This window comes from Dermacentor variabilis, chromosome 1 (genome assembly GCF_050947875.1).
Source record: "Dermacentor variabilis isolate Ectoservices chromosome 1, ASM5094787v1, whole genome shotgun sequence".
Lineage (NCBI taxonomy): Eukaryota > Metazoa > Arthropoda > Arachnida > Ixodida > Ixodidae > Dermacentor > Dermacentor variabilis.
The window spans coordinates 252175254-252463611 of NC_134568.1; the positions used below are offsets into that span (position 1 = coordinate 252175254).

Here is a 288358-nt window from a genome sequence, read left to right on the forward strand (position 1 = left end):
GGATCAACAACGTTTGCGATTCTGTCGGGAAGATCATTCCAACATGAAATAGCTTGTGAAAGAGCGATTTAATTAAACTCGTTTGTTTTATCGAAGAGGCTTTGTAAACTATGGTCACTGTGCAGACGCCTTGTAAGGAATATGGATGCTTACGGTGAATTATAATGTGCAGCAAACAGGATAGTGACATAAATGCGTGCGTTTCTAAAAGCGCAATTAAGTGTTAGCATTTCTTGATATTATAGTAATTCGCTGGAATGTATGCTGTAGTCGCTTACGATGAATCGTGCGGCGCAGTCTAGCGGGTGACTATGAAGGTATAGCCTACATAGTCACCCTCGTCGTCAATACTTTGGGCAAACAACATTCCGCGTAGCGATAATACACTTGAGATATCAGCGCCCGTCCATGTCGAATGTGTTCTTTTCGTCCTTGTCTTTAGCGCCGTTTTAGGAACGCTGTCGAGATATGACTGGACGGGGCTACCATAACGCTGTGGCTCTCTAGTACGATTCAGCTGCGGTGCGTGAGCGCCAAGCTCGGGACTCTCAATAGTAGCGCATCCACTTTCCTCGCCGCCCACATGCTCCCGGCCGTTGCAAGGCCCCGCGCGTCCTCGGTCGCGCTCGCTTCGGCGTCAGACAGCGCGAACTGGTTCGGGCGCGCAGCTCTGTCGCCCGGCGGCGAAAGAACGGAGGCGACGTGACAAGCCGCCGGTCGTAAGTCAACCGATCCGGGCTGCCAAGGGCGGGATTTGGCCCTCGGAATGCGAAGCCCACACGCGGAGAAAGAGGAGCGCGAGGGTCGCCGAATGAGCGGATTGAAACGGAGACACTAGTCAATATGCAAATCACGCCAAGGCGTGCGCGCCAGGTTATCTGTCAGGCGCCTATCGTGCCGGAAAGCTCCGTGACGAAGCCGGCTTCCGTCTTGGAGAAGCCGGCCCGGAGCCCCCGCTCGGCGCTCTCCGCCAGCCGCACGGCGAAGGGCACCTGGGGCGCCACGCGGAGCCGTGCGCCACGGGCGCGTCGCGTACGCGCCTTGTTTACGCGGCGTCAGACTCACTGGGCCGTCAAGTAGCGAGATTCCACGGCGTGAGGAGCTCAAGATGCGTTAGATGCACCGTCGGCAAAACCAGCGTGACACGCAAGGGTTTTTCTCCCGTTTGCTTGTAAGGGGATTTATTTGCTCCTTCTTTGGCCGGCGTGCGATGCGTTTGAACGCGAAATAAAATTCGATGGACAAGCGCAGTCCTCTCGCCCTTTACCTCCTCGCTCTTTTCGTTGATTACAGCATTCACAGTGCCCCGCTTGAGCAAATGGTGCAAGTAAATTATCGGGAGCGCGTTGCGGCTCGGGGTAGCGTGGTGCTAGGAATCTACCATGTACATTGACGAGTACGTCCAGTCGTAGGAATTAAGGAAAAACTGTTTATTTTACATTATTTACACTGGCTACAGATACGGAAGCCCACTCCATGTAGGCGCATAATAAACGTCTGAGTTCAGATCAGGACCACGTCAGCACACCTCCTGCTACCAAAATCCCCGGTTTAAGAACAGTCGTCTTCCCTAGGAGACTAGACTAGGAAATCTGATAACTACATCTCGGCCAGTCAAAATCGTCGAGATTGGCCGCAACATCCCTTTCAAGATGTCGCACCTTTCCGCCGGACTCCGCCTCCTATGAAGCACCTTCACTCCCGCATATGGCGCAAGCGCGTAGCAATTTGGGAAACCCAAGTCGACGCTGTTCCCACGGTAGTCCTCGACGTTGGCGCCTTTCATCAATTAGTTCAGTTTGCCAGGTTCAGGTAGAGGTGTCTTCACCTCCACGGAGGACGCCAGCTTTTGCCTCGAAGTGAGCTCTTTTGTTTGCGCCTCACAATTCATGTCGGGCCCCGTCGGCATCTGGGCGCACGCTGATAAAAGGGCAGCCTCGTGGGAAACGTTCAAGGAATGCTCATCGCCGTATTGAGACGTAACTAGCGTTAATTCGCTGTCGAGAAAACGGTTCATGACAAGGAAGTTTCTTTCCCGTAGCAGCCACACTTCTTTCAGATAAGGAAGTCCCGATTCTCGCATGCAAATATTTACGGCCTTAGAGCTGCAGTCGCGATGGTTTCTCTGCCCACTAACCAAAACAGACCTACGAGCCGACGGACAAAACGAAGACTGGATGAGAAACGAATGCCCCAGATATGCGTTTGTGGACGTCTGTCAGTTGCCTCCTCTTAAAGATGCCGCTGCGAATAACGGCGTCCCTGGTCTGACACACGACTGAGCTCGGTATAATTCGGCAACGCATTATGATGCACCGTATAAGACTCGAAGCGGAGTCAGCAACGCGTGGTCGTGTTCAACGAGGAGACATTCGATGTGATCCGATGAGCATCGTCAGATAGAGACGGCGCGCGAGTGCAGACCACTGCAGGCGACCAGGGAAGGGCGCTATCTGCAGCCAAATATCTGCTCGCAGAAACTGCGGGCTTCTAGGATAATCCCATTATGCGTGCCGTAGGACACCCAGTTGTTCCCAGCTTAAAGGTCGGGTGAGAACATCACTCACGATACGACACACTGTAACGGAAGCCACCCGCGCCAGAAAATAAAGGCGAGCTTGGCCGAATCCATTTTTTGTCATTGTTTTTCTCCTTGTTTTTTTTTTTTTCCTCCTGTGAGCGTGACGCCGCTCAGCGGAGAGCGTTTCATTCTTTGTGAAGTTGTGGCGACAGCCTCGGGGTGACCCCGACGTCGTTCTATAAGCAACCGCGCCGTGCACAATCGGGCATCATTAATTTTAGGCGCCTTTTGTAAGCGCGACCCGAATCGAGAGACGCGCGCGCGCGCCATCTCGCGCAAGACAGGGACAGCGCGGATGGCGCGCCACGCACAAAAGGGCTGCGATGGCGCGTGTCTGCCTTCGACAATCTGCTGGCTTTCTCTTTCTTGCCAGAGAGCAGCAGCTCCTCTTGCATCGGCTACAAGAAAAGGGAAAGGAGACTCCCTCCGTGCATTTGGGGGCAAAACGCTCGCATTAAGGATCGCTGGTGGTTCAATGTCTTCGGCAAGAGTCGGGGAAGGAAGATAGGCCGGCGGGGAGAGATTATAAGTCTCGCCCTACGAGAAACTGATAGAGAGCAGTCGTTGTCAGATCGTCGTTTGGGCGCATTCGTCAATCAGCGCAGAGACCCAACAACTGGCGTACAGCGCGCATCCGCGCGAGATCATTCGTGCCGCTCGGCTTTCGCGCCGGCATTCGTGTTTCGCGGCTCGTTATACGAGCATGCGCGCGCCGGAGGAGACCGCGAGGCTCTGCGTGGATCATATATCAGCAGAACGACGCATCGATTAAAGGATCCTGGCATTCAAGAGATGCGCCCGTGCTTTTCCTTTCAGACCATTTCTTGGACGAGCCAGTCATATAGCTCAGGAGTACGGGCGGCTGAGCATCGAATGCGCCACAGATGAATACAGTCGCGTTCAAATGGAGAAAAGGCCCAGAATCGGAATATCAGATCGAACACAACATTCTACTTGCCGGTGGCCTTGCCAGTCTCGTGCCCTCCGTATGTATTGTGACTCATCTAACGTTGATAAAAAAAGAGAAAGAAAAAAAGAGAGGTTTAAAAAAAACACGGTGCAAGGTACGATTTTAAGACATACGGTTCTCGGTTGTCAGACGTCTGACGAACGGACACCGTAGGTCTTATAATTCTATCTTCCATCGCGTTCTCAAAATCTTTTTTTTTTCTTTGAACAGCTTAGCTAACGTTAGCCGGGACACACGGTATAGTGGAGTGCTATCCCGATTCGCTACTGCGCGTGCCTACATTGATTCTGGATCGGAGTGGACGTATGTCATAAAGTCAATGCATACGCGATCCGCCGACGGACTCAACCACAGATAGGGCCGCATTAACCTACAAGCTAGGGTGGCTGCCGCGTCGGGCCCCCAAGATATTCCATACTCGTATATACGGGGTGTTTTATTTTATTGTTAATATATTCTTTAAATATCACCCGTGACATGTAGCACCATTCTACTTCTTGAGCTAGAATGCTCTCCGAAAGAGACATTATTTGCACACGAATGACAGTGAATATTTGAATAACTAACACATCTTTTGCTAATTAACTTGTAAACTAATTAATTTATGCCACATATTGCAGTTCATGAATTGTTGCCGGTGACTTTCAAAGCCACATCCACTTGAAATGAATCCCAAGGACGACACCAGTTTCGAGATATGCGTCCCCAAAGTTTGAGACGAAATATATTGGTGTCCCACTAACTTTCGAACTTCAATGCATAACAACGTGTTTCGGTGAAAAAGCAAGTGAACAATAGTGCCTCTTATGGCAATCTTGACGGCACTTCATTCCAAGTGGATGTGTCTTGTGAAAGAGCTGGCTTCAAATGGTACTCTTAGGGTCCAAGGAGGACGAGAGGTGAACCCCGAGAATACGAAGGTCCTGGACCGACGGGACGGCGCCGGACGGGAGAGAAATCTGGGGTGGCGGTAGGCGGGAGACTGATAGGAGGGCCGACTTGGATGGGGAAAACTCTAGGCCGCAAGAAGCGGCGTAAGTGTCCACTAGAAGGGCCCCCTATTGTAGGCGTCCCTCGATTTGAGCCGGAGGGCCGGTGTTGGTCCAAATTGTAATATCGTCAGCATAGAGCGCATGGTGTATCCCCTCGACCTTGTGCAGGAGAGAGGGGAGGTTCAGAATGTCCAAGTTGAAGAGTAGAGGTGACAAGACCGCTCCTTGAGGTGTACCCAGTGTGCCTAGTGGGTACGGGCCGTGTTCAGTGGAATCGAGGCGGATGAAGACGTCGCGATGAGAAAGAAAAGCGTGGATGTAGTCGAAAGTCTTCTGTTCGCAGTCTGTGGTGGAAACGTTAGCGAGAATGCTACTATGTTCGACATTGTCGAATGCGCCCTGAAGATCGAGAGCGAGAACGGCTTTGTCATTTTGGCGCACAGTAGTCGGCTCTGTGACATCGTGATGGAGCTGTAGCAAGACGTCCGATGCTGTCACTCTCTAGTAAGCATGTTAAAAAATAAAAAATGACTTAATTCAGTTTGAATAGTAAAGAGTAGTGTTCATTTTATGCAAAAAGAAAACAGAAGGCAGGGATTACTAATATGCACAGCGAATAAAATATTTTCAAAAAAAAATTGCAAAGCTCATTGCAAATCAAGTCAAACATTTTCAAATACGAAAAAAAGAGATGCATACAGAAGCAAATATTTTCGAATATGAGCTATTTCTATCAACTGATAGCAAGCTCATTGGTATGAGGCCCGAACTTTGTCACAAGTGAGATTCGCTCTCAGCAGCTGGATAGTCAACCTCAACTATCCTTACATACTCTCAGCCCGCGCACAATGCCTCAGTGCTGCGTTTCATTGCTTTAAAGTGTTTATTTTGGTTTAGATGAGGGACACCTGCATTCGGCGTCAGTCAACATTTTGGTTTTTGAGCTCAAGGTCCTTCAAAGAAGCAGCGGCACACTTCCTTTCCCGTTCATTACTCAATGCGTCGGTCCTGTCTATCCTCGCACTCCTTCCGCCGCGCGTTCATCCCACGCACCATATGAAGCATCCTCTTGGACAGTTGTACAGTCAACGTCCGATTTTTTGGACTCCCTAGGGGCCGCGAAAACGTCCGAAAAATCGGGCAATCAGAAAAAATGAATGCATGCCTTTTACTGCCCCAAAGGTGCTCAAATCGCCACATGCACTTGCGAAAAACACTTTGAAGGCCTGTCAGTACACTTATTAGGCATATCGTGCTCGTAATATGACAGGATATGGCGTGTGAACGCGTTTATAAATGCATATCGTGTACAGAGACAATTGTTCCGTTCCACGCTTGTTAAGCTTCACCGCAATACTTTGCGTAAGCTTCACCGCGTCACATTTCTGTATTGAGGCGAAGCTTACTTTCAAGAACCGGCATGATGCAACGCGTCGTGCTTTCCGAGCTTCGAAGCCAATCGCGAGGATTACAGAGCCGCAGTCAGAGCCATTGCCCTGACAGCGACGAATTCTTTCAATGAAAAACGCGGCACCGAACGGCAAGAAGCTTAACAGCGAAGGTCGAAGCAGCTAGGCCTAGCGTTGTAGCGGTGGTGGCTACGGCTGCCAGCGGATCTGCGTGCGAGAGCGCCGGTTCGAGGCGGCGAGATAATCAAAATGGCGGGCCGCCCGGGTTATCAGGTACGTCCCAAAAATCGGGCGTCCGGAAAATCTGTCGTTGCTTTTACACTGGCAACTCCTCCAGCCGACGACACGGCGTCAAAGACGATTCGTTACGATATCTCTCTGTTACTCGAAGCCAGCATTAGCGCGACTTCCGTTCCCTTTGAATAAAATTACAGCTAATTTTCCCTAATAGGAGCACAAATTCCTTGAGTTCTCAAAATCCCTGAGAATTCCCGGTTTTCCTGGTCGGTGACACCCTGTGCAGCTTTCTTTTTAAAGCGAAGCTTTCTATGGCTCACTGATTCGTCCGTTTGCGCCGAAAACGCACTGCAGGAAAGCCAACCTACACGTCTGTGTAGAACACTAGTTTACATTCGCAGTACCGCGCCAGCGTCGACTGGCCGGCAGGTCAGTGCCTGATAACGGTGCGAAGCGACGAGGTCAGCAAGAATAGTGCATGCGCACAAAGTTAACTGGAAGCGCACGTTGGGTCTGCTAGGCATGACACCACCCCTGTCGCGATTAGCTAAGCCCACCCATCTCACCTATCTATCATTTAATAATACACCACGCTATCCAGACGAACTATATATACTGTGCAAGTGTAAAGTCATCCGTGAAAGTGTGTGCGTGTAATCAAAGGCTATATAATCTAAAATAAAGGCTATGCAACTAAACGAAATGTGTCTTAATTCATTCAACTTCAACGTTAAAACAAAATACAATCGTACACAAGCAATCAAATAACATATGCATAGCACCGCGTCGCTCAGCGTATCTTGGGTTCGTTGCGTGGTCGTTGCAAGGTAAATATACCTGGTAGCGAAGCTTCCATAGGAGCCCATATGTTCAAAACATGGCGGTCCATCGGCGGTTCATGGGGCTTAGCGCCAACTGTATGTGGTGGGAACACTTCCGGCGGAAGAAAACATAATGTGACGCCATGTCCGTTAAAAGCAGAAGTGACGACATGTTGTTTTCGAAGGCGCGAAATTTATTTTGTTGTACTGCCTTTGGAGCTATATATTCAAATGCCCCGCCATTCGAGTTGATGGGCGTTTCGAGCTTTCAACGTGGAAAGCGATGCAAGAAAAGGCCAGCCGTACGGTTGTCGAAATCGAATCCCTGCCCAGAACATACTTTCTTTGGAGGCTGACGAAAGCTTTAGGTGTAGAGTGCTGATCCTATTGTCAGATGCCAAGCCCGTCGGCCAGCGCAGTCGCGCGAAAACAACTACACAATTATCTGGCGGTCGTAACTCACTACTTTTGACTGAACAGATTAAGAAGCGATGAAGCTACCCGCGTCACCAAATTCAGACAAACTTCGACAAGCAAGAAAGCACAAACTGTGAGGGGGGCGTATTTCAATAGGTGAACTTTACGAGTGCGCCTTTCTGCCCATTTCAAGACGTGCATTGCACCACAGAACACCTATACAATTGCACTGCGAGTGATAGTGGCGTCAACGCCCCCTGTAGCGATAGGCGCTGAAAAGAAATGCATTCATTAATAATAATCAAATTAAATAAACTTGTATTTTCTTAACTCTTCACGAATATATAAAATTGACTAGGAATTTTATTTTCGTTCAATGAATCTAACTGTGTCTCGCTTGAATTAAAAAACGCGTTTTTCTTTCCCAATGTTTGTTCCCTCCAAACATAGTCGCGCTTCAATCGCTGCTCCCATAACCCCCCATGCTGATGTCGGTGACAATCTGTACTGAACCGCTTTTCACCCGAAGCTTCGCGACCTATATGAATCGACCTTGGTCGTTGTCTTTGGACTGACTTTGATTCAGTTTGCATTGGGCTAAAGCTTCGCGTTCAACAATCTGTCTCTAAGAAAGGGGAGTTGATATTTGTTTTTGTTTTGGTAGGCATAGAGAACATTAAATGATATTTTTGCAATAGTTTCTTTTGTATTCCTGCGATGGCTACGCGCCTTACTTAAAATAATATACATATGTTGAGTACTTTCACTAAGTTACTTGGCTTCTTTAAATATTTTAGCCATAAATTTATGAATTCAGGAAGTATATGGAAAGTTGTGTTAGTTGAGACTGTTCCCTTTTGCGAAATATTACGTGCTCTCGTAAAACTAGGCGCCTTCTTTCATATTTACAAAAGTTAACACTTAATACATCACCAATTAAGTGTTAGATGAGGTATATTAATTTATTACAGGAAAATGTGGACAACGAGAGCAACCAGCTTAAGCAGAGTACTGAAAAAATACTTGGCTTGCTTATTTTCTTTATTGGATGACTGCACGGCCCCTCAACTTCACTCCTGTGTGTTACGGTTCACTTTGTGCGGCAATGAATGGAACAAATGCCAAACGGTGGGGGCGCGGCGTGCCTAATCTTCATGCTCGTCAACATGAAAAGACTTGTCCGTCGGGTGTGTGCGACGGGATTATGCACCAGTGCAAATCCCACTCCCCTCTGCCATACGCTCAACCCCTCTACGCCAAGGAGTGGATACCCTCCCGTGCGTCTCTGTGCGGGTTGCCCCGACGTGTCCTGACAAGGCCCTCTACCAGGGGCCAGCAGAGAATGTGGATGCCCGGATGGCGAAAGCCAGCGAGCCGCCACGTGCAGTCGCATCTTCTCTGCCCTTTCGTGTAGGTGCACGCACGCTGAACGTTTCTGTATTTTTTGTATTGGAGCGCACCGCTCACCCGTAATTATGTATTAAACTTATGTTGTTTTTTACATCACCTCGTCTTCCCTGCCGGACCCTCTCCGATGGTCAACCTGGGGTGCGATCGGAGATGGTTGTTCGGCGCGTTCGATCGGTTACCGGCGCGCGCGATTGGACTACTCCGCGCCGACGTCGCCAGCCGCGGGGCGCGGCCACGTTTTTGGTGACGTCAAAATGACGACACGCTTCTGTCAATCATCGTGCAACCGAGCACGCCGTCTGCTAGGCGCCGAACCCGACTGGAGTTGGGAAGTTTGCAGCGATCATACGCTCGTTACGAGACAGGCTTCGCATGGCGCGTCTGGTGGATTGGATTGGATCCAACCGGCGGGTGCGGAATGGCGCGTTCGGATCCAATCCATAGTTTAATTCGAGAAAATGGCACTTGCGTTGGGAACTTAGGTGGTTGCGCTGGCGTTGCTCGAGGAGGAAGGAGAGCGGGTGGCGGTGCGAAACGCGTTTGAAGAAATGGCAGAAAGCGAATTCCGGCGTCGCTTTCGTTTCTCGAAACAAATAGTGCGTTGGTTGTAGAGCGAAATCAACCCCATCATCGGTGCCAGCGAGCCACTGGTATGTTCTTGTTGCCTCTTGAAAAGTGCGCCACTGCTTCCGTCGTTTCTATTTTCTTCGTTCTTCTCGCTGTGCGCGACACCACCTATAGGGACGACGCAGAGAAACTGATAGTTATAAATTGTAGTAGTCACACGTACTACTATTTTAAAACGTGTTTAAGCTTGAAAAGAAAAAAATACATTTTTCAGATAAAGATTTCATTCATTGGAAGACGAGAAACATTTAGTTTTGTACTATACTGTCTGCAAACAGACGACAATTAGGGAAGTAAACTTCCGGGGAGTTCACCGCTTGCCGATTGGCTGCTTTCTCCACCCCGTTCTCAGAAATTTTGCATACTGCAACTTTGTGACGTTGCAGCAACCGAACAGAACGCCTATCGAACAAAGATATCCGATCCGTTCGAGCTCCAAGCAGAGGCTGTTGAAGGTCACAAAACGCCGTCCCCATAACAGCTGCCAGAATTCCTCGAACGCGCAAGAAATCACTAAGTGTATATGTTCTCACAAAATGACCTGCTCAAAACGCGTAAGTGGAGCGCGTCTTCTTAGCGTAAGGTTTGTTAACAAAGGCTCCTCTAGACGTCACAAGAATCACATTGGGAAAACGCATTTATTTATAACCTCGCACGGAGCCACGAAGTCTTCTGAATATACAAATCTGACATGCCTATTTATAACAGGGCATGACGCCTCATTCCTTGCAATTGTTTTAAAGTTATATTTATTTCACATAATGTATAGATGTGAAATAAATTTGATTTGATTTCAATACCCGCGGAAAACAAAACCGTGAGCAGTAGTTCTAACTCAAGCGAACTTGTCTCTATAAATGTACCGCACGTTTTTGCGGAAATCGAAGCCACGCGAATGTTTTTTTTTTTCTTCGAACCCGTTTGAAACCGAATTAACCGGTTCTGAAAGCTCCGAACAGATTCGAGCCGTTATACCTTCAGGAAGAGAACTTGAACCGCACCCGAAAAAGTTTCGGTTGGACATTCTGCTTACGACTTCTTCCTTAACGTTTGTGTCCACCGCTACAACGGGGAGCGTAATTATGATCACTGAATGAGGCAGCATGTATCTCGGCGCTTGTGTTCAGTACACCAGCTTTCGGACACAGCCTGCTCGTATCAATTCATGTACATGCAGCTGTCATCAAACGCCTCCGTCTCTCTGCGTAATAAATCAGCAGCGTTGATACGCCACGGTGCACACACTCACTGTTCTCCGCAAGCTTTTATATGTTCTTTTGTTCAACGAGCGAAACGTGGCTGACCATGTTTCGCTCGTTGTCCAAGAAGCCTAAAAAGCAAAACCAACTAAGGATAGAGCACTCTGCATACGCCACCGCCACGTATGTCCTTATGCAAACGTAATTGTCATCCCGGGTGAGCTTGAGTGCGTGTGACGTAGACTCCGCGACCTCGTTCTCAGCTACAGCGCAACGTTAAAGCCACTGAACCACAGCGGTGGACAAGTCTGCCCGGATTTGATGCCGACTTGTTGCGTTCTCCAGGGTAGCGTACCACACCGCTGCCGTTTAGTTGTTGCGACGCGTTTCTCGAAGCCCGACCGGCGTTACTATTGGGTAGCGTTGCGTTGTCAGTAGGCTGCAGGCGTCCGGTAGGCCATGGCGACCAGGCAGGGACGAGACGATTTCTAGTGCGAAACTTGCACGGTTTATTCAATGGTTGGTGGAAGATGAGAAGCGAATGAAGGTGAAAAGGTACATCGCGGGGCCTTTAAATAGGCCCACTAAAGTCGTAGGCGGGATCGTGCTCACGTCAACGTCACGTGATATGCACTGAGTTCCACGGTGCTTGGCGGCGGCCCCTACTCACCCGGCGACCTTTCACGAGCCCGCCTCCGCAGGTGGCAAGCAGCAGGTCAGGGATCGTAGGCGCTTATCCTTTCTTCTAGGCGACATTGGTTCGCGGAAGTTCTCCTGTAGAGCTTCACAGTTCGTGGAAAGGGCGTCTGGTTGTGGATAGGCGGCTGATCCATTGTCCCAGTTGACGTCTTCACGAGCGTGCCTCTGCTGGCCGCAGCCCGAGGTCCTGTCTGGTTCGCGGAAAGGGTTTTCACGCAGACACACAAAGGGGGCTGTGAACAGTGCGGGGCGTCCGCCAGACCGGCATCCACTCGAGACAACCACCGCAAATTAGGCATCCATCCTTCGTTTCGCTTAGGCATGCACACACACGAAGGGGCATGTAAGCACTGCGGGGCTCTGCCAGACCGGTCATCCACTCGAGACAACCATGGGAAATTAGGAATCCATCCTTCGTTTCGATGAGGCATGGTGGTGGAGCATCCTTTTTGCCCGGGGTGTTACACGCCAACCATAACATACAAAAAAAATTTCTCTCGCAAGTGATATTTGCTATTGGCCGGATGTCTTGGCTAATGTGTGTTATGTCCAGCCTCAGGATTGGCTAACAGTTGCTCTCACGAGTAAGAACTTTTTGTGAATACGGGCCGCAACTTTTGCGAGTGAGTCCTGCTGTGCGTGATTACTACTGACCTCAGTTCGATCGAGTGAGCCCGGCTGGGTGCCATTTTGGCGAGCCTGAAAGGTTTTTATATTTTCTATCGATGTTTCCATCGTTGATAAATTTCGTGAACGATCAAACAGCTCCTTTGTCAGCCGCCAGCGTTTCGTACTATAAATAGAAGCATAATGTCGCGACACATACCCTTCATGTCCATTTCGCACGTCGTGGAATACATGTAACGCCTCCACCGTAGATATGAATGAAGTGCGGGTTTTTCTGTAGTCGGAAAGCTTGCAAAGCAATGGTGGAAGTATTGCGAACATTTAGCAACAGATGCATTCAGTAGGTATGCGTACTTATACCATTAGAACTGAAGGTTAGTTACTACAATAGCTTTCTGCTTTTAGAGAGCAGTTTTTAAGCGGGAGACACACGGTCGAATTCGGTGTCCGGTACGGTGTCCGATACGGCGTCCGACGCGCCGGAACGGCAGCCGGAATAGAGGCGTTTTGCCGTGCCGAGGCGACGGATCGGACGCCCGGCGTGCAACAAACCGGGCAGGTTTTCATCGTCCGATGTCTCCGACAACCAGCACCGTCGTTTGGCCGCAGCCAATGACAGCGCGGCTGGCATGTGACGTTCTCTGACGTTCCCTCCACAGAGGCGGCGCTGGCGGGCCGGTTTATCTAAAGCCCCTCGATAATTTGAAAGTATCGACACTCTCCTCCTAGCGGCGCTTTCCTCCTCGAATCTCCTCGCCCGCCGGCTGCGCACGGCACCCTTTTTCTCCTGGGCCCCCGCTCACGGGCCGCAGTATTCTATGGAGGCGCGTTATTTTGGGCCAGTTGCGCGCCCCAGTGGTGTCGAAAACTTTGAGAAATGCTGATAACAGCATCGATAATGCTGAAGGCAACGTTTATGAGGGGGTTGGTATTTTCTTAAAGCCGTATGAACGGGGTATACTGATGTAAAAGGAGCTTTGGGGCGAGTTCTATACTCCAGACAAATTTTCTGCCACATGATAAGATGCTTTACTTTGTGCGTCTTATCTAGTATTGCTTGTGGCACATCCCTTTGTGTGTGGATTATTAAGCGAAAGCCTTAGATCTCTGTTTCAAGGTCGCGTTGTGAGCTACAGAAAATATCACGTGACCGAAGGAAGGCCGGAAGCGAACCAAAGCATATGCAGCCATGCATAAGAGATGATTACTCATTAGCAAAGTTAAGTAATTATTGATTACTGTTGGATTAAGATAAATTCAGGTGTATTAAGGAGGATTAAGGTGGATTAAGATAATTAAGGTGGATTAATGTCGATGAAGGTGCATTAGGGAGGCTACGGTGGATTATGGAGGATTAGAGTGAATGAAGAAGGATTAGGGTGGATTAAGGTCGATGAAGGGGAATTAGGGTGGATGAAGTTGATTATGTGCATTAAGGAGCATTGTGGTGGATTAATACGAATGAAGGATTATGCTGGATTAAGGAGGATTAGGGTGGGTTAAAGCCGATGAAGGTAAATTAGGGTGCCTTAAGGAGGATTATCGCGGATTAGGGTACATTAAAGTGAATGAAAGAGGATTAGGGTAGATTAAGGGGGATTAAGGTGCATTGAAAAGGATTAGGCTTAATTAAGGTCGATGAAGGTAGCTTTTGGTGAATTAAGATGGATTAAGGTAGGTTAAGGAGGATTAAGGCCGATTAAAGTGGATGAAGGACTAGCATAGAATAAGGTTTAATACAGTAAGCTTTACAAACTTAATCCTCCCTCATCCACCCTAATCCTTGTTAATGTACCTTAATCCTCCTTATACACCCTAATCGGTCTTAATACTCCTTCATTTGGCCTAATTCACCTTAATCAACCCTAATCCACCTTAATGCTCCTTCATCGGCCTTAATCCATATTGATGCACCTTATTCCAACTTAATCCTGCTTAATAACCCTAATCCATCTCTATCAAGCCTAATCCACCTTAATCTACCATGATCCATCCTAATCAGTCTTAATCCTCATTTATCAATCCTAATCGACCTCAACCCTCCTTCATCCACCTTAATCCTTGTTCATGCATCCTAATCAGTCTTAATACTCCTTCAACCCTAATTCACCTTAATCCACCCTAATCCGCTTTAGTCCTTCATCCACCTTAATCCTCTCCCATGCACCTTAATCCATCTTAATACTCCTTAATACACTCTAGTCCACCTTAATCCACCCTCATTCACCTTAATTCAATCGTTAATGAATCATTAGTTAACTTGGCTAATCAATCTCTTATACAGGGGTGGACATGCTTTGGGTCGCCTCTGGCCTTCCTTGGCTAACGCGATATTTCTGTTCACAACGCCAACTTGAAACAGAGATATAAAGGCTTTCGCCTTAAAACTTAAACGCACTGTGGACTAGCTAGCGCTGATCACGTGCAATACCACAGTATTTTTTTCAGGGCTTGCATTCGTTGTATCTGACTGACGCACAGATCGACGTAAGGTAGAAATAATAGCTCCTATACAAGCCGCTATTTAAATTTTCAGTAAAACAGGCAGCGAAAAGCAATCGCGAAAAGTACGATCGAGAGGCTGTATCTTTGCACATAATTGTTCCCAGCGGAAAGCAGAATCTATAGTGCTGCGTTTCCGATTGAATAAAGGAACAGTCGGTGACGTGCCAGGTGATGGAGCCGCTGCAGAATACTAAGTATACTGAGGACAACCGAATTTTTATGCAACGTACAAATTGCCGCAACAAAAATGCTGGTGAGCAGGCCGGAAGAACGAAAAAAATGCAGCATTACGGGATGCTATGCTACGAGCAATAAGAAAGACGTCTCACCTCGCAAACAATGCTGTTCTTTGTTGGAACAAAGTTCTTTCGGCCAATGTTATGCAGCCACTGCTTCCTGCGCAAGCCGTCCCACTTTCCTTGCGGTATCATAAAAACGGCATAACCACCTTCAGGCTTCTTACTGCTGTTATATGCGCCACAGCACGGCATAGCACTAGCACATATAGCAGTAAATACAGCGTACAATGTTCGCTACGCCGAGCTAAAGCGCCGAGCCAGCCGAGCTGAGGAGAAAAATGGCGCGAATGAAAAATAAAAGCACAAGCAAAACGCAAGATCCGCGCGTTTCCAAGGGCAACGGCAGGGAGACCAATCGTCGTGCAGAAAAACGGGGGCAAAACTGGCTTCCGCGGGAGGGAGGACGAGCAAGGGGCGAGGAGGTCGCGCGGCGGCGGCAGAGTTCAAAGAGCGGCGGTACTTTCAAATTACCAAGGGACGTTAGGTTTATCGCGCTTGTTTTATTCTTTCTTGTCGGCTACAATTCATTTCCGACACAATATAGTTACCAGTTCAGTAAAATTATCTTGAACGTGTACTTGTTATGCAAAGTAGCGCCTCGTGCACTAGTACTAAGTTACTGGGGAGACCAGGAGCCGCGATGCGAGAGCAAATCGCAGGCACACAGCACACACCGACCGCCCGAGCGAGGCTGCGCGCTTGGCTTGCACGTTTGCCCATCGCAACGACGGCGTCGAATAAACCATTTGTATTTAATTACGGGCGCCCTAAGTGTAGTGTTAATCGTGTTCGAAAATATAAGCGCTCTTCGACGAGCTCGGGTTGGCTCGCAAACGACTTCGGCCGTGGCCTCCGCCGAGCTAGGCCTACAGGCCCCATCGCTGGCTGTCAGCAGAGCCTCACGTGACAGCCGTCAGTGGACCACGCGCCGATGTGAAGTGTTTTGTCACGAGGCATAATTTTATTGACAGTGTTCGCATAAGGCGAAGCAGCGTTGTGTAAGTTGTTTATAATGTATTTGTCGACGTGGAAATGAATCCAGAAGTACATGTTGCTAGTCTAGTCGGTTCATATTGCTGAGTAGACTATAAATATGATCGCTTGGCGCAAACAAGGAAGGACGGGGGGCCATCTTTCCTTGTTTGCACCGAGCGATCATATTTATGGTCTGCACAGCGAAAGTGGAAATGAAGTCTTCCGAGCGTATACGAGCCGGGGCGCTGGATCTAGGCGAAGCTCATAGCGCCGTTGGCTCATTCGGAAGCACGCATCGTGTGCCCCGAATTGTCGTATGGCGTGGCATGCAGCGCCGCACTTCTGATCGGACGGCGAACAGTACCGTGTTTCTGCTCTAGGCGCCAGTTCCTGCGTTGAGCGTCGGCGACCCTCGGCGTAACCAAGCGAAGGATGAAAGAGCGAACGCGGAGCGCAGCGCGGGTCATGAAAGAAGAGAGCGCCAGGAGGACAGCGGAGGAGGGTATGGCGAAAGGGTGAGAAAAGCAGAGTACCGCACGAGACGTGCTCCACGGCGGCGACCAGTCATGCGGCGAGCGCGTCAACCGATACCATATATGGAAGCAAAGCGCTGGCTTGTGCTTCGGACCCACTGCCATGCGCCGCCGCCGCTAGAGAATGCTCTCCGCGGAAGCCACGTGTTCCCGAGTTCACGCTTCCTTTCTGAACAATGCGTGACCCAACCGGTGGAAATGCTTTGTCTGCCACTGTTGCTAAACAAGCTGCCCGAGCAGAGGGTCAGCGCCGCCGCCGAGAGGATCCTGTCGTTCAGAAACAAATTTGCCACAATATATCGCCATTCAAAAAACCTAAACAGCTGCGCTCAAAATGCGCATTAGGGAGTATCGTAATCACCAGTGAAATTATATATATATATATATATATATATATATATATATATATCTATATATATATATATATATATATATATATTATAGTGGGGAAATGAGTCAAGAACTATTGAGAGAAGACGAATTCCGGCAGCCCTGAGAGCGCGAGTCAAAGACAAATGAAAGTTTTTTCACCGCCCGATTCATGGCCGATGCCACAAAGTGGATTTCATTAGGGGACAAAAGCAAGAACAAGATAGCGACCGACGCTCTTGGACCAAGGCTGTTGTTGCGTAGACCCGCTTGTAAATAAACCCCCTTACAGTTTGGTGGAAGGCGCCGGGTAGTCTTCCAGTCTCCCAACCTGGAACTACGAAGCCGTACCTAACTGAGCGATGCCGCAAGGAACCACTACACAAGGCTCCCAGACTCAAGCCGCCATCTGTCCCAGCGTGCTGCCTCAGCGTCAACCACCGATATTCAGCGGGACTGACGACCAAGACGTCGAAGACTGGTTGGCAACGTACCAGAGGGTGAGCGCAGTCAACAAATGGGACGATGCGACTAGGCTGACCAATGTAATATTTTATTTGACCGGAGTCGCCAGTCTCTGGTTTCGAAATCACGAAGCGGAGATTCATAACGGGCGTCGTTCAAGACTTTTTCGGAAATGAGCCGCCCCGCGGTACTGTTGCGTACTCCAGGGTAGCGTATTGTACTGCTGCCGAGTTGTAGCGGCGCCTGCCTGTCGAAGCTCGACCGACGTTACTTATTGGGTAGCGTGGCGTTGTCAGCGGGCTGCAGGCATCCGGTAGACCATGGCGACCAAGCAAAGGCGAGACGATTTCTAGTGCGAAACTTGCACGGTTTATTCAAAGGTTGATGAAAATGAAGAGAATGAAGTGATCAAAAGTACATTTCGGAGCCCCTTAAATAATATCCTGCAATCGTGGGCGGGATCTTGCTTCCGTCGACGTCACGTGACCGGCACAGAAATAGGCCCCTCCCCCTCTGGTTATACCGAGCCTGCTGAAAGGAAGAAGTCGTCCCGCCTCCTGGATTTGTAGACGCCTGCCCGCTGTTGCGTACTCCAGGGTAGCGTATCGTACTGCTGCCGAGTACTAGTGGCGCCTGCCTATCGAAGCTCGACCGACGTTACTTATTGGGTAGCGTGGCGTTGTCGGCGGGCTGCTGGCATCCGGTAGACCATGGCGATCAAGCAAGGGCGAGAGGATATTCTAGTGCGAAACTTGCACGGTTTATTCAAAGGTAGATGAAAGAAAATGAGAAGAGCATGAAGTGATTAAAAGTACATTTCGGAGCCCCTTAAATAGGCTCTTTACAATCGTGGGAAGGACCTTGTTTCCGTCGATGTCACGTGACCTGCACAGAAAGAGAGCCCCTCCTCCTCTGGTTACACCGAGCCTGCTGAAAGGAAGAAGTCGTCCCGCCTCCTGGAATTGTAGACGCCTGTCCGCCTCTTCTGCGCGTTGCGGGTTCGTGGAAGTTCTCTTCTAGGTCCAATTCGAGGAACAGGCCTTTCTAAACTCGCACACACACACACACACACACACACACACACACACACACAAAAGAGGCCTGTACACTGCGGGGCTTCCGGCAGACAGGTAGACACTCGAAATGGTCGTGGCGAATTAAAAAGTCACGCTTCATTTCGACGAGGCCTGGTGGAAGAAGGTCGGGTGAGAGAAAGTTCTTTCTGCGCGTGGATCAGGACGCCCACAATAGCAGGCGAAGTCACGCCTCATTTCGACGAGGCAGGGTGAGATGGTCGGTTGAAATTCCTTTCAACATGTGGTGCCAGACGCCAACCCTAACAGTACGCAAGCTCTGCGCAGAACAGTGACTTCGTGAACGCGCTCAACAACCCGGCGAGAACTTCGCCAGTTATATTGAAGACGTCGTCGACTTGTGTGAGCGTATAAACCCGTCGATGCACGAGTCGGTTAAGTTCAAGCAAATCCTCAAAGGAATAGCCGATGACGCATGTCGAATGTTACTGGCCAAAGAGCTCCACTACGTCGCAGATGTCAGCTTGTGCCAGTTTCGACGAAATCCGCAAGCAACGCGCCCAACTCGCTGCCCTCTGGAACAGTACGACTCGATCTCGGCCTTGACTCTGGGCGACCATAATGTACTGTTGATTCAGATCAAACAGCTCGTGCGTGAGGTCGCCTGACAGCTCTCCATTTTATTGAGCACGCCCGAGCCAACACAGGCATATCTGGCGCCAGTCATACAAGTGATACAGGAAGAGGTCACTGACGCTTTGCCTCTCGCTCGTCCTTCACCTGCGGAGTCTGAGCCCTTGGCGCACGCGCAAGTCGTCGCTCACGGGTCGCCCCGCCAACCAACCCTATGCTTTCGCGTCGGCACCCGTTCGGCCACGAGCAGTTCCTTTCAGCCGACCAGTCCCCACGTTTGCAAATCCATAGCACGCTGCGAACAATCACCCTATGTTATTCTTGCGGTTACGCAGGACATATGGCACGCTTCTGTCGCCGTCGTCCTCCTTTTCAAACTGCGGCCATGCGCTCATCTGCGTACGATCCTTGCCGATTTAACGGCACATCGCGGCTACAACAATCCTCTTCGCCCGAACGCCTTCCCTCAGCTAGCCGCCGATCCTTATCATCCCGACGTCGCTGTATGTCACATATGCGCCGTCGACCCTACCCTTCTGACGCGGAAAACTAGATGTCGCAGTTCCCGAGGCACGAACTGCGTCGTCGTCGAAAGATTGAAGTCCTCGAATTTCTTCGGCAAACCTCATCGAAGTTCCTGTGGATGGCTTTCGTACCCTTGCGCTTGTGGACACTAGTGCTACCGTTTCAGTGATAGATATAAAACTGCCGCTTGCATACGAAGGTTACCACGACGTCAAAGGGTTTGTTCTTCCGTACCACCAGTGCACACCATATTCAGCCGTCAGCCGCCTGCACAGCCTGCGTTGCCATTCAAGGTGTAGTGCATCCCATTGAGTTTCTTGTACTACCAGCCTGTTCGCGTGATGTCATCCTCCATTGGGATTTTCTCGCCATCATGCTGTTATTGATTGTGCTCGTGCCGAAGTGGGATTCTCTGCGTTGTGTTTCGCGTCGTCTGAACCTAAGTTGGACAAGTTTTATGTCACCGACGGTACGAACATACCACCCAGTAGTACAGCCCTTGCCCCCGTGTCCTGTGCCGGTGGTTCCAAGGTTCCATTTACTCCCTCCGAGGCCGCTCAACAACGCAGGAATCTCGCGTTTGCCATTTGCCGTTCTCGATATGCCAAACGGCGCTACATCCTCGTTTGTTACGAATCCGTTCCCAGTTCTCTCAACCTTACTCCGTGGAGAGTGTACAGGTACAATTCAGGCATTTGACGGATCCCCCATTTTCCCCCTCGACGATGCGGACAACTTGCAACCTTAAGTGCTCTCTGACACCTTTAACCGGTACGCCTGATCACCCACCTTTAAATGTTTGGCTCCGCCATCGACGGCGAACTCGCAGAGGCGCTCCGCGAGAAACTTCTTGAACTTCCACACCAGTTTCGTGGCTCTGACTGCCAGAAGAGGTTATTAGGCCGAACGCACACTGTTCTTCATCCGATTGACAGCGGCTCCTAAGCGCCTGGGCGACAGCGCCCGTACCGTGCATCCCCTGCTGAGCGACGTGTGATCTCCGAACAAGTCGACGACATTCTACAGCGCGGCATCATTCAGCCATCCTGCTGTCCGTGGTCCTCGCCTCATGTTCTTCTGAAGAAAAAATACAGCTCGATCCGCTTCTGCGTCGATTACCCCGGATTAAACAAAGTTACGCGCAAAGATGTGTATTCTCTGCCACGTATCGATTATGGGACTGCTTGCAAGGAGCCGAATTCTTTTAATCACTAGATTAATGGCCGCTCATTGGCAGGTCCCTATGCACCATCCCATCGCCCGAAAATGGCTGTAACTCCCGATGGGCTGTACGAATTCAATGTTATGCTCTTCGGCCTGTCACGGCCCAGCAACATTCGTCTCACGTGTGTTAAAATGGAAGACATGCCTGTGCTACATGGATGAACGTCGTCGTTTTCTCCCCTGATTTCGACAGTGACCTCCGTCGTCTTTACGAAGTATTGAGCTGTTTGAGGCGCGCAGGACTTCAGCTTAAAACCAAGAAGTGCCAGTACGGAGCTCGCAAACTCACCATACTGGGCCCCGTAGTTGCTGAATTCCCGAAACCTACCACCGCGAAAGCGCTTCGCAGCTTCCTTGGTCTGTACTCATACATTCGCCGTTTTGTGAAGAACTTCGATTCCATCATAGCACCACTGAGGAAGCTGCTCACCGGCGATGACTATCTGTCTCGTTGGTGACGAGGCCTTCGCAATATTACGCCGTCTCCTGACTTTACCGCCCATTCTACGTCACTTCGACCCTACTACTCCAACCGAAGTACACACGCATGCCAGTGGGACCGGACTTGGCACTGTACTTGCCCAACGAAAGCCGGGCTTCTCGTGAGTACGTAGTTGCATATGCGAACCGTTCCCTCACTAGGCAGAGTGCATGTACTCGGTTACCGAAAAGGAATGTGACGCAAACACGCCGACGCACTTTTCCGCTCACCCGTGCCTTCTGACGTCGCACCTATTTCCCTTTCCGCAACTTTTTTCGCTAACATCAATATCACTGACATGCCTTCAGAACAGCGCAAGGATCCTTGGATAACCTTGCTCTCTCGCGCTCTTCATCGCCAAGTACATTATGCACTCCGGGACGCCATGCTGTACCGCCGCAACTAATAATAATAATATTTGGGGTTTTACGTGCCAAAACCACTTTCTGATTATGAGGCACGCCGTAGTGGAGGACTCTGGAAATTTTGACCACCTGGGGTTCTTTAACGTGCACCTAAATCTAAGCACACGGGTGTTTTCGCATTTCGCCCCCATCGAAATGCGGCCGCCGTGGCCGCCGCCGCAACTATCAGCCAGGCGGTCGCAAATGGCCTTGTTATACCTCGCAATTAGCGCTCCGACCTGTGCACGCCCTTCACCGCAGACCCACAAAACGCGCACGCTGGCGTTTTGAAAACTTTATAGACTTCGTCAGCTGTTCTACTGGCGCGCAATGTACACACACGACCGCAAGTACATTCGTCCCAGCATTGAGTGCCAACGCCGGAAAATTACTTGTCACAGGCCTGGCCCATTACAACCTTTGCGGTGTCCATCTCGCCCGTTCGGTAGAATCGACATACACCTGTACGGGCTCCTCCCACCCCTGCGGGCAAACGGTGGATTATTGTGGCCGTCGACCATCTCTCTCTGTATATGCCGAAAGCGCCGCTCTTCCAGCCGCTTCAGCTCGTGATGCTGCCTTGTTCATCTTGCGCAGCTTCGTTTTTCGCCACGGCGCGCTACGCGAGCTACTTAGCGAGAGAGGCAGTTTCTTTCCCAGGCCGTCCAAGAGCTTCTCAGTGAGTGCAATACTATTCATCGCACTACATCCGCAGACTAATGGCTTGACGGAACTCTCTCACTGAAGACTTGGCGATACGCTCTCCATGTACATAGCATCCGACATTCTAATTGCAACTTGGTGCTTCCTTTCGTAATATATGCCTATAACACAGCCACACAAGCCACCGCACTATACGGACGTGAGCTCTCTTCCACACTGGATACGATACTTCCATAACACCGCTCGGCCTCAGAACTCGCTCAATGTGCCGAAGAGTGCCGCCAACTAGCACACTCATTCACATCCGTGACACAAGTTCTTAAAAAAAAAATCTCAGTGCCCCTTAATGGCGAACTGCATCTCCGCCGCGGATCGGCCCGGCATTGCAGTCTTCGGGATCGGCCTACGTGTGGGGAGTGCTTAACGCCTGCTTCACCTCCGCCGCAGGTCGGGCTGGTATTGCACTGTCTTCGGGATCGTGCCCACACATGGAGAGTGCTTAACGCCCGATTCACCTTCGCCGAGTGCGAATGCAAAAAACCGGGCTTAATGCTATGGTTGCAAACTCTCGAGTGGATGAAATCGGGACGGGGGTGAGAGGGGGCAAGGTGTGGAGAAAGAGAAGGTTTTCGCTCCTGACGAGCGACCCTGTCAGTACCGAGAGCCGCGAGATGAAGTTTGCACAAATATTTTATAGGCATTCCCTGTACCGATTTTACAAACAAGGTGACTGGATAACACTGCTACCAATAGAATACAGATAAGAATGTGCAATCGGGCTGCCAGGCATTACAATGAGGAACTCTGGTTTATCGATTATTATTCTGCAGAAAAAGCAATAGTCAGGACATTTGGCCGACGCGACTGGGTCAGTCCACAACTCGCGACGTTTACTCTGCAGTCTGGACTATCCCGTTAAATTTAGGATGGTTGGCAACCCTACTTAATGCCCTTGTTCTTAATGCGATCATGATGCTACCAAGTGCGTGCTACCCATGCTGCAGTACTTGTTGCTTTCAGTGTTTCGTGCGACGTGCAAACGTTCAATAAATGTCATGTTTTCAAAAAAAGAAAGGCAACACATACATTGAAGGCATATGCAGGTTCCCTGCGCGCTTTGCAATAAAACTAAATAAACTTGATCAGTCTCGCCATTTTCAGCACATGTCGGTGTGTAACAAAACAGGCATGCTTTTAAGCCGAATTGAGAATGAAAATGTTCATCTACCAAATTTGGTGGCAAATAGACGCAAAACTTTTGGAGATGTCGCCACCCTGAAACAGCACTTGAGCGCGTTTTGTATGAAGGCTCCTTACGAGCCGAGAGTGCGACAGAAAGCCAACAGAATTCCGTTCCCGTGGCTCTTCCATTTTCTATGGTAGCAGCTGAGCATTCGGCTCCGGCATGCTCGGGTCCGCATCGCAGCAAACAGAGTCTGGGCGTGGTAGAAACCAATTGAATGTACCTATAAGGTGGTGGTGCAAGCGACAAAATGGGATAATATGCCATGCCAATCTAATCACGTGTGTATCGTTTCCCACCCAAGCACCACAGCCTTTTGCCGGCTTCTTTCTTTCCCAATTCGCATCCAAGAAAAAAAAAGGAAGGCTACTCAACCGAGAATAAATTATAAAAATGCAACACAAATTGTTGCAATATCACCACAGATGTCACATACGAACACTAAACATGGAGTGGGCATCTAAAGAAGCACGTAAACAGTTAACTTGCCCTATGTTTTCCTTGACTTCGCTTGGTTGTGACAATCGAGCCCCCGGTTCGCCCTTTTCTTGCCCATTGCATAGCAACCCTGGCACCCTTGATGCCTACAGGTAGCATACAAGGGTTCATTGAACGGTTGTTCACTTGCAAGTTCGTATACTATGCGACGTCTGCGATTGACAGGGTGTTCCACCTGCTTCCATGGCCGTGTGTGTGTGTGAAAACATTTATTGGAATGAGGTCCGGAGGCTCGACTTCTTAAGTCAAGACGGGCCGCTCCCACGTTGGCACTGTCAGGCCAAGTCCATGGCCGTGGGTGGCGTTGGTTAACACTCCCAGGGCTAGGTGTTCTACACATACACAAACACCCAAGAAAGTGGGCGGCAACGTTGTTGGCTGGGTGGACCAAGTGGACAGCTGCCCGGAAGTTGTGGGTGCTGCTCCCACTGGCGGCAAGTTGCTTTTTTTTCCACATTTATGCTCAGTGCTATTCTTCTATTTAAATTTAAAAATGTAACTTCTTCGTAGAAAGAGTGCCATATCTGTGTCGCTGCGCAGATTCGACATCCTCACCTAATGCCGCCCACCTCATCAGGGCTAGGGCGACGCTTTATCCCTGGCGATCTGGAAAGCTGAGGGACCCTTTGATTGCTGTGCAGTGCACATATGGCCACTTCGGAGGAGCACTGCGAGTACCCAAGAGCGAAACTAGGCCACTCTACTGAGTGAATCTTTCTAGTTACTATGCAGACTCGACAGCCAGTTTAGGAAGGACGCCGCACCATGTGCAAGTGCGCAGATCCCTTTCTTGCACCTAGCATATGGGCAGAGACTGCTTTACTTTCATTGGCTGTTGACAGGTCAGCCAATTTCCCCCAATGTGGGGGAAAAAGGGGGGAGGGCGAGACAAGAATCGATATAAAAGGACATCGACGCACCGCTAATAAAGAAGTGCTCTCCCCTTATTTTCTGACCAACTTCGTGCAGGATTTTTTTTCTTTCGATGTGCCTTTCATATAAATATTAAGTTTATCAGCAGCAGCATCCCTCCAGCCTCTTGCTGAGCACCGACACGAAGGAGCAGGGACTTTGGCTTGGAAGATAGGCATATAGGGGTCCTGCATCCCCTACCTTCGAAGCAATGGAGACCGCACTGCATAAATCGCTAGGGAGCATCAGTAAAGCACAGCTTCTGTCAAGGGTTGGCACAGCCTTTGCTAGAATCTAAGGCTTTCCATTAAAGCTACTGAGCATGTGCTGGTGGGCGAGCTGGTTATACATGATTACGACGAAGGCACCAAATAAGACAACGGACGAAAGAAGGTGACACGGGACGCGCCTACACGGTTGTCCCATGTCTCCTTCCTTCGTCCATTGTTTTATTTGGCATCTTTGTTGTAATCATTAAGGCTAATTTATTCATGCCAGGGCTTATCTTGCTCTGTGGCCAATAGGTATACCGTAGGTATGAGCAAAGTCAATACTGCTGTTTTATAGTGTTCAGTAATGTGCTCTATGAAAAGTTTTGCAGCATGCTGTGAACAAGTTTGTCATTTCTTTCACAGACTTGTTTCATGTGTTCTACTTACATATTCACCAGCAACAGCAGCTCATTCCAGGCAACAAACTAGTGCATTCAGAAATGGCAGCTATTCTTGCAGTGTGTATGCCCTATGAAAGCGAGTGTTCGACCATGAAAATTTTTCTTTCTCATAAGGAAGAGAGAAAGAAAAGGCATCCCATCAAGTTGTACGTATCTCCATTCATGCTGCAAACACATTCTGAAGTCTTGAGTGGTGCAAATGTAGCAACTCCCAATATACATAAGCTACTAAGCAGTACAGGACAGTAACCTGTCTGTAGAGATTCAGTAGATCAAGCGGCAAAAATATAGGTCATAAAAACTGCATCATTTAATCACTTCTATATGTTGCAGCAACCTTACATGGGATGTCTTGCACTGTGGCGCAAGACAGGTGCACAAGTTATATTTCAGCATGCATTTACAGCAGTGATAGCAAAAGCTTACTATTTACAAAGAGTAGCATCAAAAGACAAGAACTTTCCAGAACAGACAATGAAGAAATGCTGCAAGGTACTGCCATCACCACTCAAAGCTTTACATGTCCAAATGGACCAAGCAAATTCTTGCATGGCCACTAGGACATTCAGCTTGTTTTTCATAGGTTCACTAAGCATCCCAGCACGTCATTCCACAAGCAGCGTCAGCTAGCCCACAATACAGCGCCTAGTCAATGTTACACATTTGAGCATTCTGGTAGCCTCTATGCAGTGCTACGGAAAAAAATTACAATAGGACAGCACTAGTCCGCACCAGCAAACTCTTGCCACAACAAATGCAAAAGAAGTGGTAAAGTGCAATGCAGATAACAGCTTCACCACTATGTGCTTTACATGTCAAATGTGCATTTACAGACTACAAAGATGTTCAGCCTAAGAAACAAGACATGAGAGCACTTGTCAAAGTCAGAATGCAGAAAAAGGGAACACATAATTCAGAACAATTGAAAGGCTAAATACCTCAATGAAGGTAAATACAACAGGGGAAGACATTGGAGAAAAAATTTGGACCATACAGAAGTCAGGTCAAGCACACAGAAATGCACTCAACAATATAAATTGCAATGAGATGGGATGGATGTAAGATGTCTAACAACTGGTATCAATGTAAGTGAAATTAGAAACTGAAATAAATCTTGTCCATTAAGTCTCGTCAACCTTCGTAATGACTGTAGCTGTTAATGTATTTCGTAGCATGATGCGATCTACAAGCTGTGGGCACACACGAGATTGGAGCTAAAACAGAAGAAAGATAGGAAATTGGTTTTCAATATGCCTGCTTCACGAAAAAATTCATGCCAGTCCAGTCTATTTCTATATGATCCCACCAGTAACCCACATACACGCACATGCACACACACACACAAAAGTATATTATGAGTGCCGTGTCTTTACACTCATATGATTAAAAAAGTTAGTGACCAATAGCAAGTTTTTGATACAAACATGAACCAGCAAGAAGTGCACTGAACAATGAACTGTTCTTGGAAAACAGACATGAAATTAGGTGACCACTTCTAGTAAATATCAGGAGCAAATAACTGAGAAAGCCTGCCTATCATACCAATGTTCAGTCTAGGTGACTTGTTTTGTCTGGAATTTGGCTGAGAGAAGAGCAATTTCAAAATGTTGGCACAGTAGCAAGAACTTCCCCTTTTCAATTCAGTCCCGTTTTGTCAATACTAAAAACATAGGTGCAGCACTACAGAAGTGCTGGAATGTACCAGTCATCGAATTTTGACAAGCTGCACAAAAAGACTGCAGCACTTAAATATGGATTAAAACTCCATTACCAGTAATTTTATTGTAAACACAATTGAATGTTGTATTAGCTCACCATCTCCATTAACTGAAAACATGAGTAATTCAATAGCCTCCACCACTGGTTCATATCAGACGGACACCTTCCACAACTGCATACCAAATATGGGCAATTTGCATACTACCACATTCTACAGTACTTTCCTTTGTGTTTGTACAACTGCTACGCTTGCCCTCACAAGTGGATAAGATCAGCCAGGTTCTGAGGGAAAAACAAGAGCAGTACTAATGCCTATGTCTACTCCAGCCGAAAAGCACTGCAACTCTTCCGTAACATTACTGAGTTACCTGTGAGTTTTATCATAAAATTAATAAATTGTGTACATGCAGGAGACGCAGTTTCTGAATAACCTGTGTTTTGAGCTATTTAGATTGATGAACTGCACTTTTGTGACAGCAATCCACTTTCGTCAAAAAGAGAGGTTTGGTAAACCAGTACACTGCAAGAAAGACTGGAAGTGATGTCCTTCACATTCCAAAACCAGGGCCATCTGACAATCTTTTGTCTGTGGCTAGATACAGCAGCAGAATTTTTTTCTTTTACACCACACTGTTTTCACACCTGGAATAGTGTTGTCCAATTAGGGACTTATGTCTGTATATGACAAGCTATTATTGCATGATGACAATCAACTGAAAAGTCAGGAAAAATTTCTTCATAATAAGGGCAGTTGAGTGCCACACTGATTCTTTGCAAAAAGCAAAGTGGTTATCGATTAGAGATGCACGTTTTCTTCCTGAAAAAATATACCTACTCCCACCTGCAACAGTCAATAAGAAAAATATAACCAATTTAAATTCAAAAACAAAATTAAACCTTGCAACACTAGAAAGTTGCCTCTGTGTGCACACATGCAACAGACTTTTACATGTAGAATGTAAAAAAAGGTTTGATGCCACAGTGAACATTTTTGGTTACCCTTCAATTTCTCACCAGCACCATATTTTGAAAAGTTGCGCATCCGAAGAACTAACCAGCCATATCAGGCACTGTTTACCATAAGTAACTTGTGGGGTGTAATCCCCCAGCCCTAGTGAGAACGTTCTAATTAGCGGTTGGAACAAGGCCCAAAATAAATGCCATCACACGGAGATGTGGCACAGTCATAATGATGAAGATAGAGTTATCTGCCTTAAGCCTGGCTAAAATGGGGGAGATGATGGCAATGAGGACATCATCACTATGGCCTTTGGGCACAAGAGTAGCGTTTGGCCATCAACTGCAACATTCTTCAAAAGGCAATCCTGTTTCCACTATATGTTTCCCAGCTCGACATATGGCCTGGTTTAGAATTTCCCTTTAGTGAATCTGGAATGAGTATTTTTTAATAACAATTTTTGACAAAATGACGCAAGGCTAAGAACCACCATCATGCAACCATTAGCATTGTGTGAGCTATTTGAAGGAACACATTCATGTGGTGAATCGATGTAATGGTGGTGTTTTAAATTTTGAACTTTTAAACCTAAATCTAGGGAGGCATTGAGTTAAACAGCCTTGACATTATTGCCTAATATCTCCACAACACGATTGAAAGGCCCCAGTTTGGCCTTAAGTGCTGCACATGCTCAGAGAAAACTATGGCTTAGAATTGCAAGCTAACGAAACCATGCCTAAGTGACCACAAGAGGGAGCACTATTACGCCCATTCTGGAAAAACGGTACAAATGAGACATTAAATAGGCTTATTTTATTTGCATACAGGGTTTGTCCTAAAAGTAATGCCAGCGATTAAATTGTGTAGCGACCATAAGTCGGAGCGCGCTAGGACCGGTTGGGATTGGTGGAGGGGGAAATCAGCTTATGCTAAGCACGGTCACTCTGTTGTCTGCTGCCATCTGCATAGCAAGGACAGGCTTTTCCGTGGAACTCACTTCCCATGCACGCTTTAATGCAGCACTCGTTGGAACAAAGGATCGGCATCAAGTTTAGCGTGAAACTCGGCAAATACACAGTAGAAATTTTTCGTATGATAAAGAATGCCTTAGGTGATAACTGTCAGAATATCAAGTCTACTGGTGGCACAAAGCATGTTCAGAAGGCCATGAAGAGGTCAGTGATGAAGCCTGTGCTGGATGGCCATCAATGATCATCACCAATGAAAATATGACGCATATGAGAGATCTTTCGAACTCAGACCACCATTTGTGTGTTTAGCGGCAGAGACATTAAACATCCCGAAAAGTACTGTTCACAATATTTTTACAAATAATTCGCAGATGTGAAAAATGTGTGCCAAGATTGTGTTGAAAGTGTTATCAAACAACCAAAAATCACGCCGAGTTGAAAAGTCCCAAGAAGTTTGGGACTTGTGTGAAAGTGACCCCCACTTTCTAGACGATGTCAATCACAGGTGATGAGTCTTGGGTGTTTGAATACGATTCCGAAAAAAAAAGAAAGAAAGAAGGCGAAGCATTGAGTGGCACACCTCAGTGTCCCCTCAGCCCAAGAAGGCCAGAATGGGCAAGTCAGAAAGTCAAGACCACTGCTCATTGCATTCTTCGACATCAAGGGGCTCGTCCACGAAGAGTTTGTACCACATGGTACAACCATCAACGCCAAATTCTACGTGCAAGTTCTCAAGAGACTCAAACAAAGGGTTCATTGTGTCCGGCCTGATATAGCAGGAGGTTGAAAACTTCACCATGACAACGCAACAGCCCATACCACCTTCCCTGCGATTCACTTCCTGGTCCACTCAAAGGTGCCAAAGGTGCCTATAGTCCTGACGTGGCTCCCCAAGACTTTTTCTTTCTGCACTGGAAAACTTCCACGAGTCATTTTGGTACAAATCGGAAAGTAAAGAGGCTTGGACCAAAGCTCCAAGGGGCATTCTAGAGGAGGCCTACTGCGACGCCTTCTATGCCTAGAAAATCTTGCTTGAAGCTATGTATCAACGCAGGGGGAACCTATTTTGAAACCTTTTAATGTGTTGTAGTGATCTGATAAATACTTTTGAATTGACTCGGTGACATTTCTTTTCAGACATACCCTACAAATTTACAGGTGAACTAAATTTCAGATCATAACGTGCCTTCATGCATTTTTAGTGTGCATAGAACCAAGCCTGGTATACACACATGTACACTATGCAGAGTTAAGGTCTCGTAAGATTTTCTTGTCACTTACGTAAAAATTGCATAATGGAAGCAATTAAAAAATGTCACTTCTGTGATTTACACTTAAAAGGCGGTGGCAAACACATTTGTTAAACAATTAAGCTGTCAAATTCTGTTATTGCACAAACTCAAAAATTTAGCAATGAATGGAAAAGAAGCATCAAAGGCTCACTGGGGCAATCAGTGCCAAAGCAAGTTGTGCACTTCGTACATTTACTCAGGCAGTCAGGTGATAGCATCAGCATTCCCTATGGGGTTTTTACCATTTTTATCACCTCAAAATGGGACAGGCTCGTTCATTATTTTTGACTCTTTATGAAATATAGCAGCTGCATGTGTGTCTTATCATTGACAAGAAATTGCAGTAAGCAAGCAGAACAAGACACGTCAATAGTAGTAAAAGCAGCTAAAACCTGCATTTGCACAAATATACCATGTGGAAGGAATTTCGACTTGGAATATAATTATGTGTAATAAAATATAGAGACAATTATAATGCAAATTAATGCCTAATGCAGTTGTATTGGTAAACAGTGCCTCTTAGTATTCAGGTTAGGTAAACTACACAGTGACAGACCCCATGTGGGTACACATTATGGCAACACATCAAGGGGCCTGATCCAGGTGCACTACAGCAAGGCAAGTGCATTTGAGTGAGGCTGCAGAGATGCGCTGTAGTGTATACCAGGTTCATTGGACTTGATGCCCAGAAAGAGTTCTGACTGCAACGCAACACCCTACTTTTCACCGGAGCGAGTTGCCCTCTCGCTATGTGCAGATCCACACACGCCTCCCTATGTAAAAAGGAAGGAACTTCCCACAAAGTTTAGTTTGCCGAGTGCCTTAGGTCACTGCATCTTTATAGGCAAAATTTACCTTAAAAATAAACCTGCATTATACTTGGAGCACAGTACCAAGTATGATGTTTGCTGGGCTGGTAAACCTAGAAAACGGTATTTCATGTCACTTTCATGCATACATAATAAAAAAAGAAAAATTGCTATTGCAAGAATTTAGTATTACTGTGCCCACTAAAAAAAAAAAAAAAAAAAAAAAAAGAAGAAGAAGACTAAGATGCAGTCTATGAGCAAAGCTTGAATGCGTCTGAACCAGTGGATAAGGTAATACAAAAAAGCTAAAAATCTTGCAATATGTTTACATAAATAGAAGCAAACAGTTACGGTAAAGAATTTGTTTTTCTGCCCAAATGAGCTCTGGTTGTCATTGACACCAAGAAGGATTGAGAAAAGGTCAGATTAAGAAAGGATCAATGCACATAAAACTAGGAAACAGAATAGCTAAGAACAACTACTGCAGGATGCGCTTAAAACAGTGACATTCTTTAGTCAGCTGAGACATTTAGGCAGTGCCAACACAGAAGTGAAACCATAAATTAGTGCATCTCAAACATGACACGACGAACCGCTGTTGAAGTAATCGGAGCAGCTGTGAGAGCATGCCAGAACTGAGCATGCCTATTCCAGTCTATTTGGCTTTGACTTGGTTGAGGAGATCATCATACAGTTTTGTCAGTTCGGTGTTCTCTTCATTCTGTGGGAACCAAAAAAAAAAAAAAAGTTTTACTTGCAAATAAAGAGAAGATCACTAAATTTTAGGTATGAAACTGCACTTTCATGCATAATATTATGGTGCAAATATCGGGTGTTCTTGAGAAAACTCGATTTTCAAGTAGTGCAGCCTAGATTAAGAAACCAAATTCTTTTTTTGCAAGATCTCATAAGTGATGGATGTCAGTGTGATGCGACAGTTACTAAAAGATTAATTATAACTGGATATAGCTAACATTTTAGCTAACTTTTCGAGGTATGTCAAATGAAATCGAAGCCAGCGGGAATGCAAAGCATTACCGTTTGCTACAAATGCTATGCCTACCACTACTTTCAAGGAATGCATACTCGAACGGTTTGAGCATGGACGTCCAAGCATTGATGTTCCAGTTAACATTTTGTCTAACTGCACTTATTCAGTACCAATTTTCTTTTTCTAATATGAAAAAACATGCACCACATCACTATGGCCTTTTTCTATTAAAAACGGCAGTTAGACTAGTACAGGGGTGTTCACTAAACGAAGTCAACAAAATCTAGTGAGACAGTACAAATCTAAAGAAATGTATTTTCCAAATATATAAACTTCAAAAACACCTCTTAGGGTGTAATAAGTAATATAATTTGTGAAAAGCGAAATTTACCAAAAAGCATAGGAATTATATGAAATGTTGCACTGCTAACATAATAGACAAAATATTCTAATATATACAAATATTTTTGCTTCCACATTCAACAACTCATAAAAGTTTCCACGTTCTTGCTCATAAGTAAGGTGTGCTGCATATTCTACATATTTGCGCTTGGTGGTAGTTTCCTCTTTCAGGTAGGTCCCACATATATTGAGCAAAGTGTTACATAGTGCTGGGCTGGGGGCAGGAAATCATATTTTGTAGAAACATTGTAAACATGAGATATTACTAAGATCTTTACAACATCTCGATAGACAAAACACTTTGTTAAACTGCCAAAAGGCAGAAAATGACACTCGCTGCTGAACAGCTGACGACTGTGTTGGTTTTGTAGGTCTCCATGGTTCACATTAAATTCCATGATCTACCATCATCTCCAGATTGACAGATACTAGTAGCATACAAATGATCATTTGATGGTGCAACAAAATTGTGAGACCTGCTTTCACATGAGGGCCAAGTTACCGAAGCACTTGCAATCTTCACAATTGCAAGGTGCACACTTCCAGACACTAGTTAAAAATTGCTGCCACACGGCAAAAAAATGAACTCTGCAACTAACTGAAGCCTACTTTTTTAAAACTATGGTGGAGCAAGTCCCTAAGGGCACCAGGAACTGAAATTGGGTGCAGCACTTGCCAATTGCCCATGACCCTTGTTCCATTGATGTGGCAAGGAAAGTTGGATGCAGAGGCATTTTATGGTTGTACATATTTCAACAACCTACCGGTCATATTTTGTAATGGAACTTGCACTATAATTGGCACATAGTAGTATTTGGGGTTTTACGTGCCAAAACCACTTTCTGATTATGAGGCACGCCGTAGTGGAGGACTCCGGAAATTTTGACCACCTGGGGTTCTTTAACGTGCACCTAAATCTAAGCACACGGGTGTTTTCGCATTTCGCCCCCATCGAAATGCGGCCGCCGTGGCCGGGATTCGATCCCGCGACCTCGTGCACAGCAGCCCAACACCATAGCCACTGAGCAACCACGGCGGGTATAATTGGCACATACATGAAGCAGTGTAAAGCAGTTTACTTTTTCCTTACCCTGTAAAATTTTTTTAAAGGCTTTAGTAATTATTTATATAATAGATAATCATGATTATTATAACAAGCTATATACCAAAGGAAAGTAGAATGGTATGGTATGATGAACTTTATTGATGTCCTGAAGATGCAGAAATGTGTTTTCTAAAGATAAACATTTTGTTTGGTAACCAACTTAGGTGTGGGGACAACATTTAAAGTAGCCATCAAGCCACGTCCACTCGTAGATGAAAAAGGGCATACCTTCTGTTCTAGTCGTTTTTCAAGACTATTGATGGTCATTGTAGCCTTCTTGAGTTGACCTTTCAGAACAGTGATGTCTGCTTCAAAGTTCCGTTTTGTATTTTCCACTTCTTTGTTGGCACTGGAAGGAAAAAAAAAGGAAGTGGGACATAGGAAAGATATTTTAAAGGGTCACCAAAGGGGAATATCAAGTTAAGCTGTATTAGTAAATTAAGTTTCTGCGATAGCAGCACAGCCATTCTTACTGCTAAAGGAGGCTTCGAAAGCAAGAAAAGGCAGGCCGGTGGTAACACTGCCTTGAAGTTCCCACACCAGCTTGCCTGGACATCAGAGTTTGACAGCGTTGGCTGTATGTTAGCTAAGTGTTTAATGGTAAAGAATGAATAAATTATATGGCAAGAGGAACCAAATGAATGAATATCTTTATTTCCAACAGACTGGGGGAGACCGGGAAGAAAAGCTGCAAGTGCAGCTTGAAAAAAACAGCCTGCCCCCTATGATCACAAGACATGGGCAGCGTAGAGCTGCTGCGTGTTTTTAACAATATGAAATACACAGTTTTGCAAGAATAGATGAGAAGCACTAAGTGCGACCCATTTAGCAAATTAAGAGAATCTTTCCTGCACCAAAATAGTGCAATTACAAGAACATACATTGAAATCATTCATGTCGCACTGACGCATCAGCAGGAACTTACGCTTTCATCTCTCCCCCGTTTCCACAATATAAAAATGGTTTTGAAATACTCTAGATGCCTCGTGTAGCTTAACTCTTTCCCTACTGTATCCATTGGGCATCGTTAGCCAACTATTGACGGTTTGAAATGCCACTTTCAAGACTTTTTGTGCTGCTCATGGACACACTGCACTGTCAGACATGAACTATATTTTGTTTTCTAAGCAGTTTGTTTTCCTGCCAGACGGTGATTTTTGAAAGCGCTCCCAAATTCTTGCTATCATCAAAGTAGAAAACAAAAATGGCTGCCCGCTATCGATGGTTTGAAAAACACCGCTTTCGAGACCTGCGCTGCTCATGGACACACTGCACCATCGGACATGAAGGAGGAGAACTATAGTTTTGTGTTCTAAGCAGTTTGCTCATTTCACACCAGGCGGAAATTTTTGAACACTCCAAAGTTTCGCGATCATCAAAGGAGAAAGAAAAAAACAGTGCCTTCCAATCTGAAGAAGGATGACCAGCAAAGCTGTGTATGTGGGCTCCTTAATGGCGAACTGCACCTCCGCCGCGGGTCCGCCCAGCACTGCACCATCTTCGGGATCGGCCCACGTCTGGGGAGTGCTTAATGCCTGCTTCACCTCTGCCGCGGGTCGGGCCAGTATTGCACTATCTTCGGGATCAGCCCACATATGGGAAGTGCTTAACGCCTGCTCCACCTCTCCTGCGGGTCGGCCCGGCATTGCACTATCTTCGGGATCGGCCCACGTATAGGGAGTGCTTAACGCCTGCTTCACCTCTGCCGCGGGTCGGCCCGGCATTGCCCTATCGTTGCTATCGACCCTCGTATGGGGAGTGCTTAATGCCTGCTCCACCTCCCCCGCGGGTCGGCCCGGCACTGCACTATCTTCGGGATCGGCCCACGTATAGGGAGTGCTTACCGCCTGCTCCACCTCCCCACGGGTCGGGTCGGCATTGCACTATCTTTGGGATCGGCCGACGTATAGGGAGTGCTTAACGCCTGCTTCACCTATGCTGCAGGTCGGCCCGGCATTGCACTATCTTCGGGATTGGCCCACGTATAGGGAGTTTATTGCTTACCACGCCAATGAGACGAAAATTTCCTTGGACGGTAGAGGTATACAGCTTCGCTGTAAAAATGGTCGCCTCAAGGAGCAGTGTGCGCACTTCAAAAATGGCAGATCTCGCATTCTGCTACATCCATGGCTGATTTTATCTATGGATTTAGCAGCGAGTCTGAGGATGCTGCCTTTTTGTCAGACTTTGGCTCTGAGAGCGATGACACAAACCAGCCTGGTACATCGGCGGCCGCAGCCTGGCAAGCTCAACTGTAGTGCTTGCCATTAAATTTTTGTGATTAGACGTGCTTCTCCTTCCTGCCACTTGCTGGCGGTCTAAGCAGCCTCCACAGACCACGGGCCCGCATCTTCCCTTTCATAAAGGACAACCCTGTACATTGCATTTGCTTTACATTACGTGTGTCATACCACTGAAGCTAGAAATCAAGTACCAGCCTGTCTCCTGTGACCATGCTCTCAAAAGAAAGAGTAGTGTGCCAAACTTCTTCCTTGTCCTGTGTTCCTACTCTAATCCAACAAATAACACATGCTGCCTATTATTCAGTGTGGGCCAAAGACATTTAGCCATTAGCCAGAAACTCCATACTTAATACTAAAACTCTGCAAGAAAAAAATTTTCTATCGTGTGCTACCTGTAGGCAACACTCATCCAGGTGCAAAATAATGGGCAGTTTTAGTTTAGTGTTTGCAACCGAATGTAAAAGCATCACGTACGTAAAGAAATAGCGTCGTCCTCACTGCACATGCTCGGAATGGTATTGGGTTTCTGCGGTTTACGCGCGCTATGATAACGTATGTTATTTGGAGAGCTTAATGTCCGTAATGTTTATAGACGCTAAGAAATAGCATTGTCGAACATGGGGGCACCCATGCCTCCCGCTTCAGCGTGAATTCTCTTGATGGCTACGCTCTCACTTGCGTTGATCGCCAGTAACTATTGTAATGAGCTTTCTCTTTCGCTAAACTCACCTGAAAGGTTATGTATGAACGCATAGCAGGTCCATTTTCTAAGATCGTTCGGTGATTCGAACACCTGTACGCATAACGAGACGCGTCCACATAGCAACAGCAGGATGGTTGCTAATGGACAGTCTTGGCTTGGATACGTTTGGCACAAGGCACCAGACGGCGCCCTGTTTTAAAACGTTTTCTTTACATTTGCGTTTCCGTAAGGTAAACTAAAAGACCTGACAGGACATGCACATTAACGTCTCGCAAAGGTGCTTACGCTTAACGTATGTAAGATGACAAACGCTATTCTAAACCTGTCTAATGCTGCAGTGAAGGGCTGCAGATTAATTTTTATCACGTGAAGTTCTTTGATGTGAACCCAAAGCAGCTACACGAACGTTTTTGCATTCTGCCCCCATTGGAATATTGCCGCTGTTGCAGCCAGCTACGGAAGGCTATACAATTTATTACAGCATCTACAAGGAAGTACCCACCCTTCGATGCTTTCCTCTGTTTTGGTTTTGATCATGTGAACCATGTGGCAGTTCTTCTCCAGGGCCTCATTTGCCTCAGTTAACTGCTGTTTTAGGAGAGCTTCATTCTGCACACAAAATAGATACAAACCGAATTAGCATCACCCACAAGAACAAGCAGTGCACAACTAATCTGAACTGGAAGCATCGTACAAGTGCAGTAAACAATTTAAGAATTTATGTTTCCTTACAGTAGACTCCTTTCAATATAGACTGTTTAGTTCCCAATCATTTTTGTTAAGCTCTGTTAAAACTTCTGGCAAAATAGCTATTCACAGTCTCTTCAGGTTCATAAGGAAAGTCTTCTGTGGCCATGTGCAATGATGGGTTTAAGCCGTAGGCTGACCCTGCACACTGGCCAAGGCCTAATTAAACGAGACCAATGCTCAACACAGTTTTAGTCTGGGCATATTCGGCACTGCCTGCTTAATACCTCTCGCCATATACAATGCCACAACAAGTTTGAGCACCTCCACACAGGCTTAGCCTCCAAAGAAAAGACACAGCCATGCTTAGCTGCAAAAAATACTTGTGCACACACTCATCCAAGGCTGGTCAGCTGAGCAGTGTTCTGTACATATGATGTACAAAGGTGATAAAATACAAAAGGACAATTGGGAAATTGCACTTATTCTTCACATTGCTTGATCAATGGTTTTATAAGTATGCATGCCACTACAATACACTTGATTTCATAGATTTCCCTTTTCACTCTGCACAAGCAGCTTCACAGGGAAGGTCAGTGCATGTGAACACAAAGTTTGCTCACACAAAGAAACTGGAAACATTTCTGTAGGTGTTGACAGAGCATGAATTCATACATGCAGCTGATCAGTCTCTAAAATGTTATCCCCAACCTTACCTAGCCTCCCAGTAAGTAAAGGAAATAGGTTTGTGTCCAACAGACAAGCCCCCACTATGACAATTTGTAGCACATGGTAATGCAAATAATAATATTTGGGGTTTTACGTGCCAAAACCACTTTCTGATTATGAGGCACGTCGTAGTGGAGGACTCCGGAAATTTTGACCACCTGGGGTTCTTTAACGTGCACCTAAATCTAAGCACACGGGTGTTTTCGCATTTCGCCCCCATCGAAATGCGGCCGCCGTGGCCGGGATTCGATCCCGCGACCTCGTGCTCAGCAGCCCAACACCATAGCCACTGAGCAACCACGGCGGGTATGGTAATGCAAATGATGACATCCACAGTGGTTTCCTTGCCCAAATGAGTTCCATAAGCAACCCTCTACAGAACAGCATGGTTAACTGAGAATCCCTATGCAGCAGCTTACAAATGCACATACAAAAATTACTTGAGAATGAAGCACCAGGATGACAGTAAGCTTCAGTCAGCAAAGCTTTCATAGAGCCCACATTGTACTGCCACACACTATTCCTGTGCAATGAAAGTACTACACACATGAAACCCACATTAGGGGCCTCTCCTAGGCAGTTTGTTTGCTGGACGATAGAAAATAATCCATGCCAACGACCCCACAACAGTTGTCAACTTCCCAAGGAGAAATTATCTAGGTAAATGTGACCTATTCGGGGATGGAAGCGGCGAAGCAAGTCTTGGAACAGCTCCCAAAGCAGCAAATTTGGCAATTTAGAGAAGGTTTGGAGCATGAATTGTTTATTATGCAGCAGTAGAAATGCATTTTGGAGCAGCATTGCAAAGCCCAACATGAGTGAAGTAGAGGCATATAAAGAACAGACGTTCTTTGACTTTGCAAAATACTGTTAAGGTACAGAAAATCAGTTCTGCAGAAGGAAGCAAAGTGGAGGAAGGTTCATGAGGAAAAAATTCCCATCCACACGATTGTAGCCATGAAGCTACAAAAGAATCCCCTAAGAGTTTCTCAGAAAGCATGATTAAGTTACACAATGGATGTACCCAAATAGATATGGCCAAGAAAAATATAACTGAGGGCTCTGCGAGAGCTGCGCACACTGTATGTTGATAGTCTTTTGTTAATGCTATCATGTTTTTCTTTTCATTGTGCACAAGCAACTCATTAAGTTTAATTATCTAACATCTATCACATATTTGATAAAGTGCCAATGAAAAGGTTGTGGAGTACGCCGAGAAATGACAAACATGAGTGCATAAAGCAACCGATAGGTATTATGGGGTCCTTTTCTGGAAAAAAAAAAGTGAACAAAAAGATTTCAAGTGACAATGCGTCCCCGTACCAATATTATCAGCAGTCTTAGACGCATAAGTTGTCTAGTGCATTGTGTACATTACAAATGTGTGAACCAGGGCGTGGTCTTGTAATGGTTATGAAAGCAAACCATTACAAGATTGCTCTATTTTGCATTAGATAAGGACTGAATATGCATGCAAAAAGCTGCTGATGCGTCAAGAGCGCAGCCACTCATTCAGAGCTCCCAAATTTGACGAGGTTTCCGTAAAGATTGCGGAGATGCTCGATTCTCGCGTGTCTCCGATGTTTTCCCCGCATGGCTCTTGCATCTCCTGTTATCCGGCTAGCCTGCGTAGCTGGACACCGCCGGTGGTCGGTGTAGTTGCAAATTAGTACGAAAGATGGCGAAGGTGTTGCGCTGCTAACGCCATCCAACAGCAAGGTTACTCTGGCACACATTGAAGTACGCTGTTCCTCCTTGGACTTTGGGTCAGCAGAGCGGGCGAACTTGAAGTGCCTATCTACACACTTCCTGTCTGACCGTTTGCCGAGGCTTTGGAGCAAGGCACCGGGATGGACGAACTTGATTTGTTAGAATGCGCCTCCGTATGAATGACTGTACATGCGAAGCATTAGGTGTTGGTGTCCAACATGAGGCCAAACATATTCACTAAATATCCTGTTGGTTGTGATACGACCAGCTGGCATTGGTGTATCAAAGGTGCAATAAATGCCCAAGAGCATGTTTGAGACCCCATAAGATTTTATGCAATCTGGCACGTCGAACCATTGTTAGATTCACAGCATATATAAATTTTTAAATATTGCGTTTCATTTTCATTAGAAAAAAGGTCCACATGAACCCTAGGTTGCTTTAACCCCACAAAGCCCGAACACCATTTCACATCAAAGCAAATTAAAATAACTTGTTACCATTTATTTCTGGTCACGGATAGTATATGTATATGAAGAAAACAGGTAAATAATCGATCGAAATCTAATTAGGAAATATTTTCATGAACGATCCACAACTGAAAACTCCCTCCAGCATACAAAAAAAAAAAAAGCTAGTACATATTGGCTTTAACATTGGGTTTTCAGCACTTCCATCAGTCTATAGCCATGAAACTCAGCCTACGAAAAATGATAAGTTGGGCTTTGTGGGGTTAAATCCAGTCTTTGGTCATTGCTCAATGTCCTCCACAACTTTTTCACTGACTTATCGATTAGGTGAGTTTATGAACTTAGCTAATTAAACATATTCGCACACAACGAAGAACTAAGTGACAACCATTTTTAAATACTTTAAACAAATTAAATATGCTCCATTAAATTTGTTTTTGAGTGCAACAGCGGTCGCTGAAGTTCAGTGCAAGGACACATGGAGGACACACACTGCTCTTTGCAGCTGGTCGTTCACCGCTGCGTGCTGTCTGATCTGCCTGCGCTACAGCCAATTGTGACAGATTGTACAGGGATTCCACAGCTACCTTATTCTTCACAAGTAGGAAGATACGTATACAGAAGGAGGTCAGACAGGGAGACACAATCGCTCCAATGCTATTCAATGCGTGTTTGGAAGAAGTATTCAAGCTGTTAAACTGGGAATGCTTAGGAGTAAGAATTGACGACGAATATCTCCGCAACCTTCGGTTTGCCGATGACTTCGTTCTATTCAGAGAGAGTGTAAAAGTGGCGTTGAAGATTAATATGCAGAAGACAAAGATAATGAAGAATATCTGGGCAAGGGAACAAGAGTTCAGGACAGCCTGATCATGAGCCTGATCATGAGAAGGAAATTCATAGAAGAATAAAAATGGGTTGGATCGCATAGGGCAGACATTGCCAGCTCCTGACTGTAAGCTTACCATTATCCTTGAAAAGGAAGGTGCACAATCAGTGCATTTTACCAGAGCTGACATATGGGGCAGAGACTTGGAGACTGACAAAGAAGCTTGAGAACAAGTTAAGGGCTGCAAAAAGAGTGATGTAATGAAGAATGCTAGGCATAACGTTAAGGGACAGAAAGAGCGGTTTGGATCAGAGAGTGAACGGCTACAGCCAATATTCTAATGGACACTAAGAAAAAAATGGAGCTGGGCAGGTCATATAATGCGCAGGTTTGATAACCGCTGGACAATTAGGGTTACAGAATGGGTACCAAGAGAAGGGAAACGCAGTCGAGGACGGCAGAAGATTAGGTGGCGTGATGAAATTAGGAAATTCGCGGGCGCTAGTTGGAATCTGTTGGCGCAGGACAGCGGTAATTGGAGATCACAGGGAGAGGCCTTCGTCCTGCAGTGGACATAAGGTAGGCTGATGATGATGATGACAACCAATTACAAGCAGACCTATCAACAAGCCAATATAGCTATCCTAATCACATATGCAGTAATTGGAATTCAGTTCGAACAAAGTCATGTCAGCGCAGAGACCCTCGTGAAACCCGTGCTTTATGTGTGACGTGTTATATTGCTTGTCATTGTACATAAATATTTCCTGCTCCTAGCCATATCCTTGCACCAAACCGAAAGCTCACGTCTGCCCCTGAAGGAAGCCGCAAATGATCTGTGCGATCACTGAACGTACAATGGACTTTTGTTGTGACCTTCAATCTCAGCACTACTCGCATTTGTCCAACATGGCCGCATGTGCTGTAATTATGTATAGAAGTCTTCTCTGAATATTTTGAAAGGCATAAAAGCAGACAATACAAAATTTTAGAAGTGCAACTCTTAGGCAGCCGTTCCTGTGGCGAGCGTCGGCATCCCATGTAACTGAGCGAACGAGCACAGCGAAAGATGACAGTGAACGTGGCGCGCAGCTGGGGATGAAAAAAGCAATGAGAGCAAAGAGGTGTGAGGGGGAAAGCAGAGAAGAGGGTATGGCAAAAGGGTGACAAGGAAAGCAGAGTGCCAGCAGCGACCAGACATGCGGCAAGCGCGGAAACGAAGCACTGGTGTGGGCTTCGGACCCACTGCGCACGCGCTACTGCTGCCGCTAGAGAATGCGCTGCGCACAAGTCATGTGTTCCTGTATTCACATTTTCTTTCTAACAGTGAGCGACGCAACCACTGGAAATGCTTCGTCTGCTGCTGCTGCCAAACGAGCTGCCCGAGCAGAGGCTCAGCACCACCACTAAGAGACATGTTGAATTCCTTAGAAGTACAGACATGTTGAATTCCTTAGAAGTACAGACATGTTGAATTCCTTAGAAGAACAGAATCCATACTTATTGAAAAACTCTGAAGGCCTTGTGAATTTTCTGGCATCAGATAAGACAATCTGCAGCTGGGGATTCAGCATAGATGTTCAAGATCTTTACTACTTACCGCATGGGCCCCTAATGTGCAGTGTTAAAGATTGCACAACTAATGAGAATGACGAGGTGTCTTTCCGCAACACGTGCGGCATGGCCATTGAATCCTTTCTTGAACTTCTGCATTTTTATTTAGCGAATACACATGTAGGATTCTGTGGTGAAACGTACATACAGGCGAAGGGTGTGTGCATTGGGTCAAAGGTAGCTCCCATCCTAAGTAGCATTTTTTGGGGAAGCATAGACAGAGTTGGCCAAAGATTTAGAAGGTGTAGTAAATAAGGTATACAGATATGTCGATGAATACTTGATTTTAGGCTGTCATGTAGACAAGGGTGCTTTCAGGAATAGGGTTGTAGAAGCCTTCAATTCTCTGGGCAAGGGTTTAACGTTTACTTCTGAAGTACCGGTAGATAACATGCTACAATTTCTTGATGTCAAGTTAGAATTCCTACCGGAACATGTATGTTGGTCATTTTCACCCCGAGCTGGGAAACCGCTAATGAATTATGCCTCAAACCATTCCAGGCTTGTGAAGAATGGCATAGTCATCTCGTGTTTCCGGTCAGCATTGTTGAATTCATGTCACCACACCGTAAAGAGTGCATTTTTTGAGCAAGTTGATAGGTTGAGAAAGGCTGGGTACCCGCTCGCTGTGATGCTGGCGTCGTGCGATAGGCTAATGAAGAAAATTAAACAGGATAAAGGACAATGCAAAAAGAATCAAAGGCAGAAGGATGTAGCTTCCAAGATTTCAGTGATTCCGTATGTGCACGGCCTTTCACACAGACTTAAAAAGGTGGCTGGTAGTTACGCAGTAAAAGTGGTACTTTCGGCGAAAAACAAAATAGGTAGTGTGTGCTCTAAGGTTAAAAATAAGTTCGAAAGAAAGGATGATGCAAAAAAAGAATGTAGTGTTAAACATCCGCGCAAGAACCAATTTGTTGATTGTGCGATGAATGTTGTTTATCAGATCCCTATGACGTGTGGTCATGTGTACGTAGGGCAGACTGTGAGATGCATTAACACGAGGTTAAGGGAACACTTGCCTGAAAGGTCGCCCTAGCACGCATTTGGCAATGCATTGCCAAGAACATGATTGCTCCCCCTGTCTTAGTAGCACCAACATTTTGTATAGGAATAGGAATCAAACCGCGAGGGAAATTGTGGAAGCACACTGGATTGAAAAACAAAAAGAAAAATGCATCAGCCATCCATCGGTTTCTTTGTTGGATAAAGAAAATTCACTTCTATCATCACATCTTTAACGCATTTTATCGTAAGTGGATGTTTCATGCCCCTTGCTGTTCTGATATTGACCGGGTGGCTTTGGTCCACGTCTTTGTTTTTTTATCACAAGTGGTATATATACTGTAGTTGTGCTCTCTTGACTTGATCGCGCAGATCTGTGTGTACTTAAGCAGGTGGTTCTTCAAAAATAAAACCAGTTGTTAGAAAGCGCTCGTCCTTGTGTTTCTTCTGTTCTTCGTCCCTGTTTGTTTGCGCACAATAAGTTTTAAGGTGTACAATTGCCTTTATTTTCATCCGATGTAACACGGACTCCTATGCAAAGTTCGTTTATGCACCACATAGGTCACAACATTAATGTCATGTAATGTATACATAGCTCAGTGAACTCGCTCAGACGTCAACTCGCTAAGGCTTGGACCAACCCGTGAAGCAAAGTTAGTGCGAGCCTGGCTGAGTAGAATTTTGGTGGACATGAGTGGGAGCAAGCTCAGTTGAGTAGAATTTTGGACATAAGTCAGAGCAAGCTTGCACAATAATTAGTTTCACTGTTCAAGGCCACTTGACCCCACTTTTACAGATAAATAAGAGCCTATAAACGTGTTGAGTGACGAATGCCAATTCCCAAAACAAACTGCAATATAGCTCTCGCAAATCTTGGCGCAATTTCGACAAAAAAATCGCAACGATTGCTGCGACCAACTGGTTGGTTGCAGCCACAAGGGGGGGGGGGGGGAGGGTGTCGACAACTGTGATTTCAGTCACATGCGACCAAAAACAAACTTCCGGTGTTATGAAAATCGCATCATGTGAAACCGGCTTAAAATCGAAATTTTGCACCCTTAGCTTGCATTCTGCAGTGGCAAAAGTCAGATTTTTTGGTGGGTGTAGTCATGTGGAAAATAGTGTAGCTGGAGTTGAAATCTGATTGAGGCTGCTATCGGATATTTGTGGCCTAGCTGTTTCACGAAGTGAGCAAGCGGGTCATTTGTCAGCATGCCACATCCCGGAAGCCAAATGTGGTGCACACGTATTTTGGAACACTGGCTATTAATCAACTCTGATTTACCAGTACAAGCGAGTGCTAAATTGCATAATGAAACTGTTGAGCTACATTCATTCAGCTGAGAGCGTGGCTTTCCGTCCCGACTGCCACATAAGAGCACCAGTTGAAATCAGCTAGCTCGCATAGTACACAAACACAAAATATAAAACAATTGTTTCATGCGATACAATGCATTATGAATTTGATTTCCATATGGCTAACTTACAATGCGCCACCAAACACACTACTAAGACACTGACGTTGAAATGGATTGCTTAGGCTTGGTTTCCAGGGCTAAATGGTAACCAAAGCATGATTACAACTGTGGGGTTTTCACTGAACATGTACATCCTGATAAATTTGTTAACTCCATTCAAAATTAGTGTTTTGGCGCAGGTTGGCACACTTCGATCATTTGGCACAAGATAGCACAATAGGTACAGCATTTCCATAGCTGTATATTTTTCATCACTTTGGTAATCTGTCTGAGCATTCTCTTAAGGTAACCATTAAAAGTTTACAACAGAAGAAAAGAAAAAGGTAAAATAAATGACATGTTGCTAATTAACAAAATATTAATATAAAAGAAGACACTGCTTTGAACAAATCAGATTACAAGGAAGGCGAATAACAGTACCTCCTTCATAACAGAGATGACTTGCTTGGCTTTCTCATAACGACGATGGAAGTCGGCAAAGGTCATTTCCATATTTTGCAGATCTTCTGCAAGCTGCAAAGCAATGGTCAAGTCTTTAGAGCTCCTCCATAATCTCATGCGAACATAAGGCACATGAAAGTTGACAAAATTTCAGTTGCTATATCGCCATTTCACAAGCAACAATTCTAGTAGAAAGTTGCAAGTTTTATTGTGGTAGCAACTATATGGACTCTCCAGGTGCATTTTTGCCATCGCCATGATGTTGCGCATGAAGTCCAAGGGTGATAACACTGTCACCAAGCACCATATGTGCGAATAAAAGCGTGCGAGGGTGAGCTGACTGTGGCAATATGCCGAGCACAGCCGGACTAGCCACAAGAAAGAACTGGGCAGCGACTCCGATGGTGGGCTTGATAACAAACTTTATTTCATGCCAGCAGCTTACCTATAACGGCCCCACTTAAGATGAACTTTCGCTTAAAACGAATGAGAGCCGTGCGACCGTCAAAATATACATTATTTCAATGGCATAATGTTGCACGTATAACGAACGTCTTTGAGCCCTGCCGATCGGTTACAGCAAATGGACGGCGTTAACCCGCCGCCGCAATGCGAAATAACGACCTCCAACCCCTTTGTGCAAGCGGTCTCTGTTCCCAAGCCTCTTCAGAGGCTAACTATCCGTTTCGTGCCCCTGTACACTCTCCCCGTTGTCACGCACTGCCCATGAGTGTCGGTGTGTGGCTTCCACGATCACCCTCCTGCCTGTCCTCTCAACTCCACTCCCCTCTCCTCACTCTTTCTTGCAACTCCCTCGCTGTCTTGATGGGTGTGCTACGGCGCCGGCTAAAGTTCTGCAGTTTTGTTTTTGGCCATTACCACGAGGCAGGCCTCTCCACACTCATCTCCATGCTTCCTCGCTTTGTTTTAGTCGGGCCCAAGTTTAATTCAGGATAGCGGACGGGAATGCCGTGCCTGCAACGGTCACGAAACGAAAAGCGCTGAACATCGCAACGAAGCAAGCAATTTTGAAGAAAGTATCTCGAGGTGCTGAAAACTGTGTTCGTGAAGGAGAACAATGTGTCTAAATCAACCATCTCGAAGATTCTAAAGAACAAGGAAAAGATCACTAGCTCTGCTGCTGACTCAACAGAAAGTGCCTGCGGAACGCCACCTATGCAGATGTAGAGGACGCGCTGCTTATGTGGTTTGCCAAAGCAAGGGCTCACAACATTTCAATAAGTGGACCAATGATGCTGGGAAAAGCCAAAAACTATGCGTTCCTGCTAAATTTTCTCGACTTCTGCTCAGGAAATGGCTGGCTACATCAATTCAAAGTGCGGCATGTGATTGTTTTTAAATCAATTGTTAGCGAGGCGGCTTCGGTAGGTGACCAAGACATTGCCACTTGGCTTGCAAGAAACCGAGCCATTACAGCAAGCTACACAGAGCAGGACATGTATAACAGACAGATGCTGCCATGAAAGCAGACTCATGAGCTGGTGGCAAGCACAGTAAAGTGTGCGTTACAGTACTTCAGTGCGATCAGCGAATGCCCACTGTAATTGGAAAATCAAAGAAGCTGTCTTGCATTTGGAACTGTGTACCTGTGCACCACAGGCACAATACTAAAGCGTGGATTTATTTGCAGAGTGGCTGGGCGAGTTTGACTGCGACATGCAGAGGCAAAGAAGGCACATGCTGCTTGTGCTCGACAACTGCTCAGCACACAACGTGCAAACTTTTGCGACCGCAGTTACTCTACTTTTCTTGCCGCCCAATACCACTTCTGAAGTGCAGCCACTTGATTTGGATATAATACGTGCATTTAAGGCATCGTATAGGCGCCGCATTGTGGTGCGCTTGCTTATTGCTGTTGATCGCCCGGCCGCCAACTGGCCGCTTTTGAGTGTTTCACTGTATTCAGCTGTTGAGATAGCGAAGGCGGCCTTGGCGGAGGTGATGGCTGCTTGCGTGCAGAAACATTTCTGCAAGGCCAGCTTCATTGACACAGTGCCTGATGCCGACCGAGCCTGATGCTTCCGAAGATGATCGGTTCGGCGGTGATTTCTGGCAGCGCATCGTCGACTCCTACATGGAGGGCTACAACACTGGTTGGGACGACTTTATTTCTGCTGATGAAGATGCTGATATTGCAGAACCATGCATGGACGAGGGCATTGCTTGAAAAGTGCGGGTGCAGAGCGACGCGGAGGTATCGATGACAAAACTTCGGAGCCATAAGTAGGCACCCATAAGTGTGCCTGAAGCAATGGGCTACATAGACAGCCTCGGGCACCTTGTCTATGCCAAGGGCCTCGGCGAAGAGCACGCTTCTGCTTTAAATAAACTGGAGACCGCCCTCATTGAATCTGCACTGCAGAAACGGATGAGCATCACAAACTTCTTTGCAAAGAAATAAATTTTGTGTTTTGATTAGCTACTTTTTAAGTGGTCATCAACTTGCAACGAACTTCGGGATATAATGAACAGACACCACATGACGCTGAGGTTCGTTATAAGCAGGCTCGACTGTATAGAAAGCTCATGTGACAAGTGATGTCACTTACAGACTGTTTCCAAAATCGGGGCTACAGCGCCGGATAACGTGGACACATGAAGCATGGCATAGGTGCTATCACCACAAAGAGATGGGATATCAACTCGCCAGTAACTCCAAACAATGAACTTCAAGCATGTAATAGCTCTGTCAAGTTCAATTATGCTCAATGCTTTGCTCAGGTTTGGTTGCTTACTAGGAAAATTTTTTTGCTATTAACCCTTTACCAACCGATGACTAGTACAGCCATGAAATTTTGTACCAATATAACGAATGACTATAGTCGCCATAAACAAAAATTTGTCACACAGTGAACCTATGATTACTCATTCTATTGCATCTAGTTGCGATTCCTGACACTAGATGGCCCCATTTGTCTATGTTGTGGCATTTGTGTCTCGCCTTTCATTATACAGTCGCCGATTGATCTTTCGGACTCCAAAAATTCGGACATGCTCGATTATTCGGTCTGCATCGCGGCACTGCCATTCTCCCCATAGACCATAATGCATAACTGCCGAAAGTTCGGACACCTTGCAACCTCTCGTCCGATTTTTCGGACACTCCTTGAGCCAACTCGATCGAGAGCACCATGCACCGACTCTGACCGGTGTATGGCTCGACTTAACCGTCATTTTTGTATGGCTCGACTTGTATGGCTCGACTTAAACACCATTTTTGTTTTGAACGGAGCCTCCTTGCTGTCCCATGAAGTGGCACTACTGCAAATCCCTGCTCATCATCAGCGTTTCAGCATGGTTCGTGGCTACAGCAGTTCCGGTCTCAGCTTAGTAAGCCATGCCAAGACAATCCAGCAGCCTATTTGTTTTTTCCTTCGTGCACGACGCTGTGAGTAGGCTACGTTTTTCGTTTGTGCGACTGGTGCCGGCGTGACAGCATGGTGATGTTTGCTTTGTGTGCTGTGTCGAGGTTGCAGTGATCCAACACGGCATATGGAAAGATCGCGTCAAGTGTCTAATGGCGCTGACAGTGCTCGCGCAGACTGCGCTGGGAAATGCCGGCAAGCGAGAGCCGGGAGGCCTACGACTTGTCGCCTTTCGATTTGCTCCCTCCTGACGCCAAAAATGTTTTGCCGAGACCTGCGCAGTGGTTGCATTGCGATTCCGGACACCGTCTCATTTGACGGTTTCACAGGTGCTGGCACTGCTGTACTGACATGCGCAGAACTCGACGATGGCAAGCTTATTCATCAGGTTTCTGCTGCGCCGCCGGACGATGACTCCGAGTCGAAAGATGAGGCACCATGTGCTACGCTGCCGCCGTATGTGGAGCGTGTACAAGCAGTGACTGTGCTTTCAGCCGCCTATAGCAACTGTACGACCCTCTCCGAGATTCAGGCTTATCTGATTGTGTGTAAACGGAACAGCGTGCAACGGCGCATTCACAATTTCTTCAAGCCTACTGCCGAGCCCGAATAAGTGTGTGGAAATAAAGGATTTCTTTTTTTTTCTTAATCTGCTTTTTCGGACACCTGTTTATTCGGACATTTCCGCAGTTCTCGTGAGGTCCGAATCAATGGTCGGCGACTGTATTGCAGCCTCCGACATCCTCGCATAAAGTATGGTTGCCTCCTTGAAGCGAGGCAATGAAAGCGCACGTAAAAGAAAGTATTTAGACAACTTGTCATTAGACCACAGCACTGTAGAGTTTTGCTCCAAAATGAAAAGTGATGTGTTCTCATCTGAGGAGTCTGATGACTATTCTATGGATGGCCCAGAGGATCTTGCGGCTGCATATAAGTCTACCATATGAAGACGGCCTACTAACTGGCTGACGAGTTGCATAGAAGAAGTCACTATTCATGTGCATGTTATAGCAGCATTTTTTCTTCATATTCTCTTTTTCATAGTGTATCGAGCTCTGCAACACACTTTTTGCAAGACACCAGGGCCATGCAGCAAAGCTTTCAACGTATCTTTTTACACAATTTGTGAAATAAAGGAACCCCACTGAATTGAAGTAATGGTGCCATATTATTATTAAGCTCTACAAACTGAGCAAAAAAAAAAAAAATTCCAGTAAGTTTGGTATAATTTTCTTTTTTCATGGTAGGGAAAGGCTTCAACAATATTCAAGAGAAACAATTCATAATTATTTGCTCACGTACATTTTCGTAAGCGAGGAGCAATAATTAATTTTACTTGTATCATGTGTTTGGAGAGACTAAGAAGAAGTTGCAGCATTGAGTGTGATAGCAAATTATTAGACAGCTATACGAAGTAAGGATAGTAGTTTTATCAGCCATATAAATTTGTAAACATTCCCTTAACTATTAACAAGCATGCTGTCACGTATACACAGGCTAACATGAACACATCTTGTTCAATGACCACAGACAGGCGCCACCAAAACGCTGGCATGAGGAAGAGTGGCAGCAGCAGCAAGCAAATTGCCTTTTGGGCTGTCTCTCGCTTCAACGTAAACTAAGCGGCAAGAACACAGCGCACACGAAGCCATCAGTCCTGAGCGCACCTAGACTCTGCACTCACCACAGATTGCTGCCAAGATAACATCAGCGCGGCCATGTTCCACCGCACCATACGAAGCCGCCACTGTCGTCGTTAATAGCAAAATTAATTTAAACACTATTGTATTTGATGCATTAAGGTGGCAGGAGACATTGAAAGGTGGCATGGAACAATTGCAATCAGAAGAGTCATGAACATGGTTGTGCTTTTTAACATTATCATACGGTATACCGTATTTGCTCATATATAGATGTCACTTTTTTGTCAGAAATATTGACGCAAATTCAGGGGTGTGATCCTTATGAGAGTTAATTTTCCGCGAAAAGAAAAAATTTTTTTTTTCATCTGGAATTTGCAGCGGGATGACAACAGGTCAACGAACAGGTGCCTGCTGCTGTATGCGGGACACCAAAACAAAAATGGCGGCCAGCGGAGCAAGCCGAACACACCGAACGCAATGTTTTTCCTTCTTGTGAGTACATTACGTGCCTTGAAACAGTTTCTTCCGTATCAGTAATGAGTAATATCGTTAATATCGACAATTCTGCAGCAATAACATAGCCATGTCCACTTTGAGGGGACAGAAACAGATGGGCGTGCTTAGCTGCCAGTGACATAAAAACACCTGGCGAGCGCGATGCAAAAACTCCGGCATTTGTCTTCACTACTATCCTAATACGGCACATTTCCGCTAAGGGTGGGCGAATATCTTAGCTGTGTTACAAGCGTCGGCATATGAATAGGGCACACTTCCGATGTATCAGTGTAAACGTAGCTACTATCGTTCTGCTTGCAATTTGTTGCATGCCCACGAGTGCAACTTTGGTAGTAGCTTTTTTTTCCATGGAAGTGCAGAAAGTGAAAGGAATGAAATGGGCATCTGCTTAAGAATGTTTGGTGCATGGAGACCGCTTGGTGTGTCTTGAAGTCATTCGCGTAGCATTCGACAGCATTCAACAGATGGTTAGCACAATCATCATTAGCTAGACTTGGCACACAACATACCGCTGCGGCAAGTTCGGGCTGCGATCATTACATGGGAAAGAAAAAAAATTGAATTTTGTCGACAAAATTTAGGGGTGCGATCATAATGTGAGTGTGATCATTATGCAAGTAAATATGGTAATAGTTCTGTTCATAACCTCAAAATCTTCAGGAAACCATATTTCAGTTTGTTTCATTTTTCAGAAAACTCAGTTGCAGAGCTTTTAAATTTTGTAAAAAGTATAACGGTAAGCTACACACATGGAACTAGAATACGTCAAGACGAAAAAAAAATTTCAGCAAAAATTTTTCTTACACGGTGCAACTGCCACTATGACTTTTTTTTTTTTTGTTCACTGAACTCCCATTAACGTGCAGATAATTCTAGTTCCAACGTTGTACTAGGCCACCAACTCAAATGTTCAAAAAATTTAGTTCACATAAACCGACCATGTGTTTAGGAAAAGGTGCAAAAGTGTCCTAAAATTGCATTGTGAGAGAAGTGCAAGTGGTTTCAAAACACCCAGAATTAGTCTTTTGTGGCTAACGTTACTAGCCTTTCTCTTTGTTACTGTGGTCCTTCCTTTGCAGTTTTGCTTCGGCTTTCAGTTCAAAGCCTCCCCCCCCCCTTTTTTTAACCCGCCGCGAGCACAGAAACATACCTGGTCGCGATCCTTGACAACCTTCTGCATGCAGTCTTCTTGCTCAGCACGCTCTTTCTGAATATCCTTGGTGAAGGACTGCAGGGTTGCCAGCATGTTTTCGTTATCCCTGCCAAGTAACACACAAGCCTCATGTACATTTCCCACAAAAACCCCGTCTTAACAGCCCATAACAGTCATAGCTACAACTAAGTTCATAATCATAAGGTGTGAAAAATGATGGCAAATATTTAGCAGGGCTGAAAATCTTGCTTCTCCAAGTAAACATGCTACACCATGTAGGAAGATGAAGAATCATATTTTCACCTGCAAAAGTAATCAAATGTTTTCAATGGCTGTACATAGCACATCAAATACTAATGACCTTACTTACCGCTGTCATCCACGTCAACATCACACAAGTGCTTGACACTTTGTTCCTCCCACAATGTGCTGTCCTTAGTCTTGTCTATCATTTTTGAAATGCACAACTTTTGAAAAGATCACGAGATGAATTCAACAGAAATGTTTATAAATTTTTTACCCTATGCTTAGCAATTTCTGTTTGGAGCAACAACGTAGTCAGGTTTAATCCATTATGACCCAGGATAAATATTCCCGCGCGATTTTCATCAAATTTTGTAAATAGCGACAGAATAACACAAATACCACATCTTCAAAAAATTATCGAAGTATTTATTGCTTCTTAAAGTTACAATGGTGTACTAAATAAAGTACACTGGGTACATGGGATTTCAATGGCCAAGGCACTTGTCATTGCGCTCCTACCTCCTTGTATGAAATTTTTTTGAAGCCCCATTTTTCAAAGCGCAATGTGGCCGTGCACTTTTACCTCTCCATGATGCCCGGGTGCGACAAAATCGGCATCACACTTGCTTTCCAACTTTTTGGGGTAGTGACTGACCGTCCGCCACAAGCGTCCAAACATGCATGTAGTGACACCCATCGAGCACGGCAAGAGCAACGCCAGCATCGCGATTGTGGCTAAGGTGCCCTCAATGCTATTGCAATGAAACCATTTCAGCAGAACATTGCAGGGTTTGCTAACCTGCACCAGCCACAGATATCAATCACTGTGAAAGCATATCGGTGCTGTCATTGTCACCTTCCTCCTCATCCATATGTTCAGCTGGTTCTGGCGGCATAATCCCGATATCAATGTTCTCTTCTACGTTTCCAGCACTTTTACATCCAGAGCATCACGCAAGCCAGAAAAAAAGCTTCCTTTCGAATAAAAACTGTATCCATGCCGGAACACAACTAAAGAAAAGCTCCGATTTGCAACCACCTTAAGCACTTGTGCAAGAAAACTCACTGTAGTTAGCCCCATATCGCATGACAAAGAAAAAAAAAAAAAAAAAGAGAGAGAGAGAGAGAGACAGAGAGAGAGAGAGAGACAGAGAGAGAGAGAGAGCATACCCGAGGGTGCATTCGATAACGAAAATTTATTAGTAGCTGACATGGTCACTGGACTACTCGTCTTCACTAGTGCTGCCATTGTCATCATTGCTATGGTCCCACAGCGCATCGTCGCCCAGCGAAATTTCACATTTGGCAAACGACCGCACCACGACATCTTGTGGAACAGCAGCTCACGCTGAATGCACCGAACCACATGTAGCCATCAGGGAGGCTCTTATGACAGGTCCGGTTGGCGTAAGGTCGTGGTCTTCTGCCACCAGCCACTCGTACTCATGGCAGAGCAGGTCCTTAAAAGGCGAAGATCCGGGCTTGTTTCACGACCATGTTGCACTTCAGTCACGCATTTCAGGACCGATCACGCATTTCAGCTACGTATGCTGCAAGCCTAGCTTACAGCTCTGGAAAGCATCCAGACTTCGGCACGTGGGAAATTCATCACTTGCCATCACAGGTAAAAATTTCGCTTCGCTGCAGTCGCCACTCTCGCACTACCCATTCAGAAACATCGAACTTGTGGCCTGCTGCGCAGTGATTTGTTTCTTCGGCGTAAAGGATGGCAGCCCTCTTGAACGCTGCTGTGAACGAGCGCTGAATGATTAGTAGGCCTGGGGCACTCATGATGACTGAGGAAGCATAGAAGTAGCACGTAGCAGACAGTGAAGTGGAATGCGTCAAACCAATGCCCTTGTCAAACTATAGAGAAAGCTAAGTGCAACAGGGAAAGAGAAACCCGCAAGCAGTGTCTGCTCTTCCATGAACTACCAATACTCCCCGCAAGCGCAGCCGTTCTGAGGGTGCCACCACGAATGGAACAGCGGCGCTTTCATCAACTATCGACACCACCCTATGAGTGTTGTGTGCACTATAAAACTCTCAAAAATGTCGAAAAATCCTTCCGAAAAGCGAACAAACATGCGGGATACCGAAAAGCTACGGGTAAAGCCATAGAGCAAACAAAATTGTAACTACGTTGTAGCTCCCGTTCGTCTCGCCTTTTTTGGCGGTGCCATGTTTTGCTTTCGATTGTAAGTTGACCCCCCTCCCCACTTCAGATTTCCAGATTTTAAAAAGTGGTCGACTTACAATCGTGTAAATGCGGTATACAGTGAAACCTCTTTAAAACGAAACGGGATATAACGAACGACTGGATATAACATAACAATTGTGATTCCCCTTGAACTTTCAATAGATGCCCATGTACTGAAAACCCTGTTTTAACGAAGTTAAAATTTCCTCGCAATGGGTATAACAAACTTTTTTTTAGAGCGCAGCTCTTTGGTGCCCATTCCTGTGTTTCGCGGCGCCGTCGTGTCTCGCCATAACCAGCTCCGTAGCAGGGGCCAGTGTGCTGCTCTAGCTGCACGTGCTCCTGGCGCTATCTCTCGCGCACGGCGCGAGCCTTGCTCTCTTCATTCCTCTTCCAATACCACCCGTGTGCGGCAGCAAGCAGAGCGCCAGCTCAGTGGTGGCTGATCTCGATGTGCTGCTGACTAAACCAAAATGCAGAGCCGCTGTTGTTCGCCGCTGTTGTTCGCCACTGAGTGCACCGTTTCCCCCCACCTCCTCCGTAGAGCAAACGCACGTGGTGTTCTCCGGTTGCCGAAGCGGCTGGCTCGGTTTCAGCAGATCACGTTACGCGCTTCCGAAGCCGAAACGCAAAGCCACCTTCAGTTGACTCGCTAGCAACGTCAGTTAGTCGCTGCCATCTCTTTGCTGCACAACGTTCCTAGGCGCCTACACGCTGCCTCCCACAACCTCCCGATAAGCGACGAAGCTGCGCCAAGCTTTGCTCCGTTTGCGGTGGCTGGTGCAAAATGTTCCGCACCAGACGGATTGTCCGAGGCTCACAGACGGTTTATAATATAATTCGTCTGCCTCTATGAGTAGTTTATTCTCAGCCAGTTCTTTCTGAGCCATAAGTGAGGCAACTGAAGGAAGTTCGCCTGCCGCTGCTGCTAAATGAGCTAGCCGAGCAGAGGCCCAGCGCCTTCGCCACCAGAATCCAGAGGTGCACTGCGCCGAACCAGGCATTGGTGCAGCAAGTCTAGCATATATCCATCTATTTCTCCGACCACAAAGCTACCTTCATGACAATCCAAGAACTGAGAGTGGAGTGTTTCTTGAAGTGAAGAATAAAAAGTTGTAACTGTACATACATGTCTTGCTCGAATTGTTTGCCTCAGTATATAGAAAAGCTGAAGCAGCTGAAGAGCTGTGCTCAAATTTCGTATTAGGAAGTAATGTAATCATCGGCGATTTTTTTTCCCACAACGAGCATTTACTGACCATTTTGGTACTGGTCAGGTCAATGTCTTATAGCGTGCAACGTTCGCGTCTCCAGTGTGCGTCTCCCGGCCTCCCCTTTCCCGTGGAACTGGTGGTCCCGCCTGCTCTTCTGCTGTGTTGCTTCTCTTCCGTTTGTTGTTGCTTGTCATTGCTTCTGTGCGCATCAACAATATCAGTGTTTCTATCAGTTCATTTGTGCAAATTCCCGCCGCCAGAAAGGAGATGGATGAGGGCAAACAGAAGCACAAAACAATATCAATTGAGCACAAGGTGGCTATGCTGAAAGACGTCGAGTCTGGCGTGAAGAAGAAAAAAGTGGCCGAAGATTCCAGCATAGCATTAAGCAAGCTGTGAACGATTTTGAGCAGCAAAGAAACTGTCACCAGTGCTGTCGCACGTGGCGTAAAAAAGGCAACAGAAAGAAGCTGCAGGCCCCTGCTTTCGAAACTGTAGAGAAGGCGGGCTTCAAGTGGTTTTTGGACGCAAGAGCAAGCGGCCCTCCTGTGAGTGGTGTTGCATTGCAAGGCGAGGGACTTCGCGTGCATCATGGGGCATGACGATTTTGTGGAGCTGTGCCACACTGCGGCACCTACATCAAGGCAACGGGCGCTCCTCCCTTTCCACCTGGTTCTTCGGACGTGCTTGCCCTTGGTGACAACCGGCAAAGTTGCAGGAAACTGCCGAACCCTTTCCTTGGGTCTAACCGATTAGTCCAGGGGCACAGAGCATCATGACAAATCCACTGGCAGCTTTCAGAATTCCACAGAACTGCTGACCCCTGCCATGGAGACAGGTTTTATGCAGCTTGAACTTCTCCTTTGACCAAAGAGGAAAGCGACACGGTTGACGTCAGCACTGGTCCTGCCTCGTTCCTGCCGACGATGGGACGCCCGAAGGGATTTAAGGCAGAGCCAGGCGATTGTTAGAAAAGAGTCGCCACCAGCCGGCCCGTCGGTCTGGTGTGCTCTTCGGCTCCGCTACTTTATGCTATTACCAGCTATTACCTGCTATATTGTACATACTATATAAAGCTTTTCGTCTCCTCCTCGTCGGCTCCAAGAGTGCTTCTCTCGACCGTGACCCCGAGTTGCAATAGCGGCAAGTGTCAGCTGGCTGCAGTGTTACAAGGAGCGCCTAAACATCGTCGGCAGGGCTGTCAGCGTTGAAGTGCAGTTTGTCAACTGCGAAGCTGTAGTGGTGCGGGTGGAGACAAACGTTGGACAGCTGCTAGAAAAATACACTGCCAAGGATTTGTTCAACGCAGATGAGACAGCCCTATTCTATCAGATGCTGCCGCAAAAAACCTTGGCCCTCAAAGGTGAACACTGCCAGGGGGCGGTAAGTAGAACAGTGTTGATTTGTGACAACATGGATGGGTTGGAAAAGGTGCGAGCCGTCGTAGTCTGCAAAAGTGCATCACCATGATGCTTCAAAGGCAAACGAAAGCTTCAAGTCCAACCGTAAGGCTTGGATGACGAGATAAATTTTCGCACAATGGCTGCAGGAGTGGGACTAGCGGCTGGGCAATCTAAACCGGAAGATATGCCTCGTACTGGAAAACTGCGCGGCCCACCACACTGCCACTGTGCTCAAAAACATCGAGCTATGCTTCTTGCCACCAAAATGCACTGCAGTTGTGCAACCCTTCAACCAAGAAGGAGTTATCATGAACTTAGTGGGCCTATCGCAAGCGTGTGATTGACCAGATTCTGCTCAATATGAGCATGAAGCGAGAGTCCACGATCAACTTGTACATGGCAATCCAGATGCTACAGGCTGCTTGGATGGCTGTGCCAGCAAGCACGATCGCCATTTGCTTCCGGCATGCCTCATTCGGCATCAGCAGCGGCGGTTACAGCGAATATCTCAGTGCTGCTGCCAATGAGGGTGCCACAGGCGACTAAGCCCTAGCGTCGTGGGACGCTTTCCTCTCTTAGACGTCGGCATTGCGTCGAACTGTGACACCTTCTGTACGTAAGTCAGCTCCGATGCTGACGCGTTGACGACGGAAGAGCTAACGAATGCGGAAATTGTGCGCGCGGTGACGGGAGTGCCTAATGACGACAGTGACTAGTGTAGACGACAGCCTGGAGCCTAATATTGGTGAACCTGACGTACAGACACCCGCACAAGCGCTGGATGCGGCAGACCTGCTGCCCTGCTTCTTTGGCGCTCACGATGATGGCAAGAACGGACTCGAAATAGCGGCTGCAGCTCAAGAAGCCATCACTCACCTGACGAAGACGTGGCAAAAATCTATCAAGGACTTTTTTTCTACGAAGTCAGCCGCCAACTGTTGTGCTGTTGATCGATTAGTGATGAGCCATTTGGTGTGAATAAAGTAGCATTTCCTTGCTGCCTTTTTTTCGCTCATTTTTCCATGCGACAGCCATTTTATTTTTAGCATGGCGGGCTGGTGTGAGATTTGCTGGTGAGTATGTCCTCTCTTGCTTGCGAATTATGGATAGAAATGGATAGTGGGCATAACGAACTAATGGTTATAACGAAGTAATTATGAGCCCTCTTCAGCTTCATTATAACGAGGTTTTACTGCATAGTAATTTGGTCGTTCTTTCCAAGCCCAAGAAATTCAAATTACTGCGCCAGCATTACTGGACCCAGGTTAGCCGCTTCAGGTGCCAATTCTCTCCATTTGGCTTCCTTGCCTTTCTTCTGCCTTGAGAATCATGAACACTACAGCTGCAGAACAAATTAAAAAATTCCAGTTTAGGGAGTTCCTCAAGTTTACAGAGAGTGGACTCAATGTGAGAACTCCATAAGAACGTCAGATAAGAGAGTATCAACCATTTCATGTCTAGCATAATTAGAAAACACCTATCCAAACACATTAAATATAGGCCTGAGGCAGAACATTGCGAAACCAATGGAAGAAGTAAACCCGCCACATGAAGACAAGCTGACATTGCAAGGGCAAACATCCAGCCATGTAACTTCCAACTCATTTTACTGAAACACCGTACACTTATTCAAACTTGCAGTACAGGTTCAATCAGACGTGCTACAATATGTATGAGACATATATTAAATGTCATAGTTTTAATCAGTGCTTTTCATTTTCATGTACTAGCGTCGCATGCACAAATGTGCACATGGGTTAAAGCAAAAGACAAATTGGAAAGCCTCACTTTTGAAGGCACTGCAGAGCTCTTTCTTGCATCTGGCAAAGCTTTTGGCTTTCGCCAAGCTTGCCACGGTAACTCTCCATTTCTTGCCGAACAGAATCCAGCTGTCGAACACAATCTTGGTCTTTTTTAAGCAGGCGCTCTTGAAACATCAGCTCCTGGTACTTGAGCGCCTGTGACATTTCTTTCTCCGAAAACATTTGCTCCTGAAAGAAATGCCAAAACCGCACCAACTTTTAAGAAGCAGACTTCAAGAGGAAGTATAAACCAGAATATATGTTGAGATCTACCCCTAAAATAAAGAGAGAGAGGGGAGAACTAAACTCTACCCTCATTTTATACAGGAGTCTTTAGAGCACATTGCGAGCATACATGTCACCAAGGTCAGGGGTCGACCTATATTACAGGCAGACCCATATTCCCGTTGATATGGTATTCTGCAAAGCTTGCTCATAAAAATTGCCAAAGCAAATAAAATGGGGAAAGGGGGCACACTGAATTTTGCACTATGAGACACTAAATGCCAAAAGGCTCCCCTACACCCTGTGGTACTGCAAAAATTTCAGAAACAGTGTTTACAGCAGACCAGCGGTGAGGTCATAATTGGTCAGTGGCGAGGACATAATTGGCGCCTTTCAGGCGCCAATTGTGTTCAATGAAGAGCTTTACAAAAATTCTTCCATCTGCAGAATTATGGAAAGACTACAGTTGCTGAATGAATTTAAAATGTTTATTCTTTCTTTCAGTGAGTTTTGTCAAGTTTTCAGAATACACACTATGCGAGAACCCTCTACAGGAGCATCACATACAACCTAAACTAATAAGTGTATGTCTAGCATACTTGGGAAACATATCCCGCTACATGAAGAATATCCCCGATGTAGAACATTGTGAACTAAGTTTTTCCTGAATTTTCTTACAGAACTCACTAATGCTACCAGTATACACAACTTATCCATAACTATTTCAATGACTATAGCACCTTCTGTGCCAACTTCTGACTCACTGACGTTAACAGAGCATGACCGCAAATTATCAGCAGCATCGTGCCCAGCACCTTGCCAACAATCTTGGAGGCCCCAGATGAAATTGCGTTTATTCAAACCTGCTTAGTTTGAACTTTCTATTTATTCAAACTGATGTTGTGGTCCCATAAAAGTTATGTCCATTTAAATGTGCGAAAATGCACAGTAATACGAACTCATAACCATTAACGACGATTAATTTGAACAACTTGCACCATCAACCGTGCTCTCAGCAGCGCGCTAACTTGCACGGTGGCGCTTCCAACCCGGCAGTGCGGCCACATACCAGCTGCTGCTCGCATTGCAAGTACCTTATTTTGGCACTTATACACCACAAATTTCAAATACTTCACAGTAAAGTTGGGGTGCGGGTTATATGCGAATACCATAAACCACACACCTTCATTCAATGCGTCCTTCATCCAATTAGCTTCCTTTAACTATCAAATTTTCGGGCCCCTTCGAGTTGTTCGAATTTATTGAGATTCAACTGTAGTTATAACAGATTTCAACTGACAATAAGATGTGGCATTCACAATCGCTATTCACATGGAAACATGATCAGAATAAATATAAAGCACTCCTGCAGATAATGTGCATACATGTCGTTAGGCTGTCAAGTTACACTGTGGTGCTAGTTGGGCACCAAACATACTAAGTCTTTCAATGCACACTGAAGTTACAGCACACTGATGTTAGCACTTTTCTTATAATAGAACAACTGACTCCTAGATAGCATGGCCAAACCTAAATCCGGCAACCCTTTGCTGCATATAGCATACAATCCCACTGACCAACTGTGACGAGGCAACAAGTCTCTGAATAGCCTTGCATCTTGTATATGCAGTCTGGTTTATTAAGGAGTAATAGAATTGTAAGTAGTAAACACCCAAAGAAAGACTACAGAAAAAAAAACAGAGTATTACATGTCACAAACTAAAGATAAGAGACTGCAGCACCGGCTTTGACTATGCAACAAAGACATGACAGACTCACCTCTTGAATAGCTGCTGGAATTTTTGGGGAAGACACTGAACCTTTCGAAGGCGTTGAAAAGTTCAGCAGGTCCTATGAGGTCAGAAGCTCAAGGTAAGAAAAGTGTGCAATTCGTACCTACAACATTAAATGCACATCCATTTTTTCATAGCAACGAAAAAGTATACTACATAGTGCAGAGGCACAGTTATATATATTAAATCCTTGTAGCTCAAACAGACTTACTTCAACTCCAAACAATCCTGACTTACTATACATATATATTATAAGGCACCTCACCTGACTGTTGTTAGAAGGACTCAGGTTAATCAACAGTTCACTGTCGTCACCAGCCAAGGGTAAACTGGAACATAAGACAGATGATATTGTTCTTACAAACCAGACAAAACGTAGGAACAGTGGTCTTGCAGGGAAAAAGTACAGCACTGGTTTAGAAGATTAAAAATGGATTCACAAGTGGGTAAAATGTTTAAATGTGCCCGTTTAAGGTAGAATTTCAGGAGTACTGAAAAATATGCTTACTCAGCAAGTAGCCCCCCACTTGAAATTAAGAGTTTAACAAAATCTCGTCTGGTCAGAAAGTAACGGCATAATAGGAATAAAATACAGAATGCCGACCAAAACGAGGTTGTCAAAAAATTTTTTTAAACGTTTCGGCTTCCACACGGAAGCATTGTTCGTTCAAAAAATTTTTTTTTTGACAACCCCATTTTGGTCGGTGTTCTGTATTTTAGCTCCCCACTTAAACGCAGAATTATAAATATGTATAAGCCTGCTGGCGAGTCTATAGAATCGTTGAGGCTACAACAAAGCAATATTGAGAAAAAAACTTGCCAATAAGGCAAATGAGAGTTTGGTGGTTCAATTCCAGAGGCTGCTTTTTTTTGCTGTGAATTAGCTCACTGGCTTAGTTCAGTTATTGGCTATCCATAGCACCCTTATTCACTGCTTTAGCCGTCGCGAGCATTTTAAATATAAATGCGCATGATGTGCAGTGTGGAAGTGGAGTGGCCAAGCTACATTCTAGTGTGCGATTTCCTAGTATGAACCACCGACATGCCAGCATGACCAGTAGTGCTTCAGATTAATTCACACAAAAAAAAAAAAGGGGGGGGGGGGGGGAAGGGGACATGTTGAGCTCAATTACAGAAACACCAAACACATCACTTATATTCCCATACAATGAGCCTGCACATCTTTTAGAAATAAAACTGAAGATATTTTGTAACAGGAAAGGTATTATACTTTCTCCATTTTGAAAGTGCAAATCTTTACTATAGTAAAGGCTGAACGAAAATCCACACTGACTTTAAGAGATGAAACCTCAATCATTTAACCCTTTATGTGCACAACAAGGCAGTGGGAAGCATTATTCAGAATTCAGGAATGTGTCGCCATCTAAAGAGACCTTTGAAAAATTAAGAAAGTAAAAATGCAGTGGTGTCCTCTGTTGCAAAAATGAATCTACAGCACATCTTGCACTTTGAGCAGAAATCAGCAATGCTGTCAAATACAGAATCGTTTTACGTGAGTGGCAACTTCGGAATGCGTGCGAAAACGTGCAATTTTCTTTTCAATTCGCTGCGACTATTACGTGCCAGCACTGCAAACGTGAAGGCTGCAGAGAAGCAGATACAGCACATTTGCCAGGGCAGCGCTGTGCCACTTGGTGCAGACCCCTGCCTCGGGAAGATCACTGCAAGTGAAGAGCTGTTCTTTAAAGGGGTCCTGAACCACCCCTCGAGCTAAGCGAAAAAGCACATTCAGTGGACAGCGTCAACTGCTGTGCACATCTCTGCCCAATTTTGTACTGATGTGTGGTGCACGCAGCTCACAAGTGGAGCGCGAAGTCACCTTTTCTCAAACTCTATTCAAGAGAAGCCCTCTCACCCTTTTTGAGGTCTGCCATGTTTCGTCATATAGCAGTTTCACATCATACCATCTGCTGTTAGCGAATAGCTGGCATCAAGACGTGCAAGCAGTCAATAGTAGGCTCACGCTCAGCCGTGCCCGCCCATGTAGGAGTGAAACTTGCCACACTGCTTATCAGGATGTTGTAACCGTCAGCTCACTGATCTCGTTCAGTCTGGAACACTAAACTAGCCTCGAACTACGCAAAATCTAAGCCCAGACCACACGTACGCTGTGCTTGCAGTGCCTCGCAATGAATAGTGGTTAGTACCTACAAGCAAGGGGTGCCAGTGCACGCTCACTCCCAGCTACTCCTGGCTAGACGTGCTTTGTATTGAGCTCCACTACTGTATTTACTCGCATAATAATCGCACTATTTTGTAAAAAATATTGACGCAAATTCAGGGGTGCAATCATTACGCGGGTTAAATTTCCCACGAAACGAAACATTTTCTTTTTTCATCCCACATTTGCTGCGGGATGACAGCAGGCAGCTGCCACTGTCAGTGCGGGACACCAAAACAAAAATGGCAGCCGGAGGAGCTAGCCGAACGCGCCGAACGTGATTTCATTTTCTTCTCGTGAGTAGATCACGTGCATTGAAACAGTTTCTTCCATATCAGTAATGAATATTATCGTTAATATCGGCAAGTTTGCGACAATAATGTAGCCATGTCCACTTTGAGGGGACAGTAACAGATGGGCACGTTTAGCTGCCAGTGACATAGAAACACATGGCGGTCATACTGCGGAAACTGTTGCATCTGTTTTCACTGCTATCCTAATATGGCACGTTTCCGCTAAGGGTGGGTGAACATCTTAGCTGTGTTATAAGCGTTGGCGTATGAATAAGGTACACTTTTAACGTATCAGTGTAAACGTGGCTACTATCGTTGCCGCTCGCGATTTGTTGCGTGCCCACGAGTGCAGATGAGAAGAATCGAAAGGCGCATTCGACAGATGGTAAGCGCGATCATTATTAGCTAGACTTGGCACACGACATATCGCTGCAGCACGTTCGGGGTGCGATCATTACACGGGAAATTAAAAAAATCAAATTTTGACGACAAAATTCAGGGGTGCGATCATTACACGAGTGCGATCATTATGCAAGTAAATACGGTATATAGCAACCTAGGTCTTGTGTGGTTTTTCTTCCAACAAAAACAAAAAGCATAAAAAAAAAACGGAGAAAGCCTGTGAAATAAAAAAATTACGTGAAAAAGCATCCCCGCCCCAATACTAAAAGCGGTCTTGGACGTAAATGCCATCATATAGTCATCATCATCATCAGCCTGTTTTATGTCCACTGCAGGACGAAGGCCTCTCCCTGCGATCTCCAATTACCCCTGTCCTGCGCCAACTGATTCCAACTAGCGCCCGGGAATTTTTGAATTTGATCGCTCCACCTAATCTTCTGCGTCCTCGATTGCGTTTTCCTTCTCTTGGTACCCATTCTGTAACCCTAATGGTCCAACGGTTATCTAACCGGCACATTACATGACCTGTCCAGCTCCATTTTTTCCCTCTTGGTGTCAATTAGAATATCGTCTATACCCGTTTGCTCTCTGTCCCAAACCGCTCTCTTTCTGTCTCTTAACGTTATGCCGAGCAATCTTTGTTCCATCCCTCTTTGTGCGGTCCTTAACTTGTTCTCAAGCTTCTTTGTCAGTTTTCATGTCTCTGGCCCATATGTCTCCAATGGTAAAATGCACCGATTGTACAACTCCCTTTTCAATGATAATGGTAAGCTTCCAGTCAGGAGCCGACAATGTCTGCCGTATGCGATCCAACTCATTTTTATTCTGTGAATTTCCGTCTCATGATCAAGGTTCCTTGCGATTAATTGACCTAGGTAAACACTCCTTCACAGACTCTACAGGCCGACTGGCGATCCTGAACTCGTTTCTTTGCCCAGCTATTTATCATTATCTTAGTCTTCTGCACATTAATCTTCAACCCCACTCTTACACTCTCTCTGTTAAGGTCCTCAATCGTTTGTTGTAACTCGTCTGCATTGTTGCTGAATAGAACAATGTCATCGGCAAACCTAAGGTTGCCAAGATATTCGTTGTTGATCTTTACTCCTAAGCCTTCCCAGTTTAATAGTCTGAATACTTCTAAGCATGCAGTGAATAGCATTGGAGAAATTGCGTCTCCCTGCCCGACCCCTTTCTTTATAGGTATCTTCCCGTTTTCTTGTGTAGAATTAAGGCAGTTGTAGAACCTCTGTAGATATTTTCCAAGGTATTTACGCAAGCGTTCTGTACTCCTTGATTACGTAATGCCTCTATGACTGCTGGCATCTTTACTGAGTCAAATGCCTTTTCGTTATCTATGAAAGCCATATAGAGAGGCTTATTGTACTCTGCAGATTTCTGGACAACCTGATTGATGACATGGATGTGATCCATTATCCTTTCCTGAAGCCAGCCTGTTCCCTTAGTTGACTAAAGTCCAGTGTTGCTCTTATTCTATTAGAGATTATTTTGGTAAATATTTTATATAATACTGGAAGTAAGCGAATGGGCCTATAATTTTTCAGTTCTTTAACGTCTCCCTTTTTGTGGATTAGTATAATGTTTGCATTCTTCCAGTTTTCTGGGACTCTTGCAGTCTATAGACACTTCGTATGAAGATCCGCCAGTTTTTCAAATATGTCTTCTCCATCTGATTAAATCGACTGTTATTCCATCTTCTGTCGATTTTTCTCGTTTCATGTTTTGCAAGGCCTTTCAGACTTCATGGCTAGTTATAAGAGGAGTTCCTGTATCCTGCTCATTACTGTTTCTAAATGAGGTATCCCAACTCCTCTGGGTACTGTATAGGTCAGTATAGAATTCTTCCGCTGCTTTTAATGTGTCTTCAAGATTGCCTACATTACCCTGCTTATCTTTCAGTGAATACATCTTGGTTTGTTCTAGGTCAAGTTTCTTTCTCACCGATTTCAGGCTGCGTCCATTTTTTACGGCTTCTTCAGTCTTTCTCGCGTTATAGTTTCGAATATCCATTAGTCTCGCCTTGATCAATTTTGACAGTTCTGCGAATTCTGTCCTCTCTCTTGAGTTGGACACTCATTTTTTGTCGTTTCTTTATTAGGTCGTTACTTGGGAGAGCTTGCCTACTGGGTTCCTTGGTGCCTTGCCTCCCACTTCAATTGCTGCTTCTGAAGCCAACCTAATTACGGTTTCATTCATTAGCTCTATGTCATCAACCTGCTGTTCTAACCCCCGTATGTAGAAATGCAACTTAAGTCGAAGCCCATGCTCGACTTGATTTAGATGACGCCTGGCGTTAATGTACCCAAAGACGCTCACCGCGTTTCCTTCAGCCCGTTCCCGATAGGCGTCACTCAGATCAAGTCAAGCATGGGCTTCAACTTAAGTTGCATTTCAGAATACGGGGGTAAGGCTGCATATTTGTTTGCAAGTGCCAGTCTGAATTTGTCTTTTACCCTTACTGCCTCTAGGTTGACCTGTTTCTTCTGGATGGAGGTCAATTTGTTGCTGCTGTTGACACACGTATCTTGCTTAATTTGCTATCGCAATCGATGCTTCCTCTTTTCCTCTTTTAGGCGAAACTGAACCTTTGTTTTTACTTTGGACGTTCGTCATTCACTCTTTGCAATATTGCAAATTTGTTAGAAATCGCGACGAAAGTTTCGGAAGTGAGGCGTTTTGGATATTATGGACTTCAGATAAAATGGACATTTTTTGTTGGATTATCAGGGACCGTTCCAACGAGAGTCGACTGTACTGTTATCGGTCATTTCTCAATGTCATCCCCAACTTTTTCATTGAAATCTCATTGACTAGGTAAATGTATAAATTTAGATAAACATATTGCTGCACGATGAACGAGAAATATTCACAGTGGCTACCATGAACACCCATCAAGGTACAGTGAACACCAATCGTGTAGTGCCCTCCCGTAATCAAATTCTTGGCAACAATCAGTTAAGATAGCAGAATACTGCAGAATAAATGAAGTGACAATGGTCACTGCATGTTGGCCAGTATTTCACATTCCTTGCTAACAAACTTGCAAGATATTTTTGAAAACAATAAAGGGACAAAAACGTTCACTGGCTTTCCGATCTGCATCTTAAACCATTACCCAGGCTTATTCGTGGTTCCGCCACAGGTGCCATAAAGCAAATGTAAAACGGGAACCAATATTTTGTGTACCAAACAATGGTTTATTCAAATGTTTGGACTCAATGTGTGCAAGTCACGTCCTGAACATTGTTGCTGCAAAGGCAATTTTGAAGGTTCGCATTTTCACCAAACATTTAATTACGACCACCATTTGATCGCTAAGGTTGACTAATAGTACAAGACTTTACATCCTTGGCTTGCCTTCTACTGCAGCAAAAGCCCAATTTGTGTGGTGTGGCCGAGCAGAAAATAGCGTAGCCCAAGAGCAAATTTTATTGACGTTGCGGTTGAAGTTTCATGAACCATGAAGTTTCATGAAAGGAAACGGGGCATTTTTCGGCATGCCGCACCAACCGGACATGGTGCACGTGTGAAATAGATTTAGAATGTCAGACGCATGGCGTTTGCCCATTAATAGATGCAGATGTACCAATAGAGCATGAATGCAAGTGCTCAAAATGTTTACCGAAATTGATGAGCTACACACTAAGCGAACTGTACGACTTTATTCAGCGCGGATTTCCTTCCGAACTGCCCCATGAAATGAGTGCCAGTTCAAATAATCTTTAGCTAGACCGTGCATACACGAATGCATAAAACTTATATGAAACAAAACAAAGCACGAAACGGTTTTCATTTTCTTGCGGCCTAGTTACAACTATTCTAACAAACACACCCACACTTCAAAGACTGCACTAAAACAGATTAGACTTAGACATGCATTGGCTAGCGCCTAGCACTGCAGTCGATGGCTGCGTGGTTGCAACACTGAACACACATTGTGCTAAATTTGGAGACTTCATTCGAAATTACGAGTTTTGCCGCAGGTTGGTGCAGCTCAAGCGTTTGCCACATAAGCGGAGCTGGAAGTGCTGCACCGAATGCGCCATCTTGTGCCAGACGGATGGACGGATTGGTTTCCTCGTTTAAACTTAAAAGCAGTTTCTTTATTGCTGGGAAAACAACCATTGGATCTGTGCACAGTGATGGTCCAGCCAGTTTACAATTTAGAGCAATTTTTGGAGCAGGCAAAATGTCGTTCTAGAGCAGTTTATGAACAGCCACATGCATTTTGGAGCAGTTTCGGAGCAGAAAAATTGGTCTTTGTGGGACACGAACTATTACAGCAGTAAGCTGTAGCCATTTGGCAAAGCTCGTTATTACTGTGCAATCAGTAAGTGCTGCTCAAGAGCGAAGCAATACTAATTACCGTATTTACTTGATTCTAACGCGCCCTCGAATGTAATGCGCACTTGTTTTCCGCTACAAAAAAAAAAAAAAAAAAAAAAGGTAAAAAAGAAACACCCTCGATTGTAATGGGCTCCCTTTTGCCGTGACCTAAAAAAAAGAAAAGTCCTTTACAGTACTGCACGCACCTCATTCTTCTACACAGAAATACAGCTTTCTCACATTTGGAAAAAAAGATTTACTCCCAATGCATAAAAGTTGTGCTAAATAAAAAAAGTTGAAGTTTCGCCCAAAAGGCGAAGCATCGATTGCGATAGCAAGTTAGTAGACAGCTGTATGAAAAGTAAGGATAGTTTTATCGCCCATATCAACTTTTAATCATTCACTTACAAACTAAATTAACAAGCATGGTGTCATGCGCGTACAAGCAAACATGAACACGTCTCACGCAATGACCGTAGAAACTATATCAAAACGCTGCATTGAGGAAGTGCAGTAGCAGGAGCGAGCGAATTGACCTTTGTGCGGCCTCTCACTTCAACGCTAAGCGACGAGAACACAGCGAGGTGCACGTAGATGTGTAGACTTGTCTCTGTCGCAGATTGCTTTCAAGATAGGGGCTGCGCGGCTGCTGCCGATGTAGAACGCCTCTCTTGTTTCCGCCAGTCCCGCCATGCAAGTTTCTGAGACTCCGAATGCCCATGATATGGCCCGATTTCCATCTTTCTCCAGACACGTGATCGCTTCCCTTTTAATTGCGGCATTGTGATGAACTTGGCATGTCTTTGCAGTCGGCACTTCAATGCTGGTAGAGCAAACACAGAAAATGGGAAAACCGGGAAGACGGACGGTGCACTAACGCAAGCCCAAGGAAGCAGTGCCTAAGCACACATACAGAACATGGAGGAAGCTACGGCAGCTAGGCTTGAAGTGCGTACGAGGATGCCATTTTGAAATGCAGATGCCGATATGGTAACGCAGATTTAGGGTCCCACTCGATTCTAACGCGCACAAAATTTTTTTTACCCTTTTATCAGAAAGAAAGCGTGCATTAGACTCGAGTAAACACAGTAAGCTTTCCTATCCACGGACGGTACACCATGCACAGTATGTTACAAACATCTTTATTTGGGTAGGCAAGGAACTTAATTTTGTAAAGAATTAAATCAAATTTGTTGCCTAAAGAGAAGAAAGACATGCAGCTGAGTGCAAGACAGACATAAAATTACAATGACCCACAACAATTTGCGCCGTCAGGCACAAGACAAAAAGTGATGGCAAACATGCGCATCATCATCATCATCATCAGCCTAGTTACGCCCACTGCAGGGCAAAGGCCTCTCCCATACTTCTCCAACTACCCCGGTCATGTACTAATTGTGGCCATGTTGTCCCTGCAAACGTCTTAATGTCATCCGCCCACCTAACTTTCTGCCGCCCCCTGCTACGCATCCCTTCCCTTGGAATCCAGTCCGTAACCCTTAGTGACCATCGGTTATCTTCCCTCCTCATTACATGTCCGGCCCATGCCCATTTCTTTTTCTTGATTTCAACTAAGATGTCGTTTACCCGCGTTTGTTGCCTCACCCAATCTGCTCTTTTCTTATCCCTTAACGTTACACCCATCATTCTTCGTTCCATAGCTCGTTGCGTAGTCCTCAATTTCAGCAGAACCCTTTTCGTAAGCCTCCAGGTTTCTGCCCTATATGTGAGTACTGGTAACACACAGCTGTTATACACTTTCCTTTTGAGGGATAGTGGCAACCTGCTGTTCATGATTTGAGAATGCCTGCCAAACGCACCCCAGCCCATTCTTATTCTTCTGGTTATTTCAGTCTCATGATCCGGATCCGTGGTCACTACCTGCCCTAAGTAGATGTATTCCCTTACCACTTCCAGTGCTTCGCTACCTATCGTAAACTGCTGTTCTCTTCCGAGACTGTTAAACAATACTTTAGTTTTCTGCAGATTAATTTTCAGACCCACCCTTCTGCTTTGCCTCTCCAGGTCAGTGAGCATGCATTGCAACTGGTCTCCTGAGTTACTAAGCAAGGCAATATCATCATCAGCGAATCGCAAGTTGCTAAGGTATTCTCCATCAACTTTTATCCCCAATTCTTCCCACTCCAGGCCTCTGAATACCTCCTGTAAACATGCTGTGAATAGCATTGGAGATATCGTACCTCCCTGTCTGACGCCTTTCTTTTTGTTGCTTTCTTTGTGGAGGACTACGGTGGCTGTGGAGCCGCTATAGATATCTTCCAGTATTTTTACATATGGCTCATCTACACCCTGATTCCGTAATGCCTCCATGACTGCTGAGGTTTCGACTGAATCAAACGCTTTCTCGTAATCAATGAAAGCTATATATAAGGGTTGGTTATATTCTGCACATTTCTCTATCACTTGATTGATATTGTGAATATGGTCTATTGTTGAGTAGCCTTTACGGAATCCTGCCTGGTCCTTTGGTTGACAGAAGTCTAAGGTGTTCCCGATTCTATTTGCGATTACCTTAGAAAATACTTTGTAGGCAACGGACAGTAAGCTAATCGGTCTATAATTTTTCAAGTCTTTGGCGTCCCCTTTCTTATGGATTAGGATTATGTTAGCGTTCTTCCAAGATTCCGGTACGCTCGAGGTCATGAGGCATTGCGTATACAGGGTGGCCAGTTTCTCTAGAACAATCTGTCCACCATCCTTCAACAAATCTGCTGTTACCTGATCCTCCCCAGCTGCCTTCCCCCTTTGCATATCTCCTAAGGCTTTCTTTACTTCTTCCGGTGTTACCTTCGGGATTTCCAATTCCTCTAGACTATTTTCTCTTCCATTATCGTCGTGGGTGCCACTGGTACTGTATATATCTCTATAGAACTCCTCAGCCACTTGAACTATCTCATCCATATTAGTAACGATATTGCCGGCTTTGTCTCTTAACGCACACATCTGATTCTTGCCTATTCCTAGTTTTGTCTTCACTGCTTTTAGGCTTCCTCCGTTTCCGAGAGCCTGTTCAATTCTATCCATATTATAGTTCCTTATGTCCGCTGTCTTACGCTTGTTGATTAACTTAGAAAGTTCTGCCAGTTCTATTCTAGCTGTAGGGTCAGAGGCTTTCATACATTGGAGTTTCTTGATCAGATCTTTCGTCTCCTGCGATAGCTTACTGGTTTCCTGTCTAACGGCGTTACCACCGACTTCTATTGCGCACTCCTTAATGATGCCGATGAGATAGTCGTTCATTGCTTCAACACTAAGGTCCTCTTCCCGAGTTAAAGCCGAATACCTGTTCTGTAGCTTGATCCGGAATTCCTCTAGTTTCCCTCTTACCACTAACTCATTGATTGGCTTCTTGTGTACCAGTTTCTTCCGTTCCCTCCTCAAGTCTAGGCTAATTCGAGTTCTTACCATCCTATGGTCACTGCAGCGTACCTTGCCAAGCACGTCTACATCTTGTATGATGCCAGGGTTCGCGCAGAGTATGAAGTCTATTTCATTTCTAGTCTCACCATTCGGGCTCCTCCACGTCCACTTTCGACTAACCCGCTTGCGGAAAAAGGTGTTCATTATCCGCATATTATTCTGTTCTGCAAACTCTACTAATAATTCTCCTCTGCTATTCCTAGAGCCTATGCCATATTCCCCCACTGACTTGTCTCCAGCCTGCTTCTTGCCTACCCTGGCATTGAAGTCGCCCATCAGTATAGTGTATTTTGTTTTGACTTTACCCATCGCCGATTCCACGTCTTCATAAAAGCTTTAGACTTCCTGGTCATCATGACTGCATGTAGGGGCATAGACTTGTACCACCTTCAATTTGTACCTCTTATTAAATTTCACAACAAGACCTGCCACCCTCTCGTTAATGCTATAGAATTCCTGTATGTTACCAGCTATTTCCTTATTAATCAGGAATCCGACTCCTAGTTCTCGTCTCTCCGCTAAGCCCCGGTAACACAGTACATGCCCGCTTTATAGCACTGTATATGCTTCTTTTGTCCTCCTAACCTCACTGAGCCCTATTATATCCCATTTACTACCCTCTAATTCCTCCAATAACACTGCTAGACGCGCCTCACTAGATAGCGTTCTAACGTTAAACGTTGCCAGGTTCAGATTCCAATGGCGGCCTGTCCGGAGCCAGGTATTCTTAGCACCCTCTGCAGCGTCACAGATCTGACTGCCGCCGTGGTCAGTTGCTTCACGGCTGCTGGGGACTGAGGGCCGGGGTTGATTGTTGTAACATGCGCATACCAAATGACAAATGTGCTTTGATATGCTTTACCACACTAGACAATGTATAATGCCCAATAATAATGCTAGAAGCTCAAAAAGAGATAATGCATTTATGAACAGTGCCAAGACGAGATGCTTCCGTACGGTGTGTCGCAAAGATGGTAATGGCAGTCAAAAACAATGTTCATACCATCCCATACACTCGCTTTCATTGCGACGCAGTTTGTCAGCTTCCCGTGTTGTATGGCCTCTGGGAAGTCAATTCCGCGTAAAACCTCAACTTTTGTTGCCGATACCCAACCAACCTTTTCAAGCATTACCTTTTACTACCCCAAGGGCTCAATCACCGCAGGCACATCCGAAATGGCTCTGAAGGCCTGCCAGGACAATTATTAGGTGTATTGGTGCTCATACTGTGATAGAAGACTGCGGGTGCACACCATGTATAATTAAGGAATAGATACTGTGTCCTGTGACAATTGCCTCTTCCCACGCTTGGTGTGCTTGAACGCAATACTCTGCATATGCTTCACCATGTAACACTGCTATATTGAGGCGAAGCCGATTTTGGAGAACAGGCATTATCTAACGCGTCGTGCTTTCCGAGTTTCAAAGTCAATGGCGAAGATTTTTTTACAAAAGAGTCGGCGCCATTGCTAGCAGTGACAAATTGTTTTAATGGAACATATGGTACCGAACAGTAAAAAGCTTGGTATCAAATGTCGAAGTAGCTAGGCCTAATGTTGCCGCGGTGGTGGCTACGGCTGCCAGCGGATCTCCGTGCAAGAGCATCTGTTCCGAGGCAGCGAGATAATCAATATGGTAGCAGTGGTGGATTCGATCAATGCCATTTCGGACTTGTGGTCATGGCAAAAAGTCCATAGAAGTGAACAGCAAAGGTTCTTTACATCCAAAATTTCAGATGCTCTTACTGCATTTACACCATTGTAAGTTGACCCATTTTTCTAAATTTGAAAATCTGAAGTTTGGGGGGGGGGTCTTACAATCGAAACTGAAGCATGGCGCCGCTAAAAAAGCAAGACCAACAGGAGCTACAACGTAGTTAAAATTTTATGCCTGCTCTACCGCCCTACCTGTAGCTTTTCGCAATCACGTGTGTCTGTTCACTTTTCGGAAGGGTTTTTCAACATTTTTTAGAGTTTTACAGTGCACACAACACTCATAGGGGGGGGCTGTCGATAGTTGATGGAAGCGCCGCTGTTTTATTCGCGGCGGCACTCTCAGAACGGCGGCATACGTTGGCACCCTCAGAACGGCATACATTGCTGAAATGCGCGATCGGTCCCTGCCAGTGAAGTGCAACATGGTCATGAAACAAGCCCGGATCTTCACCTTTTAAGGACCTGCTGCGCCGCGAGTATGAGTGGCTGGCGGCAGAAGACCGCGAACTTACGCCAACCGGACCTTTCAAAAGAGCCTCCCTGACGGCTGCGTGTGGTTGGGTGCATTCGGCGTGGGCTCCTGTTCCACAAGATGTAGTGGTGCGGTCGTTTGCCAAATGTGGAATTTCGCTGGACGATGACGCGCTGTGGGACCATAGCAACGATAACGATGGCAGCACTAATGAAGACGAGTAGTCCGGTGACTATGTCAGCTACTAATAAATTTGCGTTATCGAATACGCCCTCGGGTATGCTTCTTTTTTTCCTGTCACGCGATATTGGGGGGGGGGAGGGGGGGGGGTTGACTTACATTTGTGTAAATACGGTATACATGGACTCAATGGGGTATTGTGGCAGTGCCGTGAAGGCGTCCGAAAAATTGGGTGTCCGCAAAATCTGTCCCCCACTATGGTTGGATAATCGAACGGAAAACATTGCATTGCCGTGAAAACACGAAAATACCAAACTTTTGCGGACTTTGTGCAAATGGTACATGAGTGGGCACAGGCAAGTTGAACTGTAGCAAAACGGTGCAAATGGCACAGTTGGACCACCCCCACTGTGTGCAAAAATAAACTACAACTTCCACATGTGTACAACCAGATAAAGATAACACCAACAAATTCTTGGTAGGAATTTGCTCTTGGCACTAAAAAGCAACTTGACCAGCAGACGATTGAAACCAGCTCAGCAAACAGCTTAACACTAGTTTGAATGTTTCTTACAAGACAGTGACATAGCACATGCTAGGAGGGATGCAGTGTCTGTAATTCGCCTTGCGTTGCAGGTTTGAAATAATGTGGAGCATGCTGTACTACACGTTGAACCAGATAACATCCCATGCTTTTTCTTGGGCATCATCAAGCTAGCACATGGTAATCATGTGTGTGCTTGCCTTCCATGCGAATTTTTCGTGTGTGTGTAGAGAGAGACAAAGAGAGAGAGTAGGGCGTAGGGTCCATTTGAACAGTATATTTTGAATAACGTTTTGGCTGGTCCACTAGTCAAAACGTCCATAAAATATACTGTGCGAATCCAACGTATGTAATGCACTCTTCATTTTGCTACCTGGGCCAGTGTGACTTCCTTAGCCGCAACTGTATCTATATTATTTATTTATACAGTATTATTATTTATACAGTAAAACCCCCGTTAAACCTACCCGCTTAAACAGTAGTTTCGTTTTAAATGTAGTAAAGGCAAATCCCCGACTCAGCGGTCACTGAACATAATGTTTTTTTTTATCCGCATAAACCGGACCAGCTCATTGCGTACGTATCGGTTAACGCGTAGTGTTTCCACTTTTCGGCGTGCAAACACGGCAGTGCGTCGTCTCCATCAGGCGGCCTGGCAGAACAACAAGCCTCAGATCGGAACAGCCTCCAAGCGCCCTGCGCGTTTGTGCGTGAAGCCACATCAACATTTCGGCACCGTGCCAGAGACCGTTGTGGCATTGTGCAACCAAGGACTCGCGTCATGCCAAAGCTAGGATAAAAAAGGTGCCAGGTGCTCATCATAGAAGAAAAAGACACCAATCGTGCTATCGAACGTGACACGAAGTTGGCGCTGGCACGTGACAGGGATCTGCTGTTGACTACGGTGTGGTGTGGCATTTGGAATGCGAAGAAGTTGCTTGGCGGCGCTGCTGCGACCGCAAAGAGATGTCTGCTATGAGGTTAAGGCCCAAACAATGAAACGTTCCTTTCCTTCGAGCGCCTCCTAACCTTACGTGAGGCCTCCTTAAAGCGAAGGACCGATGGACGAAGCAAGCGTACTCTAAAAGCTCCCTTCACCCGCCCTCACGTAAGGAGCGGTTGCCGCATGCCTGGGTTCGAGATGATCTCATGAAAGCTTTATGCAAATACCATTACGCAATAAAGAAATGTTGTACCGTCGCACAATTTTTAAATTGAAGAGCTAATATAGAGATGCGTGGACGCTTTCTTCTAGCTTTGTTTACCGAGCGCGAAAAAAGTACCACATTGCAGTGCAAAACTTGATGTGCTCCAGCAATGCTGGCACGCCGGCGTCATGCAACGCCTAACAACGCTTTCATGCCACACGCATGACTTAAACGAAGATGCCTGGCAAGACGTACCGTGCTCGCGCTCCTCTGCAGGTGGGCAACAGCGCGCATACGCAAGCAAACGTCACGTGGCTAGCGGTGAGGTGAAGCGCTAGTTCAGGGCCAGGAGCGGCGTAAGGACGCATGAAAGTAGTTTCGGAGCTACCTTACACTGAGGAAGCACCAAGGAAGCCTTCACCGAGGGTTCCTCAGTAAGGAAGCTTTCAGAGTGGCATAAGGTGGCCTCACCGCAACGAAGGCTTCCTTACCGAGGTAAGGAACATTTCATTGCTTGGCCCTAAGACTTTTCACCATCGTTGCCTCTGTTGTTGCCGAAGTGTCGACTAGCAACAGCGATGAGGACGACACGGAAAGCGACAGCATGGGCGATTCAGGCCCGACAGTGGCAGAAGCTGCATGTTACGCACGTCAGCCTCACGAATGCAATCGTCGCGACGAGAACAGCACCCCGCAATGAAAAAGGAGCCCCGCGACTTCTGCAGCGCTACCACGCGCATGCACGGAAACTACGTAACGGTAACGAGGAATCTCCCATGCCAGTGTTTGCCGAGAAGCAGGGATCGGCTGAAAAGCTGGCTCGCAGCTTTAGTGAGTTTGAGGCCGCTTTTGTCGCGCGAAGTGAATAAATACTGCATGTTTCTTTCCCCTTTCATCGCACTCTCTCTGAGTTGCGTGTTTTACAGGTAAGTGGGCAATCTCATGCTATTTCGGTTAAGCAGTACTACCGTTTCGTACGTACTTTTTCAGAGCTCCGACCAACAACGGTTTAACGAGGTTTCACTGCATACAGCTAAAACTCAATCTAACCAAACCCGATTTTACGAAGTTCCCGATCTAACGAAGAAATTTCCATTCCCCAGCAGGTACACATAGGGTTCGATGTTGTCATCAACCCGAATTAACGAAATGCACTTGGCCGAACATGATTTAACGAAGTCTTTCCTGAAATAAATAAGAAAAAAAAAAGCGCTGATTTCTTTCCAATCTTGGCATAGACGTGCATTTCTTCAAGCGTGTGCTCTAAAGCTATTATGTTAAACCATCTAGGTGCCCTAGGCCTTAGCTGTATTTTGATGAGGCTGCATGCCGCATCCATGCACAAAACAGTGGACCCAACACTACCTCGGTAGGGGCGGCGGTGGTTGCTTCAATTATTCCATGGTTTGTGCGACAAATGGCTGGATTAGCAGTAAATACAATGCCATGGTAGGTTCTGTGGGTGACGTTACAATTTTAGATTTATAGAGAGCGAAAATTCCTTTCGCGATTTTACGAACTTCCCCATTTAATTAAATTGTTCCGAGCATTGTCATCACTTCATTAAATCGAGTTAGAAACTGTATGTGTATATATATTATTCTGAAACACAATCCAAAGCAAAGCTAACTGATGGTGCAAACAGATAGGCACTTGGTCCCACAATCACGTGGCAAACTTCTGCCTTGCAATTCAACATGAACAAGCTCGAGGCAATGTTTAACAACAAGTAAGCTGCAAAGATTGCTAGAAATGCAAGCATCAAAAATGGATAAAACTACTTCCCCATTAATACAGGTTAAGCAACCAGCAATTAGAATTATGTTCATGCCCCCCCCACATCAAGCACTGAATATCAACTTACAGTGAAGCTCTGTGTTTAGGCTTCAGATCTTCATTTGCTGCAAGTAGGTGAAAAAAAAAAAAAACATTTTAGTGCAGGACAGTGGGAGACAGGGTAAATGGAAACCATTAGTGCAGCATTTAAAAGCAAGTTTTAGTTACGGCACGTAGTAAGAAACTGAGCAAAATAGTAAGTGAAACATTCTGGGCCACAAGATTAACAACGCAATTTAATGGACAATTTTAGAAAAGTCAGCACCGCCTGTGGCGCGCCAAGGGCATTATGGGAACTTTGAGGGTCAGTTTCGGTTTTGGAGGCCTTGTGCTGCACACCTAGGTGCCACCACTGCCGTAGGGTGCCACGACGGGCCCACTTGGCGAAATCACTATCAAGGCGCTCGGAAAGCTGCGTGCTCCAGTCGGTCTGAAGGCGAGCGTGGTGTCGCAAGGCAGCCTAAGCTCGTGCCACTTGCACATCCGACACGTAAGAGATGTCTCGTGCTGTGTACGCACGAACGAGAATGTGTGGGGTAAGCAACTGATACTTTGTTTTGCTGACTCCTTGACTACACTTGCGGACACAACCTCAATTCTGCAAGAAATATCTGCAAAGTTATTTGCCTGTTAAATATGCAAAAGGCTTGTAAACACTGTCATACGGCTGCTGCACTCAATAGAGGTTGTGCAGCATTTTGTCCTCTCACGAGCAGCTAAAGATGAAAAACACACTGGCAGGAACCCTGCAACTGTTGCCAGTACACACCAAAGTATTTTTCAGCACACGCTCGGAAGTAAGCGCCAGCAGCAGGCAATTTTACGTGCAATCCACCAGTGGTTCCAGACAATTTGTCGAAACTTGTTGAAAGACTTTCATAGATATCCATGCAAAATAAACTGTTCGGTACTCTAACCAGCATGAGGCATATTCTAGTGCATAACACATGGCGAAGGGCCCCACGACAAACTTTAGACACTGAATTGCTTTTACCGTGATTCTGGCCAGAATGCCTCCGCACATGCCGACAGTCAAAATGCAACCAAGTATCAGTGTACGTAAAACTTCACGTTGCGATTACAAGCCACTGTCTTCTCAACAGTGTTTTATGGCTGTGCATTTCCTGCATTTAGCACAAGCAGATCATCACTCGCAAGCTTCATTTCCTGTACCTAGCAGGCAAAACGTGGGTGCTGGAGCATGGATGCACTCGGCGCACCGACTGCACGGAGACGTGATGGCTGCGGTACCCGCACGCCATTTTGTGGCCACTTGGGTGATGCTCATCTTTGTTGTGTTATGTAACCTTGTGCTACAGTTAGCTAAGACAGTAGAAAAATGGCTGACTCCAGTCCACGAAGCACAACCTATGCAGATGGCTGCAAGTGAAGCAGATGACGGAGCACCTTCCCTCAAGATTCTCATTTAAGCCTTACCAGCGGCTGCTTATTAAAGGCACGCACCATTTTCTGAAGTTGTTCATACAGCTTTCTGTCAATTGCTAGATACCATCCACATTAACCTTCAAGCTAAAATATTTAAGCAACTAGTACAGCGTTTATAACGAGCCCATCATGGAATTTACTGTTTACATACCCAGTAACATCGGTGGAAGTTATACACACAACGCCACACTACAGCTGTCCTCTATGCCTCGGCTCTCCAAAACAGTTGCCGAGAGACGCACGCTATTAAGAAAGTTTGGCACCACTAACAAAGCACGAAAATTAGTGAAAATAATTGGCTGGCACAGCCACACAAACTTTTTGTTTCAAGGGAGTGTACTTGACACTGTAATCTTATGTTGTCAACGACTATAGTTAGAGAATTGTACTGGCTATTAACATTGATAACCCATTTGCACGAATTGTTGAAAAACCTCAAAAAAGCACCAGGTGTTTCATGTGTTTTCATGCACTGGAACAAAGAAAGTCGCAGTTTATGACAGAAATCACAATATGGCTAACAACAAATTTAGCAATGCAAACGGTCATACCAGAAAAGCATGCAACAAAGCCTCATTCAAATTGAGAAAGTAAACAGAAGTGCAAAAGGAATAAGGATGACATGAGTCCTGTGTACCTGTCTCGTCCTTGTTTCTTTCACACTTCTGTTTTCCTTTTCACTTGTAGAACAACTAGCTTAACTCTTTCCCTACCCCACCCATTGGGCATTGTTAGCCCGTTATCGATGGTTTGAAATGCCACTTTTGAGACCTTCTGCACCGCTCATGGACACTCTTTGCCATCGGATGTGAAGGAGGAGTACTATATTTGTTTTATAAGCAGCTCGCCTTTTTCCCACCAGGCGGTAATTTTTGAAAGCGCCCAAGTTTCGCTATCGTCAAAGTAAAAAGTAAAATGCCACCTCCGGGAGCGGCGCACACTCCTAAGGTCCCAGATCCGACAATTCTGCTGTGTCTGCGGCCGATTTTATCAATGTACAAAGCAGCAGCGATCTGAGGATGCTGCCTTTTCGTCGGACTTTGGCTCAGAGCAACAACGCAAACCAGCCCGGAACATCAGCGGCTGCAGCCCTGCATGCCCAACTGTAGTACTTGCAAATTTTTGTAGTGGAATACCTGTTCAATGAAAATTTCGATTTTTTTCTAAGATAGTACCTATTACACGCCAATACATTTTGTACATTTCATAATTTTTGTTTCATTTTTTTCTTAGTAGATACAAGCATGTTTTTACAAACTTTGTTCAATTTTATCTCACAATCTTGATTCTGGCAATTTACCTTTTTTCTTCATGACATACATCTCGTCTACAAAAATTTTATGCATGAAAAGTGCATTCATTCTGCTTTTTATTCGTGTATTACATAAGATCTTGAGTGCAGTAGTACCTCCAGAAAACAAAAAAATCTGCCGTGGCCTACAAAAAACACCCATTTTCCCCATGGCAGGGAACAAGTTAAACTGTTTTATTAAGCCTCATTCAAAGTTGTATAAAAATGAGAAACATGCAAAACACTTTTGGCCCACTGTACATATTTTAATACAAACAAAGCAATGACTAGGGGTACAGTAGACTTCCGTTAATTCAACTACAGTTTATTTGATTTTTCGGTTAATTTGATCCTGGCCGGCAATTCTAAAATTCGATCCTAAAATTGGCTAATTTGACCAGTCAGCACACGTGCACCTAACCCCTATGGTGGCACCGATAATGACTCCTTTAATGGCAGCGTCTGTCTTGGCAGAGTTTAAGGGACAGTATGCATTGAGCGCACGTCATCTCTTGTCGAAAACACCCATTTTGAGACCGCCCTTGAAAGATTTTGAAGCAATAACCATAGCTCACAATGCTTCATTACGGTTTTTACGCGCTCCTAATGCCTGCCTATATTTAAAAAGAAAATTAGGCTGAAAAATGCCTGCTCGGTGTACGCGGGCACAAAACCAAAACTGCCTTCGCAACGTTTACGTGCTTTGCCGCATAACGAGCATGTATTGCGGCGAAGCTGACTTTAGAAAACCGGCTGCTAATGTGCATTAATTTTTCTTGCCAAAGTCACCATAGCCATTTGCCTCATCAAGAGGGTGTCACACTGAGCAGCAGGCATGAAGGGAGAAAGCCTCACCCAGCTAGTGGAATCCTTCGCTACAAGCCACATTGCATACGTTACTGCTTTCCACAACTGGAGGCAGTGCAAGCGAAATAAGATCAATGCACTCATACGCAAAGCGTACAAGGCAGCACTTTGACTTTTCGACTGCACGAGCACCAACAAGTTACTGGCCCTGGAAGTGCATAACACCCTGGACGAAATCACCAAGGCACAGAGGACCGCCCAGCTCACGCCGCTATCGGAAACAATAACGGGCAGACAAGTGCTGCATGACCTAGGCCTGGGGCCAAAGAAAGGGGGACCGAAAAATACAGAAGTGCCTGTACCGGACACAATTAGTAGATGGCTACGCGTATGTCTGGTGCCAAGAAACGCGAACCTCAAGTTCCACAAAGAGCGGCGGGCGGCGAGGGCCAAGGCACTCATCGATCTCTATGCCAAAGACAGGGGTACCGTGTTTGTGCATGCGGCATAGTATCCAAACGACAGAAAGGCATTCGCCACAGCAGTTGTCGGGGCATCGATTGGTGCAACGAAAACTGCGGCGAGTGTGCGGACTCTAGGGTGTATCGAGCCGAGGAGGTGGCCATTGCCCTGGCTATCGCCGACCCCGAGTGCACAACTGTGCTCCATGATTCTAGGACGGCAGTGAGAAATTACGCCAGAGTAAGGGTGTGTGGTGAAGCCGCGAGTGTGTTGCATGCGGTCGATCTCGCAAGTGAAAATCGGTGTCGTGATAAAAGTGGTTTCCGGCACACATGGGCAGTGACGTTTCAGATCGTGGCAATGCAAACCACAACGAGACGGCGAACGTGGCGGCGCGAGGAGTAACCAACGGTGCTGCTGCTACTGCGGTCTACCCGTCGTGGTGGTGGTGGTGGGAAACCAAGGAAAGAATGACCTACAATGAAATTGTGAAGTGGTACAGGCTAGAGAGAAGGACTATGCTGCCACCTCATCCGGGCTTGACCCGTAAGGAAGCAGTGTTATACCGATAATTTCAGACGGGGCCGTTATTCACCCTGGTGCTGTTGAGGCACGTGCATCCGAGGGTTTATGTTAGTGACCTGTGTTGTGTGTGCTGAAAGGAAAGAGCCACTGCAGCTCACATCCTTTGGGACTGTGCCAAGAACCCGCATGAAGCTGCAACGATGACAACGATCCCGCCACGGCTGGAGGCCGCAACGAGGTGCTACGACTATGAGGTCCAAGCCCAGGCCGTCCAACAGATCTCGGTGGCCCTCGAAAGGCGACCGAGCGAAACCGGAGGGAGGCTGCCACCCCAAAAAAGGGGCAAGCGTGGTAGACCAAAGGGAAGTAGTGCGGCCACGGCAGGAGCAGAAGCACCACACACCGGGAAGACATCATGGCCGCATCACGGTGACGCCTCTCTTACAGGGGAAGGCTAATCGTCCTGCAGGCATTCCTGATAAAGATGCTGCGCTCGCTAAAAAATCAGATGCACGTTCAATTTTCACTTTATTTAGGAGCTTCAAGATAATTTCTGCATTTTTTAACTACTCTGGACAGATACAAAGCGGGGAACGCGTTTGATTCGGGGGCATGTTAGAATAAGGTAAATACAGCTAAATTAATCAGTGGTGTAATTTGGCGTTCTTCCTGCATCTTTACTTCAAGCCGCTGGATAATTCCATCTATTTCGTCGGTGCTGTCAGGGTTAATTAACAGATGTTTACTGTGCTTCGTTTAACTTGTTTCAGAAAACAAAATTCGCTTGGTAAACAGAGCACCAGAACATAGATTCCTATGACACATTACTACAAGGGTATCTTACTGTTCTGTCCTCGTCAATATTCTTGAACTACATTTGTCTTAAATGGACCTGCAGGGGTACTGTAACTGTTTGAGAATGACAAACTTGCTTAGTCACAATAGCCTTATGAACACATGAGCCAATATTCCTGTATGTGTACCTGGTAGCCCACAATTTTGCTTGAACGGTTACCTGCCCCCCCCTTCACCTTTTCTTCAAAACCCCTATCACATATTCTTATGCACAAGTAAACGAGTTGGCTGCTCGGCAAACTTTAAATGTCGCAACTAAGCAGCAGCTCGGAAATCCTATCAATGATGAGGCAGTGCCACCGTCTGGTGGCAGAGAGCGATATCACTGAGCCAGAACTGTGATGATGGAACAATAGAGTGGAGGGTCATGGCTACACAATCTAGAGTGTGTATATACAAAAGCACAGCCCACATGATGGATAGAGCATAGTGAGCATGGTCCACACGAACATAGTAGCAATGAAAAAATCGGGTAAGCTATATCAGGAACACAGCCACTGTGGGGCACGTCAAACTACTTGTGCATGCTGCAGACTGTATGGGCATACAGTACAGAAATGATGTAACCAAATGCACAAGTTACATGTATTCACTCAGAAAGTTTACACGCTTACCTTATGTTATAGTTAAAAGGCACCTTGAAGTCAATTTTGCAATTGTGTTCACCCCCTATGCGTAGTGGGCCTGCTTGTTTTGTAGAGTGTTAATGTGCTAAATAAATGGCTATTATAAATCGTATTTATAAATCAGTTAAACCTCTGAACCTGCAAATAATTGCATTAGCAACCTATACAACATGGTCAATAAGATACATTAAAGACAAATTCACTTTGGTGCCTGTTTATGCACTGCTTAGGTAGCCAGTATTTATCTCCCTACTTTTTGCTACCACTCATTTGAAAAGAAGACCATCATGTGCAAAAGGTTTCAGTAAAAAAAAACAGAGCGAGCACACAGACTCACCCTCACTACGCCTTCGTGCCAGGGGGTCAAAATTGAGGTAAAGCGAGCAGCGCCCTAGGCTGGTTCTGCCCAGCCGCTGGCTGCTGCCCACTTTATGAAGGAATTCCAAATCTTCCTTAAAGTAGTCAGCAGCTGTCTTGAACTCCTCCTCAGAAAACTGAGCAACCTCGGGGCCTGCCTCAGAATCCACGGGTAATGTTCCCTCCGTCTTATCTTTGTCTGAAGAGTGCTGAAGTAGAATAGAAAGAGGGCACTTAAAACAACAAAGCAATAAGAATTGGCATGATTTTTAGAGACAATGTCTAGGATTTTGAAGTCAGAGGCATACATGGGTGACATGGTACTGAGACCCTGAAAGTGCATCTGACACACAAGCACAAAAGCAATGCAACAAGTAAAAATATCCAGGGGCTCTATTCTAATCACTCAGGGCCGCTGCATGGCGCTAGTATCAGTCATGTTGGCTCTCCAATTGGCTGTCAAGAGGTCACATTTTTAATTTGCAGCAGGAAACGGAAGCTTTGCAAAAAGCATTTCCATGCTTTGACCAAGCTCGATGTGACGCTGTACATGTTCTTGAATGAAACATTTTAAATTGCTCTATTAGTGTGTAAAAAAAAGCTCGCAAGTGGAGCGTGAAGTCACCTTTCTCTCAAATGCTCTCTTTTCAACAGAAGCCTGCCTCCTCACTCTTTACTGGAGGCTTTATTTCTTAATATCGCAGATTCCCATACACGCCTACTATTGGCAAATAGCTGACATCAATCAAGAAGGATGTTTGGATCAGTGCACTTCTGTTAATGTGTATAGTGACGCAGCTGAAGTACGACATAGGCTGAAGCAAGCGAAAATCGGCTTTCGAATTTCAATAATTAGGTACTTCCAGAAGAAACCAACCATTACCTGCTCGCACTCAGCCACGGCCACCCTGCTTATCAGTGTCATAGCATTCGGGTGTGGAGTTTTCGAAACTAGTCAAAATTAGCAACTTGCCTCGAACCAAGCAAAACTTAAGGTCAGATCACAAGCACACTCACTCACTCCTGGCTAGACACCTCGACAAACTTCGCCTCGTGTTAGGCTATTGACAGTACATACTTCAAAATGAGCGAGTTGGAGGTGGTTACTATCTGTTGGTCAAGTCAAGTTGGTGCAGGACAAAACTTGTCCGCACCACGTAGCACAGCCAGACTGGAGCATATGAGCATGAGCGTGCGCTCAAGTCCTGTCGTGCAGAAGACGAATGTTGTGCATACCCGCTTACAGTTGCATGTAGCTGCAGTCTGGTATGCAGCGTAGATACCGCAGGTGCTGCAGGGTACTGCAACGGGTCCATTGGCAGAGCATACTGCAGCTTGCCGCAAAAAACCACGTTTGGCACATCATATGTGCCAAAATTGGTAGTAGTCGTGTGTACGTGAACATTTGAAATCAAATTTGAACTGCGCACCATGGCGACGTTCAGTAGGCAAAGCATTGTGGGCATGCCCCACTCAGCCTGAGCCTCAAAACTGACTTGCATATACATTGCTTTTTTACAGGGTCAATACTTCAATGCAGTCAAGTGAGCTCGCATCTCCTGCAGCCCAATTATGGCAGGACATGGCTGTCTGTGTGGCTGAGTGGATATGCGGCCCATACACTATATTGGAGGCAATCTGCAGCAGGTTCAAACACTAAGGCGAGCCAAGACGGCCAGGGTTGCCACCCGTCCTTAATTTAGCAGGACAGTCTTGACAAGCAAATGTCCTGAGCTTCGACTCACTTTCTTTTTCTTGTGCACAACAATCAATAAATCAGATTTCCTTTTTATAATTTCTAACAGCTCAGTTGAACATTCTTCTCTATTGTATTCTATTGCATTGTAATAAAGGTAGTTTAATTTTTTGCCATGGTTCTAGATGTGTTGTAGGCCCTAACTGTTCACAGCACCTCTATCAATATTCGTAGCTGTGTGAACTGGACGACTACTGGGCCTTGTTGTAAATCCCGACATGCAGTGGCGTAGCAACAGGGGGGGCCAGGGGGCCGTGGGCCCCGGGTGCAAGGGGCCAGTGGGGTGGAGGGGGGGGGGGGTGTCATATACGCCTGAAGACACCCCTGTTTCCGCCGGCTTGACTGGGTGCAAATTGCAAAGAATGCTCCAGTATTTAGTAGCCCGAGCTCATATACCCGATGCATTGCGCCGCAGAGTCGTCTACTGCAGCTCTATCAACACCCCACGAAATAATTGCACGAATGTGCGGGCTAAAAAATTTAATTCGCGAAATGGTTGCTAAACTACTCGCCTTAGCGGAACGTTTCATGTGGGGTGCGCTCACGCTGTGCGTTCATGCAGGGAGCAGGAGCCGCTAAACATAGAGTGAGGCGTTGTAAGGCGTTAGGGCTCTTGGGTCCCTCTTCCGTTCAGAACGCGCAGCGAAGACGAACAAAGACAGCAGCAAGAGGGCGTTCAACCAGCGCTCCCAGTGCTCGCGTTTACGGCGAAAAAAAAGCGATGATCGTCCGAGTCGAAAGACAGCAAGCTCTGCGAAGCGTTCGTTGAGAGCGACGTTGCATAAGTGGGGCCGTCAAAAGTCGCAAATGGGATTCTCTGGATCGTCTTCAGACTCGGTTCGGCCGAAGAGTTTGGCGGCGTATGACTCGACAGGCTGTAGTCGCGGGCCCGCCGCGATGTCTGGCTCGCTTTTACTTCCCCTCTCCCGCTCACTCCGAGAAGCCGCTGCGAAACCTGCCGTTATGGTTCACGCTTTCCTTCCTACCCTCGAAAGTTTCCGAAAACTGTTGTTGTTGTGTGACTTCATGTCACAATCACAAGTACAGTGTCTGTATCAGCTGCACAGAATTTTATAAAAAAAAAGGTGAATTTTGTAAGGATACTTCCCGATCGAGATTCTATGAATTTATGTCTTTTTGTGATTACTAGGAACTCGGTAGCGCGAAAAATATGGCAGATAAGTAATAACCATATCCTTAATAATCCCGTGATTAGTACTTATAGAGGAAGCACTTCAATTCGAGAATTGAGGACTGAAAGTCATATTATTAACTCAACAAAAACTTCTTAAACAAAATCGTTTTGGGTGCTACAACCTACAGTACTTTGGCACTGCGGACGGCGCCCAGTATATGGCAGCAGCGAAAGAAATGTGAAATAGTGGACCAGTGACGTTGATCCCTTCATCCTCTCCATTGCGAGTGCAGACCAACAGTAGTGCAAGCTTTTGCTGGCACGGGCTTCATCGCGGCCTTTTCTTTCTTTGTTTATGGCAACGCCAAGAATCGACGCGAAGCGTGCTCTATTCTGTTCCCAACCTTGGGGGGGTACCGCAGCTCGGATAATCACGTTTGTCCATATAGCAGCAAATGAAAACAAGGCTTTATTGATCAGAATGAAGAGAACTTGTAATTGTCATAGCATTGGCGCCCGCGCAGCAGGGAGGCAGGTAGTGTTTTCTAAAAGGGTGGGGAGATCAGCGTCACTGACAAACAACTTAATTTTCTTTTTCGTTCAGGGCTGCCCACAGACAAAATACTGTGTGCCATTGTACCTACGACGATTTTTGTGAAATTGTTGTTGGGCAAGATATGAATGTCGGGCTTCAATTGTGCAAAAGCAATATTGCTGCCAAAATTGGTAATTAAAACTTTATTATAAAGATATTTCTTGTTACTTGGGACGCAAGTCATATTTTCCACGATGCCGCATTTGTATCGGCTGCCAAGCCTTACAGTCTGACAGAAGATGTGCACATGGGCTTATCACACGTTATCAGTGCAGCACCCTGTGTTATTTGGCGCAGGAAAAACAGCGTGTGTATTTGCTGCATTCGCGATCTCTGGGAAAGAAAGCGAAGGAGAGGGGGACCCGGGGAACGTGCGCGGTATCCAAGGTGGCTGTACTGGAGCGGAAACCCGGAAATTGTCGATATCCTCGCCTTCCTCGACTACACCAGGGGGGGGGGGGGGGGGGGGGGGCGTGACAGAAGACCTATGGGCCCCAGGTGCCAGACGACCTAGCTACGCCACTGCTGACATGGTAAAGACATCTCGGGAAGGTCAGTCGTCACTTTGTTACCAAAGATGTAGCTGTTATATATATGCAGAAGGGGGGGGGGGCAGAAAAAGAAAGACTAATATTAATTTCAAGAATATATCAGGTGCACCAAGGGTGAAGCAACAACAATAAAGTTCACTATAGTTTAAAATCTAGTACTAGCTAAGGCAATTGGACATAGATACATAGAAATAGGTAAGCAACCTTTTCTGATATACAATGCAACAGGCTGCAGCTTCATGCAGAATTTGATAATCTGCTCAAACCTCTCGTGCACCAATATCTGGGAAAAGATCCCAATAACCGGGAAAATGTTTGCCTAAAAACATGTTTTCAGACCTCTGCTGCCAAAATCTTAATTCACTGTGGTGTTCTAAAAGCCTTTAATTCGCAATCTTCAACAAGCTGGCATCAGTTTCATAGCCCCAGAGGGAGAAATTAATTTTGAAAATGCACCTGCACTGGGCAACAACCATAGAAATCTTCTACGGCCTGTCTAATGCACAGGACATACGATTTTTGAAGAGCAACAAGACACTTTTAGAGTAGCAATGCATAAATAACCATTGATATTGCGACACTATCGAACCGCCAAAGGTGAAAAAAAGAAAAGGACCACAAATACTAGCAATATGTGGTACAAAACCATGCAATGCACTGCCCATAATCACATTAACATTAAATTAGCCACAGGCACCATGCACACAGTGATAACGACCATAGCACTTTGCATTCTCACAATGCATACATCGAGCGCTGCCCACACATACCCTTCACCATGACAGCAGTTCTTACATGGTATAACTTCCTGTGCCAATAGTATAGGTCACGTGACATGGTTCTTTAGTACCCAGAGCTACAACCACAGGCAAGATATTGCAACCTTATTGCAACCTCTTAGAAATACAGAAGTCAAGCTAAATCTCCACATGCCACTCTTGGATGTAGCTCTGCAATACACTTCTGCAGTCTTGCTATGTCAGTACCAGCAAAACGCATGTTCTCAAGTTGCCAAGTAATATATCCTTGAGAGGAGCAGACTAAAGCGGAAAAAAGCTAACATGCTCCACCATAACACCTGGCTGACATGTTTAAATTATACCCCAGTCACACGGGGCATTTTCGTTCGCAATCGAGCCCGATCAGGATCATTTTTCTCAATCATGATTGGCTCAGATCTGCCCCTTGCGCAAAATAACCAATCTCAATTGAGAAATTCAGTTCCGATCAAAAGTGCCATGTGACACCGGCACTACAGAGTTAACTGTTCAGATAAAAACTTAAATGTTTAAAAACTTAAAAACACCAACGAATTCTAAGTACTATTTTAGATTTGAAAATAATGATAACTACTATTCTGTTGGTGGGCTGTTTTTGAGGGTTACTGATGGTCATTTATTGCAAAGTTTTTGGAGTATCGCAAGAACTGCAGGAGTATTGATAGCATTATCAATAGCAAATATTGGCAAAGTATCGTACTACTATTGATATAAAAAAAATCATGCAGCCGCAACATTCATATGGGGATGGATTAACAGCGAAGGTGTTTAGGCTGCATACATTATGAAATCGTATGTTTTTAATTAGGCACCACACTATGCCGACCCAAGCACCACCATGATCACCGCACTTCCCATGCATATGCAGCAACCACTGCGGCAGCCGTGCCGGCACCTCCGACGCAGGTGACATTATAGCCAAAGAAGGGCAGGCTAAGTGCACAGGCGCCATCGCCACACTCTTTTCCCCCTCTCATTATTCGTCAAGCAGGATTTAAAACAAAGTGCACGAAGGCCAACTAGCTATGCGAAGTGTACTTTCTAATATATATATATATATATATATGTATATATATATATATATATATATATATATATATATAGTTTCCCTTCTGCGGGTCTGCCAGGTATTGCAATATCTCCAGGACCGGCACACATATTCCTCTCGCCCATACAGATAAAAGCTGGCCAAGGTACCCTCCCCCCCACACTCCAAACCCATACGGGGGATGCATACAGGTGCTAGCGGTAAACAGCTTCACTGTAAAAACAATCTGTAAAATAGAGAGTCAATTTATCGGAATTATTACATAACTAATGTAGAGGCTACTTGACAACTAAGGCCAGGCAGCTTGACAACTAAGGCCAGGCAGCTTGACAACTAAGGCCAGGCAGCTTGACAACTCCCGCAAGAGAGAGTCACCAGATGGCTGACTGTAACGAGGCCACAAGTGAATGAACAGCCCCACCTGGCGAATTTTTCACTCTTGCGTTGGAGTGTTGTTGAAGCGTGTTATCAGTACTGGCCACATACTCTAATACTATTGGTGCAGGATCAAGTTCTGATGCCACAAGCAACAAAGATGGATCAGCAATGACCATGTTTGAACACAAAGTGCCACTTCATTAGAATGCAAACAAACTTATGACCTGCAGCACCTACTGCACAGCTGCCATATTGTTCACATAACAGTATAAAAAGGAATTGTTCTTCAGAATTTGTCTGACCACTAGTTTTCAGTTGGTTTAGACTAACAGTTACTATAGTAGCAAGCTGTGCAGAAGGTTACTAAATTGATCATTTCCCACTTGTATAGGCTTGTCTAAAGCTTCCTATTAAACACATCAACATGCCTATTAGCTAGCACACATGCACCATATTTATTGTAAGGTTGGCTTCAATCTTACAAGCCTGCTCTAGTAATTTCAAGGAACATCTCTCACAAAAATTTTCCAAAATAACTATTCCCATTTGCTTAATTGGCTCACATCAGCAGCTCGCTTGTTGCTTTTATTCCAAGTAGTGCTTAACAATTATGTAAATGCATCAAGTATGTTAAAGTAGAAAGTGCATATTTATGTTCATACAGTATGCAGCAATGCACAACACTGGGTCAACTGAAATGCATCACTGCTGTCCTTAGTGTGCCCAGCTACGAGGACACATCGTTTATTAGTGGCTACATTATACTCTTGATGCTTCTCACACACAACAAATTAGCACTCTTATTGCTTCACACATTTGGTGATAACAATCGTGAAATTATTTTAATTTATATTTATCCGGCCCATTTTCAGCACTTAAAAATCTTATGGGGTTCTTAAGGGAAGAGAGGAGATAGCCTACATCTGGAAGGATGCATGTATCAGCTTGCAGCTGCATGTGCTAATAATAGGGAAGTTATTCAGCCAAAGATACAGTGGTACAATAATAACCACTGCTGCTTTCAAGATATCCCAAACTCCTGGAAGGATGCAAAGAGCTCACCTGGACTTGGGCAACAACTTGGTCACCAGATCCAACAGCAGCAGTACCCGAGGACTTTGGGATCACGCCAATTCCAGCCCCGCTTGCATTCCCTTTTGTGGTCACCAGGTTGTCATTGGAATCAGTAACACAGACAGTCAATTCTTCATCCTGACCGGGTGTACTCGTGGACTCTCGGGCACTGCTGCCAGCAACGAAAGTTTGTCGACGTTCCTTGCTTTGAGCCGGAGCACTTGGAGTAGAGGAATTGTCAAAGCACAGGAGGAAGTTTGCGTCCTGTAAATCTGGGATGTCTGGCAGCTTCCGAGAGTCTGAAAGCTCAAGGAGGTTCACGTTTTGGTCATACAACTCAAATGGTTCTAAGGGCTCATTGATTACACCAGGGCTTAATAATCCAGGTGCATTTGATAAAGCACTGTCATTTCCCAGATGCAGCACAGTGTCATTGGCAGGAATGCAAGTCACATCCCTGCTGCTGGATTCCAAAAGCACACTTGGCGACTCCAGAGTATTGTTTGGCAGAGCTTCAAGACTGTTCTGCTGATGGCGGCTTTCATCTAAGGCAGAGGCCGCAGGTGCCTTCACTTCATGTCCCTGTAGGGAAGAAAAAATTTCAATGTATCATTGGCAAAATTCCTTCCTCATAAAGTTGAATTCTTAATGTGGCAGAGTGAAATCCCTTCAAGTCTTAGAACTTTATTACATATTTCTGAAATTAAGCAAATTAAGCGCCCCTGCATGTTAGAAAGCAGCAACATTAGTCTGAGGGTGGAACAAACAGAAAAGAAAGCACTTTAACTTTCAAGTTGAACTTTCACAAATTCTATTTAAAATGCTATGCTATCTACACAAATGCAGCTTGTACTGATGCTTTATGCTCCTTGGAAGACACATAGTGCATGTAAATGGGGCCAGAAAGTGTTCAACTAAATAAAACTCCATTTAACTTTCTCTTACTATTTTGATATTAAGTTTTTTCCTGAAAATGTACATTTAGATAATGCATAGTCTAAGAGAAAATAAAATTTAACTTAAACTTAATATTTCTTTTCATATGATTTCAGCAAGTCCTGTTTTAACCATGCAAGTTTTTTTAACTCCGCTGTTTACAATTTCTTTTGTTTACTATGTAAGCTTTCCACACTTCGTATAAATGGTCAAGTCTAGCATTTTCTTTCAGTGTAATGACAACAGTACTTGTAACCATTTAAACACTGAAATGGATGTGCAGAAAATTAAGTGAAAGGTCAAAACAAAAATTAGCCAAGAACACTCACCAAGCATCCACAAGCCAGCATGAACAGTGAATGACAATTGAGAAAATGAATAAAAGAAAGCTACTGCTAAATAACCCCACAGATAGAATACTATGCATATATGCCCTATTTGTGAGAGTGACAAGACTTCTGTCCTATAAATTGATGTATTAAGCTAGGAACAACTACTTGAGCTGAGCAATATAGTTTTCTCAGGCAGATTATAAGTTGACAGCATGCTGGATCCTGTCATGAATGTGTCATCTGTACATAGACAAGAACTTGCACATAAGCAAAAGATGAACAGTGTGCAACCCAATGTACATGCACGCAAGTTGCACATCTGCCTACATTATTTTTCAAAAAGTCATTGACTAAACCATCTGACTAGGGCTCAGACTTACCTCAACTTTTACAGGAAGCCTTTCTAAAGATCACTTTTGTAAGAGTTTTCGTAAACTGGCAATTACGTTACATAGCTAGTTCATAATTCAATAGTCAATGCATGAACAGCAAAAATAACTCATTCATCATTTTTGCACCACCAACCTGAACTAAGAAATGTGAAAAAGAAAACACTTCATGGGCTGCGGCTGCAACTTATATTTAGTACACTGCAAGAAAGAAAACCCCTCCCAACAATTTCCAGTTGCCCTTGTCCTCTGTTAGCACAACTCATCCTATAACACTTTCAGTATGATTAGAACTTTTATGATTTCAAGGTATGATGTCCATAGCTGTGCTGCAAACACAGCTGCCAAGCCCACTGCAATGCCAAAGCTTCGCGCTGAAACCTGACTTACAAGTTTCGCCCATTTGCTGAACGGGGGAAAATAAACATGCACTCTCATGTAAAGTTTACAAGCTCAGGTTTCTATTTCAGTCACTGATATGCTGCACACATAATAGAGAAGTGCTACTGAACACTCAAGAATATAGGTAGCAAAGTAATTCCTATACACATTCCCAAGACAAGTTTATGACTACATAAAAAAAGAAGAAAAAGAAACACCTCTGAATATTTAACAAAACAAGTTTTATACCCATGAGAGCCAAGTCCTAGTACAAATGTGTGCAAGCCCCTCAGGGTTACACAGATTGAGAAGTGTTCAAATCAGCACTTATGATACAGAGCAAAGCTGTTGGTGCTTATACAACACAGCAAAGAATGTACATGTACAGTGTAAGAAGTAAAGGCCTTTGGTGGTGAAACCTCACACTGTGCCCTCTGCATGACACATTCGAAGCATTCCACAGCAGGAAGCACTAGAACGTAAATACTGTCACAGAAGCTCCTGGGCCAAGGAGCTAGTGGTCAGAAACGACTGGGTTGTCCTAACAGTATAGGGATGTCAAGGCTTCTGCATATGTCTACACACAAGACATAGGTCAGCAGCAGTAAGCCTAGCACCATCACATGACCACGTCTAACCTAGCCGTACAAGTCCAGGCCTGGGAGCTTTTGCATCAGATATTCTATAAGACGGCAACACTGGAAACCGAAAATCCAATCAAGTATACTCATGAATACGACAACATGTGGTTCTACAGGCTATATTGAAGACGCAGGCAATGGCCACCAGTGCTAGATATTCAAAAATCTACTTAAGAAGCCGCAATGAGTAGCAACAGATGCCAAGCTGCAGTAGCCGTGTGTGCATGCTTACAGCAATGGTTAGATGCAACAGAATAAACACAGCACTTCTCTCCACATGCTTGTCACTGTGTAAAACAAAATTAAATATGTCACAGCAGCATCATTTGTACATAGGAAAAAGAAAAGTGGCCCACCAACCTCAATTCATTAATTTTGGGGGAAAGTTATTACATAATATAAAAAGTTATTTCAATGTGTTGTGAATATGCATTTGCCACAAGTCTAATTGCTTGCCCATTCCAAGCAAGCTATTACACCTGACCACAGGTCAGTGCCACGGCAAGGATCAGCTATGCTGCCAAGACAAATTGAAGTGCAACCAAGCCGGCCTCAGTATTAAAAGCCTAATACAGGCTATCAGCTGGGCCAGCTGATAGCCTACATTAGGCCCAAATATCTTATTTCCATCAGCCACTACTTAGGATCAAACAATATTTAGTAATGTCAGATTTTATGGTGCAAAGACAACCGAGACCATGATGCATCACGCACAAAAAGCTGACAATAAAAAAAAAAAAGATATTAGGTGATGGTTGTGGTAAAAGCACCATTTTTCTAAAACATTAGAAGTGATCTGGGAGACAAGAGTGCTCCCTCTGAAGAGTAAAGATAAAACAGAAATTGTTTTTTGTGCAACTCTTGAAAGTATGTCTCATGACGCAATTCATATTTTGGCCATGTTGACAAAATGTAGCTGTCAAGGGGTTTCAGGCATATCCCATACAGGTCATGCATACTTGCAGAGAAAATTGGGCATAACAGCTGCAAGTCCCGAAGTTGCACAGGGGGTTACAAGGGACAACGTAGTGGAGGGCTTCGAATGTATTCTGACCACCTGGTGTTCTTCAACATGCACTTAAATCAAAGTGCACAAGCATTTTTGCACTCCACCCCCACAGATATGTATATATACACTGTGGGAGACAAACCCCCAATTAGCTGTCAAAATGTTCTTGGTGCATGCATGACTTCCATTAACCTAGTGCTGGTTTAATGAAATTTGTTGCGTACAGAAAAATCTCACCGTCTTCTGCTTTGACAAGGTTAGGCGAGCTAATCACATGCCATATTTAATTAGAATTTAATCTAGCAAGGGTTTGTTGTGCTGCTTTAGCTGCACTCCCACTGTCTTCTGTATTGCTTGTTTTCACATGGCTAGAGACTAAATAAAGCCAAAAAATTTTGCCTTTGCTCTATATATTGAGCTCACAATCGGCGTTAAATGGCCCGTACAGCACTTATGCAAGAATAAGTGCAGATGGATTTTTTTTCAAGTTAGGACAGCCTACAGCAAGCAATATGGCATAAACCTCAGCTGTAATAAATCGAGAGTGATACAAACCTGAAGCAATGCTTTGGACATGTTCACTCATTAGAATGCCACCAACCTTAGCATATCTTATAACTGCTCTGCTATTGCACCAGTTCAAGCAATAAAAATAGTAATTGTATGTATATGAAAGGAGGCAAAAGCCACCAGAGGCTCAGTCGCTATGGTGGTCTGCTGCTGTGCACTAGGTCGCAGATTCTATGCCTGGGCACAGTGGTCGAATTTCGAAGGGAGGTGAAATGCCATAAACACTCGTGCACATATAATTAGCTGCACGTCCAAAACATACTAGGTGGCAAAATTAAGCCAGATTCCCCCACTACAGTGTCTCATAACCTAATGTGCCAGTTTCAGGACATTAAACCCCACCAATAAATTAAAGGAGGCAAAGTATACAGTACAGACCACACTAAAGTGTAACACTGTAGCTTTTTCACATTACAATATGATGAATGCCACGGGAGAATACACAGCAAATGCTTTCACTAAGTAAAGGCAGCTCTGCAAAACACGTAAGGACTACTGAACACTCCTACAAAAAATAAGCTCAGAGCTGCTTTCCAAAGTGATATACTGTCCTGGCACATTCACACTGCGATTACTGCCACCCCAATTTCAAGAACGGAAACAATCCACATGTACGGACAAACTGAAATCAAAACTCCGTAACAGTTGAATTGGTTGCAAGCAGAACCATTTAAGCAGCTTGAGAAAAAATCCTGACGGCTGCCGAGACGGGCAGCTATGTGCAACCCTATAGATTTGTGGTGACAGGCTCAATATGCAATACCAAAGACAATTCTAGCCGAGGCAATGACAGCCATCTACCATGCATTTGGCCATTACATGACGTCAGTTATAAGAGTCAGATACTAAACCAGAAAACGCGCAATATAGCACCTGCACACGACTTAATGCTATAACTCATTATGCTATTTTTTCTTGTTTGTCTACAAGAACACTACGAAAGCAGCCAAGCTGTTAGCTGTTACGTTAAAGCAAGTATCTAACAGCGAAAGCTGGCACAAGCTGTGCCACGAATTTCGGAACCACGATGTGCTTAACACCGGCCGTCGTATTATCACAAGCCACTGTGTGCACGCTCTATCAATGACCGATCGCGTTCGTACGGAACCGGCAAACGAAGGAGATAGAGAAGCTATGTTTGCTCACCTCGACCGACTCAGCAATGCTAGTGTCGTTGCTGCTGATGTCAAAGTAATGAGTGGCCCCCAAGGGAGAGCCCTTCGCCGTGGTGTAAGTCAAATCCAGTTCGCTCTTGTTTGTGTCGTCGCTGAGAAGAGAGGTGTTTGACGATTGCTTCTCGGGCCTGCAAAACCAGGGCCGCAAGTGATAAACGAAAGACTGCAGCCTAGCCACCCAAAGAGGCGAGGCTCCTCCCGCATAACCAAGACACTCGTCACAGCGCCAACGCAATGAGCCACGGTAATGGGAGCCTTTCCGCGAAGCTCGGCACCAAAACAGCGACCGCGTTTGGGCGCAATGGTTTATAAAACAAAGCAAAAAGGGCTACGCAGCCCACGCTAGCGACCAATTCTATTATCGGGAAAAGGAAAACTACTCACCCCTAAAAGGCACTCGAGAACTGCATGTAAAGTTCCGCTACACAAGTTACAGGCGCAAGCAGTGATGAGGTCACGTGACGTCCCGTATGGCAACAAAGGTTGCCAGAGCTGCAAGCAAAGTCGTTCACGGCCTTTGCCGCGTACTACGAAACGCGACGACTGCAGGAAGATGTTGCGACGCTAACGAACTGCAACGCTTGCACTAAATGCAGTATCCAAGGCGCCGCGACGAGCAGTCTACTTACTTCAGAACCTAAATTAGGCCGACAAGCAGTCATTCACAACGTTTGCCGCGTACGCACTACGAAACGCTTAGGGAGTTGCTGCAACGCGAACAGACGGCAACAATAGCACTAATCCAAAGCGCCGCGACGAGCACTCGACTTCGTAAAATCATTAATTACAGCGGCAAGCAAAGTTTTTTCACAATGTTTGCCGCGTACTACGAAACGCTACGAGTAGGGCGTTGCTGCAACGCTATGGGGCTATGCCTGCACGAAATGCACTATTCAAAGAGCTGCGATAAGTAAACTTACCTAACAGCAGCAGTATCGGAAGAGTTAGAAGGGATGTCTAGCATTGTTCCCTGTTCGTGCGATGCATGTTCGACGTTATCGCGTTCTCCAACTTGCAGGCTTGTGAGTGGCGTTCCATCTACAGCGAAGGTGAGCTCCGCACTGCCTTCCTCGGGCACAGGGGACTCCGTGTGGACGGCACTCGTGGATCGAGGAGTAAACGTTCTGTTCATTATGCCGTCCTCGTGATCGCCTGAAGCTGCTGCAGTCACTTCAGAAATAGGTTCGCGGTCGACACAGTTGTTCATCTCGTTCAGGACAGCTCGGGCTTCAGGTAGATTCCCTTGGTGTTCGATGGAAGCAAGGGGTCCACCACCAACGGGCGTGCGTTGTTCCCTGGACGCTTCGCCCGACTTTCGCCGGCTCGCTGATGGCGTTCCGTCCTAGACGACGGTGGTAAGCGCAATAGTCTGTCAGAGAACAGTTGCCTCTGCAACGCTGCCACAATGTGCACAAGCAATAGAAGGCACGCGCACCATCACATGATAAGTGGGCGATATGGCGCGAGTGCTGTCGGCTTTGACTCGAACGTTAGATCACGTGACACCGCTTCACACTGGTAGCCATAGAGTTTCTCACTATATTACCTAGAGGGAAATCTGGCGCTGCTGCACTGTGGTATGCACGGGAATGCTGGTATTTTGTGACTTTGGATTGGCATCGTTCTCGTAGAGACAGGATACCTTGAAGACCAGCTTGGCAAGTACCGTTCCGTCTGTCACAATGATTCACTTTCTACTAAAACAGCACGTGAAAATCTGTTTTAGCTTTATTATTACGCGAAAACATGTTTTATTTAACTATGATAACTTGTTATTGTGTGTATGACTGCATGTTACGTAAAAAAGTATCAGCGGGCCGCTAAAATTGGAAGACAGATGACAAGGTTCGCGCTCGCTTTGAAACAGTTGTTCGTCTGTTCTTGCTTTTCTCCGCTTGGTCATGCATTGTGGGTGAGTAAAGATGTAATATGCGTGAATGGAAACATTTTATGAAGATTTTACTTTGAGAACGCGTTATTTGCGTAGCCATATCCACGTTTTAGACGAAGCCTATTACAACACCAGCCAACACGAGCCTCGCAGACACATATACCGTCATTCCCATGACGGCACGGTGGCCCCTTAAGAAACTCCCATAGACGGTAGCGCCAGATTACCCTCTAGGTGTTATAGTGAGAAACTCTATGCTGGTAGCACTGCTATCATAGCCTGCCCTCCCATACACTCTTTGTGCTTGCCGCATCACCAAAAAAAGCTGCCGTCGTTCATGAAGGCGCCACTTTACATAGGCTAAAACATAGTTTTATAGAATAATTACTATAGTCGGATACAACTCATGTCTGCAGTGAAGCCTCGCACACACCCTCATAACCGCCAGCCATAGAGTTTCCTACAAAAAATACTAGAGGGAACTCTGGCGCTGCAGTCGTCCTACCATGGGAATGATGGGAAGTACATGGATTTGTCTGATCTTCGTGCTTGTGGATTCAGACGTTCTTAAGGCTTTGTATATTACGCTATATAAATCTTATTGTCGTATATTTCAGCGCAATCTATATTCTTCGAAGTGCAGAAGGTGCCGGGAACGCGTACAATTGCTATTAATTGCAACGATTGAGCTTGTCCAGGTGGCCAAATCGAAACGCGCCAAGCGTCTCAAGGCACTGGCATGCCCGCGATAAATTCATAAGGACGTTTCATTCGCTTGTCGATACATGCGTCCGTGGCTTAATGGTTTCAATATCAGGCTTCTGTGCTAGAGTCCCTGTGTTCGAATCCTGCTGTCTGGCAACTTTATAGATGGTTATCTTATTACGCAATACACTGTTGAAAATGACGAGTTTAGAAAGTCACAAAGCCGTTTGAAGCCAAAAGGACGAAGTTTAGGCAAATCCATGTACTTCCCATAATTCCCATGCTGGGACAACTGCTCCCATTGCAGCTCCCATAGACACTAGCGCCAGAGTTCCCTCTAGTAATTTTTGTAGGAAACTCTATGCAGCCAGCCACTGTTCCTCCGCAAGGCTGCAAATAGTTCGCACTTCAAACTTTCCCTGTCAACTAAATATGGCGGTAACCACAAAACTAAAATTATAAGCGCGTAATTTTATACGTTTTCACTCGTCTATTATAGTGGAATGGTGAAAGCGTAATTCTTTATTGAACTGAAATAAAACGCTTGCTTCGCTGCAAATATTTACTGTCAAGTTTCTCTTCAGTTGGCATTGAAGTTTTATCAGTAAGACGGACTCGGCAGTGAAATGAACTGTACCGTGGACATTTGAAGAGCGAAATGCTCAGACTCCATGACTGTTGCACACCTCATCGCTTCCGCCGATGAAAAAACTACAACAGCAGGTATCATGTACGACCCCATTGTGAAAACGTCACATGACGACTTCGTTTGCTTCTGTGATTGGTTAGCGGAGTAACACAAACCCGCGCAGTCCGTGTGCTTCGGTTGCACTCTGCTGTTTTTTTTTTTTTAAATTTGTATCCTACTACAGAGGGAACTCTGGCGCTAGTGTCCAGGGGAGCTGCCATACAGTTTCTCACCAACTCACTACATTACATAGAGGGAAATCTGGAGCTGCTGCGCTATGATATATATGCATGGAGGAAGGAAAAAGATTCCTTCATCCATGTATACATGGGAATGCCGATATACTGTGACTTCGGATTGGCATCGTTCTCGGACAGCCAAATGGCCTGGGGCCGAATCTTATAGCGGTTCGGAACACGAACCATTCGCTTCGCCGCTTACGTCACTAAATGTGCCACTCCCAAGCAGGCGGTGGAAGAAGGGAAGGAGGCGACCAATATATGAGAGGGTGCCACCTCTGAAGTGTACGTCATTATATGACGAGCTAATCGAGGAATTGCAGAATGTTTCTGTTTGCTAAATAAATGTAAAATATAAATTAATATTATACGCCAAGTTCTGAAGCATAAACGTGTGGTGCCGGGCGTTTACGCAATGCAGAAGTAATTTATTAATGTCATTCTTTTTCATTCTCAGCCGATAGGCGGTATCGCAAGCGTAAATGAGTTGGCAGAGCGCAGCGCTATGTCGTCTGCTACCAAGAGCTCGCACGATGCACGCAACAGGAACGCACTGCCAGCACTTCTTAAGTAGCGAGAGCGACAAAACCGTGAACTGGTTCTTAGGGACACCTTTACTAGCCGACTATATCAATTTTCCTTCTTTTTTCGCCCTTTGTCATCGCCTCGGACATGACTTGCTCGCCACCGCGCTGCCGCTTTCCCTGCGATCTGCCCTACGGCGCGTTGCGTGATAGAAGCAATGGAACTTGAACGTCACGATATACGGGCCCTGCATTGACTGCGCAAAGTAAAATCGAAGAGCGTAGTGCTGACGGTGAGCGCTGTGCTGTCAAATTGAGGAACAAAGTGCGGCACTCCCGAACTTGAGAAAAAAGGGCAGCCAAATAAGAGATCTCCACAATATATTCCAGTCCTGACTGTATAGTTTTATCTGCGGAACGAAGGAAGCGCTGAAGCAGCCTAGGTTGAACTCTTCTGATCGCTGAACGGCGATCCGCAAGCTATTCACGCTGGCGATAGCACTGGGAATTCGATCTCACCATGCAAATATCTTCTTGGCATTGGCTTTGAAGCGGAGGTCACGGGAAAGCTGACCCAGCCCTTCTACCGGCCAACACAATAATTGCGAGGGCAACTTTGTGGACAGTGTCGGCAGCAGAGATCTAGGCCATTCGGATGAATGCTTCGCGTCCGACCGACCTCTGGGAGCTGCAGGCCGGTGGCGATGAACCGCAGCGCGCAATATTCCTTCCTCTGCGTGGACCGACCACTGGTACGTTTGCACCCGAGACTCCTCCATTTGATAGCATAGCCTGAAAAAAGTCTATTAGAAAGCCGGCAATGGCGGTGCAACTCATTATCCGTCACTTCTTCGAACGCGTATCGCACTTCCAGCCGTGGTCGACACCGAAAAAGCAACGCCAAGCAGAGGACGAAGGCAAGTAATAGCCTCCGAAGCAACCAACGCTCGCGCGCCCGCGCCCAGGGTCGCAAGCCAAGAGCCAAGCCACAGCAACGGAACCCAAAGAGGACTACCCCTTCGCCGGTTCCTACGACTGGTTCGCTTTGAAGATGATTGACAGATGCGTGACGTATTCATAAATTGCGATACCGCCTCGCTGCCTCTGACGACTTGTGACGTAACCAAAATTTTGGCCAATCAGGTGAGGCCAAACGAACGGTTCCCCAACCGAACCGATATAAGATTCGGCCCCTGGGGCACCTTAAAGACGCGTCGGGCAAGCACCGTTCCGTCTGTCAAAATGATTCATTTTCTACTAAAAGCTAAAACAGCTTTTTACGTTTGTTGATTATTACACAAACATGTTTTGTTTAATTATGAGAAGCTGTCACTGCATGTAAAATTATCTGAAACGTAAAAAGCATCAGCGGGCCGCTAAAATTTGAGGACCGACAAGATTCGCGCTTGCTCTGGAATAGCTTGTTGTCTCCTCTTGCTTTTCTTAGCTTGGTTATGCATTGTGGGTGAGTAAACTTCATGGGACGATGTAATATTAGTGAATGAAAACCTTTTATGGAGATTTTACTTCAAAGGGCCACACAACCGCTCAGAACATGAATCGAGATAACCCCGCTGAAGGAATGATTCCCTATCGTAGTGGCTCACGCGAGCCAAGTTTTTCCCATTAAAAGTGGATCTGTATTTTTAATTCATCACTAAAAAAAAAGAAAAACTGCCTTTGGCGCCCCACGCGGCAAAAACATGAAGCTGCATAAGACCTCCACCATGTGACCTTCTAGTATACGGGGTTCCTGGTCTCTTTATTAGTATTGAAATGCAGTATACTTTTTGTTATTATAAGTTTTTCCTGACTTACATTGTGCAGATAAGCCTTCGTTTGTAGTGAGCAGAAAAGTGGCATTGCCTTCGCCTTCGTTTTCAGTGAGTTGGCTTGGCTTGGGGTCTATCAACAGAACAACGACGACAGGGCCAGCCAGCCATGACGTAGGCATGTACTTGGGGGGAAAACGCGGTACAAATATAAGCAATGTCTTTACAACAACGAAAACTTATTGCAGCAGCCTGTTATATTCAAAAGTGTTTGAAAAGGTCAAAACGTAGGTGGGTAACCACAGTTACACTCACTCCTACGAAAGCAAAAGGATGGGCGGCTTTCACAACTTACGAGGCGTATCGACATCGCCCTCACTTTTTAGCGTTGCTGGAGGAGGGACTCATACTTTTTATGAAGGTGCTCAGATTGAAAAATTCTGCTTACTAACTTTCCACGCGCTTCTGAAAGTAACCGTTGCAGATGTAAACACTACCGATGGTAAGCTTTGCGTTGCGCCATAAAAAACGAGGTCCTTGAAAATCGGTTGTCAGTCCCTTTTAGGAACGCGTTTTTTATGACCACCGTTTTTTTAGACGAAGCCTCTTACAACACAAAACTCGCAGACACTATACCGGGTGTGTTCCAATTCTGGCCAGCATCGGAGATTCTACGTAGACAGCCAATGAGACGGCCGAGACAGCTTCATTGCCAAGTAATGGAACTCGGTTCTAACGTTAGAACCATCTGCAGGACGCTACTGCGATCTGACGCCACCTCGCGGCGACAAAAAAAAAAAAAAGCTGACAAAAGTACACATTATTTCTGTGTTTTAAGTATTTGCGTTGCGAACTTGTGAAACATACGATGTGACGTGGCATAGGGAAAACGTGTCTACGTTTTCTTGTGCGCAGACGACCTTCCCGTCGAGTTTCCAAGCATCCTGCTCAGCTGCCATCTTCTCTGGACAGTAAAATAGCCTGTATCATTTTTCACTTCGATACTGGCTTCATGAAGCTGTCTACTTTGACGTCTTTGTGAGAACTGGAACTAAACTTAAGAAGGCCGCTGTCCGCTTAACCGTCTACTTTGCCGTCTACGGTGAGTGTTGGAACGCAGCCACTGTCATTCCCATGACAGCACAGCGCCCCTTAGGAAACTCCCATAGACGGTGGCGCCAGATTTGCCTCAAGGTGTTATGGTGAGAAACTCTGAGAGCCGCCAATGGGGGCTGCACTCTAAGAAAAGTTTACACCCTTTGGAGTGTATATTTGCCACAAAACAATAATCGTCATCTGTCTTGGCCGTATTCCTTTCTTCAAAACGCTGCGCTCGTTACTTTCCTGTCGGGAATGCTGTGTCATGCTGATAACGCGCATGCCGTTCGTTACTGGAAAGTACCGGGCTCGCCGCGTTAAAGAAAGGAAATGCGGACAAGACCGATGACGATTATCGTTGTGTGGCAAATATACACCCCAAATGGTACAACTGTGTTTAGTGTTTAAGAAAACTTTACACCCTTTGGGGTGTATATTTGCCACACAATAATCATCTGCCTTGCCCGCATTTCCTTTCTTAAAAACGCTGCGCTCGTTACTTTCCTGTCGAGAATGGTCTGTCATACTGAAAACGCGCATGTCGTTCGTGACTTGGAATTACCGGGCTCGCAGCGTTAAAGAAAGGAAATGCGAAAAAGACAGATTATTATCGTTCACTCTACACTCTTAGGCAAAGTTACACCCTTTGGATTGCCCCTTCTGTCACACAACGACAATCGTCATCTGCCTTGATGCGTTTCCTTTCTTGAAAACGCCGCGCCTGCTACTTTCCTGTCGGGAATGCTATCATGCTGATAACGCGCATGCCGTTCGTTACTGGAAAGTACCGGGCTCGCAGCGTTAAAGAAAGAAAACGCAGCAAGGCAGATGACGATTACTGTTGTGTGGCAGAAGGGGCACTCCAAAGGGTGTAACTTTGCCTACACTGTAAAAACAGTTGCACCCTTTGGGGTGTATATTTGTCCCACAACAATAATCGTCATCTGTCTTGCCCGCGTTTCCTTTCTTTAACGCTGCGAGCCCGGTACTTCCCAGTCACGAACGGCATGCGCGTTATCAGCGTGACGCAGCATTCTCGACAGGAAAGTAGCGAGCGCTGAGTTTTCAAGAAAGGAAACGCAAGCAAGGCAGATGACGATTATTGTTGTGGGACAAATATACACCCCAAAGGGTGCAAACTGTTTTTAGAGTGTAAGAGTGTAAGAAACGTTTACACCCTTTTGAGTGTATATTTGCCACACAATAATAATCGCCATTTGTCTTGCCCGCATTTCTTTTCTTGAAAACGCTGCGCTCGTTACTTTCCTGTCGGGAATGCTATGTCATGCTGATAACGCGCATGCTGTTCGTTACTGGAAAGTACCGGGCTCGCCGTGTTAAAGAACGGAAATGCGGACAAGACAGATGACGATTATCGTTGTGTGGCAAATATACACCCCAAAGTGTGCAACTGTTTTTAGTGCGTTCAGCCAGCATGGAAATTATGGAAAGTACATGGATTTACCTAAACTTCGTCCTTGTGGCTTCAAACGGCTTCGTGACTTTGTAAACTCGTCATTTTCAACAAAGTACTGCGTAATAAATAATTAAATAAGCATTATTAAAATTGTCTGACGGCAGGATTCTAACAAAGGACCCCTATCCCGATCCTGAAACCATTACGCCACGGATGCATTTTTTTTTATTTCTTTATTGCCATATTTAGTGAAACATCCGCCCAGCCTGTGTAAGGCTACAGTCTTAAAATAGTTGTACCCTTCGGAGTGTATATTTGCCACAGAACAATAATAGTTATCTGTCTTGCCAGCATTTCCTTTCTTGAAAACGCCGCGCCCGCTACTTTCCTGTCGGGAATGCTATGTCATGCTGATAACACGTATATATAGAGATATCGGGCTCGCCGCGACCAACCGGTTGGTCGCTGCCGAAAATCGGGGGGTCGGCACTGCGACTGCGATTTTTGTCGCAAACGGCGGAAATCGCACTTCCGGTGCGAAGAAAATCGCATCATGTGAAACAGGCTTTAAAGAAAGGAAATGCGGACAAGACAGATGACGATTATCGTTGTGGCAAAAGGGTGTGATTTTGTTTAAGAGTGTAGAGTGTAAGAAAAGTTTACACCCTTTGTCACTTGTGTCCGTGTCTGCACGCCTTATCCCCTTTTTTGCATATATGAATCCTTACCAACTAGCTCAGCTTTCTGTCGTTCTAAGACTACGACAGCATCACGACGATGGGCACATAGCTGTCAGGCAACTTAGGCCACTGTTTCAGCGTAGATAGCGTGAAGACGATGGCATGACGAGTCAAATGACGAAGCTGGAATGACGACGATGAAATGACCACGACGGTATATGGTGCATAGGATTACTGTTTGGCTACAAGCCCCAAAGGGTGCAAACTTAAGAGTGACGTATATATACAGCGCTCAGCGATCAAAACATGATACTCTGAGTGCGTGGCTGTCAGTCCTTTTTTGCGCCACCGGTGGCCACTGGAGACATCGAGTTGGTGCAGTTTTGTATCGCATAGAAAGCGAGAGCCTTTGCGATTCTTTGTGACTTCACAAAAGATGCAACATTCAATCGGAACAAAAAGCACACGACATTCTTGCGTATGCAGAGAGCCTCAAGACATGCTGTGGAATTGGAAAAGTCTGCAAGTTTGAAGCATTACAGCTGGCCATTGATGTAAAGTATCTCAACATCGCTTGCTCTCCAATGCTTACGATAAGTCCTTGCCACCTTCGCGACCAGGTATTTGCGTCTTCATTCATTTCTTCAAATTTTTCACAAGTACATCGTTTCAGATAAGTACCCCAATCGGACATCCTCAGATAGAGCATAAATGCCCGAATCACTCGGTCTCCTTTAACATGCATTTTTTTTTTTTCTGTCGTATTTCAGGCGCCCCCAGTCAGGCTAATGAGCTTCTGCTTTGCTTGGAGGAAAATCAGAAGCCTTTTAATGGCTGACCTGCTGAAGGTTCAAACAAGAAAATAAAAGAAAGAAAGAAAAGTAATAGAAAAAAAAAAGCTCGACGCCCACTGGCAAAGGTGTTGGTCAACGACGAGTGGGCTGCACCTATGTACCTCGAGGAGGAAGTACAAGAAACTTCCGTCCCTACGTGATATGCACCAGAGCGAGAGGCTAATTGGAATATCAAGGCACCTGTATTTGAGCAAAATGTTTGCCCTGCCACTGCCCGTTTTAATTATACAGGGCATCCCACGTAACTTGAGCCAAAGATTAAAAATATGCTAATGCCACGTAGCTGGATAGAACCAGGGTAATGTTGTTTGCCGTCGCTTGGAGATACTCAGGTTATTTTTTGCATTCCGCCTAATTAGATAATTAGTCTTAATTGATAAGCTTCTCAAATATTATAATTAGATTAAAAGTGTCAATGAGAGAATTGTAGACCAACATGAAAAACTGCCGATACAGCTTTCTGTTGCTCAATACGTGCTACATAAAAGTTTTTCCGAGCGTGACAGAAGCCTGCGAATACACGCGAAGTGCCTCGAGCGGCCAGTCGCGCGGCAATTTTGCGTTTGGTTCCAGTTACGTGGGACACCCTGTAGAGTACCGTTCACGGCGCATTGATTCAACGAAGCTTCAGTACTTCGTAGTTTTGGCACGTAAAGCCCCGGGATTTCATTTTTAAAACTTGCGTGCGTTATTTTTCAGCTGAATGGGCTCCCAAGAAAGCAACAAGCTGCTGTGAGAGTGTTTCGAGGCGTCCTTGTGCCGCACGGCTCTTCTTTGCAATGAACAAATAGTGCTTTATGAAGGTCATGTTGCTACCCATACCTTTTACACCAGCAAATGAGTTTAACACAGTTACCCCGCAAATGTCACTTAATGATAACTTCGCAAGATGTCGGCCCCAACGCTGCTGCTCTGAAGCTAATTTATGCTGCTTCCAAGGAGAACCTCCTTTGCAGCTCCATGTTGACGTTCCGAGCGGCAAGCACTGGGTTGCCATTAGGCACTATATGTTCTATGTATGGCACAGATCGCGAGTGTGCGCGCCGACATTTTAATGATCCCTCAAATCACTGTTATGCTCTGGAGGTTGCAAGGCGCTGCTACAAGGAGCATTCCGACGCAATTTCCCGCAAGGAGAAAAAAACGAATGAAACTTTGCGAGACGACGGTGCGAGGAGTTGAGCTTCCTTAATCTCCCTCGACGTTTATCATATATCGTAGTCGAAAGCATCACCTCATTTTATTTTCTTCTTTTTTTTTTACTTCATTTTTGCAGCGAGGCGCATATACGGTGGCAATCCTGCCTGCTCAATCCCGTGTTTTTTCGCGTTTTCACAGCATCCTGATCTTTGATGTTGCAGATGGAGAGACCGGCTACTCCGAAAATGTGGGCGCGAAGGTTTTCGTTTAACCATTTACTGCACCTTGTTGCATTTACGCAACATTCTGATGAATGGCGTTAAAAACCGAAGCAAAGTCAGTTTGGAGCTGCCTGTACACGTTGTTGCATATCCGCAACATTGGTCTGTAAAACGCGGCACCTTGTGCTGCAATCTGTGCTAATCCTTCGCATGTTCTACCAAAACAAACATGGCGGAGGCTGCGCGCGCCCGCGAGCAGTGATATAGGTAAGTTTTACAAATTGTAAATGTATTTCTCCATAAGACAAAGCGCAAAAAAAAAAAAATTCTTACGCTATGCTTCACATCCTTCTGACTCTGTAGGTTCAAAAAAACATTGCAATTTCGGAATAGTTTGTTCCTGGCGACAGAACGTTGCTATGTTGCACAAATGCAACAACGTGTACATGGTTTATTTTCTTCGGAATAGTGAAATGGCTCCGAAACGCTGGTATGGCCCAGCAATTCCTCCTGATAGTGAAGGCAGTGACTATTCAATTAGTCACGACAGCCACGAGTGTAAGTCCGTTTCGATTCAATATGTGGACAAGATGTTCTCTGGTCGAATTTCCTTTTTTTCTTTTCAAAAGTACGCTGCACCTCCGCATGTTGCCGTGTCACGTCGTCACGGGCATAGCTTTACGTCTCTGCTTCGATGCTCTACATTTTGACAATAACCCGAAAACACTGCATTGTTTCCTGGCTGGACGGGAATCTGCATGACGTACTGCACGAAGTGTGGGAACCACCTGTGCTGCACAAGCATGTACAAGTTACAAGTGCTTCTCTTTGTTCCACACTAAATCATAGGTGCACCAATGATTGTCTCGTGCAAATAAGCATCTGAGTATGAGTCGCACTAAATCTATCTTTTACTTTCAACTTCTTCTTTATTTGCACATTGTTGCAAATATGCAACATACCCTTTTTCTGCAAATTGAAACCACAGACATTCGCTAAAGTAAGTTTCCATGGGAGTACAGGTACTGTTATGCTTCCCTACAACTCCATGAATAATATTTTGAGGAAGCAAAAAATTGTGCAGTAAAGGGCTAAATTGTCAATTGCCCCGGCGCGCATGTGTAACATTTTCAAGACTCGATCGTTACCGCGTGATATAAACGCCGGACTTATCTGCAATGTCCTAACTTGGTGAGGGGTCATTTAATTTGCGGAAGAGAACAGAACTTTCAGTAACATCGTTTTGTACACATGACCAAAGTGCCAGGAAAGTGATTTTTTTTCAATGAGTTCAGATCCGTGTACCTAAAGGAATTACTGGCATTACTGTAGTGTTAAAAGAAAACGGGGTGCATTGAAATGGTGACGTGTATAGCGCAAGCATTACAGATGGACCCGATTTTTCTGGCTGTCATCATCTTCATGCTAGTGAACGAACGCATTGCGATTTCCGACGTAGTTTCAATGCCCCTGATTGTGCAATACAAGTTGGATGCAACTTGCCATTGAGCTGTCGAATTCATTGAGGTGCACATGGGTTCTGACATAGGGTCGAGATGCCGAGGCGTGTACCACGCATCGATTTGGTCGTGTGCACCTTACCAAGCAACGTATCGCGAGGAAGAAACTTCAATTATGGAAGAGATGTGGGGCGTGGGCGGTCAAGCATAAGCGTCGCCACCGCATCCGTCAGAACACGTGACAGAGGCACCGCGCGCCGCCCGTGAACTTGGCATTGGCACCAATTGCATGTACGGCCGCCTGTCTGGCTGACTAAATGTCCTCCACGGTGGTAGTAGAAGTACGTGGGCCAGTACGCGTCGGCGACTATAGTACTTGGGCAAGCAAACTATTGAGTATAGGTAGTTTGGATGGTCATTGACGCACACTTCCCGAGCTCTGTAGTTTCGGCTACGTGCCCACCAATAAGGCGTGTCCCGCAGCCCCGTCACCCTTTTGCCAGCAGAACTCGGCACAGTTTAACCACTCACGCGGAGGCTCACCGGGTCCGAAGTGTCCATCCTGGCCACACCGGGCTGGTTGCCCATGGCAGGGCGGCTGGATACGTCGCGACTCAGCCGCCGCCGCTTTGCACGCGTCCGAACGCGTCAGTGAACGAAAACCTCAATGCCCGACCCCGAAGAGCCCTAAATATAGCGGACGCTATTCGCAGCGCAAGCCACATGTCGCAAACCTGCCGCCCTCCTCCCACCCAAGCGCGGCCTCCGCAAGCAGTGGGGCGAAGGGGCGCCGCCCCGGATCACGCGGACGCTCTGCGCGCAAGTCAAGTTCAGTGGATGCACGGCCAGCAGGCCTCCGTGCCGGGAACTGAGCCCTGGGCGGCAGTGGCACAACGCTTAATTGCGCACTGTAAGTCTCGCAGAAAGGCTCGAGCTGAACACAATAGCGTATACCCTGTTTATTTATTTTTACTTTGTTTTGTTTGTCCCCAGCGGTAGGGAATATGTGAGGCTTCAATTTATTGATATCATGTCCGTTGTAACAAGAAAGATTGTTGCATGTGCATCTCCATCACTAGGCACAGGTTAGTTGGGGCAGGGATTCATTAAATAAATATCAGTATATACAGGCAGGAAAATACATACCATAGGCAAAGACATTCACAACAAGTGTAAAGCTTGTACAAAACACAAATATAAAGTAAACAATTGTACAAAAGTAAATCCCCAGAAACACGAGACTGGCAAACAGAATTACACAACACTCAAAAACATATTGAGAAGAAAATATGTTATCATAGAAAGACTAAGTACACTCTAAAAACAGTTTGCACCCTTTAGGGTGTATATTTTTCCCACAACGATAATCGTCATCTGCCTTGCTTGCGTTTCCTTTCTTGAAAACTCGGCGCTCGCTACTTTCCTGTCAAGAATCCTGCGTCACACTGATAACGCGCATGCCGTTCGTGACTGGGAAGTACCGGGCTCGCAACGTTAAAGAAAGGAAACGCTGGCAAGACAGATGACGATTATCGTTGTGGGACAAATATACACCCCAAAGGGTGCAACTGTTTTTAGAGTGCACACAACGATAATCGTCATGTCTTGTCCGCATTTCCCTTCTTTAACGCGGCGAGCCCGGTACTTTCCAGTAACGAACGGCATGCGCGTTATCAGCATGACATAGCATTCCCGACAGGAAAGTAACGAGCGCAGCGTTTTGAAGGAAGGAAATGCGGGCAAGACAGATGACGATTATCGTTGCGTGGCAAATATACACTCCAAAGGGCGTAAATTTTTATTAGAGTGTACACTCTACACTCTTAGAAAATTTACACCCTTTGGGGCGCATCTTGTCCCACAACAATAATCGTCACCTGTCTTGCCCGCGTTTCCTTTCTTTAACGCTGCGAGCCCGGTACTTCCTAGTCATGAACGGCATGCGCGTTATCAGTGTGACGCAGCATTCTCGACAGGAAAGTAGCCAGAGCCGAGTTTTCAAGAAAGGAAACGCCAGCAAGGCAGATGACGATTATCGTTGTGGGACAAATACACACCCCAAAGGGTGCAACCGTTTTAAGAGTGTAAGAAAAGTTTACGCCATTTGAGTCGTATCTTGCCACACAACGATAATCGTCATCTGTGTTTTCCGCATTTCCTTTCTTTAACGCTGAGAGCCCGGTACTTTCCACTAACGAACGGCATGCGCGTTATCAGCATGACATAGCATTCCCGACAGGAAAGTAGCGGGCGCGACGTTTTCAGAAAGGAAACGCAAGCAAGGCAGATGACGATTATCGTTGTGTGGCAGAGATATACACCCCAAAGGGCGCAAACTTTTTTTTAGAGTGTGGAGTAACGCACGACAATGGCCTTCAATACATAATAGAAATTTACAGGGCTGTAAGGTGGTGTGAAAACCATTTTTTCAGGTTGGAGAAGACAAGCCGGTCAGTGCTGCCTTAATTAACTTTCCAGTTAGCTGTAACAAGCCTGGGGCCATATTCTCTGACGGTTCGCTTTGGAATCTGTTCGCATCCTCACGAATGCCATTGGTCGGCGCTTGGTTGTCGTCATCCCTGGCGGGCGTGACTACAAATTTTCTGGTCGTCACACAGGTTTTCAATCATTTGGAAAGCGAACCCTTCGTCTCGACGAGCGGAACCGCAGAGAAGTGGTTTGCTGGAGTACAGCGGCCGTGGCTCGAGGGTCGCGCGCGGTCGCGAGCATGACCTCGGGGTGTTGCTAGGGCAATGTGGCTTAGTCTAGCCAGTCTAGCGCTGGCCGGCACGACGAGGGAGGCACTGATAGCGGCTTCTTTGGTTGTGCTGATGGCGAGCGTTGGCCAAAGACAACGGCGCGACGCGTCCGACATGAGCGAAGGAGAGTTCCGAAGGCATTTTAGGCTCTGCAAAAAACGGAGTGCGATGGATTTGCGACGAGCTAGAATTTCACGCACCACAAGATTTAGTAGCGTTGACACTGCGACGTAAGTGTGCGCGCTGTTTTTTTTTTTTTTCAGCGGGTTGCTTTCAGCAGTGCGTCTGGAATGTAGAAGCTATTGGGTTGTCACAATCGTAAGTCAGTCGCATCATTACCGCCGTCGCTAGGGTCATTACGGTTGAGGGAAAACGAAACGGGGTGGAAGATTTTTCTCCACGGTGCAGGAGAAAGCCGCTGTCAAGAACGCTTCCTTGACCGCAGCAAGATTCTCGAAGTTGTGGGATATGTGGATGGAACTCTCATCGCAATCGTCCGCCCTAAAATCTCAGCCACGGCTAAACGAAATCCTATTAGAGCACGCAGAGAACCGCTTTGGTTGTTTAACATATCGCTCACCATCTAGCTACAAAAAATAAAACGCAGATAAAGAATTTACACCCTTTGGAGTCGTACCTTGTCCCACAACAATAATCGTCATCTGTCTTACCCACATATCGCTTTTTTTTAACGCTGTAAGCCCAGTACTTCCAGGTCATGAACGGTACGCGCGTTATCAGCGTGACATAGCATTCTCGACAGAAAGCAGTGAGCGTAGCGTTTTGATGAAAGGAAACGCAAGCAAGGCAGATGACGATTATCGTTGTGGGACAGATAAACACCCCAGAAGGTGCAACTGTTTTCAGAGCGAAGGTCATGAGGTTCGCGTCTGAAAACGTCGGAGTAGGGACACCCTTTGGGTGCCTTCTTCCGCCCCCTCTTGGCAGTCCTTTTCATGAACCATGTTGTGATCGGTGACCAGCGATGATCTGTACGAAGTGACAGTGATCCGGCGATCTTTCTGCGCCGCATGGCAGCTTCTATGAAGTGACCGCTTTGAGCGGTGTGATGCGACGGTCAATATAAGTACCGCTGACGCACGATGCCGCGTCAGTGGTGCGCCGTGTTACGATCGGCCTGCGGGGATGGCATCCTTCGGAGAAGCGACCTTCGAACCTTTCGCGGAGCGCTGCGACAAGTCGCTTCGGAGAACTGGCGACGCCAGCAATGTTAACCGACCATGCACCTCCTTCGGAGAACTGGAGACCACAGCAAAGTTAATCAACCATGCGCCTCCTTCGAAGAGCCAGCGAGTCTAGCCACGTTCGCCGGACCGAGTATTGTTACTTGATTCGCTGTCGCCTTCATGGTCTACTTGCAGCAAGAGAGCTGCTGGAAAAAAGTGTCTTGCAGTGCGTTTTCACGGGCCCCAGAATTCATCAGTCTGCTGACAGTCGTGGAGGCTACCTGAGAAGTCAGCTCTGGAAGAGGCACCCCTTGGGGTCAAGCGTGACAACCTGGCTACGAGAACCCGCTCAACTCGGCGGATTCTGGGAATCCAAAGTGTGTATTTGAGTGTGTAAGCCCTCCCCCCTCAAAGGCGGGTCGACTATGCCTTCAACGACTGTGGACGGTCAGATTGCACGAAAGTTGGACAGCAGTTTTCCCTCACCTAGGTATCTAGGGAGGACGGAGGGCTTTCAAGCAGCAGTTTGTTGGCTGCTAATGGTGCTCCCTCATGTGCTTGGTGCCTCATCTTTCATGCTCCATTTGGGAGTCGTGCTAGACTGTTGAAATGTACCTCTTGTCGTAATGTAAATACTGTAAATAAATCCCGTACTCCTAGTTCTCGAGAGCAAGTTCCTCCCTACAACCACGTCCCAAGCGTGGGTGAGTTGGACGATGGCATGGGCCAGCTACCACTTATTTAATGGCCGACTACAGCCCGTACAACTGGTAGCCAGCGATGGGAAGTCCCTCCCTTCAACTACGTCTATACTTTACAACTGGTTGCTAGCGGTGGGATTGTCCTCCAACTCTTACAGCCGTCAGTTTACGTATGTAACAAGGAAGGCAAACGTAACAAACGGGAAGCTAATAAACATGGCCTAATGGAAACTAAGCGGAGCGGATACTTCAGAGCGGGGAAAATGTAATGAACAGCAATGTAACAATGGCATTCTACTGCACATGCATAGTAAAAAAAGCAAGGAACTTTCTTTAAAAGTGGCCATGACACCCAGTTTTCGAATTTTGATTACACATGGCATGCTTACGGGTCCCACGACAAGCTCGAAAAATTTCAGTGCATTTGGTGCGGTGGAAAACTTCTATTTGAATTTTTTTATTGTATATCGCAGAATCGTATACCGGAGCTACATCTCGAAGGCCACACTTTTAAGTACTGCAAGCACCGGAAGCGATTGTAGGAGCTGGAAAAACTATGTTGTTACCACGCATTACTTTGTTTTCGCATGAGCGCTTTGGCTAGGGCAGCTGTGAAGAACGCGGTGCATTTCCCTCGCCCGGAAGCGACGCCTTGCGCAATCCCTCCACTAGGTCGAGAGCACAGGGGACTGGTCGGCTGTTGAGATATTCAAGAGACATTTGAGCATTCGAGTGAAGAAAACAAGGAAGAGATTGACAGAACCAGAGTAGTTACATTCATAGATTACCGTTCCACATTTTTATTTTTGCAAAGCTCCCTTGTGTTATCGCGCCTTAATTATTAAGTATGTCATAAAAAGTTGCACATTCACCTGAAATGCGAAGCATCGACTGCGATAGGAAATTAGTGGACAGCTTAAGAAGCAAGGATAGTAGTTTTATCGACCGTATATGGTTTTAAACATGGGCATACTAACTAAATTAACAAGCACAGTGCCACGCGCGCACAAGCAAACATGAACACAGACCACATAAGCTCACTGTCAAAACGCTGGAGTGAGGAAGCGCAGCAGCAGCAGGTAGCCAATTGATCTTCGTGCTGCCTCTCGCATAAAGGCAAACTAAGCCGCGAAAACAACGCATGGTGGGTTCTGTACCCGTCGCAGATATCTTTCTAGATACAGCGGCCCGGGACGCCTGGAGCAGAACGCAACCCTCCCCCTCCCTACCTTCCCTCTGGAGCCTTGCGCACGACAGAAGACGGCGCACTTCCTCCGTTGCGTGCGTGAGATTGTGCAGCGATCGCTGGTTCACCTTCGCACGCTTTTATTCGCACATACAGCATACGGCGTGCGGAGACGATTTTATCGCCCCTGGGCTTCCGCAGAACCTCACGGCGACGGCAGAAATGTGCCTGGAGTGTCCATATAATTGCTATCGCAATGAAACGATAAAAATTTTCAACTATTACAATACTGACTACACGAAGCAATGCATGCAGCGATGCTCGCCTTGTGTACTATATTGCAGGTAACGTGACAAGAGAGCGGGTTCTATATGCAGGGATGCCTGCGATGTGCCAAGGGACAGACAGTGCTGTAGCGGAAGTGCCTACTGATGTAATTAAGGAATGGGATTTTGGAGGGCTTCTGTCTTCTGAAGCCATCAGAGTCACTGTACAACTTGATGACTGCTGTTGAATTAAGCAGGCCAAAGTGTCACAATGTGCATGCATTCAAAGATTGTAAGCAGCCTACGTACTGCAGGCAGCAGCGTGCCACAAACTGGCTGCCAAGCCTTGCACAGAAGTAACCTGATTAGTTAGCTTTTTTTTTATCACAAGGATTAGTTTCTTGTTAAAGTGGCTCAGCCAAGCAGCAAGTAGCAAGTGGAAAAAGAAATAAAGAGGCTGAAGCCTTGCTTAGCTTAAAGCACCATCCACCACAGAGTCACAGATAAGGTTACTGATATAGTTATGTGTTATAAAGCCATAAACAAAGCTCAGTCTCAATTTCTCTACAACATTGAGCATAAATACTGGCTCTGCAATTCCACGATCTTAGGCAGCACTCAAAGGTGGACAGAAAAAAAGAGAAGGCATAAATAGATGCAATCGTTCACAATAAATGTCAGTAACTGCCGCAGTAATAGTCATAATATCTCATAGTTAACGCACACTAATTTCAAAGCAATGAAACAATGATGATGATGTATAATGTTTAATGGCACAATTGATAGATATTGCCAAAGAGTGCCATTGAAACAATAAAATATTGCCGAAAGATACCACCCTAGCTCCTGCTGGTACAACCTCGGGCTACTCTCCTTAACTACACCGATAAATCACATAAAAATTTGTTCAGATCATTTTGCATTCGCAACAATTGCAATGAAAATGCACTACCTTCAAAATATGCTTTTTCCGAAGAATGCTTGCATGATGGTGGATTATTTTTGCAAGTGTAAGGTTCGTGCTGATGCCACAGTTGGAGGTTCTCCGGTGCTGTAGGCCATATATCGTGAAAGGGCAATGTTGTTGTTGAATGGTAACAAAACTTATACTTGGACAAGCAAGCATCATGCAACACGAGTGCAATGCCAGATGCTGCGAGCAGCTACCGTGCACCCCAGTAAGCCTGAAGCATAGAGACTCTATGCTTGAAGCAGCCAGTTTTCACACCTCCCAGTTCTAGCCAGCCTAGTTTCAGTGGTCAGTACGTGATAGTCCCTGCTGGCGTTTTCTGGTTTCGGCAGCGATGCTCTTGCTGCGCTGTCGGGTGCGCGGAGCAAGACGTCCGATGAGGTTTCTGACTCTTTTGAAGCAGTCGACACAGTGATAGTGCTACAGTTCCTGACGTAAAACACATGCCAAAATGGCGGTCACTGCCAGTGGGATTGGCATAAATGCAACAATTTCGCCGAGCCCAGTTCTGTCTGCCAGTCCATCTGCCTGCCGCGCGTGCGTGCATGCATGTTACCACTACAGAAAACATCTCATAACCTGTGCAAAAGGCATGTTAAGCCATCTCTTTTGCCAGGAATGATGAACTGCAATATATTTCCTACAAAGCAAGAGACAAAGTCAAAATGGTCTCACTGGTTAGTCAACCTTGATATATTTAGTGGTAGACTGCATTCTCTTAAAAGGGACACTAAAAAGCAGCACTAAACCAGTTGAGACATTGTTTGCATTTATGTATTTGGTGGGAAAGTGATGGTTACTGGCAAAGAAAATGAAGGCTGAGGTTTCCCTTTCCGAATTTCATATCACAATGAGAGTGCCAATACATCAGTGCGACATCATTAATTCAAACATATTTTCATGTGTATGGGCCACTTTTCTGTGGGTAATGTTCCAAATTATTACTAGGGCGATTCTTTGGTTGCATTAGAATGCAGTGTAATCCTTGTTTATGAACAAAAATTTAATCGGGCCCCAGCAAGCACTTAAAATCCGTGGTTTCACCAAGAACTAGGGAAAGAACGTTCAAAGCGGCAATGCCATGTGTCTTTCATTGTTTTGTCGCCTTTCTTCTGGCTTGTCATGTCTCCACTCATCTTAAACTGATCTTTTTAGTATTTCAGAAGCCTAATTAGCAATTCACCTGAACTCTATATTCCTCTTTAATGGTGAGGAGCGAATGCCCGAATTCATGCTGGGCACCTGCCACACACCCACGGTCAGTTGCCATGTTCTAAATACTTGCTTCATGAATGGCAGCAATGCCATGGCAAAAGTATCTTGACATGAAAAGACTAACCACAGAGTCACTAGCACAGTGGAAATGCTGGAGCATAATGTCTTATAGTGTACCAACGAGTCAATATTGCTGATGCATAGAGCATATGTGCTAGCAGTCCTCCAGAACCTCAAAAGGCAACAAGGCAATTTAACCACAGCATCCCATAATTTGCCCACCACAGCACATATCCAGATGATCTGGCAAATAAGCACTACAGTGTATAATCAGGAGTATAAATAAATTAAAAACCTACATTCTAAGCAAGTGCCATGTATTTCCCATCATAAAACAGTGGACGAGCTCTACAGCAATGGCACATGAAAAGTATCAGGGAAAAAAACAAACTATGCTATCACAACGAACTAGTTAGCTGGGCATTGCATGTATTCTGGTAGGCACTCTTGGTCGCGACACCATGGTAATGATGATAATGATTTCAGAAAACCTTGAATTCAAAGGAGATCTGAGAATAGACAGAACACAAGGGTATGCAGTTGCCAGCATCACTAGAAAAGTGTGGCAGGAGATTATTTAATTATTAATCTCGAAGACTCCAATAGCTACTTAGCCCTCTCCAACAGTAGGCAGCACAGTCACCCAAAGATGAAACAAAATCACTGTAGCATGTGGTAGCTTGTAGAAAATACATCAGTTGATGGGTTTGTGACAAGTTATGAAGCTGTGAGCTGCTGAGTCAGATGCATTTGACATAGAGCTTGCAACATAAACATAACATGAATCATGGCTGTCACACCTCTGGCTTGCACCAGGGCATGCTGCAAAGCAGCAGCAAAGGACAAAATGCTTTCACTGTAGTTAGTATACACATGTGTGCACCAAGAAGCTTTCATAAATATTGCACTGCAGCAATTTGGAGGCAACTGCGTAAGAAATTCGCAGTGAATTCTTGTGCTGTTGCACAGTGAGAAACATTCTTTAACAGATGCTGAAGATGTCTGCCTGGCCATATGCATAGCATGCTACACCAGATGACGGTACTATGTATGAACACATCACTTCAAATGCACTGCCACACAGTGATCTTCTCTAGCACAGAGGTCAGTGAAATCAATAGTACACTACTGCGATTTTACAGACGTGATCATTACAGACACCAATCATCACAGTGAAAACATGCTGTTTCTGCCTAATATTCTCTCCAACAGCATGTGAATACTATGAACGGTGCTCTGGAAGGCACCTATGGCAAGCAATATATTACTTACAATGCTCAGCTTGTGCAGCTACTTCCAACTAGCCAAACAAACACAAACTATTCAGCAATTTATGCAGTTGCCACTCAACCTTCACAACTAAATCCAACGTTAAAAACATTTAATAGCAGAAGACTGCACATCACGTCACTGGTCGAAGCAGATATGCTTGCTTTACTATGTTCCCAGTTGTCTCTATTTAAAAGGGGCAGCTAAGTTGTTTCATTGGAATGGACTATACTAAATGAGTACTTGGTCACACTACAGTCTTTATACTCGTTTTAATAGTACATGGCCACATTATGAGGAGCACCTAAGCAGAAGTGTAAATTTTTCTATGTTAACTCACCGGAGGCAGATTCTCTTTCTTTTCTGGAATGAGGTCATCAATCATTTTGGGATCTAGTGATGGGAGGAACAACATATTATTGTCTGTCCAGAAGATCCTGAGTGTAGCTGCATATAGTTGAGACTCAAATTCTCAAAAAGCAAGTTTAATCACATGACACGAAGCATGCCAACCTATGATGGTATATACAAAACAAATTTTCATGTTGCGTATAAACACTTAATGTCTTCATTCAACTTCATTTCGCGCGCAAATGAAGAGAAATGCTCTAAATGCTTCCGAGAGGAGTGAACAAGGCTCGAAAGTTTTGCAGAGCAACTTGCCATCAGTTCAACTCCTCTCTCACAACTGCGAGAATGTGCATTTACATCCCCGGAACTGAGTTCCCTTCTTTACCCTTCAATATTTTCCTTCCCCCCTCTGCCACATGCCAGCCACCCCCATGCCATATTTACCATGAACCTCTATGCTATGAACAACAGCCACTCTTGTCGTTAAATTGGGAAACAGCTTTATATTCATGAAGCAACACAATAGTGGCAAGGCAAATTTGTGCACCAGTATGCAGAAACAGAGCCTTGATACTTCTTTTTTTGTGTGCGCATGCACCTGTCTTCTAGACAAAGCGATCTACAGATTACAAAAGAGAGCAAAAGAATGGACCTCTATTGTCGTGAAGATAACTTTACCATAAAATAGTGATGATGCTAACATGCTAAACACTCACTTAGAAGAAAGGTAATGAGATTTCAAATTGTTTTTAATGTTCATTGACTGACACATGCAGTATATTTACCCAATGAGTGAAGTTTTACTTTCAAGCAAAAAAACATTAGGAAGTAACGTTTTCATGTAAGGAAACACTTAAAACTTACTTACAAAGGCTGTTATAAATTAATTACTGCTTGCCAATCTGACTAGCTTCTTAAGAGACACAATTATTCGAAAAAATGTTGATAAGAAAGAGATTTGTGAGGTGGAGCAAAAGAATGTTTTTTTTTTTCATTGTGAAAAAAATTCGATAACACTTTTCATAGCATGTGTACTGTTAGGGGCCATGGTTCTGCACTGCCAATGAAATGGCTTAGAGGACTTTGGTACATTGTTAAAACAATGAACTAAAGTGTTTCTTGAGTGTAAGACACTAAATACCCTAGGCTGTATTGCTACTGCTAGTATTAAGGAGTTTTAGAACTAGTGTCCCCAAGTGGCTTTGTGCACTCAAAAATCTAAATTCCATTGTGTGCCTTTAGCATTTTTTTTTTTGTATGCCTGGTCAAAATGGCCCCTGGATCCCCTATTTCTAAAACTTGCTATTAATACACAAGAAAACAGGTGGAGTGGAATGTACTTCTGTTAGATTGCTGCTGTTGAGATGCTACCAAGTGCTAGAATGGTGTGGATATGTTCCATATAAGATGCGATCACCTTCATAGTTTATGTGAAGGATTCCAGAGGTTTACAAGGTGCAAAGGCAAGAAACCATTATGTAACATCACTAAACTCTTCAGTCAACGAGATGCTGACTTTCCTTACTACAGCGGGACACTACGTCATGTTATTTTTCTCATCATTTTACATGTTTAGAAAATCTGGATGTTTATATGACCCAAATCTCCCTCAGATGCTACAATATAACTAAACAGATGTGGATCTACCCAACCACCTTGCGGTGTGGGCTTCCAGGTGGCATTTATGACTCAACATGGTACCTTCTAGCGCCATTACTCAACATTCGATGCCTTGAGTTTGTTCTGGCATGGTTAGAGACGAGCATGCTTATTGACATAGGAGCTTTGCTTGGAAAACGATAGCAGTGTAAGCTAGAAAAAGAAATAATACCAGCAGAGATACAAGAGACAACATAAAAGCATGACAGAGTTGTAAGCATCCTTAGAATGACAGAAAGCTAGGCAAGTTGGTATGGATTCATGGTATGAAAAGGCAGGCATATAGAATGCAGACCCAAGAGGAATGAAAAGGACAACACAAACACCAGCATTTTTATTGTCATTTCCATTTCTCTCACTGCATTCAATTAACTTCTTTAAACTGTGTTCCATAACTATTTTTACGCTAGCCATTGAATTTTTTTACTGTTGTTGCAGCTACTAACATATAGATTTTAGTCTATGATTTGCTCACAATGTTACCTTTTTATTGCATTAATACAGTAGGTCCCACCTGCAGTTTGTAAGTATAGGACCTCGATACTTATTTACTATGTGATCTTTCTTTGCTGCTACTTCTGGCCGAATCTATACACAACCCGATTCGAAGGGCTGTGGCTACACTATGATTATATTTTCCTTTTAGCCACTTATGTTGCATTTATATTATTTGATTGATTGTGTCCATGTTTCGTACGCCTGTCTTTTCAACTGTCCTACCATGTACCAAAACACCTAGTGGCATTTCGCAAGAGTATTTATTAACTGTGAAAACAGCATCTGCTTTTCACAATAAAGTCGCATTCTCTGAGTGTGCAAACCACTGAAAATACAAAATTATTTTCATTACGCGGTCGTGTACAATACACAGTATACAGTAGAATGTTAATAAAATACACGCACACACAAATGTGATCTTATTACGGAGAACCATTTAACACTCGGATCATAATTCCAAGGCACAATCTAGTACTTGCGCAAATTTTAGTACTTACCACCGGCCGCTCCACCATTAAACGACGCAAACAAAAGCTATTCCCGTAAATGTTTCGCACAAATCAATCTAAGAAAAATACACCGCTACGCGCCGCGGTTGCTTAGTTGCTATGGTGTTGGGCTGCTAAACACGAGGTCGCGATATCGAATCCCGGCCACGGCGGCCGCAATTCGATGGGGACGAAATGCAAAAACACCCGTATACGTTAAAGAACCCCAGGTGATCCAAATTTACGGAGTCTCCCAGTACGGCGTACCTCATAATCGATCGTGGTTTTGGCATGTGAAACCCAATAATTATTTTTTTTGTTTTTTTTTTTAAATACACCACTGTTCCTCAAGAAGTGAATTCAGTAGTAAATGCCGAATTGTCAAATGAGTTTATTTAAGCTTGACATCAGATATGATTTTGGATAACACGACTATACCGTGGAGCACAATCTGATGGGCCCACAGGCCGCAACCAATAAAGGTTAACGTCTTTCAACAGTGAATAACATTGTCTCGGTCACCGACAATGTGCTACAGCCGCACATGCGCCAAAACTCGCAAACAGCAACCGTTATATTGTGTACTGGTCGACTGCTAATAATATCATCAACCGTACAAGTAGGCACAAACTCACTCCGGTGTTTCGCCAGTTGCCTTCTTAAAAATATACAGTTTTTTGAATGGCGTCAGAACGAAAGCTATATATATAATTCGGTCACTACGTACGAATAGAAGTAGAACGCACGATGAGCCTGTTGAAGTAACACTCCGCCTCACAGCGACGACAGTTCGGCAGTCACAAGATGCGAGTTTGAATGTGACCAACCTTCAGCCTTCAGGTTCAAATTTGGCGGTAGTTATTTTGACGTACCCCGTTTATATAAGCAACAATAAGGTAGATTATATTGATGGCGCCCATGACGTAAGCTTTGCGTCCGCCGCAAAAAGCATGGCCTTGGAGATTGATACGATTAGTTTTTCATTATCGGGAGAATGATGTAGACTCTACTTATTGAATTTAGAGCGTAAAAGGGGCGGATAATCAAGAACCAGCTCCAAAGGTTCCCAAGCAGCGGCTGCTATCAGTACAGTTAGTACCACGGGTCAGTAAGTACGCATAGCATAGTCAGTACGCATAGAGTATCTCACTATATTACATGCGAGAAACTCTATGTAATCATGTAACTATATATTGTGCCATAGATTTAATGCATTAGTGTAATTGTATACGTAATTACCTCTGAGGCTGCAGTGAATATCTACACTTGCTTACTTGTCTTGGTTGTGTCCTGGTACCTGTGGCTGTTTTGAAGCCTTTACTGCGTTTACAGCTTGCTCTTTTTTGGGTAGATTTTGTGAGCAGCGCGTTCCGCTTGTCTGAGGACGAGTGGCAAAACTAGTGCACCAAAAAAAAAAAAGTATTTCGAGACTACGGAGCGATGCGTTTAACTACGTAACGCCGAAATCTCGGAGGACAGCTTACGCTTTATTGCAATGTTTTGAAGTAGAACAGCGCCTAATAAAAATACGACCCTGTCATAAGTTTTCCGACCTATATTTCTTCGGTGAGAAAGCTTGGCGCCAACGCAGAGCCATTCCTACGTCGATATTTTTTATCTTTCATAATTCTTTTTTATAAAACCGTCGAAATCGAAAACACGGGATACCTTCCTCCATGCTGGTCACGATGCAGGTAGAGTGTAATACACTCTAATGCAGGACACTAATAACCATAGCGTTTCATATTAGTATACCTAGAGGCAAATCTGGCGCTGCGATCGTTCAACCATCATGGGAATGATGGGAAGTACAGGCTTCGGATTGGCATTCTATTGACTAGCGAACTAGTCTACAAGTATTTTTTGAAAGTTTTGGTTTCGCTCCAAGCGCAATTGCTATAACCTGCAGTGGGACAGTGCAACGCAAACCTCTCTGCCTTTGTACTGTTGCCCGAAGTGGTGACAGCGCGCTGGGCCAGCGACTGGGACAATGTTTGTGTCGCGGTGTGGCGTCCAAGCCCTGAAGAGAAAGCGGCGGCTTCCTAAACGTTGAAAGAACATGTTTTGAGCGTTTGCACCTTGGTTTGTTAAGAGGAAGCTTTAGCTGAATTATTGCTCCGATTTGAAATTTTTTGTTCAACAGATGGCGTAGCCTACGTTACTAAATCAAGGCACATTCTAGCTGTTTTAAGAACTCTATGCAGACCGCGTAGCAATTTATGCCGCTCGAGAAAGTAGTGCGCAGTATGAAGACCGCGTACAGGGAAATAACAAAATTTAGTATGACAGAGCCTTACAAGAAAGACGTGAATTGGGCTACAAAGCATCTTGACGTCGCTTAAATTGCCAAAAACTTTGTATGCTTTTTCAAAAGTCGCCCATTGAAAATGCGCAACAAAATGGCGGCCGATCAGCTGTTTAGATTCTGTGGTAGGTGTGTTTGTGAAAGCGGTCTTTCTGGAATAAGCAACGCGTTGTGTGAAAGGTTTGTGCAATATTTTGCATCGTCGCTGGTATTTTGTTTCCAACGAATGTGTGCCATCACAAAAGAAGCCTGTTTATTCCGAGGAGGCGCTTGAAAGTGGTCGAGTACGCGCTGGTGTCGTTGTGCGGTTCTTGTGCACATGCAGTTTATTTGTTGCTTATATTTAATGCTGTGCGTACGACTGCATAGCTTATCGGATTTTAAACACTTCTAAGGTAGCGTAGCAGTACAGGTGTGTACCGTTGCGTCGTTGAGTGTAATTCCTTCCGTTCGTTCATAGTACGTAGCAGTAGGCCTAATCTTGCCCAGCGGCTGCCGAGTCCGTCACCCTATCGTGCTGTCGCTAAGTTTTGCAAAATTCGTTGGGCCCCTAGGACCAGGTGGGTTGTTGTATAAACAATATCACAACGGCTCGCATGGCGGCAGTTTACACCTAACTGTACGACGTCCGCGAGCAGCGTGCATGGTCGTGGAACGAAGAATTTGTCGTGCATTCGGCACTGTATACGGCGTACCTCGCGAGGTAAAGACTATTCTCAAATGAAAGTGGATACAATGCCAACGTTGTCCTGCCTTTTTGCTACACTGTGCTGGCAGTGGCTTGTGCCAATGGGAAATAGACTCGCCTCGCTCGTGCAATGACAAGGCGCAAACGAGGAACTTGACGTACGATACAGGCAGCGTAGTGTCTCATGTCGCAATTCTGGGGTTTTACGTGCCAACACCACGATCTCGTTATTAGGCACGCCGTAGTGAGGGACCCCAGATCAGTTGTGACCGTCCTATACGTGACCCCAGGCGCTGCCCCAACGCACGGGGCACGGACGTTATCGCCCAGCCGCGAAGCCACCGCAACGGGGATCTCTTATGAAGTACCTTCGCAGTTTTGCGCGGTGTCTGTACGAACTTATATGTATCGTAGCCTTGCCACTGAAGATCCAGCGGTTGTAAAAAATGCTCTGTACAATAAGATAGTATTGGAAGAGAAACTAGTGTCTCCGCTACGATGGCAGATCTCTTGCAGAGACTTTTGAGGCTCTTTCCATAAATGACAACAGCCTTGAGCAGATTGTCAAGCATGCGCCCCCACAAAGCATGCGCCAGACATGTTGGCCGGTGCTCACTAAAATCTTTAATGTTTTCGTGGAAAGGGAATTAAGATACCATCCGTCACAACCCCATGCAAAGGGAATATGCCTAAATTGTACGAACTATACGTAGACTAATTTCCACGACGCCAATTGGCAAACACAATGGAGACCTGAAATGTGTTGAGAGCTACCGATACGGTTCTCAACCTGGAAGGAGCTGTGATGTTGTTCTTGCCATGTTTGCTGCAGAACGTTCTTGCGTGGTTGCGAGACATTCTCTTACAGAAAAGTCAGCACATCACTTTGCCTCTGCTCATTGTGCTAGTTACCTTGAGGAACAGTGCAAGGACATACACTGTTAATGGTTTCAAGTGTTACATTTGGCATTTGGTGCGTTCCAAATGTGTGGGTTGGTCGCCTACACGTGTGGCTTTGATTTCCTTAGGAGCAGCGCGACCATTAACCCTGGAGTGTGTAGAAACGGCCCCTTTTCTGTTTTTAACGTTATCATTGACCATCATCTCGGCTGCTGACAGTACACTCATGCGATATTCTTGAATGCATGGGGACTATAGGACGGCAAGAAAAGTTGGTGTCGACATTGTTAAAATGCCCCCCAAAGCAACAGTCCTGCCGATACTCAAATACTACAGCTGAAAGTGCGGTCCCTCATCCACCCATGCAACTCACCTCATCGCTCGGGTTGGTGCAATGTCAAGTTGCGTACATCGCTGTCTGGTGCCGTCTTGTATGGAACACATGTCCCTACCACGAGCGGCAATGTTTGGTTGGTTGCGAATTGCTGAATTTCTGCCACTAGGTAGCCACAGTATGCTTCCTAGCGAGATTATTAGGGTCTAGATGCTGTCACTCTCTTGTGCTGAACTGCCATCAACAGAGTGCATTCCATTTTTAGAACCACAAATGCAATCATTGCTCACACCGTGTGCTTTTTTTTAGGGGTGGGGGGTGGGATTTTGCCTGCCACTGTGCATCACCTTTGACTGATGCAAGCATTCTGCATTGAATGTACCACGAAGTGACCACACAATTCTAGAAATTGACCTTAGACATGCAGAAGATTCGGAGAGTTTATGAGACATGTTGAAACAACTGTGCAGTACTGAAGAACGAGACCAAACGGAAACAACACATAGGACGAGCGCCAACTTTAAGTGAAGTTTGTAGTCGCTGCTTGCCATGCGTAATCTTTTTTAAGCGTCCTCATTGTTCAATGCTAGAGGTAATTCAACATTAGTAGAACTACCCATCGCAAGGGCTGTACATGAACGCTCTATAGATGTTTCCTTTTCTCTTTTTCATTTCCATTTGGGGTCATTACGGTCACTCTTGGCAAGCTTCGCAGTGGCAGTCCGTAGCTGGCCAGCTTTCTTGAGGTGAATAAATGCAACTACTAGTATAAGCTATAAACGACCCAGTACCACTTTGTGCAGTAGCTCACGTGGTCAACATCACTTGCAGGAGCTCAGGTGACTGCAGTTATGCAACACATGAGCACAGGTTGGCGTGGTCGCCTGTGCAGTATTTGCAGACTTTTATCCGACTGAAAAGGGGGAGATGGGGGGGGCCCAGCAATATTACTTCTACGAAATGGTATTGGCACGGCGTGGAAGGAAATTGTTGAAAGCAGGTGAAGATGTCTAGTAGGAAGTACATGAGATATGTACAGGGAAGGCATACAATAGGCTCATGCTTTCAGTCGCAATGTGAGAGTGGAAGGCAAGCAATGGTTCATAGAAGCACTCATTCACTGCACAGCCGTCACATATTGTATATTAGATTGAGTTATTTGTATGTGATCACTGCATTACACATGACAATGCAACATGCAAGACCAGAATTTATGCGAAAAAAGTTATGATTGTGGGAAATAGAGATTGTTCTTTAAGAAAACGTATATTACTATGCGCAGAAAGTAATTGATAGGCCCCCTTTCACCAGAAAAGAGGGCTTATGACAACATATGCAGAAAGTGCACTGGAGTTGTTGAAGTATGTGTTGGCATACCCTCAAATTTCAGTTTGGGCACCCCGAAATGTTAGTAAGGCCACCCGTAAATTTCAAGTAGGACTACCCGCAAACTTAGGGTTGGCTCACACTGAAATGTCACGTTGTGCAACCTCTAAATTTAAGCTGGTCTGCCTCCAAACTTCAGTTGGGCCACCCATACATTTAAAGTTGGCCGACCCTCAAATTTATGCTGGCTTACAACGAAACCTCAAGTTAGCCCACCCGCGAAATCATGTTGGCCCATCTTCAACTTTCTATTTGGCTTACCCATAAACTTGCAGTTGGCGTGTTCTCAAATTAGTTGGCTTACGGCGAAATGTCAAGTTAGCCCACCCCCAAATTTCAAGTTGGCCGATTGCCAAATCGCAATTGTTCTGCCAACAAATTTCACTTGGCTAACTTTTACTACAGGATTCCCCACGAAATTCCTACGCAGACCTATGTATATCAAAGGGTTTGCATAAATGTGATCTCGGGGATTTCTGAGAGCAATTTAGTTTTTTGTTTCAATTGTTTCTTATCCCATTTTAATATACCAATCATCAGCATGTGCACTATTGATTAAATGTGTTAAATTCGCGAATTAATTTTTTTGACATATGCAAAGCATATTACACTTTGCGCGTGACACAAGCACTTTGCCGAGGTACTTGGCAAAGCATACATACATATTGAAATGGAGAAAGCTGAACAGGGTAATGAATTTACGAAAACACCATAGATGTGAAACCCTAACATACACCCATAACACAAAGAATGTGGGGGAAATGTTCAGTAAATTTTTGTTTGTTATGGCAACGGTACCTAAAAGGAAAGGATACGAGATCATGAAACAAGCAAGAAAATTCTACCTTGCACAGCTCTGCAATGTGGCATTGCCGAAACGCATTGCATGGATTGAGTACACGTACGTAGGCTGTAGCACTTGATTTTAACCGGCATGCCGGGGCTGCATCATTCGTCTGCATACTTGTGGTTGCCACTGTACATGACCATTTAGTAAGCTCAGTTACGAAAATGTTTTATTGATGCGAGTGGACACCACCAATCATAAATGTGTTTGTCAGATAGACTTAAATTGGCTCACATGATACAATGCAGAAAAACATCTCTGAGATGATGCAACATTGTTTGCTTTCTATTTGTTAATATTCATGCAAAGACACAAAAAAGTCCAATAACTACCTTTAATTGCCACTTATGCGCAGACTGGTAGTGTTTAGATTATATCGTAACTCAGCCAGGTGACATAAGTCGTCTTGATGGGAAACTGTAGCCTACTAAGAAAATGCAGTCTTGTGAAAGTGATTAGCCCTAAAAAAAGCGATAAAATATGTTACATGTCAAGTACAGGTTATTTCAGTGATGATATATTGCTGAATTGACACAAACACGGTGACACATACCTAATTTTTAAAACATTCGGTGTGGCTGCTGCATGTACAGTTTGTCTAGTTTGTCATGCCCATGCTAATGCCTCATTTTTTACACATCATGCCGTGTGTACCATCTTTGAAATGTCAGCTATACAGAGCCCTACCATTCCTCGCATAGAAGAAGTTGTGGCACAAAATACTGTGAACAGCGCAGTGCCACAGATAATTAGAAGTGATGACAATGAAAGTAAACGTGCCATACATGCCACAGATATGGTCACGGCAGCAGAATTTACATCAACTTTCTCTCATTATGTTATGAGCTTATGCAAGTCGAAATGTAATGGCATATTTATTCAGTATTCTTGTCGTGGCACTTGTGTGATCCTTGTATATAGCGATGCGATGGTACAGGAATAGAGAGCTCAGGTGCTGTCCCGAAGTTGAAAGGCAGTCTTTCCATATTTGCCTGAAAAAAAGAAAAATGAGGGAGCATAAACAACTTGCACTTGCTTCGATACGATTATGGAAGGCTGCAACAGAGGCAAGAAACTTGACAGCTGAGGATGGTAACTTGTAACAATGGTTTGTGATGAACGGTTCGTCATTCATCAAGTGTCAACATGGCGATTAGAAAGTGCACAAATGAGGTGTATGAAAGTACGTAAAGTAAACTTTAGCTTACAACAGCATTTCAATTTACACACTGAATGAATTTAATCAGACAGTGTAAGTAAACATAGCATTAATATACATTTGCGCCTTCACATAAGAGATTGTCAGTGTAACAGATTCATCAATGGAACAAAATATTTACCTTTCTAGGAGTTGTCCCTCGAACATGTGTTTCAAATTTCAATATACTGAAGTGTGTTTATACTCGATATCAACGTAAGGAAATGTCACTTTCACCGCAAAGGTATACCGAGACAACATACCAAGCTTGTCCAGATGAAGATGGTTGAATGGTTGAACTATATGCAGCTGCTTACGCATGTACCTCTAAAATTGTGCGCTGCACGACCACTGAGGTGAAGCACTGTCATTAACGATGAAATGTGTGAGTGCAATTTTTGTGCCTCACACGATGTAATGTTTGGCTGCGAGTGAGTAATGGGAGACGATGGTGAGTGGAGGAGGACGGTGGTTTGATAGCACCGTTTTCCTGTGCAATCACGGGGAAAGGGGTGGGGTGCGGTTACACTATCAAGAACGCAGAGGGGGGGGGGGGGGGAGTTGGCACATGTGTTTTAGAAATATAGTTGTCTGGGCTATTTGGCTAGATACAGCAATGGCAGTCATAGCAAGGATTTGTTGAAGCTGATGTGACAGTAAGGACCAATGATAACTGCACCAGTTCACCCTTCAGTTGCTCCAACTACAAGTGAATTTGTGTTCCTGGAAGCGGCTGGTTTTCATGGGCGGTGATTGCGCCTGTTCGGTGTGTGGGCCTACAAATACGTTTTTTTATAAAATAAACACGGAGTTGAAAGTTAGCGCCCGTCATCTTGTCTCACTCTGCTCCGTGTTGTTTAGCACGAAGACCCCACTGCTTATATATTTTAAGCACGTTCGCAGTCGTAGGTGCATGTGGCTGAGCACATGTGCCGCCTGTGCACCGTTTAAAAGTAATCTGCAGTGAGTGCAAAGAGTGGGTGCGCTGAGATGGTGTGGCATCATGTGCACTGTTTTCAGGTGCCTTAAGGTTTGGAGACTGAGTAAACTCGAGTTTCTGAGACACTTCGATGCGAGAGGCAGACAAAGCACTCGCTCCCCATCGCCGGCACTTACAATGCCAGTGTAGTCCCAATTCAGGCGACACTGTCAGCAGCAGGGCCAAAGCCATGGGGCCAAACCAAGCATGGCTGCCACTGGTTCGCAACGCCAATGTGAAGAACTTGGCAACACTGCACGAAACCGTCTGCTGTCTCCAACTTTCATATTCAATAACATTTTTATCTTTTTCTCATACAAATTTGCTTATTCCAATTGCATGATATTTCCGAAAATGTGGCCTCTACTGTGTAAAACTCATGTACTACTGCACTTATATGCATAGTAAGTGAAACTGCAATATAAGACTTAAAGTTTCGATATAATGCACATTGGAGATTTCACCAAAATGTCGAAATTCACCTGCAGTTTGAGTGTTCTATAGAACAGCTAGCACCATTACACCAGTTCTAGAGTGAATATTTTTGTAAGAGCAAGTTCGTGCCTAAACGTCCAACTATTTACTGCTACCTGCTGCCTGATTCCCACTGTCATAGCTGCAAAATATGGGGTGTCTGAATGAGAAATCGAGAAATTGTTGATAAATGTTGGGAGGATCACCTCGAATTGTATTATTGACGTCGCGTTCCTTGTATAGTGCAATAGTGTTTGTGTTAAATGAGTTAGCACATGAGGTACTACTATGCTGCACTATGGGAAACTGAACAGTCTGCTCAATAAACAACTTCTTTCAACTCCACGTAATGCTGCATGTATGACGCTCCTGCGATGTATTTCCTGGAATTTGCATTCAAGCTGTGAGACACAAGTGTAGTCCACAAGAGGTCCTGTGCACTGTATTGTGAGAAGTACGGTTCGAAATTGAACTGGAACACATGGTGCACAATAAAATGATAATGCGTTCCACATCCCAGTTTCATCACTTCTAAAAAGTGTGCCTGATGAGAACAGTACTTTCAGGTTGTGCATACAGTACCGACATACAAACCAACAGACATATGTGTTTCCATTTGCTATGCCACGAATGTATGACAACTAATGAAAGTGGAGAATGTGAGTGCTTCTTTCACCTAAGTATGCGCAAAGTGTAATGCCAAAGTATTATCCAAGTAGACAAAAGAATTGTGTTTAGCTTTGATAAGACTTTTCATGCGTACGAACATAATGCTTTCTCATTTGGCTGGAAGAGTTCGTGTGCCTGGTTAAAAAAAATTAGGAACAATGTTCGAACTTTTGCTGGTCACTTTTACGTCTACATGGACAATATTCTGTCATAAAAACCATACAACCAGCACGTAAGTCATGTATCACACCTTTTCAAAGCAGTGAGGTATGCCAAATTAACGATAAGCACACAAAATCTCAGGGCGAAATGTTCGAATGACCACACGAAAAGTAGCAAAGGCCAAACCATCACAATTTGCATTCCTTGCGCGACTCTTTCTAAGTCCATCTGGACACTTTCCAGCCTTCATGCCACGCAATGCCAACATGAGGAAGTGCTTGACATCTGTAAGACAGGTGCACTTTTTGCTTGCAGTCTACATTCCTAACGAAAATATCAAGACCTTCATATAATTACATCTTCAGGTGCTTGCTGCCTTGATAGTGGTGGGCTTCGAATAGCTCAGCATGGATGCATACCTTTATGTAACTGCGATTGTCCTCTACCTACAGGAGATGACTCACGGCCATCGGGGTGCCAAGCCAAGGTCGCATGTTATTACTCATACATATATACGAAATCCCACGAAAAGTACCCGAGTACAGAAAAGTAACTACCGTACTTATTCTAATCTAGGCCGATAGTTTTTTTTTTTCATATAACCATATTGTCACGTGGTGGTGACGTTGAAAAACACAGTAGCAATACTGTGAAATACAAACTAACTTTATTGGGCAAACCTGTGCCCACAAAAACAGGCTACACTTATAGCACAACGGTAGCGGTGCTATCTCATCAGCGGGTCAAGCGCATTGGCTTTTATACATCAGTCGTCGAATGTTCCAGAGTAATTGCTGGGACCCGCGTGCCTTCCACAAAGTTCACATTATTTGCGTCGCGCACACATGCACTCAGATTACACAAGGTTCGGCCACAGACAGCGGATGGAAGCATCGATAACATTTCCGAAACTTCCGATATATGCAGGCGCGTCCTGCGCTGTGCGATAACACTTGTTAGGCAGTGAAACGTGTCGCTTGATAAAAGGGTAACAAGTACACGTGTCAATATTCACAACTCTAGGGTCGGCTTAGAATCGAGGATATTAAAAAATGCGCCAGCTTTTCATTGAAACAGCTAAATATGGTGCATAGCTAGGGCCATCTAAAAAATTCAGTATTGCAGCCCCTACTAGCCATGCCAGTAGCCAACCGTACACAAGCACGGTCACCATTTTGACCTGTGTCGTGTCAGCCGTATTGGTGTGCGGCGTGGTGGTATCGCGATGGCACCAAGCAGGATATGCCATTACAGTGCCGCTATCAAACGAAAAGTTGTGATAGCCGCAGAGGCACTGTCGAACCTTCAAGCTGGGTGGGACCTCAGCGTCGACAAGAAAAATGTCCGTCGTTGTAGGGGACAACGACAGCAGCTTTTTGCGTGCACCACAACGAGGATGGCATTTAGCGGACTAAAGAAAGGCCGTCAGCACAAAGTGGAGACAGTTTTGGCCGACTTTGTTTGGATGCAGAGAACAGCTGCCCTTCCAGTGACAACAGAAGTGCTCCAAGCGACAGCTAGGGAACTTTCGAGGGAGCGAGGCCTAACGCCAAAGCATTTCAAAGCCAGCCAGGGCTGGCTTCAGAAATTCATGAAGCGCTTCGGCTTCAGCCTCCGACATCGCACTTCAATCACCTAGAAGCTCCCAAGCTGTTTTGAAGAAAAGGCGATAGCTTTTCAGCACTACATGCTGCGAAAGAGAGAAGCGGCAGGCTACAACCTTGGGCAAATTGGCAACGGTGACCACACGGCTGTGTATTTTGATATGCCAGTGGCGTACACCATGAATGAAAAGGATGCCAAGGAGGTGAAGGTGCGGCCTACGAGAAGCAGCGCGCAACTGTGATGCTCTGCTGCACAGCTGATGGACATAAAGTCCCTCCTTATATGATATTTAAAAGCAAGACACTGCCTGCTCGAGAAACTGTCCCAAGAAATGTCATTGTGCAGGCAAATAAGAACGGGTGGATGACGGGTGTGATGGTGGAATAGTGGGATAAGACTGTGTGGCGACAGCGTTCAGGTGCCCTTTGACAAAGAACTCACTCCTTGTCGTCAAATCTTACCGTGGGCACTTGACAGACGTGAAGGCAGCGCTCGCCCAAGCGAACACGGACCTTCCTGTCATTCCGGGCGGCATGATGGGCCAGCTGCAGCCACTTAATGTCTGCATCAACGAACCTTTCAAGGATCGTCTGCGGAAATATTACACGGGCTCGTTGACTGATGGAGACCACATGCTAACGGCAACAGGCCGCACCAAATGTGCATCGCTATCGCAGCTAACGGCCTGGGTAGCTGCAGCATGGGGCGACATCTCAGGTACTTTGATCATGCGCAGCTTTAAATTTAAAGTGCAGCATATCTAATGCGCTTGACGGTACCGAAGATAGTGCACTGTTTGAAGCTGACAGGGACAAGGAACACAGCAACGAGTCTAGCAGTGACGACGTTGAACGAGCTCTGCACGTTCAGGCTAAATAAATGCTGTTTGCATTTTGTGAACGCTGTCCTCGTTTTTTTTGTTCAGTACATTCAAGGTAATATATATATATTTTTGTTGGCCTCAGACTTTAGGCGGTCGGCTTAGAATTGGGGTCGGCCTAGATTCGAGTAAACACGCTTCTTGCAATGGTGACGGCTGTCGGGCATTTCCAAACATGCGCTGATAATCAATAGGTTAAACTGGCATGAGACACCGAAGCACTTGCCTACCTTTTCAATTTCACGCAACCCCACGGATATAATTGTTGTTGAAAGTCGCAAGCGAGAACCATACATTGTTGCACACGTGGTTGGGGGACCGACGAAACACGAGAGAGAGGGGGAGCCGGCGAACGGGCGAGGGGCACCCCACTGCACCACGTACCGGCCGGCACATCTACTGACAAGCTGATCCGTTCCACCGGCTTTTCGGCGAACCGCCAACTCAGTGCGAGGCGCAGGCGTCCCCGACAAAGACGAAGGCCTTGGTGTGGCCAAAAGAGAACGTGGACTTTCTGTAACTTCTCTCTTTCCATTCTCCTTTCTTCGATCTATCTTTTGTAAATAAACCAGTCTCGAAACGGATCCCAACGAGTGAAGTTCCTTCCTTCGAGGCTCCTGCGTGCACGACCCACGCCGTCCACCTTAGTTAACACGCAGCAAAAGTAGGCGGAGTCGTCCAAGAGCGACAGCAATTAGAGTTAGCCCAAAGGCGCGAGCATTCATTTACATTTTTCGTGCCGAAACCCGGGAATACTTCGTCTGCTGACATCGAAAGGGCCATGGAACGACTACAAAAAGAAGCAGGCCGCCCTGCGACAAGCAATCGAGAAAATCATCGCAGCGGCCAGCGACCTACTGCAATCGCCAACCATCCAGGTCGGTGAGCTTGAGGAACACCTCGACCTTCTCCTTGAACAAGCAGATGAGTTGAAATCTGTTAACGAGAGCATCGAAAAGAAGATAGATCTTCAAGAATTAGATGCAGAATTAGAAGCTTGTGCTGCATACACCCAGAAAATCTGCTTCCTCAAAACAAAGATCAAGAGAGCTCTCAGGAGTCAGACAGCTAACGAGAGCCGGTCGACAACTCCGTCAGTGACAGGCAACGTGTCAGAGCAGGAAGCATACCACATTGTTTCCGTACCACCTGTGGCATTCCAGCCACTATCAGCAACCACCGGAGTGATGCGGGTAGGTGTGACCACAGCACCCGACGAAATTTCTCGTCAACTAGAATCATTCTGGGAGATGGAGCACCTTGGGATCGTCGCCGATGTACAGCTGACTGCCAAAGACGACAGCGTTCTGCGGGTCTTTGAAGAAACAATCATCCACAAGAACGATAGATACCAAGTAGCTCTCCCATGGAAAGAGAACGCATCAGACATGACGGACAATCAGAGCACATCATCGCACAGACTTCGCTCATTAACGGCGAAGCTGCTGCGACATGAAGAAGCCATTCTAGACTACGATCAGGCAATGAGGAACTACCTGCAAGCTGGACACACCGAGGAAGCGAATGAACTTGGTGAGTCCCCGCTGGGGCCCATTTACTACGCGCCATGCCACACCGAGGTGTGCTCTGGCCTGGTAGCAAAACAACCAAGTTGAGAGCCGTATTCGATGCCTCTTCCAAAGCGGCGGAAAAGCTGTCACTGAACGACGTCTTCTTCGCAGGACCTGATCTAAATTCAAACGCTAACCCAAGCCGAAACTGCCGTAAATTCTCGCCTACTGACTTTCGCGTCTTCGGACGCGGGGGAGCTTATGCCCTTGATTCCAGCCCATTTCCTTGTCAGCCGCCAGCTAACGAAATTGCCTCCCTTCCGAGAAACCACTGAAGTCAAATCGGCAGCAGAGACACACCAATGGAGGCGACGCACCGGGCTTGTTCACTCATTCTGGCAACGGTGGAGACGCGAATGCCTACTGCAACTTCATTTAGCGCTTATCACAAAGCCAGGCAGTGGTAGAGGCATCGGTGAGGGAGACATAGTTCTCCTCCGGGATGATCGGGCTCCACGCCAGATGTGGAAAATGTGTCGTGTTTTGGAGACCTTTCCTGGAAGAGATGGCCGAGTACGCGCTTGCAAGATCCTTCTCCCGAACTAAAGCGAACTGCGACAACCCGTACAAGCCTTGTACCCACTCGAGCCCAGGGAGGTGCCAGCCTGTGCTAACAATGGTGGCCGGGAATGAGCCGGCGCTCATTGCGGGGGAGGATGAAAGTCGCAAGCGAGCACCATATATTTGCACCCGTGGTTGGGGGACCGACGACGCAAGAGAGAGAAGGAGACGGCGAACGGGCGAGGGACGCCCCACTGCACCACGTACCGGCCGGCACATCTACTGACAAGCTGATCCGTTCCACCAGCTATTCGGCGAACCGCCAACTCAGTGCGAGGCGCGGGCGCCCTTGACAAGGACGAAGGCCTCGGTGCGGCCAAAAGAGAACGTGGACTTTCTGTAACTTCTCTCTTTCCATCCTCCTTTCTTCGATCTATCTTTTGTAAGTAAACCAGTCTCGAAACCGATCCCAACGAGTGAAGTTCCTTCCTTCGAGGCTCCTGCGTGCACGGCCAACGCCGTCCACCTTAGTTAACACGCAGCAAAAGTAAGCGGAGTCGTCCAAGAGCGACAGCAATTAGAGTTAGCCCAAAGGCACGAGCATTCATTTACAATTGTGAGGTGGATGAGCGTACTGTAGAAATTAACATTTGAGTTGATCAATAGACAAATGGGCAAGCTGCCAGAAGTAGATGCATTGTTAAGGCTGGCTATTTCACCAGCAATAAATACGAACAAAGTGGTCGCCAACGGCATCTTGGAGGGCACAGAGGAAATTTGAAATCAAAATCACCTCAAAATAGTCGTTACAACATAACAAGGGAAATGCATTTTCGAGGATGAGAGGTCAAAAGCCCTCTTGAGGCATGACTGGCCCTGCATCTTATAAACTTGGCACAGGAGTGGTTGCAAAGCAAAAGAAAATGTTCAGAAGAAGCTCATAAACAAGGCAATGTAATAATGTTTCTAAATCAGTGTTGAGAGATAAGCTATATCAAAGATTTATTTAAAATTTATTAAGGGAAGACCATGTTACAATTTGTATAGTAACACCCAAGCATAAGAGCGTAGAAAAGCCTCGAATTCTGGAGGGTTCATTCTTCCAATATCAATGTCTATTTCTTTAAAAGAATTTAATAACCTCGGTAAATTACTTTCAAGCATCTGTTTGCTATATTTGTCGTATGTCTCACAACATTCCATATTTCAGTGCGGCGGGTGGTGTAGGCAGGTACATTGTGATGCTGGTTGGCAATTTCCGCAAGCGTAACATTATGTTTCTTTATACTTAAGTAACTCCCGTAGGAGTCTATATGTGTACAATTCATTAATTTTTCTTATGTGGTACCTATCGAAAAGTGGTGCGGTGTGTTCAATGTAAGATACATCGGTAATAATACGTAGCACCCTTTTCTGCATGACGAGCATATTGTTAAGATTTGTCTGTGTGGTAGTACCTCATACTAAATGACCGTAATTGATATGCGACGCAAACAAAGCGTTTATAAAGCAGTATTTTAACAGAAGTGGGGAAAGTGTGTCTACTGTGACTTGGCATACTAAGTGTGCTGCTGAGTTTCTTGGGGGATTAGTCTATGTGGCCATCCTATTGTAAGCTGTTGGAAAAGGTTACACCAAGAATTATAATTGTGTTCACAACCTCAATATTCATAGACTCAAACGTTATATTGTTATGCTGTGGGATTTGTTTACCTGGAGTTCAAAAAATTACTGCTTTGGTCTTATTGCGATTAACGTGTACACAATTCTTGTTTGGCCAAAAAGAAAGCCTATCAAAAGTTCATTTGCCATTCTCAGCAATTCTGTGTAGCTTTGAGACGATAAGAAAATACTAGTGTCATCACAATACATAACAAATTTTGCTTGTTGGTAAATAGGTATTAGATCATTGACATAAATGTTGAAAAGTAGCGGCCCGAGAATACTTCCTTGTGGTAACCTGAAATTATTTGTTTGGGTTGAGATTGAAATTCATTTATTGAGACAAACTGATGTCTGTTATTGAGATAGGAGAATAATACTGCGAGTGGTGTGCCCCTTACCCCATACCATTATAGCTTACTGAGGAGAATATTGTGATTGATGTAGTGAAAAGCCTGCGTGTAATCAACAAATATACGGATTGCTAATAACCTGTTGTCAAAGTTTTTTTAACGTGTACTCTTTCTGATCTAATAGTGCCAGTTCTGTGGATTTGTGCTTCAGAAATCCCTACTGAGCTTCAGTTATAAGGTGGTATCTGGTACAAAAATGATGAAAACCGATTTTGCATAATTTTCTCCAATCCCTTTGAGAAAATTGGGAGGATCGATGTTGGGTGATAATTTTGTACATTTCTGTTTGTCACCTTTTTTTAAAAGTGGTGGTTACTCTGGCAGTTGTCATTCTGTCAAGAAAAGTACAAGAAGTACACAAGTTGTAAATATACACTAAAATTGGGGCGATATCATAAATGACATATACAATAGGCTGTATGCGCAGGCCGTCTATGTCACAGCTACGTGAACTTTTGAGGTTCAAATAAACGTAACATACCTCAGCAGAGTCGGTGTGAGAAAAAACGGAATTTTTTGTTTCTAGGTGTTGTGATATCATTAGTGTGGCAATAATTTGGGTCAACATTCTTGGCTGCAAAGTATTGGTTAAATACATCACCAAGTTCCTAGTCTTAGACTAGGTGTCCGTTTAATTAAATTTCTTGTGGTGACTCTCTCTTCTGCTTCTGTCTCGTAAGAGTGTTTATCTTGTTCCATAGTTTATCAAATTGTACTGTGCAAGATTCAAACTCCCTAATATAATGTGCATCGCTTTGCCGTTCATAATTGTTTTGTTAATTTACTTCTGAAGGTCTTAAACACTGTAACATAAAGGTTCCCGAGTTTCTTAAAAGTTCGCCTACAACCTATCTTGTTTTCTAATTTTCGTTAAGAGCTCTTCGTTTACCCAAGGCTTTCGAATCTTTGTACTGATTTTTCGCTCTTTCGTGACAAAGTGTTTCCTGTATGCTGCCACGACCACGACGTTACTAATGAAGATATCGTAAGCCTTTTCTGGCGAGTCTTCTAGAAAAAGCTTTATCCCAGCAGGTCCCGTGTATCTTGATCTGAAATACTTCCACAGAGTTTCCCTGATGCTTTGCAAGGTTACACACATTTTCTTTGTTTTATTTGTACTTTTGGGAGCGTTAAGAGACATACATATTGGCATATGGTCACCTACACAGCAGCTTAGAACGGCATTTGAGACGTTGGTTGGGTCATAGTTTGTGATAAAAAGGTCAAGCAGTGCATCTGATGTGGAGGTTGATGTTTCACACTTTATAACACTCGCGTAACCATATGTGTAAGTAGTCTTTCAAAGTCTATTGTTTTGCGAGTAGCACCTTTCATGTCAGTCTTAAAGTCACCGCCAATCATAACTCTCTGCCTATTCTAACTTGTAAAAATAAAAAATTTCTCAAGTGAAAAACGTGCAATAGTCTTCATCAGGGGCACGACAACGTGTGGCAAGAAGCAAGCACTTGCTTTCAACAAAAAGCATTTCGTAGTCATTGGTAATGCAACAGAAATCAGTTAACAAATCAGTTTTCCCACAGTCATCTATAAATAACGAGAGACTTCTGCCACGTCTTGATGTCCTGTTCAAGTAAAATGTGTTTTTGTTAGGCAATTTAAACACCTCAGTATCTTCATTGTACAATGTTTCACTAAACATAACATCACAGTGTCTGTATGTATCCACATTCTCCACTTTGTGCCTAAGATGTTTCTTTCTTTCTTGGTGGTCCTGGCGCTGCTGTATGACATCAAAGCGATCTTCTGAGAGTAGCTAGCTTCCAATTCCGGAATGTCATTATTCAGCGACTGACCATTCATACGTACACAGCTCAGTTGTTTTCTACCGAGGCCTCGAGGAGTGAAGCATTTTTCTTTTGGTATATGTTGAAAACTGTGCATGAGGCAACGCAGTTTCAGAAAGCAACCAAACGAACAGCACGCCTACAAATGTAGAGCCTTCAAGTCATCTTCATGTTTAATCACCGCAGCAATTTCACCTGGTGCCCTACGCACGAGAATCGTACCACCTGTGTGCCATACGAACTGATAGCCTGATCCCTTCGCACATTCTTTGGTGGATGTAAGCACTTTCCTAGACCGAGATGTCACATTTTCACAGATGTACCGCTTATCGTTGGGGCCATTTTGAGCCATTCTTTTAGCCATGAAAGCATTCTTAAGTTCACGGCGAGCACAGCACATGATAATCCCTGGTGTCTATCCAGGCTTTGATGGCAATCTGTGGAGTGCTACTACGTCTTCTCTAGTTATCACTTTTGGCTCTAGCTCTCTCGCCAAGTCATTCACCTTCTCAAGAACATCTTCCCCCCTTCGTTTCAGCAATGCCGTGGATTGCGACGTTGAGGCTTGGACTAGGCCACTCAAGAGCCTCGATGTCAGCCTGAAGGTGGTCTAGCTCTTTTGTGGTGCTGCATTTCTGCATATTCTCCACTTTGCCCCTAAGATCTTTAAGTTCTCTATCTTGGCGGTCCTGGCACTGCTGTATGACATCAAAGCAATCTGAGAGTAGCTAGATGGCTTCTTCACTGCCGTTAACCTTAGTCAGCAATTCGAGCAGCATGTTTAGCTTGCGGTCCACATCTACAAGCCTAGTGACCACTTCACTGTTGTATGTTCTTGCAACTGTGTTCATGCCGTCTTCTGTCCTACACCTTTCACGCTTCCAGTGCTTGTTTGCAAACTTTTTTACCTTAAAGTGTTGCTCAGTGACATGCGACCATGCTCCTACGTGAAATAAAAATTCACACTGTACAGGTCACTGCAAGATCACCATCACTCAGCACACATTGCCATAAGTTACACTGCTCCATGATAACAAGAACACAAAAGATGACAGGATTATTGCCTCGACCTAGAACACTTTCAACCGTGCATGTCATGTTTACATCATCAGTAACCCATCACACTGGCAGCAAACAGCAAACGGCGGAGTGTCTATGTACAGTGCGAATAATACCAAAGAATAGTAACCAACCTGCGACGGTAGATAAAACAAGGATTCGGCGGGCTGCATGCGATGCACTTCGCCGCTGCTGCCAAAGTGAAGGGCACTGCCCCAGCTGTGGCCGTGGCCTGCATGTGGTAACAACAGCGCTTGAGTAGAATGCTGTGGCCGGCAGCAATGCGGCGCGGATTCAAAAGGTCAGACCGCCAGGTCCAGGATAACACAGGGCAACGAAGTTTACGGCACCTACGAAGCTTGCCGTTCGCAGCCTCCGATTCCGTGACAGGGGCGCAGCCTCCGATTCCGTGATTCCGCAGCCTCCGATTCCGTGATTCCGCCTGTGACAGTAGAGAAAAGGATTCAGCGGGCTGCATGCAATGCGCCCCACTGCTGCTGCCAAAAAAGTAATATAGTCAAAAAAGTCAATTTGACCACAGGGCGAGAAGCATTATGTGCCAGACACCGTGCGGCCAAGCATCTTGCCTGTTTACCATGACAGCGCCCTATCAGTTGGCCATGACAGATTCTGAAAGCTGTTCATGAGAGATCAACCAGCATTCCACCTCGGAAGCATAAAAGATGTGAACACTGTCCACGTTTGGCACCCACGCAAGGTGGCTAGAGCGAAATGCAAAACCCGAAGATACAAAATGTTCATGCCCACGTAATCAAGCGTACCCTTTCAACTTGTACAATACATTTTATTGGATTTGAAACAATAGCAAAAGTTTAATGCAGATTAAAAAAATACTACATTGCGCAAATTCTAAAATGCCATTCTGTCATTTGCAACGGCCAGTGCCATTGTCCTATGGCCACTAGGAAAGAGTGCACCATATGTGGAACATGCTGCATGGAATATTCTGAAAGTTTATACATAGTAACCAGAGCTTACCACTTTCATTACGTGACCGTTAGACATGACATAACAGTGTATGTATTACGCATACACCTTCCTTGAGGTGGTCAGATGCATGAAATGCAGAGGCAGTGGCCTAACATGTTACAGCAACTCAGACAAGCTCGTTAGTCGATTTTGGGCACTGCTGCAAGACAAGGTCCCATTTCTTGATGGTTAGTGGCATTGGTGACAGTGTGCTCATAGGTAGCATGTGTTTCTAATAGCAATATGAGTGTTTTCCTTAATTAGCCATGTTGATTTCTTTACGTGAAGTCACTGCACTAGATGAGCTCCTAAAGCGAAGTTTTCTTAGCGTCTTGAACGTTATAACTGTCTCAATTAGCTGCTAGCACACGGTACAGGTGCGCTATGACACCAAGTGAAAGTGCACACTAAGTAAAGGTGTTGCTAAATTAAAGGTTCGTTTTAACGCAGTATTTCCAGCACCAAGCTTGCTGCTTTAACCATTACGCCAAGAATGCATTCCCGAAAGAGGCAAAGAAAAACACCCTTGCAATGTTTCATCATGCAAGCCAGCGCTTAATGACGTTCGGCATTGTAGTCATGTTAAATAGCTATGATGACAAAGAGTGAGTGCATGATTCTTTCGGCTCACGATGAATAGAGATGATACGGGATTCAATTTCCACTGAAATTCGCTATCACATGTCAGTTTAGTGCGGTTCTAAAGGCTAAACACATGGTGTGTTGCAAGTCACGTCGCAGTTCACTCAGTGATACAAATTATGCATGCTCTGCAATGTCCACATTGGTGACGGAGGGATTTCTCATCACATAAATCTTCAGAGGGTGTTTTGATTCAATACACCATTTACCTTTGCAGGCTCATGAAAGCTTCTCGTACACCTATTCCCACAGTGTGAGATGTCTGCATAATTTTTCTCCCGTAAATCCAATCAATGCACTACTCTTTCCTAGACCTCTTGTACCTTAGATGTTCCTTGATAGTGCCCTGCCATGCCTGCAATGGCCAACATGACTATTACCTCAAGAAAATGAGACTCCCTTGTCATACAGCTAGATTGCACTGCTATTGTTGTTTCTTTTGAGCTAACGAAAGAGAGAAATGACTATGATTTGTGCTTTCGTTGCATAGAGCGTGAACATACGCTATGCAACATTGTAGCAGTTACTTGGCATTATGACAAATTTCATCTCTCGACACCTACTTCCTCTGATGACCAGGATAGCAAGGTATTTCGAAGGATTTATAATTGTAAATTATGTTTTGTCCAATGCAGGGTCCTGACATTTGAAAGTCATATTAACAGAACTGATACTGTTCCTCGTAACTGCTCTGTCATGTACATGCTCAATCTGATCTGTAGGTCGAACTGGGTAATGAAGGCAATGTTAAATACATTTTACAATGGGCATTTGAAGGATATGTCAAACCTGTGTAGCTGCCATAATAAATAATAAGTGTTAGATCACATAAGCAGATCACGTAGTGTGCTATACAAATAGCAATAGTATGTAACTGTAATGAAATACATACAAAATGAAAGGGGAAGTGCTGTAAAGCTTGAGCGTCAAGCTCAGATGCGGTAGTGATGATGTAGTCAGCTCGCACACGACAGGGGTGACTGGAGATTGCAGAGATGGCCCTTTATTCTGCAGTTGGAACAAGCAATTCCTGCCAACGAAAAACCACAGACGTAGTAGAAAATTTGCAAGTAGTATGTAGTAACAAGTTTGCATGTGAATGTCTATGCAGCCGGGTAACCTCAAGAAAAGTGAAATACTTCAAAATTATGGATATAGGTGCCCATAAAAGGCACTAAGGCTGCCATTTGAGGCGTATATAAGAATCAATGACTGTCCTTTAGGCTGCTCCCCCGACCCCCAATACAGGCTCAAATAATAAGTTCTAACGCTGTGCATTTGAGGATAAAGTATGATTTCCTTCGGGACTCAACCCACTGACTCCCCCCCTTTATTGTGAAATTCAGATTGTTTTCACAATAAAATGGCTTGAGGCAGGTTGCATAGATGAACAGCCAGCAATTAGCCCACTCAGTTGCCCATAAGTTAGTAAGGTATGATAACGACATCACTTACATGAAATGGCACATTTCTAAGGTCTCAGTCTCTGGTAATGTCGCAATGTTAGCAGAGTGATGAGAAGAAGGCTTGGTTGCGGAAGTAAACAATGTGGCCATCAAGCTTTCAGAATTGGAGATTAAATATCTCAAGAAACGTGACACACGCTTTTTTGTTAGGCAGTGTGTAAGTAGCAAAGCAGCTGTATATAGTTCCTCTTTCTGTTATTTCAACGATGTCGATTTGTGTAGAGTGACAGAAAATTCTAAGGCATGTGTGTTAGCTTATGAACTTAATAAATTTTTGAGAAAGTGTTATGCAAAAATTTTTCGCCAGTGCACTAATTGCAGCTGCCACATTACAGCGCAAACTTTCATGAACAGCCTTACGAGCTCAACACATAGAAATTGTGCTCATTGTTGGAATCTGTCAGCCAAAAAAAAATATGTGGAGCAAGTTCTTGAAATGCCACAGCATCTTGGAAAGAAAGTGGAGATAGTTTAGCGCCAAGCATGTGATAGTGTCCATCAGGTGACCCTTCAGAAAGAATAAAAACTTGCCAGGTGTGACAGGTCACATGATTTGCCTTGAGGGACACAAGAAAATGTGGAAGCAAACAAACATGCTGAGGCACTATCAGCTCCATAAGGTTATCTCAACATATAATCAAACGCATCATAAACTCGCACTTGCGCTGCGACGTTTTATTCACATATTCATCAGCTCACTCGCAGGTCTGTTCCTCCTTGGTGCAAATGACACTTGGGAGAACTTACTGAAAGCTCATACTCGTCTGCTCTGATGCTCTGAGCAGCATGAACGCACTTGTGATAACAATATCCGTCCATACTTACTGACACAAGTTTAAAAACACAGTTATTTCCATTCGCCCATAATAAGGTAGCAATAATTTCCACTAGCTTGCAACCACATACACTGCCACAAACACTGGAGTTTACAATGTGCTCATAGGCACACTGCCTTTCACTCACACTTATCTTCAATCATGCATCTTGCCATTACTTGCTCTTTGCACTTCTTGCATGCCACGGTGGTGCAGTTGGTTCTACAATGTATGTTTAAAGGGGATAACTGAGGTGCGATAATGGAAGAGGTGTGTCTTTCATTGAAAACATTAGTGTGCTTTAATGAAATGTATGTGTTACTCCGTCTGGATGACGTGGACATTGTTACCTGGTAGGCAATGAAACAATGATGTGCAGCAACAGTCTGTGATGGTACCCGTGTGTGTGTGTGTGTGTGTGTGTGTGTGTGTGTGTGTGTGTGTGTGTGTGTGTGTGTGTGTGTGTGTGTGTGTGTGTGTGTGTGTGTGTGTGTGTGTGTGTGTGTGTGTGTGTGTGTGTGTGTGTGTGTGTGTGTGTGTGTGTGTGTGTGTGTGTGTGTGTGTGTGTGTGTGTGTGTGTGTGTGTGTGTGTGTGTGTGTGTGTGTGTGTGTGTGTGTGTGTGTGTGTGTGTGTGTGTGTGTGTGTGTGTGTGTGTGTGTGTGTGTGTGTGTGTGTGTGTGTGTGTGTGTGTGTGTGTGTGTGTGTGTGTGTGTGTGTGTGTGTGTGTGTGTGTGTGTGTGTGTGTGTGTGTGTGTGTGTGTGTGTGTGTGTGTGTGTGTGTGTGTGTGTGTGTGTGTGTGTGTGTGTGTGTGTGTGTGTGTGTGTGTGTGTGTGTGTGTGTGTGTGTGTGTGTGTGTGTGTGTGTGTGTGTGTGTGTGTGTGTGTGTGTGTGTGTGTGTGTGTGTGTGTGAAAATCCCGAAGAGGATCTGCTGTAATAAGAACAAATGTCATGCATCTGTCGTAATGTCACATAGTTTTCATATGTACGGATAGTTTGGTACAGGAGCACAGTTCTTCCATAAATCACTTGATGAGAAGTTTCCCCAGCAGACATTGAATGTTGTTGCTTTGTCACAATAACTACACAATTAATGCCGCTACATTAAAATGCATAATTGTGTCTATCATCATGAACACCCTAAAGGCTATGAATGTGAGCTAGTTGGTACAAATTCATGGGTGAAAAACAGTGCAAACACGGACAACACACACGTGCTGTGTTCTTCCTTTGTCCGTGTTTACTTTGCATTTTCTTCGCACATGGACCACGACGGAATTCAAGTCCAAGCAACAAATTAGAAGCCAAATAATGCATACAACTGCCACAACAAGAGTCACCCTAACAGAAAACTGACTGTGAAATGCGAACCTGAATTCAGCAGTTAACAAATAAGATTGTGCTGCTATTACCGGCCAATAAAAGTATGAGGCCGACAGGGAGTATGCGCACAGTCAGTGTCGCACTCACTGGGGATTTCACTGCAATTCACACAATCTTGTTAATCCATAGTTGCTTATATCCCTACTGACGTGTGAAACGTAGGTAGATGTGGATGAATGGGTGCATTTAAGCAAGTGCAATTTATTGTTGCAGTATGTACAGATTCCCAACACCTTGAGAAAATACACAGGTTACACGGAGTAAGCACATAGGTTTGTAATCATTTCTGATACCAGAGATTAAAATTTATGTGAAATCCTGCAACATTGCTTCAACTACACTGTACTGATTCTACAAATTGCTGCACAAAATGGAATTAAAAATTAAATAGAAGTCACTCGCTGCTTATATACCTGCCTTACTGAAGTCTCCCCGAGCTTGGCGCGCATACACGTAAGGTCCTGGAAGATGGTCTCCAGAGAATGTGTGAAGGTACGTGGTGCTGCAAGCAAACGATACAGCATTTGTGTCAAATGGCGCAACTTGTAGGCAAAAATGCACAGAGAAAAAGAGTATAATGAAGTTTAATTTGGCATTTTAAAATCGCATATTGGCATTGCTCATAGGTGGACATTTATTTAAACAAGTAAACAGTGGCTGCATTAGCACTGCAGCACCAACATTAACTAGAAAAAGACATAACATAGTGGCACCTTCTTCAAAGAAAATGAGTGCGAATAATGCACTTGTGTTACAGCATCTTTCTCTTTATCAATCAGGCCAAAAGCGTGCCTATTATTAACAGTACCAAGCCATACTCCGTCTTTGTGCACGTTACCACACATGAAAGAAGGCACTCGGGCTCTTCTATGTTCACAAACTGATAGGAGTATTCAACAATCCATATGAACATGCATACATGTTGAAGCGCAGTGAATAAACGTGAGTACAACACCTGTAGCACAACAATATGCAGTTTTCTATCAGCGTCATATTGCTTCTCCAACAGAGGACAGCACATGATTGCAGTAGCTGTCATGCCCCTCATGTTCGTTCTATTCATTACTTGAAATCTTCTTCCATTACATGTGCATGTGCTGATCAACAAGCAGTGCGATGTTTGGTAAAGGTGCCGTTTAACGTAAAATGCCTGTCGAAATGCGCTGCTGCAGGAATCTTGATGCGTGGTGTTTGCTTGGTAATGGTTTATGGTTGCAGCTATGTGCTACATTACATATATCGGGAATATGTGATGTAGAAGACCAGTACTATGTGGCACTGTTCTGACTGAGTCAGCCAGCATTACAAGTCTGCAATTCCTTTGTGACACAGTAAGATCGTCATGCCCACAGTGCTCGATTGAACTTAGTCATAAGGGTAGTGACCAGCGTTACTCCCACACATAACAGTTATCATCACTAGAGTTACCTCCAAGTACGCACATCATATCTGTACTGTCTAGAGAACCCCGTGACATTCAGTACTATCAATGGAGTGCAACGATGAAAACTGACAGTTTTGAGCATGCTCAGAGGATGAAGTGCAAATGAATTATTAACTTGTGCACAAGACCTCACATCATATTGAGCTCATCCTCTGCTATGCCAAGCTGTTGCAAACAACGAATCGAGTATTACCCTATGCGGAACGTACATTGTGGCGTACGACAGAGCCCTAGTGAAACAGCTATTTATTCTATCACTGCACAGTAGCGATGAGAACCTGTTTGTGAAGAGTGGTGATTGTGAGAGTAGACTCTTAGAGGCTGCTTTGTTCTTTGTGCTGTCTCATTTGCTCTCTCAGAATGTAACACATGTATGATTAGTATTGTACCCATGGTCTGAAGTGTTTAAACTTTTAAGAGTGTGCAATCTTGTATTTTATATTGATTACCTGTCCTCCCTACTGTAATGCCCAATGGGCGAAGTAGGTATGTAAATAAAAAGAAAAGTCCGTGCATGTTGTGTACAATTTACTCCCAAGCAGAATCACCTAACGTTAAAAAAATCCAAGGGAGTGTACTGTAATTCATCGCAAGATGCTGGCGGAGCGTGAAGTAAAAAATATATTATGGGTTTTTTACGTGCCAAACCCACGAAATGATTATGCGGCACGCCGTAGTGAGAGACTTCGGAATAATTTGAACCACCAGGGATTCTTCAACGTGCACTAAAATCTAAATACGCGGATCTTATCGCATTTCGCCCCACTCGAAAGGCGGCCGTCGTGGCCGGAATTCGATCCGGCGACTTCGTGTTGAGCAGCCCAACACCACAGCCACTAAGTAGCCATGTCGGGTTGGAGCGTAACCTCGTGGGGTAATGTGGAACAAAGTTGTCGCAGCTACAAATTGGTAGACAGCAGTTTTATCGGCTGCGTAAACTTGTAAGCATGCGCTTACTAAGCAGATTAACAGACACGGTGTCACGCGCGCTCCGGAATGTCCGCGGTGTCGGAAGTATGGTTTGAGGAAGAGCGGTAGTAGCAGCAAGCGACCCTCGTATTGCCCGTCGCTTCAACGCGAACAGCGAGAACGCAGCGCACACGAACCCTCGCTGAGCGTAGCCTATCGTAGACCGGCATCAAGATAGGACCTGCGCGGCCGCGCATACGCAGTCGCCGGTGGATGCGGCTTGCGGCCACGATCTTATCGCACTTGCACTCTGCACGGAACATCACGCGGCGATGCCGACGGCGGAAATCCGCCAGAATTGTTCATATATGTGTGCTATCGCAACACGGAAAAAAAAAAAATGAGGGGGGACGTTCGGTAACGGTTACGCCATAGCCGGTTACACCATGGAGGAAGTGTAGGTGTGCGGGGCGGAAGATGAACATGAAAACGAACCAGATGCAGCGATTCCTAGGGAATGAGGAGGGGAACAAGATAGTCATTTAAAGTGTTCGAAGTTATGCTGCCTTCTAGTGGCAAAAAATGTTATTAATATTTAGATGAAGCATTATATCAACAGTGAAAGGTAATTACATCAGAACTGCCTGTACAAATGAGTGAAATTCGCTTATGCTAAAAATGGGTCCAGTCATTTGTGCGTTGCGTTTAGTACATTTTTTTATGGAGCTGTTGTTACAGTCTCCAATCCGATTGCACGTTTCCGAGGATGGATGGTCGCTCTCTCTCTTTTTTTTTTTTTCATACGCGCAGCCGGAGGCGACGGGCGAGAGCACGCGCTTGTCGCCTGCAGAGCACCAATGGCGCACTGTGAAGCGGCAAACCTGTTACGTGGCCCCAAGCGACACAAGCCCACGTAACACGACAAAGGACTAGCAATCGTTACAGCTACGCCTGGAAGTAAAGCGAAGTGGAACGGAAACGTAGCAAGCGGCTTCAAAAACGCGTCGCCGCTGAGATACAAGAGAACCTTTTGTTGCAAGCTAAATGCATGTGCACTTTCTGTTAAGTGCGCCTAGACTTGCTACTTCGACAATGCTGCTGTCACATACGCATACCTTTCCCGGACGTTTTCGTTGCAATGCTTCCACACCTTGCGTTGTTGACTTGCTGCGGATTTCGCCAGAACGCAGGGCGCGCGAAATAGCGTGCGACGAAACAGTAGGTATTTCCATCTGCCTCGCCGAAATAATTATTCGACGAAGTTGCGACACGGAACAGCACGTAGTATCTGGTCAACACTCAATACGTGTCCGTCGTACGGGTGGTCTGGTGAGGCAATGATTCGCAGAGAGAATCACCTGTAGCACAACATCACTGGTCTCATGCCACACGCACCACGACACACAACACGCCAGCGCGCAGTAAATGGCAGCCACGTGAATGCAACAATACTTTGGCTGCGGCTATTACCGCCATTGGCTTATAGCACGCCCCAGGGCACTTTCGAGTTTCGGTTTCGAATGACCGCGTATGATGTAATGCGTGCGAGCGAGAGGGTTAGGAGCGCATTCCATCGGCGATGCGGCGAGCGCTTGAGTGAGGTTGCGGCAGCAGCTCGCGCAGGCGCAAGTGCTCGAGGTGCGGGTCTTGAACGGCATCGTCTGCTACGGCGACGCGCGCTGGCCGCATTGTCTGCAAATGTGCTACTGTCAGGGTGGTGCGCTGATGTCATCGTTACTGCGTGAAATGAGCCGGTATTCTTTACTAAGCGTTGCGCGACGCCCACTAATATGCCTCGACGGTAAGTTCATCGCTGAAAGGTGCAGGGCAATCATAGACGATGTAGTGATTCCATACGTTATATTGACAGCCCAATCCCGGAAGGCGACTATATATTCCAACACGATAGGCCGCCGATTCACATTGCTCGTGTGTTGCAAGGAACGCTCAAGGAGCGTGCCGTCACTCTCCTGAAGTGGCCGCCCCAATCCCCGGGCGTCAACATCATTTAAAATGTCTAGGGAGTATTGAAAGCATCGCTGACTCACCACCCTCTCTATTGTTTGCCCGAGGGATAGGCTTTGGGCCACCATCGTCATGGCGTGAGACGTGCTGCGAATGAACACATCGCTGTCCAAGTCACTCTGCACTTCACTGCCTTCCAGGAAGTGCGCTGTCATCGCGGCCGCTGGGGACATGACGAGATACTACTAAGTCAAGTTCGGAACATGACGCGTCTAACTCTCCGCCGGCGAGCAGGGCCTGTTTGGTTTACGGAATGATTGTGGAAAAAAATCACTTCCAGCTCGTTGTCGTAACCTTTAAAAGATTCCTTTATTCGTATCCGTTTCTTTCATCGTGTATGGCCCCCAGAAGTTATCATTATTGAGTGCCTCGTTTTCCTTTAGAGTCAAAGACAGCACGTTGCGCGCATATCTTGGTGCGTCTTGCCCTACATATTACATAGCACACGTACTGAAGAAATTTACACGCACGCACTCGGTACCCTGGCCTTTTGAAAGAACAAACGAAGCATGCCGCCAAAATAAGTTTGTTGAACTCCATCATCGCCAATGAAGGCTCAGAGTTTGGCGTCGCACAACGTTCAGTACAGAATGTCAGCTCAGTTCCCGCAGTTACGATGAAAGCGGTGCCCCGCCCCTGACAGTAGCACGCTTCCCAACAATGCTAAAACAATGCAGCCAGCGCGCGCCGCCGTGGCAGACGACGCAGAACACGACTCCGCCCCTCCTGTATAGGGTCTACGGTGCCACTCTGCGGCCACGCGAGCTGCAGCCGCCAGCCGCTTCGGTCCTTACCGACTCCAGCGCTCGCCGCATCGCGATACATGTGTGTTCCGAGTTTTCCCCTGAGTGAGAAACAGACTACGTTGGTGCATGCGTGTGTGTTGACACGTGGGTGTGTGTTGACGTGTGTGTAGACAAGATGACATTCTTTGTTTCGATGTTATTTACACCAGGCAGCGAGATAACAGAGCCCAAGTTTCTACGTGTCACGCACTACATTCGCTTGTGGTCCTGAAACGCAGACGCTGCGCGTCTAGTTTATCGGTTTGCTTTTGCCATGGCTTTCGCTCTTGCCATACGGTCATCTCCTCTCTCGCTCTTTCGCACATGTTTTATTATTGTCCAAGTGTTCGTCCCGCTTTTCCTCTTTCATTAGCCACATCTCTGTCGGCGCCCAGGTGACGGAGAGCTGTTTGTTTCAATGTGAGCAATATGCCCCACCCTCGGTCCCTATAACCGGTCCCACTGCGATGCTTGCGCGTCACTGTACAGTATACTGCCTGGACATGTCCCAACGCACCGATACTCTCCTCATACTCAACCACACATCCGAACAGTGGGAGGCCGCACTGTCCAATTCGAACCCGCTTGGCCAGCAACAACTTCTATATGGTGGACCCGACAGGCAGCCAGAGCCGCCGCAATCTCTTCTGGCTTGTATCTGACGTGTGAAAGTTCTAATAAAAGGGTTCCTGTTATAACACAATTTGTACTGTCTTCTGAACTGAAGTGTCGGTCGGCTGCAAACGTCTCTCCGCTGCCCGCAGCAGACGCAGGGTACGCGCCGAGCAGACGACAGAGCAGATGCGCAAGTGGACTCGGGGCGTATTCCACCCGGTAGCATGGCCCAGCAGCCATGGTTGCTATAGTAACGGCGCAGGGAACCGAGCGCGCGTCCTAGATTTTTTCGTGGCAGCAGCAGAGCAACACTACTCGCTTACGACCTAATTCGCCTAATAGAGGGGCACCCGGACCTTGTGCTACGTGTCCTCGGTGTACTAGCATAACAATAAATGTTCCTGCATTTCAGAAACCAAGCCTGCAGTGGCTATGGGAGGTTATCTCATTTTTACGCATCTGTATGACAGGCAGTGTCGTCTGCACTCGTGACGCTGAGAGCACACGCATGTACGTAGACGCGTAGTGTGTCTACTTTACGGCTTAGCTGCTACAGACGTCGGGTGCTGGCTTTTTTTCTCTCAATGAGAGAAAAACGCTTTCGAATCAAAACTTCCTCCGGGAATAGGTGGTTATGCTCAGACCGAAGTGCCTGTTTGCGACCTTTTCCGACTTCGGGGGTTGTTGCTGACCATAGGCGCCCACTACGTGCGCGAGCCCCCTCCGGAGTTTTCCGGGAAAGTCTGAGCCACGTCACCCCCCACCACCACCAAACGTTCCAATACCAGTGCTTTGTCACCCACATTATGTGACGTTTCTTTTAACTTTCCTCGACGTTTTCACTTGAAATTCTGCTGGGGCAACCTTGTTGGCGCGGATGAGAACGGCTTCGAATTCATACTTTCGCTTTCATTCTTCAAAAAGAAAAATTAAATTATGGGGTTTCGCCTGCCAAACCACGATCTGATCATGAGGCACGCCGTGGTAGGGTACTCCAGAAGTTTGGACCACCTGGGGTCCTTCAACGAGCACCTCAATCTAAGTACACGGGAGTTTTCGCAATTCGCCCCAATCGAAATACGGTCTGCCTGGCCGGAATTATATCCTGCGATCTCGTGATTTGTAGCCCAACACCATTCTCACGAAGCAACCACGGCGAGTCGCTTTATTTCTGCAAATCCTGACATTATGTAGGAGGACGCGCGCATTAGAAGCACTAGCGGCTTCAGCGTCATTCGTATTTTCTCACTTCAACATTGTTTACATTTGCACTGTAAACACCACGAACGTATACAATGCATTTCAGTATACGTGCAGCACAAAGTTTATTTCATTTTTTGAAACAGAAGAATGTACCCAATTATCAATCATTTCAAAAGGTATGGATAGCTCATACCTAGAGAATTAATATGTAGCTGCACATTCACCTCGCTTTAAATTGCTTTGCGGGATTTTTTGACCATGACAGAAAACTAGACTTCAGTGACCCCTTCGGCAGAGTCTTTTATCAATGGCGTGCGAAATGCAAGTAAATGTTGTGTCTGCTAGTAATGCTTCTCTTTCCAGTAAGCAATGATAACGACTCAGAGAAATAGAAAAATCCAGTAATCTACAACATTTTGTAGAGATGGAAACATCGCTACTTGCATGCAAAGGTCATAAATATACACGGTGTCCAACATAACGTCAGCCAAGAATAGAGAGATGAAAGGCGCATCGGAAGCGACATTGAACCGAACGCATACTATTCGCACTACGCTATATAGTAACTCATACAATTTTTTCTTGTTTTCCCCATAACTCAGTAATTAATGAAGTTTCATTATCCAACTGTTTAAATTGTTGGCTGAGAACCCCGTGTATGATACGCAGATTTGTACAGCCCCTTCAGAAACCACCGATCGAGTTGTTTCCTGTGCGATACTGCTCATGTAGTCCTTGTCTCCGTGTAGCCCAGAAGGCCCGCAAAATAGGAAAAAAAAAAAGCCACGTGACAGCGCTTGCGCAGTGATATCATGCTCCTTGCTCTCGAGCTGGATCTTTATTCTCGGTCTACCTCCATGACTTTCGGAGGCAGGTTCACCTACGCGAGATTTCGCAAACGCGTCCAAGTATACTGCCGACAAAGCTTGGCACAGCGCCAGAAATGAGGACGCGCTTGGAGAGTGCAACTTCAAAGCGAAACTATCTGATCCGCCCCTTTCTCGTGTTTCCTGCTTGGATTGCCCGGCTCGAGCTGGTTGCACGCGCTCTAGGAGGGCACGCTAGCTGCGTCAGCACAGAGCTGCGGGCCGCACTGAGGCAAAGAAGGGAAGGCCATTTTTTTTTTTTAAGATGCTGCGCCTAAGGATAATTACTTATACACTGTGTGGCGCAGCTCAGGTAGGCGCGCCCTGCAACATCGACATTTTGAAAAATGCGCCTATCTTCGCCCGCCACGCGCCGCAGCTAGAGGGAGGTGCGAGAAGAAAGAAAAAAAAAAACATTTTGTTTGCGCGCGGTCACGTGCCATGGTGCGAAGAAGCACAGCTGCTCGACGTCCTATTCGAAGGGGGTGTTTTTGATAAGCCGCGCCAGACAAGTGCGGAGCCCGGTGCGGCTCACGTGGCGCAATTCGGTCGGTATTTTTGGTTCCGGGGCCGAATGCAGTTCATCATAACCATTGGCAGCACAATTTCACTACGTGAAATCGAGGTGTCGAATAGGTGTATATCTATGGGGTTTTCAAGGGGAGTTGCACTTCGTTTTATTCATTACTTCATTATAAGCCGTCTTCTTACAACCAGGTTCAAGATTATTCATTCTGACCGAGTTACGTCACGCTATATCTTGGTATATCTATGCATGTACGCCTTACGTAATTGCAGGATTCATTTGCGGGATTTATGGCGATAACAATGGCGCGGACGCTCGAGGCCCGTTTGCGCCGTCGGTGTGTGCCTCGTTGTCGTCGGGCAGTCCGGCTATCGGCAGCTCATGCGCGGCCACCGTCTGCAGTATCATACGCATTTCCATTCTATCCTGATTTATTTCTTGTTGATTTTGTAATAATCCTTTTTTTATTATTCATGTTTGTCTATACACACTCTCAATTGTGCTGCACCTGGTTGCCTACTTTCTTGATATCTTCCTCTATTCCGTGTCCACGCTTTTCAGGCGAACATATTTGTGCACAAACTCCGGCCATTTCTTTCCATCCATGTACATTACAGTGTATCTTCAAAACTAGTCTTGCCCTGCATGCGCTTCTCCAACATCAACAGAAGCCCAAGCCATGTCCCAATGCATTGCCTCATTTGTGTTTTTACCATGGCCTCTCAAAGCCAGTTGGCCCACCGCCCTCTGACATACAACCTCGGTAATATTTCTGATTTATAGCGCAGATTTGTTATTTCGACCGCTAGCGCTGGCACCATTAAACATTTCCCAATTCCTCGCGCGACCTGGCATTTGTCCTAGCCCCAAATTCCTGTATTATAGTCTGTATTCCTGTATTCCTGCACGAGCTCGAGATTCCTGTATTAGTCTGCAGGAGCTCGTGTTGTTGTTGTCTTCTTTCCCCTAATAGATAATGCTGTTCTTGCTTTCATGCCTCTCAAACATAATTTCCTTTATTTTAATCATTCCGGCCAAGACCTTAATCAGCAGCGCTTTTCTCCTTGGGCCCGGCTGTTTGATTACAGGTATCGGAATGTCATTGGGTCCTGCGACCTCATTGGTGAAAAGATTTCCTTCTGCTATCTGCCAATAGCACTATTGTTACTACTGTAGGATAATTTTATTTCTCTCGGGGTTCTGCGTTGCTGGATTTGCTTGAGCCAGGACTCTTGAACCGTACTAATGTGAAGCTTGGGGCTCCCATTCAAGACGCGGCAAAGACACATGCAGGTGGTAATCTAAAGCGGCCTTGTTCATATTTGTGTGCACGTTAAACAATAATCCAGTATTCCCCACTACTAAGCACGTCATTATCAGATGCTGGGTTTGGCGCTGAAAACGCAAGGCTTTATTCAAACTGCCAGTGCACGCTTTCACGGCAATTTGCATACAAGCCGTAACCTCCGCAAGTACGAGCATGCGGACTTCGCGGCATTCCTGCTTACCGATAAGGTATGTGCCGCGCTGACAGAGGCTTCCGAAACGGCTAAAGGAAGAGACGAAAAAAAAGCAGACGAAACAGTTTATTTACAGGGTGCAGAGCTACCTCATTAAAAACTCGCAAAAAAAAAAAAAACGCGCATTTCCAGATTTCGCTCCATCTCGCACACTCCGCAATCAAAGAACGGCAAGGAGAGACATACACGATGTAACACATGTACACGTGCAAAAGAACCGCGTGCAAAAGTTCCCCAGCCCCCTCACCTCTCGTGATTATCACCATGAGCTGCTGCTCATGGTGATAATCACTTCCCGGCGCAGACGCAATTCTTTGTTGCTGAAGGTCTGTGTGCCTGCGCGTGAACAATTTCCTCGATTAGAAGCGACGGCTCTGTTGCGGTGACACTGTGGTTCAAAACCTGTCGCTTTTTCTTTATCAAACGGAAGGGCAACAGAAATGGTGGTTGATCATAATTCCACGAATGCGCGAAACTCCATCTCTCCTTGCCTGTATATGTATAGGCAGGAGTGCTGTTCACCCAACTCGCTTGACTACGCGTTTGCCTCCTCACCGCGTTGCCGAGCGCCGGGCGAAACCTCTCTAGGGAAGAAAAAGGGGCTTGCCCACCAAAAACTTTGGTTTAACAAAACGTCTACACTAGTCCAACAATTAATACATAAACGGGCACAACTTTCTGATCGAAAACAACATATACCGAGAGGGGTTTCATGGGACTGGCAAGTAACACCCACTGATTCCAATCAGGAGAGCTCGCGTGCACTAGGGTGTGTCGAAGACAGAGACAGCGCTCGTCGCACTCTATCTATAGAGGCTGCACTGCGAGCGCATGATCCGCACTACGTACTGCATGTGGCACGCTGGCCCCCGAGCAGTGCTTCCGAGCTATAGTTGGTTTCGCCTTGTACAAACAGCAGAACGTAAGAGAATAACTAAGTTTCAGCTCACACAGGCGGTACGAAGTCATCGATGTAAGGCTTATGGTTATAAGCTTCCACCTTATATAACAATGGCTTTCGCAGGGTGCCATATAAGCATGGTCCGCTGTCATGATGTGTCCACAGTGGCGCTCTTTTGTGGAAACTCAATACAGCCTCTTCGTCTTTCGCACTTCCGAGCAGCTCTGTCAGGTTACACATTTGAGCTCACACGAACCGGTGTCATATATACTCTCACGAAAAGTGGTCTTTGCACGTTTATTCATCACTGTTTTTATTTTATTTTATTTCGGACAACAACACATGGTGTACGCGGGGAGAGGCTAAAGGAGGCTAACATGTCTCCTGACGAGGCCGAACACCCGCATTACACGTCGGTGCAGATGGTGCGGAGTAACATATCAAGAACAGTGGTACATCAAACACAGCGAGACAAGAATTCAACATAAGCAATCCGCGTCTTTCATGTTCCTGTGCTGCCCTCTGACGCACGCCGCTGGAAACGTTTTGGAAGGGTGTCGGGGATTTCGCCGGTTGATTTGTGTATCTGCGCCCATGTTGGCTTTACGTCCGTTGTGCGGTTCGTGGATCGCGATTAATTATTAACGGTTTCTCTGGGGCAGCATGTCGTTCACCCATTGAGTACAGTGGGTGTACAGGCCCGAGTGCGCTGTTGCGGAAACAGCGCGGCCCATAAAGGCACGCTGAGTTCCGTCTGCCGAGGAGCCTGCCTTGAGTTCGTTGTCGCTGATGTCTGCAATTGCACATTGCTTTTTGTATTCCTTTTGCACATTCACTAAACATTTCGCATATTCAAGAAGCCTTCGAGCGCAGCCTTCCAGGTGGGATTTGCCAAAGCGGTGCATTTGTTTACCTCTGCAGCTTCAGATCGCTGTAAGCTTCGGTTATTGTAGAAACGGCGCGTCGCTGGTGTGAAATAGTCTCGAAACGTAGCAAAACATACAGACGAGTCAGTATGAGCGGCCGAGTCCCTTAAACAACTGCAACTGTGATCCAGACACATATATATTACGGGCTGTTACTGCTGATTCTCGCTTTTGTTTAACTTTATCGTACTTACAGTTTGCGCGTGCTATAAAGTATTATTAGAGACAACTGTGCTCGGCGTAAGTCCCCACTTATATGCCGTGTAGTTCTCTCGCTCAAAGGCGGATGCCATCGCTGAAACCGTTGGCAACTGAGCGAGTTTATGCTGCTGTATCGAATGCGCTGTCTCTCCTTTCCGGTTTGACGCAGAGGTAAACAATACTTATTTGGAATTAACAAATGTCACCATAACAATACACTCAGGCCCACCATCCACGGGGATTCGGCCGGCAGCGTTCGGGAACGGTGACCGAAATACAAAATGTTGGCACAGGGCTGTGTCACCGCTTGCCGCTTATTATGTGCGTGCCGTGCGAGGTGAAGAGCAGTTATCAAATCGCTATAGGGCTGCAACTAAGAGCGGTTTCCTTCGTCCTGACTGCTTATTTTTTAAGTCCAGCTCCATCGGTAACAGGTGCACGAACTCGATGGGGTGAGGCCTAACCCAAACTTCGCTAAATAGGATCAACATTGACTCAAACTTCACACGCACAGCTTGAGAGGAGTGAAGCTCGTGCATTTCAACTTCGAAGGCATCTCGGCGCATTTTGAGCGCGAATAATTTTATTTACAAGTGAATGAGCTGCAACATTGGCTGCAGCTATCGCGTTGTCGGTTCGATATCACGTAGGGTTCGGTCAAGCTATCACTGTCGGCTCGATGATTTTGTCGGTGCTGTTGACACGAAAGCCCGTCGCGCTATATGACAACTCGCACCCGTCGGCTACGTGGTTGTCGGCCCATTACGATCAAATGGTCTTAGTGATACAGTGCTGAATAGTCGGCCAATCATCGGCGCCAGTGACTTGTCGGTCTCGTATCAATGTTACCACGCCTTAAAACAGTACATGAAGTCAGGCACGCGCTGCCACTACCAGCAACAGTGGGCTGACGCTGCAAGAAGACTGCGTCAGCAACGTGTTTTTGAAGTGTCGTCCAAGTGTAACGCAGGGGTTTATCGATAAATTTGACAACCGTCAATTAAAGGCGGCAACTACGTGTTTCACGGTGCAGTCCGGACGAAGGCCTGGCCCTTTTCTGTTTCAAATTGAAGTTGCAGTCCTACGCAGGTTTTCGGCACCGAACCGACGTCGAGCTACCAGTAGAGCTTCAACGCGGTACATAGCACGAGCGTTTGCAACAGCGAGCGTCCAAGTGCTTTTTTTTTTTGGGGTACTTTCTGCCGATATCTGGCCGCGCGGCCTCGCTAGCGTCCCTTCCAAAACGTTTCGCAACTAATCCGCTAGGGCAGGGCGCATGCGCCGTCGCACCGTGAAAGAGGCGGATTATACAAGCTCTGGTCAGGCAGAACATAATAGTGAAGAAGTCATCAACAATGAGCTATGGTAAGTGGTGTAGAAAGAAATAAAAAAAAACATAGACGTGCTTTATCGGCGCATTTTAAACCGCGAAATTGGAGTGATTCACAGCGTCAACTCGCCAATTCAGGGAAAAAAATAGAGAGAATTTGTTCAACTTTCCTCAACAAGCTGTGCACAGTAGCCGTTTGAACAGGCGATCGAGTACAATATGCGGACAGCCTCATCGCGGCAAAGTTCTCCATGCACAGCGCATACAATGAGCACTGCCGTAAACATGGCGCGGAAGTTTTCTCTCTTTTTTTGTTATTTTTCGCTCGCTGTTCTTACGTACTGTACCGTCTCAACTCCAACAAGGGTGTTCATTGAACGTATGCCACATATCAAACCACAGCAGCTCCTATCTACTTTCTGCAGATTCCAACCTAGTTTCTTCGAGGCGGAGTTACTGCGGGTTATGGATAGCATGGGAGTGGCATCGTAACGGAGTCGACGATGGTGATTTGCTGCTGGATAGTCTTCAGATTCCCTAGCCGACTCGTCTAGAGAACACGAGGGGATTAAAAGCAGACACTTTGCGAAAGTGAAGACAGAGGGTGCTGGGGCCCTATAACGTAAAACCATTCCAATATGTTTCGATTCCAATCTCCTGACGTCAAATTTGCGTCAACGCAACCACCGGGCGGTCACGCGCAGCGTTGTCTGAACATACCAATCAAACGCTCTCCTCGTTTATAGGAGGTCACTTTTGTTTGCTTGAAAAACGAATAACATTGCCTACACTAAGCGGCTTCTCGTATCTAATTGGCTGACAAGAGGCGAGGAGAACGCTCAAGTGGAGAGGGATTCGATGGGGCCGAGCCACTGCACTGAAAGTCGATAACCGGATGAAGAGGGTGGTGCCGGCGTCTACGATTGGTCGGCTTTGCCTTAGCTTGCGGTTGCTGGTGGAAAATCGCGGGGGCATGAAACGGAAGCTGAAGAATGACCCTAAAACGGACCTTCAACAAACAATATTTGGCAGAATGAGGGGGTAAACGTGCCCAAAGTGCTTGAAAACGTTGCACGGCCACGCAAGAAGATTTATTATACGCAAATATACCCATGCTCTCCGGCAGGTGCGAGTAGCCAGTGTCTGAGCGATCGGCGGCAGCCATCTTTTATTCCTTTCGGAACGGGGCAGCCTGCGGCTATTCCGAAGAAAGCTCAGTTTTGTTCGGCATAATAATGCATCTTTAACGCGTGCACATCTCTTTGACGCGGTGAGTTTTTGTGGTTCTGTGACGTCGCGTGACAGGCAGGTGAAGTGGGTTCAACGCGAAAACTCTTGACCAATAGCCGAGGGCTAATGGTGAAAAGGCGTCGAATCAGAAGTAACTATACTTGTTTTGTTCGGTCAAGTCATGCATAATCAGTGTGTACACGTATATCGGAGGGGGAGGAATCGCGGTTTTCGTGACGTCGCGTGACAGACAAGTGAAGTGGGGGTGGTTGAAAAAAGTTTTTGGCCAATCGTGGAGGGCTGATAGCAGAATTGGAATGGAAAAATTTGCAATAGTTTTACGTTATAGCGCCCCTGATGTGAACTGAGACGGTCAAATTGCTCCTGAATTGAGTGGGCTCCCTCACTGGAGCAGTGTAACTTAGCTAAATAAAGCCTTTTTCCTTCATTTTCTGCAACTTGACGCCGCAGTCGATGGTGGATTTCATGCCCTGAACGCTACCCTAGCCGCAACAGTACATCGCCCAACTCAAGCATGATACAGACCATGCTTCCCGAGGCGCATAACTACTCGTCAGGGCACGTGAAACGTAAATATAATGCAAGCGCATAGGCAAGCGTGTTTGTTCATTGATTCGCCCGCTTTGTCCTCTGCCGTCGTCTTCGAAGTGACTGCTGCGCGATGACGCGTTAATTTCTATTCGACTGCGTGCTGCATTTCTCTTGCTTACTGGTACCTTTGCTATACGAACAACGGCCGCATGTTCGAAGTGTGACGCAACTGAGCGATTACCTCCACGCTGAAGGTAATAAGGAGGCTGCTTGTGAAGAGTATATGTGCAATGTTGAACGCGAATGTGAAAGAAAGACTCGCTAATAAACCGATGAGTAATATGCTATGTAGGCATTCTGTGACATCGCCCACTCGCGCGTAAGAACATGTCCGTGTGACTGAATGCGAAACCATTGCGGCAAGCGCCAGGACAGCCAGGAATGAGAGAAAATTTGAGGACCGTCCTTATTACCTTAACGTCTACTCAGTATAGTGCGGTACCCGTATCTATTACTCATTTGCAAATGTGTTGCTACCGGATTCACAGGGCTTCGGTTACATTTCTCCTTTTCTCTCCGTCGATACCGACATGCGTGCATGATCGACATTGGGAAAGCACTAGCGGAGTGCAATATGCTTCTTCGGCCACTTGAACTATGTTTTCGTCGTCATAACACAGTGTAAAAAAGCTAATGGAAACATGAATAAACTGGAAAGGCTACATTCTTTTCTCTTCTTTTTTTGCTGTATACATTTCACGGAAGAAACATAAGCATGGACATGCTACGTAATGCGCAAACACGCGGTGACATCCACGTCATTCGTGTAAACGTCACATTGGCGGCATTGCGTGCCACTCATAGGACAGCTGAAAAATCATGCTGGACAAGGTCGTTGATATGTTCCGTTTTCCTTGAAGAAATTGTACACATTGATGTGATGAGCACGACTGTTTGCGTTTGACGCAGTCATGTAATACCGCTCAAAGTAGTTCCACCGACAGTCACATTTCGCTTGATAACATCCCGTCACCGCTCTTGTCGGCGACGTACCCGGTCCACCGCGTTGATCACTCTGGAAAGCTACAATGACGCTCGCCGTCATGGTATCATTGAAGGCAAGCTATTAGTTCTGCTTGCTGGACATGTCTGCGTGTGCCGCGGTTTCCTACAGCTGACACCTCTGACAGCAGAAATCTTGGCACCTAAGCTCAATCACGAATATGAAAACTGTGTCGGACGTTCGTCGGTAATATATTTGGAACAAAGTAGCGGCTCTACTATTTGCTTGACAATCCGACAGTTGTTTGGAAACTGTAACCTTACGATGGACAGCGAAAAAGACGTGACTACAGTCTACACAAAATCCAGCAATCGAAAAAGAAAAACTTCACGGTGTTGACGTGCCAGAACCAGGATCTTATTATGAGCCACGCCGAAGTGGAAGATTCTGGAAATTCGGCCCACCTGGGGTTCTTTAACGTGCACCTAAATCTAAGTATACACGGTGTTGTGCCATACTACGAGCACCACGTGGCGACCACGAGGCGACGGGTGCTGCCTTACCACATGCACCACGTGGCTGCCACGATGCGACGAGAGCACCCACTTCTCCTCGACGAATGAAGAATTCGACACGGGAGGCGAGTACAAGTAGCGCCAAGCCATCTCCGCGGCGCCCAGCCATCTCCGCGACGAATAAAAAATTCGACGCAGGCGAAGTCATCACCCTGCCACGCCTGGTTCCTGCCGACGAGCACTCGCCCAAGCCGGTTCCTGCCGACTAGGGGTCGCCGGGAGAACCGTTCCATTGTGAGAACACAGAGTCGCTTGCAGCCGCCCAGTCGGTCGGAAGCGCTCCTACTGCTACCTGTACGCTATCATCCACTATCTGTAAATATTGTACGAGGTTTTTCGTTCCTTCTTCTTCTACGGAAGGAGTCCGTATTTCGTCTTCCACCCCGAAGTAACAACACCGGGTGTTCCCGCATTTCACCCCCATCAAAATGCGGCCCCCGTGGCCGGGATCCGTTTCCGCGACGTCGAGCTTAGAAGCCCAGCAATCGAAGAGACTTAGAATGCTTTCCTGCGTGCTTTGTTTCAAACATCGAAGTTCAACCAGACCACAACTATGACAGTGACATGCATAACCGACCCTACGGACCGACATGTGCACCACCGTGCCTACTGCATTTCTCATATAGCAAGACGCCATTCGAGACCATACACTTGCAGGCGACGTCCTACATCTATCAACTAATAACTGGGTGCCACCTGCGGGTTTCGTGAAATATAACGGTGGTATACGAAGCCTTTGGTGTTGAATGCCTCCAGCTCAACAAAGTGACGAAGAAGGACGTTTATATCCTTCCACGCGTCGAGGACTGTTTCCACCATTTTCGGCACGTCTGTTTCTTTTTTTCCCCTCATCAGCACGTATCCGCAGCAACTGGTAGCTTGTAAGAAATAGTAACCGCAACCTAAAACAAAAAACGGAATCATTTCGTCTGAGAGAAAGTACAATACGAAATTATGGCGATTCCATTCGAATTATGCCCAGAGCCTAATGCTTTTGAGTGCGTGATGAACAAGTTTTTATACGAGGGCTGGAGTGGCACTAACGCCCTGTATGTTTAGCGAGACAGTGGTGTTTTCCCAACTTTTCAGCATGACCTCCCCAGTGACTACAAATGCCATGCCTAACACAAATCGAAGGGCCAGCCCGTTTTTAGGGCCCTAAAAATGCCTGCGCCAATGTGAACGTTTTGCGAACTGTTTGGTGTGGGGTCATTCAAGGCCATACCTTTAAAGCCATACTTGTTGCCGGCTTTCCAAGACCGACGAACAAAAGTGACATTCGGCAATGTTACTGTATCTCCGTACTCTACGTACTCTTGGCAACAATTTCTTTGATGAAAGCCGTACCGCGAAGCACGAAATTCTGTTGGTTTAGGTAGAGAGCCAATGGGATGCGTTCTACGAGCTCCACAAAGGTTAGCAAACGCCTTGCGTTCTGGAACACTTCGACGAATCAAGCGCTATTGCATTTCACACGGATGCCAGGAACATTGTCCTCGATGCATTACTTGTGCATTAGCAAGATAGAGCTGAGCGAGTGGTCGTGTGCCGCGAGCTGCAATCTGCCTGTGTCTAAAGGATTGAATCTCACGACAAAGAAGAATGTTTGGCGGTTGTGTGAACAATTGCAACGATATGCCCAACTTTCTACGGCCAGCCATTAGAGCTTTGGCAGAACAACGATCCTTGTGCGAGCTCGCCAAACAGAAAGGAGAGTGTGGCCGTGTTGCACGCTGCAGTCTTTGGTTGCAATAACAAGTCATGGTCGCATTTGGCGAGTGCATAGATCGACGCTGGATCCGTAGTCGACCTACTCGACGTCGGTGAAGCAGATATATTTCCCTCCGCCATCCTCGTTCCGACAAAGCCGATCGTCAGCGAAAAAATCCACAAATGCGGCCACTCATCGACTCCCTTGAAATTAGCATACTGGAAAATCCAATCAACGTTTGTTTCTACGCTACGTTCGTTTCTTCAGCGCCATTCACTCCTGCACAAACTTTCAGAAACGAACAAAGGCGCCTGCCTCATTGCAATACAACGCCGTTGCTCAGTAACGAGCTCTTGCGCACCCCTCACGACGAGCGGGAGCTCGTCGCAAGAAGTGCATGAGAGATGCGACAAACATTTGGCAGTCACATCCACGTGCGCACACGGCGTAAGTACTTCAAGCCCGCTGGCTTCTTGCATCCTTCGTTCGTTCCCTTTCAATATAGTCGCGCTTTATTCGCTGCTCTTACAACCACCCTTGCGTTGTCAGTGACAGATTGTGCTGAACAGCTTTTCGCCCGACGCTTCGAAACCTATTTGGATCGACATTGGTTCGCCTATGGCACTGCTGTACAAGTAATCACCGCCACTCTCTGCTTCCCGCAAAAACATCGCCCAACTTTCACTGCGGGTGGCGCCAAATTGGCTCGATGTGCTCAAGATCCGCGCGAGCATACGCGGATGTATGTGCGCTATCACCAATGCAAAGACGGCCACCGATACAACCTTAACGCCACTGAGACTTCACGTATCAGCCTGGTGCTAAAGCATACGGGGAGACACCTATTCGCTAGCGCGTTACATTGGGGGAGCTTTGACGTCGATATTTTGCCCTTTATCTGGCACTTCACTAGGTTAGAGACGTCACATACCAAGGCCTTGCTGAGGGGGACGCAAAGGCCGCCACTGACGTATACCCCGGCAACGAGGTGATGTTTACGGTGCCAGGTTGAAGGCACGTTATCCCCGCTGGCAGCAGCACAAGTCGCTCACCAGCTACCGGCTTTCCTTTTTGCCTCATTGTATGCCTTTGCTGGCCACCAAGACGATGCTACAAGGTAAGCGGTTAATGTCATTGTCAAGCAGCAAATACAACGCGCGTGCTCTAGTATACCGGGGACAAAACAATTTCCCGTACTGCTGCTGACTGCGACCGCACGCACTCGCATTAATTTTGGCACAGCTTGAAAAGCAACTTGCTCTGCAGAATGGCACCGAATATTGGTTTCGGCAAGCGACTAAGTCACTAAAACGGAAACAATGCAACGTCAACTGAGCCACAACAGCAAACTCCTGATGTTAGCCAAAGCAGATAAATTACTGCAAATAGCAACACGTAAGGAAAAAATAAATAGAATGAGTAAATAAATGCATAGATGAGTATATGAAAACAAACAGTGACGAACGATATAGCATAAGTAACGTTAAAACACGCATGACAATGCCCACGTGTGCACAAAGTAAAAACACGGAGTAGAAGAAGTAACAGCACTGCAAGGTTCAAATGACTATCATGTATGGCCAGACCTGCTCCGTTGAGTCGTCTCACAAGTTAGGCATGTTTATGCGCACTCGCACCACCCACAACACAACACCAGTAGCTGAACAAGAACTCTCGTCGGAGCACAGGAACTTACGCTGCAGCACTGGCCAAACGCCGCATACCTTACGAGTCTGCAGGGGGACAGAAACAATCCAGAAGACGAGCGGACTTGCTGTCTAGAGTCGTCTCACAAATTAGGCATGTTTGTGCGCACTCGCATCACCCACAACACAACACCAATAGCTGAACAAGAACTCTCGTCGGAGCACAGGAACTTACGCCGCATACCTAACGAGTCTGCAGGGGGACAGAAACAATGCAGAAGAAGAGCGCACTTAATTGCTCCCTTGAGTCGGCTCACAAATTAGGCATGTTTATGCGCACTTGCACCACCCACAACACAACACCAATAGTTGAACAAGAACTCTCGTCGGAGTACAGGAACTTACGCCGCATACCTTACCAGTCTGCAGGGGGACAGAAACAATCCAGAAGACGAGCGGACTTGCTGTCTTGAGTCGTCTCACAAGTTAGGCATGTTTATGCGCACTCGCACCACCCACAACACAACACCAGTAGCTGAACAAGAACTCTCGTCGGAGCACAGGAACTTACGCTGCAGCACTGGCCAAACGCCGCATACCTTACGAGTCTGCAGGGGGACAGAAACAATCCAGAAGACGAGCGGACTTGCTGTCTTGAGTCGTCTCACAAATTAGGCATGTTTATGCGCACTCGCACCACCCACAACACAACACCAATAGCTGAACAAGAACTCTCGTCGGAGCACAGGAACTTACGCCGCATACCTAACGAGTCTGCAGGGGGACAGAAACAATGCAGAAGAAGAGCGCACTTGCTGTCTTGAGTCGTCTCACAAGTTAGGCATGTTTATGCGCACTCGCACCACCCACAACACAACACCAGTAGCTGAACAAGAACTCTCGTCGGAGCACAGGAACTTACGCTGCAGCACTGGCCAAACGCCGCATACCTTACGAGTCTGCAGGGGGACAGAAACAATCCAGAAGACGAGCGGACTTGCTGTCTTGAGTCGTCTCACAAATTAGGCATGTTTATGCGCACTCGCACCACCCACAACACAACACCAATAGCTGAACAAGAACTCTCGTCGGAGCACAGGAACTTACGCCGCATACCTAACGAGTCTGCAGGGGGACAGAAACAATGCAGAAGAAGAGCGCACTTAATTGCTCCCTTGAGTCGGCTCACAAATTAGGCATGTTTATGCGCACTTGCACCACCCACAACACAACACCAATAGTTGAACAAGAACTCTCGTCGGAGTACAGGAACTTACGCCGCATACCTTACCAGTCTGCAGGGGGACAGAAACAATCCAGAAGACGAGCGGACTTGCTGTCTTGAGTCGTCTCACAAGTTAGGCATGTTTATGCGCACTCGCACCACCCACAACACAACACCAGTAGCTGAACAAGAACTCTCGTCGGAGCACAGGAACTTACGCTGCAGCACTGGCCAAACGCCGCATACCTTACGAGTCTGCAGGGGGACAGAAACAATCCAGAAGACGAGCGGACTTGCTGTCTTGAGTCGTCTCACAAATTAGGCATGTTTATGGGCACTCGCACCATCCATAACACAACACCAGTAGCTGAACAAGAACTCTCGTCGGAGTACAGGAACTTACGCCGCAGTACTGGCCAAACGCCGCATACCTTACACTCTGCTGGGGGACAGAAACAATCCAGAAGACGAGCTGACTTGCTGTCTTGAGTCGTCTCACAAATTAGGCATGTTTATGCGCACTCGCACCACCCACAACACCAATAGTTGAAGAACAAAGCTTCGGAGAACAGATGTACACTGCACATTTAGCAGCACTGAAACTTCAGCACACCACGAATGTCACTGGCATGCCCCAAACATCGCTCCACGCTGTTCATACTGGTGGGCATTTATGTAATTGTAATACTGGATGCGTACAGGGACATCCCACGCGGCGTTGCCTATGTGACTTTCGCTTGCTGCAGTCATCGTGCTTGCTCACACTCGTCATAGTGCCCTTGAAGTTCTCCGCACCTGTCGAGCATATATACACTATGTAGTGTATTACGTCCTGCTCCTCCCTCGCCTCTACACCGAACTCATTTGCGTCCATCTATGTGCCAGTCGCTTGCTTCTTCAATTGCCGCTTTTGTGCCTCACAAATATACGAGGGCACTCGTACGGGCAGGCTGCGCGGTACCCGTGGGTCAACCAGTTCTGGCACAAGGCAAAACCGGTAAAACCTACTCAAGAGCGGCAACATGTGGTCACTCCAGAAGTTGTCATCTCTTGCTATCTCCTGCACAAACAGACTTTTCTCCGTTCTCACAACGAAGAAGCAAGCTTGTCTCTCAGTTATATTGAGCTGCCCTTGGATTTGATACCAATAATCGCTTCTGGGTTTTAGTGCAATGTTGCCACTTCTGTCGATGGTCATGTAATGTAGCTTTTTTTGCTCCATTGCTTCGGCGATGGTCATGGTGCTAGCTGACTTCGGGCACTTCACTTCGACAACTTTGTCCTTTCCTACTAGGCCATCAGGGCTTGCAGCCAAGTAGCAGTGCGCAGGGTGGACAAACAAACCGCACTTTTGCACCTGGACCCCCAGATGCTCCTCCAGCTCCTGAATGGCTAGTGCTTCGTGTTGTCGGCCGAAGCGCATTGCGTCAGTATCCACAGAACTATACAAGAGCGCGCGCACGGTCTTCTCGCAGCTGGTATGCTCTCTCATTTTGCATACCCTGCCGAAAGAAGAAGCGGTCAGGCGCTTCCTTCGCTCCTGGAACCACACTGGGCTCTCGGCCTGTCCTCTCGTGTCTCGTTCGAGTTGTTCTCGTTGCGCTTGCGACAGCTCGAGAGTCTCCAGAAAGGTCTCGCATGCCGCTGCGAAGCGTTCTTCTGCCATGTCGGGTCTCTGTGCGTTCGGGCCGTAATCATGATCCGCGTTCGCATTTTTATGCGACAGCGGGTCCTCTCCGTGGGTACTCCGTGCCCTTGATCTTGCGGCGATTTTGTGACCAAGAGTTCTGGTCAGTCGCGCTTCCTTGCTCTTTACGTGGGCTTTTGTCCATCGCCCTGGGCTGCTTCTGTACATGCTCTTATGTAGCACACGGTGATAGCCTCCTCGAGCATTGAACGATACTGCCGCACCGAGGCATCTTGTGTTGTACGAACGCCTCTGGCAGAAGTTTACGCGTTTGCCTCCGACAAACTTTGCAACCACCGAGTTGAAGTGTTCCGCGGCATTGTTGTCCACGTCGTGTATCAGGCTGAACGAGTTGTCAGCCACTCGATTCATTGCTACGAGTATTTCTTCATACACGCCCGTGGACCGCAACTCGGGAACTCGGTTAAATTCGTCATTTTTTGGGCCGGAACAGAAGTAAGTCGCACAGTTCTGGTGCTCGCCGAACACGTGGCTTGGTCCGTTTCTTATGTCGGCCTCGAGTTGTCTAATTTTCTGATGCAGAGGGCCGTCCTGCGAACTGCGGTATCTTATTGCAGAGGCGACGCCACTGCGCAGCCGCACTGCTGCCTGAAGCAGGAGCACCTTTTGGGAGGATGGCAGCCTTTGCGGTCTTTTTCTCTGGGCAATGTCTCTGATGCAGCCTGAGTAGTTCCGCAGGACATGATTGCGGCATTCCACCTTCTGCACAATGTGGTGGCCATACGGTGCTGCTTCTAGTACGCACTTGTAAGTGCTAGAGTCACCGTCGGCTATCAGCCTAGTGTATTTTAGGCCGTGGATGTCCAGGCTGCGACGAAAGCCTTCGACAATTATGTCGCGCTCCATGCTCGTCGAGCTACCACGCCAATTTCGGTAGCAAGTGTGCTCCCTCGGTCCTCCAATGACCTTTGCCCTTGCGCAAAACGTGCAAAATTTATTTCGCACGCCTACGAAAAGGACCTTCTTCGTCCGGAATCCGATGATGGCAGCCTGGGCAAAAAAGGAAGGGTAGTGACTATCAACCATTTTATATTGTGTGAAAAACGAGCGATCCTTTCAATTTGCGCATCTGCGACCGGAAGTGCAGGAAATGAAAAAAAAATGTGCCTTATTATGGGTAACCGCTTGCATGAACGAGTTCTTCGGAGTACCCTCAACGGATAGGGGCGCCACCGAATATGACCATGCCAGTTTCTGGCGGCTGCAGTTACTATCGACTTACAACCCGAAAATAAAAGCAACATTTCTTCAAGATGACGTTGTGCAATAGGTGGAAACTGTGCAAGGAGAAATAAGAACAGCCTCATTCCGTTTCAATCCTCCATGGGGAGACGTGAAATTATGCACGAATTCAGGGCAGGTTACACTGATGCAACAAATGCGCATTTCCTAGATGTAATGCATTTACATCATCACTGTTTTTGTTAGACGAAAGGAAAATCTGATGCACCACGAAAAGAAGCAGCACAATAAATGGTATTTGAAATCTGTCTAGAGAAATGTCCTTTTAATAGCGATAAAGCTTTGTCATTTGAGCTACCTCGTTATGGAAATGTGCACGTTCCCTTCGTTTTTCAACATATATGCAGTTGTAGATCTTGCAAGTGAAAAGTAAACAACTTTGCGAAAATTTACGCTGTATGCGTACGCTCACCGATGCACGTTCTGCGTGGCTTGTGCTTTCACGAAAAAGCAGGTTGTGAATGACGCGCTCTGCAAGTACACGTGCTGACTAATGGTGATGACGAGCACATCCAGGTCGTTCTGCCGATGACAAGCAGCTAGTGTGCTAAGGAAAACTTAAACTATATCAACTATTCATTGATGGAGGGCATAGTGTGATCTGGAGTGAGGCGTAGTGGAAAGAACAACTCTGAGAAAATCTTGTACAGTGTGCTAAACGCAACGTTGCAATTGTCTTTCATTAACCCGACGTTACGTCGACATTTATATATTATTTTTCACTTGTTTCGCTTGTAACTTATTTCGATGTTGGTACTACGCACCCTCACCGTCACATTAACCAGCGCATAGTCAGTGCGACAATGTAAGAAACGCTTATACCAAACGCTCTTCACATTCCTGTTACAAAGGGTACACGTATTCAGTTTCACTAACAAGTACCTTTCTTTAATAAGAACAATTACATTACTATTCACACACAATTTTTCTTGTATTAAAATGGTGCAACAGTTCATTATAAGGAATTAGCTATTTCATTCACTGATCAAGTGTGTCATATGTTTGTCCACGTCATAGCACCGTATACAGTCTCAACCATTCAGTAACGGTCGCGCACAGGCACGTGTACGCCCAAAGGATGGCCCGAGCCCCTCCCCCCCCCCCCAACCCCACATTAAGCGGCATCCCCCCCCCTTCCTGCCCACGCCACCACTTCTCAGACACATTCCTAGAGCGCCGACAAATCAATCTATTCGGCGGTCAAGATGTCGCTGCCTTTTACAAGGAAAGCTGTGTACGACTAACCTTCCGCAGTTTTTCCAGCGTCCGCCATCAGAAGAAATCATCATGTGGGCTGATCCTGGTGATAGTGCAGAAAGAGTACAAGCTCAATCGCACATACCCCTGTGGGCCGGGAACACGCGCCCTTCGAGATCATCCGGATGGGCCCACGTATGGAAAGTGCTTAACGCCTGCTTCACCTCCACCGCGGGTCGGCCCGGCATTGCACTATCTAGGGAATCGGCCCACGTATGGGGACTGCCTACGTCACCTCCGCCGCAGGTCGGCCCAGCCATTAGCTGTTCAGGAGGTAATGGCCCGGCTTTGTACTACCTTGGGGCCGACCCACGGCAAAGGTGTAGTACTTCGCTTTTCGTTTGAGAGCTTTCGCTGTCGTCAGCTTCCGCTGCCATTCCATATTCACATAGTGGAATGGTCGTCAATTTTTCCTTTCCTTTTGGTAGGCAGTATGCTATTGGCAACTCCTGGGCCAGTTTTCTCCTCAGTTCGGTGCCCGCGCGATTAACTCGAGATGCGTTCAGTTGCCATCACCTATTCAACGATCACGCGTATCGCTGTTGCTTCGTCAGTTCAACCTTCTTTGTTTAGACTGATCCAGGGACCAACAAAGCGATTTGGTTCGTTCTCAGCCGGTCTGTGTGCTCGTGCAACGAGTTATGGCCGGAAAAAACGCCGGTTGCCTTGAACTTTTTCTTTTCCTACAACATTTCCTCGAGTGACTGCTCGCCGCGACGCTGGCAGATCCTCAGAACCACGTAACCGCGCTATGGGTTAGTTAAGTTGGAGAATAACATAACGCGAACCAGCGTCCAATATCACAGCCTGCAATGACCGTTAAACTCATAAGCAATATGACTGTCACCCGTTACCTCGTCTGGCGTTTCCGTAATTGTGCAGCACTGTTCCTACGAAATCGCCAACTGGAAACAAGCGAGAGAGCCAAGGCAACAACCAAGCAGGAAAAAAAAAGCGAAAATGAACAAATTTACCTGTTATGTGTGAAAATATTTATGGATATGAACATCTTTTTATTGGAAAAGGAAGCTGAGAAAACGTCGCCGAAACTGGAGAATAATGCCGTCTGTTTTAAATGATGCTTCTATAGTTATTAGTCGAGCCATCTGATGTAGCCACTTCACTGCTTTGCTAGATTGGGTGCTTTATACCCTCCGGTGGCGGCCGCAGTACGTTTAGAACCTCAGCGTCCTGCGCTCTACGCGGTTTTACGGGACTCGTGACCGCGCATCGTTACCCAACTTCCCAAGTAACAACACCAGTCGGCTTTGGCACTCTAATTGGTAAAGCAGTAAATGAGGCATCCAAAAGAACTGTGGTTGATCCGGAAATATATACATTTCTCTACAATTCTTCCAGAGTTTATTAGAAAAACGCTACTAGAAATCTTTCCTTTACGCTTTCTCTTGTTCACTTGCTGTTGTCAGTGTTCTTCCGTTACTTCTTTCATGCTCGAGTGCATTTGACGTGGTTCCTTGTTTGCCAAGTAAAGGAGAAGTGTAGCTCATAGGCGTTCCTGTCAGATACACCTTAGTTCAATTGTGCTTTGCGGGTTTGCGCGTCTTTATGGCGAATGGTGGGCCTTATTAAGATTTATACTACTAAAGGTACCTCCCCCCCCCCCCCTCATTTACACAGAAAGGTTACACTGGGTTGCCCCCCATCCCCCGAAAAAAAATCCTGGGTACGTGTCTGGTCGTGCATATTCCAGGTTTCACTAAATTATTCCCCTCATCCTGTACATCTGTCTAGAGTGAACTCTTTCCGTACTGTAACAGTGACACCATAGTAGAACAATTCGATGAGTTGTAGCCGCGTTTAGAAGGGAGACATGTCAATTGACAAATGGTACCCGCCGTGGTGGCTTAGAGGCGGCCGTATTTCGCCGAGAGTGAAATGTACGAAAGGCCCGTGCATTGTGCGTTGGCTGTACATTAAAGAGCAGGAGTCGGTCGAAACTATGCTTCATAGTTTGTGCGTCATAGTGAGATCGAGGTCTTGTCACGCGAAAACCCCGACGTTTAGGCAATTTTAACCGCATAAAAAGTGAACAGATTAGCTGTGGCTCCTGAGTTTAGGGACACACATGATAAACGGTCCCGGTGCAAATAGGAATGTGCACACTGACAAAGTGCAGTGCATTGAGAGGATAAAATTTCCTGCTCATAGGAATCCCCTTGGCAACGCCGTTGGTGTAAAAGGCACGTGAAAATCGTAACTGACCTAAAAAGAGTGCTTTTGCGATGTCATTGCTGTCTTATTTTACGACCTAAGTCAAACATTGTGGGGAGCAAAATAAACACCAAGTGGGAGAAGTTAGCTGTCCTACATAATGGGAAACAACGGGAATAATGTACGAAGACTGATGTTACAGGGCGTGTATATACATTTTTCATACATGGACGTCACATCACTGGCAAAAGCGACATATTCATGTACAAGCTACTCTTACGACGCTATTACGCCTGCGTGTACCGGATAACCGCATTTTCTTCCGCAGTACAAGGTACTTCTGTGCACGTCTTCCTTGTTGGCGGAACAGACAAATTTTATCCCTTTAATGAATTCCATACCTTCTTATGTCGAACGTTGCACGTGCACAGGGAATACTATAACTAAAAGGTAAAGCCTTGCGTGTAATAGAAGGACAGATCTCCCATAAAACGTCCTAATGTCTGTGCACTCAGATCCGCGGTGAAATGAATTGGTGCATGTGCTTCCAGTACTGCACTTCTCATCTTTTTCAATTCTTTGCCTAACAAATTGATGCAGGGGATTCTCATGCTTTTTTCTCTTTCATACAACAAGATTTGTCGAACAGCACGACTACGCAACATTGCTTTAATGCAGCGCAATGACGGAGTTTTTTTTGTTTGTAGTCACTATTGGGGAAGATGGAATTACTCCTAATTCGCATACGTCACCAAGTATATTGACGTTCAAGTGCTGTTCACTCGTGCGACGCGCTTTACTGTCGTCGTTCCAAGGCCGGCACGAGTGGCGTGACCTAAATTTCCCTCTTCTCGTCACAGAGAGGAACTTTCGCGACCACCACAGTTCCTTGCGCTTGCAATCGAACAAATTTTTGAATGCGTCGCCGAAAAGGTCGCATCAATTGCACGTTAAATATTGTGCATTGCGATTATATTGCAGTCAGTAACACTTAATCGAAAATATGTTAACATTGTCTGAGTTATGCGCATTACAATAACTTTGATTCTACAAAAGACTTGGAATACGAAACAAGTGCGCAATTAGACGCTGCACCGCTGAAGCCTTCAAGGAGAGTGCGAACAGCAAAAAGAAAAAAAAAAAAAAGACGGTTTACACGCTCCTTTGGAACCGTCGTTTAATAGCCCGCCGACCTTCTGTGCGCCTGCTTCATTTTCTACTATTCTCCCACTCGATGTTCTTATATTTCACTTAACGCAGAACCTTCTAGCTCATCTTTCACCGCAAACTTGTTCAGAATATCTTACTTTCTTTCTTAGCAAATAAATTACAGTTACTCGTTGTGATGGTTCAAGCTGGGTTCAGGGCACCGACTAAATTTGCACAACATATGGAAAGTTCGCTCGTACAGAGGTTACATTAATTATTTCTTGTATGCTTTGCGCACCTGCACACCTACATTCATGTTCTTACGAAGCCCAAATGTTCAACATGACTGCAAGTTCGTGTGGCATTATTACTATTACTATTATTACTATTATTAGCCATGGAAACATACAAACACACAAAGGAAACAAGAGTGGCGCAAGTTGACAGCTGACACCGAGAGGGCCACAACGCCTGCCTACTCTTTTGGGACGAAGCGTCACTATATGTTTTCCGATCGCAAGTACTTAATACAGTTCAAGCCGGTGTAAACGGGAAATAAATAAAATAAAAATAAATTTACGGCAATGGCTACCAATGCTGCTGAATGCATACTTTCACTGAAACGTACAACCCACATTCATACTGCAGTATTACCGAACACGTTCGCTAGAACAATGTCATACAAGAAGTCTCCGCATGACGACTTGTTCGGGAGCAGTCGGGGCCCCAACCGCTCTCCTGCCCCTGATACACGCTTATACCACTTCGGGCACCACTACAAAACATATAAGCACCGCTGCATACCCTCTGCGATCACTTGTTGTGCAAATCTTAAAGAAATTACGCTACTGTGCTCTGGGCTCTGACATACATACAATTTGCGTTTAAAATGCGTAGCTATGAACACAGGGGCCTGTATTCGGCATTATATATTGAGGTATCCGATGAGTGCAATGCAAACTCACTACTCCGGATGAGGCATCGTAGTGGTTCTTGTATGACCTCTTGGACCAGGCGCCGTCAGCAACAACTGTGATCGTCGGTACCCCGTCCTCGTCCACGTCGCCACACTCGCGGGCTAGGCGTGCTTCCTCGACGCCAGCCGCTTTCATCATGTCCCATGCAGCTATCTCGATGGTGTCGGCGACTTTGTCCTGGCACTTGGAGAAAGTTGCTGATGACATCGTTGGAACATTTAGCGTGCCCAGAAGTTCGGAGAGGTTCGTGTAACCGGCGCCAATGGCCACAGCTCCCGACGTCGCTGCCGTGTTTGCGTCCATCTTAGCCGGATTTTCCTTTGGGGGCGGCTCTGTGGTGATGACGTCTTCCCTGTTGCACATTCTGCATTTGAAGGTGAACGCGCTGATCAGCCCTTGCCGGCGCTCCTTCATAAACTGCATGTCCGCAAAGGAGCAATCGAAAGGCTCGTGCCTCGACAGTGCCTGGCAAGAGGCAATGAAATGGTTGATGTCGACCAGCCGCCTCCCTTCCAGTATTTCGCCGACCTTGTCTTGTGTGTCTTCATTCGCCAACGATGCGGAGACTTGCAAAGGTGCTGACTGTGCTAGTTGCTGAGAAGTGTCATCATCCTCACGAAATAGCACTTCTGAAGCAACGCTTTCCGTTGGTGAACTTGCCATTTGCCCAGCACCAGACGTCGAGGACGTAGCGAAGGAGCGAAACTTGCGCATATTTAGAAGTATGCGCTTTCTCTTCTTACCGAACTTCTGGCTACGCTTCCGTGCCATGGCTTACTGTAGCGTGCGAGAAACTGCCGAACTCAACTTCACACAACGAAGTGACCACTTTCTCACGTACAGCAGCACTAACAACAACTGACCGCTCTTTTTCGCGTCAAGAAAGCCCGCGCTAAAGCCGTCTGCTCCGGGGATTGTTGAGAGTATGCTAGGCGCAGCTTCGTATTTCTTGTGCGTTGAAATTACATTCTTAAGTTATGCGCACGCACAAAATTAACACCAAATGAGCGTTAGCTAACTAAAGCATTTAGATAAATCCACACTGCGTCTCGGGGCCGTTACTTTGGCCCATGCTATGCACAAGGACATGTCAAACAAGCACACCCTTTGGTGTCGTCTGCTATTGCTCCGTGCCAATGTACGTAATCGACGCGCTTACTTTGGTGCCCTTTTGTTTTCTACGCTTGCACCTCAGCACATATAATTTACTATTTATGTTATCATTAAAGCGACTGAAAATCCTTTTTAAACAATCATTTCCATTGAATATATCATACGGCAAATCGGCTGAAAGTAACAACACTAAACAACGTCTTGTGTAGCAATGGCGCCGTAGTGGTGTACATCGAGTGCATGGTACACCATGCGCAACTGCAGTACCTTAAGTCGTTTATTACATTTCACGCGTTCCTGCCGTACCATGCTGGTACGGAGTAATGCGTGCGCCATTTGTCGTCATTCCGTCAGTTTCTCCTTATCTTCGTTCGAGTGAATACACCTGGTGTGACGCAAAGAACGCGCGAGGCATGAAGCGGACTGCACGTTTTCTCACGTAAGTTGCTGTTTTCATGTCGTTATGGCTATGGCTGTTATTACAGTTTATATTTTCTTGCTGCGTACCACAACCTCATGAGTTACCGCGTGCTGGGGTTTCTACCCCCAGAGCAGCGGTACGGCTACATCTCAGGTACTAACTTCATGAACCGACGGGGGAGAGAAACATGTTCCCCGTTATCGCTCAGTAAACAATAAAAATTCATGAGCCGAACATGCCACAGGAACAAGCGGTGGGATGATGATAGAAACATCTTTATTGACAGCAAAGCAGAAGTCGTGAAGGCGCTGCTAGTCACGGAGTCTGCGGCGACGGCCCACGGCCCGTGCCTCTAGGATCAGTGCCCGTCGGTACTTGCACGCGCCGTCGGGAAGGCCGCCCTCCCACTGCTCTCGGGTGCAGGACGTGAAAAGCAGCCGACCGCCATAATTGATCGTACGATTTCCTGCACGTTTGCCACAACCAAAAAAATGTTACTTATTTGGGGCGCTAATGATATACAACATCGCATGAAACGTGCCATTTGAGCCAATAACACGTTCGAGCGATATAGATGTCATGTTGCCAACAGCATGTACAAATAAATATTGCATGCAATTTCCAGTACTAGTTTTTAAATGTAGCCCGATTCGTAGGGTTGCGGGCGACGGCTTGAAGCACTTTTTAGACCTGAAAGTGCGCGGACTCGAGGAGGGTGAGCGATATATTGGGGTCGTACGGTGACTAGAAGTATGACTGTACCCATGCTTTCAGCTTTTCTTCAACGAAAGTAGCGAACAACTCTTGCGCGTACGACAGCATACTCTCAGCGACACTTCGGCACGTTTTCTATGGGCCTTTTATACGTGCTCATATGCAAGTACACTTGTGCATCCAGTGAAGAAATGAATAAATTTTTTTTTCTCAAATATTTCTTCTAACTTCAGCAGCGCTACAGTAAAACAGTGTCGCAGTCAACGTGACTACTCTATCAGGTGCATTTTAAAACAATTCTTGTCAACCATACTTCCGCAAGCGAGCTTAAATGTAAGATTACTTTGTAATACATCTACTTCTCATTGCTTCAGCCAACTTAAATTGTTTTTCGAGCTAGCTTGGTATTTTTCTTTTATGTCATTTTATTGTTTTGCTTGCTTGTGTCTGCGTACATCCTTTGTAACTTCACAACAGAAATGTGTTGGAGCCCACCAGTTTGCTTTGGTCAGTCTCATTGCTTTATTCATGTTAAGTATACACAATTGCCGTTCTTTATGCCGTCTGCTCACAACACTTCTTCTTTACAGATAACACAGCAGCCCAAAAATTACCTTATCGGTTGCTTTGGAGGTGTCACCGTGCTTGCCGTTCATATCGAAAGGTGGCCTTGGAGTGTGACACACGACACACAGGTGATTGGGTATGTTTGCTATACTCCTGCTAGGTGTCACCCATACATTAACATGTCATGTGTTCAACAATGAAAATTCATTGCAAGCTGAAGGCCACAAGCCCTTAATAAGGGTATCATGGGACAATGTTACCATGAAATAAAAGGATGGTTATAGGCACCCTCCCTCTACTGCTGTGCGAATGAATCATACCTGTACCTCTTCCTTTTTCCTTTCATGCTGCCATCCCCCTCTTCCCTGCAGGGCAGTAAAGCAAACCTCCACCCAGTCATCCTCCCTGCTTTTCTTTTTTTCTCTCTTTTTCTAATGTTATTGTTTCTCTGGAAGAGGCTTGCATCATTCTTAATAACACCCTGCTTGTGCTTCCTGGTGTACCTTGGTCATATAACACGTGTTGACCTAGCAGTGTGAGGTGTAGTCCTGATTAAAACATTTCAGATACATACACATAGTTCAACTCACACAACGCTGTTTATTGAATAATACCGTTGCAACGTGCATGGTGTCATGCATTACATGTGCCTTGATCATATCACATTAATCTGGTTATTAACCATTGCTATGACAACATAAACATGTTGTTCGGCAACCATCTCTTTGCACGTGACACATGGACAATAACATTTGCTGTAACAGTGTAAACGAGGCATCCAGAGAAATTAAATGCATGCATTAATCACGCCATACTGCTGTGTTACACAGCGTTAGGTTGTATACATCATCACTTGACGTACACCATCACAAACAATTGCTATGTTAGATTGTGTTACATTGTACAAACTGCAGTGTTGCGACATCCTTTATTTCTGGATGTTCTCGAAATGGAACGTGTTGTTTAACTCTTTCAAATAACTGCAATTTGCATGGATTTAAACACAATTTGAACCTGTACTTGCAAACTAACACAGCATGTTGATGTCCATGCGCATCTTTATGTGTGTTTCTGCACATCGTTACTTGGAACACAGTATGGGAACATTTACTTTATTCTCTGCATCACTTTGTCCTATGGCTGCACCATACCACATCCATCTTCACATTTACAGCCTCACTGCCACAAGCCATAGCAGCTGATGGTGACAAGGCATCCGTTACAGTTCGTAAGATCAACAGACATTTAGAAGAGGCTGTAGCATCACTTTGTGCTCACACTGCCACAAGCACAACCGTGCTGTGTAAGTGTGTGGAGATAGAAACCCGTTGCAGTTGTGCTTGTGCTCTTCGTCTGTCTAATTTTCTATCTCCTCACTTACATGCCCTGTTGGCTACTGTGGGTTATCAAACAGGATTTTACTTACTGTTTAACTTCACCTGTAATTCCCTTTCTTCTGTCTCTTTTTAACTGCACTTGGCTGGTCGTGAAATGTACATTTATTGTTCAGTAGGACTCTGGTGAGAGTTAGTTCATGATTTTGTTTCTTCCTGTTCCTTGTCTTTCTTCTCTTTTTCTTTGCACTGCTCAAAGTTTGCTTCAAAAGCATTCATTGTCTTTTTCCTGGGTACAATTTGCTACAGATTGTCTTTTGTTACATTAATGTTTGCCCCTAAGAAAACATATGCTCCCACATGCCACTCTAAACATCTCGTGGTCCTGTACATTCATTTCACCTTTTGGACATTGCACCACACACAAGATGCAGGGACACAGGCACACAACTGTCACACTGTGTGTTTTGTGTGCCCTAAAATGTTACACTGGCATACCGACATGCCCAAACTTGCATTCTTTCTTTTCGCTGAATCTGTACAGAAATGCAGAAATTGATGATGGCAAGCTTGGAGAAACATAGGTTAGATATTGTGCGCGACAGTCCAGTGCCATACACGCTCCTTTTGGATGCCTGCTACATGTGCTGTGTACAGAAATAAAAATATCCTGACTCTTGTACATGCACACTACTGACCGCTGTATATGCAATACCTGTATTGTTTACATCATTTCCTTTTCCAGGTTATTTCCACGTGCCAAATGATATCTTCTACTATGACTATTCAAGCCATTTGCAGCATGAATAACGCCTACTTGATTACCTTGCAATGACACACACCACCATGACCGTTGGGAAGACTGTCCATTGCCTGTCGCTGGTGCACGAGGCTACATCTTCACCTGTTGGTACTCGCTAATTGTGTTGCAGCTTGTCTTTTGGCTCATCACCACTACGAATAAAAGCTCTGTTTTAAAATCAATAACGCTGCAACTTCTGAATAGCTCGACCTAATTCTCACAGCATACTGACCCCACACGACATCTAAACATTGCGAATGCTAATCCTGTATGGTTTGTTTTTGTCGAATTATTGACATCCTACATAAAATAGCATACTTCGAGTATACACACGCCTATGCATTTCATATCTCAAATCGGTGACATCCGTAGTATGTCTCTTACTATGATATTACTTTTTACCCTTACTTCAGGTACACATTTTTTCCCATGCCATGTATGCTCACACGGCTGTGTTCAAAGTCAGGTTTCTTCATGCGCTTGCTCGTAGCACAATAGTTTTATGGCACCCACGTTTGTTTGCTGCGACATGCCATAGCCTCATTGGGGTGTCCCTCTCCATGGTAACCTTTACAAGCACATCAGGCACTCGGCACATTTCAAATGGGGTGAGCAAGACAAGAAATGGTGCATTTTTCAATCCGCACTGGCTACAAATTTTCTGCAGTCATGCATAGTGCATTGCAGGGCTTCGTAACCCTACTACTGCGAGACTCTACAAAGCAGGTGTGATACTAACACATAGTGCGGTTTCTACCTCGCTGCATCTTCCAGCTGTCTGATTATCCTGCATTTGTGCACTGTTGCTCTTCGACTCCTCCCTTCAAAATGTATCTCTTGCCAAGGCACCTCTGCTTTGTAGTTGCTACATATTCAATGAAAGCCTATATTCATTTGGAAAGGATTGCCTCTCGAGAAGGACACACGAAACACTTGGCAGGACATTAGCAGCAAAAAAAGTGACACTTAACCGCCATGCTAAACTAGCACACGAGTGTTAGCTGGCACCTTATTGAAATTACTAGATTCCCTTTTGCACAGTTACCCCGATATGCAAGGAAAGCTCCCTATATCCTGAGACCTACACATGCAGCAATTTGTTTGACCTTGCAGTTTTAAAGAATGTATGAGGCGTGCTTGGACACGCTGCCTTCAGAGAAATTCGTTTAGCACTTTGGCCTCTGCTCTCGGCAGCGTGATCAAATACTCAACATGCAGCCAAAACAAGCAAACAAAAATGATATGAAAAAAAAAATTGAAACAAACTTGCAAATGATCACACACCACTCGACGCCTTCTTCAGCTAGCCGAGCAGGTAAGGCTGTAAAATTAGTCACGTACGCGCTAGCGCAGGTACATAAAACCTCGATGTGTAATAATCTATACGCAAGCAAATGCCATTAGTAATACGGAAAGCTTCTTTATTACGTCTACGCAGGTTAAATGCACTATTGCGCTCAATACGAGTTGCGATACGGCATACACTAGTAAATTATTCTAACAAAAAAAAGTGCAACTTCCCTTGTAAACACGGTGCGTACAGTGCCGTTGTCATATAACACTATTATCATCGCTCTTCAGTTTTTATTTGTGTGTGTGTTCGTGTGCGCGCGCGCGTTGGCGCAGCCACGCGCCGTGCCTGCGCCCTCATAGAAAAAGAAAAGAAACAAAAAACAGACACTCGCGTTGCGACTCGCAGTGAGCGCGACAATATGTGGCAAAATGTGTACGCAGCTGCACCCATTGCATATTTAGGCAAAGTCACTTGAGGAATAAAAGTACTCCGAACGCGCGCAGGCAGCTTCTTATTGCAAATCACCCTTACATATTCCGTGCGGCAGCGTTCACACTAGTGTACCTGTAAGTTTCTAAAGCTTGCAGAAATCGAAACAAATCAAGCTATAACAGTTGCAAAAACACACTGCGCAGAACAAGCGCAGATCACTATGTTGAACAACGCGGGTTTCTCACGGGCAGTTCTTTAGTTATGCTTACATACAACTGTGCGGTGGTGAGTGCTAAGTATTTCGTGCAAGAGCACCTTACCTGAGTGTGCCAATATTATTTCCCTATCGACAGAATAACTGCACACGCCACAGCTTTTTCATGGACTTGCAACTTTCAGCCACATCGAAATTATGCGGATCATTTAGTTTAGAGACATCACGAAACGCAAGCAATTTCTTCATCCTTCTCACATTCCATTTTTGCTCGCCAGCGGTTTCAATCAGACCACGAGCTCCCGACTCAGGACGTCGTTCACATGGCGTTCACATGTGCTTTCGATCCGGCATACCGGCTGCTGTCACATATATTACGCTACCTGCTGGTGCGTACAATGCTCTAGCGTTCCTAAATGAACACTGCACAACCTCGACACTGCCACTCGCGTACACAAATGTCATGGCGAAATCCTACAGGTACGACACCGCAACACAAAACGCGTGTTTCTTGCCTGGACAATGCTATTTCCCAGACGGCAAAAAGTAGTCCTCACGAAAACAACACAAAAAGTGTACCGTTCCGCGTGTACAGCTTCCGAGATTCCCGTTGTTAAACGATAGGCGGAAATTTTGACAGCAATCTCAAAGGCCATACAATACGAAGAATAGTTTTAGTTTATTCTGTGAGATGGCAGCACATGATAGAGTGTCTTTGAGGCCCTCGTTTGTTTGTTGCTACATGCTTTAGGAAAATTAGTTTTACCAATCACATGCATCACGTATGATGCCACCAGCGGTCTTAAATTTGTCCTCTAAGATTGATCTAGTGACTGTTGGTTTTAGTTTTTCCGTTTTGGCCTTCTTTTCCGACATATTCAGTTGTAAATTCGACGGTCGGAAAAACATGACTTTTACTCACATTTCGGTACTTTTTAATAAAAAATTGACACCCTAACTCAAAAATTCGAAACCAACAGTCACTAGATTTTGAGTTTTTCTTGTAAATGCAACAAACCTCGTCAAATTCGGTGCGGTGGTTGCCGAGAAAAACGAATTCTCCTTTTACATGTATTTAGATAGGAGCACTCGAGCTAAAGCTTCCTCTTAAGTGGGTTAGGTTGGCACTGTAGCGTTACTTGCTTTATGAAACTTCAGAATAGGAAAAAGAAGGCACTATTGATACAAGACATGTACAGTTGTACTTCCAATGGCTTGACAATCAAATTTTATTGAATGCTTCATTATGCATTGCTCGTTTATGTGCTCATTGAAATGCGTGTTTTAGGTCTTTGACAACACAAACTTACTTGTGGTAGGAAAGGTTGCTGCTTCCCGGCTGTAGTCTAGTGTCGCAAAATGGGTACGTGCAAAGCCACGCCGTAACGCTTCGGAAGCGGTACGTCAATATAACATATGATGAAGCATACTCGTAGGAGGCCACTAGCATCCTAGCTAGCACTGCAGCAGATGTGCTTAAAATACTTGAAGACGTTCAGCAATCGTGATAGTCAACGCAGCCTTTCGAAAGGGCGAGAGAGCTTGAAGTGCCTGTCGTCTGCGAGAAAAGTCAGGTGTTTGCAGCGAGCAGGCGTCGTAGCAGACGACACTTTAGCATTTCGCTCAAGGGCGCAACGCTTTGTCACAATACAGCATTTTTATTTCCACAAATACTTGATGAGTATTTTTATATAAGTACATGCACGGTTGTTTTGCTGTTGCAAAAATGAATAAATAATTATTCTTTGGCGTTAAATGGGGAACAGAATCGCACAAGTATGCATACCCTGGTGTGTCCTGGTGACAAACCATACTAAACCATGCTTCCATCTCAAAGTCATACAAAGTTTATGTAGCGTGTTGTACATTATATAACATACTGCAAAAATAGAACTAGATTTTACGCGATAATATTTGAGTATAGCTTCGTTTACTGCGCCGCAAGCAAACGACACTACTCTAAAGATCGAAGTCAATCCGAAGCCTGTACTTCCCATCATTCCCATGTTGGTTGAGGCAACGCTCAGGAGAGCCCCGTAGACACCAGCGCCACATTTCCCTCTAGGGTACTTATTTAGAAACTCTATGGTCCCGACCGTCAGCAGCAGAGCAGCCGAACGTGGCACTAGAAATTTATCAAGCATGACAAGCACCAGCGCGAGAGCGAGGGTGCGGAGGAGAAGTTTGACGTCCCTCGGGGCATAGAGTTTCCTACAAAACTTACTAGAGGGAACTCTGGCGCTGCAGTCGTTGTCCTACCTTGGGAATGATGGGAAGTACATGGATTTGTCTGATCTTCGTGCTTGTGGATTCAAAAGTTCTTGTGGCTTTGTATATTACGGTATATAAATCTTATTGTCGTATATTTCCGCGCAATCTATATTCTTCGAAGTGCAGAAGACGCCGGGAACGCGTACAATTGCTATTACTTGCAACGATTGAGCTTGTCCATGTGGCTAAAAAAAGCAGCGGTGGCGTAGAGGTAGAACACCCGCCTCGCGTGCAAGAGGTCCGTGGTTCGAATCCCGGTGCCGGCAATTTTCCACCGGATTAAAAAAAAATCCGCGTGTTGATAAAATTGCACAAACAGGCCTGGAGTGTGGCCTGATCCCGGTGACCAGAACCGGTAACGCACTCCCTCACCAGAGCAGGATTGGCCACCCTGGTTCAGTACTTGGCCACAACCTCCTATGAACACAACAATCAAACCCCAGCAGCTGCGAAGCAACTGACCACGGCGGCGGTCAGACCTGCGACGCGGCAGAGGGTGCTAAGAATCACTGGCTCCGGACAGGCCGCCATTGGAATATGAACCTGGCAACGTTTAACGCTAGAACGTTATCTAGTGAGGCGAGTCTAGCAGTGCTATTGGAGGAATTAGAGGGCAGTAAATGGGATATAATAGGGCTCAGTGAAGTTAGGAGGCCGAAAGAAGCATATACAGTGGTAAATAGCGGGCATGTCCTGTGCTACCGGTGCTTAGCGGATAGAAGAGAACTAGGAGTCGGATTCCTGATTAATAAGAATATAGCTGGCAACATACAGGAATTCTATAGCATTAACGAGAGGGTGGCAGGTGTTGTTGTGAAACTTAATAAGAGGTACAAAATGAAGATTGTACAGGTCTACGCCCCTGCATCCAGTCATGAGGACCAGGAAGTCGAAAGCTTCTATGAAGACGTGGAATCGGCGGTGGGTAGAGTGAAAACTAAATGCACTATCCTAATGGGCGACTAATCCTAATCCATAAGAAAGGGAACGCCAAAGAAATGAGAAATTATAGACCGATCAGCTTACTGTCCGTTGCCTACAAACTATTTACTAAGGTAATCGCAAATAGAATCAGGAACACCTTAGACTTCTGTCAAGCAAAGGACCAGGCAGGATTCCGTAAAGGCTACTCAACAATAGACCATATTCACACTATCAATCAAGTGATAGAGAAATGTGCAGAATATAAGCAACCATTGTATATAGCTTTCATTGATTACGAGAAAGCGTTTGATTCAGTCGAAACCTCAGCAGTCTTGGAGGCATTACGGAATCAGGGTGTAGATGAGCCATATGTAAAAATACTGGAAGATGTCTATAGCGGCTCCACAGCCACCGTAGTCCTCCATAAAGCAAGCAACAAAATCCCAATAAAGAAAGGCGCCAGGCAGGGAGATACGATATCTCCAATGCTATTCACAGCGTGTTTACAGGAGGTATTCAGAGACCTGGATTGGGAAGAATTGGGGATAAAAGTTAATGGAGAATACCTTAGTAACTTGCGATTCGCTGATATTGCCTTGCTTAGTAACTCAGGGGACCAATTGCAATGCATGCTCACTGACCTGGAGAGGCAAAGCAGAAGAGTGGATCTAAAAATTAATATGCAGAAAACTAAAGTAATGCTTAACAGTCTCGGGAGAGAACAGCAATTTACAATAGGCAGCGAGGCACTGGAAGTCGTAAGGGAATACATCTACTTAGGGCAGGTAGTGACGGCGGATCTGGATCATGAGACGGAAATAATCAGAAGAATAAGAATGGGCTGGAGTGCGTTTGGCAGGCATTCCCAAATCATGAACAGCAGGTTGCCGTTATCCCTCAAGAGAAAAGTATATAATAGCTGTGTCTTACCAGTACTCACCTACGGGGCAGAAACCTGGAGGCTTACGAAAAGGGTTCTACTCAAATTGAGGACGACACAACGAGCTATTGAAAGAAGAATGATAGGTGTAACGTTAAGGGATAAGAAAAGAGCAGATTGGGTGAGGGAACAAACGCGAGTTAATGACATCTTAGTTGAAATCAAGAAAAAGAAATGGGCATGGGCAGGACATGTAATGAGGCGGGAAGATAACCGATGGTCATTAAGGGTTACGGACTGGATCCCAAGGGAAGGGAAGCGTAGCAGGGGGCGGCAGAAAGTCAGGTGGGCGGATGAGATTAAGAAGTTTGCAGGGACGGCATGGCCACAATTAGTACATGACCGGGGTTGTTGGATAAGTATGGGAGAGGCCTTTGTCTTGCAGTGGGCGTAACCAGGCTGATGATGATGATGACGATGTGGCTAAATCGAAACACGCCAAGCGTCTCAAGGCACTGGCATGCCCGTGATAAATTCATAAGGGCGTTTCATTCGCTTGTCGATACATGCGTCCGTGGCTTAATGGTTTCAATATCAGGCTTCTGTGTTAGAGTCCCTGTGTTCGAATACTGTCGTCGGGCAATTTTAATGATGTTTATTTAATTATTTATTGCGCAATATACTGTTGAATATGACGAGTTTACAAAGTCACAAAGCCGTTTGAAGCCAAAAAGACTAAGTTTAGGCAAATCCATGTACTTCCCATAATTCCCACGCTGGGACAACCCATTGCAGCTCCCGTAGAGACTAGCGCCAGAGTTCCCTCTAGTAATTTTCGTAGGAAACTCTATGCCTCGGGGTACTCTGGTCGGGAGCGCGCCAAGCGCGAGAGCAGCGCCGGCCCCGCAGCCGCTCCGGCCGCCTTCGCCGTGGTCTGTTTTAATCTGTCCGCGACTGTACATGCCTATAATTACTTTCTTAGGATGCAAAGTGTCTCTTGGCATTTCGGAGCTCTATGAAAAAGAACAGAAAACGTACCCGCGTTGACAATTATTATTATTATTTTTTTTGCAAGACCCTGACGACCAGCTACGGTTGGTGAACAGGGCTCGGACGGCGGCAGCAGCCATGGCTACCCGGACTGAGGAGACCTACCACCTTTGGGCTCAAGAAGCCTGGTCTAGCAATAAAGTTTATTTCTCTATCTCTCTATTGCAGTGAATCGTGCAGTATTCATTGTAGTTGTCATGGCTCTAAACGTTTTGTTGATTAAACACGCAGTTACTTCATTCCCTACATTATTTACGTACAGTTCTGAACCCACAATGAAAGGTTGTTTTACCCTGCGCTAAACTGGCACCCATGCTAAGCAGCTGCCTTCCTTGGCCAAAGGCATCGAACCGACGACAACTCGTGCTTAGCACGAGAAGGACATTGTTCAATGAGGCCACTGTTGAGGGGTCGCTGCGCAAAGCAAAAACAAAACAATATTTAAATAAAGTGATGAAAAAAATTAGGAAGTAAAGAAAATTAACTCTATATACTACCGACCATACCAACGCGAAAAAAGCGGGTGGTGGGATCAGATGGACTAATCTTTGGTAAATGAAGTTTTCAACAAGGAATCGAAATATATTGAAAAGTGCTATTTGTGATTAGGCGCTTCATGGAATAATTTTGTCATGATATTTCTTGCGGTTATGAAATCTTCATGCGTGTGATTTTCTCGTCCCAAATCTTTCGCGATGTCTTTTGCGCCGAGTCATTCAGAGTAGAGGAAGAACGGCCTTCTATTAACTGAGCTCTTCGTTCTCCGCCTCGCTATTACGTTGCCAACAAAGACAGAATGCTAGCATTTTGGGACACCTACATCCGGAAAAAGCACAAGTGGCGCAAGTGGAGTGGCTGTGGGGTTCCGCTGCTCAGCTTCAGGTCGAGGGTTCGATCGCAGCCGCGGCAGTCGCACTTCGATAACGGCCGAAATGCAAAAACGCTCGTGTGCTTGGTCTTAGATGCACGTGAAAGAACCCCAGGTGGTCAAAATTAGCCCGTTAGTGCCCCTGTTACGCCATGTCTCAAAATAAGATCGCGTCGTTCGGGCACACAATTGAAGCTATAGAATATAAATTTTTTTTTGTTCCAAGAAAAACGATGCGGCAGGAGCAGACGACTGCGCGTACAGACAACTCGACACATGTCGCGGCGCGCGCTCACGAATTGCAAGTCATGCTCGCTGCCGGAGCCCAACGCGAATGTGAAGGCGGCCACGGAACCTGTATGACGGAACCGCGAAGATTCCGTCAGCGGGTTATAATATCCATAAAACAACGGCGACAGCGCTAACGCCATTGCATGTCCTAGAACACAGTGGAAGCATGTGGAAGCTTCTAGAACATTCCGAGCTCGGCAACTACGCAGGCTGCAACTTTTTTTTTATTCCTTTGGTTTAACCATCGCCCTCGCGCCAGTCGCGGTGATAACAGCGGCACGGCGGCTAGCGAGCCGGTGACGTAGATCGACATTAGACCAATGAGAGAAGAAAAGAAATTGTCCGGGCGTATCAACGCACGCGCCGAAGAGCTTGACATCCTGGTCGTCGTGGAAATATAGCGAGCATCCGTGGGCTTGGGCCGCCATTTTGCATTTTCCGTCTGCTTCGGCGTGCGTCGTGTCTGCTGCCTTCTGCGTCGCACCCTACCTCGAGCTCCTGCTGGTCTTAATTACACGCTAACAGTGGCAGCGCTTGTCGAAGTTACACGCTGCGCATGTTCCCGCCTTGGGCCGACTCTGGAAGCACTGGCTTCATGCACCGGGGCCTGAAAAACGTGAGGCACTCCTCGAGAGACTTGTTGCCCGACCCGCCTGCCGTCTCGGCAATTCCTGGCCCCGCTTTCGAGCTCCCGGAGTGTAAGTGACCGCCAGCCGGCATAAATACGTTACTATACGCCGACGACACTCCGGTCGAGCCGGCGCAGCGTATATAAGCCGGAAGTCGTTCCTGCCGAGTACTCGTTCTTTTGTTTGTGCGTATTTCCACCCCCCGACGGCGCCGGGACTATTGAACTGTGGATGAACTCTGAGCGTGGCCACCAACTCCAGGACCTGCGCGGCAACCCCTCGTCACGGCGAGCGTCGTCTCTACGAGCTTCGCATCGAGCGTCCTAAACGCTCAAAAGGCCTGTGTGTGCACTTTGTGCATTTTTTTCTAGATGGTCTAGCTGGCGAGGGTGGCGCATGCCTTAGAGAAGTTAACTGTTTGTTCAGTTGCACTAGCTAGCGCTCACTAGTGTTGTATAGCTACACTACAAAATTGCGTAAGGTTAGTGTTGTTGCTTATCTTTATAAGCCCGAGGTTTCGTGGGCATGGCTTGCGGCCACACGGGTCTTCTCCGTGCCGGAATCGAAGAGGACGGGCCACGTGTTGCGGGGTGGCGGCGTATAGCTTCAGGTTTTAGCTGACACACAGGGTTAGCTCACACTGCGCAGGCTACAGCTGATAGCCGTCCTCTTACGACTGCGTCAGGGACATGGACCCATCCCAATGGCCTTGCGACCCGACCCCACTATTTCGTGACGTAGATAGCCCGCGCGCGTCAGTGCGCGTGCTATCGAGCGAAATGTGGAATGACGGAAGCAAACGGCATTCGGACATTTCCTCGCCAGCTATTAGGCACTAACCCGCTCTACGCAGCACCTCGACGCCGGACGTCGCCTGCTGTATTCGTCGGAGCTGGGCCGGTCAGCAGCTACAGTAGGCGGCCCGTTTCGTTGCCGTTGTTGCTATTCGTTTTTCGATGTGAGCTTACTGTCCTCGCTATTTTCCAGAGCATCACTCGCACCGCGCACGGCCTACAGTGTTCCCTCGTCGGAGTGGCCTTGTGGCCCTGCACCGGGTAAATACCACATGCGGATTAATAATAGTACTACATCTGTGTTCTCGAGTGCTTAAAATAAAAGCCTTGTTGTCGTTTCAGGATCCCGAGGTCCGCTTTCGAGATTGCGGACCACGAGTCGGAAGAATATCCAGTGTGCTGCTCCACGTTTGCCATCCTCCTAACGTCCCCCACCGGAGGCGGCCTTGAGCACCTCTTACCGTGGCTGACCGCGTCGGCTCCTTTGCATTTCCACGTCCATGTCGTCCTTCTGCTACGGCGCACTTCGTTTGCTACTACTGGTAAATATCGCTTAAACACAATTCGTACTATCGCTGTGTCCTATTATTATTATTATTATTATTATTATTATTATTATTATTCCTTGTTGTTCATTTTTACTAATATTATTCATAGTTAGTATTGTTGTTGCTGCTATTCCCAATACCGCCGCTCTTGACTCGGAGCACAGCAGGTGTAACTACTTCAGGCACACACGCCCTTGGTAGGTGCTGCAACGTGTGGTCGCGTTGCCAGGTGCTCGCATGTCGTAGGTGATAATGAACGCCATAGCGCGCAAAAAATAAACTACGCGGCTCGCGCGCTGTTCGAATCGATGCAAGCGAAGGTTTCTTTACTGTTTGCTTTAATTGACGGCCATTGGCGACGATTGTTTTTTTTTTTTTCACCTCGGATGCATTCTACACGGCTTGTTTGTCTACGTAGTGCACAGGCCGCCCAGCGATGCGTGATTTGCTTGTGCACAATTGTTCATAGCCGGGGAGAAAGGTCGGCACTATCATTGCCTCACACGGCGAGTGGCCAGAAGCGGTAAACGTTAAATTATGTGGCTTCACGTGCCAAACCAATAATACGTGTGGCACTTTCCCAGAGCGAGGTATCGGGCCAAGGAGCGGGAGATTCCACACTGCGCACCCTCTAACAAGCTCTCGTATGACCGCGGCGTGTTGACGCATGTTAGAACGATCGGCACCGGTGACTGCTTCGAACATGAATGGTTTATTGGAGTAGCTCGCGGCAAGTTCTTCTGGTATTCGTCTTCGAGCACCTTGAAGATATTTTACAGGCTCCCGCCTTCCAACTTGCACTGAGATAGGCTTCGGCGGGCAATTTCCGGTACCCTTCAAAGATGTTCGCAGATGTTCCGAGAAATTATTTGTTGCCTTTCTGAATTAGACAAGCCCTTGTTATTTCGTCGTATCCAGGGTAACTTCTTTCAGATTGGCACATTTTCCAAGATGTTCTTCGACCCGGTCTTAGCACCGCATCGCCTTTGGACAATGGTTTCGCTTGTCTCGTTTTGGCTTGACAATAGAAGCTATTTACTTCAGATATTCGCAGTGCCATCTCATCCACCAAGCTTTCACGAGTTCGCTGCTTCGCCATACTTCAACGTCTCCGTTGTATGACCTTGTTTGTCCACTTTGAAGCTGCTAGCGTCAGCCCATGATTGCTGGTATCAGTGGCATGGGCTCATTAGGTTCGCTATGCACGTATGTTAACGGTCAATTCTTGAGTGTTCCTACAACTTATGCTACAATTATGCGTAGCTTCTCCACTGTAGTTGTACTTCTTGAGATGATTTTTCGCATCGATGTTTTCAGGCTTCGTATGAGGCGCTCGAAAAATCCTCCCCCACCTCCATGGGGCGCACTCGGCCATTTTCCGTTGGTGTGTAATGCAGTAATCCTTCGCCCGTTTGTGCCCAACAGCTTCAAGCATTTCCTTCTCGGCCTTAGTAAAGGCACTCACATTGTACGAGCAGATTACGGCAGGTATAGCCCGTCGTGCGGTGAATTGCCGGAAAGCTTGAAAATGAAAACGGGATATCGACATGTCATTGGTCATCTCCAAGTGTACTCGTTACCGCGCAGGTGAAACTTAGTACGTATTGTTCTAAAATGTCGTATTTGTTTTTCGCATAAAGTGTTCCGGTGAGGTCAGCTCCTGCGACTTGCAATTACCCTGATTCGTAGACTCTGTTCACCGGGAGGGGAGGCAGAATTTAATTGGCCGGTCTTGTGTTATGTTTCTTGCCGACTACGCATTTATTTTAAACTCTTTACAGCTTGGCGGCCTTGTAATATTCGCAACTTAACCCGCAGTTGCGCTATCTTTGCTTGAAATCCGCCGCGCAATATTTGATGAACGTGACGTATTGCCGGTTCAGTCCTTTGGAAATACGATGACGTGCCGGCTTTGATTCTTGGCTGTAGTGCAAAAGTGTTTTGTCTTGGAAGTCCTTTCTTGTAACAATACTTGTCCATTTATTTTAAATTATTTAGCGCTTGAATCAGCATTGCCACTTGGCTGCCTGAGTAGTACTTCTGTCGTATCCAATATGTCTCTGCAATTCTCATTTCCTGTAAACGGCCTTTGTGATCTTGCTTTGTCTATGAACCTGAATACCCATGCTCTTGCTCTTAGATGCCGCGCGTAGGACGAATTTTTGATTTCCAAGATTAGTTTATTCTCTTGTTCCTGTGCAGGGGTGTGACAATGTGATTCGTGTTCATCGTCCATCTGTACATTCGTGTGAATCACTCTTGCTGTTTGCGGCTTCCACGGATGTAACTCATTCGGGTCCATGCCACCCTATTTTTCGAGTTCGTCAACGTCATTGCGCTTATACCACGTGTGTGTAGATGGGCCAGCCTGTTTTCACCTTGAATGCACGACTCACTCGTTTGTTTTTTCTTACTTCTGCGACTCTGTTAACAAATGTATCCCCTTTGCTTGTCCCTTTGATACAATAAAGTGCAATCACTGAGTCGGTCAAGCAGGCTGCTTCAATTCTTGTGAAGTGACTTTTGATGAAGACGCCTAGCCTTGATGCTATCACCGCTGCCATTAGGTCAAGTCTTGCTGAACTTGGTTCTCTGATTGGGTCTACGTCGCTTTTCGCTGAAGGTAGGCTTGACTTTGTTCCATCTGTTTACACTACTACCAAATATAGTGCCGCTTCTTATGCTGTTCGACTTCGTCGACTTAAAGCTTGTATGGGTGTTCTACTTGATCCTTGCTTGCGTAGTATTGGAGAACTAGAACTAGCAGCTCCTTCGTTTTAGACATCAGGTATCTCCACTGGTCGCATTCTCCTTTAAGGAGTGGCTCATCTTGCGCATCGTCCCTTCTCTCATTTTTGAAAGCTTATCTCTGCGCGTATCGTCAAAGGTGACGGCAAGCCAAGCGCATCAAGTATCTTTACTGTTGCTTTTGCAGCACTGTCGTTTTGGTTAAGTACGTTGTTGCTGGTAAGGGTGCATACTTTTCCACAGGAAAAGATAGCACGTCTTTTGAGTACTTCCATAAAATGGCGAGGAGGATTCTGTATCCTTTCGATCGAATCCCTATGTGATCGTCGTCCCTTTCGTTTTCGTCTATTTTGTTGAGGCTCTCTTCATTGGATGTCCATTTTCCAGAGTTCATTGCCGCCTCTTTGATCAGTTGTTTTGCCTTTTTGTATAACTTGACAGCACCTTAAAACGTTGCTGCCCATAGGATTACATCATCCACGTAAATCTTTCTGTACTGGTTCTTGCATCTCCAAATCACTCAGCCACTTGTTTCAAATGGTGCTTGATTGTAGCTGCCAGAAGAAACGGGCTCGGGGTTTTACTGGAAGTTACTCGTCATGCGGCAGGTTTGTACTTAATTCCGCAGCTTTTCCTCACGTCATGCTCCCACCACAGAAATCCCGTGGCATCTGTCCTCTTAGTGGATCGAAATTTGTAGAAATCCCTTTTCAACGTCTCCAAATAGGGCCACCTTTTCCTTAAAGATTTGATGTCCTGCCTCCAGATAGTCGTTTATTGACATGCCTTTCTGCGTGTTTGAAGAGACATCGAACACTACACGAACCTTTGTCGTGGCTCGATCTTCTCGAAAGCAGTTTATCAAATGTCATCGTTCAGCGCATGTATTTGCATATTGCATGCACGCAGGACGCGAACTGTGTTGTTTTCTGGAAGGCATGCGAGCACTAGCGATTACTTCGGAACTTTCCATGACTCGTGTACGAAAGCCGACGCGCTTAACCCGCTGATCAGATTTTCGCCGATTGTGTTCGCCACTGTCGTTGTGTCTTGAGTGTAGCCTGCGTTTCTGGTCACGTCCTCTCAAAGTTTCGCCATTCTAGTTTTCTACTGTGTTCTTGATCATCATTGCCACGTGACATCTGGTAGGCGTGCTTCACGTTAATGCACCGGACGCTCCCAACAAGCCGCAATCCAAGCCTGAACTCCGAAGACCACCAACGTCGCGAAGGACCAGCGAGGTAGATGCAGGCTGCAAGGACTGCCCCCGGAGCACGGACTTCTGCCTGAGACGACCAGGAAGATTGTGGCAGTCAACAACCACAATGGAAGCCCCAGGGTACATGTTTCAACCCAGGGAGCCACCAACTTTCATGAAGCTTCGTCAGACGATCCGGAAACCTGGCTTTCTTAGACTTTTGGAAGAATCTCAGCCTTCAACAACTGGACCTCTGAAGATAAGCTACGCCACGTCCACTTCTCCCTGGAAGATGCCGCGAGGAAATCCGCCCTTACAACGTGGGACCAGTTCCGCAGCAACTTCCCGAGAACCTTCACGAGCGTCATCCGGCAAGGGCCGAAGTTTTATTGGATGCCCGAGTGCAGCTACCTATCGAGAACGTTGCCATGTTTACGGAAGAAATGAGGCGTCTATTCCGCCACGCCAACCCGGAAATCTCAGAGAGTCCTGCTCAAGCGTGGTACGATGCAATGACTTTTAGCCGGTACGATTCGAAGACCGTCGGAGAGTTTCTTCGTCAGGCCACCACCATCGACAAAACACTGGACATGCGGGGCCGACAATTAAACCGTCGCACGATGTCAACAAATGTAGCGGTCATGCGGGAAGAGAGCTTCAGAAGTTGACCTCTTCATCACAGCATCAAGTGGCTTCGATTGCTGACGTCGTACGCGAGGAAATCCAGCAGTCCCACGGGGTCCCTCAGCCGGGAGCGATGACGCAAACCACCGTAGCCCGCCATCCCGTTCCCCCTCCGCGCGCGCCAGGTTCCGATAACGCCGCCTGTCCGTCGTCCACCTCTGCCAGCACGGCAATCTGTCGTCCCACGCAGCGTGCCAAAAGACTGACGCTTGGCGCACCACAATCACTTTTGCTATCACTGCGGAGAAGCGGGCCACGTCTATCGCCGACGCCCATTCCGCTAGTCGGTTTCCAGTCTACACGCCACGTCCACCAGCTTTGCGAGCTGCCACGTGATATCACCGACTACATAGCCGGAACGCAGTGGAGGCCCCAACGTCCTGCGCGTTCGCCGTCGTCAGTACGCTACCTGTCGCCGCAGCGCCGACCATACACTGGCCCAGCCCTGGGCCGTTCCGCAAGTCCCTATTCCACCAATGGAGGTGGCGTTGCTGCACGTCTAGTAACGAAGATCCCCCGCCGCCGACGATGACTTCGTGATCTATTTCGACGGCACAGCAACGACACGCCGCCATCCCGACATAGCCTGGAAGCCAAGAATACGCCAACAAGACAACCTGACGACGCCACGTACTATCCCCAGGTCAACGCGACGCAGGTGTGAACCGACGCGAAGATCGAAGTGCAACGGAAGCAAAGAACCACTGGCCACGACGTGCTTCTCAACGGCCACGAAGTCGCCGCGCTTATAGACACTGCAGCCGACTACTCCATCGGTGGATTATCCGCCGCTGAGTTGAAGAAAGCATGGTACAGAACTCAAATTCGGACAGCTTGAGGACACCTGATGACTGCCATTCCATCTCATGGCCATCAGTATCAGGGGACAATATCTTCGTTTTTCTTTAACCTTTTCGGCAGTCGGCGAGTCTTTTCATGGCATTTTCCTTGTTGATTTACAAGTTAACGCTTTCATTCCACTGCAAGTGGACTTGATAGCGACCGTTTACTTGTATTTTACTGTGATTGAATTTTGGCTTCCTTAGTATTGACACTGTTTAGTGATTCCCATTGATTCAATGCTCCAAGACCTTTGTATATCTCTTGCTGAATTGTTTCCGCAGTTTCAACCTTCAGAACCATGACTGTTTGATTTCATGCTTGGTGAAATTGTTTTGGGGTCCTTTTTGGGGGCCTTGCAGTACCCAACCCCGTATTGTCTCGACTGCGATCAATCTGCTTTCGATATTTTACGTTCTACCAGCGAAGAACTCCCAATAATTGACCCCTTCAGCAGTCCTATGGCTTCTGTTGCAGTTGTCTCGGTTCTGTCATCCGCCACTTGTAGCTTTCCATTTTTCTCCTTGGAATTCTGATTTGTAGCAGGTAGACAACAGATGCGACGTCGGCTTGTAGATCTTCTATTACCACGGCTGATTTCTTCGCTCCTATTTCTCTTACTAATCCAGCTGCAATAAATATCCGCTGGCGTTCGCTGTCTAATATTCATCGGCATTGTCTGCCACCTTATTGTTTCCCTATCCAAGCTACAGCTGTCTCCAAGAGCGCAAAATTGTTTTACATTTTCAGTTGCGTGTAGAGTAGCCATCGTTGCTTCCGCTTGCTCTGTTCCGACCTGCTCCACCTTTTCTTGCCGCACCGTTATGCCTACTTATCTAGCATGTTGTCTTTTGCACTGCTTGCATTTCCCTCTTCCTCTACAAATAGGTGCAGTGTTCTGGTCGGTTGCATCTGAAACACTATTCTCAGTGAGAATGTTTCTTTTTCCTCATTGGAATGTTCCGATGAGTCCTCAGTTACGTGGTTCTGCTTGCAGAACAGGGAGCTCCTGTTTCTCAGCTATAAAAGCTGTAATTCCGAACCTGTATGCTATTATTCCTTGGCTTCGCAATTGTCCTGTCTTGTTAACACCGTCTTCCTCGGAAGATATTTGCTATCGCTGGAATGCCTTAAGCCTGTCCAGCTTTTCCTTGCATTGCTTCCCTGTTGCTTCGTGCGCTAGCTTTCATGGCTGAGCTGTTTTTCATTGCTCCTTGTGACTTGGAACTGCACTGATAACTCCGGTGGAATTGCTCTCTTCAACGCTGTCAACATCGACGCGAAACTGGCACTCGAATCACTGAAGGTGCAGACCGACAATCTGTTCAACTGCTCTCCGTGTCCTATCTTGCGTAGTTAATCAGTTTCTTGCGCCAACCTAACTTTCTCTAGACTCAAGAGCGCACTCATGCGCAGCTCCACTGATCGTTCACGATTTCCGAACTTGTTCGCAGTGTTTTTATCGCTTCATCGCAACTTTCATATCCAGGTAAAGCAATGAAGCCCTTCTATGGCATACGCTGTCTTGCCGGTTAGAGGTTCTAATAAACTTGTCCCTTGCTCATGTTAGGTCTGAGGTGAACTGCTCACTTGTATTGAGTCCAGAAGCGATTCCACTCCAGGGCTCTTCCGCCAAACTTTGTCATTTGCAGATTTGGTAGCTCATGTATTACCCTTGCGTCTTCTGAACTGTGATGCCAGCTGCGTTCCATTGTTCAAATCCAACTGTATGGCCTCTTGAATTCTGAATTCTATTGTAGGCAAGATCGTCGTTATTTCCATGTCTTACTCTATCATTCAAATACTGCTTCAGCAGTATTTTCTCTTACAAATTCCTCCATTTGTTCTTTGGCGCTGTTGATGCTTTCGCTTATTCTCCTGCGTTGTGTGCAACTTTTGTCTGGTAATTGCGTTGATCAGCTTCGTGATCTAGGGCGAATCGCTTTGCTTTTTTTCGTAAATATATGCTTCGCTCGTTTCTAGTCGTGTAACAATGGCGTCTTGCTTCTCAGTGAGCTGGTCCGATGCTTATATATGGTCTTCTCTTCGGTCTCGTTGCCCGATCCGCTGCTCCACCACAGTTTCCTTTTCTGCTTCTTAGCAGGTTGACATTCCTTATGGGCGGAGAGGTAGTAGGCTGGTTCACAGCACCATTGATGAAAACGATAGACCGATGACTGCTTCAAATATGAGCGGTTTATTAAAGTAGCACATGCTCGCGACACGGAGCCGCTCTCTTGCTCAGTCTTCGAGTGCTTCGATGATATTTTACAATAGATTTTTATACTGTGGCACATAGCCTCGGCGAGGGATCGGCCAAGAAGTGGGTGGTGCAATGGCACACATAAAGAACGGGTAATTGCGGAGGAAGCGGCCGGTGCAATTAAAATAAGACACGAACAAATACAAGCCTGCTTAAGATGTCGCATTGTGTAGCGCGGTTAATTACGCGAGAGAATGTGCGCTCGCCTGTTTTCTTTCCGTCAAACACGCCGGTATGAACAGCTTCAAGAAAGCTTCGTTTCACAAAAATTCCAACATGTTCGATGACCCCACATTTGTCTGCAGTTGCACTGTTTCTTTTACGGTCGCAGCACGCAGGTATAGCCGATTGTTGTTGCATAGCTTCTCGAACGCGAGCGACTCTTTCTCGCATCTCTTACAGATTCTTTAGTTACGTCCCAAGCTTGTGTTTTCGTGCTTTTCCTGCCGTCTTCCTCGATAAACCATAACCGTATTTTTCAATTTGCAACCTCATTGAAGTATCCTTCGTCGAGAATTCGGGAGCTTACATATAACACGGTTTGCTTTGCCTTTCGTCTTGCATTAACCGTGGATACGTTCACTAGTGACCGCTTCCGGACCGAGCACGTCGAGATTGTGTAAGCCGAAGAGGGTGCGGTCGTGGGTCACTTCTGCCTCTTTGCTGCTGAGATGATGGAAGGTTCGGCGCTGCAACGCGCGCTTCCCTCTGTCGGGAATGGCTCGGCTGCTCAGCGCACGATTACACGTAACTTGGCTTCCCGCTGTCAATAAACCCCGTAGCAACGGTATCTTCTACTTGCGTACTCGTTTGCTATAGACGCCGTATGCCATGAACGATATAATTATGTAACGTATGCCAAAAACCTATTGACATTTCCTAGATTGTCTTATTGTTTCAATCATTTCATTCATACTAATAACCTAGATTTCGCAAGCATCATTTTTTTTTCAGCGTTAACTAGTTTTTTTTTGTTCAGCCGGCCTCTTTTGCTTAATGTCCTAAATATCGACAGCTGTTTCCTCGAGTTACTTAGCGATCTGCTTTAGGTCTAAGCCTGGGTTGATTTCGATGTACCCTCGCATAAGAAGTAAGCTCCAGTACAGAGCCGTGTCGATCGACAAAGAATGGTCGTGGGAAGGCCAGCGCTACTAAAGTATTGCCCGCGCTTACCCACGTACGACAACGTTTACCCACCTGCACAATATAGGCGAGGGGGTTAAATTGAGGCCCGAGTGCAGGTAGCGCTGCCATGCCCAGTCACCACGGCGTTGACGGTGTGAAGTTTTCAAATTCTGAGGTATGGTTGCGCTATGTCGATATGTGCAGAGCGGTCCACACGTGTAGCCGTTCAGAGTCTTACCACTTAATCCGACAAAAGGTGTAGCAGGGAGCAGCATCTGGCGATGTGCTCCTGCGCAGCCAAAAGTCGTATCGAATCGCACTGCTTGTTCCACGCGCGCCGGAAGATCCGGCGCGAACATTAGCTGCAGAAGGTAAAACTGGTTAATTACGAGGTGAGTGTTGGTAGCAACGCCATGTCCATGCATTATTGAACAAGCAACTAAACCAGCCATTAAGATGCATACACAGTGCAAATGAGTGCACAGGACCATGCTGGTTGAGTCGCTTGATAGTAAAAAAAAGCACCGTCCAATGCTTTATGGTGTGTATGCGCCTGTTTAACTGGTTTAATTCCTTGTTCGGCATGCACCAACTCCCCCAGCACTTTGCCTGACTGCATCCATGCCTTATTGTTCCAGAATCTTAAAACCTGTGCTTTCGGTTGCCGCCCACGTGTAAGATGGATATCCAGTGCGCTGCTCCACGTTTGCCATCCTCCCAACGTCCCCCTCAGGAGATGGCCTTGAGCACCGCTCGTACCCTGACCGACCGTTCCCCTTCGCCGGTGCGGTCTCGCCGGCAGACGAGATCGCTCATCGCCCTTCTTAGCTACGGGCAAGTACCACGCACAGACCACTCGTAGTACGGCTGTGTCCTGCAGTGTAGTACGGCTTGACCTGCATTTAAGTGGCATTTGGTCTCGTCCTCCCTAAAGCACCCATTCTATTAGGTCGCTTCACGTTTAAATTTCCAACGTGGTCATTCCGAGGTAGTCATGAAAAGCATCCAATATTATACTGTTTGTCCGCTCTATATGATCAATGCCGCTAGACCTTAAGGGTTTACTCCCATGCTTCGAAAACTTACAAAAAATGGCCACGTTGCTTTGCTTTATGTGCTGCGATTCAATTGCAGCTCACCCGCCGTGGTTGCTCAGTGGCTATGGTGTTGGGCTGCTGAGCACGAGGTCGCGGGATCGAATCCCGGCCACGGCGGCCGCATTTCGATGGGGGCGAAATGCGAAAACACCCGTGTGCTTAGATTTAGGTCCACGTTAAAGAACCCCAGGTGGTCAAAATTTCCGGAGTCCTCCACTACGGCGTGCCTCATAATCAGAAAGTGGTTTTGGCACGTAAAACCCCAAATAATAAATAAATCAATTGCAGCTCGTTCACATCTGGCAACTTTGACAACTCTCTTAACCACCGGTTTGACTTTATCTGTTAAGTCGGCACTAGACAAAACAATTATGTAATCCGCGTACAAAAGCTTTTTTTTTCCTATTGGTGGAATGGTAGCGATGTTATTTCCTTATAAAGCAAAAAATAAAAGCTGCCCTAAAATACCCTTGTGATACACCTTTAGCCATTGACGTTAGCTTGGAGGTAGATGCACCCGTGAAACCCATTGCCACAATTTTGGAGATAGTTTCTAATTAAGTTAAGCCCCCACCCACGAATTCTGTAAGAAAACTCCGTAAGAAGTGCTTAGTATTTGACTTCATCAAAGGCCCGTCTTAGGTCCAGAAATATTCATACTGCATTCTAGCTACTGTTCAATATTTTATTGCTTCCTTTGTTTGCAACATTGGTTAACTTGTCCCGTTCAAAGCTCCACTGGTGTCGCGAGACCACTTTCATGCTTTTTCAAGAAACCGAGCAATCTTTTTTTGTGTGTGTGCAAAACGCTTAGGTATGTTCTAGTGGAAATGCTCAGTAGGGAAACTGTCTTTTCAGGATCCCGACGTCTGCGTTCGATTGAAGCCCATAAGTTATCCAGTGGGCTGCTCTCCGTTTGTCATCCTCCCAACGTCCCCCTCGGGACATGGCCTAGAGCACCACTCGTACTCTGGCCGACCGTGTTAAATTACCTTCCCTCAACCATGGCGTCCTGCTGGCAGTCGGAACCTTGCTCCTCGCCCACCACTGCTGGTGAGTATCGCGTACTGACGTCTCGTACTTTTGGCTCTGTCCTCGAGTGGTCAACGATGAGCCCGCTGCTGTTCTCGCTTTGCAGATGACCGTTTTGGATGGCGGTGAGCGCGGAGAACGTCCGAGGCAGTTTTGCCAAAAGGTGGGAAATTTTACATATTGTGGATAATATGTCCGAGATCTCGGTGGAAATTATTCTGGCAATGAAAAACTTGTTAAATTTGACGTCAGAAGTGCTTTTTCGCTTTAATGTGCTGCAGTTTACAAAAGCGTGGCAGTTTGGCCGAGCTGGCATGTCCTGACTTCTCTCGACTAGTAGCGCAGCTCAGAAAGGGCAAAAAGGAAGGGGGAAGGAGTAATCAAAGGGAACGTTCACTCTGTTCTCCGTTCCCTCTCATTACCCCTTCCACCTCCCTTTTTGCTCTTTCTGAACTGCGCTGCAAGCCTAAAAATGCAGTGAACAAATATGGGCAATAGTTGTTTATCTTCGCAGACAACTGAAGTCAATGCGACATGCCTGAATTACTAGACGGACGCTATTTTGCGACATTTCTGAATGTCATCTTATGGTTGGCCAGCTTCGGTTGCGCTTTCTCCAGCTGACTGCAAGTTGCAATGGCACGCATTACCAAAGGCTCACGTAAGCGAGCTCGGCCACTTTTTTGAGTCTCCAGTACGAGTAAGACTAAATTTTGGAAGCGGTTTCAGCAAAGCGGGTTCGATCTTTCGTTAAGGCGCTGAATTGCTCCACTACGGGGTTATGACCACCAGTTTCATACGTTTTGGTTCACGTGTTCAGGCAAAACGTGGCCATGTATAACAAACTGAACATCGTGTAATTATTTTCCAAGCCAAGTATGACGCTTGACACATGCCGATGAGGAACGGGAAGTGCAGCTTCTTATTTAGATAGCTTTCTTGATTGATGTCGTATATTACTTGGACGCGTGAATAGCTGCCACTAGAACTCGATGTCGGAGGCGTGAAAGGGATTTTATCAAGGCGCTGTACCTGGTTTCGAAACTTCCCCCTTTTCTTCTTTAACTGCCGGCCACTCAGACGCACATATCTTGGACTCCATCGTGCTTATTTAGCGTTTCCTTGTCGAATGGGGTTTAGTTCAGTGAGCTGCAGTGAATTTGGCCACAGGTTCTCAGCAAGCCACTTCCTCACAGAGTATGGATGCTAATCTGAATAAATTTGGTCCTGGCGTGTGGAAAATTTTCGCCCACATATGTGGCAAAATTACACGTGACAATTTGGCAGCACCGGTTTCTGCTCAAAATTATAAGTATTTTCTTGCCTACTTTCCAGATCAGATGCTTCTGAGCAACAATCCTTCCACGGCTGTGGCCTTTTGCACATCGGTCGGCAACTGGACATCAGTCTGAGTGTGGCTACAACCCCAGGACCTGCGCAGCAACGCCTCGTCACGGCGAGCGTCGTCTCTGCGAGCTTCGCATCGAGCTTCCTAAACGCTCATCAGGTGGTCTTTGTGCATATTCTAGATGGTCTAGCTGGCGAGGGTGGCGCACGCCTTAGGGAAGTTAACTGTTTTGTAGTTTTGTAATGTATAGCTACATTACAAAATTGCTTAGCTGTAAGCCCGATGTTTCGTGGGCATGGCTTGCGGCCACACGGGTCTTCTCCGTGCCGGAATCGAAGAGGACGGGCCACGTGTTGCGGGGTGGCGGCCTATAGCTTCAGGTTTTAGCTGACACACAGGCTTAGCTCACACTGCGCAGGCTACAGCTGATAGCCGTCCTCTACGAGTGCGTCAGGGATATGGACCCTTCCGAATGGCCTTGCGACCCGACCCCACTATTTCGTGACAAGGTAGCCCGGGCGCGTCAGTGCTATCGAGCGAAATGTGGAATCACGGAAGCAAACGCCATTCTGAAATTGCCTCGCCAGCTTTTAGCTATTGCGGCGACCTTACGTCGCCTACGGTCTGGAGCGGAGCCCGGCCGTGCAGCAGCTACGGTGAGTGATCCATTTCTTTGCGGTTCCAGCTGTTCTTTTCCGGTTGTTTACTTTCCTCCTTGCGTCGCAGATGATGACCTTGATCACCACTCGTGCCGTCACCGACCGTCTTAACGCTTTTGCGTTCCCTCGGCGGGGAAGTGTTGCTGGTAGACTGGACTTCGTTCCTCGCCCAGCAATACTCCTGGCAAGTACTGTATCGGCCCTCACGCAGCCTCGTCGGACTGCCCCCGCATCAAGAGGGAGCGCGCGGTTCTAAAGCAAATGTCCAGAGACAACACGGCCCACAGGGAGGCAGCCGAAGTAGTCCGGCGTCGACGTCGACACCATCGTACGTCTTCAAAGAAGGCGCATGCGCGGAGCGATAATACCCGCACCACTACGGTACCACTTTGTCGCGCCGCGAAAGGGCCCAACACTTCCACGAGGGAATCAGATAAGACTCTTTAGAGGAATGGCCCACGCCACCGATCCGCTCCCTTGCTAAGGAACGTCAGAATGTCGCGCCCCCACCGGAGCCTTCTCACGCCATGGATGATCCACCTAAAACAGATCAAGTCATCTCGGTGCTACATTCCCTCATGAAGGCCATCCGAACGATTTTAGTGGACATGGGGACACCGTCTGCTCGAAGCGCAAATAAAGTACTGGACGCCTTAAGCCCAGTGCTTGAATCCCTCAACTAGAAAGATGGCTACCCATACGCCATCCTTCCGAAAAGAAGTCAAGGCAGCGTCCGTCATCCAGTGGAACGCCAGAGGGCTAAAATCACGAATTTCAGATTTCCGTCAGTATGTTTACACCAATGTGTTTCTACTCATCGTCATTTGTGAGCCCAACCTGTGGAAATCAATCACTGTCAGGATACGAATGTATCATGTCATCAACAAATGGTGCATACAGCAAAATCAGTTTTTTTTTCGTCGTGAACTCGCCTATGTTTTGCAACCAATTGCGCCCCACGACGACAATGTATATGCATCACAGTTAAAAAGAACCCTCTTATTTACTCTCATCGTGTATATATCGCCTTCCAGCAGTCTCGATACTAAAAGATTTGCGGATATCTTGAGTGTTCGTCCCGCCCCATGGGTCATCATAGGAAATTTCAATGCACACCATCCAGCATGGGGAAGTACAAAGACAAATGCAAGAGGACGAAGATTAGCAACCATCGCCTACAGCTATGGCCTTACTCTCTTGAACGATGGTAGCCTCGCCTTTCTTCGAGGCGTGAAATACGGCAGCTGCCTCGACCTTGCTTTCGTCTCAAACTCTCTCGCCATATGTGTGAAGTGGTTTCCAGACATTGAGACACATGGGAGTGATCACATTCCCACCTATCTGAACATCAAAGGCTTGTCGTCTAGATCTGGCCCACGGAATACCATTCGGACGATTCAATGGGCCAACTTCAAATCTGATATGGAAGATGCCTGCAGCGAGTTCCTACCCTCTAGGTTAGAACAATTAAAAATACGATGCAAATCGCCACTCACGTGCTGACGGTCTCTTACACGCGAAACGACTTCGACATAGAATTAGAGACTTCGAGCACTTCGTCGCCGGGCAGAACGTCGATATCGACGTAAAAAATCAATCCATGACCTTAGGGCAGCCAGGAGGATTCAAAAGAAGATTCAGCGTCGAATGGATAGATTAGCGTCGGAACGTTGGGCAACGTTTTGCCAGACTCTACCCCCGCAAGCCACTCTCGCGTTTGGAAAACGGTGCAAGGTCTGCGTTGCCTTCCGGAACAGCGTTTTCCATTCAAGGCGATCGCGCTTTTCAAAGAACGGCAAGGCATCGATGTCGCAGAAGACTTTTGTGCGCGGATAGCAGACCAAGCGACACGTCCAGATCCTCCAGCCCGAGATGACGTCCCCCATTGCCGTGATTGCCGCATGGACCTTCCTTTTACAATGGATGAGCTCGAGGCGGCACTAGCTCTCTGCAGGCGCCCATCATCTCCGGGTCCAGATGGTATATCATACCGAGCCTTGTGCTATCTCGCAGAATCCGCACGGATAGCAATGAGTCTCTACAACACCTCATGGCAGGAGGGAAATGTTCCTGACGAATGGAAAGTGAGCCGCTTGGTGCCAATCTTGAAGCAGGGCATATCCCCTCTGGAGCTCACCTCTTACCGCCCAATAGCGTTGGCCAGCTGGGTAGGAAAGATAATGGAACGGATGACCCTTGACCGCCTGGAATGGTACCTTGAACACAAGATTTATCCGAATTCCATGGCTGGTTTCCGACGGGACCGCTCTTCCATCGACAATGTAGTTAATCTCGTTTCATATGTCCAGCACGAAAGGTCCCGAAAACGTTTATCTGCAGCTTTATTCTTAGATGTGAAAGGGGCATACGATAGCGTATTACATGAGGCCATTCTCGACGATCTTGTGACGGTTGGCCTAGGTGGTCGAGTATTTTTGTGGATTGCAAGTTACTTATCTGCAAGATCATTATGTGTTAACTGACGATGACCCAACGGCGCGACGCTATACCAGCAGGGGCGTTCCTCAAGGCGGTGCTCTCAGCCCGACGCTATTCAACCTCGCTCTAATTGGGCTTGCTGAATACTTGCCAACTACCACCAAAATTTCAATATACGCAGACATCTGTGTCTGGACTTCGGCAGTCACAAGTCCTCAGATACGTGCACGGCTTCAAAGAGCGGTTACTTTGACAGCGAGCTACTTGTGTGAACAAGGTCTCAGCATATCACCAGAAAAATGCGCCTTAGTGGCATTTACTCGCAAACCAATGACTCCTTATGTCATCTAAATCAATGGGCGGACCATTTCCTATGTCAGAGCCCACAGATTTCTTTGCATAATTATCGACCGAGACCTCTGTTGGAGCCCGCACGTGGCCTACATGAAACGGCGCCTGACAGCAACCTCCCAGTTGTAACTACTTGACAGGAAGGACGTGGGGGATGTCAGTTGACGCAATGCTGAGTCTGTACAGAGCTCTCTTTCTCGGTTTTTTAAGATACAGTCTACCTGTACTGAACAACACCTGCAAGACAAATATTCGTGTTCTGCAAGCAGCGCAAGCTCAGGCACTCAGAGTTTGTCTTGGTTTGCCGAGATGCACGTCAACTGAGGCAACTATTGCGATTGCTCGGGACCATCCAATGCAAAATCGCATCACGGTGGAGGCCCTGAGAACGCACATCAGACATTTTGCACGTACCCCCTATCGCCACCTTGCAACACTACCTTCAGACAGGCACCAATCATCATTCTCTAAAACTATCAAGTACGACAAACTTCCCTCGGGCTTCACCGCTGCATCTAAACCATCGATACCCCTTGGTGTCTTGTCAGCCCCACAGTCCATCTCAGCCTACCAGGAATCGGGGGAAAAAGTCTGAGCTGTCGTCGCCTGTGCTGAAACAACTGTCTCTGCTTCTTCTGCACGAGAGGTACGCAGACAGTGCATATATTTATACTGATGTTTCCACAAACATCCGATGTTCGTCCGGTGCTGTGGTCGTCCCAGCAAAAGATATTACCATCAGCTTTAGGACTGACCACCCAACGACATCAACAACGGCGGAACTAGCTGCTCTTCGCGCTGCACTTTGTTTCGTCAATCGGGAACCATCTTGACAATGATCAATTTTCAGTTACTCAAAGGCAGCCCTACAATCTGTGCTATCAGCTCTGCGTCGCGGGCCATTCGAACAGCTCATGCTCGATATTAGATGCCTACTCCATACGTCACCTGAGAAAGGACATCAGGTGACGTTTCAGTGGCAGCCGAGTCACTGCGGCGTCGTAGGTAATGAAGACGCCGATAAAGCCGCTCGGACAGCTCTTGAAGACACACAGGAAGAGGCCATACCACTTTCACGGTCCGACGCAGCCAGCATACTTCGAGTGCTTGCACGGGGGAGATCACGCTCTCTCTGTGCTGCACACCAAGCAGCCAGGCCAACCGGAGGAATCGTCAACACGACCTGCCCTCCTTGATGCATCTCTGTATTCCAACTAGACTCCGCCGAAGTGAGGCCATCCTGCTTTATCGCTTATGGCTCGGGGTGGCCTTCGCGAAATCTTACTCGTTTCGAATTGGAATGGCCGACAACGCTCTCTGCTATGCCTGTCTTTGCGAGGAGACGCTGGAACACATTCTGTGCGGCTGTCCTGAATATAATGTTGAGACAGTCCCTGGCGTCCGTTCTAGCGCACCTTGAGAATAGACTATTGTCAGTTGCAACTATTTTCACATATCGCCGACAGACATCGCAGCTGAAGGCGACGAAGGGATTACTTCGGTTTATGAAGGAGACGGGCTTGGACAAGCGGCTGTGACAGTGATGTCACGTACCGCGCAAGAGTGACAGACTGTAACTAACGATGTGTGTGCCGTGTTATGTGCTCCCTGTCTCTTCTCCCCATCTTTCATCCCCCCATCCCGCTCTCATGTGTAGGGTAGCAAACCGGTTAAGCTAAACTGGTTAACCTCCCTGCCTTCCTTCTCCACTTTTTTCCTTCATTCGTTCCTACCGTCTGCTTTCCATTGCGGCTATTCACAAGCATATCCAGCGGGAGGTTCTGCACATCTAGCCTCCGGCCGTGTTACGCCTGCATTTTTCTCGCTGGTGGCTTTCAGCTGGGAGACGCAGATTCGTTAAACTCCCTGCACTACTTCTGACAAGTACCATCTATACACTCCAATGGTACTACGGTTGTTTCCTCGTGTGGCGGATAAGCCCTGTGGCATTTAAGGTTCCGAGCGTCTGCTTTTAAATGAAGCAGTGTTTTCCTCTGACGGCTATGGTTAGTGTTCTCTCAGTGCTCCTTTTCTTAATCCTGTTGCTACACCTTGCCGGCTCCGCAAGTACCCAAACTTTATGGGCTTCCGATAAAATTTGCTGTCGAATGTATTTATTATGCAGACCTTCGAGGTTAGGTTTATGCTTCGGAAAACTTTGCCACAGGATTTCCAAAAGGCTTTTGTATGTCGCTCTCCCGGTAAGACTACGTTGAATTTCTTCCGTTCCTGGTTATATTTCTTAGCTGATTTCATTTCCTAAACCGTAATTTATTTAGTCTACTCGGAGTGCCACATTTTTCACAATGCTTTGGTAACTCTACGTAGTCTTCACTTTTGTCGAAGGTTGCAGTCCTATTCTTCAATATCCCCCCCCCCCCCCGTTTTCTCCGCAGAAACTGGGAGGAAAACTGGGTTCGCAGAATAGGTTCTCCATGTCCATCGTGAACTTGTGTGAACGATTGTTTTCTAATGATACAACCTACTTCGTATACTCGGGTGTATAGTTCTCCATTATGCAGTACACATCCACCGACCGCTTTCCGCGGTAGACTTGAAAGCTACGAATGAGCCTTTCACAGAAACCGCCCCCACAATGTTTTGGGGAGGAAATTTCCACTTGGTGATAGGTCATAAATTGTTCACTTGTTTGTTGACGTAATGATCCTGTTGCCGCATTCAATCCCTTATTCGTTCTCCTGAGTCTTGCATTGTTGCTGTGCACGTTTATGTTCAAGCTGAAAAACTCCGAAAATAGTGTAGAAAACCGATGTGAAGCGCCTCCAACAGTTCCGCAGTGTACACCTCTTGCCACGGCACTTGTGGAAGTTGCTACACACTTTGGCTATGTTTCCTTACTTTTTTTTTTGTAGTTGCTCCCAGCGCACCGTTGAAACGTAGACCAGCTATTTCAGACAATTTGGTCTTCGTTGCTCTACCCTCAAGAGGAGGTACTTCTTACAAGGATCTGGAATTGTATCTTCGCCACACAACGCACTGTCGTATTATTTCTTACACGTATACGCGCCAGTGTACCGCGTACTCCACCGTGAAGTTTGTCCATATACGTGTCGCGCTAATAGTGAACGGATTTATTCCATTTACATGTGATCGGGTGCTGCTCTTGTGATACGGGCCCTTCCGAAAGCGTCTTTGAAGTCTCATTGGGTCTTTATCGTAATATATCCGGTATTCACCTACTGTCTGCACATTCGCTTGCTTGCTTGCTGAATTTCTGCGATTTTTCAATATACACTTTGTTCTAGCCAAATGAGGCAGATGTCGGCGGTATTTATTTCTTTTGCTTTTCGTAGACCGTAGAACTTATCCTCCAATATTATTCACGGAACGAAACATTCACGTTGTTGCTCTCCAAATATTCAAGTAGCTGCCGAACTTGTCAACTTCAATGCCTCTTCTTGAGATCATTTTCGACGTATATCTGACACGAGAATCATCTCCTTTCCTTTCATTTTTATGCGGCATTTTGTAACAGCTATTTGGTCTGTAGCAACTGGAATCCCTTCCACTAAATTGTTCACTACGACATCTTTTCTACGGTAATTCCTGGTTATATCTACTCAACTTTTCACTACTATTGACGTATCCCCATTGTTCTCCTAATGAGCAATTTTTTTTCGTTATTCTGTGTTCAACGGGTGCTTCGTGCACTTTCTCCAATGCAGCACGATTGTACAAGTGGTCTGATACTTTACTGTTGCTCGCAAGTTCTAATTTTCGAGACTGACGACGGTGTTCATTAGAGCAACTGTTCTTTGCCAGGACCAGCAGTGTCTCCGCTCTGGTATAACATTACCATGAATGCTGCACTTGAATACACCGCCGGGCTTGCATCCGAGAAGTCAGTCCTTAGGTTCCGTTTCTTGTTTTCGATGCCCTCTTGAGTCCTTTATCTTCCTCGGTATATTTTCCGTAGATCATTTATCTTTGTCTGGGAGAGGGTTGTCCCAAGATTTCGGTTTTTTCCCGTCATTGAATACCGATATTGGCTGTTACTACAGTGCAGGACGTTAAATTCCAGCCGACCGAATATTTTTGCCCTGGCTTGAAGTACTCATTGCTTCGTGAGCATTTCACTCGAGTCTTCATATCGATATGATAGCAGAATAACGTCCGCCGTGTCCCAGTTAATTCCTAGAATACTGTTCTGACTTGATCACGTAAGAACGGCACCTTGATGCGTATTTCAATTATAATTTCTTCACTGTTTGATGTCCCTTTCCAAAGAGTCATTGCAGCTCGGCGAATTCTTTTTTTTTTTTTTTTTTTTTGCTTCTGCGTACACGCCTTTTGCCTGGCTTATGATGTTCCAAGCATAACTTCATCAACGCAAACTTAACTACGTTTGCTGTCATTGCAATTGGATTGGAGCCAACTTTATTTATGCCTGCAGTTCGGCGCTCGCGCGCCCCGGCGAGGGCCTACGTCATCCTCGAAGTCCCCGTTACTCGGCGCGCGGGTCTCCGCTCGCCGTTGCCGGCTCGCTGGGTCCGTGCCTTTCGAGCGCCTCGAGGACCTGCTGGACGGCCCAGAGCTGATCGGCTCAGTCGTAGCTCTTCGCGGCTGCCTCGAGCCGCGGTGGGAGCGTTCTTGATTTTGCTTCCTCTGGATATTAAACGCAGTCCCACAAGATGTGCGTGTAGTCTGCGGTCTCCCTCCGGCAGACTCTGCACATATCTGTCCGATATGTCTCGGGGTACATGCGATTCATCACTCTCGGGCTCGGTAGCGATCCGGTCTGGAGCTGTCTCAGTACTACCGCCTCCGCTCGACTGTCTCGGGTGCGGGGCGTGTCTCGGGCCAGGCGGTAGGCCTTCGTGGTTTCATTGTAATCAGTCATGCGTTCCTTGGTTCCGAACCACGTCGGACGGTCCGTCGCCGGGGCGCGGTTGGTTTGCGCTCGCGCCGCTGCGTGTGCCGTTCTCATTGCGCTCCGACGCGTCGCCCGCGCGCGCCGCGAACCACTTGAGTCGTACTTTTCGTACTTTTCGTTCTTCTAGTTTGACCGCTCGCAGTACGCGCTCAGCCTCCCTGCAGATTTGGCCTTTGGCGAAGTTTCGCACCGCCTGTCTTCAGTCACTCAGCACCGTGTGGCAGTCAGCGTCGGCGATGGCCAGGGCGATGGCTACCTCCTCCGCTTGTTCCGCTCCGGCGCATCTCACGCTCGCTGCCGTCCTCGTGGCGCCGGTTGACGCCTCTGACGACCGCTGCGAAGGCGTTCCGTTGGTATTCGGCCGCGTCCACGTACCGCGCGTGTTCGTCGTTGGCATGCTGTCGATGAGCCTTGGCCCTCGCCGCTCTTCTTCCCGTGTTGAACTCGGTATTCATGTTCTTCGGCATGGGGTCGATTCTGGTCTGGCGTCGGACCTCTTCGGGTACGGGGAGCTTCATCTCCACCTCGTTCGAGCGTCTCATCCCCAGATCGTCCAGTATCTTGCTCCCGGCTTTGGTCAAGGACAGTCGCTCCAGTTGAGAGGTCCGTTGCGCTTCGGCTATTTCTTCGAGCGTGTTGTGTTCCCGAGTTGTAACAAGCGGGTCGTGCTCGTGGACAACAACAGGCCCAGCGCCGTCTTGTACGCTCTTCTGATGAGCACGTCGATTTTGTTTCGTTCGTGTTGCAGCCATCTGTGGTAGGCTGCCACGTACGCGACATGGCTGATGACGAAGGATTGGACGAGCCTACTTAGGCTCTCCTCTCTCATGCCAGCCTTCCGGGAAGTGACTCGTTTGAGGAGTAGAATCGCGTTGGCTGCTTTTGCCTTGAGACGGGTGATGGTTTCGCAGTTTCTTCCGTGCTTTTCGATGACCATGCCTAGGATCCTAATTTTGCCGACCTCGGTATTACGTTGCCGGATTGGGTAACGATTCTGATTTTTTTCGTTTCCGCGTTGTCTGGTCTTGCCTCTGCTGTTTTTGGTAGGTGGGAGTATGAGAAGCTCAGATTTGCTCGGCGAACATCTTAGTCCGGTGCCTTCCAGCTGGCCTTCCATTGCGTCGACGGCGGCTTGCAGCGCACCCTCGATGTGGGCGTCGCTGCCACCGGTCACCCATAGCGTGATATCGTCCGCGTAGATGGTGTGCCTGACGTCTTCGATGTGCCCGAGCTTTTCGGCCACTCCGATCATTACCAGGTTGAACAGCATCGGCGAAATTACCGATCCCTGCGGTGTGCCGGTGCTCCCGAGCTTCTTCTCTTGCGTATGTAGGTCACCTGCTCGTAGCTCGACGGTCCTGTCCGTGAGGAAGTCCTTGATGTAGTTGTAGGATCTTTCGCCCATGTTGAGCTTGGAGACTTAGGACAGAATCGCCGAGTGTTTCACTTTATCAAAGGCTCTCTGCAAGTCGAGCCCTAGGATTGCTTTGTTGTCGCGGGCGCTGCCGCCATCATCAGTGATTTGGTATTTAAGCTGCAGCATCGCGTCCTGCGTGCTGAGGTGCTGTCTGAAGCCGATCAAAGTGGCCGGGTACAGCCCTCCTCGTTCCAGGTAGTCTTGCCACCTGTTGAGCAGGACATGCTCCAGCACCTTGCCCACGCCGGACGTGAGCGAGATGGGCTGGAGGTTATCCGTGCACGGCGGCTTCCCCGGCTTGGGGATCAGGATGGTCTTGGTTGTCTTCCGCAGCTTTGGCAGCGCGCCCGCTCTCCAGCACTTGTTGAAGTATTTTGCGAGGTTTTCAATCCAGCCATCATCGAGGTTCTTTAGCGCCTTGTTCGTGACGAGGTCCGGGGCGGCTGCCGACCGGCTGTTGAGGTCGTGCAGGGCCGCGCGTATCTCCTCGATGTCACGATCGAGCTTCGCGTTCGGCAGGCCGCTGTACGGCGGGTGTTGTTCGGTGGGTGTAGTCAGCAGGTATTTGTCGTTAATGCGCCTGGTGACTTCGTCGACGCGGTGTGCTGAGACCGCCCGATGTATAAGCCTGACGAGTCTGTCCCTTTGGTGCGACTTGTTCTTGGTTTCGTCGAGCAGGTGCCGCAGCATGTTCCACGTCTTCCCGCTGTGCATCTGCCCGTCTGCCGCGTTGCAGATCTCGTTCCGCTGTTGCGTGCAGAGAGCGCGGCAGTGATCTTCGATCGCTCGGTTCAGCTCCGCCACCTTCTTTCTCAGTCTGCGGTTAAGCCGTTGTTCCTTCCAGCGATTGAGTATCGACTGTTTGGCTTCGATGAGATGCGCAAGCCGGCTGTCTACTTTGTCGATCTCGGCGCCCGTTTCAATTTCTTTGGTCGCGTCGCGTACGCTCTTGATGATTTCGGCCGTCCACGAGTCGATGTCTTCGATCTCGTCGTCACCGTCGCTCTTCTGGGTTCTGGCGTCTCGAAAGGCATCCCAGTCTATCCATCTGTGCGTTTTGATGCTGGTGTCGTTGTGTTCCTGTATGCCGATTTCCACGATGGTGTGGTCGCTGCCTAGGTCGGTCCCCGTGTTTCTCCAGGTGATCGCGCCCCGGATGTCGTTCTTGACGAACGTGAGGTCCGGAGTGGTGTCCCGGGCCACGGAGTTACCAATTCTCGTCGGATGTGTCGGGTCCGTGATGAGGGTGAAGTCGAGTTCTGTGGCGTCTTGGCACAGGTCGAGGCCCTTTGCTGTGTACTTGTTGTAGCCCCAGGCAGGGTTCATCGCGTTGAAGTATCCGCACGCGATCAGCGTGTTGCGGCCCGTTGCAGTGCTGGCTCTGTGCAGTAATGTCTTGATTCTGTTTTCTCTGCGATGGGTTGCTGTAGACGTTGAGCAGAAATATGCTTCCTTTCCACTTCTTGGTGGTGGTGGTAGTAGTAGTAGTAGGAGGAGGAGGAGGAGGAGAGTAGTAGGAGGAGGAGGAGGAGTAGGAGTAGTAGGAGGAGGAGTAGGAGTAGTAGTAGTAGTTCTGGCTTGCGCGCGGCATGTACGATATGCTGTTGGATGACTGCCTTCTTCCTTCCGAAGCCGCGACAGTTCTGCCACATCTGCTGGTGTTGCGTTGGCGGCCATGATTGCGTTGGCGTGTACGGGGCTCCCTGATTGGGTGGATGTTGCGTGACGAGGGGCGCAAACGTCGGGTGGCTTAGCATCGGCTATAGGGTCCTTTCGATGTAGGCGAATCTGTTCGTGTTCTCAGCTTGGTAGGTCTCCATTGTTTGTTTCAATGATGTCACTGCTGCGATGTTTCTCGTGATTAGCTGTTCGAGTTTCGTGACTGTCGCTTCGAATTTTGCTTCGATGCTGTCGATGCGATCGTTTTCTGTTTGTGTGCGCGTGGCCTCGATGGCTCGCTTCTTCTGTGCCGGTTCCTCTATGGCTTTCTCCTGGATGTTCGTTGTCGTTTCCACGGCCTTGCTTGTGCTTGGCGTGGGTCTCTGCCGAGATCCGTCAGTTGCTGCTAAGCAACAACGAGCCTCTGCAATCTTTCTTGAGGTTGTTGGTCACTCGCAACGCCGCGTTTTCTTGTCTTAGGATCTCATTTGCCTCCCGCACCTTGTTCATATCTTGTTTCTTCGTGGCTTCGGTGATTTTCTGCGCGTTCCTTATATTGTTTCCTTTCGCTGCGTCGACCCAGCTCACTCGCTCACGTGATGGTGACGTTTTTCTGCTGAGACTTCTCTTGCAGCAGCTGCTGTCTCTGGATTTGGGAGTGCGGTTTTCCGATGGGGTCCTTCCGCGCATCTGGCGGCTTTTCGAGTGGCGGGAAATCGCTCTCCGACAGCAGCTGGCGTTCGGCCTGTCGGCGCTCCCATTGTTGCTTACGCACTACGTAGGGGATCTTGTATTTCGCCTTGCACGTTCGGTCTCCGGTCGAGTGTTCGTCTCCGCACAACTTCCAAAATTCATTCAGTGTAGGTACATCTGCATTCAAATTTCTTCCTGTCTGACGATAATTATTCAGAACAGTCCTGATCTTAACCAGGAGGCGTCAAATACGTTTAATTTTCTTGCTAGTCGATATTCTCGAATTTCTTGATGGCGCGATATGATAGCTATTGCTCAGATTCTTCCGAGCACGCTCATTTTGCCATTCCAAGCGTGAAACATCTCACATTGAACAGTTGTATTTTTATCTCGGTACTGAATTTGTCTAGTGCCTTCGAGATCGTCTTCCGATTGCTACTTAGTTGATTTCCAGGTTAACTTGCTCTCTCCATCCGTCTGAACAATCCTTGTGACTACATAGTCCACTTTATGCATTGTTTCTTTCTGAAGAGTTAAGCCAGTATTTTCCACCATTAAAAAAGTTCAAAATGCAAGTTTCGTCAGTTTCTGCGACGTCAACAACCATGGAGAGTTTCGCGTTTCGCAGTTTCCTTCTACACCACATGGGTCAGGCACAATCCAGTCGGAAATTCTCTATCTTCTATTGTATCTTCGTTTGGTCTTTTCACTGGGCTTTACTCCTCACCTCCACTACTACTGGTAAGTGTCCTTTACATGGGACTCGTATTACGGCTGTTTCCTCCACTGGTTAATAAATAAGAATTGTGTCGTTACAGGTTCTGCACTCCCGTTTTCAACTGCGGTCCACAAGCGTACCCAGCGTGCCCTAGCACGACTCTACGGTCTGCGCTCCAAAAGACTATTTCGGGCACCAGCATCACCCGTTCCATGAGCAACTGCTATTCCTTGTACATTCTCTCGCGGACGGCGTCCTGCTGGTGGACTGGACTTGCCTCCTCGCCCTGCACTACTACTGGTAAATGTCGTTTACACGGGACTCGTATTACGGCTGTGTCCTCCAGTGGTTAACAAATAAGCATTGTGTCGTTACAGGTTATGCACTCCTGTTTTCAACCGCGGTCCACAAGCGTACCCAGCGTGCTCTTGCACGACTCTACGGGCTGCGCTCCAAAAGATTACTTCGGCCACGAGCATCACGTGTTCCGGGAGCGACTACTACTGCTTCTACATCCCCTCGCCAGTGGCGTCCTGCTGGCAGACTGGACTTGCCTCCTCGCCCTGCACTACTACTGGTAAATGTCGTTTACACGGGACTCGTATTACGGCTGTGTCCTGCAGTGGTTAGCAAATAAGCATTGTGTCGTTACAGGTTTTACTCCTGTTTTCAACCGCGGTCCACAAGCGTACCCAGCGTGCTCTTGCACGACTCTACGGGCTGCGCTCCAAAAGATTACTTCGGCCACGAGCATCACCTGTTCCGGGAGCGACTACTACTGCTTCTACATTCCCTCGCCAGTAGCGTCCTGCTGGCAGACTGGACTTGCCTCCTCGCCCTGCACTACTACTGGTAAATGTCGTTTACACGGGACTCGTATTACGGCTGTGTCCTCCAGTGGTTAACAAATAAGCATTGTGTCGTTACAGGTTCTGCACTCCCGTTTTCAACTGCGGTCCACAAGCGTACCCAGCGTGCCCTAGCACGACTCTACGGTCTGCGCTCCAAAAGATTACTTCGGGCACCAGCATCACCCGTTCCAAGAGCAACTGCTATTCCTTGTACATTCTCTCGCGGACGGCGTCCTGCTGGTGGACTGGACTTGCCTCCTCGCCCTGCACTACTACTGGTAAATGTCGTTTACACGGGACTCGTATTACGGCTGTGTCCTCCAGTGGTTAACAAATAAGCATTGTGTCGTTACAGGTTTTGCGCTCCTGTTTTCAACTGCGGTCCAAAAACGTACCCAGCGTGCCCTTACACGACTCTACGGGCTGCGCTCCAAAAGATTACTTCGGCCACGAGCATCACGTGTTCCGGGAGCGACTACTACTGCTTCTACATTCCCTCGCCAGTGGCGTCCTGCCTCCTCGCCCTGCACTACTACTGGTAAATGTCGTTTACACGTACTCGTATTACGGCTGTGTCCTCCAGTGGTTAACAAATAAGCATTGTGTCGTTACAGGTTATGCACTCCTGTTTTCAACCGCGGTCCACAAGCGTATCCAGCGTGCTCTTGCACGACTCTACGGGCTGCGCTCCAAAAGATTACTTCGGCCACGAGCATCACGTGTTCCGGGAGCGACTACTACTGCTTCTACATCCCCTCGCCAGTGGCGTCCTGCTGGCAGACTGGACTTGCCTCCTCGCCCTGCACTACTACTGGTAAATGTCGTTTACACGGGACTCGTATTACGGCTGTGTCCTGCAGTGGTTAGCAAATAAGCATTGTGTCGTTACAGGTTTTACTCCTGTTTTCAACCGCGGTCCACAAGCGCACCCAGCGTGCTCTTGCACGACTATACGGGCTGCGCTCCAAAAGATTACTTCGGCCACGAGCATCACCTGTTCCGGGAGCGACTACTACTGCTTCTACATTCCCTCGCCAGTGGCGTCTTGCTGGCAGACTGGACTTGCCTCCTCGCCCTGCACTACTACTGGTAAATGTCGTTTACACGGGACTCGTATTACGGCTGTGTCCTGCAGTGGTTAACAAATAAGCATTGTGTCGTTACAGGTTTTACATTCCTGTTTTCAACCGCGGTCCACAAGCGCACCCAGCGTGCTCTTGCACGACTCTACGGGCTGCGCTCCAAAAGATTACTTCGGCCACGAGCATCACCTGTTCCGGGAGCGACTACTACTGCTTCTACATTCCCTCGCCAGTGGCGTCCTGCTGGCAGACTGGACTTGCCTCCTCAACCTGCACTACTACTGGTAAATGTCGTTTACACGGGACTCGTATTACGGCTGTGTCCTCCAGTGGTTAACAAATAAGCATTGTGTCGTTACAGGTTTTACACTCCTGTTTTCGACTCCGGTGGGTGCCTAGCACGCTCCTGCACATCGACTCTCAGTTCTGCGCTCCAAAAGAGATTACTTCGGGCACCAGCATCACCCGTTCCATGAGCGACTGCTATTGCTTCTACGTTCTCTCGCCGACGGCGTCCTGCTGGCAGACTGGACTTAGCCTGGCGCCCTTGCACCTAATTGTGGTAAGTATCGCGTATAAACGACTCTACTGCGATTGCGTGTTTTACGAATGACCAACAAACAGGGCTTGTTCATTTCAGGTTCCCAGTTTCTGCTGTCGCTTGTGGCGCAAGAGAAATATTCCAGCACGCTCATTTACAAGAATATTCCTGGCCTTGCCTCACGAGCAACCATCTTCAGCCCGATCGTCCTGCCGCATGCTCTATACAACAAGCTTCCTAATGAACTCGTGAACGCGTCGCACGCCTCTGTCTTGGCGGTGTCCTGCACTGTGTTGACGGCGTGTTCATCCTCTGAAGGACTTCGTGTCGTCACCATCCCGCGACCGTCCATCGGATCTGCTCCTACAGTTCGCTGTTGCCTTTTTCCGCAAGCATATTTAATAAGGTCATTGTAGCAAGCTTTTCTGCTTTGGAAGAGTGGTACGTTGCTCGGCGAATGGATGCCGATTCTAGGAATCGGGTTAATACGAAGCATAACATAAAGGTCTCGTTACGTGGACACCACTCGGTCCTTAATAAGGACTGTCAATGTTTTCATGAGCCGATCTGTAAATTTTGGATGGCGAGAGTAATGGACATTCATTGACATTGTGCACTATTGTAGTAGCACGTTGGTGTGTGTGTGTGTGTGTGTGTGTGTGTGTGTGTGTGTGTGTGTGTGTGTGTGTGTGTGTGTGTGTGTGTGTGTGTGTGTGTGTGTGTGTGTGTGTGTGTGTGTGTGTGTGCGCGCGCGCGCTGGTCTGCGTACACGTGTAACCTACTCTGTGCTCCATTTTTCTGTTCCGGTCGAGAACGTATGACATGAGCTCCACTGCTACCTGGCGGATTTGTCATGTTTTTGGTGGTAGCATTTCCAGCGTCACAGTTGCTTCAGTTTTCCCGGTTCATTCGTGTTGAAAGGTTCCTGGTTTGATGGTTTACTGTCGTCTATGGACGTCCGCTTTTGGATTGGTCGAACCGCTGGTTTCTTTGGCTTTAGTCCTTGGGTTGACCTCTGTGCTCATTTCAGCATTCATCGGATTCGTTCTGGTGTCTTTCTCTTGCCAGAAACGAGGTCTTCACACATATTCGGTTCTTCCACGTCACTCATCACTGACTCGAAAAGGTCAACATGCCACTGCAAAAGGACGCAATGTCAATGAATGGGAAAGGGGAGGGTGATTACTCTCGCCAACAAAAATTTCATGATAATGACGTCCATTTTTAAGACTGATTGGTGGTAAATGTCACCGGGCTCGCTGTTTCTAGTTTTCTTTTTTTGTCCTTGGCTCATCAAATACTGTTGTGGATCTACATGGTCCAACTTGTGTATTACCTGTCGTTTGTTTACCGGACAGTGCTACCCGCTGTCACCGCTTGTTGACCATATATACTGCGCCGTAGTTTGATATTTTGTGTACACAACTATCGCGTACTCTGCAAGATCGGTAGGAATACTGAAGGGCCGTGGCACCCTTCAGGCGGCTGTGCCGTCATTGCCTGCTGACTGTAGTTCAGATTACGCACACTAGTGTACTTTAATCCCGAAATCCCACAGTCACAGCTGCTTCGAAGGGGCTACATGTACTCCGCTTACGCCAAGTCGTGTGTAAACACGTCCAGACAACTGACGTGCACGAGCACGCTCAAAGAAATCTTCATAAAATGTCCGCTTTACTTGTAATTTTAGTGTTGAAGTGAATTCAGTTTACCAGAGTTTCGCCACGTAATTCTTTTCTGTACGCTGCTAGTCTCCATTGCTCTTCGAATGCATCTGAATGAGTTTGCATTGAATAGTGTTTGAATTTGCACATGCTACAGCTATTGTCCTAATCTCGATATAAGGAAGCACACTTGATTTATTACGAATTACTTTCATTGTTCTCAACCTGTAATAACCTTACTTCTGCATCGCTTCATAACAAAAATGGGCACTGTCCTTGGCAAATGGTTACGTGTGCCGCATTACTCTGCCTATTTTTTTCGCTGCTTTCATCCGCTGTGATTTAAAAAAAGTCGGGCAACCACGCATGCGCGATTGTGCTCATTCGAATGAATTTTTCTTAAAGGGACACTAAAGGCAGATAAGTCGACGTGGACTGTTTAAACTTTATATAAACCTCCCAACGCTTGTTTCGTGCGGAGAAAAGACTTAGTTCACGAGAAAATTGTATCTGAAGGGCCTGAATACCTGTTTCGAAATTCGTCTCCCGCCACCAAACCCGTGGAGTGGTGACGTTGCATACGCCATCGCCACCCTTTCCTGCCGTCGGGTAGTAAAACGGCGCCCGAAAGACGGCAGTACCGAGCCAAGACAGATCGGCGGATTTGCAGCTGCTGCTTGGTCAAGTGGCGTAGATCGTTCGGGCATCACGCGACATCACATGCAAGCTGAATTCTAAGCTACTTGCAGTTTCTGCGCGTATCGCGTTCCGGCAAAAACCAGCGCAGCACTACGCGATAACTAATGAAGCACGAAGGCGTGGGCGGCACGGAGTGGAGCGAAAACGTCGTCTTTCGACCAACCGCGTCGTTGTCAGGGTTATGTCAATTAGCTTACATTTTTTTTAAAGTGAAATAGAACAGGACAAGCCGGATTTTATTTCGTCTCGCAATACAATGAAAGGACATTTTGTGCAAAGAATGGTTGAGTACTAGTGACAATTTAACTCACGAGTGCTTTCGTCATCGGGCAACTATACTCGAGTCTCTCATCATGTCCGGCATTTACCTCAATTTCTCAATTAAGGCATGTTCGCGATAATATTCACGCCTTAGATATTCCCGAACTCTAATCTATCACTTTAGCTCGACTTAAATATTTGCCTTTAGTGTCCCTTTAACCTCGAACATACACACAGCGCAATGTCGCCTTACCGTAGGAATTGTCTTTTCATTTTCCATCTTCAGTTACACGACAGTCCTGCAATTGCGCCACACGATGCTCGCGGTCAGTTCACGATGCGACCAGTGTGGAGATTTGGACTCCTTGATATGCATCCACCGTGGTTGCTTAGTGGCTATGGTGCTTGGCTACTAAGCACGAGGTCGCGCTATCGAATCTCGGGCACGGCGGCCGCATTTCGATGGGGCCGGAATGCGAAAACACCCGTGTACTGCGATTTAGGTGTACAATAAAGAACCCCAGGTGGTCCAAATTTCCCGAGTCTCTCACTGTGGCGCTCATCAACAGATCGTGGTTTTCGCACGTAAAAAATTTTTGTTAATGTGTCATCTTGGAGGATTTTCTTTGTTTTTGTATAATGCAACTGTTACGTGGACGCAGAGAAAAGACACACCCACACAGCACTCAATGGTTCACAATACGACAGCGAGCACGAAATAGCTTCACATTGAGGTCATGATATTGGAGAATGTGACGTGGTGTATATATAGATCGTCGTCTAGAAATGTGTTGTAGTCCCTTCCGTACGTTTCCCATATCTGAGAAAGTTCGCATACTTACGCGCTTTCTTGTTTACTGAAAAAAAAAAAGATACCGGAAGCGTTTTTTTTATATCTCCCAGTGAAGGCTCTCTACAAAGCTTACCCATTTCAGTTTTACAGCTTGAAGCTATTTCAGGTTTAATGTATGCAAAGAAGTCTGTTTCTGCGCCTTGACTTGTGCTGTTATTTTCGGTTTATTGATCTAAGAAAACTGTCGTCCGTTTCACATTTTCATACGTTGAAGTATCGTGAATCTGAGAAATTATCTGTGCTATGTAAATTGAAGTATGTATTTGACTTGTATTCCTGTACAAATGCATAAATGTATGTTAATGCACCGTACATATGCTCCCCTATTGCAAAAACCAGCGCCTCCCAGTGCCTTTCCAGTGCGTTTTCTGCACTGGGAACGCTGTAAATGCGCTGGGATCCTGTTTGAAAAATCTGGGATTAAGTCCAGTTATGTAGCATTGAATCGCTTTTATTTCGGTTTACTTAAGTCATGTTTTGCGCTGGTTGTACTCGGCATACATTGCATTAAACTGCACCTTGCAAATCATCTGTCAAAATAAAGCTTTATTCTTGTTGCCCGTCTCACTGACTCCGTCTAGTGCAACGACTGTGCTGTGCCCGCCAACTGTAAAGGCACATCCGCTGTCTGCAACTGGTCGAGCAACACAAACTGAATAGGAACATCACTGGGAGCCATTCAGAGTATAGGAAGACTGGCCTTCTAGGAACTCTTCGTTCTCGACCTTTCCGTTGCGTTGCTACCAAAGACAGGATGCTGGCATTTCAGGGCATTAACATCCCGAATTTTAAAAAGAATGTAATGTGGCGCAAGTGATACAGAGATCGAAACGTTGGTAATGCGTATGCCTTTAATGGACGTCAAAACCCGGTCACTATAGCAGTCCAAATCAGTTCACCCGTCGCAGTAGCGGCTGTGGGCTTCTGCTGCTCAGCTCTAGGTCAAGGGTTCGGCCGCGGCGGTAGCATGTCGATAACTGAAAACGCTAGTGTACTTAAATTCAGGTGCAGCTCAGACCTGCTGAAACTAAGGCTTTCTGATGGCTTTGTGTAGGTTTTTTTACATGCCTGGGAACTGCAGTAAGTCATACTGTACTAGTATATCTAATACGATTGGAGCAGTATTCATATCTAAAAAGAAATGCAGCTGGTAATTAGCGCTGTACAAAGTTTATGGCCCAGGAGCAGCCAGGTAGCGTGTGTTTCACGTATAGCCAATATAAATGCGTAACCTGCCAACATTCATCACACCATAGCCTTGTCAATTTACACCCATAAAATTAGGTTGTAAAATAGGACTGGGGTGTTCCAAGGGCGTTCCTTTATGGAACACGCTTTTGTGGAAGAAAAAGCGAGTTTCATGGGTGTTTACAAAAGGGAAAAAACCGAAACAACCCTATTGCACTCATAAGGGTGTGAAAATTTTAAGAGTACACAGTGTATTCGCACTTACTCAGGTTGGAGGGATAAGAACATGATCTACAAGAGAACGTTTCCGCCAAGAGACTTACCATAATTTCAAAAATTCGTGATGCCTTGTGTCTCAAAACTAGTTCCATTTCCTCGCTATATTATGTGTCATAAAACAGCCTATCTGACACCGCTCTATTAACAGCCTCTGTAATATTACCACTGCGACTTTCTAATCGCAGCTCGCACAGGTAATGTCTGTCACATGTTTGTAAACATCTCTAAATACATGTAAAAGGGGGAATTCGTCTTTCGCGGCAACAACTGCCTCAAATTTGACGGGGTTCGTTGCATTTAAAGGAAAGACCTAAAATCTAGTGACTGCTTGTTTCAAATTTTCGGTTTAGGTCGTCAATCTCTTATTAAAAATTTGCAAAAATCGCAAATTTTCAGAAAACGAAACTATGAAGTTTACAACTCCGTAACTCGGCAAGAAAAAATGATATCGCAATTCTGTTAATTGTATCTGATAGCACATCTAACGCGGACAAATTTGACATCTTGCACATGAATCTCACAAAATTTATTACTCTCTAATTACAACTTTTGCAGAACCCTCGTAAACAACGTAACAGGTTCACGTAAGATGTAAAATGACATTAAATTTGTCCGCTTTGAACGATCTACTGGATGCCTTTTTCAGAACCGCGATATATCTTATTGATGCTGAGCTACTAGTTTGAAAACTTCGTGCTTCTATTTTTTCAAACTTCTGAATTTTTAAAATCTTTTTACCAAATTCAAGCCCTAAATCGAAATTCCGCTTCCTACAGTCACAAGAACTTAACTTTCTCTCTCAAATGCAACACATTTCATTAAAATCTATGCAGGGGTTATCTCAGAAAAACGTTTTTGCGTTTTTACATGTATTTGAATAGGCCGCGTCGGAGTTGGGCCCGAGCTAAAGCTTCCTCTCAACACCAAGCTAAAGCTTCCTCTTAACACCAAGAACTGTATAACGCCTTGCAAACACGCAGAGATGCGCAGTCTCCTGGCGTGCCAATTTCCCCCGAAGTATTTTTCACTGTCAACGTGCCGTGGATTTGCGCATGCAAAGTCATGTCTTGTGCGTTTCACGTCATTTGTCTGGAGCCTACAGTGCACACTCGCCGAGCTCCTTTCGAGACACCTACTAGTATTTCTAAGCAAGTGAATAACTTCTCCCGACGCGTTGCCACGCTTACGCAGACGACGCAGGCTATGTTATAGCGTCGTCCGTCAGGCGTCTTCCCACAGGCTGTCCTCCAACTATTTTGCATATCACGATCGCGATACGCGCGAGGTGACCCGGGACGGATATTTCAGCAACGCAGTCTCGCAGCCGCTTCTCATTCGCTTGCCCACGACACCGGCGAAGGAGAGCAAGCGGCAAGAGAGCCGAAACGTCCGCTTCATCAATGTGAGCCACAGCGCGAGCTACTGGGCGCGTGGGCTTGTTCACACGTGCTGCGGTGAATGAAATTGAGATGCCACCATAGAGTAGGCGAGATTAAGACAATCGCGAAGGAGTTAATGTTCAGGCCGCCCCGGTACGATATTTTAAAATTATTTGTTCGCATCAATCCAGTCCTCAGAAACTGCTGTAGCCGTACACAATGAGCTGAGCTACTCTAGCTAACTCTTCGTGTATTTCTTTCTTTCTTTCTTTCATTCATTCATTCATTCATTCATTCATTCATTCTTTCTTTCTTTCTTTCTTTCTTTCTTTCTTTCTTTCTTTCTTTCTTTCTTTCTTTCTTTCTTTCTTTCTTTCTTTCTTTCTTTCTTTCTTTCTTTCTTTCTTTCTTTCTTTCTTTCTTTCTTTCTTTCTTTCTTTCTTTCTTTCTTTCTTTCTTTCTTTCTTTCTTTCTTTCTTTCTTTCTTTCTTTCTTTCTTTCTTTCTTCCTTCCTTCCTTCTACCACAAATGCCCCTGTATTTGGGTGTTACCTGAAGGGTGGGCTTTTAGAAACAATGGATGATTTCTTCGATGTATATCTTGAAATCATCGAGACTGGAGTGGTGCACGGCGTCGGCGGGTAAGTGCTTCCAGTCAATTGCTGTTGTGACAACGGACCTTGCGAGCGCAGCCGTGTGCGCAGGTGGGAGATGCACTGCTCCGAGTTGAATTTCATACAAATGGGGAGATAATGCGGCTGGCGAAATTTACGAATGGTGACGGGCATGTCACTCGAAGTGCTACTTCGTGGTCTACAGGGGAATTTAGAGAGGAGTAATTATTTGGGATACGTTCTCATCCCCCCGTCAGCAGCGAGACTGACTGGACAGCCTGGCTCAGTTCCGGGGACGTCGACCGACAGCTTGAACTTGTGGACTGGGCGGAGAAGGCCAAGCAGGCCCAGGGCCTTACTCGAGCCCGATCCCTCAGCCACGTCCCGCATTTACCCTTCCCCCTTTCAATAAAGTTTACCACCCCCACCATCGGCAACGACACTTCCGTGCTGCTTGAAAGGTCAGTATGTTTCTTGTGTCTAAGTTAGGTGATGTGTCTAAGTTAGTGCATGTGAAAGTGCGTTATAGACTCACGTTTTCTCTCTCTCTCTCATTCACTCGCCATTCCCCTCCCCACGTGTAGTGTAGCAAACTGGACTCAGTCTGGTTAACCTCTCTGCCCTTCCTCCTTCCCATTCTCTCTCTCTCTCGTGTCTAACTACGAAAGTGTTCATTGACAAAAAGAATTATTACTTTCCCTTGTAACTATTTCTATGTTTGTCTCCTTTCATGTAGAGTAGGCAGGCGTTGCAAGTGACCCTTCCGGTGGCAGTTGCCAGCACTCTCCTCGCTTTCCCTTTCCGGCGATGTGTATATATGTTTTCAAAGCAAATAACCAGTAAACCCCTTCTAAGCAATACGCCACAAGTCGGAAGCCAGGGCTAGGATACCAAATTGGGGCTAATTTGGCTGTTAGAATGAACGACGATCAAAGCACGGCTGAAAACGAGATTAGCTTTGAAGCCAGGTACTTAGTGTAAAAAAAAAAAAGCTTTCTTTAAATTCATTGGAGGAAGACAGAAGTGGAACGTCCATAGCTATCGCTGTGGTTGCTCAGTGGCTATGGTGTTGGGCTGCTGAGCACGAGGTCGCGGCATCAAATCCCGGCCACGGCGGCCGCATTTCTATGGGGGCGAAATGCGAAAACACCCGTGTGCTTAGATTTAGGTGCACGTTAAAGAACCCTAGGTGGTCGAAATTTCCGGAGCCCCCCACTACGGCGTTCCACATAAGCAGAAAGTGGTTTTGGCACGTAAAACCCTATAATTTTTTTAACGTCCATAGCTTATGTTCACATCGGCTCTGTCTTCTTGAAATGTTTTCGCCGCGATTTTCTGTGAATACCAGCCCGTATTTTGTACCATTGTACCTACAGAGTCCGTGTGACCAGTAGGACTCTGTAGACACCAAGTTATCAGGTGGGACATTTATTTTTGCGGGACTGTGACCACTTTTGTGTTACGACCACGCCGTCGCCGCGCTAACACTAAGCGCGTGCGCCAGGTGCTCGGGCTCCCAGGTGCACGGCCTACCAGGCTACCTGGGCCGTTCCAGCGCGTGCCCGTGCGAGCTCTGCTGCGACGCACAAGCCCCTGGCCAAATCCGCGAAGCATGAAAGTACAAGTGTGTGGCAAATATATTTCCTCAGAGGAGTTAACTACCGAGATGGGCTGGTGTACCGCCCGTTCCCGCCGGTGTACCGCCCGTCGCCCCGACGACAAACGGGGCCGAAAACTATCTCCAGAACAACAACCTAGGACCCAAGACTCTCGCTCTCGCTATAGACCCAGGCAGTAAGTTAGGAATAAGGTTCTCAAAGCCGGGCACGTGCTGCCACTACCAGCAAATGAGATCAAGATCATCGTTAGACTCGAAGGAGCACTCAATATTTCCAAGGTCGGCATCCCTACGGTGACTGCAGCTATTCTTCAAGCAACACAACTTAGCTCAGAAGACAGCCAAACCGACACAATCTGCTCGAACAACCAGCAAAACCTCATGGTGATCAGCACGCCCAGCCCGCAAAATGCGCACTGGTACGTAAGAATAAAGTCCATCCAAGTCAACGGGGTAACCCACGAGGTCAGCGCGTACGAAGCTGCCCCAGATAATACTACCAAATGAGTCATCAAAGGCACCCCTCTCACCGATAACGCCAGACAAGTCGACGCTAACATCATAAATCATCGTAATCCCCTAGCCGCCAAACGAATCGGTTCCACCACAACCATCGTCATTGCCTTTGACGGACCTGACGTACCATACATGGTTCGCTATGGCGCAATACTAATACCATGCTCCATGTACCGCAAGCAGATTGATATCTGTTACCACTGCGACCGTCTCGGTCACCGCATGGACGTTTGCCCGTTCTCTAATAACAAGATCTGCCGGAGCTGCGGAGCTCGCAACCCAGATAAAGATCATCAGTATACACCCAAGTGCACGTTGTGCGGTGGACCCCACCCCACAGCGGACAAAGCTTGTACTGCCGGATACAAAACGCCGTACGTTATACGAAGACGCCTCGGAGAACGCCGAGCCGCACAGCAATCAGCCCTTCAATCAGATTTCCCGTCCATGGAGACCAAGCACCGGTCCCGGTCCCACTCCCTCTCCAGACCGAGGGCGGTGTAAGGTCGCTCTGATTGTTCGGGTTCTTAAGTGTCACGAATCGGCCACGTGCTTTGTGCATAGAGAGGGGGTTCACTTGCCCCCGTGTCAGCCGGGCGACAGTTGCTGTGTTACGTGGGGTCACAGGCACCGCGCGGTGTTGGGTGACGCGTCGCGGCAGGTGCCAGGTGGGCGAGTGCCGATTCCGGGAAGTCGGCATTGTGCGCACGGTGTTGGCAGTCCGCCGACGGTCACACGAGTCCACACAGACCAGCCTTGAAAGGGACCGCTGTACAAGGTATTGTGAGTGTGGCTCCCGAGTGCCTGACTAATTGGAGGCGCCGCCGAGGTTAAGAAGGGCTTAGCAACTCTGACCCCGTTCCGCATGCAGTGAGCATGGACCTAATCTTCTACGCGTCCGGAACGCAATCGCCAGCCTTGTTGTTGGGTGCGACTGCCGGTGTGGTGTCGAAGGCCAGCTTACAGTGCACGCTGTAGGAATGCGGTGCACACGTAAAGAGTGCATACGGACGACGGCGTCTTGGAAACACGCACTCGGAGAACTTTGTCTTGTAGACAATAAGTTTGAAGGACAAGGAGGGCCATCAGTCTCCCACGCGGACAAACTTTGAGTACGGCCGCACTACGTGGTATCGATGCCCCTGCTTCCGAGACATTTGCGGCCTAGACGCCGTTGGGATTTGAAACGGTCTAGCGATAACTTGTTCGGGCCTGGCGTGTTTTGCTGAGCCCGTCACTAACTACGGAGAAATGAGAGGGCAACGGAGTTTTGGCGAAGAAGGAAAAGAGCTTTGTTTTCCAATATGTTTATTTTTAAGAGTAAGCCCATCCCTGTGGGTTGTGGCTTAACAAACGGTTGACCCTGATTGGCAACTGAACCTGTGGGACGGGCCAACGGCCCTACCGCCTTTTTTTTCTTTGTATATTTGGGCTATAAAAATCGGGACGACATGCTGTCCCTCAGACTTGGCTGAAATCAGGATTACTGATAGATCAGTGAGGCTCCGTACCATGTACGTTAGACTTGGCTGAAATCAGGATTGCTGATAGATCAGTGAGCCTCCGTACTATGTACGTTAAAACGAGTCTGGGCTCTAACAGTCATTGAGACAGTCGAAGAGTGAGACTTTGTTTCTCAGTTGTTCAAGTTTGTAATGTATTTGTTTTACCTGCCATGTATATAGAAAAGTTTACGTATAAATATTTCTTGTACATCTGATCTGCATCGCTTCCTGTCTGCGTTTGATCAACAACTGCCGATCATCGTCCGAGAAGCTTCAAGTTCCAGCGGTGAAGCGAGGACAGAGAACGAACGAAACTTTACTGGCGGGCAGTTCCAAATCAAGATCCACGTCGACTCCAGGAGCAACATATACCTTGGAAAGGGTGAGCTTCGCAGAGGCCCTGACGGGCGTCTCGCGAGAGGGTCATATAAGATCCCTCCCACTCCCTAAACCCAACACAGACAACACAGATATCGAACACCTTAAGAAAACGCAGTTATGCGTGATTTAATCCAAAAGCTTACCCAGGAGGTTCACTGCCTCAAATAAGCCAAAATCCAATCCACACCCAACATCCCAGAACCCGCTACCAACTGCCTACCCGAAAAACTCTCAAGACTAGCCCCCCCAAAGAACGAGCCCTCCAAGAAGGAGCTCAGGGCCAAGTACGCTCCGAAGTCAAGGACATGCTCGTACACTCCAAAGCACGGTAGAAAGCTTAGACAATTCTCTAATCGCCCTTATGCACAAAGTCACCGCCATGGGAGCTAATATTCAAACCCTTTTCACACAAACCGCTTCCACCGCTCAAGCCGTAGCCATGGACACAACAGGACCCAGGTAGCACACAAAGTCTTGAAAACGTCGTATTAAGGGATTCAACGTCTGAAATGGATTTTTGACCAAAATTGACGCATCAAAGACGTTCCAAACAAGATAGCTTAAAAACGAGGGGTGAATACGTTTTGATAACGTTGGAAGCCAGACAGCTTAAAAACGAGGGGTGAATACGTTTTGCAAACGACTCAAAACGCCACCGCCACGCCACGGCGCGTCAGCCTCTTTAGCGGCTTCTACAATATTCAACAACCCATCAACGCGATCCAACCTTGCGCAAGGTGGCGATACCGTCGTCAAATCATGTGACCAAGGTGGCCACGTGATTCGTGATGCCGGGCAGCCGGGCGAGCCGGGGCATAGTCGCGTCGTCATGGCGTCGTCACGTCACCGCACTCGCATTGCGCTGTGGTGTGTTTGCGGCTGTTCTGAACGTGCTGCCGCTGCCCTTTGCTATGTAAGTGTTGCAGTGTTTTGCTGTCAAGAAAACGATATTCTGTGATCAGTTTGGGTTGTGCGATATGTTTGTGTGGTTTTAATTTGGAAATCAGTAGTGTTTTCAATTGTTATTTGATCAAGGCGGCCACGTTATTCGTGAAGCCGGGCATAGTTACGTTATCGCACTCGCATGGCACTATGGTCTGTTTGCGACTGTTCTGAATGTGCTGCCGCTGCCCTTTGTCATGTAAGTGTTGCAGTGCTTTGCTGTCAAGAAAACGACATTCTGTGATTAGTTTGAGTTGTGCGATCTGTTTGAGCCGGGCATAATAACGTTATCGCACTTGCATTGCGCTGTGGTATGATAGCGGCTGTTCTGAATGTGCTGCCGCTGCCCTTTGTCATGTAAGTGTTGCAGGGTTTTGCCGTCAAGAAAACGACGTTCTGTGATTAGTTTGGGTTGTGCGATCTGTTTGTGTAGATTAATTTGGAAATCAGTAGTGTTTTCAATTGGAGGGCGCGGAGTGGAGGGCACTAATCAGCTCTTCAAGTTCACTGTCATGTTATGTGAGGCGCCTTTTCACTGACGCTGTAATTAAGGCGTTAAGGGCAGTATAAGGACGAAAGTTAGAGGGACGAAATCGTGCCTGTGTGTCCCTAGCGTCGGGGTCGGCCGCTATGCGTGATCCTAACAAGAAAGCATTTTGCAGAATGCGAAGAAAGGCGGCAAAATTTCTGTCTGTGCGCACCTTGCCGATCTCCGCAATAGAGCCATCATCGTGGTATTTTAGTCTCCCGTTTAGCAAGAGTGTTGCAGACAAGGGAACTGGTTCAAACAGGCTTTTTTTTAATGATTCACTACTAGTGCGGTATCCCAAAAGGTGAGGTCAAGTGCTCACCCTATTTTCTTCCCTCGCGCTACAGCGCACTGACAGAATTTTGCGTGCACCATACCGTGCTTTTATCGTTTGCGCTTCAGGTTCTCGATTGTGTTTTCGCCCCCTTTACCCACGTGATGGGTATTTCATGGTATTACCGTGTACCACATGTGTCCATATATTGTGTCCAATATATGAAACGGCCAAATTCGATTTTATTTGACGCCTCAAATGGTAGTAATGTATTGAGTCCCTTGTAGCTTTGTGCTTGTTGTCAATTTTACTATTTGGCGAATGGATACAGCATGTACGCTGCATAACTCGCTTGTGCATACTGCATACGTGAGTCGAGTATGCTCTTGGTATAAAATAACTTGTATGCTTTAGGTAGTACGATTGTTTGCAGTTTGGGAAATGTGTCGAAATGTACGCTGTGCGCCCTTCGCGCTTTACGGCGGCCTGCCGAGTTCGTGCGGGGGCCATGTGTGCGCATGGAGCTCGCGAAGCGCTCTCGCAGTTTTTTTAAATATATATATACATGTGTTCTGTTCGCGCGCTTCGCACAACAGGGCATGTCGCAGTTCTTTGTCCTTGTGCAACACATTTTCCTAGCGTACGTCTGTGCATTATTTGGTACCGGTTTCACACGGGGCTCTTTTAGCCGCTATCCAGTCCGTTACAAATCGAATTTCTCGGTCGTGATGGCTCCTCTGCGCAAGCTACGAGAGTGAGCCAGTCACATCGATAATTTCGATCCGGATCGGGCTTGATCGCGATCGAGAGTGGTCGTGTGACACCGGTTTTACACATGGCTCCCACATAGGGAACACTTTAAGTTCAATGCTACTGGGTGAAGAGCAAGTGCATATATATGCCAGTGGTGGTATGTGGGCAAGTCTTTCTGGTGAAGCCAATACTTGTGCATTCAAAATATTTCAATTACCAGCGTAGTGCATCAATGAGTCTACTTCGACAAAATGGAAGTGCAGATATCTGAGCATACCTGTCCAGGGCAGCAAGTACGTGTGTCTACATTGAAACCACTACCAGCATGTGCGGCAGTTCTATTTTCAGCAGCGGGACTGCACAATAATCAGTAGGATGCTCTCATGCTGTTTATCTATGAAGCTCTGCCTGGACTGTGCCAAATATTTTTGGACGTGAAAGTGGGGGTGAATTGGTAAACATCAGTGGAACTGTGCCTGGACTTTGTGGCAAATGTTTTTGGATGTGAAAGTGTGAGTGAACTGGCAAAGAATTTGCTCTGGGCTACATGTGTTAAACGTTTTTCTCATTCAGAGTGCTTTTTTTTTACTTTAGGAGACTGGAGATGTGCGCAAAGTGGGACATGTCAATGTGCTAATTATTGTATTTGCTGGCTTGCAAATTATTCGTTGCAACTTTGTTTTTGCCAGAGAGGTACAACTTTGCCTCTTGTAAAGGGCTTTTTAGATAAAACACTATTTATTATGACCATTGCTTCCTTTGTTACACAAATGCAGCTTCCAGTGCATTCCAGTTTATTTCCATGTTTATGTAAGTTTCTAATATGAGGCTTGCACATTCATTTCTCACGTTCTGGAGTGGCAAGATGCAGCATTACTGTCTCATCGTTCGCTGTACTACAGTAGTGTTCACTTAATTGTTACACTGAATCCCCCGTTTAAGTATTCTGTACTAATTTCACTTGATTGCTTTTTTTGTTGTATGGTTATTTTTTTCTCGCCATTACCTTCTTTGATATATCCTAAAGGCAATATTTCCAATTTTGCATTGTTCCCATTTTTTTTTTATTTCTGTCACAGGATTGTTTTATGATGGTATGCGGTGGTATTTCTTTTTGTGCTCTTTTCAAGCTTCTAGATGATTGGTAACATTGCTTGGAGGCAGTTACCATCCAATTCATACTCTTGCATTTTTCAGTCTACTTCTTCCATTCGCTCCGATGTCACTTCTGCATAACTCTAGTCCATCTAATAGCACGCGCACTTTACTATGATAAATTGGACACTTTAGTACACTCCAGGTTTCTCTGTTCATTTTTGTATGTGTACTTGGAATTTTGTTTATGTGCTAGTGAATGTTCACTTTCGAGTTCATTACGAATCCTTTCTGCACTTTTGTCACTGTTGATGTAGTTTTATTTCTATTTGCATTTCTCACATAGTTTGTTCGAACCTTCCATAAGAATTACATTTTAATAAAGTGTTCTTGCTTTGTCACAATGTTCTCATTTCATGCACTCTTGGCATGAAGGGCTTGGTCTGGCCACCTGCCAAGACGTGGCCATTTGTTCTTTGCAGGATGTCATTCCCATTGTGGTTGTAAGCATCGTAGCTTACTAAAGGCGGTATTAAGGATTTCTTATTCCTAACAGGCTCATTTTCGTGCGACTTGGTAGACGATGCGCCGGCCATGCGGGGAACAGTGCTTGGCACTGCGCCATGGCTCTTACAGTCAACACGGACGCTTCTACTCATCTGGGGCGCGATTGGAGATCGTTGTTCGAAACACCCGATCAGTTTCACCTCACGCGATTGGCCTGGGCCGTGCCAACGGGTGCGGCTGACGACGTCTGCGCGGCATAGGCCAGTCGCGTGAGGCGAAACTAAACGCGTGTTTTGAACAACGATGTCTCATCGCGCCCGTCACCCGCGAAAATTAGCTTCAGATGATCGTAAACCTTTCAAGACCGCTTCTAGACCAGCTTTTTGATAACGTCCTAAAAACGTTTAGAAATTGGTTACGAATAGTTTTGGCAAAGGGATTACTTGTGTCTTTCCCAATCCTATTTCTAGACCAGCTTTTCGAATACGTCTTGCAGACCTGTTCTAGATCGTCTCAAGAAAGCAATTAAGCCGGACATTAGCAGAGATATCCGACGTTTTCCCGCCGAAGTTCTCTCATTCGTGTCTTCTTTAACCCGTTTTTATCGTCTTGGATAAACGCTACGAAAACGTTACGTATCTCTTTTGTGCTACCTGGGGAACCGTCGCCACCACCCTGCCACCTGTGGCATCCCCTATCCTTCATCATGGCCAACACTAACACTGACGCAACGTTCTGGCAGTGAAACTGCCGAGACTACCTCCATAAACAACCCGTTCGCCGTTAACTCGAATGTATACTCCCATTCATTTTCTGTTCCTTTTCTCAACCCACTTCTGCTATAGCGCAAATTGCGCTGCAGTATGTATGTATAAATAAATAAATAAATAAATAAATAAATAAATAAATAAACACCTCCGTACTACTTCATGTCAACACGACGTAATCTTACTCCAGGAAACGCACGACACTCCGGTCAACCTTCCCGGATATCAACCTTTCACCGCGAACAACGCTCCACACGAGGTCTCCACACTCGTTCGAAAAAGAATTACTGCAATCGAACACGATCTCCACGATCGGCGCATCGAACACCTCTTTATTGAGGTCATCCCGCACAGAAAACGAAAGGAAGGAATATTTATCCTCAATATCTACAATACTCCATCTCAACGCCATAACCGATTCCTAACCCTCTTCAAAAAGGCCTTTAACATCGCAGGCAGCAGCCCCCTTATCATCGGAGGTGACTTCAATCTCCCGCACACAGGATGGGGTTACAGACACAGCTCTGCTGCAGGTCGTAACTTATGGCAAGACTCCCATGATCTCGGGCTTACACTCATTGCTGACCCAGCTTTCCCCACTCGCCTCGGCACTTCTACTGAACAAGACACGACACCAGACCTCACTTTCACCAAAAACTCAGACAACGCCCATTGGCGCAACACCCAACACGACCTCGAGAGTGATCACTCTATCATCTAAATTACTCTCCCAGGAACTTAGCTTCGTTACACAGCTGATTGTCCCGCCTGCAAAAGGCACACGGGAGACTATGGCGTTGGTCTTCTAAACGTGAACCGCCGAAGAATACGTTATGTATAGAGCAGACGATCTCTTCCACATCGTTTCGGCTGCGGTCCAGATTATCGCTGCGCTTATCCGAGGCGACATGCGATTAACAATATATTACGCGGTTCCCACGGCGTATTTTCTTGGGAAAGCGAGAATTCAAACTTAAGGTCGTCGCACACCTCTGAGATGTGGATGCGCTTGTAAACATGTTTCATGATGTTTCAGTGTTGTATACGTAAAAAAAAAAAAGAAATAAAATAAAAAAGATTGGAAATTTCTTTCTTGACTATTCTGCCATATTCAATGCTAGTTTTACAGTCGCGGACAGACTAAAATGGACCACGGCGAAGGCGGCTTCGGTAGGCTTTCTCCGATAAGCTCTGCTATCGCCGAATCTTAAACGAACAGATTTTAATACTATGCGCCAGAAACAGAGATAATTCCATTAAACATGGTCGCCACCCTAACAAGGCCCCTTCAGTGCAACTGTCGCCTGGAACATGCTGGCGTAAGAACTGCCCGCCAGCAAGCTCACGACACCGCCCAAGCAGTCTGCTAATAGCGAGCCGCCGGCGGTAGAGCATAGAGAAAGAAATTTCAACGTTGAATTTCTGTCTCTATGGGTAGAGCATGAACGCACACGGTTTACACGGCGTCAAGCGCTCTACGTTCCAGTAAAAAGAAAAAAAATCCAAGATTCGATGATGGCAGTTATCATAGGAGAAAGCCTACCGAAGCCGCTTCATCTACTGCGAATAAACCCAGCAGTGCGAGATAGCATGGGTCGCGCACTGTCATTCCAACAACCTATCGCGCACGGATAATTCCGAGTCTAGCAGACGAGACGCCGCAACGATCCTCTGTGTACGCGGTATCGTGGTCACGCGACAGAAAAAAAAAAAAAAAAAAAGTGTATAGGGCCTTCAGCTTTAAGGTGGCCGCCGTCAGCTGCAGCTTGAGCTGGGCGCAGGGAACAATCGCACTCCCGACAACCCATTCCGGCAGCGCATCAGACGGCAGCATCTGGCGCTGCTAGTTGGCACTGGTCCGCGTTTTTGACCCGAAGCCGCGACTGCAAATCGCCGACAAAAACAAAAAAAAAAAGAAAACATCTGGTTTTGGTTCCTTCACATCGCGGTGGTTCGATGTCCTGCGGCCGTCCGTACTGCGCGACAGCGCCACAGAATAAAGAAACAGCGCCAAGTGGTGAACTACTGGCGATTCACGCGCCCATTCGTCCCGACCATACCTAGAGGGAAATCTGGCGCTGCGATCGTTCAACCATCATGCGAATGATGGGAAGTACAGGCTTCGGATTGGCATTCTATTGACTGGCGAACTAGTCTACAAGTATTTTTTGGCAGTTTTGGTTTCGCTCCAAGCGCAATTGCTATAACCTGCAGTGGGACACTGCAACGCAAAGCTCTCTGCCTTTGTTATGTTGCTCGAAGTGGCGATACCGCGCTGGGCCAGCGACTGGGACGATGTTTGTGTCGCGGTGTGGTGTCGAAGCCCTGAAGAGAAAGCGACGCCATCGTAAACGTTGAAAGAACATGTTTTGAGCGTTTGGACCTTGGTTTTTTAAGTGTGTTAGGTTGGTGCTGTAGCGTTACGTGCTTTATGAAACTTCAGAATAGGAAAAAGAAGGCACTACTGATACAAGACATATACAGTTGTACTTCTGGTGGCTTGACAATCAAATTTTATTGAGGGCTTCATTATGCATTGCTCGTTTATGTGCTCATTGAAATGCGTGTTTTAGGACTTTGAGAACACAAACTTACTTGTGGTAGGAAAGGTTGCTGCTTCCTGGCTGTAGTCTAGTGTCGCAAAATGGGTAAGTGCAAAGCTGTGCCATAACGCTTCGGAAGCGGTACGTCAATGTAAAATATGACGACGAAATACTCGTAGGAGGCCACTAGCGTCCTAGCTAGCACTGCATCAGATTTGCTTAAAAGTACTTGAAGACATTCAGCAATCGTGACAGCCGACGCAGCTTTTCGAAAGAGTGAGAGAGTTCGCAAGTCTGCGAGTCTGCGAGAAAAGTCTCGCGTTTGCAACGAGCAGGCGTCGTAGCAGACGACACTTGTCGCATTCCGCTCAAGGGCGCAACGCTTTGTCACAATACAACATTTTTATTTCCAGAAATACTTATTGAGTATTTTTATATAAGTACATGCACGGTTGTTTTGCTGTTGCAAAAATGAATAAATAATTATTCTTTGGCGTTAAATTGGGAACAGAATCACACAAGTATGCATACCCTGGAGTGTCCTGCTGACAAACCATAGTAAGCCATGCTTCCATCTCAAAGTCATACAAAGTTTATGTAGCGTGTTGTACATTATATAACATACTGCAGAAATAAAATTAGATCTTACGCTATAATACTTGAGTATAGCTTTGTTTACTGCGCCACAAGCAAACGCCACTAGTCTAACGACGGAAGTAAATCCGAAGTCTGTACTTCCCATCATTCCCATGTAGGTTGAGGCAACGCTCATGAGATGCTCATGAGAACCCCCGTAGACACTAGCGCCACATTTCCCTCTAGGGTATTTACTTAGAAACTCTATGCTAATAACCGTACGGCACAGTGCAATGTCGAAACGTGTAGAGCTAGAATCCCACCGGGGTTCTCTGGCCCTACTTTGAGTGTTGACAGCCGACCAGCCATTGACAACACGCATGGTTGGCGCACATAAGGATGGTTTTGCTAGTGGGGTTTAGTTTTGCCCAGTTGTACAGGTTGTTGCTTTCTAATTCCAGCGCGCTATCGTTTTTTTTTTATTGGACACTGGCTCTTTGTGGTATCCTAGTGGTGGCTATGTTTAAGAATAGGTAATAGTTTTATCTTTAAATGGAGTAATGATGTTACGTTGTCAACTGTAGTATAAGTACCATTACGGTCTGCACTTTCAGGTCAAGTTGATACTGGTCCTGGAATAGCGGTTCGATGTACGACACTGAAGACGACGACACGCATTTGTGTCTTAAGTGCAGCGCAACCATCTCCGGTCTAAAAAACTACATCGCGCATCGCAAGCAGCACTGTTACAAAATTGTGCGTAATGACAGTGCACTTACATCCGTGGCGTCACCAACAACCGAACATCCATATGAGCCGTCATCACTGCGGGCGGACGATTTTTTTTCTTCACTTGAGCTTCAAAGCATCCAAGCTGTCATTCCAACTACTGCCACAAAAGTAGACCACACAGATTACGACTTGGAAGACGGTGAAGACAGCGACAATGACCTTTACCCACCGACGTCGCACACGGGCGGCAAGTGGAAACCTGGCTGGGGGCCGACCGCTCGTTCCGACTGGAAGGCGGTGCCTCAACACGGGGTGAGTTAGAAGTGGAGCTGCGTAGTGTTTGAGACATAAAGTAACTGGCAAACCATTTTTTAAGAAGTGCTACGGTGGATTTACTCTTTTCTAAAATCCTAAGTAAATCGGCAGTCTAGTTCGGTTGTGTTTCAGGCTAACGTAATACAGAAGTGCAGTGCACCTATGATTATGTGCTTACGCTTACATTTTGGGTATGCCTGCATGCAGGAGCTCCCATCACAAGCTACAAAGGAACCTGCTGCCATTCCGGAAGGATTCATTTGTATCCCATGCAACAGACACTATCGCAATAAGTTTACATTATTAAGACACAAAGAAACTTTGTACCATCTCAAGCGAAGTGGTGGCATTACAACAGCTAGAGTAAAATCCAGCCAACGATGTGCAGTACCCTCGATAGCACCAATTCAGGAGAAAGGCCAGGAATGCACGAAGACAGACAAAGTATGCAAGGTCCGTGACATAGCAAAGCGACGCCGCAAGTGCCCTTCTGACTGTCCCATAAGTAAGCAGCAACGCAACAAGCACATTGCTGTTTCTACAACTCGGCCATCTTCTGCAAACCAGTGTATTGGCGGTAATGGTGCAGAAGTTCAGCTGGATAAGTCACCGGTGCCAGACAGGCATTCTAATGTAGTTATGAATTCTCAGCATGCTGCTTCAAGACATGCCAAACAAACCATTCAGGGCACTCTTAAACCGAGCACTACACCAGTGCAAAGTCAACAACCAGCACTGCATTGTGTTGCATGTAAAACCCAGTTTCTAACTACTTGTGAATTCAGGCTTCATGAACGTCACTGCACAATTTCGAGGCAAGCAAGCAAGCAGTTCCTGTATGGAAGCTCGACCGCATCTAAGACATCTAAAGCAACTGCTGCTTCTAATGAGCTTGGAGCCATGGAGGGAGCCACAAATGTGCCGAAGCAGCGCAAAATCGCACCACGACTCTTTTGTCCACATTGCCAGAAGCTAATCAGCAAGCCCTACATGAAATTGCACATGCACGTACACACTGGTGAAAAGCCCTTTGCATGTCATATGTGTGATCAACATTTTGCCCATCGCAGTACTCTGAACATTCACATTAAGCACCACTTAGGACTTCGGAAATTCCACTGTACCCACTGTCACTTTCAGGCTGTGCGTCGCAGCATGCTGCGTCGGCATGAGCTTGCTGTTCACCGGTGCAAGGCTGGCTCGCAGCCCCCTTCTCCTGCAGCCAACACCCCTGTGTTGCAACAGGACTTCATTGGACAGTGTCACAGTGTCCCTAATCAGAAGTGTGCCCAGAAAAGTGCAGTGTCAGTTTGCAGAAGAAAGCGCCCATTGAACCCAAAACTCCAGTTTATTTGCGGTAGTTGCCATCGAAGTAACAGGAAGGGCCAGTTGCCTCCAAGTCATCGGAGACAGCACATGGGTGAACAGCATTTTCAGTGCTCCCATTGTGACTACAAGTCTTCACGCAGGGGCCATGTGCAGCGGCACAGCCGCATTCACTTTGGCCTCAAACCCTACAGCTGTCCTTACTGCAGCTATCGCTGCAGCAATCAAGAAAACATGCGTAAACATATCCTTAACACTAAAAAACATGGTGGAAAGAAAATGTACCCATGTAGGCAGTGCAGTTTTGCCTGCAATGAATTCAGTGTTTACAAAAAACATGTTTCAGACAAGCATTCAAAGGTTGTGATGGCAAGTAGTACTGGTGATTTACCTGCTACTCCTAATGGTGTAACAGCTGAAAGTGCTTCACTGCCAGAGGGCAGCACTGAAATTGCCAAGGCACCATCCGATGACAAGCAAATGACGGAGGCTTGCACCGACTTGCCAGAGCCAGCAGTTTTCCTGACCATTTCAGGCTTGAGCGAGCCTGACCTCGAGAACACATCTATGGCACAGGCACTGCCTATCCTAAATGAATCTGAAAGTGGCCTTGCTTGTTCCGAGAGTGATGTACTTGCTGAGTCGAGCAATGGTGTATTATTGCCAACTGGCCTGGACACTGAATTCAGTGACCAGCTCAATGCACAACTAAATGATCAAGTGACTTTTTCCACACTGGATACTACAGATATTGTGTACACAACTTGTTTGAATTCTTCATAATCTCCCACTTGTTGTCTTGTTTGTGCATGACTTTTAGCTCAAAAATTAGCTTTTTGTTAATTGCACATCTGATAAGTGCCAGAGCAGCATAAGCATGTGGGCAGCATTTGATGCTCAGTCTGCACTTGTAATAGTAGCCCACACAATGTTCTATTTCATTTCACACATGTATGGATGACATATGAAATTCTAGATTTCCTTGGCTTCGGAATTCACAAAATCCTTTGGTCACCTTTGCTATTCTTATGGCTAGCCTTACTTTACATGTGTACAAAACTTCTGAGGTTGCTGAGATCAATTGGAAAACTGTGCATACACTGCTCCATTCCTACTGTAAGCCAAGCAGGCAATTCAGCATAATAAACGCTGGTCCACTCTAGGTAGTCTCTGGAAAATAAATAACTGGCTTTTTCTTATGTGAACAGTGTGTATCTTGAAATCCGAAAAAAGAAAGAAATGTGGCTGGTAGTTCTTTTAATTCTTTGGGTAACAGACAAGGTGAGCATCATCCGAAAGAAGTTGCTGCAACTGTCCTTAGTGTGGAGACCATGCCAATGCAAAAGTGATCAGGCCAAACGTTTCTAATAGATGTTTGTTATACTACATGCACTAAAAAGAAGTACAGTGAGAAATCACTTTTCTGATGTATAATGCTATTAATAAACCCTGAAAAACAAAAACCATGCAGTAGGAGAGGTACTTCTGACATGCAGAGAAGTAGCTGGTCCCTACAGTTCAAAAACAAGTGTGACTCGCCAATTATACAGAAAAGATTCACTTCAGTTCTAATGTCATATTTTTGTACGAAAGCTCCCACTTTTCAATCTCGTCATGCTTCTGGTGCAACAAATACATGAGTGCAAAACATGCGCAGCCCTTCTTGCTGAACTTACGGACTAGTCAAACATGTTTTAATGATAACACTTCAAGCTGATGCTGGTGAACGGAAAAAAATTACTTGGCATGTCATTACAGGAGATCAAGGTGCAGCAGACAATACTTTGATCCAAGTGAAAGCCTTATTTGATCATGTGCATTATGTTTAGTCTTGTACATTGTTGTCGAAACATACAATAAATGTGAACCACTTTGGGCACAAATGTCTGTTCAACGTTGGAGAAACATAAACGCAAAACAATGCTTGTATTTGAGTATATGTCAAAGTTAAAGGCCTCAGTAATGAAATGCATAAATCAGAGGCAATAGTCGCATGTAACAGCATAATCCACTGTTTTTACTGCTGCTGCTGTCTAAAAAGCTGCGGCCCAAGCAGCTAAAAACACAATTTGCATAGTTCCTTTTGCTAAGTGCAATGTAGGCAGTGTTTGGTGAAATTACACTCCAAGAACTGAAATGAAAGTCATCGGGCTCTACAGTGGGTAGCGTTTGTTGACAAATATCATCGTAGTGTGGCAGCATGTGAAAAAATATCAATCACCTTAATCAATATGGCACAGTAAAGTAAGGGTTAGCATCGTAAATTAGGGGCATAATTTGTAGTAGTCTAGTTTTTCCTAATTTTCATTCTGTTTGCCTTTCGTGACCGACTCCCACAAAACAGTGCCCTCACTATTGCTGGGATCTACCACTCGGTGCGCTGGATGATATGAAAACATTTACACGAAAAAAAAATATTAAAAATCAGGATTTAGGAATGAATTTTTACATCTGTAAACTTGTTACCAAAGTACAAAAAATTCCATGCCATTCCACTCTGCAAAGGTGGATGACCAGTGGAACTGTAAACATTGTGGTAAGAAAATTTGTGGTAAAGACTTTATTGGCATCACTCATTGTCACTTAGTAACGATGGTCACAATGGCTTTGGGGTTGCTATGATATATACTGATCGGCATGTTCGCAACTGCAAACACATTCTTTGATAATGTCAAATCAATGCACGTATGCTGCTGGCTGGTAGGTTGACTCGGGTCGGTGTGGCATCGCAAGCAATATGTCTGCAACATGAAACGCATAAACCGCTCCCTTTTTGGTCCCGGCACATCCACATTGAAATCACCGACAATGACCACAGGGGTACTGTTATAGTAGCTAACCCACGCAAAGTGAGTAGCCATGAATCTTGCAGGGCTATGAGCCATTGCATTTTTTTTTTTTTTTGCTTGCTTACGGGGATATGAGTGTTTATGGGGTATGAGCTATTAACGCTAATAGTTTTTGTGTGCGGTCACGAAAATTCTGTGGTACCCTAGCCATATACAGCTCCGCTGTAAAAATGAAGCAGCATGTCGTTTTACAGGTGGTCAAGATTTATTACTGTGATTTATAAATGAATGTGCCTTACAATACATCTTGTGCTGTTGGTGAAGCACGGGAACTGTATTCTGTGCCAACTTCCGATAAATAATTGCCACTGGGATGTATGTCAGCAAAAGCTGGTTTCATAATTACAAAGTAAAAGCACCATACTTCTCTCATATTTACATAATTTTTTTCTCAAATTGGAAAAAAAAAGCTTTGTTCTAGACTTCATGCTGTTTATTGTTGTTATAGTAATGTTGCCAACTGGCTCACTGGGACATACCTACAGGAGATTTTCTGATCTGCAAAAGTTTCACTCTTAAAAAAGTGGGACATTTGTCATTTTTGAATTTCTTTCAACTCCATTTTTGCCTTTAGTGTTCCTTTAATGTCTCTTGGCTCAGTAGCTGTTGTCTACACAGTACACCATTGTGCACATATGTTCATGCAGGTGAACATTTGTAAATGATCAAAATTTGCACATGGGCTCTGTACTTCATGTTATTGAAGCTGGCAGCATTGAATTTCGATCATGTCCTCATGTACACACCCTGGAAGTTTTTAATATAAGTGTGTATGATCACCAGAGCAGCAAGCTTTTCTGACGTTGCGGCCAATGTTTAGCTGAAAGTGGTTCACCATTTATTTATTTATTTATTTATTTATTTGAATACTTTCAGGGCCCAAAAGGCATTACAGAGGGGGTGGGTACACTGTGTTTATGCAATTGTAATAACAGAAACAACATTGTTATGTATGAAATAAGATAGAAAACTAATATAATGAACTGAGCAAGTTATTCTAACAGAGGTCATTAATAGAGGCCTTCAATGACAATACCGTAAGCAACACTATTGCACATGGGTAACAGGAAACGGAATTAACAAATAGCAGCACAGGTTAATCTGAGAAGTGTTCATCGACGGCGGCCTTGAATAACTGCATCTTCAATGCTGGTGATGGTGCTGGGAAGGTGGTTTCATTCTGAACTAGACTTGGGTATAAATGAATCCTGAAACAGGTTAGTATGGCAAAAAGGGATGGCGACCTTATGCTGGTGATTAGTGCGGGATGACAAATACGATGGTTGCGATAAAAGTTTGCATTTCAATGACTGGTTCATGAAAAAAATTTTATGGGACACACAAAGACGTCACATTTTTCTTCTTAAAACAAGTTAGGAAGCTCAAGATTACACTTCATCAGTGAAACACTGGCAGTACGGGAATAGTTTGATAAGATAAGGCGAGCTGAACGATTCTGAATAGATTCTATTGCGTCTGCAAGGTTATGTATGCCCGGATCCCAGACAGCAGACGCATACTCGAGTTTAGATTTAATCTGCGTTTGATATAGTAATAACTTTAAATGGCTTGGTGCTTCAGAAAAATTGCGGCGTAGGTATCCTAGTGCACGATTAGCATTGTTAATGATATAATTAGAGTATGCCATGAGAGGTCACTCGTTATGTGCACACCAAGATACTTATAGGAGGCTACATGCTCTAGTAATGTGCCATCAATTTTATAAGTAACGAATTCAGTGGGGTTAGAATGGCGACAGAATGTCATACTCTTACATTTATTAGTATTGAGAGTCGTGAACCATTTGCTACACAAGTTAGAAATACTGTCCAAGTCAGACTGGAGGAAAGAGTAGTCAGATTCGTTAGTTATTTCACGGTAAACAACACAGTCAGCAAACAATTCTATATTGGGAGTAACTGTGTCGGGAAAGTCATTTATATAAGGAAAATTATATTAGGAAACCATTGCACTTCCATTTGTTAAAGCTTTGTCCAGTAGGCAGCAACCTAGGTGCCTATCAGCCACAAGGTACACTGCATATAGCAATAAAAAAGAAAGCTTGTGTGCAGCCTTAGCATTTAGCCCAGAATTGAAATGTACACTGCAATGGTTGCATGATGGAGTACAAGCTGCATTTTACAACTGAGGAAGTGTGTGTTGGATGCAAGTAAATCTGTTTTACAACTGCCATGAACTTCTGCGGTTAACCTTACTTAAATGGCTCCTTTTTACTCGTCACTACAACCATTGACCTAGCACTTTGCGTTGTTTTTAATAAAATGTTATGATTTCACAAATGTGCAATAACTGGCACAAAACAAGACAAAGTACATAAATATAAGTTAAAGCCAAAAATTTAGTCAAACGTGCACTTACACTAGCATGCTACACCTGCTTTCTGACCCTCCACAGTCCAATATAGTTACCTTAAGCTCGCAGAGGCATTCAAGGCCAACTGCAGTGGTACTTCAATTTTGCTAAATTGCTTATAAACGAGTAGTGCTACATACTGTGGAAGCAATTGGCAAAGCTGCTGGGCTGATAGTTGAATAATTCTCTTATTGACATTCTTTAAATCGCCCCTGGTGGTTAGGGGATGCGACGCAAATCTCAGCACATCACCTCTGAGAGTTCTTCTCCGCAGGTACCACTTAATCTAGGAGGTCATGCCGAGGAGCTGCACTGGTCCTCAGCATTCTATGTTCTGTGTCGTTTCCATCAAAAGCTTATGATGGCCTTCTTTCTTTCTGATTTGAGTATCAAAAACATCTGCTTTCGCAAGCTTTTCATTATGCATCCATTCGTCTTATAAACGCAAAATTTTGCACGGATGCTCCTCTATATTTACACTACCTCAAACTATGCTTTTTTACGTGGTCTGAAATTTCGTTGCAGTTGGGCTTTATGAAGAAGCGCAACTGTTGGTCCAGCAGTAAATGGCAAGCCGTATGGTCATACTTAGCACATGTACATGGAGAAATTTATAGAGCGATTTTGAATTAACATGACTGAATTATCATTACGATGAAGCATTGCCTCCATCCCAAGAACAGCAAGGTCACACTCGTGCACTCAAAGTTTAATTGCTTGCTAGCTGTGCGAATTGTACCTCTTGTACGAAACACTCTCTCTCAAGGGTGTGGAAAGTTCATGCCACTTCACCAGCTGGAGAGGGTTAAGGCAGAAATGTAGATCACAAGAATGCAGAGAAGGAATCTGCAAATTAATTGGCTGCTAGAAGTATGCATGTTGACTTCTAGACTTTGCAGGTGTATTAGATGTCACCTACTATATTCACACTGCATAATTTTTGTACATACAGTAGAGGATGGGATAATGTGATTTCGATTTGGTTGCCAAGGCTGTGATTGCAGCATGTGAAGTAAACAAGCTGCTCCTTGGTGCATAATACCACTCCACTCTTTTTAACAGGCATAAGAAATGTTTGAATGTTTATTAATACAAATACCCTCTTTGCGTGCCAATGTCAAACCAGAGATAGATTTAATTTACAGGAAATGTTGAGAAGTTGGCCTGAGCTGATGGACTCCAGTCTGCTGTGAAAGAACGAATGGGAGTGAAGGTATAGTGATGAATGACAATGACGAAAAGGGAGCGAGTGAATGTTAACTACATAACACAAAAGGCCACTCGTCCAGGCTCATGGCATGCAACGAACTCCAACAATGCTTTCATTGCTTGCCCGACAGTTATAGGATCAGGCTATGCATGGGCTGAGAACAATGCCCCCTGACAGTGGTTGCCTGCCGATGCTGCCTAGGAAACTGTCCATCGTCCATCTCTCTGGCATAAATGCTGTGCAAACACATGACGTGTTCCATTGTTTCACACATCTTGCAGTGTTCACGGTCGGGGCTATTTGATCAACCGATGAGATAAGCATAGCGACAGGTGGAAGTAATGCCTAGACGAATCCTGTGTAGCAAAGATGCTTTGATACATGTAACCTTCAGTGGCATATGGAATTTTCTACGTGGATCAAATACATGCAGGCGTCTGTGGATGTTGACAGCATGAGCTTTCTATGTCATTGTAAAGTCCTGCATGGTTGACTTGATCATTGAGTTGGGTCACGAGTAGGCAATCTGCATTTTGTCAGAGGTAGAGAAGGCTGATCTTGCCTCGCTGTCGGCGAGTTAATTGTCAACCAAGACACAGCGAGCAAGTGCGCATTAAAACGTGAAGGTGTGGCGACTTCGCTGGGCACTGTTGTGAAGCTCTGCGGTTTGTAGCATGAGGATGTAGTGCTTTCTTCAAAAAGCACTCTGCTACCAGCAATGCTGATTTGGCATCATGGAACACTTCCCAGTTCCAAGTTATGTCATAGCAACATTTCAGTATGGTCCTTGGAATTTTTCTCACTACATTGGGCCCTTCTATGGCTTATAAGCATACCATTTATTTATTTTAGCTACACAGAATTTAAAAAAATATGCCTGTGGCAGATAGCACCATTCTAATCCTTGAACTGGATTGCTGGAAGAGGTGGACATTATTCGTGTAACAAATAAACATGCATAATTGTAAAAAAAAAGAAAATCACTAATTATGTTTTTGGCTAATTATGGCATATTGATAGGCTGACAGCATTTTCCTAGACTTATCCAAGGCATTTGATTGCGTAGCCCATCGCCGCCTGATTTCAAAGTTAACCGCATTAAGATTAGATTCACTGACACTAACTTGGCTCCAGAACATTCTAATTGCCAACAGTTTACAATCGTTAACAATCTTTCTTCGCCCCTTTCCTATGTCACCTCCGGCATACCACAAGGTAGTGTTCTTGGGCCACTACTATTCTTAATCTACATTAATGATTTTCCCAATAACTTAGCATCCCAAGCGCGAATGTTCGCAGACTGCATTATTTACTGCCCTATAACCAGCCTCGATGACCACCTCCTTCTTCAAAACGACCTTCAGCTTATTTTGGATTGGTGTAACACTTGATTAATGACTTTAAATTCATCTAAATGCAACGTAATGTCTTTCACTCGTAAAAACTCAATCTCTAGTTTCCCTTATCACACAAATAATAAAGTTTTTTCCAGCTACTTCATACAGGTACTTAGGCATTAATCTTGTACCGAGCCTTTCCTCGAACCATCACGTTACTACTATATGTGCCAATGCTTCAAAATCACTGGGGTACTTACGCCAAAACCTACATAATTCACCCTCCAATATCCGCAAGCTAGCTTATCAGACGTTAGTTTGCCTGCAGCTCGAATTTGCCTCTCCAATCTGGTCACCCTATCATAACCTAATCAGCTTATTAGAATCGGTTCAAAATAGGGCCGCTAGGGTCATCTCGCATAACTATATACCTACAAATCAAGCATCTTACAAATAAAGCTTGATATATCACTTCCGCCCTTAAGTACTCGACATGATTTTGCACTCATCATTACTTGACAAGTGTGTTCATGCGGTTAGAAAATCTTGAAGTCGCACCTTGCACATCCTGCAGATTACATAATCACCTCAGCTTCACATGCATTTATGGAAACACTCGTGCATTCAATTGGTCAGTGCTTACTCATGCCATTTGGTTATGGAACGCTCTTCCCGATTTCGTCGTCTCCAAAACAAACCCTGATAAATTCCGCCAGCTACGAGTTCATAATGCACTGCATAACTTCAACAAAATTCATAGTATTTTCTTTTGTTTCGCAGTTATGTGCATTCTGTGTGCTCTGTTGTTTATGGCTTCATTATATTGCTTATTATTCTTGTATTTTTTATCCTATGACATTGGAGTGGATGCTTTTGTACATTGTTATTTTGTTTGCTGAAAGAACGATCTTTTCTCTAATATGTGTCACGTGTCATTATCATCTCCTGTCATTTTTGTGTAATGCTGTAATGTTTGTATAAAATTTTGTGTACACAATTTTATAGTGTCGATTAATCATGCAAGTATATTATGTTTTGTTATATACCCATTATATATACTCTTTTAGTCCTTACGGTGATGCCCCCTTACCCAATGCCTCATACGAGGCATGTAAGAAAATTTTTAATAAATAAATATGATTAAATTTATAAATTGTAGCCGGTGAGTTTGCGAGGCATATCCACTTTGAACAAATTTCAAGGATGGCACTACTTCCGAGATGTGCACTTCAAATTTGCAGTAAAAAGCACTGTTTATGCACTCTTCACAAATGTAACTAGAACATCAATGTATTTCATTGCACACTTTGGAAATTAATATCTTGAAACTGGTGTAATCCTCATAACTAATTTCACAAATTAGTTATAAACTTCATTACTTCAATTGTGTTAATAAGTTGTTTGTGCATTTTGATTTCTCATGCATGTAATTGCCTCTTCGAGTTTAACTTAGCGGCATTGTGCTGAGAAGCACGAGATTGTGGGATCAAATCTCTGCCAACGCAGCTGCATTTTGAAAGGTGCGAAATGCAAGAACGCCTGTATACCGTGCATTGGGTGCACATTAAAGAATCCAAGGTGGCCAAAATTAATCTGGAATCATCTACTATGGCTTGTCTCATAATTAGAGTGTGGCTTTGGCACATAAAATTCCAAAATTTAAGTAATTTCTTAGACCAGCTGAAGACTTGCATTGTGCTATTCTGCCACACGTGATTTTTACACAGTGTATAGATAGCAAAAAAAGAAAAAAAATGCCCTGTGCAATGGAAAAAGTGGTATACAGAGGCATTGCAAAGCTTTTTGTGTCACACTTGATTTGTGTCGTTGAGGAAACTATGGTAATATGTACCTTCATCAACAAGGGCTGTCTAAAAAGTGTGTACAGTGAGTCAGCAAAGAAGTGGAAGAGGCTGTGGCAGCACCATTTCCGCTTTCCCCTCTCGAGAGGATTGAGTGGATCTACTGCATGGACTGAACTGCTGTACGACAAGCGCAATTTTATGCCTGCATTTTTTATGCAACCCATTTTTATACTTCGTTGTAATGGAGGTCGACCAACAGAATAAACAGGATTAATATCAAGTTTTTGAGGTTTGGTAATAATGGTGCAGAAATTTATAATGCAAAAAAGCCTATGGAAAAGACGCCCAAAAGGAAAGGACCGTCTCCACATGGGTTTAGCATGGTTCACACGGGTTCAGAAAACATTGCTTGTGTTCTCTCATGCTAAGCCACAGACGGAGAAAATTGTGACACAAGAGAGAGAAAACAAAGAAGGGAGGAAGACAGACAAATAATGCCCATATACGACATGGATACATGGTGCATCATGACAATGATAGTAATAAGCAAAGGAATAGCATGTTACAAGATGTACGTTGAATGGTGTGTTAGTTGAAGTATGATCCTACAGCATCTGGCATTGTTTTAGAGGAATGTTAACATGGCGAGCTGGCCAAACAAGAATTTGCATCGTCTAAACCAAGGCAGAAAATTTGTACGCTGTCTAAAAGTGATGTATTAATTGAATGACTGTAAATTATTGAGAATTATTTTCCCCGCACGTTTGTTCAGGAGCAACTGTGGCTCTCCTGCACCAGAATCATTTGGAGCAGCTTCCACAAATTTTTTAACAATTTCAAACAGTGAATTCTCAAAATGAATACAAATCAATAAAGACTGAGCAGCCGATTCATAATCAAAATTTATATTCACGCACTCCTACTGAAAGGGAATAGGGCGACTCTTGCTTGTATTGCTAATAGGTGGTTACTTCTAAGTTTGTTTGTTTGTTTTTTCTTCATTTCTTTCCATAGCGTACGTGTGTGTGCAATACCAAAAAAAAAAAATTGAACGCAGCCACAAAGGAAGCACATGATGTTTTATGCCATTTTTCTGCTACAATACACTAAACAAGGACAAGCTTCACGACTGTTTCTCGCGAAATCGCTTCGCGTACGATTTGTCGTAGTTCTTCGCACGTTTTTCTAGTCGCTGGAAACAATAATAGGTACAGTTAATTCGTATGCGCTTCGATACGCAACAGCAAGCAATGTATTTTACGATTACCTCTTTTTTTAAACAGCTCCTCATTGCAACGTCGACGTCATTGCAGGCCCCAATGAACTTTGCCCATTTGTTCTGTAAAAGCACAGATATGTCACAAAAGCATTAACCCAGCGACAAATACGTACCTCTTCGTAGCACTGCTTCATCAATGCTATAATGTTGTTGCATTCCTCGGAATGCAGGTGAGGGGACAAGTCTGTGTGCATGTTTGTCTGCTACTACAACTGTGTCTGAAAGTAAAAGTTTAGATGCACGACTTAAAGCGCAACGTATACAACACACGTTATCAAATGAGAACGTTGTTGACAAGTTGAAGAAATCTGTGCGCAAGAATAATTGCAGTTATTTAAACCTTCGTCCGGCAAGCTATCTTTTGCGAAGCAGCGGTCAAGCTCCGAGGTTGTAAGCAAATGACGCTTCAAGGCACAACTCGGGGAGGTCGGCACCACAGTTACTTCAGGTGGGTAGAAGTCGCCTCTGGGTCACAGTTCATAAGGATTTACCACGGTATAACTTGTGGCTAGTGGGAATTCATCGTCTTTAGTTCAGTCGCTTTGCCGGGGTGCTGTGATCTTTTTTTTCCTTCGGCTTGCCATGGCTTGCTGGGAGGCATAGCATGGCTTGGCTAGGCTTGGCCGCAGTAGTGACAGTCTGTCGTGAGCATGAAGCCAGCAAGAACAAAACCAACAAAACCTCCAAAATTGGCATTTCTTGTACGAAGGTACATAGCACAATGCGTTGGCGGGCTAGTTGGTGCAAATCCATGAATACATTGTTTGGCGCAAAACAACAGACACAGCGCCTTGTCCTGTCGTCTTTTATGTGTCTGTTGTTTTGTGCCAAATAAAGTATTGAAGGTATATAGCTGTCATTGATTACGAGAAAGCATTTGATTCAGTGTAAACCTCAGTCATAAACCTCAGCAGTCGAAACCTCAGCAGTCATGGAGGCATTACGCAATCAGGGTGTAGACGAGCCGCCGGATGAGGGAGGCTTTGCGCTATATGTGCATGGCTATATAGGTGTTCTGTGCTAGAACTGGCTTGGCTTCGGCCACGTCGGCTGCTTTGGCAGCGGCTGGTCCCTGGTTATGGCATCAATGGCATCTTGAGGTCGTTTCCCCGTTTTAACTATTCCTGCTGTCTTCGATTCTTGTCAGCTAGTAACGTGAGTGTTTCTGACAACAATGCGCCCATTTTTCGCTTTCCCAAAAGCCGTGTTGTCGTCTCCTTTACTTAGACTGCAGCCCTACTGGTGTAGTTTCGCTAGATATTCCACTTCGTTGAAGCCAGCTATCACGTCCAAGTAAGTGTTTAATTTATATGGTTCGTTCGGGTATCACCTCATGAGTCCCGTTTTCTTTCCAGACCTCGTCGTATTTATGTAGATGCTCTAGATTACAAAATTCACGTGGAAATTGTTGGTAATGGGCCTCGTCCGGTCGTCTTGCTACCCGGTGCGATTGGTAAGTAGCACTAGTAGTTGGTTGTTTTCTTCGGCAAAAGAGAACAAGATTCCTGCTGGCCGCACTGTAACTATGTAGCTGAAGCGGCGTGACGGGAAGGGGTATGGGAGTGAAGGGCTTCACGTTGCCGGCGTCGTCGCTAAAGCTCGGCGCACATTTGGTTTCATATCGTGCCACAAATTCACTACGGTCCTGCGGCGCTACGATTCTTCTACACCGCATGTCCTTCCTCTGCTTGAATGCTGCTGCGTTGTCTGGTCCCCTCGCTAAGGCCATCTAATTGACTGACTTGATCGATGGCGTCCAGCGCCGGGCTTCGTGAAATATTTGCGCTCGGGCTCACGACGAGGCAGGAAGGTCATACCGTGCACGCTTAGCATCGTTGGGCTGGTTGTCTCTGAATGAGCGTCAAGGCATTCACAGTCCACGTTCTCTGCAGACGCCTCGATAGTTACCTCCGCGACTGTCAGCCTCAGTGTACGTCGGCAAGAGATCCGGACGAGCCGAGCCACCTCACGGCAGGACAACCAGGCACCGCGAGTCTCTGCTCCCTGCTTCCATTAATGATTTTCTATCCATCCCTGTTGCCCCACGTCATCCCCTGTCCACCACACCTGCAGAGTCCCGGGAATTCGCCAAGGCATTCACACGTCTTGCGTTTCAAGATCTGTCATAACATTGCGCTTCATCCCCCACCCCCATGATCCTACCCGTGTTCCTTTCCTGCTACTCCGCATCCCTCCGTGAGGAAGTCGCTATTTTCACCTCACTTCCGATCATCGTCATCTCTATCGCATCTCACTTCTGTCCTTTATGGCATCATCCTTCCTTCTTTGCTTTCCACTCTACTTCCCTCTCAATCCATACTCGCACTCCTGTCATTATGTATGCATTCGTCCTTTTTTTTTTTTCTGCACTAGATGGCAGGCTTGCAGGCACTCATGCGCCATGGTTCTTGCCTATATGTTTTGCCTAGCATGTCACCAAGCGCAGACTTACTCTTATGCAAAATAAATTACAATTTCAATATAGGGAGAGAGGATAGTCAAGGAGATGGAGAAAAGACCACTCACATACAGAGTTGGTGACTAAGTAAGTAGTTCAGTTCACGTGTACAGCACAGTAGTAGTGTTCAGTCTAGTGCCATGAATTATTTGTCCTTTATAAAGACTCCTCCTCCTTCCTCCCAACAAAAAGATTGCTCTCGAAAAAGGTTCAAATCTAAAAACTCTTTGGTGCTAGTTTGCTTGTGATTTCACACTTGCCAATTTGCAGGTGCAGCAAGTATGCTATCAGCCCTCACGTGCGTGCGATTTTTCAATATTTGGAAGTGCTGAGCTCTGCAAAATTGCACATGCAGTGCAGATGGGGAAGCAAAAAGCGGTGGAAACCATCTCATGATGACTATTGACGGTAATGTGTTTAGCATTGAATCAATGTAGCGACACAAGAAATTGCCACAGTCAAAACAAGTTACATATAAGGTGTGTGCTGCAGTGGGATTCCTCTTTTGCTTGTTTCAGCGCTATCTAGTGCCGCAACCACGAAGCCTGCACGTGGCCTCCAATATGCATGCTGTGCGGGTGTGTGCGAATGCTGAGTAATGCATCTCGTGTTTCTTTCTCGACATGCTGCGCCATCTAATGGCGCTGCCAAAAAGTTCACGCACAGCCTCTGAGACGAACAAAAAGTTCACGCACAGCCTCTGAGACGAGAAGCATGGTGTGCCAGTGCCTGCAAATGCTGATAATTGTTCCCTCGCTTGCTGCACACTCAGTGGCACATACTCAGTCACCCAAGTTGGCGAGAGGTTCATTGAAGAGCGGCACATACCCAATGCATTTGTGGCGCAGCCTGCTAATGCGTCGGGCTGCTGTCTTTGAGGAACAACCCTTGTGACGGAGATTCCACTCAGCATCAAAGAAATTTAAGGAATTCTTTTCATCATTGTAAAGCAGCACATTCCCAGTGGCACATACCTAGTTGCCCAAGTTGGCGTCGAAGGCGTTCATTGAAGAGCGGCACACACCTACTGGCACATACCCAGTGACCCAAGTTGGCATCAAAGAGGTTCACCGAGTGGCACATACACAGTGCTCCAAGTCAGCATGAAGGAGTTTCTTCGAACAGCATTGCCAACTAGTCCCACATCTAAAGCGACCCATGTTGGCATGGAAAAGGTTTGTTGAGAAGTGGCACATACGTTGCCATATACTCAGTCACCCAGTTTGGTCCGATGGTTGATTTCAAACCCTGTCACCTAAGCACAGCAGCCCGGTGCCCTATGGCCCCAAACCATTTGATCATGGACTACACAGCGACCTAGGTAGGTGGGAAAATGGTTAGATGAATGTACACATGCATGCATACATACATAATACATAATGCTACAGCATCATATTTTGCTCCTTCAGTGAACACAACAATCTATAAGCACCTGGAGCACATAGATTGGAGCCCCTGGAAAGCGCACGAAAAGTGCGTGAAGCACCTAAGAAAGCAAACACATTAAAAGACTGAATGAACCACAATTTTTGAACGCTGGCATTGCACCCATCCGTGCAGCAGAAGAAAAAAAAACCAAGTGGATGTGCCGAGTCTGTTCAAATTGTCTTGAAGATGGGATTATTGCCATTAGCGCGCTGAGCTCGTCCAAAGAAAAATTAACCAGGATTGCATCAACGAGCGGAGCTCATCCAAACACTTATGGGGTTAATGTAACAAGGAAGCAACATGTCACCAGATGCACATAGATTGTTGTGTTCACTGAAGGAGAAAAATATGATACTATAGCATTACACATTGTCTTAAATGGTATCCAAGTATGGTGAGACTGACCAAATAATAAATTGCTTTGCCCAAATCAAGACAATAAATTTGTGTATAGGCTACCTAAAATCAAGGTATTCTTTGAATAACTGAAGTTATTGAGACGTTACCTTCCCCGTGCATTTGCTCAGGAACTAGTGCATCTGCACAGCAATCACTGCTCTCCGGCAGCAGAATGACTCAGAACAGTCCTCACTTGCATTCGTCTCTCTCTCCCAAGGCTCCAGTAAGTGTTATTAGATGTGTTTGAGCAAAACAAATGTTTGACAATTTCAAATAGTGAATTTTCTTATTGAATATGAATTGCTTAACAAACACTATTCGATTTGTATTATAATGTAGAATGAGTCATATGAAGATATTAAACTTTATAATTATTTTCATTTTTTAATCCGAGAGCGCACCATACTTCTCTTATTTGTTTTGCCAAGTTCTAGCCTTTACTAAAGCTAAATTGCTGGCCCTAGAGGCTCGGCAAGCACCCCTTCCATCAACTGTTATGGCCTTAGACTGTCACATCCTCAATTTGCGCAAATATTTTTGCTGCTTGTTTTATTTCTTGGGGGCTGTATAAATGTAGCCCAATTCTTTTGTATTAGAGTTCACAACAGTTCACGGATTTCACATGATGCTGTATTGGTACTGTGTTTTAATGGTTACCATTTATTTCACTGCCTGACAAAGAAGATCAGCATACACTTTCCCACAAAATTTTGAAGTACCTTGTAAGGCTGCCGAAGTATAAAAAATGTTTTCTTAAGGAGGCATAAATTTATACGGAGATTTGTAAGATCTTACAAAATGTTTCTTTCTTAATTTATTTGAACCTGCTGGAAGTTTGTACCACACAATAAACTGTAGAGATGTAGTTCGTCACCTATGCAGATTTAGGAAAGTCTAGTTTCTGAAACATGATATGCTATTATGCTTTTTTCCTGCCAAATTATTCAATACCCATGCCCCACAGGTGAGGTCAATGTCATTTATAGTCTAAAATTAAAATGTTACTGACATGATATTTTAGACTTCCTTATTTCTTGCATTAAATGAAGGTCCTGGACCTCTAAATCCTAGAAAAAAAAATAGTCACAAGCCTCAGAGCACTGCTAATAATTTAGTTTAATATTGTTTCTACAGCTAGCTTCAGTCTCATTTCCCAGGAGGATACTGTTGTGATGTCTCGGCACAGTATCCTGGAAAATGAGACTGAAACTGGCTGTAGAAAAGCCATTGTACTGTTAACAGTGCTCTGAGGCTTGTCACTATATTTAATGCAAAAGCATTATATGCCCCATTACGCAAAAATCCGGCATTTAGTCGGCGGCATGACTGAATGATAGTACAAAAAATGGCCAATGGCAAGGAGCGAAACCACATAAAGAAATACTCGAATTCACATGAAATTTTTCACGGAGGTTCGTGTAAATGAACTAAATTAATTCCTCTGAAAAGAATATTAAAATTTTGGTCTGGGTGGGAATTGAACTCGGGCCTCTGGGGTGCGAGACGAGCACACTTCCTCGATGCCCTGGCGGCTCCACGGTTCTGGTTAATTAAATGTGTGTTTGGTGCATGTGTCATTGCGCATGTCACATCGCAGCCATCTGGCTGGCTAAAATGTGTGGCCTAGTGCATGCGTTGTTGGGTACGTGACAACGTAGTCAATGGGTAGGAGTTGCCACCACGTCATTGGTGTATAAAATAAAAAGCATTAACGTCCAGTTGAATGCCATTGAGTGGTCCTTCGAGTTATGAACTTGTTGCAGGCAAGCACGTTGAGACGCGTGGCGCATTTTCATATGAGCCTTACCAAGGCCCAGTTAAAACACAGGCGAGAGTTTCTGTGGAAAAGGAACGAGCAGAAAAAAACATTTCACCAAAGTGACCATAACGCTTTCGCATTCCCACACCTAAGCAGTCGTAAGTGTATATGCCGAATTTTTTCTAGGGTTTAAAACTCTAGGACCTTCATTTGACGAAAAAAGAAGTCAGGAATATCATGTCAGTACTCCCTTAAGAGGGATGGGCACCAAAGTCGACCAATGATTTCTTTTGTGAGTGATGCTTTCTGATTTCCTGCATTATTATTTTTTTCTTTAAAGAAGCCTAAAAACTGGTCTTTGTGTAAGAATTCAGCAATATGATAAATATGCTTGTTCACTTTAATGTTTGCATTAATTCAGTATATGTCGCAAGGAGATATTATAGCATGTTATGTCATTCGTTTCTTTAAGTTCATTTTTGTCTTCTACAATTTTGGCTTATGTTGGTTTTTGCTGCTTATATGTAAAATAATTATCTGTCTGTATTTCCACCTCGTACAAATTCCCTGTGGGAATTGCAATATGCTTGCACGCACACGCACACAGACAATATTGCAGTAGCTTTGGTGGGAAACGTTTGTTTACGTCTATTTTGCCATTGGTTATCACTAAATTAAATTAAATTATGGGGTTTTATATGCTAAATACACAATCTGATTATGAGGCACGCCGTAGTGGGGGACTCCACATGAATTTCGACCACCTGGGGTTCCTTAACATGCGCCTAAATTTATTAGGAACGCAGGTGTTTTCGCATTTCACCCCCCATTGAAATTCGGCTGCCGTTGCCGAGATTTGATCCTGCGACCTCGTGCTTAGCAGTGCAACACCAAAGCCACTAAGCAATCATGGCGGGTCATTGGTTATCACTAGTTATCACCATTCTGCTTGCGAATGTCATAATTTCTTATTTCTTGAAACCTCTTGTTACGTTTCGCCTACGACGCGCGGTATAGCCGGCGCGGATGCAACGGACGCGGGGGCTTCGTTCAAAGCGGCAGACATTTTGGCCCGTTCGGCGCCGCCGCTACGCCTCCCCGCCAAGCGCGTCCAGGCATGTTCCAATGCCACGTGTCTTCGTGTGTGCGCGTGTGTGTGGGTGTGCATGTTGCTGCCCACGCTTGTCAAAGCGCGGCAGCCGGGGAGAGGAGCTCCCCCAACTGTGAAGCGAGGAGGTCCGAGCGGCACCGGCCCGGCGTATGCGCCACCTTCTCATCCCATTGTTCCCGAGCGGCGCGGCCCGGCGTATGCGCCACCTTCTCATCCCATTGTGCCCGAGCGGCGCCGGCACGACGGCTGCGCCACCTTCTCATCCCAACGTGCCCGAGCGGCGCCGGCACGACGGCTGCGCCACCTTCTCATCCCAACGTGCCCGAGCGGCGCCGGCACGACGGCTGCGCCACCTTCTCATCCCAACGTTCCCGAGCGGCACAGTCACGTGCTCGTCTTTAGAGGGGTTCCTTCTTGCCCTCAACTGCGAGAGTATAAAAGCAGCTGCCCCCGGACGCCAAGAGAGGCTCCGATTTCTTCTGTTGATTAACGTGCACTCCCGTCTCTCTACTTCGGTCGACCTGACCGCCAACTCTTTGCGATGTTAGAATAAACAAGTTGTTTTGTTGTTACCAGTCGACTCATGCTTTGCCGGGACCTTCGGATGCTTCCAGTTGTGCCCCAGGCCGCCAGGCCAACGCTACCCTTGGGGCTTGCGACCCAGGTGCAACAACGGGCGTCAGCGCTGAGTTCCCAACTACTGTCTGCCAGCGGTGAGATCGCGACAACGGAGGCCAGCAGCGAAGAGATGCAGTTGACTGTATGCTGAGCAGCACAACTACCATCCGGGAGCAGTGCAACGAGCCCTGTGTGATGACTGGTTGCCTGCAGCGGAACGACTGCGCTGAATTCTTGGCTGCGAGGTTTGGTGAGTGCGGGACTTTCTTCTTCTGAGCTTTGCCAGGCTTTTGTTAGTGTCAGAAACAGAGCTGGTAATTGTGGTTGTCATTGCTGCCGGGTTAGTTTGCGGCAAGACAATAATAGGCAGTAGAGAAAGCAGCATTCAGAGCAGCCATGGATTTGAAGTCGTTGCGCAAACCGAAATTGCTGGAGCTTGCAAGAGAGTTGGGTCTGGATGTCTCAGACAAACTCAGAAAACCTGAACTGCTAAGGGCTATTCTTGAGTTAGAAGCTGAGGATGACGAGCTGTCGGAATGCTTTGAGACCATTGAGGAGAGGGAGACGGCAAAAAGACAGGAGCGCGAAATTAAAGAACAGAAAGAAAGAGAAGAGCGTGAACGTAAAGAACAGAAAGAGCGAGAGCAACAAGAGCGCGACCACGCTTTGGAAATGAAGCGTCTTGAGGTAGAGATGGAACGCGCTCGTAATGGAAGTCAGGCACACGGTGCAGGAGAACGCGTATTGTTCAAAATGACTGACCTGATGCGGCCGTTTAAGCTTGGAGAGGACATTGGTTTGTTCCTGGTTAACTTTGAGCGAACGTGCGAGAAGCAGGGGTTCTCTCGGGAAACGTGGCCACAGCGCTTGCTCACTTTGTTACCCGGCGAGGCGGCCGACGTAGTCGCTCGCTTCAATAGAGAGGAGGCAGAGGATTTCGACAAAGTGAAATAGAGTCTGCTAAAAAAGTACAGGCTGTCAGCAGAGGCGTTCCGTCGGAAGTTTCGGGAAAATGAGAAAGGCAGAAGTGAGTCATATACGGAGTTTGCGTACAGGCTTATGTCAAACATGCAGGAGTGGCTCAAAGAAGAGAAAGCGTTTGGTGACCACGATAAAGTTCTGCAGTGCTTCGGGCTGGAACAGTTTTATAGTCGGTTACCTGAGAACGTGCGGTACTGGGTCTTGGATAGGCCAGACGTTTGTACGGTGGCTAAAGCCGCTGAGCTAGCCGAGGAGTTTGTGACGCGTCGGGCTCGCGGAGCTAAGGACTGTCAAAAGGGTGAATTTGGCTCGAAGTTTGAGAGGCCAAAGTTCACACCCATGAGAGCAAAGGGGAACACACGTAGTGCGGATGCGAGTGAAAGCAGTGCGACCGAACCTAAGGAGACGGCGGCAGCCGAAGCCGAACGCAGAAAGCGGTTCGAGACGAGGCAAGCGCGCGTTTGTTATACGTGCCAGAAGCCGGGTCACTTTTCGGCGCAGTGTCCGGAAACAAAACCAAAAGTTGTGTTTTTGTCATTATGCAGCACTGACGAGAACATGAAGCTTCTCGAGCCTTACATGCGAGACCTCCTCGTGAACGGGAAAGAGTGCCGAGTGCTTCGCGATTCCGCAGCTACAATGGATGTAGTTCACCCCTCTTACGTAGAACCCCATATGTTCACGGGCGAGTGCGCATGGATCAAGCAAGCCGTGGAAGCTCGTAGCGTGTGTCTGCCCGTAGCAAAAGTGCTTATTGAAGGACCTTTCGGAGCGCTTGAGACGGAGGCGGCAGTGTCATCTATGCTGCCCCCCCAGTACCCGTACCTATTTTCGAACAGGTCCGATCACCTCCTGCGCGAGAAGGGGCTTTTGTTTGGTGAGGCTAGCGTTCAGGCCTTAACCAGATCGAAGGTTCGGGAGCTCGCTGCAAAGGCGGTAGTTGCGGGGCCGACGTTATCAAACAATGAGAAAGGGTCAGAGGCGCAGCAAGCCGATATTCAGAGCACGCCCGAACTGAATAAAATTGAGTCTGTAACGTTAAAGCCACCAGATACTGGAGAGGAAAATCCCGATGCGGGAAAGTTAGAACTATCTGCAGATTTAATTGTTCATCGCGCCTACGTCAGACGGACTTAATAGGTTGCTAAAAGTCAGCCGGTCGGCTTTGATAGCCGAGCAAAAGAAGGATGGCAGCCTAGAAAACATACGCTGCATTGTCAAGGAAGGTATCGCCAAGAAAAATGCTCGCTTGGTGGAAAGAGGTGGGGTCCTGTACCGGAAGTATCTAGACCGCAGGGGAGTGGAGTTCGATCAGCTGATCGTGCCTCAGTGCTACCGTCAGGATCTGTTGCGCTTGTCGCACGGGGGTTCGTGGTCCGGACACCTAGGAGTTAAGAAAACTAAGGACCGTCTCTTGCAAGAGTACTATTGGCCAGGGTGTTTTCGGGACGCAGACCATTTCGTGAGGACATGTGACACCTGTCAGCGGGTGGGCAAACCAGGGGACAAATCGAGGGCGCCGTTGAGATTGGTACCTATCATTACGGAGCCTTTTAGACGGCTCGTTATTGATAGTGGGACCTCTGCCGGTAACAGCCACAGGGTACAGACACATTTTGACTGTGATCTGCCCAGCGACAAAGTTCCCTGAAGCAGTGCCGCTTAAAGAACTCAGCTCAGTTGAGATAGTCAATGCACTACTGTCCATATTTGCGCGAGTTGGTTTTCCTGCGGAAATCCAATCAGATCAGGGCACAGTGTTTACTAGCGCTTTGACGACCACTTTTCTCGAAAGGTGTGGGGTAAAGCTGTTACACAGCTCAGTGTACCACCCACAGTCGAATTCCGTTGAGAAGCTCCACTCCGTCATGAAGCGCGTGTTGAGAGCATTGTGTTTTGAACATCAAACTGACTGGGAGCTGTGTCTGCCTGGGGTGATGTTTGCATTACGGACCGCGCCGCATGCGGCTACGGGGTTTTCGCCAGCTGAGCTGGTGTACGGTCGCTCGCTGCGATCTCCGCTTCGCATGCTTCGAGAATCGTGGGAAGGCAGGGGCGACGACCCAGTCGTGGTGGAGTACGTGCTTAAGCTCCTCGAACGCTTAAGAAGGGCACAGGAGTTGTCAGGTGAAGCAATGGCAAAGGCCCAGCAGAGGGCCAAGGTTTATTATGATCGGACCGCCAGGGCCCGTCGTTTTGAGGTGGGCGATGAGGTCATGATATTGCGCAAATCGCTAAACAACAAACTAGACGTGCAGTGGGAGGGCCCAGCACGGATTGTTCAAAAACTGTCAGACGTCAACTACGTGGTGAGTCTGCCAGGAAAGCGGAAAGCACAGCAAGTTTACCACTGTAATCTGCTCAAACCTTATAGACAAAGGGAAGCAGTAGTGTGCATGATGGTAAACGTTCCCGAAGAGCTTCCGGTCGAGCTTCCGGGACTAGGCTCAGTGACGAACAGAGAAGACACCGGTCAAGTCATTAGTAACCTTATCAGTAAAGCACCGCTGTCGCCTGAGCAGAAAACCGAACTACACCAGCTCTTACAAGAGTTTCAAGGTCTGTTCTCTGAGAGGCCTGGTAGGACTTCTGTCCTTACTCATGATATAGAACTTACCTCCCCAGAGCCAGTACGATCCAAGGCGTATCGGGTGTCACCCCGCCAGAACGATATTATGGAGGCTGAGGTAAAGAAAATGCTACAGCTCGGTGTTATTGAGGCAGATGAGAGTGATTATACGTCCCCTTTGATTTTAGTTGAGGTACCGGGCAAGGAACCTCGTCCTTGCGTCGACTACCGCAGGCTTAATTCCATCACTAAGGATCAAATTTATCCGATCCCTAACATCGAGGAGCGCCTTGAGAAAGTTAGTAGCGCTCAGTTTATTTCCACCCTAGATCTTGTCAGGGGTTATTGGCAGGTTCCACTTACAGAAGAGGCTAGTAGGTATGCGGCGTTCATTTTACCAATGGGAACATTCCGTCCTAAAGTTTTGAGTTTTGGTTTGAAGAACGCGCCATACTGCTTTTCAAGCCTCATGGATAAAGTGTTGCGGGGACAGCAAGAATTCGCTTTACCGTATTTAGACGACGTAGCGATATTCTCCGCATCCTGGTCTGAGCATATGGCACACTTGCGGGCAGTGCTAACCCGCCTGCGCGAAGCGGGCTTGACAATCAAGGCTCCCAAGTGCCAGTTAGCACAGGCCGAGGTTGTCTACCTCGGTCACGTGATTGGTCAGGGTCGTCGCCGCCCCTCTGAAATAAAGGTGGCCGCTGTGCGAGACTTCCCGCAACCGCGCACGAAGACCGATATTCGGTCGTTCTTAGGTGTCGCCGGCTACTATCAGAGGTACATCCCCAGGTACTCTGATATCGCGGCTCCCCTGACGGATGCTCTAAGAAAAACAGAGCCCCAAACAGTCGTATGGGACGAGACAAAGGAAAGAGCTTTTAGCGCCCTAAAGAGTGCCCTAACAAGCCAGCCTGTGCTACGATCGCCAGACTATACAAAAGGGTTCGTTGTTCAGTGCGATGCTAGTGAGCGAGGCATGGGCGTTGTACTGTGCCAACGGGAAAATGGAGAAGTAGAACACCCCGTCCTGTATGCTAGTCGTAAGCTGACCAGTCGTGAGCAGGCGTATAGCGCCACCGAGAAAGAGTGTGCGTGTCTCGTGTGGGCCGTTCAGAAATTGTCATGCTATCTAGCCGGCTCAAGGTTTATCATTGAGACGGATCACTGCCCTCTCCAATGGCTGCAGACCATCTCTCCCAAAAATGGCCGCCTCCTGCGCTGGAGCCTCGCTTTGCAACAATATTCCTTTGAGGTGCGTTACAAAAAGGGGAGTCTCAACGGTAACGCCGATGGCTTAAGTCGAAGCCCCTAACGTAGGAATCAGCCTCAAAATTGTTTGTTACTGATGTTTTTCTTCCTGAGGCAGGATTTTTAACATATTGCTTTTGTTTAGTGTTTCAAAGTGATGATGTGCTTTCTAGTGCAATTTTCCAATTTGTGGACGCGTTCTGAGTGCTGCTAGACTACTGTAAGGAACTAGGCAGTGGTATAAAAGGGGAAAGAGCCTGGCAGGGCTTAGTGAGGGTTGTGCCGTGCTTGCTGACTGAGCGGTTGAGTTTCAGCGTAGTTCTAACGCTGGCCGGGAACGAGAACAAAAATGTGAACTCTCCCGAAGTCACTTTGCAGTGTCCCGTGCGAACCTGAACGAGAGAACGAGGCCTTCTCTGTGCGCTGCGCTCAAGAAATCGTCGAGGGACGCCCGACTTCGGTTATGAGCATCATCGAGCGACATCCCTCCGGACAGCGGATGCAGTCCCCTGACCATCGGGATCTCCTTCCCCCGGCGGGGCGGTCTGTTACGTTTCGCCTACGACGCGCGGTATAGCCGGCGCGGATGCAACGGACGCGGGGGCTTCGTTCAAAGCGGCAGACATTTTGGCCCGTTCGGCGCCGCCGCTACGCCTCCCCGCCAAGCGCGTCCAGGCATGTTCCAATGCCACGTGTCTTCGTGTGTGCGCGTGTGTGTGGGTGTGCATGTTGCTGCCCACGCTTGTCAAAGCGCGGCAGCCGGGGAGAGGAGCTCCCCCAACTGTGAAGCGAGGAGGTCCGAGCGGCACCGGCCCGGCGTATGCGCCACCTTCTCATCCCATTGTTCCCGAGCGGCGCGGCCCGGCGTATGCGCCACCTTCTCATCCCAACGTGCCCGAGCGGCGCCGGCACGACGGCTGCGCCACCTTCTCATCCCAACGTGCCCGAGCGGCGCCGGCACGACGGCTGCGCCACCTTCTCATCCCAACGTTCCCGAGCGGCACAGTCACGTGCTCGTCTTTAGAGGGGTTCCTTCTTGCCCTCAACTGCGAGAGTATAAAAGCAGCTGCCCCCGGACGCCAAGAGAGGCTCCGATTTCTTCTGTTGATTAACGTGCACTCCCGTCTCTCTACTTCGGTCGACCTGACCGCCAACTCTTTGCGATGTTAGAATAAACAAGTTGTTTTGTTGTTACCAGTCGACTCATGCTTTGCCGGGACCTTCGGATGCTTCCAGTTGTGCCCCAGGCCGCCAGGCCAACGCTACCCTTGGGGCTTGCGACCCAGGTGCAACAACGGGCGTCAGCGCTGAGTTTCCAACACTCTCAACTGTTTTGTTTTTCTTTTACAAGCACATTGTGAAAAGAAATATGCACTTTAGCTTGGCATAAAGCGCCTCAATAAACGAATCCAAACACATACCAGTCTCTGAAGAATTTGACTTGTCACATTTGTTTGAGAAAACTGAAAATTTCTGTATATGGTGCCATTAGTTATCGTAATGAATGGGAATAATGCTATAAAAGTATGAGGCCTTCGGTTTCACACAAGGAGGGTTTTACGATACGGTGCAGAGCAGGACAGACAATAAAATCACCAATGCATGCTTCAGGCTCTCTGCCGAAAACGAACAAGTGGAAGGCAAAGACCTGTAAGCATGTGAAAGAAACAGTTTCGAGAGGCAATCGGAAGAAAAAAATACTGAAAATTACACTGCAAAAGGCATTCTGGCCTGACTTCTCTGGAATGAAAATTTTACTTTGTGTTTTTCTCAAAACCACATTTTTGTGGACATGGAAAACACTTTCACAACAGTTGCATGCTGGGAAAAAAAATATCTATGAGTGGTTCCCAAATATCTGTGACACCTACTGAACCAAAAGAAGCTTGTTTATTACAGAACTTGTGTTTATTGATAAGTTTGTCCAAGAGAAGACTTGTCGAAATTTGAGCCTCAATCTTAGGAAATACTTTTTGAAGGTGTGATCACAGCCACAATTCTTGTTTTGGTTGAGAAGAAAACACAGTGTACCTAAAATAGTTGAAAAAATGTCAGTTGCATACCTAAAAAAAAGTTTAAGAACTTTGTCTTCAACAAAGCAAAAAAGCTTTAAATTCATGTCCCAATATCTTAAACCCATTTCAATATTTCTGTGTAATATTTGGCATTTTAAAGGGTAGAATTATTAAAAACAGCCTGAAAATTTTAAGAGTGCTTACTTAAAAAAAATTGACCGCCCTTCCGCTACTGCAAAGAGGGGTGCAAGCGAAGCTCAGGATCCATGGCTCTTTGTTGTAATGGCTCGGCTTCACGCTCCCTCACGGCGAGGTTGCCATGTCGACAAGGAGTCCATTCTCAAGCGAGTTCCCGGTGGCATTCATGAAACGCCACCTGTACTTCAGCTGAATGCATGACGCACGGCCTGCACCCACTGCTGTTCCTTTAACGCAGCCTGCTCTTTGGCAGAACAAACCAAAGGCAACCTCCCTATTGGACTGTCAGGCCTGAACTGGCGGGAAACGGTGGGCACGAGGCAAGCGAACACGTGATCACAGCCTTTCGCTCCTCCAGAGAGAGGGGACGCCTGTGATTGGCTGGCGCTGCGTCCACTTCTTCATGCATACAAAACCCCGCTTTAAAGGGTGTGTATGATGAACCAACAGTGGCTGAATCAGCATGGTGGTCTCGCAACCCGGAGGTCTGTGGTTCGAATCCGTAGCTTGACAAGCAATTTTTATTTTCACGCTGCTTGAGTGTTTTTGTACAGCAACACCAACACCGATGCCAACACAAGTGAGGCAATACAAGCTTTGCCTGAAAACAGCAAAGCTTGAGGCAGCCATAGTTCAACACATTAGTCAGCTGCTCATCCCTTCTGAAGTTCCTTAATGTTGTTATATATAAAGTTGATGCCACGTGTGCATTCTTAATGGCAGTAAACATTGCAATGACAATAGTTGCATATTTGTTTGCTAATCTTAATGTCATCAAGAAAAGTCATTTAGCAGGCAAAAGTTCAAGAAATCGTGCAGAATAACATTAATAGGCACATTTTAATTGTGTAGAATTATTTCAGATTCCTTCAGAAATATGTTTATCATGTGCAGCTGTAACTGCCATCTTGGGAACAAGAGTATACACAAGTCACCTTTGTTTGTATTCTCCTGCAGGTTCCACCCGCACTGACTTTGCACCTCAACTTGAAAAGCTTAACAAACAGTTGTTCACAATAATTGCATGGGATCCTCCTGGTTATGGCTTCAGCCGACCACCAGAGCGAACTTTTCCTGTTGATTTTTATCATAGAGATGCTCGAGTGTTAGCTGCAGTCTTGCATGTAAGTTCATTATTATCCTGATTATTCTTTTTTGTGTAAATGTACTTGTCAAGGCACTTGACTTTAAAGGAGCTTGGCAAGGTTGTTGAAGATGCTAAAGATTTCTGCCCTTTTGCTAGCTGATGTTGCCAGGAACATCTTGTGTAAACTGTTGCTCATCCACATGCAGCAGTAAACTGACAATACAGTTTTTTCTTCTCCATAAACATATTACCGTTTGCAGAACATCAGGTTATCTGTAGCCATGGATGGCAGTAGCAAGACTGGTAGCCACATCTTGTGGTACTTTTCCCTACTGCAATGCGTTCGAACCATTTTTCTGTGACATAGTTGTTTTCGTCAACAGAAAAAATAAAAAGGGAGTGCGTGTCACAATTATGTCACTGCCATCCCTTTACACCAGCAGTTAAATATAATATGGCTGGTCACTGCAGTAATAGGTTTAGGTCCTCTATGGTTAAACCCTGTGCCACAAATTGGCACCTCAGCATTACCACTCATGCAGATGTCTCCAGTAGCTCAGTATATTGTGAACCGCAATACGTATACAGACAAAACATGTCTGCTGTCTCCCTAGAAATTGCTTCTCCTTCCCTGTGACTTGTTCACATCCATACCATCGTTTTTGGGTGTCCGATATCAAAGGGGCATAATGTGTATTAGCAGCATTCCTTCACACCTCACAAGCAGTTAGTGTCAGCTCGCAAATAACAGGAGCTATTACCAGCCGCGAGCATAGTGGCAGGGAAAGCAAATGCTTATGGACAGAAACGAAGGCATCCTGTTGCAGTCAATGCTGTTGTGAGGCATGAAATCACCTGCATTAAACACAGAAACAAGCATGCATGTTCAAGAATGGCTCCATAAAAATTGTGTAGCTTTGTAGCAGCTACAAGGCATGTGGTAGTGCTTAGCACATTGCTCACAAGTATTGAAGTGCATCTTTAGCATCTAACAGCAGAATTGTCAATGGTAAAGGCATTTTTCAGAACACTTTAATATCACAATCTGCAGCTAGAAGTATTGTGCCTTTGCTATCATCACAAGCAGATGATGTTATAGACATTAGGTATGCGCTTTGTCACACTAAATTAATCTTTATTTTCTCTGCATCTAGCACTAGCTTTAGCATCACAGCAGTTTCTATGAAAAACTTGGTGAAAGAAAACTGCAATGTTAAATTAAAAAAGAAAGATAAGAAAATGCTACAAAGCAGCCTGGTCGTTGGAAGGCCTTTACAGTGGAAAATTGTGGATATGAGGGTGCTAGGAAGAAAGAAAAAAAAAAGTAAATCTTCAATAGGAATTCATATTACTTTTTGTAAATCTGCTGGTACATGATGTCTAACAAATTCCTATAGGAGAAATTTCTTGGAAGAGATGCCCTTTATACACTGGGATTGTTGATACCTACTTTTAAAAGTGTTTGCAGGGCCACTTCACCATCATGCGTTAGCCCGTGAGCTTTAATAGTATTCGAAATTCTTGTGATGACACTAGCAGTGTGTAGAGCACCATGTGCAGCCAGTAAGCTCAGCTGTGTGGTGTGAATAAACACGCACCACATGTTCAGATTGAACCTGCGAACCCGAAGTTAAATGCTCCAAGCCATAAGAACATACAAAAGGCACACACAACACGGCAACAGGCAAGTCTTTTGCATAAGTTCTTTTGGCCCAGTAGTGTGTCAACTTCAACATGTGCAACCAACTATAGTCCCAACCTTGGCCCAATAGCCAAGGCGTGTTCATCTTATCAGCAAGTTCGATCTCCATTCATATTAAAAAATGTGCAGCCACTTTTTAACTCAACACTCTAGCTCACCAGTAGGCTTATATGCACAGTGCACCGCCTATAGAGGTGCCACTGATGGCCACCTAGAGAGTGCTTTCGAAAATACGCTCGGGATACAGTAGCAGGCGGCAACATTTTGCAGTAAGGATGGCTCAAGCCGCAATTTTTTTTTTTTTTTTCGGGTGCCAGCCTGCTGCTTCGCCGGTGACAGCTGCAGGAAAGGCGTGGATCTTTATAAAAGCAGATATATAGATAAATGTTATGTGCGACATGCGCCCCGTAGACAAGCGCAACGAAGCCCAGTTATATGAAGTGGAGCTTGTGCTAAGTAACCACTTAGCTTTCTTGACTAATGCAATGCCTTCATAGTTTCTTTTTAATGTATTCTACATAACCATAACATGCATGGGTGAATAAAAGCACTAGTTAGCCCTGCACCGCCGATGCGATCCCACTGCGTATATCGACAAACTGCCTTTCCCGCAGCAGTTTTCACTATATGAAATTTGCTTAGTGACCAGCTTGGGAATTTACAAAGCTAAAGTGTCACCAAATTTTGAGTATTTCTTTTTTTAATTGTATGGAAGAGAGAAGACACGCAGTATATTTAAATGTAGAGCAGGGCCGGCCAAGGTAGACAGCACTGGCAGCAAGGCTGGCTTTACTCCTGTGCAACATTGGCATTGTACTCCTACACCGCAAAAGATAAGAAAGAATTCAATTGAGTATAACATACACATGCAGAAAAGGCACTCTGCTGTGAAACAAAGAAATCACTTTGCTTGGTAAGTCTGCTTAGACAGCGTTAAGGTGTAATGACTTCACAATCCTGACACGAACATTTCAGCAAAAATGAAATGGCAATAACATATGTAGCAGCTAACAGTAGTCCTTGCCCTGAGGTACCTCTTTTCTAACACATTTCCCCAGCAACTACAACATCAAAAATGCCCTCGGGCCAAAAGAATAAAGCTGTTAAAAAAGCGTTTGCCTGCAGTCATTCTGATAAACAGTGTGATTTAGGCCCCTTACATATGAGGCAATGCAAAAACCTTGTATTTAAAAAAAAAATCCACAATTCTGTATGAAGCAACTAGCAACCATTCTGCACTTGCGAAGGCATGCCTAAAATAGATAAAAAACATGAACTGTGTGACAGTTGGTGTGACGATTCAGCGGTCCACATAAAACCATCAAAATCAGTCCTTGCAAGCCTCGGCAGCTTTAACACACAAAGGCATGCACTACAGTCGTGCTAGACCAACACAGTAAAGAAGTGGCAAATAGTTGAAACGGCAAATGGCATTCAGCACCTAAGCAAAATGCCCTTAACCTGTATGCTGCATTGTGCGCAAACTAGACCAAAACATGGGTAAGCTGTGACCAACTTCGTCGCTTCCATGTAAACACGATTTAGTGCAACAAACACCGGGATGCCAGAAGAAAGCATGAGAACAAAAGATTTCCCACCTAATGGTGACAATCGATTGTTGCCATTTCTCACAATGATAAAGCCTCGTTGGGAATGGTTAGAACCATGTCGCTGGCAAGTTATTATAGGTATTTGAGCACTCCACCATGCAACAATTGTTCTTAAACATGCCTTAAAGCTTTGGCCATAACACATATGCAATGGGTGTTGCTTATTTCATCCCGAAAACATGAATCAAACAGAGAAGTACGAGCAACTGTGCAGAAAATTACGGCAGGCGGCTACCTCCTTTATCGAGTGCACTTAGCAAAGACGCCACCACTGGCATGTCTGTCAGTGCGCACTATGCATATACAACTGAACCTAAATATAACAAACGCAGATGTTATAAATTTTCGTGTATAACAAAGCAAATATATGTTTCTTGGTGATACGGGTGTGTAGCGAATATTAGATATCACGAACGCATTTTTGTATTGGATGCTGTTTCACTATAATGAGGTCCAACTGTAGTTATAATTTGGCATTTGATTTTGTTGTGGCTGTATTATGAAGGCAGCAATTTTGGTACAACTTTATGTTCCTTTAAGAGGACACTGTCATGACGAGCTGAAACCAGAGTCTTTGAACTTTGTAAAATCCCTGGACTATTGCAGATCAATACTGTTCTTTCATAAATCATTTTTAACTGCCAAAAGAACCCTCCTAATTGTATTGCTTTCCATAGACTCCCATACTTCAAACTTTTTGCGTAATTTGTAAAGGGCTTTCAGCTATTAAATACAGTAATGCTCACATGCAATGTGACACTAGTGTGTAAGACCTATTTCCTCCACACATATTTCAATACATTAGCCTCTGAGATAAGCTGTTCACGAGAAATGGTGCTTGCTCTAATACTCTCGTGATCACTATTGCTTTGCAAAATATTCCCTAATACATTTGTCTTAATGGATAGAAACATGAAAGGCACGAACAGCAGTATTTGAAGGAATATTGTGGTTCCTATGACATCTTGTGATACTTGTTGACTGCGAAACGTATTAGTGATTTGCTTTACAAAAACATTTTGGATTAGTCAGTCGAACACAGCTTGTAGAGTAACTCAGCGCTAGTATCCAATCATTAGGACAAAGAGAAGAATTCACACATGCATAATGCATCTGCATCCTCATGTGTTTGTGCTGGTGTATCTTGAGTCATCCTAAGTAATGGTAATGGTAAGCTGAACAAAAATTTCTTGTTGTATATGAAAATCTTTTTTTGCAATAAATTAACATCAATGTTGCTATTTGCAGAAACTGGGCCACAAACAATATTTTGTCGTTGGTTGGAGCGATGGTGCAAACACTGGCATGATACTAGCAGCCATGTACCCAGAGCGCATTCAGAAACTTGTTGCGTTTGGAGGCAATGCTTTTGTCACTGAGCATGATGTTCAGCTTCTCGAAGGTGAGAGTAATTTACTCCATTTTCACTTTGTGTGTGTGCATGCGTGCATGCATGTATGTGTCAAATTTAACTCTCATCTATATTACAGGAACAGCTTTTGCTTACACAAACCCAGCAGCAAATGAATGAATGCTGCTGAAAGGTGAAGCAGCTGGGTCATAGCTTAATGTACAGTCGACTAAAAAAGTTTACGGACCAAGAGATCTGGCAAAAAGCTGAATATCTCCTCAGTCTCAAGACACAGCCTGTTATTCCCATTTCCAGCCTTTTGTGGCATATGCGAACAACATTGTGTTGCACAATTTCACTGGCTGCCTTTAAAGGCTGCTCGTATATTATGAATTTTCTGAGATCCCATGGTCCGTAAACTTTTTTGGTCGTCTGTACCTACCGATCATTGTCAGGGTGAGGTAGAAGTGGAAAAAAGCACAGAGAATAGAGTGAAAAACAATATGCACAGCACTTATACTAACAAGCAATCTTTATTGCTTATTGACTGCAGTCTGTAGGAGTAACATAATGCACAAGCGAAACAGTATCGAAAAATTCACTGCTCTCTGAGAGCTGTCACTTGTTTGACAAATAATAAATGTGGTGATATGGAGGGCATGCTGACACATGAATCACTAACATTGTTTTATTACGATAGCAATTATATGGACATGCCAAGCGCATTTCCGCCGCCTCCGATGTCAGCATCGCCACAATGTCCTACATAAAGTCCAAGTGCACTAACATCTCAGCCGCGCACCATATGATGCGAGTGAGTGAAAGCGTGCGATTGTGTTCCGAGGATGGTGGCTCGATCTCGCTCGTGCAGGGGATGAAGGAGGGAAGGAAGTGCTGTCTTCCATCGCACTCAAGGCACCGGAGGAGAGGGGGGGGGGTCATTCTACTCCTGCAGCGGCTGTGTACGGCGTGGCGGTGTGCGGGCATGTGAGCCCTATCTTGAAAGCGATCTGCGATGGCTACAGAGTCTAGTCGCTCGCTGAGTGCTGATAGCTTCGTGTGCGTTGTGTTCTCGCCGCTGAATTCGCGTTGAAGCGGGAGGCAGCGCGAAGGTCAATTTGTTCACTGCTGCTGCCGCTCTTCCTCATGCCAGCATTTTGACAGCGAGTGTGCGCGGTCTTTGAGTGACGTGTGTTCATGTTTGCCTGTGCATGCGTGACACCATGCTTGTTAATTTAGGTGGTAAGCGCATGTTTGCAACTTCATACGGCTGATAAAACTACTATCCTTATTTCGTACAGCTGTCTACTAATTTGCTATCGCAGTCAATGTTTTGCCTTTTAGGCAAAACTGCAACTTCTTGTTTGTGCATTGTGTTGTGTATATATATATATATATATATATATATATATATATATATATATATATATATTGCAGTTGATACAAAATAAAAACTGGTTGTTAGCACTGTGTGTCACGCTTCACTTTAGGTACTGCCCAGCATTAGGAACAACACTGCAGTATTTCAGTAACAAGCATTGAAAACTTTTTTAGACTGTCTAAGTTTTTGCAAAAATGACATGGCAAAGGCATTGAATTTTTTAGCGAGTGCGCTGAATATTCTGAAAGTTTCATGACACTACATAATCTTTTGAGTAAGCCAAGAAAATTTCAGCACCCCTCTAGCATGCATGCACACTTAAATTTGTTACAAATGTGAGGTGAACTGCTAATGAACACGAATCTAGAACAGCTGATTTTCAAATCAGTGTTTCAGGGAAATTGTCAAAATTATTTAAAATTCTTTTTCTGCCTTTATTCATTAAGAATAACAGACCTTTATTTCTATATTTGGCATTTCACTGTCAAAGCATCTGTCTTGTTAAATGAATGCTTTGAAGACTACAATTTGATATTTTAACATCCATTTAGAATGACTGTCTGGTGCACAAGAAGCACTAAAGAAATCCCAGGATTCTACTGGAAGAAGGGACCTTATTTTTATATACTAATGGAGGGTAACAAAGTACATTACATGTTTAAACTTTCAACTGTTGTGCTTGCAATTGGTTATGCATTCATATATTACACTTGCGCTTTGACCATTCACGCTATCAGTAAAGAAGTTCAAACTGTTGCAGGCTTCACTAGCAGTATCATAGTATGAGTTTACAGGTTGAAGCTTTGATATCTATACTCAGAAACAAGCATAGTTTGCTAGATATGGTGAGAATAAACCTAGGAACTGCTTGCTACATGTGAGTCTTGTCCTCTTAGCACAGCCTGATCCAAACCGCTGTCCCTGTGTTGGGTGATGCATGTTATTTCTATAGCCATTTAGATAGTACTAACTAGGTAAAAACTCTGAGCCTGTCAGTTTTCATATGAGCTGTCTTTTGTAAATTTACTTGCTTGTCAGCTCAAAAGCTGCCATGATGCTGTTTCAGCCACCAGGAACATTGACAAATGGAGTGAAAAGATGCGGGCATCGATGGAAGCTATGTACGGGACTGAGCACTTTCGCCAGCTGTGGTCCAGATACTGCGACTTCTACCAGGACCTACTGCACAAAAACTATGGCGAAGTGTGCCGCAAGGAGCTGCCACTAATAAGGTGCCCAACACTGGTAGTGCAAGGAGGCAAGGACCCACTGGTGCCAATGCATCATGCTCTCTACTTGTTGCAACACATTGCAAAAGCAAAGTAAGAGCACCCACTAATTGTGTTCAATTTCTGCTTGTGCCACTGTCACTTTTTTCTTTCTTGCAACAGTGTGAAGATTAAAACATTGTTCTGTAAAATGTTTGCTGTGGGAGGACCTTTGGGTACAAGGATCGGGGGGAGGGGGAGGAAGCTAAAAGAATATTACAGCTTCCTTTACCCACTGGTGTCCTGTGTTGCTCATGGTGCTTAAAAAAAATTTTGTTTGTCACCTTTTGCATGTCGTAAAAATTTTAGTGCCATTTCTTGGCCAAGAGCTGTAGTAAAAGCTTCTTACTAAACAAGAAACAGAAGGTACAAATGTTCCTTGTGTGACCACAGCCAGGTGCTTGCTTTCAGAGTGCTAAGAAGCAGTGAGCAGCCTCTGTACAGCAATGTGTGCTAAAAAGTTCAGGTCTTTGAATACGTTTTCATGCCATTTATGTGAAATAAATGCAAAAGTACTATTTAAAAACAATGCAGCTCAGCTGAGCTGTATTTGGTGTACAGAACTTTGCAAAAGCACCATTTCTAGATGTGTATCCTAATCACGTAGGAAGGTTAGCTACTGCCAAGCACAGAAATCTTATGCGTAAAATTCTGTATCTTTAATGTGAAGCATTATTGGCATCGATCCCTAGGTTCGTTCTCAAGTCGGGCCGAATAGCATGGTTTAATTTTGACAGAGTAGTGGCAGTGAGCGCCTGCGTAACAATTAATCGCAACATGAAACCGGTAAGTTTAATGTCTAAAATGCACAGACCTCTTCGTGGAATACCACATAATACTCAACTGCTTCATTGATTTTATTAATTTTGTTATATTTACACTACCCAGTTTTTGGGCCACTGGGTATGTGCCCATTCTTGGCCAATATCTTCCCCAGAAAAGGTATGTGCCACTGTGACACAAGGGCTATAAAATCCTTAAATGTCTTTAGATATATGTCACACTTCTCTGTGCACACACTTCTCGTCCCCATTCTTTCCTCAACATTGATTAAACATTGCTTTTGTCTTCATGACGCTGCTGTGTCTATGTCTCACAGTGTGCATCTGCCTGAGTTAGTGTTCGCATTTCTGCATAGCTTAAGAATGGTTTAGTGCATAAACTTAAACATTGCGTACGAGGAAATTAAGGAAAATTGTATGCATTGCCTTTAGCTGTATAGCATTTAACTGTATAATTTTGAAACACTCAACACTAACACATCTGAATTATCAAAAGCCACTGAACTTTGCAAACCACATTTGATAAGTTTTGCTCAAAGTACACTCTGTCAGAATTGCACAGGCTACGTTGCCTGTGATCGCCAAGTTGACTGCAGGCTGAAAAGAACTCTCATACTGACCATTTAGAGGTCTGGACTGTCAGGAATGCCATGGTAACCACACGACACAGCCGAACGACATGTATGATGAAGGCTCGGAGTAGCCTGTATTTTACAAAGGCTGTATGTAGAAAGCTGTCATCATCTTTGTATTGTTATATAATAATTGCTTTTTATTTCAAATCAACTAGCATGTTGTCTCGATGCACTAAGGCAGTGTATTACCTTAAAAATCAGATTTTCTTTGTAGGGTTCCACGCTATCATTTTTTCATCTGGCAATGAAAACAGAATCTGATTATAAGTTGACCACTTATATTAAGTGACGCAGGGTATTGCATGACACATTTGTTTCATTACAGTAAAATACTGAATATAATTAATTTCTAAATTATTTTTCCAGACTATATTTGGTTCCTGATGGAAAGCACAATCTGCACTTCAAGTATGCTGACGAGTTCAACAAAGTTGTTACTGAGTTTTTAATCAGTTGATATGACTGAATCATGGTAAACTAGCATGATTGCCATTTTGTGTCCTCATTGCAAAAGGTTCAAATAAACTGATGATTTGGATTTTTATCTGGTAATTACCTTACGTGACTTGCGGCCTATGTCGACAAAATAAAAGTGATATATGCCTTATAAAGTGTGGTAAATGTTGCTTGCAAAATAATAAAAGGTCGCAGTTTCGCCCGAAATGTGACGCATCGATTGTGATAGCAAATTATTGGTCAGCTATACGAAGTAAGGATAGTAGTTTTATCGGCTGTATAAATCTGTAAACGTTCGCTTACTAACTGAATTAACAAGCACGCTGTCATGTGTGCATTGGTATACATGAACACATCTCGCTCTATGACCGCGGAAACTCGCTGTCAAAACACTGCAGAGAGGAAACGCAGCAATAGCAGCGAGCGAATTGACCTTCGTACTGCCTTTCGCTTCAGTGCGAACTAAGCGTCGAAAGCACAGCGTTTACAAAAGGTCTCCTCGATTTGGCTGCACTTCCTGCACTAGTTCAGGGGGTGCAGCACTCTAGCACTCGATTTGCCAGTGCAGCTAGCGCCACCTGCACTTCGGCACTCGATTTGACGTCGTGCTGCACGAGTTCATGTACACTTTGGCACTAGACTCTCCGCAAATTCTTTTCTCATGCACGTAGTGCAAGGTTCTTGATAGCAGACGACACATGCGGTTCTGTGGCCATGCGGGTGTTGGTAGACGCCATCGACGGCGCCTGTTATTAGTAATGCAGCACGGACGCCAGTTTTCTTCAGGTTGTGTACGCAGCATCTTGTTAAGGGCGCTTTCCGGGTTCAGCTGCTGCTAAGTGCACTGAAGGCCGGGATTTTCCCGCAGGTCACAGTCATTTGTATTAATTTTCACGAGCTTACCGCTACCTCGACGTTACGTTTACACGAAACCACATTGGTCCGTCGTTTGAAACGTTGTGCCATATATGATTCAGAAAGGTGTGGAAACTGCGCTTGGTCATGCTTTCTGAATAATGATGCCGAAGTTGAACTAATTTCCAGGTACTAATACATAAATTCTTCCCACAGGACAAAAAAGGACATTGCACACACGTTTGCGCTCGCGGCATACACCAACAAAAGAAAAGCCACAGTCGCCCAGTCGCAGCAGACGAAGGCCTGTACGTTCTTGCACTTTTGTCCTCGATTTGACCGCTGCACCGAAAGCGCTAGTGTCGCACTACACTCACACTTCAAAAACTGGCGCTGCACTGGCACGACACTTTTCTGAACTAATGCAAAAAGTTCAGCCAAATCGAGGAGACCTAAAGCTATCAGCACTCAGCGCACTTTGTCCACATCGCAGACCGCCTTGAAGGTGAGGCCCCTGCAACCGCGCGCTTTGTCCACATCGCAGGTTGCTTTCAAGATACAGCTCCCGAGTGGCATTGCCATGCGTAGCAGCAGTCTTTGTACGACCTATGAATTTCAGCTTCTTCTTTCAGCACTTCACCAACTATGCAGAAGTCCCACACGGGTCGGCCATCTCCACTACACTTTAACTTCGTCATGGCCAAGATCACATTACCCACAGTGGTAGCGCAGTGGCTATATGGAGTTGTGCTTATAAGCTCGAGAGCGCAGGCTGGAATCCCAGCCGCGGCGACTGCATTCCATTTCGATGGGGATTAAATGCAAAAATGCCCATGTACCGTGCAGTCGGTGCACGTTAAAGAACCCCAGGTGGTCGAAATTAATCCAGAGTTCCTGACAACGATGTGCCCCACAATCATATCGCGGTTTTGGCATGTAAAATCCCAGAATTGTTTGTTATTGTGTGACGAAGATTCCCCTTACACACGGCCAGTCGAATTCTTCGTTGGCGTCCGCTCTCCAATCTGTCATCAAGGAGCAGGTAGCCGACCACATTCCACCTTCTTTCCAGCAGGCTCCGGTTGCCGCTCCCCTGACGTACGTCGAAGTCGCTTCGAGGCCTGCACCACAGACCTACGGTCCCCTTCGCCCGCCTTTGCGCCCGCCCGTATCCGCTCCAGTCCGGCCACTGGTGCAGTATGCACGACGACAAGATCATTGGCGCACGGAAGACAATCGTCCGATTTGTTTTTATTGTGGCCGTGCTGGACACGTAGCACGTCACTGTCGCCTGCTTACACCGAACGTCCCCAACAATGTGCGTCTATATGCGCCACGTTTCCAACAAGGCTGCAACTATTCTGACACCTTTGAATCTCCTGCCGTCGAGATCGCATTCTCCGGTCTCCGTTCACCTTCTCCTCGCCACCGCTTCCTTTCCCCCATGCACTGTCGGCGGAGCCCTCTGCGCCAGGAAAACTAAAAATCGCAGTTCAGGAGGCGAGAACTGCGGTGTCTGCGAAATGTATAAGGCCTCACACTTCCCCGAAAAACGTTATCGAAGTCGCAATAGAAGGAACATTGACGCTAGCACTTGTCGACACTGGCGCTGCACTTTCAGCGATAGATGCCCGTATTTGCCGCAAGATAGGAAAAGTGATGACGCCGCTTTCTGGACTGTCCCTTCGGACTGTCAACGCGCAGCACGTCGAGCCATCCGGCGCCTGCACCGCTCGTGTCGTCATTCAGGAGGTCCTCTATATCATAGAATTCATCGTGTTGCCATCTTGTTCACACGACGTCATATTAGGTTGGGACTTTCTCTCCACACATCATGCGATCATTCACTGCGCCCGCGCCGAAATCGAGCTGTTTCAGTTCATATCAGCGATATTATCACTGACCAGAGGGACCCTTGTCACAAAATCACCGTTTCTGAAGACACCGTTATACCTGCCTGGTCTTCCGCCCTTGTCAGTATCTCTTGTGACTCTGTAGATGACGGAACAGCTCTCTTCGCTCCGTCTGAACTTTTCGCCGCCGTTCACTACCACTGCCGTTCGCCGTCCTCGAGTTCAAAACTGGCGCCTCTCTGATGTGCGTGTCAAACCCATCGGCCGAACCAATTACTTTACGTCGCCGTGAAAGCCTTGGCAGAGCAGAACCCCTGACCTCATCTTCAATATTTGACCCGATGGACGACTCCACTTATCTTGCTGCTCTCGAGGCACCGCGTCCTCAGCCACTGCCGCGTTCTTTTACGCCAGTGACCTTACGACGACGCAGCGTGACGAACTTCTTCGCTTGCTCCAAGGCTTCTCTTCGTCTTTTGACTGCCAAGCAACATCACTCGGCCGCACAACGACTGTTTCGCACACTATCAACACTGGGAGCCATGCACGAATTCGACAGCATCCCTACCGAGTATCGGCGACCGAAAGACGTGTTATCAATGACCAGGTGAACGATATGCTGAAACGCGGTGTCATCCAGCCTTCTAGTAGTCCCTGGGCATCACCAGTCGTCCTAGTTAAAAAAAAAAAGACGGCACCATACGATTTTGCGTGGATTATCGAAGACTTAACAAGATTACCCGAAAGGATGTATACCCGTTGCCACGTATCGACGACGCCCTTGACTGTTTGCAAGGTGCGGAGTTTTTTTCCTCCTTAGATCTCCGCTCTGGCTACTGGCAGGTGACCATGGCTGACGCTGACTGTTCTAAAACTGTGTTTGTAACACCAGACGGCTTGTATGAATTCACTGTAATGCCGTTCGGTCTGTACAACGCGCCCGCTACTTTTGAATGCATGATGGACCGCATCCTGCGCGGCCTGAAGTGGCACACTTGTCTCTGCTACCTCGACGACGTTGTAGTCTTTTCCCCTGATTTTCCGACCCATCTTCGGCGTTTACATCAAGTTTTGAGCTGTCTCCGGAATGCTAGGCTCCAGCTTAACTTAAAGAAGTGCCTATTTGCAGCTCGAAAATTGACTATATTAGGCCATGTTGTCTCCAAAAAAGGCATCCTTCCTGATCCTGCTAAACTTCGCGCCGTATCCGAATTCCCGAAGCCCACTAACTTAAAAACACTACACAGCTTCGTTGGCCTATGCTCCTATTTTCGACGTTTCGTTCGCAATTTCGCTACTGTGATCGCACCACTAAACCAACTCCTGCAAGGCGACAATGAACTTTCTGCTTGGTCGGAAGCCTCCGATTATACCTTTACGACTCTTCGTTGCCTACTCACGTCTCCGCCGATCTTGCGCCTCCGCCGATCCTACTCACGTCTCCGCCGATCCAAGCGCCCTACAGAACTTCACACTGACGCCAGCGGTGTCGGCCTTGGTGCCGTGCTCGCACAGCGTCAGAACCCTAATGCCGAATTCGTGGTCGCTTATGCCAGTTGTACACTCATAAAAACTGAGGCCAATTACTCAGTAACAGAAAAAGAGTGCCTGACTATCGTATGGGCTCTTCAAAAATTTCGCCCATATCTCTATGGTCGATCCTTTGACGTGGTGACGGATCATCACGCTCTTTGCTGGTTGTCTAACCTCAAAGACCCGTCGGGCCGCCTCGCTCGGTGGGCCTTCCGAATTCAGGACTATGATATGCGTGTCGTTTATCGCTCTGGACGCAGACACTCTGACGCCGATGCCCTCTCGCGCTTCCCAGTAACTTCCTACAGCAGTACTTCTACCTACAGACCTGATATTTCACCGCTTGACATCCTGGACATGGCCTCAGAGCAACGTAAAGACCCACGGATCGTCATGATATCCGACTTTTTGTCAAATCCTCCGGCAGCTTCGGCACCTCGAGCGTTACGCCGACAGGCGCAGCATTTCACCATCCGCGACGGACTTTTGTACCGCCGCAATTACCACAATGACGGCCGCACATGGCTTTTCGTAGTGCCCCGCCACCTTCGACAAGATATATATGCTCCGTTTTTCACTCTGATCCGCAGTGTGGTCACGGCGGAGTGTCGAAAACCTACACACGGCTTCGCCTACGATATTATTGGCGAGGTATGTGCAACTTCGTCCACAAATACGTACGCTCCTGCGTTGCCTGCCAACGCCGCAAATGTGTCCCGCATTTCTCCACCGCACCTCTCCAGCCGCTTTCCTGCCCAGCTCAGTCATTCGACCGTGTCGGCATTGATTTATACGGGCCTCTTCCATCTACTGGCTCCGGCAACCGATGGCTTGTTGTCGCCGTAGCTCATTTGACACGATATGCCGAAACCGCCACCTTGCCTGCCGCATCAGCAAAAAACGTCGCGTCATTCATTCTGAACAACTTTGTTCTCCGCCATGGCGCACCCCGTGAACTGCTGAGCGATCGGGGTCGCGTATTCCACTCGGACGTCCTGCAGTCACTCCTATCTGAATGCCAAATTATTCACCGCACTACTACTACTTGTCATCCACAAACCAATGGCTTAACAGAACGATTCAACAGAACTCTTGGTGACATGCTATCAATGTATGTTGCGGCTGACCACTCCAACTGGGATCCTGTACTTCCATTCGTCACATACGCCTATAACACTGCCTCTCAAGCCACTACCGGATTCTCACCATTCTTTCTGCTTACGGTTCTCCCGTACCGGTCGGACCCTGCTGAGTGCTCACCTGTTTCCACGGTCGCTCAGTACGCCGAGAAATGCCGACAACTGGCCCGTTCTTTGACGTCTGCTCAACAGTGCCGCCAAAAAGAGCGCCATGACCTCAGCCCACCCCCTCACCCTTTCCCTATAGACTCACTCGTGTGGCTTTGGGTACCGCCTGTTGCTGCCCCTGGCCTTTCGTCCAAGCTCCTCCCGAAGTACCACGGGCCCTACCGCGTGGTTGCGCAACCATCACTTGTTAATTACGTGGTCGAGCCCGTGTCACGATCTCCCGATCTGCGTCGTCGGGGACGAGAGACTGTGCACAGTGACCGGCTGAAGCCATATTACGATCCTCTCACCTCTTCCTAGATCGCCAGGATGGCTACTCTTCAATTCCGGGGGTGATTGTGACGAAGAAGATCGGCAGGCTAAAAAGCCCCGTTGCCATCGCGTGGCTCATACGCAGTTCGTTCACTGGCTGCGCCCTAGCTGCTGCTGCCGCGTTGGTCGCTGCTTCTATAGGACCCGAATAAACCCCCTTTACAATTGCATGGAAATTATATGCAGTTGAAAACCTTTGCTTTACCATGTACGCTGATGATATCACCCGGTGGAAGACCTATAGGCTAAGCATAGCTGAACAAGTTATAATGCTGCAAAACGCACTGGACATAATTGATCAGGAAGACTACAGGCATGAGGCCCTTGACGGCGAAGACTCACTACATCAGAATACATTTGACAAACATGGAAGCTCCGACGTAACACTTAACTTATATGGACACCAAATTCGCCAACCGGAAGATGAACACCTCAAAATACTGGGCGTCCCAATTAACAAGGATGCCACGACATGGACATGGCTGCAACAGTTGAAGCAGCAATGGAAACCAGCTGTGCACCTTATCAGGTGACTAACCTACCACAGCGGAGGGGCAGGAACAGAGGTTGCATGATGGCTGACGATAGCTGTTTTCATCGTCGATATAAGGTAAGGATTGCAAGGACGTGACCCTAGAGACGACGTTTTGCTTACATCACCCAGCAGCATGCAGCAAGCACGGTGCGACAGCGACTCGCTAGTGGGTGACGTGACAGAACGCCTGTATACTCAAGGGTGCGGCGTGGAGCTTGCTGCCGCCTCCCATTTTCGGTTTCGTGCGCTCTGATAGTCGAAATTCGTTGTGCCACAGTTCCGCGGGTAATTGCATTTTTCCCGTTCCAAAAGTTGATATGGCATGTACGGAGAGCTCCCTTCAATCTGCCCAAATACAATGAGCACGCCGAAATTACAACTTTCAAGAATAATTATTGCATTTTTGGTTATTAGCGACTAATTACTGCTTATCACTCGTCACCATGTGGTCGCCAGCACTGCCGGCTTGTCTCCAAGAAAAACGTCCTTTTATTTCAGAACAGTTATACGAACATCCTGTATAACTGTTTAAGGCATTCTGCAGGAAGTTCAAGTGACAAGTTCGAAAAACTGGCCCTAAATTGCCTCAGCAGTTCCTTTTTTCAAGTGAATTCTTGCATTGGCTCACAAGTTTCGGTGGCCTTGTCGTGGTCACGCAAAAAAACCCAGTTGCTCCCATGGAGAGCGGAGCAGCTGCAGGAAAGGGAGGTTGCATGAGTTGACAGCTGCGCCGGCGCCGGAGCGTGCATAGAATAAGAAGCGTGAGTCATTAGCAAGGGTTCCAGCTGCATAGGCGCGCGTTCACGTCACGCGCGCAACCAATCGGTGCCGTTTCGCCAGGGAGGGAAAGGCCAGGAAAGGGTCTCTCGCGCGCTGCGCCGGCTTCGTTTTTGCTCACTCACACTAGGCCGGCTCGACACCGATTTCGGTCTGTCGGCGACAATATTTTTTTCCCCTTCGTGTCAGCACCTCTGTCACACTGTACCGACGCCGACAACCTGCCGATGGTCGGTGGAGAGCTCGGCGTCGGTACAGTGTGATAGAGGCGCCTACACGAAAGTAAAAAGCGCTGTCGCCGACAGTCGGCATACCGAAGTCTGTGTCGGGTCGGCCTAGTGTGAGTGAGCCTTTTCCATTCAGTTCAGTCTCTGAAAACGGATGGGACAGCCACGCGTAGTGCGTTCCCTCGAAAAACAGGCAGCCTTCGATGAGCGGCGGCGAGAACTCGCCCGTGAAAGGGCTCGCCGTCGGCGCGCCGATCCAGCCGTTAGAGCCGCCCGAGCGTAGGCCGGCACCAACGAGAAGGTGCCGAGCTGAGGGAGTCGGAAGTCGAAGCAGTCCGGCATCGTTACCTATGGGTTGCTTACAGGGGCGTAGCCGAGGGGGGGGGGGCTTATGGGGCTTCAGCCCCCCCCCCCCCCGAAATTTTTTCGTGCTGTCCATGCACCGCCGACCAAAGCAACCCCCGGCGCCGGAAATCATTCTGGATTTTGTCTAGAACGTCTTTTTCGCGCTCAAAAAAACATTTCACCGCGAACATAGCGAACTCGGGCGTGATTTTGCGACAACGTCCATGCACCAGGAGTTACATAAGGCAAGCGCAGCCCCATCCGAGCACAAAGGTGAACGGGCTCGCCGCGGCATCTCGCGGAGGTCGCCGAATCTACGGAGCGCATGGATGTCAATTCCGAATATTTATGGGCATAAAGTTCTCATAAACTTTTGATGTGAAACGTGCATTGGGATTTCCAATGTTGTGCTTTCGATTTTCAATTGCGGAACTTTGTTGGTTTAATGCTGTTATAAACGTTTGACGCCTAAGGTGTATTGACTTTTTTAAAGTCGTACATCGAAACATGCAACAAGGCAAGCCAAATCAACACACTATCAGACAAGTTGACAAAGCACGCATCGAGGTCCGATGAGACGAAGCGTTGATGTGGTTCATTTGTGCCGCCATCTCACACAAAAAATATAAAAAAAATTGTTCACCTACTCCAAAGCATCCAAGTCAAGACACTAAAGCCAGCAAAGGTAGCTGCGCTCTTATTTATTTTTTCTACTTTTACTTTTATTGTAGAGGACACGTTGAGCCTATTCAAGTTTTTTGTTCTCGCTACCCGGGGGCTGCCGGAGCCAGCCAGAGAGCATGCGTTTTTCTCGTGTTGGCCCCGGCCACCGCGTGGCGCATTTCGGTGGGCGTTCGTTTTTCTCTGGCCGAGGGGATTTTCGCCTGGAAGAATTTTGGACGTTTTCTGGCCAGTAGACGAGAAAAACAAACAATGATCGCTGGCCGCCATCACTGTGGGGACTCGATGGATTGCAACGCGTTCGCTCGAGCGCAACCTCTCTGGAAAGGCTCGTCCAGCCGGTGTAGGATACCGAGCAGTATGCGCATGGTTCTCGGTGGACCAAACGTCTCACGTTTTCTTCGATATTACTTCGGTAGCCACATTAGAGGTCCAAAGTAGGCATTCGATTGTGGAGATACTTTGCGTTTCTTTATTTCGGTGCCCCGCCTGATAAGGAAAAAAAATAAATTGTTGTGGCGCAGCGAATTATCGCATGGTGAAAGTTCATTTTCGTTACTTCTTTTGCGGAAAGGAAAGCAATGGGCCACGGGACGCTTCACTTGCCGAATACTCTTATTATATTATTCAATTATACGGACGCTACAGGCGCAGTGGCGTAGCAACAGGGGGGGCCGGGGGCCCGTGGGCCCCGGGTGCAAGGGGCTAGTGAGGGGGGGGGGGGTCATATACGTATGAAGACACCCCTCTTTCCGCCGGCTACACCCGGGGAGGGGGGTGACAGAAGACCTATGGGCCCCGGGTGCCAGACGACCTAGCTACGCCACTGTACAGGCGCATTCCTGCCATCGCCCTCACGTTCCGTATAAAGTCCAAAGGCGATAACAAAGGCGATAACACCGCATACTGTATGTGTGAGTGAAAGCGTAGGGGGCTGGTGGCATGAGTGGGCCGACGATGGTGGCTCAGTCTTGTGTGCGCAAAGGAGAAAAGCGGGGAGGAAGCGAGCCACCTTCCGTCGCGCGCGATACATCGGGGGGAGTGGATGGAAGGGGGGATCTATGATTCCGTGAATCTGTGATTGCGCAACATGCTTATTTGCCTTATTTGATGCATTATATACAGCGACTTTTTCTTAGATACGTAGATTCATTGGAGACCTAATTTCAATATCTTGTTGCGAGGTCTTGTGTATACGTGCAGCGAACTTTGTTTCCAGTGGCATTTTTTTGCCCTTTATCAATCTGTATCTTCGCATTTTTATATTCCGTCGTATCTTCGCATTTCTAATATACGAGGGTGAGTCAAATGAAAGTGCGTCTACACACCTCACGCAATAATGGTTCGGTTCATTATCTGCGAGGCATGCGCGTAGCACACAGGCATCTCTCATTTACAAAAGTGACAAGTAGGTATGAGGATAAATGTTCTTTAATGATATCATACACTGGGTTGAACATAGTTGCGTGACGTAATGGACGCTCCAGAAGTTGAACAGCTTGGTGTCGTGAGTTTTCTGACAGCTGAAGGGGTTCACCTCCAAAAAATTACTTGCCGTATGGCTGCCGTGTACGTTGAACATTGCATTTCGTTAATCACTGTGAAGCGTTGGAGGAAACTGTTGAAAGAAGGACGTGAAAGTTGCAAAGACGATCCAAGACCGGGCCAAAGTCACCATGCAAAAACCCCCAACAAAACTGCAGCTCAAGGTTGATGAGCTGATGAGACATGAGCGGAGGATAAGCATCGATGAACTTGCAGATCGTGTGAACGTCAGTCACGGTTCCGTTCACGCCATAATTCATGAACATCTCGATTATCGGCTCTTGTGCGCGCAATGGATGCCCAAGATTGTGAACCATGCACTGTCAGAAGACGGAGAAGTTCGGCGCTGCTTTGACACATCTGATCCGGTATCACAATGAGGGTGACGACTTCTTGTCTGCAATTGTGATCGGGGACGAACCATGGTGCCACTACTACGAGCCTGAAACACGACGGCAAAGCTTACAGTGGAAACATTCGCATTCACCACCCCCAAGAAAGCAAAGGCCGTCATTTCTGCCGGAAAGGTGTTGTTGACTTTTTTTTTCGATCGTCAGGGGTCATTACTGATAGAATTTGCTAAATCTTGACAGACTATCAGTTGTTTCCGATATTGTGAAACGCGGGACCGGCTACGTGGCGCAATCAAGAACACACGACGTGGAAAATTGGCGAATGGGGTCATCTTGTTCCACGACAATGCCCGTCCCCACGTCGCTGATGTGGTTAATATAAAACTGGCGAAGTTAAAGTGAGAAACGCTGCAATATCCGCCATACAGCTCAGATCTGTCGCCTTGCGACTTCCACATTTTGGGGCAACTGAAAAAAAAACAGCACAAGGCAACCAGATTCTTGTCGGACGATGACGTGAAAGAGTCAGTTGCAGACTTTTTGGAGCAGCAACCCAAGGAGTTTTATGAGACGGGAATCACGCGACTCCGTAGCCAATGGGACAAATATCTGATTGCTCATGGAGACTACTTTTAAATAAAGTACTCCGTTTGTCATATATTCGCATTGGATCACTTCCATTTGACTCGCCCTCGTATATTTTGCAGAACTCCTGCTTTTTATGCGTGCTCTCTGTTGCGACTCTGTTGCGACTCTCTGGTGCAATTACTCACGATACAGAACCGGTGACAGCTGCTCCTTCGTAATACATTGGAATAAATGACAGCGTCATTGAGATTTTTCACTGGCCGTTGCATGTGTGCAAGAATGTAAACAAGGTTCTTGAATGACAAAGATTCATTAGCATATTTGTCCTCAACTTGTTCATTTCATGACCTTTACATTTTTCACATCAGCGGTATGCAATGCTTTGCTGGTTTCGAACTGATAAAGTTCTAAAGTTGGTGTGATATTTTCTTTACTTATTGAATAGACAAAAACATGGAAGCATTGATATCATTTACTTTGTGCACAATTTTCTGCACAAAAGAGTATATTATTTTAATAAAAAAAAACTAAATATTTTACTTGTTCTGACAGTGCGTAGCGTTCAAGAATTCGCTTGCAGCATCTTTGGCAATGCCAATGCAGTTATTATTCATGTATTTGATCCCTCGACAAATTGTTTAAGGGGAAGCTTTAGCTCGGGACCAACTTCGACGCGATCTATTCAGATACATGTAAAACGCAGAAACACTTTTCTGAGATAACCCCTGGATCGCTTCTAATGAAATTTGTTGCATTTGTGAGAGAAAGTTTAATTCTAATGCCTGTTGGAAGCGCAATTTCGATTTAGGGCCTGAATTTTGTTTAAAATATTTTGAAAAATTCGAAAGTTCGAAAAAGATAG

General features: G+C 46.2%; 7 protein-coding genes and 5 long non-coding RNA genes across 22 annotated transcripts; 9 read left to right on the forward strand and 3 right to left on the reverse strand.

Moving 5' to 3' along the window:
• Positions 1-25711: 25711 nt before the first annotated feature.
• LOC142560837 (uncharacterized) lies at positions 25712-122985 on the reverse strand. 2 transcript variants are annotated; one of them, XM_075673216.1, is made up of 15 exons: positions 122866-122985; positions 119483-119535; positions 97761-98182; positions 96812-96968; positions 91396-91989; positions 84072-84300; positions 77751-77787; positions 61428-61491; positions 61149-61220; positions 59131-59333; positions 52277-52385; positions 45561-45653; positions 37121-37227; positions 33901-34021; positions 25712-31895 (listed from the first exon to the last, which is right to left on the reverse strand). In XM_075673216.1, exons 2-15 carry the CDS (start codon positions 119525-119527, stop codon positions 31830-31832), a joined length of 2319 nt encoding a protein of 772 aa, XP_075529331.1. In that variant the 5' UTR covers positions 119528-119535; positions 122866-122985; the 3' UTR covers positions 25712-31829. The 2 variants fall into 2 exon arrangements, with proteins under 2 accessions (XP_075529331.1, XP_075529341.1); XM_075673226.1 differs by lacking the exons at positions 119483-119535; positions 122866-122985 and adding an exon at positions 110073-110179.
• Positions 122986-123778: 793 nt separating this feature from the next.
• LOC142560877 (uncharacterized) lies at positions 123779-242549 on the forward strand. 2 transcript variants are annotated; one of them, XM_075673295.1, is made up of 3 exons: positions 123779-123832; positions 238912-239341; positions 239552-242549. In XM_075673295.1, the coding sequence occupies exons 2-3, from the start codon at positions 238946-238948 to the stop codon at positions 241451-241453; spliced, it is 2298 nt and encodes a 765-aa protein (XP_075529410.1). In that variant the 5' UTR covers positions 123779-123832; positions 238912-238945; the 3' UTR covers positions 241454-242549. The 2 variants fall into 2 exon arrangements, with proteins under 2 accessions (XP_075529410.1, XP_075529404.1); XM_075673289.1 differs by lacking the exon at positions 123779-123832 and adding an exon at positions 238544-238830.
• On the forward strand, positions 124323-150611 carry LOC142560866 (uncharacterized). The gene is made up of 2 exons (XR_012823458.1): positions 124323-124623; positions 150036-150611. It is a non-coding gene; the product is annotated as an uncharacterized LOC142560866 (long non-coding RNA).
• On the reverse strand, positions 128919-150474 carry LOC142560844 (uncharacterized). 6 transcript variants are annotated; one of them, XM_075673247.1, is made up of 7 exons: positions 150341-150474; positions 147290-147374; positions 144101-144238; positions 141931-142018; positions 141711-141808; positions 130913-131028; positions 129455-129590 (listed from the first exon to the last, which is right to left on the reverse strand). In XM_075673247.1, exons 2-7 carry the CDS (start codon positions 147319-147321, stop codon positions 129547-129549), a joined length of 516 nt encoding a protein of 171 aa, XP_075529362.1. In that variant the 5' UTR covers positions 147322-147374; positions 150341-150474; the 3' UTR covers positions 129455-129546. The 6 variants fall into 6 exon arrangements, 4 of the variants coding, with proteins under 4 accessions (XP_075529367.1, XP_075529356.1, XP_075529362.1 ...); XM_075673252.1 differs by lacking the exon at positions 130913-131028 and having other exon boundaries at positions 128919-129590; XM_075673241.1 differs by lacking the exon at positions 130913-131028 and having other exon boundaries at positions 128919-129590; positions 141693-141808.
• On the forward strand, positions 177999-181706 carry LOC142560870 (uncharacterized). The gene is made up of 3 exons (XR_012823461.1): positions 177999-178122; positions 179409-179521; positions 181465-181706. It is a non-coding gene; the product is annotated as an uncharacterized LOC142560870 (long non-coding RNA).
• LOC142573276 (uncharacterized) lies at positions 190210-191704 on the forward strand. Its single transcript, XM_075682912.1, has 3 exons — positions 190210-191287; positions 191362-191429; positions 191511-191704. The coding sequence occupies exons 1-3, from the start codon at positions 191161-191163 to the stop codon at positions 191616-191618; spliced, it is 303 nt and encodes a 100-aa protein (XP_075539027.1). The 5' UTR covers positions 190210-191160; the 3' UTR covers positions 191619-191704.
• On the forward strand, positions 202540-204141 carry LOC142573283 (uncharacterized). The gene is made up of 3 exons (XR_012826285.1): positions 202540-202724; positions 202810-202866; positions 204039-204141. It is a non-coding gene; the product is annotated as an uncharacterized LOC142573283 (long non-coding RNA).
• LOC142573289 (uncharacterized) lies at positions 216162-217454 on the forward strand. The gene is made up of 3 exons (XR_012826289.1): positions 216162-216904; positions 216982-217181; positions 217259-217454. It is a non-coding gene; the product is annotated as an uncharacterized LOC142573289 (long non-coding RNA).
• Positions 217551-218237, forward strand: LOC142573294 (uncharacterized). Its single transcript, XR_012826290.1, has 3 exons — positions 217551-217733; positions 217811-218010; positions 218088-218237. It is a non-coding gene; the product is annotated as an uncharacterized LOC142573294 (long non-coding RNA).
• Positions 218350-223389, forward strand: LOC142564158 (uncharacterized). The gene is made up of 4 exons (XM_075675063.1): positions 218350-218508; positions 218624-218821; positions 219176-219376; positions 219455-223389. Exons 1-4 carry the CDS (start codon positions 218350-218352, stop codon positions 219605-219607), a joined length of 711 nt encoding a protein of 236 aa, XP_075531178.1. The 3' UTR covers positions 219608-223389.
• Positions 242550-251306: 8757 nt separating the features above from the next.
• LOC142560906 (COX assembly mitochondrial protein 2 homolog) lies at positions 251307-252139 on the reverse strand. 2 transcript variants are annotated; one of them, XM_075673324.1, is made up of 4 exons: positions 251864-252139; positions 251637-251741; positions 251512-251583; positions 251307-251436 (listed from the first exon to the last, which is right to left on the reverse strand). In XM_075673324.1, the coding sequence occupies exons 2-4, from the start codon at positions 251715-251717 to the stop codon at positions 251368-251370; spliced, it is 222 nt and encodes a 73-aa protein (XP_075529439.1). In that variant the 5' UTR covers positions 251718-251741; positions 251864-252139; the 3' UTR covers positions 251307-251367. The 2 variants fall into 2 exon arrangements, with proteins under 2 accessions (XP_075529439.1, XP_075529448.1); XM_075673333.1 differs by having other exon boundaries at positions 252015-252125.
• A 405-nt stretch (positions 252140-252544) lies between these two features.
• Positions 252545-276673, forward strand: LOC142560890 (serine hydrolase BPHL-like). Of its 3 annotated transcripts, none has more exons than XM_075673319.1 (8): positions 252567-252678; positions 254252-254389; positions 254500-255156; positions 255247-255302; positions 267271-267437; positions 271961-272114; positions 274511-274766; positions 276496-276673. In XM_075673319.1, exons 3-8 carry the CDS (start codon positions 255140-255142, stop codon positions 276584-276586), a joined length of 741 nt encoding a protein of 246 aa, XP_075529434.1. In that variant the 5' UTR covers positions 252567-252678; positions 254252-254389; positions 254500-255139; the 3' UTR covers positions 276587-276673. The 3 variants fall into 3 exon arrangements, with proteins under 3 accessions (XP_075529420.1, XP_075529434.1, XP_075529427.1); XM_075673312.1 differs by lacking the exon at positions 252567-252678 and adding an exon at positions 252879-252976; XM_075673305.1 differs by lacking the exons at positions 254252-254389; positions 254500-255156; positions 255247-255302 and adding an exon at positions 252879-252976 and having other exon boundaries at positions 252545-252816.
• Positions 276674-288358: the final 11685 nt, after the last annotated feature.

Coding starts and splice junctions, on each gene's coding strand:
- LOC142560837 (XM_075673216.1), bottom strand. CDS start 119,527: ATGATTGATGACCTCATTCCAGAAAAGAAAGAGAATCTGCCTCCG. Junction 84,301..91,395: donor AAGTTGTTGCCCAAGTCCAG/GTGAGCTCTTTG, acceptor ATTCTACTTCAG/CACTCTTCAGACAAAGATAA. Junction 59,334..61,148: donor TTCCAGCAGCTATTCAAGAG/GTGAGTCTGTCA, acceptor CATTTCTTTCAG/GAGCAAATGTTTTCGGAGAA.
- LOC142560844 (XM_075673241.1), bottom strand. CDS start 147,321: ATGCGCGCCAAGCTCGGGGAGACTTCAGTAAG. Junction 142,019..144,100: donor AGCACTTCCCCTTTCATTTT/GTATGTATTTCA, acceptor CTACTGTCACAG/GCGGAATCACGGAATCGGAG. Junction 129,591..141,692: donor AGGTTGGTTACTATTCTTTG/GTATTATTCGCA, acceptor TCTTTTTTTCAG/GCAAATATGGAAAGACTGCC.
- LOC142573276 (XM_075682912.1), top strand. CDS start 191,161: ATGACGGAAGCAAACGGCATTCGGACATTTCCTCGCCAGCTATTAGGC. Junction 191,288..191,361: donor TGGGCCGGTCAGCAGCTACA/GTAGGCGGCCCG, acceptor GCTATTTTCCAG/AGCATCACTCGCACCGCGCA. Junction 191,430..191,510: donor GCCTTGTGGCCCTGCACCGG/GTAAATACCACA, acceptor TTGTCGTTTCAG/GATCCCGAGGTCCGCTTTCG.
- LOC142564158 (XM_075675063.1), top strand. CDS start 218,350: ATGCACTCCTGTTTTCAACCGCGGTCCACAAGCGTATCCAGCGTGCTC. Junction 218,509..218,623: donor TCGCCAGTGGCGTCCTGCTG/GCAGACTGGACT, acceptor GTGTCGTTACAG/GTTTTACTCCTGTTTTCAAC. Junction 219,377..219,454: donor CGCCCTTGCACCTAATTGTG/GTAAGTATCGCG, acceptor TGTTCATTTCAG/GTTCCCAGTTTCTGCTGTCG.
- LOC142560877 (XM_075673295.1), top strand. CDS start 238,946: ATGTACGACACTGAAGACGACGACACGCATTTGTGTCTTAAGTGCAGC. Junction 239,342..239,551: donor AGGCGGTGCCTCAACACGGG/GTGAGTTAGAAG, acceptor GCCTGCATGCAG/GAGCTCCCATCACAAGCTAC.
- LOC142560906 (XM_075673324.1), bottom strand. CDS start 251,717: ATGCACACAGACTTGTCCCCTCACCTGCATTCCGAGGAATGCAACAAC. Junction 251,584..251,636: donor TGAAGCAGTGCTACGAAGAG/GTACGTATTTGT, acceptor GTGCTTTTACAG/AACAAATGGGCAAAGTTCAT. Junction 251,437..251,511: donor GGAGCTGTTTAAAAAAAGAG/GTAATCGTAAAA, acceptor TATTGTTTCCAG/CGACTAGAAAAACGTGCGAA.
- LOC142560890 (XM_075673305.1), top strand. CDS start 252,698: ATGCGCCCATTTTTCGCTTTCCCAAAAGCCGTGTTGTCGTCTCCTTTA. Junction 252,817..252,878: donor AAGCCAGCTATCACGTCCAA/GTAAGTGTTTAA, acceptor TTTTCTTTCCAG/ACCTCGTCGTATTTATGTAG. Junction 252,977..267,270: donor CTTGCTACCCGGTGCGATTG/GTAAGTAGCACT, acceptor ATTCTCCTGCAG/GTTCCACCCGCACTGACTTT.